The sequence below is a fragment of the Lepus europaeus genome, chromosome 18 (assembly GCF_033115175.1).
Source record: "Lepus europaeus isolate LE1 chromosome 18, mLepTim1.pri, whole genome shotgun sequence".
NCBI classification, from domain to species: Eukaryota; Metazoa; Chordata; class Mammalia; order Lagomorpha; family Leporidae; genus Lepus; species Lepus europaeus.
The window spans coordinates 47,747,142-48,031,012 of record NC_084844.1 but is presented as its reverse complement, the minus strand read 5'-3'; the positions used below and the strand labels follow the sequence as shown (position 1 = coordinate 48,031,012).

At 53.1% G+C, this 283,871-nt stretch overlaps 4 protein-coding genes and 1 pseudogene across 4 annotated transcripts; 2 read left to right on the top strand and 3 right to left on the bottom strand.

The window, feature by feature from the left end:
• Positions 1 to 15,795: 15,795 nt before the first annotated feature.
• LOC133746858 (phosphoglycerate mutase 1-like) lies at positions 15,796 to 16,211 on the bottom strand (annotated as a pseudogene).
• A 3,384-nt stretch (positions 16,212 to 19,595) lies between these two features.
• Positions 19,596 to 20,540, bottom strand: LOC133777021 (olfactory receptor 1P1-like). The gene has a single exon (XM_062216410.1). It carries the CDS (start codon positions 20,538 to 20,540, stop codon positions 19,596 to 19,598), a length of 945 nt encoding a protein of 314 aa, XP_062072394.1.
• A 26,942-nt stretch (positions 20,541 to 47,482) lies between these two features.
• Positions 47,483 to 48,412, top strand: LOC133747115 (olfactory receptor 1A1). The gene has a single exon (XM_062175293.1). It carries the CDS (start codon positions 47,483 to 47,485, stop codon positions 48,410 to 48,412), a length of 930 nt encoding a protein of 309 aa, XP_062031277.1.
• Positions 48,413 to 56,773: 8,361 nt separating this feature from the next.
• On the top strand, positions 56,774 to 57,759 carry LOC133777274 (olfactory receptor 1D2-like). Its single transcript, XM_062216779.1, has one exon. It carries the CDS (start codon positions 56,821 to 56,823, stop codon positions 57,757 to 57,759), a length of 939 nt encoding a protein of 312 aa, XP_062072763.1. The 5' UTR covers positions 56,774 to 56,820.
• Positions 57,760 to 72,799: 15,040 nt separating this feature from the next.
• Positions 72,800 to 218,187, bottom strand: RAP1GAP2 (RAP1 GTPase activating protein 2). Its single transcript, XM_062175762.1, has 24 exons — positions 218,081 to 218,187; positions 179,504 to 179,588; positions 132,264 to 132,299; positions 129,076 to 129,120; positions 128,109 to 128,141; positions 127,558 to 127,773; positions 126,042 to 126,145; positions 112,416 to 112,494; positions 111,603 to 111,656; positions 109,294 to 109,377; positions 102,930 to 103,030; positions 100,060 to 100,189; positions 97,977 to 98,132; positions 93,953 to 94,024; positions 93,491 to 93,577; positions 92,903 to 93,037; positions 84,962 to 85,099; positions 83,503 to 83,621; positions 80,597 to 80,710; positions 79,888 to 80,005; positions 79,416 to 79,542; positions 75,027 to 75,103; positions 74,639 to 74,677; positions 72,800 to 73,916 (listed from the first exon to the last, which is right to left on the bottom strand). Exons 1-23 carry the CDS (start codon positions 218,185 to 218,187, stop codon positions 74,669 to 74,671), a joined length of 2,226 nt encoding a protein of 741 aa, XP_062031746.1. The 3' UTR covers positions 72,800 to 73,916; positions 74,639 to 74,668.
• Positions 218,188 to 283,871: the final 65,684 nt, after the last annotated feature.

The following is a 283,871-nucleotide window of genomic DNA, read 5'->3' as shown; positions in this document are numbered from 1 at the left end:
CTGCCTGTAAAAAAGAAAGAAAGAAAGAAAGAAAGAAAGAAAGAAAGAAAGAAAGAAAGAAAGAAAGAAAGAAAGAAAGAAAGAAAGAAAGAAATGGATATTGTACAATTAGACAAAGAGGGAAAAAGAAATTACTGGAAAGGAAAATGGGAAATTATCATTATTTGCTGATATGAAGACCTATCTGGGAAACATGAGACAATCAACTGAAATGATAGCAATAAAAAGAGCCGTTAGTCAATCAGCTGATCACAAAGTTAACAGACCCAAAGCAACGGTGCTCACAGTAAGTCATGTAGTAAGTGGTTAAGACTGCACCATCAGGACACTCGAGTCCAAGTCTGAGTGCTCCCACTGACTGGCTTGCAACCTCAGACACGTTCCTGGGGCTCTTTCAAGTAAAATACACAAAATCTGATCTCTTTATATTAATAAAATAAACTTTTAAATAAATAACAATAAATAATTCAGTTCCCTCACATGCAAAGTGAGTTGCAGCAAAGACAAAATTAAAAGTGTTTAACACAGAGTTGGCCTGAAGTGAGCAATCAGTAAATACTGCCTATTATTGCTATATTTCCAAAATATGTAAACAATAGGTTAAAATACAACACAAACCAATCCCACCCACCTGATCAGCAAAACCAATCTAAGTATTGTTAACAAGAATTATGCAGTGTCTTCAAATTCTACAGAGAGACATAAAATAAAAATTTAATAAATGGATAGATTTACCAAGATGCTAGATAGAAATTGAAATATTGCAGGCTGGCGCCGTGGCTTAACAGGCTAATCCTCCACCTTGCGGCGCCGGCACACAGGGTTCTAGTCCCGGTTGGGGCGCCAGATTCTATCCCAGTTGCCCCTCTTCCAGGCCAGCTCTCTGCTATGGCCTGGGAAGGCAGTGGAGGATGGCCCAAGTGCTTGGGCCCTGCACCCGCATGGGAGACCAGGAGAAGCACCTGGCTCCTGGCTTCGGATCAGCGAGATGCGCCAGCCACAGCAGCCATTGGAGGGTGAACCAGCGGCAAAAAGGAAGACCTTTCTCTCTGTCTCTCTCTCACTATCCACTCTGCCTGTCAAAAAAAAAAAAAAAAAGAAAGAAATTGAAATATTGCAAACGAATAAATTGACTTGAATTCCTCAGAAACAATCTTTAATGTCAAACTCATAACAGGATTTTGAGGAAACAAAAACTATTGTAAATTTCATCTAAAAATAAACATGAGAATAAGCAAAGGAAATGTTGAAAAAGAAGGTAACAAGATAACACTTGCTCTGACAATAACCTGGACTCTAAAAGCGTGTGTTACCAATAAGAGAATGACAAGGTTGAAAGGACTGATGGAACGCCAGGAAATGAACCAAATTTATGTGTAATTTACTAGAGTGCTATGATAGGGCTTTAAATTGGCAGGTAAAGTTAGAATTTTTCAACAAATAGCATTGGGACAACCTTTAGATCAGTATTTCCTATCTGAGCTAAATGCAGAAAATATATTGAAGATTAAAAGTTTTTTCTTAGTTGTCCAATAATAGGAAAGTTCCATTTATATGGATGGAGATTAAATATAGGATTGCTACATATTTTCTAAAATGTCACAAAAAGTGTAGTTTTTCATTCAGATGGAGTATTTTAAAGTTAAAATCTTAGTATAAAGTCTGTCTTAAATTACTCTATATCAGATTATAGGAATAATCAACAGAGTGAAGAGAAAATATTTACAAGGAATTTATGCAACAAAGGTTTAATATCCAGAACATATAAAGAACTCACGAAACTCACCAATGCAATTAAGAAATAGGCAAAGAATAGACAACTCTCAAAAGAAGAAATACCAATGGCCAACAAATATATGAAGAAGATGCTCAACATCACTACCTACTGGGGAAACATAAATCTAAACAAAGCCATGGTGAATGGCTAACACGCCAGCAATGGTGTGGAGAAAAGGGAAGTCTTACACACTGTTGGTGGGAATGTAAATTAGTGTAACACTATGCAGATTCCTTTAGAAGCTAGAAATAGAATTGCCACATGACCCAGCAATCCCCCTACTGGGTCTATATCCAAAATACATTAAATCATTTTATCAAAGAGATACCTGCTCCACAAGTTCGTTGCAACACTATTCACAATAGCCAAAACATGAAATCACAAGGTGTCCATCATTAGATGAATGGATTTTTAAAATGTCACACACACACACACACACACACACACAGTGGAATATTATTCATCCATTAAAAAGAATGAAATCCTGGGGCAGGTGTTTGGCACAGCAGTTAAGATACTGCTTAGGACATCTGCATCCCCTATTGGAGTGCCTGGGTTGGAATCCTGGCTCCACTTTTGATTCTAGCTTCTTGCTAATGCACACGCTGAGAGGTGGCAGGTGATGGTTCAAGCACTTGGGTCCCTGCCAACCATGTGGGAAACCTAGATTGGATTCCAGGCTCCTGGTTTCAGCCTGGCCCAGCCACAGCTGTTGTAGGCATTTGGGAAGTGAGTCAGTAGATGGAAGATCTCTCTTTGTCTCTTTGCCTTTCAAAACAATTTTTATAATTTTGCACAGCCTTGTTTACTGGTAAATAGAGATACAGATAAAGAAGCTTTAGGATTAATTAAAATGAGATGATAGATCAATAATTTGCCTCACTATCACAACCATCTTACCATCTAATTTGTCTCATATCATGTTGTAAACCTCAAATATATACAATAACACTTATTTGAAAAGCAAATAAATGCACTAGCTATTGCCAAAATATACTGCAAGTAAATAGAAATGTTTTTGAGCTAAGTCACAGCTTTTAGGAAAGATATCTCTCAAAGAATCGAGGGCAGCAGTCACATTTCCCAACAATTCTTGAAGATACTTGACTCTGGGAAGTTCTTGCTTTTATCCTAGAAATCATTATGATATTTCTGACATTGAAGCAAATACTACACAGCCTATTCTTGGCTCTAGCTTTTACTTTTTAATTTTCTATTTCCTGAAGATTCTAGAAATATGTTAAAAGTCAGTTTCATACATACACTGTTACCTCCAGCAATAATTACATCAAATTTGAATATTTGTCTACAAAAATAAAAGGAGAAAAATGAGCATTCAGCAATGTAATTTTGTGACTGGGATACAAAAATAAGGACCTACTTTTGTTTGAGCGATTTCTAGTTCCAGAAATTCATCTAACACAATCAGGGGTGGGCACTTAGCCTAGGTGTTAAGTCACCACTTAAGATGCTTACACCCAGCTGGCGCCGCGGCTCACTAGGCTAATCCTCCACCTTGCGGCGCCGGCACACCGGGTTCTAGTCCCGGTCGGGGCACCGGTCCTGTCCTGGATGCCCCTCTTCCAGGCCAGCTCTCTGCTGTGGTCTGGGAGTGCAGTGGAGGATGGCCCAAGTACTTGGGCCCTGCACCCCACGGGAGACCAGGAGAAGCATCTGGCTCCTGCCATTGGATCAGCACGGTGTGCCGGCAGCGCGCCAACCGCGGCGGCCATTGGAGGGTGAACCAACAGCAAAGGAAGACCTTTCTCTATGTCTCTCTCTCTCTCATTGTCCATTCTTCCTGTAAAAAAAAAAAAAAAAAAAAAAAAAGATGCTTACACCCCACATCAGAATGCCTGGTTCAATAACGGCTCTGGCTCCTGATTAACACAGTTTCCTCCCAATACAGACCCTGGGCAGCAACAGTGATTGTTCAATAATGGGTTCCTGCCACCCACGTGGCAGATCTGGATTGAATTGCTAGCTCGCTGAGTAATTTGGAAATAAATCAGCATGTAGGAGTCTGTCTGTCTGTCTCTCTCTCATGATTAATTATATTTTTAAAGAATAATACACTAGACAAAACCGTAGGTATTGGGTGATTATCAGAGCCTTGTTAATAACAGTAAATTAACTATTAGAGACTTGATTTAAAAGATTACAGTGAGCAAATCCACAGAGATAGAAGTTACATTGATGGCAGCCAGAAGCTGGAGAAGTGGAGTTAACCACTAGTTGGGACAGGGTTTCTTTGGGGAGTGGCAAAAATGTTCTAAAACTGCATAATGGGCAGGCGTCGCGGCTCAACAGGCTAATCCTCTGCCTTGCAGCACCAGCACACTGGGTTCTAGTCCCGGTCAGGGCGCTGGATTCTGTCCTGGTTGCCCCTCTTCCAGGCCAGCTCTCTGCTGCGGCCCGGGAGTGCAGTGGAGGATGGCCCAAGTGTTTGGGCCCCGCACCCCATGGGAGACCAGGAGAAGCACCTGGCTCCTGCCTTCGGATCAGCGCGGTGCGGCAGCCATTGGGGGGTGAACCAACAGAAAAAGGAAGACCTGTCTCTCTGTCTCTCTCTCTCACTGTCCACTCTGCCGGTCAAAAAAAAAAACTGCATAATGGTGATAGTTGCAGAAGATAATGCTATATCACAAATACTGAATTATATACTTTAAATGGGTGAGTTTCATAGTATTACTTAGATATCTTAACAGGGCTATTTACAGGTCTGATCCCATATCTTGCTTCTTGTTTCTAGGTTCCCCATGTCCTCCAGAGGAGCTCAAGTTCATGGCCAGGAGGTCAACAGTCCAGGATCCCTTCATCCCCTGACCTGACCCCTAGCCTCCATTCTGGACTCTAGTAACACCTTGTAGCTTGTATTTTTCTAGAATGCACAGAATGTTTTCCCTCCATCCACAGCATCAGCTGACCTCCTCCCTGAGTGTGCTTTTTCACTCCATTTGTCAACTATCATCTCAGCAAGACCCACTGGAGCTCTCACTCAAGAATCTCTCCCTGCTGGCATCTCCCCACTCCTGGCCTTGCCCCCAAGGTCACAACTCCAACTTCTGCACAATTTCTTGGTCTTCATGTTCTTTCAAGATTTCCCATACCACAATTTGCCCAAATCCCTGTTTCCCCATGACATTCTCAGGATTTCAAGAGCAAGAATAGCATCATTTTCATGGCTGTGTCCTCAGGACCTTTCTCAAGGCCAGACATGGTGTAGGGATCAGTGAGTGAGGGCTACACTGTACTGGGCAGAGTTTTAATGCACCCTATGAGTCCAAGAACAATGAACAGGGTAGGGTCATCAGCCCAAGAGCCTCCATGAGCAAGAGACTGTGCACATGGCAATGCAGTTTCTTAGAAAACCAGCCAGTGTGCCAGGAAAGGGTAGATTCTGCTCTCCAAATTCTATCTGGAACATCATTAAGTTGGAGTCGTGGCAGAATAAGTCAATGTAGATGTGGGTACTATGAGTAACCTGGGATATTCAAGTCATTGGGAGCTCCAGGTCAAAGGCAGAGGATGAGGGCAGGCCTGGCACCGATCAAATGAGCAGATTCACTACCCCAATTTATGGAGCTGAATTCCCAGGTATCCAGAGTCAAAGGTAGAGCAGATTTTTTGAGTCAGGAATTTGGGTTCAACCCTAGTTTAACACACCTGTTTTTGGACAAGCCACTACCCTTCACTGAGCATTTGGTCAAACCACAGGTTAAGGGCCTTTTATATATTAAGGTCTTACACTTAGCTGTCCCAATAGTACTTTGGGGTTCTATTATCTCATTCTATAGATGACTGATTGAGGCTTAGAAGGTTAACGGTTTCCCAGTCACTCAAGTAGTAAGCGATGGAGCCAAGCTCTGTTCCCCTTCTGCCTTCCCAGCCCATTCCCTAACCAGCGTGGGGTCTGGCATTCAGGGCCCTCCAGGGCTGCCCCATGGCAGAGGAGGGTAGAAAGCAGGAGGGTGAAGGGAAACAGAGGAATCCATAGCTCTGCTTTTGAGGCCCAAGACAAGAATCCCTCATGACTTAGTGTACAACTGAACCTGTCGCAATGCTCATTTTTAAAAGGATGCTCAGTCTCCTTCCTCGAGATAGGGGCAACAGCTCTCCTGTCAAAGCCAAGTCCTTTCTAGCAAGCATCTGGCAATTCTGATCCTACCCTTTGGGAAGCACTGCTCTGAGCAAACGCTCTGTGTGATCAGATGGCCTGAGAGACACATGGCCCTGCAAAGGGGGGAAACTGTGAAGATGTTGTGGAAAAGGGCTCCAACCATGGGAAATTGGTCTTTATACCTGCTCTGTTGCACCCTAGCTGTGTGACCTTCAGCAGGGTGCACAGCCACCCTGAGCCCCACAAATGCTCTTTTGCAGGCTTGAGATTTACATGCAATGGGGCATGGGACCGCACTTTGAAAATTATCACATGCCAAATGATCAGAAGGATTCTTACATGACCTTTGAACACTAAGGGGTTAGATTATAAGAAGACATTGTAACATATGTGAGTATGTTTGTGAGAGAGAAGATATGGATTAGAGATTAGAAAGGAAGAGGAGAAAGATCCCGCGAGCCTGAGATGCCCACACCTTACCTGCACCTGCACCTGCACTGCTCTCAGAGTTCCCTGCTGCTGCTGCCTCCACTCTCCTCCTCCATCCAATGGAGGGACATAAAGGACCCTATGCAGGGCTGTGGGACTCAGGGCTGCACCAGCGTAGAGATGCAAAGTGGGAGAACTAGGTGGGTCTTTGGTTCCCCTAAAAGAGAAAACAGAACGTGAGAATGGGAGTGCTCCAACAAGGTATGGGAGGGTGCCTGACAGCGGGTACCTGAACCCCAGCTGAGGAAGGAAAGGGCCAAGTGGGGTTGGGTCAGGCTTATTTATCAATTTTGGGGAGGCTCCAGGGAGGCAATCCCAAGACAGCATCTACAAACATGAGCAGTTGCTCAAACACTAACCTCAGGAGCAAGGGCCTTGGGAGATGAGTCTTGTTTGCAAGGAGTAAGCCAGACCTCCTCCTCCCCCTCCCTCCTCCCCTGCCCTCCCTGTGTCTAGCAGACAGAATGAGTTTGGATTGCTCAAATCACAGCTGCCTTGACCACCCACTCTCCAACAAACCTCCTAGTATCACTCCTGTGTCAAGGTTGAAAGAACTGCAGATTCAATCCGGCTTATTCATCCCCAGTCCTCTCTCCACAAAGAAAGTAGATGTTTAGCATCCTCTCCAGCTAACATCCCATCTAGATACAGCCCATCGTTGAGTCTCCTCTTTGATGGGGAGCTCACTACTTTAAAACAGATTTCAAGCAATGTGCGTCCAGTCTCGTACTAGGGAATTGTAAAAGCACATGTCAGTTTGGAGTGCTTGTTTGGACCAGAGTAATGCCATACACACAGTGCTGGAGAGGCGAGGGAGGAGGATGACTTCAGGCCTGCCCTGGGTTCTACTACTACATGGGTCATGATTATTGGTCTAGGCCTAAGCTTTCCCCACTTTGCAGATCTAACAGTGACAAACCCTCCACTGGCCCAATCATGGGCTCATCAGAATTGTCTTGGAGCCACCACCCAGTCATCCTAGGGAGTCATTTTGTGTAGATTTCCCCCCCTTATCCAAGATCCCATGGACACCTGAAACCACTGTAGTACCAACCCCTGCAAGTACTGTTTTTTCCTATATACACCATCTATGATAAAATTTAATTTTTAAATCAGGCACTAAAGTAGGTTAAAACAACTAATAAAAGTAACCAAGTATAACAATACGGTGTCTTAGAAATTATTTTAAATTCATGAATTGTTTCTGGAATTTTCCATTTAATATTTTTGGACCACAGTTGATCACAGGTAATTCAAATCATGGAAAGGGAAACCACGGGTAAGGAGGTACTATCATATCTGCCCCTAAGTCAGCATTTTTACCAAAGTATAGCATACCTATGGAAGTACACAAAGTATAAATTTGCCAGTGGAGGCATCATTTTCTAATCTTCCCAATAAAAAATAAGTAATGCAGTTAAGATAGTAAAACCACAGTCTTCAATAACACCTACGAGGCAATCATGTGAATAGGTGACCGCAGGGTGTAGGTTTAAGACATGGGGGGGGGGAGCGTCAGGACTCTGTTTCTGGCCACAGCATCCTTTAATGATAAAGCATCTCCACCAGGAGGAGAAGTCACTGAGAGCAGATACCAAACTGAGTAGCCCAGGAAAAAAGGAGACAAAGCAAAGATCTGTCCAGGTCAAATCATGGGAAAGAAACAGCACCAGGGGATCCCAGAAGATGTCACCACACTCTGACCATTCCATCAAACTACAAAATGTGAGCTTTTAGGCTGTGAAGTTAGGGAAACTGTCCCCAACTACCACTTCCTTAGGAAGGTTCAGGAAAAATAACTTCCCTTGAATATGAACAATACTACATGATTGAGTCCTAGAAAGAGTAAAAAAGGAGCACTCAAATTTTAGGAAAAAATTATTAATGCAAGCTTATTCACAATTTTGAGCATCTATGAAAATTTAAATGTTCATTCTTTTTGAGACAATTCCACTTCTAGACTTAAGCATTAGTGAAAAACCAAAGATAGAAGTACTACTAAATTTCTGACAACACTAATAATTCAGTTATTCATATATCCAACAATAGGTGACTCAGTAAAGTGAATCATTGTGTATGCAATGAAATATCATGTCATTGTGTTAAAAGGAGTGAGGTATGTCTTAAGGCAGCAATGTAAAAAATTTTCTATGATGAAATTTTAAGTAAAAAAAAAACTTTTCTGATTCCATCCTTTAAAATATGTGCCTGTGTATTATCATAAAAACTTGCACATATATGTATTGAGCCACTAACATCAGATATTAATTTTGTAATTTAACAAAATACTGCTGGCGTAGCAGGTAATGCCATCGCCTACAGTGCTGGCATCCCATATGCATGCCGGTTCCAGTTCCAGCTGATCCACTTCTGATCCAGCTCTCTGCGATGGCCTGGGAAAGCAGTAGAAGATAGCCCAAGGCCTTGGGCCCCTGCACCAGTGTGGGAGACTGGGAAGAAGCTCCTGGCTCCTGGCTTGGGATTGGTACAACTCTGGCTGTTGTGGCCATTTGGGGAATGAACCAGTGGATGGAAGAGTTCGCGCTCGCTCGCTCTCTCTCTCCCCTCTCCCACACAGCTCTGACCATTGTAACCATTTGGGGAGTGAACCAGCAAATGGAAGACCTCTCTCTCTCTCTCTCTCTCTCTCTCTCTCTCTCTCTCTGCCTCTGCCTCTCTGTAACTCTGCCTTTCAAATAAATTAATTAATCTTTTTTTAAAAAATAAAAATTTACTAGTCACACAATTTGTCACCATAATTCTCCTCCTAGGGATACATGCCCTAATAAATCATTCAAAATGGAATCAGCTTTATGCACAAAAATATCCATCACAACATTACTGATAATTTTTAAAGATTATTTATTTATTTACTTATTTGAAAACCAGAGTAACAGAGAGAAAGAGAGAGAGGCAGAGAGGAAGAGAAAAGGCGAGAGAGATCTTCCATCTGCTGGTTCACTCCCTCAAATACCAGCAGTAGCCATGGCTGAGGCAAGCCGAAGCCAGGAACCTAAATGGTTCTCTCACATGGTCTCTCACATTGGGTGTCAGAAACCCAGGAAACTGGGCTATCATTTGCCTCCTTCCCATATGCACTAGTAGAAAGATGGATTGGAAACAGAGTAGCCAGGACTCAAACTGGCACTCTGATATGAGACGTGAGTGTTCCAAGCATCAACTTAACCAGCAGTGCCACAATGCCTGCTTCTGCTTATAATGTTTTACTGGTATGTAGAAAAGGGATCACTGTGGGAATGTAAATTAGTACAGCCATTATGGAAAACAATATGGAGTTTCCTCAAAAAAAAAAAAAAATAGACACATCACATCCCAGCTATCTAACTTCTGTGGTGTCTGTCCTAAGGAAATGAAACCAACATATCAAAGAGGCAGCTGCATACCTGCGTTCATTGCAGCATTGTACTCAACAGCCAAGATATGGAATCAATTTAGGTGTCCATCTATGATGAATGTATAAAGGAAATATAGCATATATGCACGATGGAATATTATCCATAAAAGAGTAATGGAATCCTGACATTTGCAGCAAATGTGTTTCAGTGGTCACTTAAACGATGAAGTCAGGAAAATCTCATGGCCCTTGCCCTCCCTATAGCATTCCAGCAATTTCTTTTAATCCACAGACTTTTACTAACAGGGTCTGCCCCACCCTGGAACTGAGGGTTCAGAACTATTCAAGCAAGGCAGAAGTTCCATTTCCAGGTCTACTGGGACAAGGACATAAACTTGCACTATGCGGAACTAATTAGACATCTCAGCCTGTATTCTCTCAGTGCTCAGAGATGCCAGACCCCTGGAGCCACCCAGGAAATCAAGGAAGTAGGTAAGGACACTGCATTAAGATCATCTCACCAGGATCAGTCCTCACACTGCCTCTAAGCTCCTGGCAATTCCCTTCCTAACAAGGCTCCAGAGAGGATCTTCTTCCTGTGAACTCTAGGTTTGTCAACTTGGTGCTAAATTAACCACTAGGGAAAGTCCCTACAACCCAGCACTTAATGAGTCAAAGTTTGCATTATTTTAACTGCTTCTTGGAGTCTGGCCATGGAGTCCCTCTGCAAAAAGTTACTGTCACTCTCAACTTTCTTCACCCCAGATATGGATCTTCACAAGGACAGGGAGCCCTTAGGGTGGGAGAAATGGGTGGTTGCTGTTGTGTTGGTTTTGGTTTTCTTGGCTGCAATAGAGTAACTTATAATGGCTCAGCACATGATGCACTATTAACGCCCACTTTTGCAAAGCATTTCCTTGGTGTTCCTTTTATTTGCTCCAATCCCCAGTCCCTTTCCCTCCTCCCACATCAGCAGTCCCTTCAATAAATATATCCTTGAAGAACACCTATTGGTGTGTGTCTATGTGTCGTATACACATAAATAGCTTCGTGCTAGAGACCCCTTTACATTTCTTATTTCATGCACTATAATTTTATGATCCATTTTCCTTGCTATGTGGATACCTTGTCCCTGCTTCTCTTCTCTCTCTGCAACCCAACTTCTTCATACAAACAGAGCAGTTCTCCTAAAGTCTAAATTGAATTTATCATTTCCTTTCTTAAATCATTTCAAGAACTTTCCCCTCACACTTAGGGGAAAAATAACCTGCAAAGCATTACCTAGTCTCATTCCTACATGTGTCTGTAACCAAACCAAACATCTTTTTTTTCCTTCTCATATTATAATGAACAAAAGCAAACTACTGAGCTTTTGACTGACTTAAGTGTCTGTTCAAACAGAGAAATAATGTTTGCTTGTAAATTCCTGAAGCTGGCCTTGAGAAAGCGAGCTGTAGTTGCAAGTAATCTGGACCTCTCTGATCAGCATGGTCAGAGGTTTGAATTTTTTTGTAACAAAATGTAAAGAGGTACAAATAAGTAAGGGCATGATAAGCATGGGCTCTAGGCTGAGTGAATTTCAATCTAATTAATAAAACACTGAAATTTCTTAATACAATATGTTTTCCCCTTTCAGATCTCAGCCAAGGAATGTTTTGTAGCTATTTAGGTATCCTGCTATGCCCTCCTCATGATAAAGTCAAGCCACCAAACAAGTTTCCCCAAAAAACTGCACTGACATCTGAGATACTTTGTTGTTATCAGACCCACAATTGGATTCAGCACCTGGTTTAGCAGTCCAACCTCCTTTGAAGCCTCTTTAGAAACCCTGGATCATCCTCAAAGAGCAGAACCATAGTTCTTTTTTATTTACTTATTTTTTTTTTATTTTTGACAGGCAGAGTGGACAGTGAGAGAGAGAGAGACAGAGAGAAAGGTCTTCCTTTTGTCGTTGGTTCACCCTCCAATGGCCGCCGCGGTAGGCGCGCTGCGGCCAGCGCACCGCGCTGATCCGATGGCAGGAGCCAGGTATTTATCCTGGTCTCCCATGGGGTGCAGGGCCCAAGGACTTGGGCCATCCTCCACTGCACTCCCGGGCCACAGCAGAGAGCTGGCCTGGAAGAGGGGCAACCGGGACAGGATCGGTGCCCCGACCGGGACTAGAACCCGGTGTGCCGGCACCGCAAGGCGGAGGATTAGCCTGTTGAGCCACGGCGCCGGCTATTTACTTATTTATTTTTTTGAAAGGCAGAGTGGACAGTGAGAGAGAGAGAGACAGAGAGAAAGGTCTTCCTTTGCCATTGGTTCACCCTCCAATGGCCGGCGCGGCCGGTGCGCTGCAGCCAGCGCACCACGCTGATCCAATGGCAAGAGCCAGGTTCTTATCTTGGTCTCCCATGGGGTGCAGGTCATCCTCCACTGCACTCCCTGGCCGCAGCAGAGAGCTGGCCTGGAAGAGGGGCAACCGGGACAGAATCCGGCGCCCCGACTGGGACTAGAACCCGGTGTGCTGGCGCCGCTAGGTGGAGGATTAGCCTATTGAGCCGCGGCACCGGCCAGAACCATAGTTCTTGAGCCCCTGCCCCACCAAGGTTGCTATTGCCTTCACCTTACCAACAGACTAAACTTTCTCTTTCCTTTACCTCCAAACCTTCTCCCTGGTCTTTTGATTCAGCACCATGGACAGGAACCAAGCTTTCTGTAATGTGTCCACTTTCATTGTCAATGTCATTATCATTCCTTTGTTCCCAACACTTCAGCCATATCCGTTTCCTTCCAGTTCTCTGAATTCACAACCTCCTTCTCATCGCAAGGCTTTTGCCTATGTTTTTCCCTCTGCCTGAATCTCTTCCCTCAACTTTTTGAATAACTTTTTCTTCCTCAGCTTTCCAGCTGTGGTTCAATGGTACACATTGCTACAATCAGGCAGAAACTTTGGGTTAGTCATCATGGCTCAGGATCCATAGACACAGAGAAACTTATAGAAATGGAGAAAGTGGATGATTAAAGGAGAGCCTGAGAAGATGGAGGTTTGCAGGGGACGGGCTTGGCACATTCTTTTCACCCTCGTCTTGGGGGCTGAAGAGTAGGCTGAAGAACATGAATTAAACCCATTGAGTTGGTCTCAGCTGAAGGTAAGCTACCCACTGGCTCATTACCCAAATGCCCATAATATCTGGAGATGGACCAGTTGGAAGCCAGGAACCATCTTGGTCTCTTAGGTGGGTGGCAGGCGCCCAAGCACATTGGCCATCTTCTGTTGCCTTCCAAGGTGCATCAACAAGGAGTTGGATGGGAAGTGCAAAAGCCAGGACCAAAACCAGCGCTCATAGGGATGCTGGCATTGCAAGTAGCTGCACCACAAAACCTGCCCCATTTCTCCTTTTATTTTATTTTCAATTTTGATTAATATAGAGAATAGATTTCATGTATTTAATATATACAATTCTAATAACCATATTCCTTCCTCCCTCCCTGTCCTTCAATCTCCCTCCTTTCTTCCTTTTTTCCTTTAATTTTTGCAATGACATAATTTCAATTACTTTATAATCACAGGCTTAATGCTCCACTAACCATAATGTTCAACAAGTAAAAGGTAATAAATAGTAATAGTGTGCATCTTTGGTTTGTTCCCAGTCTTTCATCAGAGTCTATGATATAATGTTGGTGTAGGATTTTTTAGGTCTTCTTTAGAAAGATGAGAAAATTCTCCTTTATTCCTATTCTTCTGAAGGTTCTTAACATAAATGGGTGTGAAATTTTGTCCAGTGTTTTGTCTGTATCAGTTGGTGTGCTCATATGATTTTTCTTTATTAGTCTGACAAACTTATTGTGGAATACATTGTTTGGTTTCCAAATATTGAACCAGCTTTGTATTCCTGGAATAAACCTCACTTGAACATGATACACAATTCCTTTTAGATACAGCTGAATTCTATTTGAAAATACATTGTTAGGAATATCTGTATCCATTTTCATGAGTATATTAGTCTGTGGTTCTCTATGTTTATATTATTTATCTGGTTTTGCCACAGGACAATCTCTCCATCTCTCCGTTTCTATTGCTGGAAGCTATTGTGTAGAATGGATATTAACTTTTCCTTAAACACTTGGTAGAGCTCTACAGTGAAACATTTGGGCCTGAATATTTCATTTTGAAGAGCTTTAAAATTACAATTTCATTAACAAATACTAAGCTATATATAGGAAAAATACAGAATCTTCCACTGTATACTGGAGTGACTGAGTTAGTAATAATAAACTACATATTTCTGTAAGCTAGAACAGATGTTGAATTGTTTCATCAAAAGATAATAAACATTTGAGGAGATAGTTATGTTTAGCCTGAACTGAACATTTCATAGTGTATATGGGACATCATGTGGTATTCCACAACATGTACAATTTTATGTATCAGTTAAAAAGAAAAAAACATTTTACAAATTATTTCTGTTATCTTAATAGTTGTAAGGTTATTCAAAATAGCTATTAGATAAGTGTGATAGTTTGTTTTGCAAGAAATTGGTCCATTTTAAATTAGCTTTGAAAAATAAGTGTAGGGTTATTCACATAATTTCTTCATTATCCTTTTCATGTCTGAAGGGTCTGTAGCAATATACCTGTTTCATTCTTCATACTCTCTTCTTTTTTCTCAGTATTCACAGAGATGGTCAATTTTGTTGATCTTTTCAGAGAATGAGATCTTTGACTAATTTTTATTTGTTTCTCAGGTTTATTGATTTCTTATTTTTACCTTCCTTCGTTTACTTTTAATTTATTTCATTCTTTTCTAGGCTTTTTTTTTTTGGACAGGCAGAGTTTTAGACAGAGAGAGAGAGAGAAAAGTCTTCCTTTCTGTTGGTTCACCCCACAAATGGCCGCTATGGCCAGTGTGCTATGGCCGACGCACTGCACCGATCCAAAGCCAGGGGCCAGGTGCTTCCTCCTGGTCTCCCATGCAGTGCAGGGCCCAAGCACCTGGGCCATCCTCCATTGCCTTCCCAGGCCACAGCAGAGAGCTGGACTGGAAGAGGAGAAACGGACACAGAATCCAGCACCCCAACCGGGACTAGAACCCGGGGTGCCGGCGCCACAGGCAGAGGACTAGGCAAGTGAGCTGCGGCACCAGCCCTTTTCTAGGTTCTTTACATAAGCACTTATTCATTGAGACTTTCCTCTTTTTTTTTTTTAGTGCTATACATTTCCTTCAAATCACTGTTTTACCTACATCCCAAAAAAGTTTAATGTTGTTATATTCTCATTTTAATTCAACATAGTCCTCATTATACTTGAGGTCCCCATCCTATCTCTTTGTCATTGACTTATAGTTTGAGTTCATTGTACTCAAACACTTCATATGATTTTAATTATTTAAATTTGTGGAGGCTGTTGTGTAGCCCAGGATACAGTCTATGTGGGTCTGTGTTCTGTACGCACTTAACCGTAAGGTCTGTTCTGCTGTTATTGAAGCGAATGGTCTGTAAACGGCACATGAAGCCTGTTGCTGCTGGTGCCGCTGAGCTCCCCCACGTCCTTACTTAGTCTCTGGATAGCTGTGTGTCAATTGTTCAGAGAAGTTTTAAACTCTCCAATTATAACTCTGAATTTGTCCATGCCTCCTTTCAGTTCTATCAGTTACTTCTTCACATATTTTGCATCTCAGTTGTCTAGTATGTATTTTTTATTGATTATGTACACAGTTAGAATTATTGTGTCTTCTTGGTGAACTGACCCCTTTATCATTCTGTATTATTCCTTTGCGGTAATTTTCTTTGTTCTGAAATCTACTTTTTCTCAAATTAATGTAGCCACTTTTTTTTCTCTTTGTTAATAATTCCATAACATGACCTTGGTCATCATTTTACTTCCAACATGTTCAATTGTTAAATTTGAATATTTGAAGTTTCCTGTGAACAATAAATAATGTTTACTTTTAAACTTTTATATATTACTTATTTTTTATTTGAGAGAGATAGAGACAGAGATGGAAGTGGAGAGGTAGAGGGAGGGAGAGAGAGAGAGAGAGAGAGAGAGAGAGATCTTTCATCTGCTGGTTCACTCTCCAGATGCCTGTACGGGGTGGTCCTGGGGGTAGTGATCTCCCCCTGGCCTTGCCCTGGCAGCCACAGCTTCCACAGCCTTAGGCACAGTCTCTTCATCCCCCAGGATCCACTTGGGCTTGATGAGCTTCCAGTTCTTGTCCAGTTCACGACCATGGGAATACCAGTGGGCAGGTCCAGCTCCATGACAGCCTCTTCAGAGAGAACCTCCAGATGCTGTCTCTCCAGAGAATGCCCCAAGGCATTCTGCTTCCCCTCCTTGATCCTCGGCACAATCTCCTCCTTCCCAAAGGGCAGGGCTCTGGCTACAGCATCCCTCAGACTCTTGTCGGAGGCCAGCTGACCCTCAGGGAGGGCTGCATCCCTGCGATCCTTACTGACATCACCAAGGAAGGGACAGTCAGGCTCCATGGCGGCAGAAGGACACCGCAGGAACACCCCTAGGTGCTGGGCCTCACCGTGACAGGCCGCTTAGACCCCAAGGTGCCAGTCACCCAGGTACCAAGGTTGCACAGCCAGCAGCCACATCTGGCCAGGGGTCGTCCAGCGCCGTCCCAAGGGCACCGAGGTGCAGCAGATGTCACGGTCATGGCCAGCGTGTCACAGTCATGCAGCTGACGTGGTTCTCTGCAATGCAGGTGCTCTCGAGGGCGAGACAGAAGTGCAGTGAATGCTGCGCCATGATGTTTGTTTTTAAGCTGCTCTGCCAATCTGTCTTTCAATCAGTGTATTTGGGTCATTCACATTTAACGTAATCACTGATGTATTCAGACTTAAGTTGGCCATGTTAATAGTTTTGTTTGTATTTCTTTCATTTCTTTTCCCTGCCTTCTTAGGAGTTACTTTTTTGTACATTTTTTTTTTTGTATTTTTGAACTTTTTCCGTTGTACAGCCTTTTTAGTGGCTGCTAGGTATTACATTACATGCAGTGAAGATTTGGGGTTGCTACTACACAACTGTAACAGGAAATAATTTTTTTTAATTTTTTTTATTTTTGACAGGCAGAGTGGACAGTGAGAGAGAGACAGAGAGAAAGGTCTTCCTTTTTGCCTTTGGTTCACCCTCCAATGGCCGCCGCGGTAGCGCACTGCGTCCGGCGCACTGCACTGATCCGAAGGCAGGAGCCAGGTGCTTCTCCTGGTCTCCCATGGGGTGCAGGGCCCAAGCACTTGGGCCATCCTCCACTGCACTCCCTGGCCACAGCAGAGAGCTGGCCTGGAAGAGGGGCAACCGGGACAGGATCGGTGCCCCAACCGGGACTAGAACCCGGTGTGCCGGCGCCGCAAGGCGGAGGATTAGCCTATTAAGCCACGGTGCCGGCCGGAAATATTTCTTAAACCTAGGGAATTCACTTGAATGGCTTGTAGTATTTGTATTACTTCTGTGAACAGCAATAAGTTTTAATGAGCAATTTTTTCTTTTCATGTCTAAAAATTTGCTAAATTTATTTGACAGTGGAAGAGAGAGAGGGGGAAAGAGAGACAGACCAACAGAGAGAAACCTTCCATACAGTGTTCACTCCCCAAATGCTCATAATCAGGGCTAAATTAAGCCAAAGCCAGGAACCAGCAACTCAACTCAAGTCTCCCATGCGGGTGGCAGAGCCTCAACTACTTAAGGCATCACCTGCTGGCTCCTATGGTGTGTATTAGCAGGAAGCTGAGATGGAGCAAAGACTGCAACCCAGGCACTCCAACACGGGATGCAGGCATCCCAAGTGGCATGTTAACTGCTAGGCCAAAAGCTCACCCCTAATGAACAGTTTTAGTCATCATAACACAAAAAGAGAAGAATAACTAAAAATTCAAGTCTACCATAGGTGAAGGTCTAAGTTATTCTACCAGGCATCAACACAAATCTTCCAAAGTGATAGCCTACATGAGGGAAATCCAAAACAGGTAGTAGGGAGTGGAGATGGTAATTCACAATCATGCCCCTGGGACAAACTGTGGTAGTGGGGACTGTATCTTGTTTCACTGGCCTTACATATGAGTCCTAGCTCATAACTGGCCACAACATTGAAAGGAATTCTGGGAGGCCGGCATCGTGGCTCACTTGGTTAATCCGCCTACGGCACCAGCATCCCATATGGGCACCGGATTCTGTCCCAGTTGCTCTTCTTCCAGTCCAGCTCGCTGCTGTGGCCCAGGAAGGCAGTGGAGGATGGCCCAGGTGCTTGGGCACCTGCACCCACATGGAAGACTAGGAAGAAGCATCTGGCTCCTGGCTTCAGATCAGCGTAGTTCCAGCCGTAGCAGCCATTGGGGGGGGGGGGTGAATCAATGGAAGGAAGACCTTTCTCTCTGTCTCTCTCTCACTGTCTAACTCTGTCAAATAAAAAAAATTTTTAAAAATAAAGGAATTCTGGGTGCCAGCGCTGTGGTGTAGGGGGTAAAGCCACTGCCTGTAGTGCCGGCATCCCATATGGGCGCCAATTCAAGTCCTGGCTGCTCTACTTCCAATCAGCTCTCTGCTATGGCCTGGGAAAGCAGTAGAAGATGGCCCAAGCCTTTGGGCCCCTGCATCCACGTGGAAAACCCAAAAGAAGCTCCTGGGTCCTGGCTTCAGCTCAGCACAGCTCCAGTCATTGCAGCCAATTGGGGAGTGAACCAGCGGATGGGAGAACCCCCCCCTCCCCAATCTGCCTCTCCTTCTCTCTGTGTAACTCTAACTTTCAAATAAATAAATCTTAAAAAAAGAAAGGAATTCTGAATTATAGGATGTATATCCACCCTATTTGGAAAAGAATTAGGTAAATTTATTTTAAGGACAATGACAAATGGAAGCCCCTTATTATAGGATATGAGCTGGATAAAATGGGGGACTACTAATGGATCTGAGGACACAGGCATTGAGCCCAAGGTACTGAACCCAAACTCTGCACCCTCCTCCTCAGGGCCTATTGACTGTCTCCTTTCTGAAGGTATCACCTGCTCCTTGACTATGGCATTATCACTGACTGCTTCACCCCTGCCAGCTAGGGGTCAGGGGATGTCATTCAACAGAAGGAAGCAAAACTCGGTGTGTGCTCCACAACCATCTTTGCCAAGCTTCCGGGATGGCTATAATCCCAGGTGAAACCCTGCTCCTGCATGGGCTACGACTGATACACACACATAACATTCACAATCAGGTAAAACCTAGGCAATTAACAAAGAAGGTTGAAGAAGAGCTACATACTGCTTACCATGTTATTTAACTTCAACTTATTTATCTTCTCATTAAAAATTGTAAATCTTTGTAAATCACTGTAAATCTTTTGTCCAAAAAGAACATGAATCACTCCTATATGGTTGAGAACTTTGTTTTAATAACCATACATATTTTTATTTATATCATTGAGGCAATAAGAGCTTAATATAATTTCCCGGGTTTACAAGAAAACAGATACTTATTCACTAAAAGTTATAAATTCTTTGCCTTCTGATAGACTTTATTTGCTATTTTTGTCTTTAATCTATTTTCCATAATCTGATAAATTTTTGACAAATTAGCATAAAAGGTTGCATGAAATTTTAGAATTATGAATAATGCAAAAGACACTCCTCCTTGTGAGAAGTTATTAATAAGTAAAATAAACAAGTAAACAACTCTTTAACAGGTCAACTTTAAGGAACAAAATGAGATCATGGCTTTCCTCAACCAAATTCATGGTGGGGAGTTATGGATGGGACCAGTGATAAGGTACATGTGGGGTTCAGAGATGAGACACCAGAGGTAGAAATTTCTGGAAGCCCCCAGCCGAGGAGAGGAGATACAGGACACATTCAGCCTCTCTGCAGGAGTCAGTGGGCTCAGGAGAAGAGGACCTGGCCCCTGAGAAGTCTGACCAGAGCTTGCTTCATGTCCTTGTTCCTCAGGCTGTAGATGAAGGGGTTCAGCAGGGGAGTGACCACAGTGTACATGACAGCAGCCGCTGTGTCCTCCTTTACTGAGTTGGAGGAAGAGGATGAGGGACACAGATAAGCCCTGATCACCGTCCCAAAAAACAGGGCTACGACAGCAAGGTGGGACCCACAGGTGGAGAAGGCCTTGCGCTTCCCCTGGGCGGAGGGGACTCTGAGGATGGCAGAGGCAATGCGGAGGTAAGAGACCAGGATAAGCAAAAATGGGATTAAGATGACTGCACCCCCCAGGAAGAGAAGCACCAACTCATTGGCCTGGGTATCAGAGCAAGACACCTTCATCAGGGGTTCTAGGTCACAGAAGAAGTCAGGAATGACCTTTGTGGAGCAGAAGGAGAGCTGGAATATGAGGAAGGTGTGGGTCATGGCGACGAGAGTTGTGAGGATCCAGCAGGCGGTCACCATGAGCGCACAGCGCCGCAGGCTCATGATCATCCTGTAGTGGAGAGGGAGACAAATAGCCACGTAGCGGTCGTAGGCCATGGTGGCCAGCAGAAAGATGTCCATGTCTCCAAAAGTCAGGAAGAAGTAGAGCTGAGCCAGGCATCCTGAGTAGGAGATGGCCCTGCTGTGGGTGTGGATGTTCACCAGGGCCTTGGGCACGGTGGTGGAGGTGAAAAGGATATCCGCCCAGGACAGGCTGGCGAGGAAGAAGTACATGGGGGTGTGGAGACGTCTGTCCGTGCCAATGGCCAGGATGATGAGCAGGTTCCCAGCCACAGTGACCACGTACATCCACAGGAACAGCAGGAAGAGGACGCCCTGCTGCTCTGGCCGCTCTGACAGTCCCCAGAGGAGGAACTCAAAGACGCTGGTCTGGTTCTCTCTTTCCATGAGCCTGAGGTCACAGCGAAAGATCTCAAGTGAGCCCCATTACTACTCTGTAAAATATTTCTCTTTGTTTTTTTTAAAGATTTATTTATTTATTTGAATGTCAGAGTTACACAGAGAGGAGAGGCCTAGAGAAGAGAGAGAGAGAGAGAGGTCTTCCATCTGATGGTTCACTTCCCAGTTGGCTGCAACAGCTGGAACTGCACCAATCTGAAGCCAGGAGCCAGGAGCTTCTTCTGGGTCTCCCACATGGGTACAGGGGCCCAAAGACTTGGGCCATCTTCTACTGCCTTCCCAGGCCATAGCAGAGAGCTGGATCAGAAGAGGAGCAGCCAGGACTAGAACCGGTGCCCATATGGGATGCTGGTGCTTCGGGCCAGGGCATTAACCTGCTGAGCCACAGCACTGGCCCCGAAAATATTTCTCTTTGGATGATAGGCGAGCACACTGTTCTCTGAACTCTGGAGAAGAATGGCAATGTGTTTGTTCCAACCACCTGCCACATGCATGGGAAATTCTTACTGAAACCCACTAAACACACGATGCTAGGAAGTATAGGAGACACAATTTAGATGATTCAAATATATTTCTTGTTGGAGTTCTCCACACTCTTTTCTGTCCCAATGTCTTTAGTAGCACTTTCTGTTTCTTTAGCAGTACTCTCAGGATTCAACAATCTTTCATTCATTTGTTCTACAGAAATTAGGTATCAGTTTTGCACCTGCTACAGTGCCAGGTAAACAATGCAATGAAATCCCTAACTTGAGAATTTTGAGTCTAATGGAATAGACATAACTGCCTGTGTTAAAGTGTTATAGAATGTTTTTTGACAGGCAGAGTGGACAGTGAGAGAGAAAGAGAGAGAAAGGTCTTCCTTTTCCATTGGTTCGCTCCCCAATAGCCACTGCGGCCGGCGCACCGCGCTGATCCAAAGCCAGGAGCCAGGTGCTCCTCCTGGTCTCCCATGGGGTGCAGGGCCCAAGGACATGGGCCATCCTCCACTGCACTCCTGGGCCACAGCAGAGAGCTGGACAGGAGGAGGAACAACCAGGCCAGAATCTGGCACTCCGACCAAGACTAGAACTTGGTGTGCCGGCACCGCAGGCAGAGGATTAGCCTATTGAGCCCCGGCGCCGGCCGAAGTCTTATAGAATTTTGATCTATATTTCCCCCACCTACTCACATCACTCACCCAGAGGGGACCTATTCTGACCCGTAGTATTAAGTCAACTTTCATAAAACACAGCTAATCCATCCTTCTAGAAACCAATATTCACCAATCAAATACCTATTTAGCAAAAACCTGCTGTAGACAGATCATTCTTCAATGTGTCAGTGAAACAGTAAAGAAGAAATTGTGATCTCTAGTCTAAGGATGACAGACACTGAGAAGGAGGTATACAGCAAGGTCACCAACATACAGTTAGAGAGGAGGAATAAGCTCCGTGCTCCGATGCACACTAAGCTGACTGTAGCTTGCAACAGTTTAACTCGTATCTTTTGTAAAGAACCAACAGAGAAAAGTTTGAAGTTTCTCAGCACAAAGAAGTGATAAATATTTAAGGAGATGGAAAGGACAATTATCCTGATTGAATCATCACATATTGTACACATGTACAGAATCGCCACCACTGTATCTCATAAATATGTGCAATTATTATGGGCCAATTAAAATTGGGATGGGGGACAGGCTTTGTGGAGCTTGGGTTAAGCCACCACTCAGGTCTCCTACACCCTGAACAGAGGGCCAGTTCAAGTCCTGGATGCTCAGTTTCTGACTCACCTTCCTGCCAATGAATACTTGGAGACATCAGATGGTGGCCAAAATGCTTGGGTCCCTGCCATCTGCTTTGGAGACCCAGATAGAGTTCTAGGATCCTGGTTTTGGCCCAGCTGTGACTATTGCAAGCATTTTGGGAGTAAAACAGAAGATGGAAGATCTCTTTCTCTCTCTCTCTCTCGTTCTCTCCCTTTCACTTTTTTTTTTTCTTGGACAGGCAGAGTGGATAGTGAGAGAGAGAGACAGAGAGAAAGGTCTTCCTTTTTGCCTTTGGTTCACCCTCCAATGGCCGCTGTGGCCTGCGCATCGCGCTGATCCGAAGCCAGGAGCCAGGCACTTCTCCTGGTCTCCCATGCGGGTGCAGGGCCCAAGGACTTGGGCCATCCTCCACTGCACTCCCGGGCCACAGCAGAGAGCTGGCCTGGAAGAGGGGCAACCGGGATAGAATCCGGCGCCCCGACCAGGACTAGAACCCGGTGTGCCGGCACCGCAAGGCGGAGGATTAGCCTGTTAAGCCACAGTGCTGGCCTCTCCCTTTCACTCTCACTCTCTCGCTCTTTGTCTCTATCTCTGTATCACTCTGCCTTTCAAGTAAATGAAAATAATAAACACTTTTAAAGGTTTATTTATTCATTTGAAAGGCAGAGTAACATGGGGGAGGGGCAAGGGGAGATACCTTCCATTCACTGGTTCAACCCCTCCTAATGACCAAATAAATAAATCTTTTTTTAAAAGATGAGGATACCCATTATTGAAATTATTAAATACTGTACTTGAAGACTTACCTCCATACAATTAGACAATAAAAATCAATTAAAAGCATAAAAGGGAAGAGGTACAATTATCTCCATTTACAGATGAAAGACTTTCACAAGAACATCAACTGAAAAACAAACAGAATATTGAGAACAGTAACACATTATAGAATCAACGTACACAAGCAATAGCATTGATACATATGGAAAACATCAAGTTACAGGAGGTAATGAAAGAGAAGAACCCATTTAAAAGAAAAGCACCCCAAAAAGACAAAATACTTGGGTGGGGGAGTTTAAAAGGAATATTCAGGACATCTGTGAGAAGCATTTTGAACCTGTAGTGAAAGCATCAACTCAGACAAGAACCTAAAAGGTTATAAAATCAGGACAAAAGATGCACAAATTCGTATACCCTGGAATTTTTAAATTTCAAAGATTAACATTCGTCCAACTCTATTAAAAACTGATTACCATATATTGATATTCAGAGAAATGCCTTAAAAATAATTTGCCTGATTTACATAGTCTTTAAGTAGTAGAATCAAGATTCAAGCCCAGTTCCTTCAAACTGTAAAACTTGGACTCTTGTCTTTGACCACATAAGGTAGACTTCTCCCTTACACGTTCTAGGTGACTCAAAGCTCTCATTGCCCACCTCCAAAGGGGAGCTCTGAACAAAAATGAGGCATGAACAGGTGAGGCTTCCAGCACTAACATTAAGAGTCACTCAATCAACAAACATTCACTGAATGTGAACCACACGCCAGGGACACTGTTTAGTATCTGAGAATATAGATCATTTGCATAAGGACAATTGGACACAAGAAATATATGCAAAAATAATTTTCTCAATTTTAGCCCTAAGCTGGAAGTACAGATTAAACAAAAATTACATCAGCAACAATGACAACAAAAAATCTATGCAATAGTTAAGTGCAACATGTAAAGTATAAGACTTAAAAAAAGAAAACTATAGGGGCCGGCGCCATGGCACAGTAGTTAATCCTCTGCCTGCGGTGCCAGCATCCCATATGGGCACCGGTTCTAGTCCCAGCTGCTCCTCTTCCAATCCAGCTCTCTGCTATGGCCTGGGAAAGCAGTAGATGGCCAAGTCCTTGGGCCCCTGCACCTGTGTGGGAGACCTGGAAGAAGCTCCTGGCTCCTGGTTCCTGGCTTCAGATTAGCGCAGTTCTAGCCATCGTGGCCATCTGGGGAGTGAACCAACAGAAGGAAGACTTTTCTCTCTGTCTCTCTCTCACTGTAACTCTACCTCTCAAATAAATAAATAAAATCTTAAAAAAAAGAAAACTATAAAAAATTGCATGAAGAACAGAAAGATACAGAAAATGGAAAAAAAGTTTGTTTCTGGCTTTGTTCACCACTGCTTCTTCATTGCCTCAAACATGCGGACGAGTTGAAGTACAGCAATGCACACATGCTGCAGGAACGTAGGATGCAAAAGTGCCCACACGCTGGAGGAATATTTAATTCAGCTTTGTGGTCAGGGAGGACTTTATGGAAGAAAGAGCTGAAGCGAGAGAAAGCAAAATATGCTCAGAGCACTTCAAGTGGCCCAGAGTAGCGAGGGAGAGAGGGGGAATCTGCGTTGGTTGAGGAGGAGGAGCCCAGGCATCTTTAGAATCATGTTTTGAGGGACATGTAATGATACAGACAGATGTATGGAATGTGATATTAATTGAAAGGTGTTTTAAAAGCAAACCTGGGTAGTCCTAAGAAGTGCTCAGACCGCCAGCACCACCAGGGAGCATGGAAAGCCTGTCCAAAGTGAACTGGGATTGCTCTTCGGCCTTTTGGCTAAGATCAAGTGCAAAGTGAACTGGATGCACACCCCCTCAGTGTAAGTCCCTCAACAGGCGCAGGGCCCCTCCCAGGATGCCGGTGAGAAGATTCCTAGACTGGAAGGAAAGATGAACGAGATGGGCTTCTGCAGCGCCTCTAATTCCAGGGCTCCCTCTTTTAACAAAAGGAGAGAATTACAGACAAGGGCGATCTGTGAGGATGCAGGCACATCACGCTGGAAGGGAGGGAGTCAGTGGGGAGGTCTCGGGGGAAGCTCTGAGTCCAGAGATGGCAAGGGGCTGGGTTCTACTCACTCCACAGCAGCAGGTAGGGCTGCAGAGAGGTGACAAGGGATGAGGTCCTAGACCTTTGGACTGGAGAGAAACTCCAGGACGCCAGCAGTCTCCAAGGGTTGCGTCCCCTCAGCTGGACCAAGGATTCAGTATACCTGGGTCTGCCAGGCCTGACAGTTCAGGCTCAAAGCAAGACCTCTCCCAGCCAAGTACAGCAGAGTTTCCTGTCAAGTTCAACTGAGCAGAGTATGTTCTTGCCAGGGCCTCCCTGTCGAGGCTGGGGTGAGGTGGAGGGAGGACGAGGTTAAAGGGAAGGGAACTCACACACAGTGAGTGCTCCTAGGAGCCCTCACCCTTCACCTCTTAAATCCCCTCCACCCAGGCTCAACGAGGCTGGGAGAGTTATCCCAGATCACACACTGATCGGCAGCAAGGTCTGGACTCGATTACTCTCTTGGCTCCCAGTGCTAGGTATGGGAACGGCGAGCTCAGCGAGGGAGGGTGGCCATGCCCGCCCACATTCACACCCAGATGGCTTCCTCCTGGCCTGCTGTTGCCTGACAGACCCTATCCTGTGTCCCCTCTGTCCCTACAACCTTACCCTGACTATCCCTCTGTGACCTGTTCACATCCACACCCTATCAATCTGATAGTGTCTGCTCTGTTAGAGCGCAGTGAGATACTTTTCAATTCCTTGATCAAAGGTTCCATCCAACCTGACCCCTAGACTTCATGACTGGAGGTTCTCACTCCTCCCTCTGCCTTAAGCACTCTGTCCACTGCCACTCACCTCCGTCCTTCATTTAATTCCTACTCGTACCTGAAGTCAGAACACAACATTCCAATAAGACTTTGTGTATTCTCTGCACTTGGCTGGTGTCCTGACTTCCATTTCACTGCTCCTATTTTAAATATTTTATTTATTTATTTCAGAGGAAGAGCTACAGACAGTGAGAGGGAGAGACAGAAAGGTCTTCCATCCTCTAGTTTACTTCTCAAATGGCCGCAGCAGCCACAGCTGGGTTGATCTGAAGCCAGGAGCCAGGAGCTTCTTCTGGGTCTCCCACAGAGGTGCAGAGGCCCAAAAACCTGGGCCATTTCTACTGCTTTCCCAGGCCACAGCAGAGGCCTGAATCAGAAGAGGAGCAGCCAGGATATGAACCAGTGCCCACATGGGATGCCGGCACTGCAGACAGAGGCTTAGCCCACTATGCTACAGCACCAGCCCCCACTGCTCTTATTTTAGCACCACTCCAATTTCCACTACTTACTGGGTGAAGTCCAGCTTCACCATCAGAGAAAGGCAGCAATAAGTCAAAATCCTGTGTGTTCACTGTGATTCCCCAGTGCACAAAACAAAAGGGGACGCTCAATGAACAGTCGGTGCTGGAGCAACAGAAGGCACAAGCAACAGAGGATGCATACTCCAGTGTCTCCATTTTACCACCACAAAACAGACACATGGAAGTGAAAGAAACAAAAAGCAGTTTCCCTGAATTCATGGTTGGGTGTGGCCGGGTGGATGGCTCCACTGTTAAGTGCTATGGGCCAACGGCAGGTGTACCTTGACCCCAGGCAAGAGGGCGACAGACTCCTCCCACTCCCTGTAAAGCCTGTGACTCCTAAAGCAAAGAGCCAGTACTGGAAGGAGGAATTGTGGGAAGGAATTTCTCATCCAAAGCACAGATGCCCTCTTTTGGAGTGTCCACCTTTCTGAATTGTCCCCTCTGATGTGAAAAGATGAAACCAAAGCCATCCTGAGAGTTTCACCTGGAATTTATCCGCGTGGACAGTAGCAGGAGGCTCTCTCTCCCACACAGTTTTCCAGCCCACGGGGCCAGACTACATCACTCTAGCCATCCTGGTGTGCGATGCCTTCTCTGTCCACCCCAGCCTGCAAGGACCCCCTTCATCTACTCTTCCCCATCACCTGCTTTCTCTACTCCTTTCTGAAAATACTTGGTGACTCACATAGACTTCCTTGGCGATCTCTTGTCTTTTGATTGGAAGTACTTTTAAAATGGTTTTGAAATTTATTTTTCATTTGTTTATTTGAAAGGCAGAGATATAGAGAGAGGGAGAAGGAGACAGAGATGGATACAGAGACAGGAAGATCTTCCATCTGCTAATTCACTCCCCAAATGCCTGCAACAGCCAGAATTGTGCCAGACTGAAACCAGGAGCCAGGAACTCCATCCAGGTCTCAGATGTGGGTGGCAGAGACCCAGAGATCTGTGCCGATCCTGTGCATGATCAGGAGGCTGGAAGCAGAAGCAAAGCCAGCACTCAAACTAGGCCCTCCAGTACGGAAAGCAGGTATCCCAAGCGACATCTTATCCACTGAACCAAACGCTTGCCCTGGAAGGATTTTGAAACAATCTTCATTTTTCCTCCCAAACAGTGCAAGTGTCAAGACTTCATTAGAGCTTCATTATCAAACTCTTAAATCTCCTAATTGAAAATGAATCTTGATGTGAATGGAATGGGAGAGGGTGTGGGAGATGGGAGGGGTGCTAGTGGGAGGGAAATTATGGGGGGGGGCATTGTAATCCATAAACTGTACTTTGGAAATTTATATTTACTAAATAAAAAATTTCCTTCTTCTCTGCGTGACTTGGACTGTTCAGACACAGAAAAGCCTAATTTATCTGTGTACGTGTTCCTCACTGCACCTAGGACATGCCTGGTCTGTGCCTCCCACAGTGAACAGACCCACTAAGAGGCTCACCTTGCTTCCTGTGTCCATCCCAGCTACCACCACGTTGACCTGTTGCCTCTTCTTTAGTCCTCTACATCATCCAAATGTAGTGAGAAACTGCCCAGGAACACAGAGGCTGTCCCTTCTGGAGAGAAGAGCGTGACAACACGTGTGGCCTGCCTGCCTCAGATGCGGTGGACCCTCCCACCCACGGAAGAAGTACTGCCAATGGGAAACTTCTGCCCACTGACATCAGGACCTCTGGAGTAATCCCAAGGCCCACAGCCCTGGGCAAAAAGAGGACTTACCCTATGTGTACTTATTTCCCAGGTAGCATCCGTGTGATCCCTCAGGTGCCCTGTGGGAAGCTGAGGCTTAGTAATCGTCCCACACCCCATTCACTCCCTCGGGAGCCGTTTCTTGGAAAGGGGAAGGATGCTGTCCAGCCGTGCTGCATTTGCTCCAAGAAAAAGTGCAAACTGTCTATTTCTTGGGCTGAATTAGAGAGCCCACCCCATCCACCCAAAATACTCTTCCTTTGGTCCATGAGATTTGAAATGACACTCTTCAACTTAAATCACAGAAGGACTCTAGTATTATTTCATTAAATAGATTTCATGTGAGAAGGGAATAACTCTTTGAGTTGGTAGAAAATGTACAAAGTCATTGTCACTCTATGTTCACTGTAGATTTTTTTTCTCACGGTCTCTATGAGATGATCGCTCTAAGCATGGCTGGGAGTTGAGGAAAGGACTGAGAGCAAGAAAGAAGATTTATGAAAAGGTGCCAAAGATGGAGAAGCAAGCTGGTGGTACCTGCTGGCCAAGTGTTGGGGCAACTGAGCAAGGAAACAATGAGAGTGTTGGATATAACTAAAGAACAAAGCTAAAATAAGTGTCATACTGATATAAATGGATGAGTGGGTGAGTGAGTGAGTGAAGGGAGGAAGGAAGGAAGGAGGGAGGGAGGGAAAGAAGGAAAGAGGGAGGGAGAGAGGGAGAAATTCTTTCTTGGGATAGAAGTTTAACTAATAAATTTTGAAGGTTGGGTGGAGTTAAGCAATATTTGGCAAACACCACAGTAATTATTGTTGAGGATATTTATTTATTACAAAGGAAAAATAGCATCTCTTTAATAAATACTCCACATATACACTATGTTTTCCAAACAGTCAGTTAGCATAGCTCTACATGGAACAAACCATGTGCCTTCTGATATGATGCACTGAGGACAAAACACAACTTCTGGGGCATTCCTGGCCAAAAATGCATTACCTATAAGAACCTACCTATAAGAAAATATCAGGCATTACTGAGCTGATGTCAGCAACATGGCAGTATAGGAATCCCCAGCCATTGTCCTTCCAGAAAAACAGTGATTTAGCAATGACCCACTGATGAATACAGCTCCGACCTGTGTCCTGTTGGTATGAATTGAACACACTCTGTGCATCTTTTGGTACACAGGCCAGCTCCTCTGGGAACAGACCCAGTACCTCTCTATTTGGGCTTGCTGAAAACTAACTCAATGGCCCAGGGGCCACAAAGGGAGAGAGGGAGTGTCCGTAATGAGATCACCATCAGCTCATGAGCACTGCCACTACATGACTTTTTTTTTTTTTCAGAGAACACTGATTCCCTTCAACAATGAGGGTGAGCCTCCTTTAGACAGTAAAGAAATTTCCAGAAAATTGAGGAGATACAGTGGTCACTGAATGTTCACGCTAAATGGCCCATTCCTTATTGCAGGAGCCACTGCCTCCCCACAGTGTCCTAACCTAAGCAAGAGACCTTGGCAGGATTCTGCACTGAACTGGGGCTGCAACTCCAAATCCTCACAATCAGAATCTGGACTTGGGTGTGGGCATTTGTTTAGACTAACAGTTAAGATTTCTGCATCCCAGGGCCAGCATTGTGGCGCAGCAGGTGAAAGTCATGGCCTGAAGTGCTGGCATCCCATATGGGCTCCGGTTCTAGTCCTGGCTGCTCCTTTTCCAATCTAGCTCTCTGCTATGGCCTGAAAAAGCAGTGGAAGATGGCCCAAGTCCTTGGGCCCCTGCACCTGTGTGGGAGACCCAGAGGAAGCTCCTGGCTCCTGGTTTGGATCAGCACAGCTCCAGCTATTGCGGCCATCTGGGGAATGAACCAGCAGATAGAAAACCTCTCTCTGTGTCTCTACCTCTCTCTGTAACTCTGTCTTTCAAATAAATAAAATCTTTAGAAAGATGTCTGCATCCCACATCAGAGTGCCCAGGTTCAGTTCTCAGTGCTGGCTCCCTACTCCAGCTTCCTACTAATGCATACCTTGGAATGCAGCAATGATGGCTCAACTGATTGGGTTCCTACCTCTCACATGGGAGACCTGGACTGAGTTCCCAGCTCCTGGGTTTGGCCTGGCCCAGTTCCAGCAGTTGCAGGCATTTAGGGAGTGACCAAGCCCCACTCTCTCTTTCTCTCTGTTTCTCAATAAACATAAAAAAGTTTCTTTTAAAGAATCTGGACTTTGTTTTCAGCTCTATCTGTTGCAAAGGAAGGAATGATCCTCTCCAAGTGCTCGGGAGTGCCTCTGGTTTTCCATGTATGTTCTCAGATGACCCCTTGCAACTTTTGCTTTCTCCTTTTCTATACATTCATTCACAGAACCTCAGAACCAGCAGATACACAATCTTCAGACCCCTATTGTCTTCACAGCTAAGAAATGCCACAGCCAGTGCATAGCCCCACACGGGGCTACCACCTGTACTTCATCCTGAACTATTGCTGATGATCCTTTGAACAATCACAGTGCTGTGTGGCATGCATCACTCCTCAGCAGCCTCTTGCTAGCAGTTTAGAAATAAATTCTCCCACCTCACCCTCCTCCTCTCTCCAGTCTCTGCTGCAGCTCTCCAGTGACAAGACCCAACTAGAAGTCAGAAAATGAGACAGTCCATTGTTGAGTCTGTATTGATCAACTTCCCAGAGCACAGGGCATATGGGGAAGAGAGAAAAATGGATTTAGAGAAGCAAATGGAAGCCATCGAGGAGTCACCCCCTGCTGTCCAACCAGTTCCTGTTCAGTTTTAATGACACAGGTCCTCCCTATTAACAAGAGTTGCTGTAAATAAAAATAATGGAGTGGCCGGCATTGTGGCATAGTGGGCTAAGCCTCTGCCTCTTCCCATCCCACATGGGCACCAGATCATATCCCAGCTGCTCCTCTTCTGATCCAGCTGACTGCTATGGCCTGGGAAAGCAGTAGAAGATGGCGCAAGTACTTGGCCCTGCACCTGCATGGGAGATCTGGAAGAAGCTCCTGGCTCCCGGCTTCAGAACAGCCCAGCTCTGGCCATTACAGCCATTTGGGGAGTGAACCAGTGGATAGAAGACCACTCTCTCTGTCTCCCCTCACCCCCTGTCTGTATCTCCACTTCTCAAATAAATAAATGAATCTTTAAAAAAAAAAAAAAAAAAAAAAACACTGGGGCCAGCACCGTGGCACAATAGGTTGATCCTCCGCCTGCAACACTGGCATCCCATATGGGCGCTGGTTTAGTCCCAGCTGCTCCTCTTCCAATCCAACTCTCTGCTGTGGCCTGGGAAGGCAGTGGAAGATGGCCCACGTCCTTGGGCCCTGCACCCACATGGGAGACCAGGAGGAAGCACCTGGCTCCTGGCTTCAGATTGGTGCAGCTCCAGCCATTGTGGCCATTTGGGGAGTGAACCAACGGAAGGAAGATCTTTCTCTCTGACTCTCCCTCTCACTGTCTGTAACTCTACCTCTCAAATAAATAAATAAAATCTTTAAAAATATATACCATTACTTCTATTTAAAAGAAAATAATGGGTCGGTGCCACGGCTCAATAGGCTAATCCTCCGCATTGCGGCGCCGGCACACCGGGTTCTAGTCCTGGTCAGGGCGCCAGATTCTGTCCCGGTTGCCCCTCTTCCAGGCCAGCTCTCTGCTGTGGCCAGGGAGTGCAGTGGAGGATGGCCCAAGTACTTGGGCCCTGCACCCGCATGGGAGACCAGGAGAAGCACCTGGCTCCTGCCTTCGGATCAGTGCGGTGTGCCGGCCACAGCGCGCCAGCTGCAGCGGCCATTGGAGGGTGAACCAACGGCAAAGGAAGACCTTTCTCTCTGTCTCTCTCTCTCTCTCTCACTGTCCACTCTGCCTGTCAAAAAAAAAAAAAAATTAAAAATTTACTGAAACAGTATTTTTACACTTTGTGTTTCTGCGTTGGTACAAACTGATGAGATCTTTACTAATTATATACTGAATCGATCTTCTGTATATAAAGATAATTGGAAATGAAAAAAGGAAAAACCTGGTGTTAAATTGGAAATGGCATAGAAAATTAATTTTTTAAAAAAATATATTATGTAAGATCTCTGTCTTTAATGTACTGTACACTCTTATTTAATGCTATAACTAGTACTCCAACAGTATTTTTTTTCACTTTGTGTTACTATATGGGGGCAAACTGTTGAAATCGTTACCTAATATATACTAAACTGATCTTCTGTATATAAAGAGAATTGAAAATGAATCATGATGTGATTGGAAGGGGAGAGGAAGCGGGAAAGGGGAGGGTTGTGGGTGGGAGGGAAATTTTGGGAGGGGGAACCCATTGTAACCCATAAGCTGTACTTTGGAAATTTATATTCATTAAATAAAAGTTTAATTAAAAAAAATTAAAAATTAAAAAAAAGAAAATAATGGAGAGCTGCTCTTTGCAGCTACAGAGGAAGACTGACCTCTGAACTACAAATCATCTTTCAGATGAGGTTCATTTGATCTGCTATGACAGAGTATTAAACTGAGAAGATGCATAAAGTAATTATTTTACCCTCTTGTCTAATACAAAGATGAGAAAAATTCAACTCTTAGCATCATGGTCTGTTGCCAGTTGAATTCTCAAAAAGTCCCTGAAAAGTTTTTTCAATATACTTGACTTAAAATTATTTTTATATCCTATTAAATGTATTTTTTAGTTTTATATGTTTTTTCTGACACATACTAATACACAATTATTTTGATTAGTGATTGGAATAACATAATAATATAATACACATACTAATACACAATGTAGTGTGTCAATATCTGTATGCAATGATCAAATTATGGTCTTTCACGTAATCTTTATCTCACGTGAGCCTTTCAGGAATGTGAAACTGATGGAATTAATTATTCACTCATGAATTGTGTAAAAAATCATGCAAATCTGCACCTCTGATTTCCAGAACTGAAGGTAGTAACTGCCTTTTTTCAATAATTGTAAGAGCCTTGGAATTTAACTCATTTCCCATTTCTACTTAAAGGTAGAATATATCTCTGATTCCATAGGATTTTTTTTAAATTAAAATTATGAAGGTCTATATTTCCTTTTATAACATCATACACATCATAGTTTATTTGATTTGATACCATGACTTCTACTTTCTAAAAATTCTACTAGTGAATATCTAATTCACTCATACAATTAGCATACTTAAACTTTCATTTCTCTATTTGTAGCACCCAGAACAAAACAATAACTCAAGTCCATTTGTGTAACATGAGAAGCAGAAGGCAGGGGCAAGAGTTTAGCCTAGCAGTTAAGACACTTGTGGCCCACACCAGAGTTCTTAGGTTCCATTCCTAGCTTTGGCTCCTGATGACAGCTTCCTGCTAATGCAAATCCTACAAGGCAGTGACGATGGCTGAAGTACTTGGGCCCATACCACTCCCATGGCGACCCAGATTGACTTCCCAACTCCCAGCTTCAGGGGTTGTTTTGGAGAGTGAACCCAGTGGTTCTCTCCATATCTTTCTCTCTCTCTCTCTCTCTCCTCCCCAAACCCTCAAATAAGTAAATAAAATAAATTTTCAGTGCTTTTCCTGTATTCCTTTCCAGTCTTCATACTCATGGTCTTTGTGAAATTAATCAGAGATTGTAAAATACAGAATATTCACAATATTTAAATTTGTACATAGAAAATGTATTTTAAAACAATATCTTCAGTATTTTCATTTAGTTTTCCAAAGATATCTACTAAAGAAATAATCTAAGTAGGTACAGAATGCTAAGTTGTAGAATTTTCTTATTAAAATTCTGATAATGCTTTAGGATTTTCTAGCATTGGTGTTTTCAGCAACATTCTGAAACTAATACGACCTTTTTAAAAATTTTTTGAAAATATTATTCCAATCACTAAAATACAAAACTATCAATCTGATACATCCAGAGGTGTTTTCATTAATAATCACCAGAATATGGTGAGGTTTTCAATGCATGATCCCAGTTTTTTATTCTCTGTAATATTATTTTTATTGTAATTCTAATTGTTCCATTGCTCCACTTAACTGGTTTCTTTTTGTGTAACTACTATTATTTTAAAGCTAGCGATCCACACTCTTGCCAACATTTCTCTGTTGTTTAAGCTATTTGAGTTTTTTCCACTGTCCTTTCAGAAGGACTTCTAAATTCTGTTGTGATAATAATTTATTATCTGAAATGTCAATAATGCCTAAGTTGCCAGTTTAAATCATTCTTTTTGCTTCTTCTTTGTCTATTGTTTCTAGGTCAATTTCATTTCCAAACTTTTTTTTTTTGTACACTGTTTCTTATTCTTAGCATTTTAAGAATATGAAGAATGATTGTGAAAATGTTTTTGTTCCCTTCCTTAAATTGGTTCTAAGCTTTTCTACTAATTACACCATATGTTGCTCCCATTGTCTCATTCTGTAAATATATTTCATGAGTCATTCTGTTTCTACAAGACACTCAACCAGAAGGAAATTAACCAAGCCTGAAATGTGCCAACAATTAGATTTAGCCTTTCTCACCTAAAGAAAACCCCACAGGTTTTTCTGTTTGGAGGAAGGAGATCAGTCAAGATTCTCTTCACAAGCGAAAGAGAGATGTAATTATTGTCCACAGAAAATATCTGCAAATATTTGAAGGCTAAAGCATCATTTTCTTATTGATTTCCTCCTTGTCAATGCACAAGTCCTTCCCTCCAATTAATGCCTGACCAATAAAACATGGATGTAGGTTCTGAAAAGGATCGCAGGGACATGTGATTACCAAAAGCATAGTTATCATGGAATATCACTGTATTCATGTCTGAGTGCTCCATGTTCTGGATATTGGAGCAGGCAATGAAGACAGAATCATTAACAACACAGCCAACAGGACAAGGGATCCACAACACATCTAGAAGAAAATACAACTTAACAAGAGCTGTTTCCATTTTCACCAAGTGCAGAATCTGGTGGGTTTGGAGAGTTGTTACATTCACTAGGTAGTGAGCATGCAGTACAAACGTACTTCAAAACGTTTGAGAAAAATGTAATTAAGAGATAAGTTTCCTTGGTGCAAAAGTATTTTGAAACCCATGCATATGAGGATTTTCAAAAAGCCTGTGGAAAATGCATATTACAAAAAAAAAGCTATGCAGGTTTCAATTTTTTCATGGAAAATGGAGTTAAAATTATTTTGGTGAATTTTTGAAATATGCTTGTGATTGTAAAATAACAGCTAACATTTACTATGTTTTAAATGAGCCAGACACCTAAAGAATTTTTAGATATTAATTAATTCAATTTGTATTACAACTTTATGAGGATGTTATTTTTATCATTATTCCCATTTTAGGGATTTATATAGAAGTTAAATAACTCCCAAGGTCAGCTATAGTCAGTAAGTGACAGAGTCATGACTCAGACACGGCTAGAGCTCAGCTCTTCCTCTACAAATGCAGCGACAGGGTGGAGCTATCGCAGGATGATGACCATTAATCAGGGCCACCATAAAGGTGACACACAGTAAAAGAGCAAAAGATATTTGAAACAATAGAAATTTTTCTGGAAAAATGGCAGGACCAAGTCATTACTTACCAGTAAGAACCTTGAATATAAATGGACTAAATTCCCCAATTAAAAGACACAGACCAGCTGAATAGATTAAAAAAAAATCCAACTGTATGCTGCCTACAAACAATACACTTCACCAGTAAAGACACACACAGACTGAAAGCGGAAGGATCGAAAAGGATATTGGGAATATGGAAATTGAAGTCAACAGTAAGCAAGAATAGCTATACTTATAAGAGAAAAAATAGACCTCAAGACAAAAAAAAGTTAAAAGAGACAAAGAAGGCAACTATACAATGAATAAGGGAAATTCAACAAGAACATATGACCACTGTAAATGGATTCATACCTAATGCTAGTACACCTAGTTTTATAAAAACAAATGTTAATGGATCTAAAGAGAGAATGTAAACTCCAACACAAGAGTACTGGGGACTTACCACCCCACTTACATTACAGCCAGATTAACTAGACAAAAAAATCAACAAGAAACAACATAGCTAATTTACATTGTAGACCAAATGGGCCTAAAAGACATCTACAGAACATTCCACCCCACAGCTGCATGGAATATTCTCAGGTCTATACCACATACTAGACCACAAAACAAGTCTTAATAAGTTCAAAAAATAGAAATTATATCATTTATCTTTTTTGATCACAATGGAATGAAGCTGGAAATTAACAGCAAAAGAATTAATTAGAGATGAAAAAAGAGAAATTACAAATTGTACCATAGAAATACAAAGAATCATCAGGAACTATTATAAACAACTATATGCCAATAAGCTGGAAAATCTAGAAGAAATGAGTTCTGCACATATGTAATTGAAAACTGAGGCACAAAGATACAGAAAACCTGAATAGATCAATAACCAATGTTGAGAAAGAATCTGTAATAAAGAATCTCCCAACAAAGAAAAGTTCAGGACCAGATGGCTTCACTACTGAATTCTACCAAACTTTTAAAGCAGAACCAACATGAATTCTTCTTAAGTCATTCAAAAACAATTGAAAGGGAGGGAACCCTCCCATGCTCATTCTATGAGGCCAGCATTACCTTAATTTTAAAACCAAAAAAAAAAAAAGGATAAAAACCCATGTACTAATATCCCTGATGAACATAGATGCAAAATTCAACAAAACACTAGCAAATCAAATTCAACAATACATCAAAAAGATCATCCATCCTTGACTGAAATTTATCCCAGGGATGCAGAGATGGTTCAGCATATGTAAATCAACACATGAGAAATCATATTAACAACATGAAGGATAAAGGCCATATGATTATTTCAACAGATGCCAAGAAAGCATTTGATAAAATACCACATCATTTCATGATTTTTAAAAACTTCTAAAAATTGGGTATAAAAGGAGCATACTTCAACACAATGAAGGCAATATATGACAAGACCACAGCCAACATTGTATTGAATGGTGGAAAGCTGGAAGCATTTTCATCAAGATCTAGAACTGCTCTCACTACTTTTATTCACTATAGTTCTGGAAGTTTTAGCCAAAGTCATTAGGCAAGAAATAGAAAGCAAGGGGATACAAATTGGAAAGGACGAAGTCAAATTATCCCTGCATGCAGATGACATGATTTTTTTTTTATTGAGGAACCAAAAGACTCCACCAATAGACTATTAGAACTTGTAAGAGCATTCAGCAAAATTTCAGGATATAAAATCAACCCACAAAAATCAATATCATTTTTATATAACAATATGGCTTAGGAAGAACTTACAAGATGAGTCCTATCCACAATAACTACAAAAAAATTAAATATCTTGGGACACCTTTAACTGAGGATGTTAAAGATCTACAATGAAAATTATAAAACATTAATGAAATAAATAGAAGATGCCAAAAAGTGGAAAAACATTTCATGTTCCTGGATTGGAAGAATATTATCAATATGGCCATACTACCCAAAGCAATTTACAGATTCAATTTAATCCTCATCAAAATTCCAAGAAAATTCTTCATAGAACTATTAAAAAAACTAAAATTTATAAGGAAATACAAAAGACCCTGAATAGCCAAAGCAATCTTAAACAATAAAAATGAAGCCAGAGGCATCATGATACCAGATTTCAAGATATAATACAGGGCATGGTAATGGCACAAAAATAGACATAGAGACCAATGGAACAGAATAGAAACCCTAGAAATAAATCCAAGTATCTACAACCAACTAATCTTCGACAAACATGCTAAAAATATTCCCTGAGAAAGGACAGTCTTCAACAAACAGTCTTCGGAAAATTGGATTTCCACATGCAGAAGTTTGAAACAAGACCCCTACCTTACACCCTACACAAAAATCAACTCAAAATGGATCAAGGATCCAAGCTTAAGACCTGGAATTATCAAACTAGTAGAGGAAAACACAGGTAAAATGCTGCAAAACATTCACCTAGGCAAAGATTTCTTGGAGAAGACCTCAAAAGCACAGGCAATACAAGCAAAAATAAACAATGGGATTATATCGAGCTGAAAAGCTTCTCAAAGGAAACAACAAAGTTAAGAGACAACCAACAGAATGAAAGAAAATATTTGCAAACTATGCATCTGATAAAGGATTAATATCCAGAATATCTAAGGAGGTAAAGAAATCCAACAACAACAAACAAATAATCCAGTTAGGAAATGGGCAAAAGATGTGAATAGACACTTTCCAAAGGAATAAATTCAAATGGCCAACAGACACATGAAAAAATGCTCTGGATCACTAACCATCAGGAAAATGCAAATAAAAACCACAATGAGGTATCATCTCACTCCAGTTAGAAGAGTTATTACATAAAACAAAAAAAAAATAATAAATGCTGGTGAGGCTGTGAAAAAAAGAATACACTAGTGCACTGCTGGTGGAGATGCAAATTAGTACAACCATTGAGGAAAACAGTATGGAGATTCCTCAAAAAATCAACAATACACCCACCACATGACTCAGCTATCCCACATCTGGCCATACATCCAGGGGAAGTGAAGTCAACATGTGAAAGAGATACCTGCACTCCGTTGTTTATAGCAGCCCGATTCACAATAGCAAAGATGCAGAATCAGCCTAGATGCCCATAAACTGGTGTAGGGATGAAGAAATGTGGAATACACACAATGGAATATTACTCAGCCATAAAGAAGAAGACAATGGGTGGAACTGGAGATCATTATGCTGAGTGAAATAAGCCAGACACAGAAAGACAGATACCATGTATTTCCTCTTATATGTGGAAGTTAATATATAGAGAGTATAAAAATGTGTGGATATCATATTACGTGGTATATAGACAATTACAGATCTTGTCTTCACTGAATCATACCAAATACATGACAATACACCACTCTTTCCACACTTAAAAAAAAAGTGTGGTTAAAGATAATTTAGTTAGGAATTGTGATGTATTAGTTGCTTCAAAATGTTGCTTCTGCTTTGATAAGAAAAGAGTACAAAGAGAAAGGAAAATGTTGTGATGTGAACAAGGAAAGGAAAATGAATAGTTTTCCTATATCCCCATATATGTATATGTGTACACGATAAAACTAATAATTAGTCTCTAAAATAAAAAATGATCAATATACTCGTGAAAAAACTAAAAGTGACACACACATAGAGCAGACAACATCTAGGTCTTTTCTGTTTCTAAGAATGCAAAACAGTTCATTGGAGACCTACTATCAGCCTGTAGCCCTCCTCAAGTCAAAGCCACACTCAACACCAGACAGGCTTGAGCATGGCCTGGAAGAAACACCAGGCACACAGCTGTCCCATAGGCCTTATACATCCCCAGGGCTGGTTCCAGCTTGTCCTGAGCAGCAGAGTAGAAGGGACCACATTCCACCAAACAAGATGGAATAGGGCGGCCCAGAGCCAAGGCCCTGGGGATGCTGTCCCCAGGAAGCTTCTCCCCCATCCCTCCTTCTGGGGAAGACGTCTCTTGAGAGCCACTGTGTCCCCACAGGGCACAGCTGAAGGAGCCAATGAGTCTCAACAAACATCTGACTTTGGACTCAATGCAGACCTGGGACAGTCGTGTTTCAGCCGATTCTATAACCAAGTGTCTGATTTCCAGTGTTCCTTGTGCCAACACCCACCCTGCATCCTAGAAGGGGAAACTGGACTCCTTGGCCTCAGGCCCCACCCAGGACAACGTTTCCAGTCCCTCTGCTCCATGGCTCAGAAACTCAGGGCTCCTCTTTCCAAACCATCCCAGTCCTGCCTTCTCCACCTCGGCAATGCAGGCCTAGGAACCTGCTCCCCAGCACACCAGCCCTCCAGTGAGAATGTGGGCAGGTGCTAGACAGAAGGGTTGTGCATGTCCCATCTGTGGGACAGGAGGGAAGGCCACAGGACACCAGCCTTTCTTGACAGCATCTGAGCTAACTCCCCAGGCGGCACCATGCAGACTGCAGAGTCTTTGTGACAGCATCGGTGATCGGTAGAGTGCCAGCAACTGCACCACAGCCATTCTCACCCTTGACTCCCGCAAATCCGCGAACAAGTAAGTAGAACCACGATGTTGTTTTACCAAATGTCACTCGGCAGGTGCAATGAATTGCTGAATGCCATGCAGCGAGGTGGTGGGAGAACGACAACACCAACCCCTGTCTGAACCTATGCCCTCAGATCTGGTGAACAAATACAGAGAGAGAGACTTCCCCTCTGTCCATGCTTCCCTTGGGCGCTGTCCAAGAACACAGGATCGGGGAGGAGTAGCTCTGATTGGGTTATCTCTGTCCTCAGCTCTGCCTCCTGTAGCAATGTGGTGTGCATGGTGTGTGCTGTGTGCATAGATGCTCACACAAGTGCATTGTCTTAGACAGCAGCTGCAAGCACACCAGCCACTCTCACATTCCATGGTGTGAGCTAATGGGCCTCCACACAACATTACTGTATTTCATAGTCAAAGCCCTGATGTGGCAAACGACCAGAGAAACCCAAGTGCTCTCAGATGATGCCACTTTGGCCTGTGTGTTGTCCCCAGGTAACAGGGGAATCTTCTGTCCCTGCAAAAGTGTCCTAAGCACCATCAGTCTCATGGCTGACATCGCAGGGCACACACACTTTCCAGGAGAGTGGATCTCAGTGGCACAGCAATGTTTGAGACTAACTTCCTTCCAGTGAACTCAAGGCTTTCACTGCACCGATAGCAATCAGGTGGGTGCACCTCTCCCTGGCTGTGCATCAACTCCTTGGCACCCTTCCCTCTCCCCCAAGGGTTTCTGCAGAAATCATCTCTCCATTTGACAACACCCTGATGCCCCGCTGCAGCTCTCCTGAAGTCCTTGTGGTCAGAAAACCCCCTCCTCTCTGCCGTTCCCTTAGTTCCCACGTGGATTATATGCACATTTCTCCCTTCCTGGTACAACTTTTCTTATATTCTTGAACTCTTCTTTTTAACACGTGGCTATTGTCCTCATCTCACATTGTAACTCAAAATGCTGTCACATTCCTCATTTAATGCGTACACTCAAATACCTATATTTATACTAAACAAATGGCTGAATATCTGTTAGCAGAAAAGGCTAGTGGAATTCACATCCACTCCACTAATTCTCAGCACCCAATGAATAAAGTTCCAGCATTGGATTGAAACTTCCCACAATATAAAACACAGAATCCTTTTCCAGGCTGGTTTTCCATCCTCCCTGGTGGGTAGTGTGCCCTCTGCTCCAATGTATACCACTTTTGCCTTGCGTTACTCTCCAATGTCTGAACATTTGTCCTTTAGGTCTTCCCCATGACAAAGGACTTGGACTTTATCTGTTAACTGATGGTAGAGAGTGAGTGATTTTAAACAAATAGACTGGGGTGGGTGTTTAACCAAATAGTTAAGACTGGTTGTGACATCCATACCCCACATTAGAGTACCTGGATTCAAGTCCTGACTTTGGCTTCCTGCTACTGCAGACCCTGGCAGGCAGTGGTGATGGCTCAAGTGATTGAGCTCTTGCTACCCATATGAGAAGTCCAAGTCGAGTTCCTGGTTCCCAGCTTCAGCCCAACCCAGCCCCTGCTGTTGCAGGTATTTTGGGGAGTAAACCAGCAGAAAAGAGCTCTCTCTGTTCATCTCATATTTATCTGCATTTGAAACGGGTAATTTTTAAATACATAAACATGTACAATCATATTTGCACGTTATAAGATCTATTTTCGGCACAGTAGACAGATATCTTTATAAACAAAGCTGGCTCTGAAAAGAACAGAAATAAAAAACAGAGTGGTTGCTAGAAAGGTTACAAGATTGGGGAGTTTGTTGAATGACTAAAGAGGCTACAGTATGCCTGTCAGTTAATGGGAACGAGCTGATGTCAGGGCAGATCATGAAGAGAGAAAAGACAGCCACTGAAGAAAGTGATCATGCAAACTCGCAGAGCAAACAGAGGGGAAGAATCAGGAGAGCATCCTGAATACACACCCACTGTTCTTCTGAGCCTTGAGGGAAAAAGAACAAAATGGAGGAGGGTGTGTGGAAACCACATGTGGTGGAAGATATTCTCAGTGAAGAGACAGGTAACAGCTAGTCCTCTGGGACAGCATTCCCCCAGGTTGTCAAGGCAAGTTGGACGACAGTGCCCACGCCTGATGGGCTGCTGTGGATAATGGGCAGAGGGAGATTTGTTGAGTGTTGAGAGTCCAAATGGAAAGGCGTACCATGAATTCTAGTCCTAAATTTGTGTGATTTCTCCACTATCACTGGCCCACCCTGGAAGAGGGGAGTGAAACTATGAACTGATTGTCTGAGGAGGGGATATTTTTGGAAGGGTGCATGATCATCCCATTCTTCAGAAGAGAGATGTGAAAGCACCGTGCCTGGGGTAGCTGCCTGGGAGGTAATGAAGAGGTTACGAGGCTGGAGATCAGTGTAGGTCAAAGAGCAGTGCACATAAACTAAATGCACTGGGGAGGAGGGTGTTGGACAGTCAAGCAACATGAGCAAAAGACTGCTCTAAGCCAACCCTACTTGATCCACTTACCATCCGGCTTCCTCTAACCTGAATCTTCCTTCCACTGACCCTTCCCCTCAGCATGGTGTGTGGCCCTGCAGCCCTTGCCAGTGTGAATAAACATCCGTCTATTCACAGCCTCTTGACCAGGACGCTCTCTCCACCCCTTGCCTTCAGTGAAATGTGACCAGGGCTCTGTTTCCTGGCCGCACTCCAGACCAAATCATCACCAAACATGTAAAATCTTTCTTTTACTTAGTTTACTGTGATATTGTTAAGACATCAGAACAATACAGAGGATAACATCACAGAAGCCTACCATCTTGATCCAAAGTGAAACATTAAAAAATTAAAAATACATATTATAGTTAGACTTGAAACTCTCTTTGTTCCCATTTTAAATCTTATTTTTCTGCTTCTCACTCCAGAGGTAAGCGCTATTTTATTGTTGGTTGTACACTTCTATCTGTAATTTAAATTTTTATTACATGTAAGTGTCCGATTTTTTGGAATTTACATGTAATTTGTGGCACTGCATACATCTTCCAGCAACTTGCTGATTCCTAATTCATCCGTGTCAATTCATTCATTTTAACCATTGTGCAGAATTAACCAATAAGAGAATAGTGCCATTTACTTCTCCATTCCTCAACGGGTAGACCATTTCCAAGTTCCCACAAGGCAGTGCCCACCCCTGTGCATGTCAAGGAAGGGGATGGCTGGGTCAAGGGTGTGTGAATGTCAACTTTCCCAGCTATGGGCTAGTTGTTTTCCAAATGCTGATACTGATTTCTCCATTGCTTTCCGATATTTGAAACTGTCAGAGTTTCATAGTTTGCATCCTCCTCCAAAAATAATAAATTTAATTTTGTTTTTACATTAGTTAAAGACCTTTTATTTTGCTGACTGGCCAATTTCCTCTCTATGTCTTACCTGCTCAAGTCTACTGCCCATCATTATTCTCTGCTATATTTTTGGTCCTCTTCCGATCAAATGTATAGGATTCCTCTCTATTCTGATTAGCAGCCCTTTATTTAATGTGTGTGTAGTGGTCACCTCTTTCTAGTCAATGACTTGTTGTTTTTCATTGTGATGTCGTTGTCATAAAAAGCTTTCAAAGTAATCAAAGTTTACAGTATTTTTTTTTTGACAGGCAGAGTGGACAGTGAGAGAGAGACAGAGAGAAAGGTCTTCCTTTGCCGTTGGTTCACCCTCCAATGGCCGCCGCGGTTGGCGCGCTGCAGCCGGCGCACCGCGCTGATCCGAAGGCAGGAGCCAGGTGTTTCTCCTGGTCTCTGATGGGGTGCAGGGCCCAAGCACTTGGGCCATCCTCCACTGCACTCCCGAGCCATAGCAGAGAGCTGGCCTGGAAGAGGGGCAACCGGGACAGAATCCAGTGCCCCGACCGGGACTAAACCCAGTGTGCCAGCACCGCAAGGTGGAGGATTAGCCTGTTGAGCCACGGCGCCAGCCCTACAGTATTTTTCTTATGTTTAATGCATTTTATATCTAGTTGAAGAACTCAATTCCTACCCTGATATCATAGGAGAGCACTTATAAACATTTGTGGAAAAATGGAATTAAAAGACAAGTTCATTTTAGAGCAAAAATGTTTGAAATTTATGCATGCTCTTCCATAATGAGCACGTCCCATGAACATTCTGAAGATCGTCATATACATATTTTCCTGCATTCTCCTCGAAATGTTCTGAGTTTTGCTTTTCATCCTTAATCCTTTATGCATTACTCTTCATGTACAAGGATATGTAGCCACATGCCCCAGGTCTCTGCTAAGTAGTCTTATTTCTCTGCCTATTTCTGTATCACCCCTGTCACATGCCACCTAGTAGAAACTGTTGAACTTGAACCTCTCACCTGTTGGTCTGTTGTCAGTCTCCATACCAGCACTCCAGTGTTTGAGTTACCGGTTTCTGACACTTGATGGGACAATTACTTCTTCCCCATCTTCCTTCCTCAAAGTGACTTAATTCTTCTTAGTTCTTTATTATCCTACATGAGTCCTTATAGTTTGTTAATTCCATATTTAAAAGAAACCTGTGATATCTGTATTGAGATTGAATTCACAGATTGGAAAAGAATTAAGATTTTTATAATGTTGAGGCTTTCCATTGAAATAATTTAACATTATTTCTCCACCTTAAGATTTCTTTTGTTTTGCCTTTCATTAAAACTTATTAATTTTTGAAGCCAACTTTGCATTTCTTTTGTTAGAATTATTTCTAGATTCCTCACATTTTTTCTGTTGCTACTTTGGAGGAGTCCTTTTTTTAGATTTTTTGTAATTTAATGTTAACTAAGTATAAGAATAGTAAGGGCTTTTTAAAAATATTGATTTTTAACAAAAAAAATAGTGCTGAAACCTCTTAGCTTACCCAGAGTTTCCTTTGGATTTTCTTTGTAAATAATCATATTTTCTGTGAATTCTAGTCTTTTACCCTCTTCCTTCTATTTCTTATATGGAAATTTTCTGCCAAATGCTCTTTGCAAATGTTTCATGCAGAGACTTTATTATTCTCCCTGACTCATGTAGGTCTGTGGCCATATCTCTTCTACTAAAGAGGCAAAAGCACCCCACATCTTAGGGCCTCCCTATTTCCTGACTGTAAACCTCCAGAGGCCAGCACAGCATTGACTGTTGCTTCCAATTCTTATTCCGAGTTTTCTTTGTGTTTCTCATACCAAGGAATGTCCATCTCTTTCTTTTGAGTTAGGCTATGTGTTTTGATGGAATTTTTCAACTTTTATTTGTACCTACAATTTCTACGTGAATTAATAGGAAAGGGGTTTGTCAACATCAGTCTGCCATGTTGCCAAGTGCCTGGCCTCTGAAACCCTGCACTCGCACACCAGATGAGCTCACCACACAGTTTGGGAACAGTCTCAGGTAACTGAACCCTTTGAAACCTGAGGTATCATGATTTTGTGTGAAGAAAAGGGGGGAAAGGCACCGTAAGTAAGAGAAAAAACAAGCATCTATAGCTACAACTATGACAATGAACCCCGTAAGACTGGATAATTAGACCTACATCCTCCATGCCTACCCTATAATTCACACATGTGCTATGAGAGACTGAGAACTAGTGATTGGATTAATAGTTGATTCAATTAATTTCTGAGTACAAGGCTCTTTAGAAAAATAATGAATTATTCACACTATCTTGGACTAGTGTTACAAATTAATTGCAAAATGTAGAATAACTTAATCAGAATAAAAGATTATTTATCTCCTATATAACATTCCAAATAGTGATTTCTGGTGATGAGTGGCTCTCCTGGATGTAAACAACTAGGAACACAGGCTCATTCTACCATGTGACTCCATCATCCATCCCATTTGGCTTTCTTGCCACTTGCCCCTACTTCGCCCAAGGGAAAGAGAGTAGAGGAAGCCCAGAACTGGAACATTTATGTAGATTGGCTGGAAGTCAGTCACATGACTGAACCTCATTGCCAAGGAGGCTGGGAAATGGCGCCTGAGTGTCTTGGAAGAAGAGGACAGCATTGATTTCACTATGGCAGCAAGCAGTGTCTCCCCTGAGTAGGCTTTGCAGTACACAGTGGCTCAAAGAGAAGAGAACCTGTCATCAAGCAGTTAAGGGAGTGTTAATAATATTTCAGCTGGGAAATTGTAGTGGTCTAAATTAAAGCACTGAGACATTAAGTAGCAAAGCTGAGTTATGAAATAATTACTTTAAATAACAAACTGACAAGATCAGACATGTACAGGAAAGGAAATAAACAGGTAATTACATATTTGAGCATCCCACATGTGGGGAACACAAGAAATAAATCTGGATTTAACTCAAGAAATATCAGGTACAAACTTACACAGTAATCTAAGTAGAGAAGGAAAAAATAAAGAACATATGGTTTCTCCAACCCCCCAGATCTTGCAATCTTCTTAGATTAGCTGTGCAATGTATGGGGTTTGGTTGAACATGTTTGCAGGTTGACTGAATATGGAAATATGGGGAAAAGAGACAAAAGACACAGACCTGAGGGTTTACTAAGCAGTGACTGAAGCTACCATGCTGTGCGAGTCACCAAAAGAAATTATTAAAAACAGGAAGAGAAAACTAAAGAGAAATCATTACAATTACATGTATTCTAGGATTTTCCAAACAATTAAATGAGATGGAGAAAATCTACTTTACAGGGATACCTGGGGAGAAAGTTACTGGGCTTATTCTTGAAGGATTTAAATCTGGTGGTCCTTGTGATTCACATTTTTCCGATGCCAGTGTATCAACTTGTTACCTCTTGGACTCTGGGACCACGCTGGCCAATGAAACTATTCCTAATTTCTAGGTCGGTCCTTCTACTAACAGACCTTTCAGGTGGAAGCACTTTGCCAAAGACTCAAAACGCTGTCCTTTCCTTATCATGTGTTTGTGATTCTGGCTTCTCCATTTAAGTTGTGAAGTCCTCGAGAGCAGAGACTATTTATGTTTTCCCCTTGAAGCCTAACAAATACTCTAGACTGCAGAATATGAAACTGAATGATTTGTTAAATGATTAAATCCTAGATGTTTGTGTGGTTGTGCTGACTGGGGAGAGTGGGCACCTCTGATTCACAGATTGTTCACTTCTTAGTCAAGAGTGTCCAAGGGGTCAATGACTATTAATCTTGTTGACCAACAGAGACTTCTTTCCAAATACTGAGTATCTCCAGATTTTATGTACTCAGATATGGGAAGAGCTGATCACTTGAGTCAAAATGGTGGTGGGTATGGAAGATTATAAAACAAAGTAACTACACTAGTAACTCTGGTTTCCTCTCCCATTTCAGGCTGAAGGAGCCATGAGGGGAGAAAACCAGTCCTCTACCCTGGACTTCACCCTCCTGGGGATAACTGGTCGGCAGGAACAGGAAGACTTTTTCTTCATCCTCTTCCTCTTCATTTACCCCATCACTTTGGTTGGAAACATGCTCATCATCCTCGCCATTCGCGCTGACACTCGCCTTCACAACCCCATGTACTTTTTCCTTGCCAATCTCTCCCTTGTTGACATCTTTTTCTCATCTGTAACCATCCCTAAGATGTTGGTCAACCATCTCTTAGGTAGTAAAGCCATCTCCTTTGGAGGATGCCTAACGCAGATGTATTTCATGATAGCCTTGGGTAACACAGATAGCTACATCTTAGCTGCAATGGCCTACGATCGAGCCATAGCCATCAGCCGCCCACTTCATTATACAACAATTATGAGTCCACGCTCTTGTATCCTGCTAGTTGTTGGGTCTTGGGTGATTGGAAACTCCAATGCTCTCCCCCACACTCTACTCACAGCTCATCTGTCCTTCTGTGGCAACAGGGAAGTGGCCAACTTCTACTGTGACATTACCCCTTTGCTCAAGCTGTCCTGTTCTGACATAGGCTTTAATGTGAAAATGATGTATCTAGGGGTCGGTGTTTTCTCCGTGCCACTGCTATGCATCGTTATCTCCTATGTCCGAGTCTTTGCCACAGTTTTACGGGTTCCCTCCACTAAGGGTATACTTAAAGCCTTCTCCACCTGTGGTTCCCACCTGACAGTTGTTTCTTTGTACTATGGGACAGTCATGGGCATGTATTTCCGCCCCCTGACCAGCTACAGCCTGAAGGATGCAGTGGTGACTGTGATGTACATGGCAGTGACCCCAATGTTAAATCCTTTCATCTATAGCCTGAGAAACCAGGACATGAAAGCTGCTCTGGGGAAACTCTTCAGTAAGAGAATTTCTTCATAGCCATTGTGAGATCATACACGGATACTGCAGTCAATCACCAATTAGGATGCACTTGGGAATCCTGCTCCAACATCATCCCTCCACAAGAAGCTGCCTTTGACCTCTCCAGCCTGAAATTCATTTTCTCAGAAATCTTCTAAGAGTCTGGAGAGACATCTTGCTGAAATTATCACTTACAACATGTTTATGCTCCTTTTGGCAAAGTGGCAACACAAGAGATTGAGTTCAAATCCATGCTACTAGCGGGGGGCGGAAACTGAGAAAGTCTGAGCCTTAGCTTCCCCATCTATATACTTGGAATAGTAACACCTGTCCTGCCTGTCGTGGGGTGTGGTCACATAGCTCGTGCTTTGAAGACTGCAAATCACTAATCACATGCCAATTTTTTATTTGGTTATCGTGTTCAATCTCCTTCTCTGGTCTTGTAAGCCTCTGAGGACAGGAGCTGTCATGTGACACATGACTGTTCCTTCATAAGTATGGTACCACAAAGTGTAGCCACAGGTACTTGTACTACTTGGTTTGGTGGAATGGAATGAATGCATGAAAACATTAGTATTTGAAATGTACTCTGAAAATAACTCGAGATAATCAGGTTGGGCATTATTTATCTCTCCTTAAAACCAGTAAAGACACTAATCTGGGGAGAGATTGCTGTGCTTACTCCATATTTTATTAAACTATACTGTCTCTAAAGATCCTAAGACTCTCCCTAAATATTACCAAAATGATAGTCATCAATAGGTTTATTGTTTTGTAAAGTAATAAAGATTCTGATTTAATGAATACAAAAAAGTTAGTAATTCATTATAATATAAAATAAAGCCACAGTGACTAAGAAAATCCTGGGTGCCATATAATAAATGAAGAAAAATTAGCAGTATTGAAAATCCTGTGACAATCTTTCTCAGCATGCCCCAGGCAAGATGAGGTTTTGCTTCTGGTGACCAATTCCAATTGTGTAACTGACATTCCCTGGAACAGAGATCATCAATCCAGCAGGTCACTAAATCCCTACCAAAGAATTCTAAGATCTATGACTTGATTCTACTTATAAGAAAATCATAAAATTTTTCAAAGTGTTGATAACATACGAATGATCATTCATTAACCTCATATTTTGCAACAGGATTATATTTTTGAAGAGATACGTGGACTGAGTGTATCTTAGAACAGTATGCAAGTTGCTCTGTTATCTACTCTTTTTAACTGCCAGTAAGAATATAAAACCTTTCTATAGACAAGAATTTTCTATTGCCAAGAATTTGCCCATGAATGTTGGAAGATGACACAAGTCATCTTTCTGGCACCAAGGATGGGAACTGTTGTAGTAATCTTCTTTTTGACCCAAAATGGATTTGATCACAAATATAGACATCTGTGTGAGTGAATGATCAATGCTGGATGGAGTGTAAGTATTTCATTTAGGGGATTTTCAATGTAAGGCAATGAAAGTCTCACAGAAATGTATTTATTATCTGTCTCTGCTCCAGAATATCAGAGTTTGAGATCTGCCTAGTTCACTGCTGTACCTTCAGCACTACATAGTAACTACTTAATAAAATGGTGTCTAGTGAATCCTGTAGTAGTACCTTTAAATCATGAATACAAGGCTAATTTTTCTGCTATGCATAAACTCAATAAGGCCAAATAGAATGAGGTATTTCATATATTTCCCATGGTGAAATAATAACAAAGAAGATGTTATGAAAGAAATGCTGAGGAAATGTAGACCCTCAGGAGAAGTCTAAACTTCCCCACTATCTACGCGTCACATCACATTATCCTCTGTGGCAGGTCAGACAAGGGGAGCTGACCTCTCCTGTTCCATTTCCTGCAATAATCATATAGAGAATTATGTTTCAGCTTTAACTGCAAGCAAAAGACATTACACCTGTGTATCAAGTCTTGTCTCAGCAATCTCCTTCACATCTGTCAACCTGCTGTCCTGCAGTAATTTGAACACTGAAAGTTCAATGATTCCACACACCCATGTCCTGAAGTGGCATTTCTCAGTTGCCCACAGGGACTTGCTACAGTTTGTTTAAATTTTAACATAATACTGTTTTTAAAACATAAGCCCCTTGAGGCCGGCGCTGTGGTGTAGCAGGTAAAGCCGCTGCCTGAAGTGCCGGCATCCCATATGGGCACGAGTTCAAGTCCCAGCGGTTCCACTTCTGATCCAGCTCTCTGCTATGGCCTAGGAAAGCAGTAGAAGATGGGCCCCTGCACCCACATGGGAGACCCAGAAGAAGCTCCTGACTCCTGGCTTCGGATTGGCACAGCTCTGGCCATTGTGGCCAACTGGAGAGTAAATCAGCGGATGGAAGATCTCTCTCTCTCTCTCTTTCTCTCTCTCTGCCTCTTCTCTTCTCTCTGTGTAACTCTTTCAAATAAATAAATAAATCTTTAGAAAAAATTAAAAAATAAACAAAAATAAAACATAATCCCAAAAGATTATTGAGGACTTTTTCAAAAGGTTAAAAGCAACCAAAAGATACACTTTTGAGGAATATATGCAAATATATGGCAAAATATATATTTATATGTATATATATAATGAAATATTATTCATCCTTAAAAAAGGAGGTGATCCTGCCACTGGCAACAACACGGGTGACCTGGAGGATTATGACTATGTGAAGTGAACTGACCCGGACACAGACAGACAGGCACTGCATGATCTCATGAAATGTGGCATATTTATAAAGAGCTCAAATCCACAGAGAAAGAGAATGAACCAGTGGTTCCCACATGCTGGGGAAGGACAGAGAGTGGGGAGATGTTGGTCAAAGTATACAAAGAGCAGATGTAGAATAAACAAGTCTATAGATCCTAGAGTGCATGATGGGACTACAGCTGATAATAGTGCCTTGTATCCAGGATTTCTGGCTAAATGAGTAGATTTCAGCTGCTCTTGCCATGAGGTAGCGGCTGGGGAGTGGGGGTGGGGGACAGCCAACTATGAGAAATAATAGATATGCTCATTTGTCCCACTGTAGTAACCATCTACCACTATATGTCTGTCTTATAACATCATGCTATCTTAAACATATACAACAAAATTTATTTTGAAAAAAATAAAGCAAAATTATATGTTATTGATAGGACACATTAAAAATACATGAAGTAAGGGGCTGGCACTGTGGCATAGTGGGTAAAGCCACTACCTGCAGTGCTGGCATCCCATAAGGGTCCCAGTTCAAGTCCTGGCTGCTCCACTTCCAATCCAGATCTCTGCAGTGGCCTGGGAAAGCAGTGGAAGATGGGAGTGAAACAGTGGGTGGACAATCTCTCTGTCTCTCTGTCTGTCTCTCTCTCTCTCTCTCTCTCTCTCTCTCTCAGGTTCTCCTTCCTCGGTACTCTCACCCATTGTTGGAAGCAGGGGAAATTCACAAAAGTTCTTTGGAAAAATATATAACAATATCTACTAAAACTACATGTGGGACTTCCCTATGATCCAGAAATTCCACTTCCAGGTATAGATGCCAAGTGATTTATGTAGCTGTACTGTTTGTAACATTCAAAAACTGGAAACTCCACTGTCTATCAATGGTAGAAGGGATTTTTAATGATTTATTCAAATGATAGAATGCTATACAGTAATGAACATGGACAATCCACAACCACATACAATACTGATGGGCCTCACATACAATATGATGCTGAATGAAAGAAGAAAACTCTATACTTCCATGTAAATAAAGTACAGAAATAGATAAAACTAATTTATACCATTAGGAATCAGGGTAGCAATTCCCTTTGAGAGAACAAATATTTGAAGGAGATATGAGGTGATTTCTGGCATGCTAGCAGTGTGTCTCTGATCTACATATGTGATCAATATGTAAAACTTCCTGACAAATTTTTGGACTTCATTTTATTTCCTAAAATAGTATTAGTGTAATTTTTCAGCCTGTGTCTGACAATTACATTTTCTGAAGTCCCTTCATGCCTTCCATGCGTTGGTTCTTGTTTCTGGAATCTTATTTCCCTGGGAGTTTGCTTATCTATGGGTGTGTGCTAGACATTATGTTTGGAAAATCAGAAGCAATTTGAGGTGTAAGATGACATTATTTCCCTCCAAACATGATTCTTTTCCAGTTGGTTTTGTTTAGCACTTGGATCACTAGAAAGCTGGGATTGTCCTGATTTTCCAGACCTCTGATGACTCAAAGCACTCACTGTGTCACTCACTGTTTCTTATTCTTCCTCCTACCTCACAGTTTGGGATTGCTGTTCAGTAAGAAAGTTGGGTTGCTTCTTGTAAACAAGACCCATTTCCCAAGACCTCTAATTTCAGATATTAACATTGGAGCAATTATTCATGTTCATCTCAGAAGCTGTCTTGGGATTACCTCCCCAAGGCCTCTACAAAATCGATAATAGGTCTGATGTGGTCCTTGTTCAGCCCCTTTGTTCACTAATCTGGGACCCAGCACTTCTTAGATCTCCCAGCCTCATCAGGTTATAAAGAGTCTTAAATCTTGTCTTCCCTTCTGCAGGGACTGAAGACTCAGGCAAAAAGTCACTCCCTCCCACTTTAGACAATAGGACAAGGCACCAAGTCATCCCCAGAAAATAGTGCCTTGGGTTCCTTCATGTCCTGACTGAATTTTCATCTTACAGAGAAAAAAAGGGGAGGAAGCTGAGCCAGCAAACACAGAACAGCACAGAGCTATAGGTAAGGTCTGTACATCCCAATCAATCAATCTCTCTCTCTCTCTCTCTCGCTCTCTAATCTTCTATAAATCATAACAGGATTTTGAGGAAACAAAACTACTGTAAAATAAACATGAGGATAAGCAAAGGAAACGCTGAAAAAGAAGGTAACAAGAAAGCACTGCTCTGCCAATATCCAGGACTCTAAAAGCGTGTGGTACCAGTACCAGAATGGCAAGGTTGATAGGACTGATGGAACTTCAGGAAATGAACCAAATTCATGTGCGATTTACTAGAGCGTTACGATAGGCCTTTAAATTATCAGGCAAAGTTTGCACTTTTCAACAAAAAGCATTGGGACAAACTTTAGATCCGTATTTCCTGAGACCCAAGAAAGAAACTATAGACCAGCCTCATAAATAAGACTACAGAGATGCGTGTCTGGCACAGCTCTCAGGACACTGCTTGGCATACCTGCATTAATTTTGGAGTTCCTGGGTTCAAGCTCCATCTCTGCTTCTGGTTCCAGATTCCTGTTAATGTGCACCCTGAGAGACAGCAGGTGCTGGCTGAAGTCCTTGGGTCGCTGCCACCCAGTAGGAGACCCATATTGAATTCCAGCTCCTGGCTTCAGCATGGCCCAGTCCTGTCTTTGTTGTTCTACCTTTCAAATTAAATAATTAATTAATTAAATATTTAAAATAAATATGACTATAAAACTTAAATAAAACAATAGTAAATCATTTTCAGCAGTTTATACTGACAATGTAAGTATGGATCAATATAGAAAAGCTATTAACAGTGATAGGCACCAAAAAAGCATTTAATTAAAAATTAAACCATCATAACTATTTATTAAAATACTAACTATTAAAATAGGAGGAAAAATACTAAATATACTGTTTCCTGCTAAAATCCTTTAAGATTCTTTTCTGCATTTAGAATAAAATTTTTAGCTTAACAAGGTCCTAAATAACCTTATCTCCTATTACTTGCACAATCCCAAATCTCACCATTCCTCCATTTTTTTTCCTTTTACAAAGCTTTATTAAGGTACAAACAACATATAGTACACATGTTAAAACAGACAATTTTATGAGTTTCTATACATGTATACACATAGAAAGTCATTATTGCAATCAAGAAAACAAACATAGGCATCGACTCCAAAGTTTATTTTGTGGACCATTTAATACCTCAGTTTTCCTCTCCTCGTCTATGTCTGCAGACCACCACTGGTCTTCTTTATCTACAAGATCAGTTGGTATTTTCCAGAAATTTACAGAAATAGATGGCTGCCTCCACCTGCATAAAATGTTCAGAGTCTAAATTTCTCTATTTCCACTCTCTCCAAAAGGAAAAGAAATATCAATGTGAGAAAAATTAATGAACATCAATTGGGAAAATGCCACCATGGTTGTACAGGTTTTTGAATGATTGTAAATTGCAAACCTCCAGACATTCACAGACTTATATCTTTCCCAACCCTAACAAAAATTATACTAATAACAAAATTTCAGGTTTTAATATTTTCACAAGTCTCTTCCTCATCCTTATTTAAATCCTAGCTTTGTTCCCTTTTCTTTTTTAAAATAATTTATTTAAGGTATATAAATTTCATGTATTTCATATATACAGATTTAGGAACACAGTGATAGATTCCACCATACCCTCCCTCCCGCCCACTTCTTCCTCACTCCCACACTTCTTCCTCCTTCCTCTCCTATTCCCATTCTTATTTTTTACAAAGATCTATTTTCAGTTAACCTTATAGTAATAAAATTAACCCTACACTAAGTAAAGAATTCAACAAATAGTATGAAGAAAAAAAAGCCAAAACACTGTTCTTCAACATTTGAGACAAGGGCTGTTAAAGATTATCACATCTCAGTGTCAGTTTTACTCCTATTAGTTACCACAGATCAGGGAGAACATATGCTACCTGTGTTTTTGGGACTGGCTTATTTCACTAAGTATAATGGTTTCCAGTTGCATCCATTTTGTTGCAAATGACAGGATTTCATATTTTTTACCACTGTGTAGTATCCCAGGATGTATATATTCCATGTTTTCTTTAGCGAGTATTCAACTGATAGACACCTGGGTTGATTCCATATCTTAGCTATTGTGAATAGAGCTACAATAAACATGGGGGTGTAGGCAACTCTTTCATATGCTGATTTCTTTTCCTTTGGATAAATTCCCAGGAGTGGGATGGCTGGGTCACATAGTAGGTCTATATTCAGACTTCTGAGGTGTCTCCATATCCATACTGTCTTCCACAGTGGCTGTACCAGTTTACATTCCCACCAACAGTGCATTAGGGTACCTTTTTTCCCCACATTCTTGCCAGCATTTATTGTTTATTGATTTCTGTATGAGAGCCATTCTAACGGGGACAAGGTAAAACCTTATCATGGTTTTGATTTGCATTTCCCTGACGGCTAGTGACTGCACATTTTTTCATGTGTCTGTTGGCCATTTGAATTTCTTCTCTTGAAAAGTACCTATTCAAGTCCTCTGCCCAATTCTTAACTAAATTGCTTGTTTTGTTTTGCTGCTGTTGAGTTTCTTGAGCTCTTTATGGATTCTGTATATTAATCCTTTATCAGTTGCAGTATGCAAATATTTTCTCCCATTCTGTTGGTCGCCTGTTCACTTTGCTGAGAAGCTTCTCAGCTTGATACAACCTCATTTGTCAATTTTGGCTTGGATTGCCTGTGCTTCTGGGGTCTTTTCCAAGAATTTATTGCCTATGCCAGTGTCTTGCAGAGTTTCCCCAATATTCTCTAGTAATTTGATGGTAACAAGTCATAGATTTAGGTCTTCAATCCATTTTGAGTCCTCCAAACATTTTCAAGCACCTACCTATACATAACAAGACCTTTTCTACCTCAGGACCATTGCATAGGCAGCCCTCCACCATGTTCTTTTCGTTTATTTGTTTATTTATTATTTGACAGGTGGAGTTATAGACAGTGAGAGAAAGACAGAAAGGTCTTTCTTCCATTGGTTCACCCCCCAATGGCTGCTGCGGCCGGCGCACTGCACCAATCCAAAGCCAGGAGCCAGGCACTTCCTCCTGGTCTCCCATGCGGGTACAGGGGCCTCCACTGCCCTCCCAGGCCACAGCAGAGAGCTGGACTGGAAGAGGAATGACCAGGACTAGAACCCGGCACCCATATGGGATGCCAGCGCCACAGGTGGAGGATTAACCAAGTGAGCCACGGCACCAGCCCCTATGTTCTTTTCTTTAGACAGGATGTCATAGGATTGGATTTTTTTCAATTCCATTAAAAAAAATGAATTAAAAGGCAAATAGCTGCAGTCTATCTCTACATATATAATTCAATATAATTTACATACATGGCCATTTCTTTTTTGAATTTATGATATTGTGTATATTTTCAAATGATATTTAAAATAGACACATGCATGTGATGAAATGGAAATCACACTTCAAGAATGTTGTAAGATGATGATACTTAAGATAAGATTTGGACTTTATTCTGGTCTCATTGAGTATGCCAAATTAGAAGTTGCTGGAACAATTAAGGTATACAAGAACTTTACATGTTCTGTTTTTGTGCCTATTATTACTTTGTTGCTTATATTTCAAAATACAAAAAAAATGAGTCTAAAATATTTTAATGCTAAGATTTACAGTTTTGCTTGTCTTCAGGTCCTTATTAATTGAAGACGCTAGGTAAACGTTTGTTGGTGTTGTCATTTCAGAAAGTTGGGGCATGGAGGAAGGCAACCAAAGTAAGGACTCGGAGTTCCTCCTCCTGGGGATCTCGGAGGTCCCTGCACAGCAGCGGGTCCTGTTTGGGATGTTCCTGTCCATGTACCTGGTCACGGTGGTGGGAAATGCGCTCATCATCCTGGCCATCGTCTCCGACTCCCGCCTGCACACACCCATGTACTTCTTCCTGGCCAACCTCTCCTTCACCGACCTCTTCTTTGTCACCAACACGATCCCCAAGATGCTGGTGAACCTTCAGTCACAGAACAAAGCCATCTCCTACGCAGGGTGTCTGGTGCAGCTCTACTTCCTGGTGTCCTTGGTGGCCCTGGACAACCTCATCCTGGCCGTGATGGCCTATGACCGCTATGTGGCAATCTGCCGCCCCCTCCACTATGTCACAATCATGAACCCTAAGCTCTGCATCTTGCTCCTCACCTTGTACTGGGTCCTGTCTATCCTCTACGGCCTCACCCACACCCTCCTCATGACCACAGTGACCTTCTGTGGGTCCCGCAAGATCCACTACATCTTCTGTGAAATGTACGTCCTGCTGAGGCTTGCATGTTCTGACATCCAGGTCAATCACACGGTGCTCATTGCCACTGGCTGCTTCATCTTCCTCATCCCCTTAGGGTTCATGATCATGTCCTACATCCGCATTGTCAGAGCCATCCTCAGAATACCTTCAGCCACAGGGAAGTACAAAGCCTTCTCCACCTGTGCTTCCCATTTGGCTGTGGTCTCCCTCTTCTATGGGACGCTTTGCATGGTTTATCTGCAGCCCCTCCACACCTACTCCATGAAGGACTCTGTGGCCACGGTGATGTATGCTGTGGTGACCCCCATGATGAACCCCTTCATCTACAGCCTGAGGAACAAGGACATGCACAGGGCTCTGGGAAGACTCTTCAGAACACCTGTTCAGAGGTTGACATGAGGGTGATTTGGAAAAAGGGGCACTGAAGTAGAGACTGGGCATATCCTTAAAGGCAAGGCATAACGCCAGGGTTTACGTAGCAGTGATCACGACACAGCTCCAACTTAGAATGAGCACATACAGCTGTGGGGAGAATACGTGTAGGGTAACTCAACATCTTCCAGTCTCACCAGGCTTGGCAATGTACAAGGTTACACTCGTATTAATGCTAGAATTTTGCAGGATCAAATTTTTCAACTGGCCTAAACACAGCTTATTTAGTTGTACCCACTTAGGACCTGGAGTTGTCTTTCACATTATGTAGCACACATCCAGTGCGTAGAAAGTGAGTAGTGATTGATAAGAAAGTTAGAATCTGGGCTGTGGAGGCTTGAAAGAGATTGCAGTGCTTTGTGTATGTATCACTGGAGCCAGCACTGGACCCTGGACAGTCACAGAGAGCATTCAGTCATGTGAAGTCTATCTGGTCATTCATCCATTCATTCTACTGGTAACTGAAACCTGTATCAATTGATAACGAGGTTACAAACATGAATAAAAAACGCATAGTCTACTAGAGGAAGTATATAAAATTACATGAAATGTAAATAGACCTAACTCATCAGTGAAAATACAATGTCCAACAACTAGTTAAAAAGTAAAGCATATGTATTTAAGACACACCGAAATCTATAGTTGTATAAAAATTTACAAAAGTTGAAGGTCAAATAAAAATCAGTTGCAACTGAAAAAATACTATTTTAAGTGAAATTAAATTAATATCAGATTATTAGTATCTTATTATTAATTACTAATCATTATCAAATTTTATCAGATATTGTCATTATTTTAGTTCTGATTTTTATTAAATATTTTATTGATTCTGATTAGTATCAGAAAATTATTAATATTTTTCAAAAGACTTCAAAACAGATAAAAGGTACAGTGTCAGCAAAGTGGTGGAATGGGAGGTTCTGTTCCTTGTACCCCCACGTAAAGACTAATTTGTCAACCAGACACATACGAAAACACCCTTGTGAGAGCTCTGGAAGGCAAGAGGGAGTTGGCAGGATCCCAGTGGAGCACAGAAGCAATAAATGTGCATCAAAAATTGGAAGAAAAACAGTTTCACGTCAGCCACAGCCCTCTGCAGCCACATTAGCACGGCTCAGCACAAAGGAGCCCCGCCTTGGTGCCTGACTGTCCAGTGACAGACAAGGAAGTGGATGTTCAACTCCCCCAGACATTCCCAAAAGAATGGCTCCTGCCATGGCTCAGCAAAAGTTCCCTGCAGCAGCTCTAGTGGAATAAAAACTTGTAGCTTTTTTAAAAAACTTATTTGAGAGAGCAAACGAGTGAGCGAGCAAGCTCCCATCTGCTCCCCCAAATGTTCACAGCAGCTGAGCCAGGCCAGAGACGAAGCCAAGGGCCAAGATCACAATCCAGGTCTCCCAGGTGAGTGGCCAGAGCCCAGAGCCATTGCCACTGCCTTCTGAGAGCTGCATTAGCAGGAGGCTGAAGCCAGAGGAGTCGGGAGTCAAACCCAGGCACTCTGTTGTAGGATGCAGGCGTCCTAACCAGCGCCTTAACCACATGGTCAAAAACACCTGTCCCCAACCTGTAACTTTAAACAGAACACAGGCCTTTCTCATTCCCAAGGCACAGGCCCTGGGCTACAGTTCCTGAACAGATGTGTCAAAATCCCATCGTCAGTAATGCAAATATTATCAGGAAGTGCCCACTGACACATTCCTAATCAGCTTGCTTACAAACACAGGCAAAGGATGCCAATGTGTGTAGAGTTAAAAGTCAGGACCCTGTATACACGACTGCCTATTCTGTGTAGACTGCTGTGAGGATACTCAAGACATTTGGAAGTCTCCTCTGGAGATAAGAACAGAGACACCAGAGTAGGAGACTGGCTTGTCACTTACTACTTTTTATGTGTCTTGTATGATGTCCTTGAATATGTGTGATGAAAGCTAAAAAACACATTGGAGCAGGCTTTTGGTACAGCAGTGAAGATGCCGGCTGGGATGCTTTTACCCTGTATCAGAGTGCCTTGGCTCCAGTCCCAGATCCACGCCCAATTCCAGCTTCTTGTTAGCATGCACCCTGGGAGGCAGCAGGAGAATCTCAGTAGTTAGGTCCCTGCCACCCACGTGGGTGACCAGGATTGAGTTCTCAGCTCCTGGCCCACCGCTGGCCACTGCACGTACTTGGGGAGTGAACTGTGGATGTGAACTCTTCCCCTCTCTCTCACTCGCTCTTTCTCCCTCTCAAATATATATATATATATGTATATATATAATATATATAATATATAATATATATTTTTATATATGATATATATAATATAATATATATATGTCAAAAGTAAAAGAAAACCGTGCACCCTTCCACCCCCCGCATCCATTTTGCTATCCCAGGAGTACCCACGGCTAAGAGTTTGGACATGTGTCCTCTCAGATGCTTTTTGTTTGTTTGTTTTGACAGAGTTAGAGAGGGAGAGAGAAAGGTCTTCCCTCCGTTGGTTCACTCCCCAAATGGCTGCTAGGGCCAGAGCTATGCCGATCCAAAGCCAGGAGCCAGGTGCTTCCTCTGGGTCTCCCACATGGGTGCAGGGGCCTAAGCACTTGGGCCATCCTCCACTGCCCTCCCAGGCCACAGCAGAGAGTTGGACTGGAAGAGGAGCAACCGGGACTAGAACCGGTGCCCATATGGGATGCTGGTGCCGCAGGCAGAGGATTAACCAGGTGAGCCACGGCGCCAGCCCTTCTGATGCTTGTTTTTTCCTCCACTGATTTCAGGGCCCAGCAGCACATGCCTGTGAGAGATCACAGACTACACAGAGCAGCAAGGCGGTATGTTTTGGCTGTGGATCACAATTCAGAGCAACACAACAGTGACCCAAATACTGTGTAGCAAGAGATGCCGCTGGAGCAGCTCTTGCCAGGGTTCCAGTGGTGCACTGCCCACTGCCTCCGGCACCTGCCTATAAACTCGAGCCACTGCCGCAGCACCCAGTCTGGCTTGTCACACACCTTCTGGACTCAGTTCCATTGTTTAGCAGGGACGCTCCCTGAATTCTGCTCTGCATCCCCTGGACTTTTATCTGCCTGTGGGCCCCGGCTCTGGGCCTCTGCAGGGAGGCTGGGAAGTTTCTCCCATTGTATTAGGAGCCACTGGCCTGTTCTCCATGAGTCAGGACCGGAAACTTCATGAAAACCAGAAGAGTTTGTGTGCACTGAGAGGGCTGGCCACTCTAGCAACATGTGCCTTGGTTCCTACAAACTTCCCAAGGATTAATAAAATTCCCAGGGAGAGGGGGGCAAAGGCACAAGAAGGGAGAGGAGACAGAGTGTGCATTATTGCCTCCAGAAAACTAACACCTCAAAATTGGAACCACTAAGTATTTCAGTGTAAACAAATTAGCACATTAGCAACTCAGATCTTCTGGAGAATCAGCTACCAATTATGCCTGCTGTGGGCTGCTGGTGCATTTTAATGTGCTTGATGCTATACTTGGTTAGAACTCCCCATGCTGAGTGCCTAAGAACCGCTGCCCCCTCCCCCCACCAGGTGCAACACTTCCACAAGGAGATTCTGGCTGGAGCTGACTCCTGCTTGTCCAGCTCTGGACGGCCAGGGGCAGGGGCTGCCACAGCGGTCTTCTCACTCCCCAACCAGGCTGCCGCTCCCAGCACAGTATCCAGACCTCCAGCCCAAGGAAAGACTTCAGCTCCCCACCTGCCACCATTTCTTCCTGAGGGTGGTGCGGCTGAGCCTCCCAAACCCACTTCGAGACCACCTGTCTCCTGAAAGGTTTCGAACCGTGTCCAGCTCTGTTTGCCGTGGCTCTGAGACAGAGATGGGAGGAATATAAGTCTCCAAGCAGTGAATGGACCTCCTCGCAGAAGTGGGGTCAAAAGCCACCAGGAGGGACAGGCGTGTGGCACCCACGTCCCATAGCAGCTTTGGTGCCTGACTCCAGCTTCCCAACACAGCCCCGGGGAGGCAGCAGTAATGGCTCAACTAATTGGGCTCCTGCCCCTTGTGGGAGACTTTAATTGAATTCCTAGCACCTGGCTTCAGCCCAGCCCTGTCTGCGACGTAGCAGCCATCTTGAGGAGTGAACCAGTGCATGGGACCCCTTTCTTGTCCATCTCTCACTTCCTGTCTCTCTGACCCTCAAATAAATGATTAAAACTGAAAGCAGCAGCAAGACTACCAGGAACCCCTGTCACCTTCAAAGGGAGAGTAAGAAGTCCCGGAAGGTGGGATCCTGTTTGAGAGACAGAGACTGTCCCCCATCCTCCAATTTGCTCCCCACAAGTCCACAAGAGCAAAGCCAGGAGCTGGAAACTCAGTCCAGGTCCCCCCGGGGCTGGCAGGGGCCCAAGGACCTGCCTCCCTGGGTGTACACTAGCAGGCACCGGGAACAGGGAGCGGAGCCAGGACCCAAACCCAGCTATTCCGATGTAGCACCAGCACGTGCCAGCCACTAGGCTAACCGCCCATTCCTGCGGCCTGCACTGTGGCATAGTGAGTTAAGCCTCTCCCTGCTATGCCAGCTTCCCAAAAGAGCCCAGGTTCAAGTCCCAGCTGCTCCACTTCTGATCCAGTTCCCTGGGAAAGCAGAAGATGGTCCAAGTGCTCGGTCCCCTGCACCTCCATGATAGACCTGGAAGAAGCTCCCAGCTCCTGGCTTCGGATAGGCCCAGCTCCAGCCGTTGCGGCCTTCGGGGGAGTGAACCAGCGGATGAAAAGACCGCTCTCGCTGTCTCTCGCTCTAACTCCGCCTCTCAAATAAACAAATCTTTTTTTAAAAAAAATTTTTTTAAGCCCATTCCTGGGCCTCCTGTTTGACTTACCAGCTGGAGACCCTGATTTAATGAGTCCTGAGAAGGCCAAACCCATTTTGCGCCCACCCTGAAGGCGCGGGCGAAGATACCCACCCACCCTGGGCGGTAACCAATGAGGGGGCCGGGAGGGCGGGACTCCGGAGGAACCCGCTAATGAAAAGCCTGGAGAAGGCGGCGCCCCAAATGCTGTCCCCGGCGGCGGGCCGAGGCCGCCGCCCTGTGGTTCCGCGGGTTGCGCGCGCCCTCCAGCGGCGGCCTGAGGAGACACTGGCGTCCTCGGAGTGCTGCTCGCGCCTTCCCAGGGGGTCCCCGATTTCTGAAGAAAGTTTTGAATGTTGATTTTCAAGTACAGATCATTTCACGTAAAATAGTTTGTTTTTCCTTCACAACGTCCCCTCAATTTTAACTCCCTGCTCCCTCTGAGGTCTTACCCTGGCTCTCCACAAGAAAACAAAAAACCAAACCTCACACCTCAGGAAAATCAGTGGCGGCAAGGGCGTTTGTATTGGTCTTCATTTCAACAGACAGCGTGAGACCCGCTGGGGAATTCTTTATTATTAAGTGAAGGTTTTGTTTCATTTCTGTGGTGAGAGTCATTTTTTAAAAAAGATGTATTTATTTATTTATTTATTTGAGAGGCAGAGTTACCGAGAGGCATCCATCTCACTGGTTGACTCCCCACGTGGCCCCAACAGCCCGAGCTGTGCTGATCCGAAGCCAGGGGCCAGGAGCTTCCTCCAGGTCTCCCACACGGGTGCAGGGCCCCAAGGACTTGGACCATCCTCCACCGCCCTCCCAGGCCATAGCAGAGAGCCGGATCGGAAGTGGAGCAGCCGGGACTCGAACCGGTGCCATGCCGACACTGCAGGTGGCGGCACCAGCCTAGAGAATTTCATTTTTGATCTTAAAATCAGTAGCTGCTGTTGGATCTCAACAAATGCCTGTAGTGGGCGAATGCTCTGCCACGCCATTGTCGCTGTGGTTGTTCTTGTAAGGTTCTTCTGGGTGAGCATGTGAGCATCTCCCCAGGAAACACAGCCAGCGCGTTCTCAGAGGGGGCGCAGCGGTGCAAGTGGGAGCCTGCGCTCGCCCTCGCCCTCTCTAACATGGTAAGAAAAGCCAACAGCTTTATTGTTCCTCAGTACAGTTAGAAAAGTGGTCTGAGAAGACGGTTCACGAAACAGACAAGTCGACGAAGTACCAAACTCCGAGTTGAAAACCAGTGAAGAAATGTGCCCGGGTAAGCTGCAGCAGCCTGGGTCGCTCTCAGGAGAGGCAGGCAGGGTCCTGCAGGCCTGGGGCTCGGCCGAGGGATGGCGCTGCCTTCGGGAACTCACTGCTTGCACACCTGCTCCAGACGGCTGCTCCACTTCCGACCCAGCTCCCTGCTAACGCACCTGGGAAAGCCGCGGAGGATGGCCGGAGTGCTTGCGTCCCTGCCATCCGTGTGGGAGACCTGGAAGAAGCTCCTGGCTGTGGTCTGCCCAAGCCCTGGATTTGGGAACTGGTCCTAGCATCATCCCTGACATAAACGAAGGCCTCCATGTTCGGAGAAAACAACTCCTCCTTCCTGCAGCTGAGCTGATATCTCGCTGATAGAGCTGATAGATTTGACTACATAAAAAATTATTTTAACTTTGCACAGCAAGAAAAGGAGCCAAAGGCAATAAAAACTGAAGGAATCTTTTCAGCATAAATGAGAAAGTGGAATTTGCTCAGTAGCACTGCTTGCAGTTGTAAAAGATCAGACAAAGTTAGCTGAATGGGCCCTCATACACCAAGAAAATGGCATGTTATGTGAATATTTTATTTATTTTTTTTGACAGGCAGAGTTAGACAGTGAGAGAGAGACAGAGAGAAAGGTCTTCCTTTGCCGTTGGTTCACCCCCCAAATGGCTGCTACAAGCCGGCACACTGTGCAGATCCGATGGCAGGAGCCAGGTGCTTCTCCTGGTCTCCCATGGGGTGCAGGGCCCAAGCACTTGGGCCATCCTCCACTGCACTCCCTGGCCACAGCAGAGAGCTGGCCTGGAAGAGGAGCAACCGGGACATAATCCGGCACCCCGACAGGGACTAGAACCCGGTGTGCCGGCGCCTCAGGCGGAGGATTAGCCTAGTGAGCGGCGCGACAGCCAACAGCCAACTATTTTAAATAATGGGGCACAAAGTATCAAAAGTCAGCAGGAGGGCTGGGGCTCTGGCGCAGCAGGTTAAGCCACAGCCTGCGATGCTGGCATCCCATGTGAGTGCTGACTGGAGTCCTGGCTGCTCCTCTTCAGATCCAACTCCCTGCTAATGCATCTGGGAAGGCAGCAGAAGATGGCCCAAGTGCTTGGGCCCCTGCCACTCATGTAGGAGACTCTGATGGACTTCCATGCTTGGCCCAGGCCCTCCTGTTGGGTCATTTGAGGAGTGATCCAGAGGATGGAAGACCTCTCTCTCTCTCTCTCTCTCTCTCTCTCTGTAAACTCTCCCTTTCAAATAAATAAATACATAATATTTTTTCGAAAAAGTCCATAGTGGAGATAAGTAGGTAACACTTCCGCATCACTAATTTTTCCACATCCATTCGATAAGTATTTTTAGGTAATCGGCATAACCGGGGTCTCCGTACCCACCTTTTCGTTTCCCGGCCATTAGGTGCTCCCGGCTGCTTTGCAGTGCAGGAGCTGGGCCTGGACAAGCGAATGCACTGCAGGAACGTGGTCCTGGGAGAGGTGCCCGTGCTGCAGCGTCCAGAGCTCCAGATGCAGCCAGCGCTGCAGGCGCCTGCGGAGGGAGCCGCGAGCGCCCGCCATGCACCCGCAAGCTTCCCACCCACAGGGTATCGCTGGCGCCCTCTAATGACAAAGCTGAACACTGTGCCAGATAGCTCTTCATTTATTCACTCATTCCAGACGCTCGCAGGCAGAAATAGCTCCCACCTGCTGGTTCACTCTCCAAAAACCCACAACAGCTGGGGCTGGGCCAGACCAAAGCTAGAAGCCAGGAGCTCTTCTGCTGCCTCCAAGAGTGTGCATTAGTAGGAAGCGGGAGTCAGGAGCCAGGGTGGGGTATCCAACTCAGGCACTCTGATGTGGGACCCAGGTCCAGCCAAGAAGACACATCCAAAGGGCCCAGATCCATGTTCACAGCCCAGACTGGAGGGAAAATCTGGTGCTAAGATGAGCCCAACTGGCCTTCAGGGAGAGAATCAAGCTAATCAAAAGGCCAGCAAAGGTCAGAAAAGGCCCACAACCCAGCAGGAAGAAAAGAAACAGAGAGGAGCACAGAGCAAGACAGACAGCAGAGACAGGCAAGGGGGCTGACCACGGCCGCGGGCCTTCGGGTGGCACAGCTGCTCCCTGCCCTTCTGTTCGAGGGGACACTCCCGTATCTCCTTCATAAATGCCCCCTTGGGGGTATAAACCCACAAAAGCCCTGCGACAAATTACCCTGACCAAGCCGCTGAATTAAAATCAGGGACAACTGAATCATTGCTGAGTCCTTGTGATGGGTTACAGTTGTTTAAAGTGTTATGCTTTCCAGTCTGGAGAAACTCTCTTCCACCACGGTGGAAAATTCTATCCCTACAAACATGAGAATCCAGGGCTGGCGCTGTGGCATAGTGGGTAAAGCCGCCTCCTGCAATGCTGGCATCCCAAATGGGCACTGGTTCAAATCCCAGCTTCTGCCCTTCCAGCCCCACTGTTAATGTGTCTGGGATAGCAGTAGAAGATGACTCAAGTGCTTGGGCCCCTGCAACAACATGGGAGACCTGGAAGGAGCTCCTGGCTCCCAGCTTCAGCCTGGCCCAGCCTTGGTCATTGCAGCCATTTGGGGAATGAAGCAGTAGATGGAAGACCTGTGTGTGTGTGTGTGTGTGTCTATAACTCTTACTTTCAAAATAGATAAATACACCTTAAAAAAAATAGCGAGACTCCTTTTCCATTATATAGTGCCTGCACTTTAGGTGGCGGAGCGGGGTTTCCCCTGGACTTCATCCTCTGTTTTCCCTGGACTCCTTGGGTTCCTTTTAAGTTCCTATAAAACCAAGAAGTCTATATTTAAGAACAAGGCTACACAGGCTACCTTGCTAGGCTTATATTTAATTTTTAGTGTGACGTCTTGCAAGGGGATTGGTAAAATTCAGCTGATCCCATAACTGGAGGCAGCTTTCTACGAACGTCCCTAACCAAGCCCCTGTGCCTCTCCTAAGGCCGTACCCGCAGGTGCTCTCTGGTGGGGCTGCCCCTGTGCCACCGTTGGTTCAGATTCATTCTTTTTTTTTTTTGACAGGCAGAGTTAGAGAAAGAGAAAGGTCTTGCTTCCATTGGTTCACCCCCAAATGGCCGCTACAGCCGGCACTGCGCCAATCCGAAGCCAGGAGCCAGGTGCTTCCTCCTGGTCTCCCATGTGAGTGCAGGGCCCAAGCACTTGGGCCATCCTCCACGGCCTACGGGCTGTTTCAAGTTATCTCCACCAGATACAGTCAAGTCCTCAGCTCGCTCTCTGGTTTATCTACTGTAGTTACTCGATTATTTCCACATGACGTCTTTAGCAACAGGGAACACTTCAGCGGGGGGTGCTGGCCCAGCCCTCCCTGGCACTGCGGTTTGCTCCCAGGATGCCAGCAGGTCCCCACAGTCCCACAATCACACCTCCCATGTGATCACTGTCTTTGATGTGGAGAAAGAAGAGGCCGCAGCTCCTTCTGTGTGTCTCATCCCCAGTCTCAGGACCCAATTGTTCCTCTCTCGAGTTCCTTCCCATTGCAGCAGGGGCTTCGTCCTTCCTCCCCGCGTTCCCTCTCACTGCCACCCCTGCCTCTCATGCCATTCGCATCTACAGCCTCTTCGTTCAAACCTCATGTTTTATGGATAGTTCTGTTCTCCCTAGCGATTCCCCTTCACGTTCCTGCAAGATCCTGTGCCTTTCTGGGCCACTGATCCTTCCACATTTGTGATCGTAACTGTGCCGTTAGGTGGGTGGCAGGCACCGCTCAGACCCCAGCAGCCTCAGCAGGCCCCATCCTCTCCCGCTGAGTCTGAGCGTGGCGACAGAGGCGCAGTGGGGGTGCACACCTGAGGGGGCAGGATGAGAAATCTTCCATGGAAAATCACTAGGTTTCGGGGGTGGGGGGAGGGCACGTGATCGGATGGTAAGGTCACAGGGATTCTCAATTGGGCGCCACAGGATTTTTTGGTACAGCAGGGGAGAGGGCCCCCAGGGACAGGCCAAGGGCGAGACCCAGTTGAAAGACGGTCCAGGCTGGCGCTGCGGGTCAATAGGCTAATCCTCCGCATTGTGGTGCCAGCACACCAGGTTCTAGTCCCAGTCGGGGCACCGGATTCTGTCCCGGTTGCCCCTCTTCCAGTCCAGCTCTCTGCTATGGCCAGGGAGTGCAATGGAGGATGGCCCAAGTCCTTGGGCCCTGCACCCCGTGGGAGACCAGGAGAAGCACCTGGCTCCTGCCTTCGGATCAGCGCGGTGCGCCGGCCGCAGCACGCTGGCCACGGTGGCCATTGGAGGGTGAACCAACGGCAAAGGAAGACCTTTCTCTCTGTCTCTCTCTCTCTCACTGTCCACTCTGCCTGTCAAAAATAATAAAAATAAAAAAGAAAGACGGTCCAGAGGAGCCACTTGGGTTAGTCACCTCCCCAGCGGAGATGCCAGACCCTGGGGCAACTGGTGCGGAGGGCTTTGGGTTGAGTATGAAGTTGAAGACAAACAGGCCTAAGTTCTCAGCTGAACAGAGGCTGCTCAAATCACCGACAGTTACTGTGCTAGGAAGTTCCTGTCTCTTAACGTGTTACTGACAAAGTTCCCAAGGGTAGGGTTGTGCCCTCCGGTTCTCCATGAGCCCCGTGGCTGCAAGCCTCCTCACGTGGTACCGTACTTTCAGGCACTGGTAGATCTTGTTACAGCAAAACTGAGTCCACACGCCAAACACCGAGCACAGCTTTCAGGAACCGTCAGCTGCCCCAAGGATGCTGTCGTCATTACCTAGCCTCTGCTGCTTCAACAGCACCTGCCGCTTTTACAAAGCTTTTTCCCAATGATGAATTCATTTGTATCCTCAGGCTTTGCAAGTGGGTTGTTTTCCCAGCTATACATTTGAAAGATTCAAATCATGGGAAGGAATTTGCCCAAGATCACAAAAGCAAGTTCCAGCAGGTACTTCAACACTTGTTCCTTGCCTTCAAAAAAGTTTTTAAAAGATGTACTTATTTAGTTATTGAAAGGCAAAGTTACAGAGAGAGGAAAGGCAGAGAAATCTTCCATCCGTTGGTTCACTCCCCAAATGGCTGCAACAGCCAGGGCTAAGTCAGGCCACAGTCAGGGGCCTGAGACTCCATCCAAGCACTTGGGCCATCTTCCACTGCTTTCCCAGGCACATTAGCAGGGAGCTGGTCTGGAAGAGGAGCAGCCAGGACCAGAAAACTGGTTCTCATATGGGACACTAGCATTGCAGGCAGCAGCTTAACTTGAAGTGCCACAGTGCTGTCCCTGCCTTTGCATTTCTTAAGAAAAAAAATATATAGGGTTACTTTTTTTTTTGTTACTTTTTAAAGATTTTATTTATTTGAGAGGTAGAGTTACAGACAGTGAGAGGGAGAGACAGAAAGGTTTTCCAACTGCTGGTTCACTTCCCAAACAGCCACAACAGCTAGAGCTGCGCAGAACCGAAGTCAGGATCCTCCTTGGGTTTTCCCATGCGAGTGCAGGGGCTCAAGCACTTGGGCCATCCTCCACCGCTTTCCCAGGCTATTGGCAGAGAGCTGGATCGGAAGAGGAGCAGCCGGAACTAGAGCCCATACACATATAGGCACCTCAGAGGGAGGACTAACCTACTGCACCATAGCGCCGGCCCCCAGGGTTACTTCTAAATCTGAATCCAAGCAGTGCAAAGAAAAGCATACATAAGAACACGGTCATGTGGGAGTCAAAGGAGGACAGGAAGAGGGGGCATTGGTTCACGAAGAATCCTTGAAGAATGAACCAGGAATTGAGAGAGTCCGCCCAGGGTGGAAACAAATCAGCGAACAGCAGGGAGCCCAGCCTCACGCCTGCAGAGGCCAAGCACACAGCACCAGTGCGTGAAACACTCCAGGTGCGACGAGCAGGGCACTGTGGAAACTGCGGTGGACGCAGGGTCCACCCAAAAACGATGGACTCCGGAGAACTTTTTTTTTTTTTTTTTGACAGGCAGAGTGGATAGTGAGAGAGAGAGAGAAAGGTCTTCCTTTGCCGTTGGTTCACCCTCCAATGGCCACTGTGGCCGGCGTGCTGCGGCCGGCGCACCGCGCTGATCTGATAGCAGGAGCCAGGTGCTTCTCCTGGTCTCCCATGGGGTACAGGGCCCAAGTACTTGGGCCATCCTCCACTGCACTCCCTGGCCACAGCAGAGAGCTGGCCTGGAAGAGGGGCAACCAGGACAGAATCTGGCGCTCCGACCAGGACTAGAACCCAGTGTGCCGGCGCCGCAATGCAGAGGATTAGCCTGTTGAGCCACGGTGCTGGCCCGGACTCCAGGGAACTTTGACCAATTCATGCCCAAATAGATTTAGCATCTGATTTTTGAAGAGAAGCAGAAAATGGAGATTTTATGTCAAATGTTTAGGGCTTTTTTACTATTGTGATTAGTTTTTTTAAACATCAATGACTCATTCAAAAAAATTCAACACTTTTCAGGCCAAAGTAACACAACTACAAGCCAGATAATAGCCGGCCCCTTGCAAAGAAGTTTCAACGCTGAGGACACAAAATATGTTATTTATTGTCAATTTCTGCAAAGACACATTTAAGCAACAAAATATACATTTGTCAACCTTTTAGAATTTGTTTTATACATTAACAAATACAATGTGCTACCAAAGCAATAAATTAAATGTACACTATTTACATTACATAGGCAGTCGGGGTCTACAGATCACCTCCTCGCTAAGAGGAAAGAGAGGAAAGTCACAAGGGTCATCACTTCCAAGCTGCGGGTCTCGGGCTCTCTCACACGGAGGCATCGCTCCACACTTGGGCATCGCCGCTGCCCGGGACCTGGGGCAGTCGGCACGCAAGCTGGGGAGCAGGAAGGGGCATCCCCCTTCCGAGCAGAAACGTCACAAACACAAAGACAATGGCAGTTGGCGTCCAGTCTGCCAGGCAAACACCCTCTCCCAGGGCTGGTAAGGCACAGGACAGAGCCCATGAGCCCCGCAGCCTCCCCCCAGGCAGACTCCCCCAGGGCAGCCTCTGCTGCCCTTTGCCCTCACCATGGCCCTAACAGGGGTTTGTCGCCTTCCTCCCAAAGGGGCCCAGGGCCTGGCTGAGAGGAGGGGAACATGGGATCAGAGTGGGCAAGGGCTGGTAGCAAAACAGGTCCCGGGCGTGGTAGGACACCCTGGCCACCCCCCAGCCAGCTGCAGGGACAACCTGGCCAACTTTACAAAGGGTGGCTCAACCTTTGATAGTGGCAGCTGGCGGCTGGGGGAGGTTTTTTTTTTTTTTTTTTTTTTTTTTGGGGGGGGGGGGGCAGGTCTCAAGCTGGCCCTGCCGGCCACCTGCTTTCTGTTGACTTAGAAATGAAGGGGAAAGGTAGTGTCTGGGTCGGCAGCTCCCAGGGCGGCAGCGAGAGGCTGCTAGCCCAGGTCATGAACCGCCTTCGTGTAAGTCAGGGAGGAGGGACGAGTGTTCTTTCACCACTTGCCTTCTTAATGGAGAAAAGGCGACGCCAAGGGCTGGCTAGCTGCGCCCTTGCACACGGAGCACTCCCAGTCACACGCAATGCTTGCCGTTTGCTACAGCCCTCCCTGGAAAATCCAACACAGTATCCTTCCCAGAACAAAAGAGCAGACACAGAGCCCACAGCAGCCTCCCAGCTCCACCAGCTGCCCCCAAACCAGGGGCCCTAGGAAACGGTGGAGGCGGCGTGCAGGGAGGACCCTCGGTTATGGCTGCTTTCCCCCCGTGGGACTGAAGCCTCTCATCTGGGTGATGATGGTTGGATGAGCTGCTGGACGGGCCGGAAGCCCCAGGTGTCGTGCTGATACCCACAGAGCAGAACCACAGTTTTTTCGAGAAACACTGTCGTCCATTCATGGGCACAGACACGCCCTCTTGCATGTGTGGCCGCAGGTGCCACTGCCCCAGGCGCCTGACAAGGGTGTTTGTCCTGGGAGTCAGGCAGGCTCAGGAAGCAGCCCGCCCAGCAGCAGGGGTAACCCCTGGCTGAGTCTGGTTCCCAGGGCCAGGAAGCCTGGACAAATCTTTGAGCCCAAGACTGGGTGCAGTCACTGTGGATCAAAGCGGACGGCAGGAGACTGGGGGCAGGGTGGGGGTGGGGGAGAACAGCCTCAGCACAGTGGGGACACTGGGCTCACCCTTCCATCTAGGAACTGGGCCCCAGGTGAACCCATGGGGTGGACTCTCGGGAGGTGGTAAGCCGTGACTGGGAAGGGGGGGCATTCCAGGGCCCACCCAGAGCACCCTAATAGCAAACCAGAGCCAGAGCCACGTTGCAGGGCTGTGCTGCTCAGGGCACACCTGGGACTAGACACTAGACACGGAGCAGGGACAACCTGGAAACCTCAGAGGACCCCAGACCACAAGCAACACAGCGCCAGCACCAAGCAACTGTAAATCCTAGCCACTCACGGAGGCGGGCGAGCGGGGACCCTGGCTTGCTTTAAAGAAATGCAGATGGACCTATCCTTGTCCTCCAGGAACCTGGCCAACAAGAGGCTGCCACCTCGCTCACTCCAGCAGGGGGCGCTGCTGCACTGACTTTTCCTGAAGGCTAACCTGCTCCTCTGTTAACTGGAGTCAATCTTACCCCACCTAGCAGCCAATGGTGTCCACGATTTCCCTGTGACTGGGGATGAAGGATCACAGTTTTGCTCTGTGGTGAGAACTAATGGCAAAAGCGATGGGGAAATCATTACAATTTCTTCCCATCCCCCAAAAGTCTCCCACTTCAATGCTTTAACTTAGAAACAGGTTCAGCTCCCTGTGCAGCCCTGCACTTGCCTGGGAATCCTCTTCGTCTGCCCACTAAAGCTGCAGCCCAGCTGGCATCAACACAGCAGCCCGGGACCACTCCGTGCCAGAGACCCTGAGCGCACTTCCAGCTGCAGCCCTGCCACAGAGCTGGTGCTGACCCCTGCCCAACCCCCACTGCCTTCCCATCCCACCCCCCACAAAGGCCACCCAGAGGGCAGGACTCCCACAGCTGGAGTGGGGATGGACAGGCATGGCAGCTGGCAGCGGCCCCCTCCCCGACGCCAAGCACACAGACTACTGAGGGGTATTGTGCTCCCACCCCACACCCAGTCCTGACCAGACCTGCCACGTCTGAGACACAGGTTGAAATAACTGTGTCTTCCCTGAACTTCCAGCCAGCAGAGACCTGGATCCCAGCCCAGCCCTCAGGCCCTGAGCTTCTCTTCAACCAACAAACGCCCCAGCGCTGGCACTGGTTCCTTTGCTTTCCCTGAGTTCCCTCTTGCTCCTGGCTTCCCACCGGTTCATGAGGAAAACACCTGCCCACCAGGAGAGATGGCCAGGGGCTGCATGAAATCAGGCCCGACTGCAAGTTCTCCCCACAGGCAAGAACCTGTGTGCACCTGGGCCTGGATGCACTCAGCTCCGCCCCCAAGCTTCCACCCCCCAAGCCCAGCTCAAGGTCACACTGACCTGCACCTGCACCTGCACATGAGGAACAAGCCCTTAGCCCAGAGGCAGACAAATGCTCTAGAACTCCAGAGATACATGAGCAACAGAGCTCCCTGTTAGCAGGACAGCCTTGGATGCTCTGAATCCTGGCTCCTGGAAGAGCGGCCCCTCCACTTCCACAAAGTGCATCCACAGTGGCAAAGCCCCTGCCTCCCACATGGAGACAGGCATCGCCCTGGGCCAGCAGACAGGGGCCCGCACCGGGGCGCTCGAGTCTGCTGATGGCCGCTGCTCCCCACCTCACCGCACTCTCCGCCTCTGGCACAGATGGGCTCCCCGGCCTCTGGATGAGCCCCTGGGACCCCCAGCCCCACTTTGCCTACTTCTCTTTTCCTCTGCAGACAGAACAAGATGACGAATGACCCAGACGGACATCACACTGGGAGGTCAGGATTAGGGGGCCTTGTCCGGAGACGGGAAGGAGCTTGCAAGGTGTGCTGGCGAAGGGACCGGCAAGGCTGTGGCCGGGTGGGGACACTGGGACTGACGGCTGGTCTGGTGGCCAGGCAGCCAGTGGGGCAGCAGGCCTGTGACAGTCAGGGTAGTGGACGGCACCCCCAAAACTGCTGGAATCGGAGCCTTCTCTGGGATACGATCCGGGCTTCCCTGCAGGAAGCAAGGAGGAAGGAGATGAGGACCACCAAGGACAAGAAGGGCCCGAATGCAAGGGGGCCAAGTTCACACAGCCAAGGTCAGGCCTCAACATGACTCAGCAGCCAGAGGCACCTGAGGCCAGCATGAGTGCAGCGGCGAGGTCAGTGTGTCCACTGTGTCCTTGGGTTCTGCATAAACTGGTCTACAGTGGGCTCAACTGTACCCACCCTCAGTTCCACCTCTAACTCGTGCCCCTGTGAGCCCCAGGAGGGAGGTAGGCTGGGGCTCCACCTGCAGAAGCCCAGGCCTGAATGGCCACAAGAGCACCCACGCCCGTTTAGGCTGAACCGCAGACGCTGCATCTGAAGCCAGGGGCAGGGGCCCCTCGGCCTGCCCCTCCCAGCGTTCCCCAGGCAGGAGCCTCTCTTGGCTCTTGGGGTGCGGGACACATCCCAGCCTAGAGACACAGAGGGAAGGGGCAGCAAGGGGGCGCCTGAGAAGCCCACCCTGCCAGGAAGGAAGCAGACCCAACATCCCCTCGGGTGGTCCTCCCCGTGGGTCCCTTCCTTCCCGTCCAGCCCCACCCCTGTGCTATAGGAGCGGAGGCCACCGCCGTGTGCACCTCCCCCACTGATGGGACCTCTCCAACCCCTCTGCAGGGGTACAGCCACTACCCCTGACCTTGAAGGACACACGCCCCTTCCTCCTGCCACTGAGAGATGCTCTCCACCCACCTTGGACAGGCGAAGGCCTCCTCTTTCACATCAGTGACCCTGTGTCAGAAAAATCCACAAGAGAACTTTAAGCAGCCAGACAACACAACCCCTCCAGCTCTCAACAATCGGGTGGGCTCAGGGAGGGATCCGGGGCCCGGGAGCCAACAGAGCGCGACTCAGATCAGGTCAAGGCCGTGTCCAAGGCCGCGGCTGTAATGTGGGATGTGAGGCAATGGCGGCCACCCGGGGACCCACATGCCACCCGAGACCTGACCAGAGCTCTCCCCGCTGCGGTCCCAGGGCCCTGTCCCTCTAGCCCGTGGGTCAGAGCCTGGCTCTGGGGCACAGCAGGACATGGACCACAGGAGGCCACTCGGCGTGCTGCCCTCACGCCCCATACCCTTACCGCACTGGAGCTGGCGTGGCTGAGCTTATCGAAGCGGAATTTCAGGTTAGATCTCGGGGAGTTTCTGCTTTTGGCATCTAGGGAGAGAAGAACGCACAGGACAAGATGGGGGAGCTGTCGGGGGTCGGGAGAAAGGGCTGCTCCCCCCACGCAGTGCTCCAGCCGACTCAGACCCACTCAGCACAGCCGTGTCTCACATTTCCAGAAATGTGGGCGTCTGACTGTTAGACAGGGGCCGTTTATTAACTTGAAATCCTATAAGCTTAAGGATAAGTTACGTTATGTCCCATAGAAGTAGCAGATACTGAAATTCGTCACTCCCTGGTTGTATCATTTTGCTTTGAGGGGCAGAGAGAGAGAGCGTGCCCGTCTGCTGGTTCACTCCTCAAATGCTCACCGTGGCTGGGGAAGGGCCAGGGCCGAGGCTGGGAACCAGGAATTCAATCCAGATCTCCCACGGTGATGGCACAGACTCAACGACTTGAACCCTCACCAGTGCCTCCAGGGCCTGTGTTAGCAGGAAGCTCAGGAGCCAGAGCCTGGCCCTCCACGGTGCGACACAGGCATCGTTAACCATCAGATGCCCCAGCTACTTCACTGTGCTTGACTGTCCGCGGTTATCTGCGCCTGTGCACGACACCTCTCCTCGACCCCCAGCTCCTCCTCCAGGCACCTGTAGCCGGAGAGGAGCCAGCACTGACGGGAAGCCAGCAAATGCTACACGTCATGGCTTGGCTTCTAGACCTAAGACACTAACAGGGAAAATACTGTGGATGGAACTGGAAGATGTGTTGTGTCTGCAGCCGCTGCGTTGTGAACGGCACAAAAGCACTGAGTAAGCAGTCTTCCACTCTGTGAGAACTACTCCCCAGCCCGGAGAAGTGGCAGGGGCTCGCTGGCAAGTGAGCGAAGCAAAAAGCACTCGCGGAGGGGAGGGTCTGACCCAGCACATAAGGCACCAGGTAGGACCCCCATGTCAGCGTGCCTGGGCTCCACAACCACCCCGGATCCTGACTCCAGCTTCCTGCTAATGCAGACGCTGGGGGCAGCAGGTGATGGCTCAAGAAACTGGGTTCCTGCACCCACATGAGACCTGGATTGAATTCCTGGCTCCTGGCTTCAGCATTGGCCATAGTGGGCATTTGTGGAGTAAATCAGCCAATGGGAGTGTGCTTCCTCTCTCTTTCTGCCTCTCAAAAAAAATAAATAAAAAATAAAATATAAATAAATATATAAATATAAAAATAAAATATAAATAAAAATATAATAAAAAATAAAAAAAATAAATAAATGAGTAAAATACTTATGAACATAAAAGACACCAATCGGCATTCATGTTGGAACTGTACTTGTTCCTCTTCTGAAACCTTAAGCTGGTTACAGACTACAAAGCTTAAGCAAATATCAATAAAAGCATTATGTGAAAATCAACTAGACAAGTGGAATTTAGGGCAAAGAATGTTGTATATTCTATCATTATTTGTAAACAGGATGCTTCAGACCCATTATAGCAGTAAAACTTACAATACATGTGTGTGCCTGTATGTGTGTCTATGTGTATATGTCCATTTGTGTGTCCCTGTGTTTCTGTGTCTATGCGTCCATGTGTGTCTCTTTGTGTCCGTGTGTCTGTGTGTGTGGTGGGACAATCAGTCGTCAAACATCCACCCACAGAAGCTGCCCGATTTGCTGGTTTTCTCTGCTGGAGGGAATCCGCAGCTCAGACAACCCAGCCGGAGGCCACTTCAAATCAAGGGGCTCCCCCAGCACCACAAGCACCTCTGTGTGCTTCTGCCAACCCCCCGTGGGCCCAGGAAGCCCCATGTGGAAAGCCCAAGTTCAGGCATCGCAGACTACGGCACCGAAAAGACTCAGCCCAGCAGCCTGGAACAGGTTTCCAAACCACTCCCCCAGCCCAGCCAAGACCACCCTGATCCTACAGGGACCCAGCACAGCTTGCATGGGGTCAAGCACTGTGTGGAGGGAGGGGCACAGGCAGAGCCACCAAGGTGTGGTGTGATGAGGACTGGGTAGAAGCCATGCCGGGTCCCCTTCTGCCCTGGGTACCGGCAGCAGATGGCTGACTCTCACTGAGCCTCCCTTTACACAAAATCTCACTTATTTTTATATTTATTTCGCACCAAATAGGAGCCAGGCTTGGCAACACAGCCTCATCCATCCCTTCATTATTTAACTAAACCTTATTTAAAAAACCACACACACAGGACTTTGCATTGTTACATTATCATTTACAAAGGGGGAAACTGAGGCTTAGGGAGGGGGAACTGTCAGTGCCACAGGCAGAATCAGGACCCAGCTCTGCCCCTGCCACGCCACGGCAGGGGGTGGGCAAGAGGAGGCCATGACCTGCTCCTGGAGCTGAGAGGCGCTGATGCACAGGATCATCTGCTCTGATCCACCAACATCCCCTCTCCCCTCCCACGGCAGGACACCTGCGGCCAACAGCCTGCAGCGGCAAGAAGCCAGAAGCAATCCGCCTGCAACAACTGTGGTCCCCCGCCCTGTGCTCCTGTCGTCCAGACCAGAGCCGCTCGGCATCCTGGTACTGGGGATGGGTAATTCTGGGCTTGGAAAAGGACCGGCCTACACACTGTTGAGACCCCCCTCCCACAGTCACGAAAACTGAACGTGGCTCCAGACATCGCTGAAGGTGCCCTCCCCCAGGCAGGGGGGTACTGTCATGGCTAGAACCACCATCATCCTCCCTGCTCTATCCCAGGTACCCAGCACGCTCAGGTGGACACTTGCAGTTCTTCCTCTCTCTCTGAAGCCCCATCACTGGCTCTTCCCACAGCCAGCCCTGGGAACAGACACTGCTATTCCTTCCCCTCCACTTTCTGCTTGGACAAACGGAGGCTCCGAGGCTCCGTCCCTCATCCACTGTCATGGTGCCAGCAGCAGCCAACTCAGCGTTTGGGTGCAGGTTCCAGACCCATGCTTGTCCCCCACTCTGCCATCCTTCTAGAAGGCAGAGACCAGGGCCTTGACTCCTGAGAGCCCATAGCCCCCGCCCACAGTGCCGATCACCCAGGGCCACTCAGATGGCACTCGGAGCTGGCCCTTCACTCCCCACCCCCAGAGCAGGTGCTTCCTTCTCTGTCCGTCTGCAGGGGGCACAGAGACTCCTGTGCGCCGAGCCCCCACCACGGAGCCTGCTGTAATCTCCTTCCCCCAGTCCTGCAGCTCACCAATCCTCTCCACGTCAGCAGCTGCAGCCCCCACAGTGCTCTTTCTCAGCCCCGGGTGGTACTTCTCTCTTTAAAACCCTTCGAGGGGCTGCCATTATGGCACAATGGGTTAAGCCTCCACCTGCAACCCTGGCATCCCATATGAGTGCCTGTCCAAGTCCCAGCTGCTCCATCTCCTGTCCAGCTCCTTGCAAATGCTCTTGGGAAAGCAGAAGGTGATGGCTCAAGTACTGGGCCCCTGCAGCCACATGGGAGACCTGGATGGAGTTCCAGGCCCCTGGCTTTGGTCTGACTCAGCCTTGGCTGTTGCAGCCATTTGGGAAGTGAACCAGAAGATAGAAGCTCGGCGTCAGCACTGTGGCTTAGTGGGTAAAGCCATTGCCTGCAGTGCTGGCATCCCATATGGGCACCAGTTAGAATCCTGGCTGCTCCACTTCCAATCCAGCTCTCTGCTATGGCCTAGGAAAGCAGTTGAACATGGCCCAAGTCCTTGGGCCCTTGCACCTGAGTCAGAGACCGGAAGAAGTTCCTAGCTCCTGGCTTCAGATTGGCCCTGCCCCAACTGTTGCGGCTATTTGGGGTGTGAACCAGCAGATGGAAGATCTCTCTCTCTCTGCCTCTTAGTAACTCTCCTTTAAAATACATAAATAAATCTTTAAAAAAAAAAAAACAACCCTGCAAAGACTTAGGGGCCCCTGCCAGTCACCAGCCTGTCCTCACTCTAGCCTCTCTTTCCTCTATCGTGCCTCCCCACGACTCCAGCAGCACTGGGCCACTTGCAGCTCCAGAACATTCTGGCCCACGCTTCTTCTAAGCCTTTCCACAGGCTGTTCCCCTGCCTGCCCTCGTGCTGCCAGGATCATGGCCGTGGGGTGCACTGACGGGGTGCAGAGAGTGGACAGCACTGAGCCTTCTCACCACACGTCCCAGCTCGTCCACTGTGGGCTCTCCAGCGAATCAGTCAACACTCAGCTCAGCGTCCCCACACGTAAGGAGAGGACAAGAACACAGGTCTCTTAAGTTCGAGGGACACCAGGAAGGGGCTGGCAGAGCTGAAAGACCTAACACCTTGGAACTGGAGCCAGCCCAGCCCACCCAGGGACAACTGCCCGAGAACAGAGGTCAGGGCCCCACCTCAGCCTCCTGGCCACATCTCGCAACCCCACCTGAGGCCACTGACCTGTGGGACTCCGGCTCATGATGATGGGGGTGGCAGTGGCGCCCAGGCTGGGGCTCTCGCTGCTCGGGGACGGGCTGTAGACAAACACCTCCTGCTTGAAAGGCGAGGCTGTGGACGGCTGGCTGCTCTGGGGAGAGAGGCTGGGTGAGCAGACCCCATAGGGCAGCCGTGCCCGGGTGGGCCTGAGACAGGCCCCCTGTGAGCCCAGAGCAGCTCCTGCCCCCCACGCCCCTCTGGGCCTGCTTTATCCTTCCTGCCGGCTCCAGCCTCACCCTGCCCATGCCCAGCCCCATGGAGCCAGGGCCCTCTCCGCTCCAGCAGGGAGCACATGGTGGGAACAGCACTCCCTGCAGCTGCGGCACTCAGAGGGGGACCCCCAGAGGGCGGTGACAGCTGGCCTTCCACCTCTTGCCTCCATCCACCCATCCCTCTCCACCCGCGCAGGCTCCCTTGGTGCCCAGGGGGCGCCTACCCCGCTGTCACACTCCTCCACGGCCTCGCCCTCGCCCGCTGCGCTGCTAAAGCTGCTGGTGCTGGAGGAGGAGCGGGAGATGCTGGCCCGGCCGTTCTCCTTCAACTTGACGAAGGGCCTGCGGGAGGGGAAGTGGGCAAGGGTCACTGGCAGAGACCCCAGGCCCTCCCCAGAGCCTGGAGCAAGAGGGCTGAACGTGCCCACCTGCAGCTCCCCATGCCCCTGCCTGCTGTTCCAGAGAGTTCCAGAGCTGAGTGTCAGCACTCACTGCCAGCACGCTCTGGGCTCTGAAGGGCTACACCAGCCTGCCCCTCGTTAGTAAAAGGGTGCCGTCCTAGCTGTGGGGCCACCTTCAGCCCCGCACGCCATCGTGCACAGTAAGCTTCAGTCCTAAGCCCAGCCTGGCTTGCTAGGAGTCAGGTGACCCAATGGCCCAACCACAAGCCTCAGCTCCACCTCCATATAACAGGATTCGCTGCTCCCACTCTTCCCTACCCCCTGCAAGAGTATAACAGGAGCTGCTTCCAACACACGCTCACTCTCTCTCTCTCTCTCTCTACCTCTCTCTCAGAGCCTGCCTCTTTCCTGCCCTCTCTCTCCCTCTCCCCCTCTAGTCTGTCGGGTCCCCCCCCCCCCCGACAATAAGCCTTCCCTCTAACCCGACTGTGTGGTGTGTTTTGCAGTGGCCTTTCACCCCTCCCCCTCTTACTTCTCTTTGTTGGGGCAGATTTCCGGAGAGCTGGGGTTGGATGAGGTCTCAGACTTGATCTCCTGAGAAGAGTGGCCACCATCCGGGGTCTTGGGGGTGCTGGACGCGCTATCACTGGGGAAACAACACGGAGAGGAGTGAGGCCACGGAGCAAAACCCCAAGCCCCCCAGTCTGCACACCTGGGCCCTGGGCAGAGCCCCTGGCAGCACGGTGGTATCAGGCTCCTTCCAGTGCGAGGCCACTGGGACTTCCTCTCCCACCCAGGCAGATGGCAGGGGGTTCTGCTCCCAAAAGATGGGACCACTCGGGAGTCCTGGCTTGATGGTCTCCTGCCCAAGCCTCCTACCCCTCACCAAGCTGGCCGCCCCTCCTGGCCAGACCCCGGGTCAAGGAAGCCACCCAAGGAAGGGAGCAGGATCTTGTGGAATGGGGTCGGTGACACCTGCCCCACAGCAGGAGACCAGCCAACACACACGGACCCCTGGGCAGTGCCAGAAGGGCCACCCACCCCATGACCCAGCGTTCCTACAAGAGCTCCTGGATCCATGTGATGAGGCGGCCCTGAGAGCCACTCCTGGAGAAGGAACTCCTGGATCCCCCAGGGTCCACTCAGGCCAGGGCTCCAAGCATTTGCTTCTCCTGTGGTTTTACAAAGAGCATGCACCAGGGCCCGCCACTTCCCCTGTGCCAGCTCTGGGGTCCTCAGAGCCAGGATCGTGCACAACGGTCCTCCACATACTTATGTCACAACAGCATTGCTGAGACACCACCTAGGCACACACCATGCCCTGACCGGAAGTGGACAATGCAGTGGCTTTTAGGATATGAGGTGCTTCAAAACGTTCATGGAAAAATAGAATCAAAGCATACTTCAGTGCAAAAGAATTTTTGAAATCTACGCAGTTTTTTTCATAAGGCACGTTTTCCCATGACCTTTCGGATGACCCCTCGGGGTCACAAAGCTGGCAGCCTTTCCCACCATCTAGTTTTAGAACACACTTGGCGCTCCTGAAAGCAAGGCGGAACCCACTGGCTGCCACACCCCTCTCCTCCCCCACCCCTACGGCCGGTGACCACTAGTCCACATTCTGTCTCCATGGATCTGCCCAGGCCAGGCATTTCCTAGAAATGGAACCACACTTGCTGGCCTGGATTTTCTCGCCGAGCATGGTTTTCAAGGTTCATCTACACCCTAGCATGTTCCAGTCCTTCACTCCTTTTAATTGCAGGATGATACTGCGTGGCTAGACCCCGTTCTGTTTACCCATTCGTCAGCGATGGACGTCTGGGCTGCTTCCACTTGGGGCTGTCACACGCAGTGCTGCCGTGCACATGTGCGTACCAGTGCTTTTCCATGGACATTTGTTTGCACTTCGCGTGGAATGGCTGGGTAAGAGGGACTCCGTGTTTAGCCTTCTGAGCAGCTGCCAGGCTGTTCCCCAAAGCAGCTGCACCCTCGGGCGGTCCCAGCAGGAACAGAGGGTGGCCCCTGTGCCTCCTGCTCCTCTCCAGCCCTTCTTACTGTTTATCTGATTCACCTGGATGGCGCCGCTGGTGGGGCTGTTGACAACCTCCTAACCCCCAGCTCCAGCCCTGTGCTGGAATCCCCTGCACACCCGACAAGGACGCTGACTCCCTGCCTCCCGGGAATGTTCCCCTGTTGGCTACAGAGACCCCCGCCTCTGCAGCCTCCCCCACCCCCCCGCCTTCTTCACCAGCTCTGCAGGCTCCGCTCGCCCCTGGCCGCCAGGGCCAGACCCGCTCTCTCTGGGTGGCGGGATCTGCTGAGCCCTCTTGAACCAGCACCTTTCCACAATGATTGCCAGCATCTTTTTTTTTTTTTTTTCTTTGACAGGCAGAGTGGACAGTGAGAGAGACAGAGAGAAAGGTCTTCCATTTCCATTGGTTCACCCTCTAATGGCTGCTGCGGCCAGTGCACCACGCTGATCCAAAGGCAGGAGCCAGGTGCTTTTCCTGGTCTCCCATGCGGGTACAGGGCCCAAGGACTTGGGCCATCCTCCACTGCACTCCCAGGCCACAGCAGAGAGCTGGCCTGGAAGAGGAGCAACTGGGACAGAATCTGGCGCCCCGACAGGGACTAGAACCCGGGCTGCCGGCGCCGCAGGTGGAGGATTAGCCTAGTGAGCTGCAGCGCTGGCCGCCAGCATCTTTCCCTAGTCTGGGTCTCCCGCCCACACTCAGGACCTGTGACTCTGACCCTGTCTTGCACATGTCCACTGAGTGCACATGTCCACACAGTCACAGGTGTGGGCTCCAGGGTTTCATACTCCTCTGCTGACCTGTCCCTTGTCCTGCATGCCCCAGCCCAGGGCACGAGACCACCGCCCAGGGCCACAGGCCCACCTTCCCCTCACAGGACTGTGAGCTTCTAGAAGGTGGGTGTGTGGATTTGCGGCACTTATCCAAGTACTCAGCTATGTGCCCACACTTCATTCACCTGCTTGCTGAATTAAAGATCAACCGGGCTCAGGGATTAAAGGGTCAGAAAGCAATGAGCCAGACCAGGTTAGGTACGATGTCATGTGACAGCACAGAACGTTCTAGAAATCCAAAGGAAGACTCAATGAGCTCTGGCTGGCAGGCTCAGGGAAGGCTTCCATAAGTGCGGATGTTTGAGTGAGCACTGGGAAACAAGGCAAACAAAGGTCCAAACTCTGTGTCTAGCCTGGGTCGAAACACCACAGGGACAACCCTGGTCAGCCCCAGGCAGAGTCTGGCCAAAAGGGCCTTGGTGGACAAAGAGCTGAGTGAGCAACAGGGGACACGCAGGTGCCTGGAGTGGAGGCTGGGATTGAAGCGAAGCTCTCCCAGGGCTGGGTGGGTGACGGCTGCAGCAGTGGGGAGGGCCCACAGCTGGGCCAGAGCTGGGGGTGCCGACAGTTACCATCGTGTCCGGCCGTCCGCCGGGCCCTCGGAGCCTGTGTGCAGGCGGGGGAAGAGCCCGGACCGTCGCTTGATGGGGCTCCGCGACTGGTTCTTCGCCGTTGCCGCCATCACCGGAGGCTGCCGAGGAAATCACCAAAGTGAGCGTCGGTGCCCCAGCCCCTGGTCTCCTTCCCTTCCTCCCTGCCCTGGCCTACCTGGGGTCTGGAGGGGACCCAGGAACATCAGAGGAGCTAGGAAGGCCGGGGCTACACCAGAGGGGCCGAGGCCGGGGCTCAGCCAGCTGCAGCCTCTTCTCCTGTCTCTGGAGCCCCATTGTGAGGCCCAGGTGAGTCCCCACCAACAGAAGAGCTGACTCAGGGGCTCACGGACTGAGAACCACAAAGCGAGAGAGCCCGGAGCCACCTCTGGTTTCACCGATGTGGAAGCGGAAGACCAGAACCCAGAGCTCCTGGACCCAGGCAGGTGCCACAGAAACAAGACAGGAGAGCAGCCACACACAGGGCCAGGTCCCCAGGCACCGACACGCAGGGGCACCAGCCGGAAGGTTTCTGTCTCTCACAATCACCTGGCTTCACGGTGGGTGGGGAGCCATGGGATGGTGGAAGTTTCAGTAAGGGGAGACAGGAGTCCACAGCCGATCTTTGGAGTCTGCCAGGCCTCTAAGCCAGGCCCCGTTCAGGTACTGTGCAACCCTGGGCCACAGTCTGTGGGCCTGTTTCCCTCCTGCTCAGCATGCAGATAAAGGTCCTGGTCTGTCCCCTCCCAGGGGACCTCCTGGGAGGAACAAGGTAATGGCTATGGAAATATTTGATAAACATAATGAATTGTGCAAGGCCATTTATAATATGAGTGGTGAGCATCCGTGTGAGTCTGTTCTGCTGTTTTTTTAAAAAAGGAAAATCCTGGTCTGTACAAAGCCACACTGCTCTGTGAAAGGACCAGCCCTGTGGTCCCCGCACCTCCCCAGCCCCCAGGGCGGCTCAGCCCTTCCTCGGGAGCTGCCTGTGCGTTAGTGACGGAGGGCACGACTCTGGGTCAGGCAGACCCCCACGCACAACCCAGCCCTTGGGCTGAACTGGGGTCCCGCAGCCCTTTCGCCCGGACGTCAATGGAGCTCACATCAGTGCCTCCCTCGGGCAACTCACAGAGGAGCAGTCTGTGGGTTACAGAGCTCAGCACCGCTCCCCAGCAAGCCGGGGTGGCCCTGCTGCTGCCGACAAACACACAGCGCAGATGCCCCCTCACGGCCAGGGGCAAGGACCTGCCCTCCAGGATACGCCAAGGACAGGATAACAAGAGGGCACCAAATCTGGGTCCAGGTACCCCCAGGATGGGGGGGCTCCAAAAGGACCATTCTCACAGGGCAAGCAAGCAGCCCCAGTTTCCCACCAGTGCCCAGCCCCAGTCACAGCTCCCTGTGCACCCCACAAGCTGGCCCCGGCACCTGCCACACTCACCGAGAAGGTGGTCTTGGTGACCTCCATGTTGTTGTGGGCGATGCCCCCGCTGAGGCTGCCAGGGATTCCCCCGCCATGCAGCTTCCTCTGGCTGCCCACCACGGTCTCCATGGAGTGGCTGCGCACGCGGATGGCCCTCTGCAGAGAGATGACCAGGATGACCCCACCCTGCGTGGGGTCTGCACACACGGTCCTCAGCAGGTGCCCGCACACACACTCGTGGTCAGGGAGGTCCATACAGTGGGGTTGCCTGTACTCTGTCCACGGCTAGAGATGAGGTGGGGCACCCTGCAGGGGAGCGAGCAGCCGGTGCCCAGCTCCACAAACAAGAGTCCCATTTATCCTGCAGGTGAAATCTGGAGCCCAGCAAACCCGTGCAGCCCTGGTCCAGGTACCCACCTCTCTACACTATACCTTTCCCATCCGTACACTCCACACAGGATCGTGGCGGAGATTAACCAGTCAGGTGCCCAGAAAGTTACACTTCCTTCTCCAGGGGCGTGCTAGACTCCCCTCTGCCGCCATCCCAGAGTATGCTCTGTGCTATGTGGACTGCATATGCCTGTGGGGAACCCAGCTGGAAGCTCCTCCCCATCCAGGCATCAAGCCATGTGCGAGCCTCACCAGGTTCGAAGGGCAGAAGATGTGCTTCCATCATCCGCCTGTGGTCAGGCCCAGCAGGTGGAAGAGGGGCTGGACAACAGGGCTGGGTCTCAGAGGGCAGGAGCTGCTCTGGCCACACACAGCCTTGGTGCCCATGTAGACAAGCAAAGAGCAAAGTGCCAGTGAGCACTCAGGAGAGAGCTGGGATGGTGAGGAGCCCACCCCTGTGTGCAAGGATGAGCCAACGGTGGGAGGGTCCTGGGAGGTGAGCAGCACCCTGACAGGCTGCTCCACAGGGCAGCGTTTGACAGGACCCCAGGGAACGTGCTCTCTGCAGCACCAGGGGTCTTCAGAGATGGCAGAAGAGTTCCAAGAAGAAGACCCTCCGGAGGCTCCCAAATCCTTGCATTACCCCACTGCAATCATTCATCCAGTCACCCAGTAACAGCCAGGCAGCACTGTGGTCCAAAGCACACCAGCTACAGGCTGGCGCTGCAGACTCTCTGCTCCACCACCCATCAACTGGGCCCCCTGGCCAGTGACTTAGCTCCTCTGCAACATGAGTTGGCGGGGGCACACCTGCACCCCAGGGCTGATGTGAGAACACAAAGCCCTTAGGAGAGAGCCCAGTGCATCCCAAGTACCCTGTACTTAAGATGCTCAATGAGCACCTGTGTGCTCTGTGCCAGGCACTGAGACACTGCACTCCGGACGCCAGAGAAGGTAGAAGATGCAGCCCCTCCAAGGAGTGCCCAAGGCATAGCCCTGAGACTGGGGCGATGCTACCAGACCCAGGCACCCAGGGCTGCTCCCTCTGCACCCATTGGTCGTCCAGGGTTCCTGAGGGCAAAGACTCCACACACAGACATCATTAGGGGCTTGCAGACAAGTACCATCCTTACGCACACACACACACATGTGTGCCTCACTCGCCGGGCCACAGGCTGGTCCGGTGTCTCCTCTTCCATTGCAGCAGGAGGCAGGAGGAAGTCGCGATCAGTCCAAGGCAGTAACCAAACACATCCCTTTGCTGGCAGGCCAGCAGGAGCGGGCTGCACCTGAAGCCACGGCAGGCAGTCAGGCTGAGCGACAAAGCTGACAGTCCGGGGCCAGCAGCCGAGAAGACACCGGACACTGCCGCCCACCGGGGCTGCAGCTCAGCTAGGCCTTCGCATTCGGACCACAGCGTGAGCCAGTCAAGGTGAGGTGTTCTCAGAAACAGAGGCAGACGGCCGAAGCCGTGCACCCTGCTCCCTCCCCACTGGACTCGGCTCACATCACAGAGACAAACGCAGCCCACAGCTGCCCCCATGGGAGGATGCGCCCAGGCAAGGGCCCAGGAAAGCAGCACGAAGCTGCTCCCCCCACCCAAGCAGCAGGGCTCCCGGGATCTCTGGGGATGCTCCAAGCTGGGGAGCAGCCCCCTCCTGCCTGCCCCCCTCCCCTAAGGAGAGAAGCTGACTTAGGAAGGCCTTTTGTCAATCTGACCTAGCCCCTGAGTCCTACCAGCCTGGCACCCCCACAGCACCAGGCCCCTAAGGGGACATCCATGCTCTCCCCTGCAGACCCCAGAACAGCATCACCTAGCAACGGTTTTCCAGCTGCGACAGCCATGCATCCTTTGAGAGAGCAGGCAGGAAACGCAACACAGCATGTGAAGATGTCTCCCCAGGACCCTGACATCCAGAGGAAAGGGTCTCTGTAGCCCCCCAAACGGGTTCAGATTGAAAAGAGAATTCAACTGGTTCCAGAAGGTTCCAGGGCCACACCAAAAAATAAATTAATAACAATTGTCAGAGGCTGACTCTGTCTTCCTGACCACCAGGGCTACTGCCATCAGGATCAGCGAGATAAGTCTGGGAGACGAGGGGCCAACAGGGAACTCTGGGATGGACAGGAAGGGGCGACTCCTGCTTCTCCCCTTTGCTCCATGCATGGACCTCACTGCAGTGGTGGCCCCCGAGGGAGGAGTTGTCACCAGGGTGGCATGACCTGCCAACTCAGGGCCAGCTCTCCTCTGCTCTTAAGGACAGAAGGACAGAGAAGTGACAGCTACCTCTAAGCCCTGAAAAAATGCCTGATGTGGACAAAACTGGCAGTGACATGGTCTAAAGCATTTCACATTTCAGTCGGACATAGAACTGGAAAGAGGTGCTGGCCTTAACCAGGCAGAGGATTAGGGAAGGGGAAAGATGAGGACCAGTGGAAGGGGAAGTGAAAGCAGGGGACAGGAGGCCAAAGGCAGCCAGAGGTCTCCAAGGACTGGCTGGAGCCCTCCCACGCAGCCCCAGGCACATCTCCGGCGAAGCCCATCCCCTCTGCTGGGGTCTTCCAGGGAAGCCTGTGCCAGCAGCGGACAGCCTGACCTGGGGAAGTTCCTCTGGATGCTGAGCTGAAACCTGATCTTTCTGAGACCTCGGAGTCCTGGACCATTCTCTTCTCTGACACCACACGGCTGTCCCTTGCTGCCCACTCGGACACCCTGACGTCATAGGACTGTCCTTGCTGGCCCCTGTCTGCCCCCTCCCAGGTGGATCAGCTCTGGTCCCAGCCACCACCCCAGGTCACTGTGGTTTCCCAGCCCTGGGCACACCCCCCACTGCTGACCTGCGAACGAGCTCCCTTTGGGGAGTAAACAGACACGGTGTCGCTTTCTTCGTCACAGAAGAAGTCTCTCCCCGCCAGCTGCACTCCTCACCTCCCTCTACACGGGCTTTGCGCTGTTTCAACTCAACAAACCCAACTTGAGGGCCCGCGTCCATCTGGACAGAGCCAGCCACGGAGGCGGAGCCTTTGGAGGCGCTCATGTCCTGCCTGCCGACATGCATCCTCACTGGGGGTCTGTGGCCCTCCCACAGGCACATACAGGACAGACGCTGATGTCACCCTCGGACAGGACACAACTCTGACCCGTGCATGCAGCCGCACGGCTGAGTGAGGCCTGAGCTCTTGCTTGCTGGATGCTGTGCCCACATCACAGCTCCCTGTCCCAGGAGGGGGCTGGGGGATTCTCACAGGGTCCCTGCCAGGCCCCTCCACCCCACCCCCCACAGCTTGCCCTGCCCTGGCTGGGGACGGCTGCAGCCTCTCCTGCCACTAGGGGGCAGGTCAGACCAACACATCACCCACTGCAGGCCCTGGGAGGCTGGGAGCCATGAACTGACAGCTCCCTGTTGCTGGGGCCCCGGTTCTGCCAGGGCTGGATGGCATCTTCCTCTCTGCTTCTCGCTTTTGTGTGATGAAGTCAGCGGTGAGCTGGGTTAGGACAACGCTCCACAAAACGTGGCACACATGTGCTTTATGTCCAATCATGTGGGTACCTCCAGTATTGTTACTCTCCATTTCATTATGGACCAGTAAAAACCTCACCAGCAGCTGGCGTCTGACAGCAGCAGTCTGGGGATCACGACTCTCACGGGTGCGGGAGGCAGAGCCCCTCCACACAGAAGACCGCCCTCACGAGACCCCCAAGAATGTGGCCCTGTCCCAGTGGTGCCACAGACCACATTCACAGCACTGCCTGCACCCCTGCCTGTGCTGCCCACTGATGCCACAGGAACGTCTTAATTCTGCAGGGAGCTGTTGCTGCAAAAGCTTAGTCTCTATCACTAGAAGCACACAAACACACAGATTATCATCCAAGTGAAAACGCAGACTTTAAGTGTTTGTAGAACCGAGGCCCAGGTTAAGCTGCCACTTACAATGCCAATCCTGGCTGCTCTACTTCCAATCCAGCTCCCTGCCAATGCACCTAGGAAAGCAGCAAAAGATGGCCCAAGTGCTTGGGCCCTGCAGCCACGTGGGAGACCCAGAAGAGCTCCTGGCTCTTGGCTTTGGCCTGGCCCAGCCTCACTGCAGTCATTTGGGGAGTGAACCAGAGGATGGAAGATCTGCCCCCACCCCAATCCCTCTGTCGCTGTCAGTCTGCCTGTCAAATCAATCAATTAGTCTTTGTGAAAGGGCGTGTAGAATGGTTGTCCCTGAGGAGCACCCCAAGCAGGTGTCAAGGAAGCAGCTCCAGACACCCACAGGCCCACGGCACTGTCTCGGGGGAGCGGGAGGAACTGAAGCAGGTGTGAAGTACCCTGGTGCTGGGAGGCACCAGGTGGCACAGCCCACGGCCTGGAGGGTCCACCTCGGCAAGAGGTGCTCACCCTCAGGGAGAGGGGACATTGGGGGAGGGACATGCCTGTGAGACGGGGAGGGTGGGCGGCTGGGATCACTCCCCACCCTGTGCACCCTCCACCTCCACCTGTGAGGTGACTCTGACAAGAAGGAGGGAACCCACACAACTCTCCTTTCGCCATCATTTCAGCACCACTTCCTCCAAGAGGGATGCCGTGGAGGGCCGTGTGCAGTCTGGGGGATACCAGTAATTCTGATGCCACACCACTGTCCCAGGCACCCAGGAAGAAGCAGAACCACAACAGATGGCTCCAGACCCATGGGCCCAGCCAAAGAGATAGCGAGAGCATCGGAATCCTTCAGCAGGTGGGCGTCTGGCCTAGTGGTTAAGACACCAATGTCCCTGGGTTTCGGTCCCGGCTCTGTATCTGCTTCTAGCTTCCTACCAGTGCCAACCATGGGAGGCAGCGGTGAGGGCTCAAGAACTTGGGCCCCTGCCACCTATGGGGGAGACCTGGATTGAGTTTCCAGCTCCCAGCTTTAGCCTGGACCCCTGGCTGCTACAGGCATTTGGGGAGTAAACCAGTGGATGGAAGAGATGGCTTTCTATCTCTCTCTGCCTCTCAAATAAATAAAATTTGTTTTTACAAAAGAATCCCTCAGGTCACTGGGCCTGGCCTGCCCCCAGCTCAGCCCTGGGAGATGGGAACAGCCATAAGGATTTAGGGTGGAGAATTCTCAGGATTACAGGCTCAAATCCAAGCCGTGATAAAGTCTTGACGCACCTCATCTCTTGCAAACCCTTTTAGGAACACACCAGCCCTCCCAGCATCAAACACAGATGAACTGCTGCTCATGCCGGAGGCCGAGCCCCTGGGGCCACAGTCCTTGAGCCCTGCAGGCTGTGTGTAGCTGCCGGCACACCCTGCCCATCAGGCGCCGTGGGCGGTGTCCACAGCGACAAGCTTCGCCAGGTTATAAAAATACGTGAAACCTGAGAAAGTGATGATTACACCTCCAAAATGCAGACAGGAACCCACAGGGCCCAAAGAAACAAACGCCTCGGCAAGCATCTGCACGACACCCCGTGACCTCAGTGAGCTGACAGCATGCGCAGCTCTGACCACCCCACAAACTGCCTCACTACAGGATGGGGGCACTGCCCGAGCTGTGTCAGGGGTGTGGCCTCCAGAGCTGCCCGAGCCCACAGAGGCCTCTCCAGGGCCCTGCTGATCCACCTGCCCACACCCGGCCCTTGCTCCTAGGCACCGCAGCTCACTGACACCCCTCTCCCAGCTGGGCTCCCTGACCCGGCTCCCTCGGCCCACCCCCGTTTTGCATCCCTTTGCCTCCTGCTCATCATGGCTGTCACTGGCCATCTAGACAAAGCTGATGCCCCAGGAATCCCCCACGAACCTGGACAAGCAGCTGGGCACCTCCTCCCACCCCCATGAGGAATCCCAGCAGCTGGATGTGGCTACAGCCAGCACAGCCGAGCCCTGCTCGCACAGGCCCAGTGGGCATCGAGGGACTGACCACAGGCCCTGGCCCAGGCTTGCATGGGCAGGGTCTTCCCTGAGTGGGAAACTGGGAGGGAAAATCCCACGGGCACCAAGCGCACATAGAATCTGGTAGACCTGGACCAAACTCTGCTTCCCGGGCGACTTGGGACAAATAATATTGAGTCTGAGCCGCTTTACAAGTTAAGATCGGTATTATGGTAATTATGGTAATCACTGGTAATTATTAACACTGGGTATGAATTATCACACCCAAGTGATTCTGACACAATACCAGCCTTCCTGTAGGATGCTGGGGGCTAACAGAATCTCATGTGTTAACTTCCGGTTTTTACAACAGGGGACACTTCTGAGCTTTTACTGGATCCCAAGCAATCCGCAGTTTTCCAGGCATGACTTCAAGGACTCCTCACAATTCTATTTCTCATCCCTGTGTTGTCAACAGGGTAACCCAGCACAGAGACGTTAGAGCCCACACCACCTCAGGCTCACGGGGATCTGGACAGAGGCAGGTCTCATCCCAGCCCTACCCACACAGCCCCAGCGGGAGCTTTACGCATCACACCCTCACTGGGGCAACCCCAAGCACACCTGGATTTGGACAATACTCTCCCCCACTCCCCCCACTCCGGAGTGAAAGGCCCTGAGCAGTCCTGCAGCCCCTCCCACCCTGACCCCAGGTGTGTGAGGGGCCATCACAAGACCAGTTGCACAGGGCCGGCCCTGTGGTGTAGCAGGTAAAGCCACCACCAGGGACCAGCATCCCATATGGGCACTAGTTCACATCCTGGCTGCTCCACTTCCAATTCAGCTCCCTATTAATGCGCCTGGGAAAGCAGTAGAAGATGGCCAAGTGCTTGGGCCCCTGCACCCATGGTGGGAGACCCAGATGAAGTTCCTGGCTTCAGTCTGACCCAATCCTGGCATTGCTGCCATTTGAGGAGTGAACCAGTGGATGGAAGACCTCTCTCTCTCTCTCTCTCTCTCTCTCTCTCTGCCTTTCAAATAAATAAATAAAAACCAAAAGACTAGCTGCCCAGGATCACAGCCCCGTTTAAACCTGGAGCTGGGCACACGCGCCAGGTGGACCAGCCAGATCTGCTCCAGGCCAGTTGAGCAGCTGCCCGGGCTCCTGGTGAATGTTTCCAGGCACAGGGAGCTCACTGCTCCCTTCAGTAGCTCACACTAGTTAGAGAGCTCTTCCCTTTGCGAAACCCAAAGGGTCCTGCCCATTGCTGCATCCCACATGGCCCAGCCAGGTCCTCCAGTGCCACACCAGCTGGGCAGTCACTACACCAGCTGCTGAAGACCCCCTAGCCTTGCGTCCCGGCTCCTCCCTGCCTGTCCTGGGGCGCAGATGAAAGCAGTCAGATTCCAGCATTGCACCTGCTCCTCTCCACTGCTCGCTCTTGACCCAGCCCTGCCTATCAGTCTCCCCAGCCAAGAAGGGGTGGTCCAGGCCAAGGAGGGTTGTGGCGGATGCTGTAGACACTCCTGGCTGCACCAGCCCCTCCCACTCCTGATGACCCTGCTCTTTGGCAAACACCTAGGACACCGCTGCTGGGTGACACTCCTGTCGCCACTGGCTGGCACTTGGGCTCTGGGGCTGGGATCCCAGTGACCTTGGGCCACTTCCTGTTCTTGCCCTGCCCTCCCCTGCCACAGCAGCTTCCAGTCACGTCTGCACCTGTACCTTAAAAGACTCCAGGAACCCGCCATGGCCCCCATTCTCAAACTTGTCCTCCTCGGGGCCCAGCCCCAGCATGGCCTGCGTGTGGATGTGGAGCTCATCATGGAGGTTGTCCAGCAGGGCGGCCCTCGTCCGGTCCTGCAAGGAAAGGGTGGAGTGGAGGAGCTGCCACCAACGGCAAGGAAGCCCCTAGTCCTCATGGGCTCCGGACGCCTGGCTGGGGCTACTATTCTACCCGCCCACACCCTGGCCATGGGGTGGACCCCCAGGCGTGATGGGCTTCGTGCTCCTAAATACTGCAGGCAGCCCGCACGCTGCGTGCCCAGCCCTCTGCTCTCGCCTCTGTCCCTTCTCCCTGAGGTCTCGCCCCCACCCTGCTGCAGCTCCTGGGCTGACTCCCAGCCCAGAGTTCTCTCCAGCCAGGTATTCATCCAGGTCCAGGGAAAGCCGAAGCCACCAGGGGGCGCCAAGTAGCCAGCCCAGAGTGAGCCGTTTCAGTAGATCTCCCAACTGTCCCAGGGCCCCACCTGGAACAGCCCCCGAGGAAGGACAGCCCAGGAGGACAGGGAGAAACTCCGAGCCGGCGCTCACCTCCAGCTTGGCAAACTTGTCCGACTTGCAGCAAGCGTTCTCTGCGTTTGTGAGCTTGGTCAGCAGAAACTCCCTGAACTCCGGGCCCTGGAACAGACAAGAGGGACCACGACTCTCCCACTCTCAGGGCTCTGGGGTGGACCCCAGCAGAGCCCCTTCAGACACTGCACTGAGCCCCCTACTGCTCCCCCGTCCTGAGACACGACCCTCCCCCACAGTGGCGCTCCCCTCACAGGGGCCACTGCTCCCTAGGCTGGGGCCCGAGTGAGGTGTCTCAACCCTTCCTCGGGCAGTGAGACACAGCTCCACGTGGGGCCCTGGGCTGGGCCGGATGGGCAGCACGAGGGGAGCTGGCAGAAGACCACCCAAACCTGCGAAAGGGTCTCCCTTTCCACCTTGCTCCAACTGCCGCCACGCAGTGGCAAGAAACTGGGGTCTTGGGAATGTAGAGTAGAAACTCACCTTCTGGAACACAGGGGGGCTGGGCAGGGGTGGGCCGAAGGCGGGCACGTCTTCCCGGGCGGTGACAGAGACCTGAATGGGACACACGGAGTCAGGCGTGGGTGCAGGCTGGGAGAGAGAGGGACGGCTACCCCTGCTGCCTTCACCCTCCTCCCCTCCCCCTCCATGAGCAGCCAGTGCAGGCCCTGGGCTCTGTCCCTGCCAGTGGAGCCCTGCAAGTCCTCTGGGCAAGTAGAGCAGGACGAGCGGCCAGGCTGTCTGGGGCTCGATGGCACGCGGCAGGGCTGGGACAGGTCACTGGTCACCCAGAGCAGTGCAGATGGCAGGCCCTGGAGAAGGCACCCCGAGCACTACTAGCCCTGGGTACCTGGTGAGGAAACAATGCTCATAGCCACACAGGCGACCAGCACAGGGAGGACCCCCTCCAGATCGTCCCACCCCAGCTCAGGCATCTTCCCACACCCGGCCAGACATTAGAATCGCTGCAAATGGTTACAAAACAAATGGCGGCTGGCTCCCTGCAGCCTGGGGGGGCAAGGGGCTCTGAGAAGCTGTCATGCAGCCAGGGGAACGGTGGTGTCCGGGAGGCCGGCCCCCAGCAGTCAGCTGGTCTGGGTCTGGGTGAGGCTCGAACTCGCAGAGCTCTAGGGCCCAGGCTGGGACCTGAGGGGGAGGGGGACATGGAGGCCCTGGGTAGGGTGCACACCCCCGGGCAGCGTGAGGGGAGTGGAACAGCGGTGACGTGAGAGCGTCCAGGCGCTCGCAGCCCCTCCGGCTCCTCCCTGGAGGCAGGTGCGCTGTTTCACCTGTTCTCAGCTGCAAAGCTGCAGGCTCTCAGGAGCCGCTTCCCTCTCCCTCCCTCCGGCCGCTGCTGCCGTGCGCCGGGTCTGGGCTCACCGTCAGCCCCCCAGTCTGGGAAGGAGGGCAGACGCAGTCTGCCAGCCCCGGGCGAGCAGGCAGCCGGGAACCACGCCAAGGAGAAGCCCTGCCAGGGTCCGCAGGGAAAGGCAGGGGAGAGACTGGGTCCATCCGTGCGGGCTTCCGCTCCCCAACCAGTGCTTCTGCGTGGCCCAATTACAGGGCCGAGCCAGGCAACGGTGCGGGTCGAGCAGCTGTCCTCTCGGGCGAGGCTCCAGCAGCTGAGCCCAGTTCCCCACCACCACCCACTGACCGAGCACCAGTGGTCCAAGTCAAAAATTCCACCCTTGAAGTCAGCATTGGGAGCAGGGCCGTGAGAAACTGTGGGGTGGCTGCCAACAGCAGCTCCTGGGACAAAGGACAGAGGCCAGGCCCAGCTGGGTCCCTTCCTGTATACAGTGGTCTCTGCTGATGGCTAAAGGGGCTTCCCAGCTGCCCGTCAAGCACCTGTGTCCCCCAGCCAGGCAGCCCCACCTGGCAGCCGAGACAGAAACACGGGGACAGCTCTTCGCTTGGGACACCTCTCGCTGTCCCAGGCATCACTGCCTTCCCCTGGGCCCATTCCAACATAGTGGCCAGGGCTTGGGGGTCCTCTCCTCTTGGGGACGTTCAGGTTGCTTCTGAAAGCAGAGCCACCTGCACAGCACCACTGGGCGAGGCCTTAGGGAGCTCCGGCAGCGGGGACCTCAGCGAAGGGCATCGTCAAGGCTGTGGGGCAGAAGGTGCTGGGGCCTGGGAACCGGGAGCTGGGAGGGAGAGGCCTTGGAGGACAATGTCGCCTCGTGCAACTATGGCCTGGGGAGCTGAGGGGCCCACGGAGTGTTGTCCAGGCCGCACGAGCACCAGAGGGAAGAAAGAGTACGGACATCTACACAGCACTTCTGGGGTGGGGAGGGGGTTGCCCCTGGTGATGGCCCAGCTGGAATTCCCTTCCAGCACAGCAGGGTGGGCATGAAATCCCTCTCTGAAAAGGCAGCCCAAGTGCCACTTACGCACACCTGCCGCGAGGCGGGTCCTGCCACCTGCCGCCACGACTCAGCAGTGAAGACACAGGCATGGGGGCAGCAGCCCAGCTCCCCTGGCTCCGAGGCCTCAGCTCTGTGTGACTGCCGCTCGCAGCCTCGATTTGCTCACCCGCCTCCCCGGGGCCTTGTTAGGATTCCAGAAGACTGGCTTCCGGGCCCCGTGCAGTGCCTGGCACCAGCAAACACTTTCCCTGCTCACCACATGAGAAAGGGTGTCTGAAGCAGACAGGTCTCCCAAACCACTTCATAATCCACTACACACACACACACACATGTGCACTCACACACATGTGTGCACGCACACACACACGTGTGCAGACATGCATGCACATGTTCACACACACCCTAGGCTGCTCTTCCTCGCCCACAGCATGCCCCGACTGGAAGGGGCTCACACACAGGGCATCTACTCAAGCTTCCTCATTTCACAAAGACAGAAACAAAGGCCCAGAGGAAGAAGGACCTGGCCCTAATTCACACAGCAGTCACTGGCAGGGCCAGGACCAGAACCTGAGACTGCCAAGCCACTGTCTACACCTTCCCCCACCCTTCCCTCCTCCCCAGGGGACGCCTCCTGATGCATTGCTCAGCCCCTGAAGTCCCACCCTCCTCTGCCTTAGCCCCTAAGCCTTCGGGGGTCGGTGAAGGCCCTCTGGAGATCTAACCAGCTCCCCTCACAGTCTGTGCTTTACCTGGGGCGCTGCCAGGGGCATGGATGGACAGCGCTCTGGGCAGTGCCTTGGAGGCTCTCCTTCCCTGGCCCCAGTCACAGGCCTTGCCCTCCCACCTGGGTGCCTGCCGGGCAGGTGGAGCACAAGGCCAAGACCCCACGTCCTGGGAACTCAGCTCCTCGCCACCTCTCACAGGATGGTGCTTGGCCCTGGACCACAGACTGCAGTCGGAGACCAGGCAGACTTCTGGCAACAAAGCCAGAGCAGGGTGGGGGTGCCTTGGGGTACCCTGGTCTTTCTCTATATGGCTGGCTCACTCTGATAAAAAGCCCTAGGAGAGTGGTGGATCCAGTTCTCTGCGATCCAGTCCCCAGGAGGAGTGGAAAGCCAACACCCAACATCCTCAAGAGGCTGCGTTCTGCCGGTAGACAATAAGTGTGCGGACGACCCGGGCAGGGCCTGGGAGCCCTCCCAGCCCAGGGGACCCCCTCAGTGGCTGCTAAAACAACCAGCTGGCTATGCGAGCTGCACTCGGCGGTTCTCCATCCCTCCCCCAGGGTCAGAACAGCCCTGCAGGCTGCCCCGTGCCCTGCCCCAGCCTAGTATCCCACCCGTCTGGCACCGAGCCAGCTCCCTTCCGCCCACACACCAAGCACCTGTTTGAGAGAAATGCTCACTTCTATCCAAGCAGGTGACCCCATAGCCTTTGGAGACACTCCCACACCGCTGCAGCTAAAGCTGCCAACGTTGGAGGAACAGGAACAAGAAAATGGCCATACAAAAAATCAGCTCCCTTCAGGGGTAGGAGCTGTGTGGTCCTCTAAGTCTCACACTCGGCTTTAAAAGATGATGTGAATTTTGTTACTACCCTCGGTTTGCCCTGGTCTAACCATGACATCACAGCATCACACACCACGGCCACGGGGAGGGGCTGGGCAGGGCTACCTCCACCCCGGTGCTCGCACCCCTGCCTCCCGGCAAGTCTCGGAATTCAGACCCATCAGTGTCCAGACGGCCAGATCAGAGGGGCTCCCCCGGGGCCTCCTCTCACCCTGCTCCCCAGAAGCATCCGCCTTGCTCTTTCTGCCCTTCCTGGACTGCCGCACGTCCTCCTGTGCCCTCATGAGCCTGTGGTCCACTCTCTCTGCTCCAGCTCAGCCTCACTCTGGCCAACAGCACTACCAGATCCCAAACACGGGCGCTCAGGGCTCCCCGCCCCGTGGGCTGAATGGCTGGGAGGTTGCCTGGAGCAGCACCCAGAGTCCCACTCTGCACCCCAGAGCATGAGCACCCCCGGAAACCCATTCAGACCACGGCTAGGGCACCAGGCTGGGGAAGCGGGGCGGAAGAGCAAGTACCTGCGACACGGTGAGTCCCCGTGTGCTCCCCCCAGGCAGGCTGCCTCCTTACCTTGTAGGATGGGGTCTCTGTGCCCGGGGCCTCCGCCTGCACGACAATGTAGGCGTGTAAGAAGTTGGAGGCGATCATGTCCGGGACAAACGGAGTGTTTTCCTCTTGGAAGATGATGGCCACGATGTCATTGCCGATGTGTCTCTTTCTCTGAAGCTAAACAGAAAACATTCAGGCAGCGTAAGCCAGGCGGGAACAACCTGTGCGGGCAGCGCCGGCTTCTCTTCTCTCTACCCAGAAGCCCTGCGAGTCTGAGACCACGCCCTCCAGGCACCTGCTTCCTTCCATCGCTAGAAGCCACCAAAGAGAAACAGAATGGAGCGATGCCCTCCTCTTCCCGAGCGCCACAGCATGCAGAGCCCTGACGCAGGCCTCGGGAGACTGGTGCAAAGGGGAGGCTGCTGTTGCCCTGGCAGGGCAGGTAACTGGTCCAGGAGAAACACAGGCACGGGTGCAGCCCCCTGAGAACACTGCCAGAGCTGCCAGCCAGCTAACACGAAACTGACTGCTCTGGGGAGAGAGGGAGGGGAGTGATGATAGCAACCTGAGAAGGCTTCCTGGAGGAGGAGGAGGTGGGGGTGCCGAGGGTCTGGCTGGGAATGTGGATGAACAGGAATGGGAAAAGAGCCTTGCACTGTTCACCTGGCTTGGCAGAAGTAGGGCAGAGGAGGACGCCCACGCCCCGCCCCTCACTGCGCCCGCGTGACCTCAGCCCCACCAGGCACTCCCTGTGTGTCAGGACCCGTGCTGGGCTGTTCACATGCCTGATTACCAAGGTTAAACCCTTCCTATCCATCAAGTCCTGGCTGGGTGCCTGCTATGCGCCTGTGCCTTTATGAAGCACCTACTGCATGCAGGTCCTTCACAGCGAGTTTCTCATCCGCCGAGCACCTGCTCTGCGCCGAGCGTCGCGCCGGGCACTTTTCCATAAATCACCTCGCTTACTCCACACACGTCCTCCCATTTCTTAGGAAGAGAAAACTAATATTGACTCAGTCCCTGCCAAGAGCCACGCTCTGTGCCAAGGTACACTCCCCAGCTAACACACGGGAGGCTGAAAGGGCCCTGGAGCCAGCCTCAGCCCCCGGCAGGGCAGCAGGCGAGGGACTGGGAGGGGACAGGGCCAGGGGGGCACTGTGGACACTGGGAGAGTCCTCTCACTTGCCTCTGGAACACGCGGTGTTGGGGGACAAATCAAGCATCCCCTCCCTTGCCAGTTTCCTGTCTCCCTAAGAAGCCAGGCGCTATGCCTCCAAGTCCACATCAGTGGTCCCTCCCCAGGTGCAAACACAGAGGTCAGAGCCCAGGCAAAGGCCCACCGCCCTTCTGGTCCCCCCGCCCCCCGAGACAAACATGGGAGGGGGCGAACCGTGCTGCAGGGGGCGGCCGCTGCTGCCAGAGGCCCTTCCAGGGCTGTGTGGCCATCAGGGCCACAAGTCTGAGAGGCAGCAGGAAAACACCAGACGCCCGGGTCCCACCCAGGCTGCCCCAGTCCAGCAGGGGCCGGACTCCTGCCCGCAGCAGGCATGGCGGGCGAGCTGCGGCGAGAGGGGCTCTCCTGCAGTCACAGCGTTTCATGAGGCTCGGGCTGGAGACGGGCCAAAAAGGCCAGCAGCCTGCACAGCCGGGGCCATTAGGAAGGGAGGCTGTACATGAGCCCACACTCAGACACTCACGGAACCCCCAAACAGCCCCTGGGGAAGGGCTGCTGTCCCCATTTCACAGACAAGCACAATGAGGACACAGGGGTAACCAGCTTGCCCAGGGTCACACACCCCTAAGCAGCCCTCTGCGGACACCATCACTGGCTCTAACCACCACCCTACGTGATCAGGGCCCCTGGCTCTGCTCCACCCTCATCAGCCAGGAGACCTTAAGAAAGACACAGACCCCCCTGGGCTGTGGTTCCCCTATGGCCTGGCCTCCTGCATGGGGCTACTGGGGTGCAGCTGGCCTGGGGAGGCACGTGACAGAACAGGGGATTGTTCTATTACCAAAGCGGGGAGGGGGCCGCAGTCCCTGGGGCAGGTTGGGCTGGGGGGTGGGGGACCAGCCTTCACCGGGAGCCCTCCCAGGCTGGTACCTGCTGGGTGTCTCCCTCGGTGAATGGCAGCTTTGTGGAGACGTGAAACATGATCTCCCTGTCCCGGAACGTTGTGTACACGGATTCCACCCCAGTCTGCCCATGTGTCACGTCCAGGCCTCCACGGAAACTGTCAGCGAAACAGGGCAGGGGCAGGGGGAGAAGACAGTGAGCGGCAGACAACTCGCTGCGCCATGCCCGAGGCTGCACACAGCAGAGGCGAGAAGGAGGGGGTCCCACGCGGGAGAAGCGAGTAGAATCGTGCTCTTGGCAGACTGGCCCCAGGTTCCAACCAGGAAGCTGTCATCGAACAGACAAAGGGGAGGGCGTTGGGAGCAGCGATTCCGACACCTCTCACGTTGCCTGCCTCCTATGATTTCCTACGGCCTGAGTTCAGGTTCCAACTCCTGCTCCTGAGTCCAGCTTCCTGCTAATGGAATGACTCAAGGGGATAGGTCCCTGCCACCCATGTGGGAGAGTTGGATGGAACCCCCATTCCTGGTTTCAGTCTGGCCCAGCCCTGGCTGTTGCGGCCATTTGGCGAGTGAGCTGGCAGGTGGGAGGTCTCTGTTTCTGCCTTTCAAGATAAATAATTTTAAAAACAATAAAAGACAAAGGGAGAACCTCTACTTCAAGCCCTGGCTGTGTCCCCTCCACACCGACAGTCAAGTGGGGAGGGAGGCTGACCATCCACAATCCCAGACAAGCGCTGGTCCCACCCCACAAGGATGGGGGCACAGGCCTTTAGTCCCTGCAACACCAAGGCCAAGCCCTCGTCCCAGAGCCAGGACCACCAGCCAGGAGCATCCAGAGTCAGCCAGGAGAGTGGAAGATGCTGGACGTCTGCCCAGCCAGCCCCAGCGCAGCACTGGACAGCTTGGAGGTATTCCCAGAGGCCCCTTCTCCAGCCATGTCTCCACAAGTGGGAAAGAAAACAAAGGAACTGGGAGGGCTTCCGGAGCTGTCTTCTGCCTTTACAGAAACATGGCTGCCCGCCGGAGGCCATAATCTTCATCAGGGGCAAGAGAATGCAGGTGCAGCTTCCTCTAAGACAAAGCAATAGGGGCCGGCGCTGTGGCGCAGTGGGCTAAGCCTCTGCCTGCAACACCAGCATCCCATAGGGGAGCTAGTTCAAGTCCCAGCTGCTCTACTTCCAATCTGGCTCCCTGATAATGTGCCTGAGAAAACAGGAGAGGATGGCCCAGGTACTTGGGTCCCTGCACCCAGGTGGGAGACCTGGAAAAAGTTCCCGGCTCCTGGCTTTGGCCTGGCCCAGCCCTGGCCTTTGAAGCCATTTGGGGAGTGAACCAGTGGATGGAAGGCCTCTCTCTGTTTCTTCCTCTCTCTGTGTAACTCTTTCAAATAAATAAATAAATCTTTAAACAAAACAAAAGGAAAAGCCACAGGCACTTGGACGTCAGTGCCCCAGCTGTGTAACACAAGCCAGGAACACAAGCAGGATGCTGGGCTGGGAGTCAAGGTGCCCCGGGTTCCACTCCTGCTTCTGCCACTACGTCAGCACGTGACCTCGGTCACAGGACTCAACCTCTTTCACCCTCAGTGTCCTTTCTCTGTGACACAAAGGGACAGGATGGCACAATCTGCACCGGTGCGTGGTGCTCGCTGAGGTGCTTCCCATGCACGACCCGTTTCCACGCCCTCAGCAACCTCACAGGGTCGGTACCACGTTCCTCTCCCTTTGCACTGATGGGGAAACTGAGGCCACAGAAGTAAAGCCACAGAGCCAAAAAATGGCGGGGCTGGGGTTACCGCCCAGGGGCAACAGCTATGATTTTGCAGCTGGAGAAGTGGAGGAAGAACGAAAAGGAGAAACAGTGGCAAGGGGGAAGCAGGGGAAGAAAGCGGTTCCTGAACTCCTTCTGCGTGCCGCACGCTGGGCTTTCACGCCTGCTGGTTGGGGTTCCTGTTGCTTTGGCTGCTAGGGTGGGGGGAATCCCAGGGCCCTGAGCCACCTGGCTGGCCAAATGCACCCTCTGCAGAAAGTAAGGGCTGGAGTTTTCCAGCCCAATATTCTCTCTCTCTCTGCACTCACAGCATCATAGATCATCACGTGCAGCTTATTATATCTGCATAAACTCCTAATGATCCATTCTCTGCACAGTATCTAAAAATGGGTCATTCTCCCCCAAAATTCACAGGGCTTGCTCTGTTTCTTGAATGCCTGGCAGGTAAGTGGCACGGAGGATGGATTCCTTTCGCTCCGTCTGAGCCCAGTGTAACTAGGAAGGCGCACGTGGGGGAGGCACTGCCATCGTATAGCCTAAGGCTGAACCTCAGTGCCTTCCAGATGTTCTGCCACGGCGGGTTATCCTCGGACCACTGGCTCACGCGGGTTATCCTCAGACCACTGGCTTACCTGCGGGTCAGTGAGGGCTGAGCATGTGCTGGAGAACAAGTCCACATCTCCTGGGTGTGGGTTTGAACTCCCACATGCTCTCCCAACGACTGAGCTGTGTGCCCCCTGCCCTTCCTAGAACCTCATCAATGGAGACACAGGCAGGTAGGGGCTGGCACTGTGGAGCAGCAGGTGAAGCCATCATTTACAATGCCAGCATCCCATAGGAGCGCTGGTTCAAGTCCCAGCTGCTCGGCTTCTAATCCAGCTCCCTGCTAATGCGCCTAGGAGAGCAGAGGATGATGGCCCAAGTACTTGGGCCCCTGCCATCTGTGTGGGAAACCTAGATAGCATTCCAGGCTCCTGGCCTTGGCCTGGTCCAGCACTGGCCATGGTAGCCATCTGGGGGTGAACCAGCGGATAGAAGTGCTCTCCCCACCCCCATCACTCTGCCTTTCAAATAAATATTTTTTTAAAAAATGCAGCTGGAGCCACCACTTGGCTGCAAACCCACCCTTTGAAGTCCTGCAGTGTGATCGTGTCCCCCAGCAGGTCCAGGAACTCCTTGAAAGCTGGGCTCTCCTCGTTGTTCCCAAAGAGCTCCTCCTCCAGGGTCTGCAGAGAATCAGAGATGGGGAAGGGGTCAAGAAAAGCCTGCTTGATGCCGAGGGAAGGAATACGGCTGCCCACACACCTGATTCCGACCTCCCTTCCTCCCTGTCTCCCGAATAACACTGGCCATGGTTGTCCAAACTGGAGAAGGACCTGACGGCCCACTGGATGGAGCGGGCTCCCCCGGGCTATTATTGAGGGCTTTTCGTTGAGCCAAACTCACTGGTCAGTTTGAAAGCAAAGCTGAGCTGAAGAGTTCTTAGATTGGATGCCAAAAACAGGATCCATCCATGGACAATTGGCAAGTGGACTTCCAATAAGGGGCTAGCAGCGGGAACACAGAACCTCGACAAGCCTGCAGTGACCAAACCTCAATGCGACACTGCTTCACACCCACCCCACCAGCATGGCCACGACTACAAAGAAAGGCGGTAACAAGCATCGTAGAGGATGGGGAAGACTGGATCTTCATTCACCCTGGGGGGGACATCAAGTGGTACGGCCAGAGGCGGAGCCTCAGCCAGCAGTTAAGACACCAGTTAAGACGTCCCTGTCCCACACTGGAGAGCCTGGCTTTGACACCCAGCTCTGGATCCTGACTCCAGGTGCATGTAATGCACACCTTGGGAGGCAGCAGGGAAAGCTCAAGTGATTGGCTTCTTGCCACCCACATGGAAGGCCTGGATTGAGTTCCTGGCTCCCTGTTTTGGCAGGGCCTGGCCCCAGCTACCGGAGGCAACTGGGGAATGAATTAGTGAGTGGGAGTGGGAGTATACTCTCTCTGCCTCTCAAATTAAAATTAATCAGTAAATAACATGGTACAGCCACCCTGAGCAAGGGTGGCAGTTCCTCAAAAGGTTAAACACAGACTTCCCATACGACCTGCTAATTCTAAAGAAATGAAAACTCCACCCAAAAAGGTGCACACGTATGTTAACAGCAGCACGCTTCATAGCAGCCCCAAAATGAAGACATCCCAGCGTCCATCAGCTGACGAAAGGATCAACACAGCGTGAACTCCGCACAACAAGACACTATTTGGTGGCAAATAAGGACTCCGACACAGGTGAGCCTTGAAAACGTGACGCTGAGTGAGAGAGGCCAGCCTCAAAGGTCACTATGGTAAAGGTCACTATGGTAAGTGTGTGACTCCACTTCTCAAAGGTCCAGAGCAGATAAGTCCATACACAGAAAGTAGATTCATGGGGGCTGGGAGCCAAAGGGCGCAGGGCTGAGAGCAATTGCAGGTGGCTGTTGGGTTTCCTCGGGGGCTGGGGGAATGTTCTGGAATGAGATAGTGACGACTGTTGTACCACTCTGTGGTCCTACCACAAACCACTGACTCGTACACTTCATTGGGCTATAATTCACATGCTACCACAAACTACATGGTGTGAGATTATACCTCCAGAAAGCTCTTACAGAAAAAAAAATCTCAAACTCAACAGTAAGGGAAAAATTCAGTTAGAAAATGGTCCAAAGACATGAATGGACCTTCCACCTAAGAGATCATGCACACAGCAAACAGGCACACAGAAAGATGTTCAGTACCACGAGCCACGGAGTGGGCGCTAGCAGCCATCAGCAGGGCTAAAGCAAAAACCGCGCCAACTGTCCTCACGCCCCGGGGGCTGGCGCGGCGGGGAGACGCGGGCTCGCTGCCGCGCTGGAGAGGGAACCACCCCTCCCACACTGCTGGGCAGTTTTTACAAACCCCACATGAATTACCGTACGACCCAGCACTCATCCCACAGACGTGAAAACTCAAGTTGCAGGTGTTCCCACAGCTCTCTGCAGCACAGTTTAAGTGGTGAGCACTTAAACCAACTGCGGTGTGCGGATGCCACGGATACTACTGGATACTACTCAGCAATAAAGAGACGCTGAGTGCTGATACCCTCAAGACACCAGACGGATGCCAAAGAGCAGAAAACAGCCAATCCCAGGACTAGTGTTGTGGCACAGCAGGTAAGCCACCACCAGCAACACCAGCATCCCGTCTCGGAGCACCAGTTCAAGTCCCAGCTACCCTGCTTTCCAGCCAGTTTCCTGCTAATGTACCTGGGCAGGCGGCAGGTGATGGCCCAAGTACCTAGACCACTGCCACCCATGTGGAAGAACCAGAGGGAGTTCCAAGCTCCTGGTTTTGGCCTGGCCCAGCCCTAGCTGTTGTAGCCATTTGGGGACTGAACAACGGATGGAAGATCTCTCTTTCTCTGTCTTTCAAATAAATTCATTTTTAAAACAAAAACGAAAATAGCCAATCTCAAAAGTTCAAATGCATATAACATGTACATGTGTATGTAAATTACATTTTTGATATATAACAAATGTACACAACATGTTTTTAAATAACAAAGCTTTTTGAAACTGGAGAGCAGATCAGTAGGACGCCCCTTTGGGGACTGCAGGGGAGAAGGGAGAGCAGAGGCAGCCGGGGAAGGAGGGCATGGTATCCAGGGGACTTCTGTGTCCTCACCACAGACTCTACACTTGTGAGAGAATTACTTAACCTTCTACACCATGGCGCCAGCCCCAATAAATAAGCTTAAAAAAATAAAAACTGAAGAAATAATTTAAGTTTTTCAAAAACTCTTTGAAAGTATTAAGCAGTTAATAGTAACGTGGCACATAAGGAAACAAACTAGATGGTAAAGGTGCTGAAAGTGCCTTGCAGGCCGGCGCCGTGGCTCACTAGGCTAATCCTCCACCTTGCGGCGCCGGCACACCGGGTTCTAGTCCCAGTCGGGGCGCCGGATTCTGTCCCAGTTGCCCCTCTTCCAGGCCAGCTCTCTGCTGTGGCCCGGGAAGGCAGTGGAGGATGGCCCAGGTCCTTGGGCCCTGCACCTGCATGGGAGACCAGGATAAGCACCTGGTTCCTGTCTTTGGATCAGCGCGGTGCGCCGGCTGCGGCAGCCATTGGAGGGTGAACCAACGGTAAAGGAAGACCTTTCTCTCTGTCTCTCTCTCTCTCTCTCTCTCACTGTCCACTCTGCCTGTCAAAAAAAAAAAGAAAAGAAAAGAAAGTGCCTTGCGAATGTGTCAAGTTTGGGAAACACTGGTTTACAGTGAAGACCACAAACTAGGGCCTGTGGACCATGTCTGGTCTGCTGCCTCTTTGTTTGCTGTTAAGATTTATCTACTTATTTGTTTATTTATTTGAAAGGCAGAGTGACAGAAAGAGAGGGACAGACAGAAAGAGATCTTCCATCTGCTGGTTCACTCCCCAAGTGGCCCCAACGTTTGGCGGGAAAAGGACAAAGCCAGGAACCAGAAACTTCAACCAGGTTTCCCACACGGGTAGCAAGAACTCAAGTCCTTGGGCCATCATCCTCTGCTTTCCCAGGCACATTAGCAGAGAGCTGGATCAGAAGTAGAGCAGTTGGACTCGAACCAGTGCTCCAATATGGGATTCCGGTATCACAAGTGGCAGAGTAACCCCCTGCCCCTTAGCACCAGCCCCTGCAGCCTGTTGTTTTTTTGTTTTTTTTTTTTTTTTTCCTGACAGGCAGAGTAGATAGTGAGAGAGAGACAGAGAGAAAGGTCTTCCTTTTTGCCGTTGGTTCACCCTCCAATGGCCGCTGCGGCCGGCGCATCTCGCTGATCCAAAGCCAGAAGCCAGGTGCTTCTCCTGGTCTCCCATGGGGTGCAGGGCCCAAGGACTTGGGCCATCTTCCACTGCCTTCCCGGGCCATAGCAGAGAGCTGGACTGGAAGAGGGGCAACCAAGATAGAATCCGGCACCCCAACCGGGACTAGAACCCGGTGTGCCGGTGCCGCAAGGTGGAGGATTAGCCTGTTAAGCCACGGCGCCGGCCTGCAGCCTGTTTTTATAACAGAAGTTTTACTGGAAAGTAGGCTAGCCTATTTACATGTTGCCTGTGACTGCACTACCAAAGCAGAGCTGAGCTGCCGTGGTGGAGACTCCCAGGCCCAGAGTCTGAAACAGATCCAATTGGTCTTTACAGCTAGAGCTGGCTGATCCCTTATCTACATCGCAACTCTCGCCAAACATCCTCTCTGCCCAGGGTCGTGAGGGCTGTGTGGGGGTGAGCAGCTGCTTCCAATCTATCAGGAAAGCAATGCAGTGCAGGTTCTAGGGCCCACACCTCTCTCTCCTCCAGGATCACAGCCAGTCTGGCATTCGCATGGTCATTATTGCTAGGCTGGCCTTGAGCTTGACCGTGCACTCAGGGAGGGCATCTCAGTCCCTCTGCATCTCCCTACACTCTCCCCATGTTTAGCACGCACATGACAAACAGGAGCATTAGAGAAGCTTATTTATAGCCAAAGACTGGCACAGGGCTTTTATGCAACCAGTGTTCATATTAAATGTCCACCAGCTGTAGGTTTGCAAAACCAACAATCTGTCCAGTTTAAAAAAAAAAAAAAAGTTTAAGTTTATCTTCCTGCCTCTCCCTGCCCCGCAGCAGCAGCATCAGCTACATAAACAACAGAAAGACTCCTTATCCTGGTGGATGGTTATTGCCCAGTAACTGTAACTTTGCCGGAACACTGGATTATAATCACCTTGTAAGATATGCTTTGGTAAATTTCACAACAAAGAACTTTAATTAGGGGGGGTTCTATCAGCAGCACTGAACAAAATAAAAATGTAATAAGTGAAAATAATTGGAGTGGCTACCTGAATAATCTCCCTCGTGTTATGAGAGCCATCAGTGCTGGCCCCTGAGATCCTAAACGCGCCCACCTAATGAGAGTGTTTTTAAGCGAACACATGTCTCTCACTGGCTAATATCTTCAGACACGGCCATCAGCCACCATCCAGCCGAGAAAGACACCGTCATGCAAACTAAGACGGCTAATACGCTGACCTGCATTAGCAGGGCCAGCAGTGTCAGGCATTCACGAGCCCCGGTAATGACTGGTGCGTTTATACACGGAGCTGTGCTAGGCTCTCGGAGGACGCAAAGGTGGAGGGGTGTGCAACCACCCTTCACAGAACCCGCATGAGGGGACAACAGTGTGTTCAGCTGACCAAAGGGAGGTCCTAGCAGGAAAGAGGTGGCGAACGCAAGAAGTTGGCCGTCAGGTAAGTGGGGGAAACGCTGAGCTCACCCTGCTAGGAAGAGTTCTTGAAGGTGAGGGTTCTTAGAGTCCCGCTAAACCGAGCCCCACCCCACCCCCAGTCATCTGCTCGGCGCATACCTCACCACACAAGCATCTCACAGAGCACATTCTGAGACACATTATTCTGGCCAGCTAATTCCAGAGCAGCACGTGAGTGCTGCCAAAGACAGAGGAGGCTGAGCCGGGGTGCGCTGGTCTACTTGTTAACCACTGGCCAGTTGCCACGATGTATATGCTTCCAGCATGCCCGATCCCAGCTGCCGGGGTGACATCCCTGAACGCAGAGCCAGGCTGGGGGAAAAGCAAACTCCCAGCTGGGACAGGGGTGAGCCAGGGCAGAGTAGCTGGTGCCAGTCCACTCCCTCTACCTATTCTGATTCCCCCCTGCAACTGACACAGCTCCATCGCCATCTGCGGGCTTCCGTAAAGATTCTGCCACCTGCAGCCTAGTTCAGACTGTAAATGTGACGGCTGTACTCAGAATGTTCAAGAATCTCGTTCATGGGGCCTGGTGCATGGGGCCTGGTTCATGGTGCAGCAGGTTCAGCTGCAGCCTCTAACACTGGCAGCCTATATCAGAGCAGCAGCTTGAGCCCCAGCCACTCCATTTCTGATCCAGCTCCCTGTGAATGCTCCTGGGAAGGCAGAAGATGGCCCAAGTGCTTGGGCCCCTGCACCCATGTGGGAGACCCGGATGAAGTTCCTGCCTCCAGGCTTTGGGAAGTGGAAAATTTCTTTCTCTGTCTCGCTTTCTCTGTCATTCAGCCTTTCAAATAAAGAAATCTTCATTTTTAAAGATTTATTTATTTGAAAGGCAGAGTGACAGAGAGGAGGAAAGACAGAAAGAGAGACGTCTTCCATCCCCTGGTTCACTCCCCAGATGGCTATAATGGCTCGGGCTGAGCCCGGCCCAAGCCAGGAGTCTTCTGCTGCCTTCCCAGGCACATCAACAGGGAGCTGGATCAGAAGTGGGACAGCCGGGACTTGAACCAGTGCCCATATGGGATGTCAGTGCTCCAGGCCACGGCTTTAACCTGCTGTGCCACAGAGCCAGGGAGAAGGAAGAAAAAAAAAAGAAGGAAAACCCTGTTTCAGGGGCCCTGTGCTTCGGGTGGAGGAGGTGGGTGGGTGGGGGACCGTGGGGTAGAGCGATCAGGACAGAGTCACAGCGCTTACCTGCCTGGCTTTCTGATAAATGACCCCGAATTTGAAGGTGTTGTTGACATCGTGCTCGTCGTAGGACACGATCATCTGGGAGGCCTGGGAAACATGGAAAAGAAACCAAGTCAAGGCAGCTCGCTGGTCCAGGAGCAGGCGGGCCTGCAAGGGCGGGGACGGGGAGGGGGAGGGGAGGGAGGTCACAAGCAGGCAGTCAGGGCACAGCTCCAACACCAGGGCCTCGCCCGTGGCATCCACGCCACCCCTCTAGACGCTGGCCAGCCGGACGTGGGGCACTGAGCCCGTGTTTCACCTGGGGGGTAAAAGTTTGGCCAGGGGCCAGCGCAGTCAGCAAGGATGCCTGTGGTTCTGGTCCTACCTCTACTCAACGGTTCTGAGGAGTCACTGCTCCTGCCCAGACTTCAATCCTGTTATCCACAGAGTGACACCACTCTAAGGAACACCCCCAATACCGGGGGCAAGCACAAAGCTAAAAACCTAAGCACTGGCTCTATCTCACTCTCCGTGATGCCTGGGGTCAGAAACGCCGAACTCCAGCTGCAAATCTCCTGCTTTTACCCAGGTAGCTTTGAGAGCTGCCCAACTTCTCTGGGCCTCCATCTCCTCATCTGGTAAATGGAGACACGTGGTCACAAAGATTCAATGAGATCAGGGTCACAGAGTTCTGGGCACAGAGCAGCTACCGTCAACATCACCATCATCTACACAATGTTCCAGAAAGGTCACAGCAGACCCCGTATGTTGGGAAAGAGAAGACCTGAGCCATGGGGATACCCTCTCGAGAAAGGGGGGCACGTGCGCAGGTCATCCCAGGGACAGAACGAACCGGCACGACTTGCTGATTGGCGTGTGTGGTCACTCGCTGCGCATCCAGGTGATGGACACTTCTCAGCTCCCCTGCGAGAGCACCGTGGCCCAGCCCCGGAGGGGCCCCCAGGGATGAGTCACAGGGGAGGGGCAGCTGTCCAGCCAGGAAGAGGCACAAGGCCATGAAGACCTCCCAAGGAACATTCTTAACTCTGCAAACTTTAAACACACACACACACATCCCAGCTGGAGGAAATGGGCCTACAAACGCAGAAACCACAAACACAGCCGCTCTTCCCTCATACAGGCCGGGCAGCCGACGGCCATCGCCGGGCGCTCTCTGGAGACGTGATATGACAGCAAGCCCGGCCACACCTGCGCGCCATCCAGCCTTTCTGGCGAGGTCTCGGTGCTGGGTTAGACCTCACTAATCCAGCTCTAATTCTAAGGTGGGGAGGTCAGTCCAAAGGACGGGAAATGAGCAGTGGGGAGGAGTGGACTACTGGGCAGTGTCGACAGGTGCTGAAGAGGGAGGGAGGGCTCTGGGCGCGAGGGGACTCCACACAGGTGCGGCCACTGCAGGTGGATGAAGAGCCGCTTCTAAGACTGAATGTGGCAGGTGCTGGTCCCAGCGGGTTCTTCTGGGTATCCCGGCCGGGACAGAGGCCTATCTGCCCCACCAGACAGTTCATCACACGGTTCCTGCTTTTCAGAGCTGGATCTCCAAGAAACCCCGGCAAACCCCAGCAAGCCTCAGCGGCCCCGCACTGACCCACGGTGGAAGCCCAAAAGCACAGCTCTGCTGCTGTCTTCGCCTCCTGACCCTGCGGCTCACAGAGTGGGTGTCAGTGCCCGGGATTTTCTCCTGCAGAGAACTTCACGGGGTTGTCTGTCCGTAGGTGACGGACGTCCTGTCAAACCCTGACTGCTCTGGAGTGGGCTTGTTCTTCCTGCTCCCCTCCCCATCCACACCCCTAGATCATAACGGGTCAAAGGCCAGCTCTAAGGAACCAGCCAGCTTACAACCCAAGGCTGGGCAGAGGTATCCAGGGCAGAGCCGCAGTAACCTACACCACGGGGAGCCAGGGTCTGGCTTTGACTACTTCGTGGGCATCTGCCCCTTGCGCCTCACCCCTTCCGTGACAGCAGGCAGGACCTGTACCTGCCCCCAGCTCCAGGCAGGATCAGGCCCCACCCAGCGCTGGCCCCAGAGAGGAGAGGCTGGGACAAGGAGGAGAAGCTACACCATGGCTACCATCGCCACCTTCACAATAGGCTGGGGAGCCCGTCAGTCTGGCTGGGGACCCAGGCAGGCCTGAGGATGAGTTTCCCTGGGACCAGTTTGTGATGGGGTGGGCAGGGAGAGAGGGAGACATGGAGGCTTATCACAGACACCCCACAAAACTCCACCGTGACACACAGGGCCACTCACAGAGCCCCAGGGGTGCAAATCTGTGCTAGGGCCAGGCCCCGGGTTATGGGTACAGGGAGGGCATTACCTTGGGGTACAGGACAGGGTTGAATTTCAGCCCCACTGCGTCATCACAGAAGGCCTGGACAGGGAGAGAATCACAGAGTCAGGGACCGTGACGGCAGAACAGGCCTGTGCCCACCAAGAGAAAGTAGCACGGGGCAGAGGGGGAGGCAAGGCACACGGGGACAGGGCCCTGGCTTCAGTCTGTCCCTGCTGCTCGCTCTCCTGTGCCCACTCAGGGGACCTGTCTGGGGTTTCATGCTAAGGTGAGGGGAGGGACACAGACAAGCCTGAGACTTGGCTCCGTTCTGACCTGAAGACGATGAAAAGCCACCCACCCATGACCAAAGGGGCTCAGCACAGCTCTGCCAGCGTCCCCGCTCCCAAAGCAAGGGTCCAACCCAGCCCAGGCTTCTCCCGACACTTCGTGCCCAGGTTCCTGAGCTCCCAGGATCCCCAGGCAGTGACAAGGGCCCTGCCACCCACTGGCGGCTCCTTAGTCGAGGGAGGGCTCAGTCCGGCCCATCCTTTGGCCTGGCTCAGTCTCCTCTCTGTCTGAAGGCTCTCTGTCAACCTCCACCCCCAAGGCTACCGCACCTGCCAGACCCAGCCCTGTCTTCTACCTCTCTCGTCTCCTGAACAAGCTGTCAGCTCCTTAGGGGGAGAGACCACAGATCATACCTCGGCAGTGTTGGGAGACAGAGGCAGCTGCCAACACCATCCCCAACTCACACCCCGATGCAGCAGCCTCACCCTCCCCGGGACAAGGCTGTGCCTCAACCCACAGGCCAGCCCCAGGCTGACCAGGGAGCCACCTGCCCTCAGGGTGGGCTTTTACCTTCGCGATCTGAGGGACGCTGGGCAGCTTGCTCAGTCCAGCCAAGGGGATTCGCTCATGCACTGTCTTCAGCTTGGACCTGCACACGTGGGTGGGGACAGAAAAGGAGAATTCACAAGGTACCCTCAACGAGGACAGTGGCTGAGGTCACGCAAGACAGGAACACTTGCTTCAGGTCTGCCTGGCACCAGCCCTAGCTCGCTACCCACGTGCTGTGTGCCACGAATGGCAGGGCAGGTCGACCACTTAGACACCCAAGTGGGCGGGCACTTGAAGAAGGGGTCTGGTCAAGTGTCTGCCCCCTAAATACAGGCAGCACAAGACGCCACCTTCAAAGCCACTGTGAGCTTTGGTTTCCATGTGTTCTGAATTCTCCCAAAGAACTGGGCACAGCTTCTGAATATATTTGGGTTTGACGTGCAGTCGAGCCTTATAAGAAGAAAATTTAACATCTGAAAATCTGGATTTCCTCCCAAAATAAATGAGATGGGATTGGCTTTACAAGGGACGCACCATACGACTCTAAATTTAGCCTGTGCCCTGATTCCCTTAGCACATCGTGGAAGCGTGGGATTTCACTGAATGTCTTCCTGCATCCGCGGAGGCCACCACACGGTTCTGAATCTGGGAACCTGGTGTGTCCCCTCCCTGTGACGCCACCTTTTCACTCCACAGTGGAACTCCATTTGCTTGTATTGTTTTTAGTCTCCTGAATTTAATTTGTTAATAATTTACTTAGGTTTTCACAGCCTCGCTCAGATGCAATGCTGGCCTGTTTTCCTGTTTTCTCATACTTCCAGCGCCAGGTTTTGATACCAAGGTGTCATTCTGCTGGGTGTCAAATCACTGGGCAGCGGCCCATCCTCTGAAACAGCTTGTCTGATACCGGCTGCTGAAACCGCCTGGGACAGCCAGGCACTGCCGCCTCCTCACAGGAGGGCACAGCTCTCTGGTTTTCTACTCCTTATTGAGTCCATGGTAGTAGTTTATGTTCTTCTAGCACAGCAAACACACTGATGGAAAGGTGCTGGCGTTCTCTTAGAACTCCAGCCCCATTTGTGGTTGAGTCCCCATCCCTCTTTTTCTGTATCTTTTCTCTGCTTTCCTGAGTTAGTCTTAGCTGGAGAAGTACCAACATCAGGAGCCTCTCCAGGGAGCCGGCTCCAGCTTTGTCCTTCATCTCTCTGCTCCCTGCTTCCCTAGCTCTTCCTTGTCTTTGCAATCTCCTTCCTGCTATTCTCTTCGGGGATTTTTCTGCTCTTCTTTTTCCAATGTCTCGACCTGCTCACTCACTCAGACTCTTCTTTTTCACAAGTGCATTTAGATATCTCCCTCCCTCCCCCCCCTTTCCTCCCTCTCTTCTCCCTCCCTCCCTCCCCTCCCCCTCCTCCCTCTCTCCTCCCTCCCTCCCCCTCCCCCTCTCTCCTCCCTCCCTCCCTCTCTTCCTCTAAGTACCACTCTCTCTGCATCCCACACATTTTGATAGCTAGTATTTTCGCTGCCGCTAAGTTCTAAATATTTTGTCAGTTCTTTTGTGATGTCCTCATTAGTCCATGAGTTATTTAAAATGGTTTTTGAAATTTTCCAAACCTGAAAGGTTTTCTCCTTTAGTATTTTAGTTGTTGATTTACAATTTGTCATACTCAGGGAACATAATCAACGTGATATTATTTAAAATGTGTTGTCCTACTACCTGGATGTTACTATTTTAGTCTTTAATGCGTTGCTTTCTTTGGTTGAGAGCATAGATATATGAGGAGTCTTGGGAAACATGAATTAAGAAAACACTATCATAGATTTCAAGCTCTTTTTTTTTGCACCAAAATAAACTTATCTGTCAATTCCATTTTCCACGAGCCTTGAGAAGGGTTTTAAGATCAGATCTGTTAACTGTACTGTGCAAATCCTCTCCACCCTCATAATTCTGTGGCCATGTAACTCATTGCTTTCTAGGCCAGCTTGCCAAGATCTCCCGCTAACCAGAGGCTCTGTCTGCCTTTCCTTAAGCTATGCTGCCAAGTACAAGTTCATGATTAGAGCTGGGTGGACCACACTCTTTTCATCATGTGCAGGACACCCAGCAAAAGGCATTTTCCCTGTCTTGTTCTGCACAAATTCAGAAACAAACAAAATGCAAAGAGTGAGGCTGCTGTGACCCAAATTAACTCCTCTGTTACTGTTAAAGACCAAGGAGGAATAGATAACGCAGCTCGAAGATAAAACCTTTTTTTCCACCTAAACTCCAGAATGAGACAAACGCACTCACGGGGCAAGCCCATGGGGCTACTCAGGTGACACTTCCAGTACCGGGGAGCAGAGAGCACCCTGAGGGCAGGTGGGCCCCAGAAGAAACAGGGGCAGAACTGGCTCCCCAGGTTCTTGCTCCCAAATGCACCAATCAGAGCAGGTGAGGGGAGCCAGGGAGGTCGCATGAAAGTGCTTCCTCCACATGATGGAAAACATCAAGAGTGGGAAAGAATTATTCCCAAGTTACAAGAGCCCTCCCTTTATTAATGCTTTTTCCCAATTCTATTTTTACTGATTTTAATATTGCTTTACCTGCTTTCTCGATTATTGTTTTCCCCAATCGTGTTCATTCTTTTATTTTAAATCTTCTCATCTCATTTTTTCTTTTTTTTTTTTTAAAGATTTATTTATTTATCTGAAAGTCAGAGTTACACAGAGAGGAGAGGCAGAGAGAGCGAGAGAGAGAGACAGGTCTTCCGTCCACTGGTTCACTCCCCAATTGGCCGCAATGTTCGGAGCTGTGCCAATCTGAAGCCAGGAGCCAGGAGCTTCTTCTGGGTCTCCCATGCGTGTGCAGGGGCCCAAGGACTTGGACCATCTTCTACTGCTTTCCCAGGCCATAGCAGAGAGCTGGACTGGAAGTAGAGCAGCCAAGACTAGAACTGGCGCCCATATGGGATGCCAGAGCTTCAGGCCAGGGTGTTAACCCACTGCACCACAGCACTGGCTCCCTCATTTTTTCTTTAGATATGTCTCTAATGAGTAGGATTAAATTTTTCTTTTAAAATTAATCTGGTAGTTTGATATTTTAGTAGGCAGATTTAAGCTATTTATATTTATTGCAATTATTAGTATAGTTGGAATTCTTTTTTTGTAAGATTCGTTTATTTACTTGGAAGGCAGAATGATAGAATAGAAGGGAGAAACAGAGAGAAAGAGAGAGAGAACGAATCTTCCATCCCCTGGTTCATTCCCCCAAAAAGCACAATGACTAGAGCTAGGCCAGGCTGAAGCCAGGAGCCTGGAATTCCATCCTGGTCTTCCACGTGGACAGCAGGAACCCAAGCACTTGGGTCATATCTGCTACTTTCCAGGTGCACTAGCAAGGAGCTGGACCAGAAGCAGAGCCACCCGGACTCAAACTGGTGCTGCAATGTGGGATGCCAGCATCACAGGCAGCAGCTAGCACCATGACACAGACCGGGATAATTTCTCATCTAGCATTTTACATTTTCTTTCCTACATTTTCTTTCCTTTTTTGTTTGCCCCTTTCCTGTCCTCAGTTGAACAAAGCTGTAGGGTTTTGTTTTGCTTTTATTATTATTATTCTTTCCACCTCTCTACTAGTTTGTGGGATATAGATCTTATTTCTAGGGACAGACATTGTGCACAATGGGTTAAGCCCATGCTCGAGACACCAAAATCTCAGAACTGGTTCACGTCCCAGCTGCTCCACTTCTGATCCAGCTCCCTGCTAATGTGCCTGGGAAAGTGGCAGAAGATGGCCCAAGTGTTTGGGCCCCTGCACTAATGTGAGAAACCCAGATGCTGTTCCACATTCCTGGCTTTAGCCTGGTTCAGCTCCAGCCACTGCAGCCGTTTGGGGAGTGACCTAGCAGATGCAAGCCGCCGCTGGCTCGCACTCTCTCTCTCACCTTCCCTCCTCCCCTCCCCCATATTTTTTTTTAAAGATTTATTTATTTATTTGAAAGGCAGAGTTACAGAGAGGCAGAGGCAGAGGCAGAGAGAGAGAGAGAGAGACAGAGGTGTCTTCCATCCGCTGGTTCACTCCCCAGATGACCGCAACAGCCAGAGCTGTGCCAATCCAAAGCCAGGAGCCAGGAGCTTCTTCTGGGTCTCCCACGCAGGGGCAGGGGCCCAAGGACTTGGGCCATCTTCTACTGCTTTCCCAGGCCATAGCAGAGAGCTGGATCAGAAGTGGAGCAGCCGGGATTCAAACCAGCGCCCATATTAGATGCTGTCACTGCAGGAGGCGGCTTTACCTGTTATGCCACAGCACCATAAATAAATCTTTTTTAAAAAGATTATATGTCTGTATCTTCCAATATACATTTGATTTTTCCAACAAACTCAAAAATCACTACCAGTTTCCTGAGATTAGAAAAAGACAAACAGTAAAGTATGCTACCTATGCTGCTTTCAAACACACCGAAAATTACTTTTTCCATTCATTAGATTTATCCACATAGTTCACCAATTTCCTGTTACTTTTTAATTACATCTTTTCTTCTGGGTTAGCTTTTCTTCTGGCTGGAGAACATGCTTTCAGGGACAGTCCGTGACAGGCAAACTCCCTTCATTTTTTTTTTTTTAAATGTCTGAAAACAGTTTTATTTTGCCTTTGCAGATGGTTCTGGACATGGAATTTCAGGGTAAGAGGCTTGCTTGCTGGCTGGCTTTTTCTCCAGAGATGCTGTTCCATTGTCATCCAACAAGTACCATGGTTAAGGAGAAACCTGCTGTCAGTCCAGATGCCATTAACCTGGAGATACTCTGTCTTTATCCTCAGGTAGCTTCCAAAAATCCAGAATCTCTGATTTCTGATGCATCACTCAGTGTGTCTAGAAGTATTGTTTTGCTTTAAAATTGTGCTTAGTAGCACGGTGCGTGCTTTCTTCAGTTCTAAAATGCTCTGAGCTGTTACCTGTGGATATCTGCCTCCCTAGTCTTTCTTTCTGTCTCCTCTGAGACAAGAGCTCGGGCCTAATCTCTTCATCTGTTCTGATGAATTCTTTGGGACTGTTTTCTTATTCACAAGTTCACTCTGTGACCAGACTAGATTTTATCCCACGAGCTAAGTTTACTTCAGCAACAAGCTTTTTTAGTATCCGATGAGTCTAACAGTTTTCCTGGGGCCAGTGCTGTGGCACAGTGCATTAAAGCCCCAGCCTGCAGCGCAGGCATCCTATATGGGCGCCAATTCGAGTCCCAGCTGCTCCACTTCCGATCCAGCTCCATGCTAATGTGCCTGGAAAAGCAGCGGAGGATGGGTTAGGTCCTTGGGCCCCTGCATCCACATGGGAGACCCGGAAGAAGCTCCTGGCTCCTGGCTTCGGATCAGCTCAGCTCCTGCCATTGCAGCCATTTGGGGAGTGAACCAGTGGATGGAAGACCTCTCTCTCTGTCTCTACTTCTCTCTATAATTCTTTCAAATGAATAATAAAATAAATAAAAATAGTTTTTCATTTATATACATTTTATTCACTTTTCTGTATAAAATTTTTTATGTATTTTATAGATGTTATCCATTCCTTATTTCTTTTTTTAAAGATTTTATTTATTCAAAAGGCAGAGTTGCAGAGAGGAAGAGGCAGAGAGAGACAGAGAGATCTTCCACCCACTGGTTCATTCTCCAATTGGTTGCAGTACCCAGAGCTGGGCCAATCTGAAGCCAGGAGCCAGGAGCATCCTCCGGGTCTCCCACATGGGTGCAGGGGCTGCTTTCCCAGGCACATTAGCAGGGAGCTGGATCAGAAGGGGAGCAACTGGGACTCGAATGGTGCCCATATGGAATGCCAGCGCTTCAGATGGCGGCTTAACCTGCTGTGCCACAAGGCTGGCCCCTCTTTACCTCTTTAAGATCTTAATATATTTAAGCCATTTTGAAAGTGTATCATTATTTACATTTCACTGGCAGTGAATCAGTCTCTCATTTGTTGACATTTTGACCTTTCCTAACATCAGTTTTCCCAAGTGTTTGGGAATTTGCCACCCATTCTTCTCTATTCCCTGTGCAGGTTCAGTTCCCATCGTGGCTGGTTTGCACAGCTCTGAGGCGGTCTGGCAGCCTGGATCAGCACCTGGCTCACCACAGCAGCCTGCTGGCAGGGCTCACCTTCCTGCTTCCGTCTTCGTCTTGTCTCCAAACCACTCTTCTCAGTCTAGCCAGGGTGATGGCTCTGCAGTGCAGATCTAATCAGGAATTCTCCCTTCAGCAGATGTCCCATTGCCCTTAGGATAGAATCCACGCCCCTGAACATCATCGGTCTGTGACCGACTGACCTCCACTCGACACACACTCAGACACATGCTCCCTGCAGCACCCTCACTAGCCTATGATGGACCACGCCCATCGGATTACGAGGAGCGAAGTGAACCACAGGAATAAGAGCATCTTAAACATACTGACTGCTTTCTATGGCCACGTAACAAGAAAAGCTCACAGTACTCCCACCACAAAGTCTGGTACATACTAAGTCTTGGTTAAAGAAACACTGAATGGGGACCAGCGTTGTGATGCAGCAGGTAAAGCCGCCTGCAGTGCCAGCATCCCATATGAGCACCGGTTTGTGTCCCGGCTGCTCCCCTTCTGATCCAGCTCCCTGCTAATGTGCTTGGAAAAGCAGCAGACGATGGCCCAAGTCCTTGGGCCCCTGCTACCCACATGGGAGACCTGGAAAAGGCCTGGTTCCTGGTTTTGCGTGGACCAGCACAGGCTGTTGTGGTCATCTAGGGAATGAACCAGAGGATGGAAAATTTCTGTCTATCTCTCCCTCTAACTCTCTTTAAATAAATCTTTAAAAAAATTATTTTTCAAAACATACACTGAATGTATATATCTCCTAATATTAACCAGCCTTGAACTCTCTTGTGGCTATAGTGAAGTATCTGTAATGGTCTGCTTGGAGTCCAGTTCTAGGGCTGATAATTGTTTAGAACATTCACTTCTATATTCATAGGGAATATTGGCCCTGATTTTTTCCCTTTTTTTTCTTTTCATTTGGATTTTTAAAACATTTTTAAATTAATTGGGATGTTTTCCACACTTTCTTTTCTTTTGAATATGTTAAATAACAATCTGTTCCTTTAAAGTTTAAAACACCTACCTATAAAACCATCTAGATCTACAAACATAATTCTTTGAGAACTTTTTCAATGTGCTACGTAGTTACTGGTCTGTTCAGCTTTGTACCTCCCCTTGAGTTATAACTGATTATGTATACTTTCCCAGAAAGGTTATCTGTTTCTTTTTTAAATTTTTTTTTAGATTTTTATTTATTTATTTTACAGGCAGAGTTACAGACAGTGAGAGAGAGAGACAGAGAGAAAGGTCTTCCTTCCATTGGTTCACCCCCCAAATGGCCGTGACAGATGGAGATGCGCCAATCCGAAGCCAGGAGCCAGGTGCTTCCTCCTGGTCTCCCATGTGGGTGCAGGGGTCCAAGCACCTGGGCCATCCTCCACTGCCCTCCCAGGCCACAGCAGAGAGCTGGACTGGAAGAGGAGCAGCCAGGACTAGAACTGGCACTCATATGGGATGCCAGCACCACAGGCGGAGGATTAACCTAGTGCGCCATGGCACTGGCCCCAGGTTATCTGTTTGAAAAAAAGTTTCCAACTTAATAGCATGAGCCAAACACAGCATCTACTAGTAACTATTCAATCTTCTTTACATCTGAGGTTACATGACTTTTCATGCCTAATTTCATGTTTTTATTTTTATCTATAATTAACTAGCTAGTTACCTACTTTGTTGATTTTTCTCCCAGAAAAAGCCTCGATTTATTTTTCAGGTTTCATGTTCTTCTTATTCCCAATGTATTTATTTTTGCTTTAAATTTTGTTCATGGGGCCGGCACTATGGCGTAGCGGGTAAAGCTGCCACCTGCAGTGCCGGCATCCCATATGGGCACCAGTTCAAGTCCCTGCTGCTCCACTTCCGATCCAGCTCTCTGCTATGGCCTGGGAAAGCAGTAGAAGATGGCCCAAACGTGGGAGATCTGGAGGAAGCTCCTGGCTCCTGGCTTCGGATCAGCACAGCTCCGGCCATTGCAGCCAATTGGGGAGTGAACCATCAGATGGAAGACCTCTCTCTTTCTCTCTGCCTCTCCTCTCTATGTGTAACTCTGACTCTCAAGTAAAAAATATATAAATCTTTTTTAAAATTTTCAAATTATAAATGAATAATCCAGCAGAATTTTTGCTTTATTAAATTTATTTAGTTTTCCTTCATGGTTCAAAAGTTCCTAAATCTACCTGCTAGCAAGAATTATCTACAAAATTAAAAAAAAAAAAAGAAAGAAACTTCAAACAACAATCCAAAAAAGGAGTAACGCTTATAAGCACATACTTCACAGCAGATAAATGCAAGTGGACCTTAAACATATGGAGAGACCCAACCCGATTCCTAAGATTACTATAAATTTAAACTGCAGGAAAATACCGTGTGCACCTGCGATCAGATTGGCAAAAATCCAAGTGTTGGGCGGTATCTTCTGTGGAAGAGGCTTTGGAAAACATAAGAGCTCTCAAACAGTGCTGGGGAAAGGTCAAGTTTATACAGCCCCTCCAAAGGGCACGCGTGTACGTCCTGACCCAGCTGTCTTAACCTGTACAAACTGACATCTGGACAGGGTTATTCACTGAAGCACTGTGAGACCAGAAGATTGACCACTGTCCTTCACAGGGGGGCCACTGACGACGCTATCTCACATCCACACAAGGCAATACTATCAACCAGTAAAAGAAGTTAAGAAACGCTGTGTACTAACATGGAAAAATCTCAAACATAGTTTGTGAAAAGAAGCAAGTCACAGAATAGTGTGTTCTATACACTGCTAGGGAAGTAAAGCGAAAAAAAAATTACATTACTTAAGTGTCTTTTATATTTATGTTTGTGTGTGTGTGTGTGTTTTAGATGGTTGGGTTGGGTCTTGGGAGTCAGGATTTTGGCTGTGAGAATTTTGTTATTTTTTTGCTTCATTTTGCTTTGCTGTTTGTTTTTTAAGATGATTCTGATACAGCCAGTGCACAGAAAATCACTGATCTATTATGTAATCAATGTGTGTAAATATTCCATAGGTACTTGAACACAAATCTGTTAGAGAATCAAAGTCTGACAATTAGATACAGGAATAAATACGTACAAAGATAAACATATCTAACTGACACAAATGCTGTTGAGATTATCCATGCCTTTTCACTCTTCACCCAGTAATGACCTGCCAAGTAATGAGACTTGTGCTAAACCTTACATAGACTTGCTTTCTGAGGGAGCCAGTGCAGTGTTGCAGCAGGTTAAAGCCCTGGCCTGCAGTGCCAACATCCCACATGGGTGCCGGTTCAAGTTCCGGCTGCTCCACTTCCGATCCAGCTCTCTGCTATGGTCTGGTAAAGCAGTGGAAGATGGCCCAAGCCCTTGGACTCCTGCACCCACATGGGAGACCTAGAGGAAGCTCCTGGCTCCTGGCTTCAGATCAGCTCAGCTCCGGCCATTGCAGCCATCTGGGGGAGTGAACCAGCAGATGGAAGAACTTGCTCTCTGTCTCTTCCTCTCTCTATAACTCTTTTAAATAAATAAAACAAATCTTTAAAAAAAGAAAAGAATTGCATTCTGTGGATTTCTGTACATTTTAATCATTATATAACCTGTATGTGTGTGTGTGTGTGTAATCCTATGTGTATTATTGACAACAGTTCATGAGCTGCCTTCCTTGTGGATTTACATTTTATGAATGGACACAAATTCTATCACAAAAATTGCTTTACTGCCTTAACTTCTACTTTCTATATTAATATTACCAAGCCTCCTTTATTTTCCCATTCGATTGCTATAACTTTTTCTCAACACTTTTAAATATTCTGAGTTACTCCTTTAACAAAATATAAATAGATAGTGGGGGAGGTTGAAGAATAACCCCACATGGAATATTCGCTATTTAATAATAGAGTTTGACTCATTACATTTATTATCGTCACATATTTACTTATACTTACTTCTATCACGTTGATCTAGCTATGATTCCTTTACTTTCTTTTTCTACATGTGTGCGGGAGGGCTGTCTTCTTTTATTCTTTGGAATGCCTACATTCTACCAGATATCCATCTATGAACTACTAAGTTTTCATCAAATGTGTCCAGCCGTCAGTTTCCTCTCACTGATCCCATCCATCACTGCGTCAATCATTGTGATCAGCAGATTCAGGTCTTCAGGCAGCTTGAGAACCTCAGCCATCCATGTGCCTGATTCCTGCCGCTACCTTCCACATTTCATCATCTCGCGCATCATTTCAAGCTGTGTTTTCCTCTGAATGATGTGAGCCCTTCAGCATATTCTCCATATCACTAACTCCTTACTGCTTCTCATACCATTCAAACTCTTTTTATATCTTTAGTTTTCTTATTTTGCCTTTGTCTTTTCTTCCATAGTGTTTAGTTTTTCTAGTTTAGTTTTTCTGTAAAAAAGTACAAAGTTAGGGGCCAGCATAGTAAGACAGAGGGTTAAGCCGCTGCCTGTGATAACCACTGACATCCCACTGGAGCACCAGTTCAAGTCTCAGCTGCTCCACTTCCAATCCAGCTGCCTGCTAATGTGCCTGGGAAAGCAGCAGAAGATGGCCCAAGCACTTGGACCCCTGCCACCTACGTGAGAGCCCCAGATGATGTTTCAGGCTCCTGTTTCAACCTGGCTCAGCTCCAACTGCTGCAACCAATTTGGGGAATGAATCAGTAGAGGGGAGACTGATTCTCCTCTCTCTCTCTCTCTCTCTCTCTCTCTCTCTCTCTCTGACTCTCCATATCTCTTTGTAACTCTAACTTTCAAATAAATAAAGTAAACCTTTAGAAAGAAAAAAAAAAACTACAAGGTTGGTGAATATCTCAATTTTACCTAGATTTCCATAGTAAATCCTTTTCGAAACTCTGGGTTTTTTTCTACCTAGTTTATGGTTTTTTAGATGTGGAATTTTTCTTCTACAGACACAAGAGGTTTTTATTTATTTTCTTCTTTGTATCCAACCTTTAAAAACGGAGATATCTACATAGACTCGTTATTTGTGGGTAAGTTCTTGGCAGCTCCCATGGCCCACACAGAGGGTGCTAGAATGCTCTTCTCAGATTTTAGGCTGGAGAGCTGCTTGTTAGAAATGTGTGACATCAATTAAATAGCCCAGAAGCCCCTGGGGAATGAGGAAGAAGCCGGGCCAGTGGTCACTGCCAGCAGAGGAACTTCATCTCTGGATAATTCCTTCTTTGTGTCTGCTCAAGCTGCTAAGAGAGCCAGGGAGCCAGCTTTTCATGCCTGGTGTCCAGTGTGGCCTGGCAGCTGCTCTGAGCACAAGATGTGACTGTCCAACTTCCCGGCTGGTGCACGGCTCCCCTCTGCCACCTACCCGCTGGCTCTCCACTGGGACAGCCACATTTCAGAGTGCCCTTGGGCTCCCTGGGGAATGGATTTCCAATGCTGTTGACCCAAAACAACAAAGTGGTTCTAGACAGAAAGCCCTCTAACCACTCTAGGGCTCACTCTCACTCCTACAGAGCATCGATTCTTCCAGACGCTCCAGTCTCACGTTATTCCCACACCGCCTTGCTTTCTAAGAGGAACTGGAATTCAAGTCTCAATATCACCTGCATTGTAGTCCTCACGGCCTCGCAGATTATCCCCGCAGAGAAGATCAGTGTGGGCCGTGGGCCTAGCACCTGCTCTGATGCAACATTTCAAATAGGACACGGTATTAGGAAAAAGCGGCTCCAATCCTTGTGCTCAGAAATCCCACCCAATCACAGTCTGATGGTTATTAGGAAAGAAAGCAATTTTCTTTGCAGAGGTTCACCTCGCTAGAAAATCCTATTTGGAGATGGGAATCTAAGTATTACCTCCTGGGAAAATTGGCTCCAGCTACTTAATTGACTCTTCCATGCCTTGCAAATATGATTTCTGTCCAGGCAAACCACTGTAAAGAAAATTGCTTCCTTTCTTAATAAGAAGCAAACCAAGATTGGATGGGTGATGACAACTTGCTCCAGCCAACCTCCCCCCCAACCTCTCCCGAAGCTGGGTACTGTGTGACTTTGCTCCCTTCCATATTTATCTCAAAACTTAGACCAAGAAAAATGCATTGCTCTTCTCCAAATACCTTCAAGAAGTTCTAATGAGACTCGGCAAACGTAGACTGAGAGCTGCACAGGCTGGCAGTGCCCGGCAAAGCACCGGACTTGACCTTCCTGCCTTCTCCAGCACCAGGGTCAGAGATAAACCAGACACAAACTCCTTTGTGCTCCCCCTGCAACCTGTGCCTATCACTAAAATAACACCTGTGACACGGTTTAGAATCCTCTGTTCTCTCTCACTAGAGCATGAGCCTTAGGGAACAAGGGCGGAGTTCTCAGCCACCATGCTACCTCCGGCCCCTAACACAGTTCCCGGTACAAAGAAAGTTTTGCAAAAATGAGAGTCGAACCAAACAGAAACCAGTTTGAGTCCCTGCCATTGAGGAGGTCACAAAGCAGGAAGAGGTGGCCTAGCTTCAGCTGTAGATCAGAACCCCCACCGTGACCCTCACCCTGTCCCAGGGGACCTGGCACACTTGACAGACACTTAGGGCTCCACCGTCTCTGGCTGTATGGATGCCATAGGCTGCACATTTTGGAAAATTGTTTCCCAGGACCCAGCATCATGTTTTAGCCTCATGAGCCACACGGAGCCCACTTTGCTTTCTCTCTCCTTCTCAGAGCTGCAGTGTCTTGCAAGAAAGAGCAGAAGGTAGGGTCTGATCTAGAGGAAGGTTGGGTTTGATCCAGAGGGAGGCGGGGTCCTGATCTGGAGGGAGGCGGGGTCCGATCCAGAGGAAGGGGGAGTCCTGATCTGGAGGGAGGTGGGGTCCGATCTAGAGGGAGGCGGGGCCCTGATCTGGAGGGAGGCAGGGTCCGATCCAGAGGAGGGGGGGGTCCTGATCTGGAGGGAGGCGGGGTCCAATCCGGAGGGAGGCGGGGTCCTGATCTGGAGGGAGGCGGGATCCGATCCAGAGGAAGGGGGGGCCCTGATCTGGAGGGAGGCAGGGTCCGATCTAGAGGGAGGCGGGGCCCTGATCTGGAGGGAGGCAGGGTCCGATCCAGAGGAGGGGGGGGTCCTGATCTGGAGGGAGGCGGGATCCGATCCAGAGGAAGGGGGGGCCCTGATCTGGAGGGAGGCAGGGTCCGATCTAGAGGGAGGCGGGGCCCTGATCTGGAGGGAGGCAGGGTCCGATCCAGAGGAGGGGGGGGTCCTGATCTGGAGGGAGGCAGGGTCCGATCCGGAGGGAGGGGGGGTCCTGATCTGGAGGGAGGCGGGGTCCGATCCAGAGGAAGGGGAGGTCCGATCTGGAGGGAGGCGGGGTCTGATCTGGAGGGAGGCGGGGTCTGATCCAGTGACCTTGAGATCAGGCTGCCGCTGTGCTCACCACCCTCGGCGAGCTGGCAGCCACAGCTGGTTCTCCCAGCCTGGCCACATCAGACACAGCCGCAGGGTTCCAGCAGGTCTGCTCCCCAAAGACACCCAGACCACACTGGCCCGACTGGTACTTCTGCCGCCCCCCCCACTCCGGCCTCAGCAGCCCCACCTGGAAGAGGCGTGGCCTCGACTAGTACCACAGCCCTACCTGAGAATGATCCGAAGGTACTCAATGCCCTCCGTCTCCTCGCACTTGATGGACAGGATCAAGTTCCCCAGGCTGCTGCCTGTGCAGTAGAAGTTCAGGTGATCCTGGAAACAGAAATCAGGGGTGAGTGGGGAGAAGGAGACCCTCAAGACATGCCCCCAACCACCTCCCTCACCAGGAGTGAGGAGCCCCACAGCAACAGGAAAGAGGGGAAGACGTTAGCCATGCAACTGCTGCCGATGGTGACCCCACTAACAGGTCCCAACCTCCAAGGCCTCAGGACGTGCTGAGCATTGCGCTAGGGGCTCAAGACCATTCCCTCCTTTCATCCTGACCACTACTTCATGCTCCCACCATAACACCCTCACGCCCAGAGGAGAAACCAGCGCTGCCCGGGGCCATACAACCAGCAAGTGACAGTTCCAGGGTTCAGACCCAAGTCTGAGTTCATCCTCCTGCCCCCAGGAAGCAGCCCTGACCACTTCAAATACTCATGGGAGTCCAGTGGCGCCTCCACTGAAGGGCAGCGACAGGAACTCTGCACTGGGGGTGCTGAGCCCTGGCTCAGGGAACAAGAGTCAAAAATGGGGCCAGTGCTCTGGTGTATCAGGTAAAGCCACTGCCTGTAGTACAAGCATCCCATATGGGCTCCGGTTCAAGTCCTGGCTACTCCACTTCTGATCTAACTCTCTGCTGTAGCCTGGGAAAGCAGTAAAAGATGACCCAAGTGTTTGGGCCCCTGCACCCACATGGGAGATCCAGAAGAAGCTCCTGGCTCCTGGCTTCGGATCGGTGAAGCTCTGGCCATTGTGGCCATTTGGGGAGTGAGCCAGCAGATGAAAGATTCTCTCTCTCTCTCTGCCTTTCTGTAACTCCGCCTTTCAAATAAATAAATAAATCTTTTAAAAAAAAAAAAAAAGAGTAAAATTGCAGCCTCCTGGAGCCCACCCCAGACCTGTAGAAGCAGCGTGGGAATCTGCATTTTAGCAAGATCCCCAAGTCTTTGCATGATGCCTTCTTAGGAGACTGTGCAGAGCTGTGTTAGGCTGCAGAATCCCAGAATGTGCCCTCGGGACTCCTGGAACCTGGCAAGTCTGACAGGCAGAATACTTTTAAAGGAATGTAACTGTCACTTTTCAGCAATCAAGGGCTCACAGCACGCCGTCTGGGCTGAGGACTCAGGGACCTGCCACACCTCCAGGGTGTGAGAACAGATTTTCCTTGAGCCGTTAAAACGCCACCCCATACTGTTCACCACAAACACAACTCAGTCCATCACCTCCCATAGCACTGGCTGGGGGCAGGGGTGCTCTCCCTGGGGATCCATCCCACCAGGCCTCCTGTTTCCACACTGCTCCTCTGGCCCTGCCCCCAGGTAGACCCCCAAAACTAGGACAGAGGCAGCCAGCACCCAAGGGGGCAGAGCGGGAAGGAAAGGAGAGAGTCGGGCCCCCCGGGGCCCCTCCACCCACCCCCACCCCCTGCAGCCCTCTGCTCCCTGGGCCCTGGCCCTCACCTTCCCCAGGAAGTGCCTGCGGTAGGCTCTGGCTTCACCCTTGCACTCCAGCTTGTAGCCGAACGTGTTGGGGCTGAGGCCGTCCTCCTCGTCCTCTTCACAGGTGCTGCTGCTGCCCAGGGACGTCGGGGTGCCCACATTCTCTGGGTCCTCAATCCAGTAGCCCCCAAACTGGGGCAGGATGATGAGCGGGTACGGGCCTCCCTTCTCCACAACCTGGAGGCACAGGGAGGGTGCTGTCTGCAGCTGGAGGCCAGCCGTGCAGTTCCCACCCAAGAAGCTGGGTTCTTGAGGTCAAAGGCAGGGACATGAACTCTTCCTCTAGGCTCCACAGCATCTCTGTAGCCCCAAGGTGGATGGACACCCCCCATTTCAACATGGAAAAGCTGAGGTCATGAAAGCAAAGACAGGAAGAGGCCTCAGGCCCCAAGAGCAGATCCAGCATTGTCCCCCATGTGGGGCTGGACAGGGCCCATCACCATGGTCACTATCAGCTCCCCAGGGACAGGACCCACAACAGACGGCAGCACAGCCAGAGCGGGAGCTCCTACCTCGTCAATGCTCGGGTACGGGATATAGTCATCCTGCAAGACAAACCAGACGACACCCCCATGAGTACCAGCAGCACCCACGTCTGAACACTGGGTCAGCCTGGCAGGATGCATGAGAGCTTTGGAGGACACACATCAGATGGAAGAACAGCCTAGAGGCAGCTCCGGGACCTGATGTCCACTGAGCTCTCCTCCAAATTGGCAGCACCTGAATGGCTGGAGAAGTAGCATACAAAGGTGCTGAGTGTCCTCACCCCACAAGGCTACACCTGGGAGATGACCCCATCTCACCCAGCACCCTGACCTCCTCATGACTGACCCGGGGAGTGGAACCTGAAGCTGAGAGCGGCTGCCCACTTCAGCACAGCCTGACCCCCAGACACAGGTCAGGTACATGCATAGGGTGGGTAGGGAGGACCCAGGCCCAGCCACGAAGCCGTGGGTCTCACCTGACAGGCCTGCTCAGAAGCTGCCCAGACTGCATCAGGCCAGGGCCCCCTAAGGCACAGTCACTTAAGGGCTCTTGGTAAGAAATAAGTTAGGGATGGGTGTTTAGCCTAACGGTTAGGGTACCCATGTCCCAAATGGGAGAACCTGGGTGCAATGCCTGGCCTCAGTTCCTGACTCCAGCCTCCTGCTAATGCAGACCCTGAAAGGTAGCAGGCGATGGCTCAAGTAGTTGCATCCCTACCGCTCACGTGGGAGACCCCATGTTCCCAGCTCCTGGCTTTAGCCTGGCCTAGCCCTGGCCACTGTGGGCATTTCAGGAGTGAACCAGTAGATGGCAGCGCTCCCTGGCACACACTCTCGCATTCTATGTCCCTCTGTTTACCTACTTGTCCATCTACCACTCAAATGAATAAATTTTTAAAAAGAAAAACAAAAGATGACCATAAGAAAGAAGACCCCAGCATGCTGGCAGCCCCTCCTGCCTTCCCCTCGCCAGCACCCAGCCACGCCAGCCCACCTTGTTCTTCTGGGGTCCCGGCTTCTGCTCTTCAAGCTTGATTCCCTGTGGAAACACGGAAAAGAGGACCATGGCAAGGACACCATCACTGCTGACATCTGTACCTGACACAGCCCCTCCCCTTCCTCAGGAGACCTCCCTGCAGCTTCCCCCCCAGCCCCCCACGGAAAAGCAAGGACCATAAAATGCCCACGGAGGAGGCTACGCACACCGGGCCTTGCGGGCTCAGGAATGACTGCAGAAACAACAGCTGGTGCGTGCTGGCGCCACCCAGGCCACACCTTGCTGCCATCCGTCCCCACGCAGCCCCAGGCAAGGCAGCCAAGCAGCTAGGTGTGTTAGCAGCATGAACTTGAGTCACAGCACAGGGGCCGACACCCCCAGCACCGCCGCTTACTAGCCGTGTGGCCTTGGGCAAGTCAAAAACCCTCCCTGTGTAGCAATGTTCTCATCTGTAAGATGGGTCTCGGTCTCACAGCAAGGGGGCGGCAGGGCCTGGGTTGGAAGCCAGGTCACCTGCCCAGCGTATGTGTGACCGTCCCCAAGCTGCCAGAAACCCGGGGCTCCAGCTGACAGGGCAGTCTGGATGCAGCTTCTCAGGACTCCCTGGGCTGAGCTACTCGGCAGCACTGCCCAGGGTGGGGGAAGTGTTGGGCGTGGGAGGGCCCCTCCCCCACAACAGATGCTCCTCTCACACCCAGGGGAAAAATGCCTGGGTGGCCAGCAGACTCTGTCCAGGTAGGCCAAGCAGGTGGGTGGGGAGGGGTGATGTCAGGAGTTTGTTTTCTGTGTCCTGCGTGAGTCACCCCAGTCTGGGAACAGCCTCTGGGGCAGGAGGGCAAACTTCATCCCACCCCACCCCCAGCCACTGGCTCGTCCTCTCGCCCCTCCCCTCCGCAGGGGAGGCTCTGAGCAGGTGTTACCATGATTTCCCCCTTCCCACCCTGATGAAGACGCTGAGGCTCAGAGAGGGAGAGCGACTTGAACAATGATGCTCAGCTGGAAGGTCGCAGGGTGGCCCTGAACCCAGGTCGGCAGGGACCCTCAGCCCCCCTGCTCCCTAGGGATTGTGCCCTTCTTCCACTTCCCAGACTCCTGGCCTGGCCATCTGGAGTCCCCCCAACTCAGAGTCACCCAGGCATTTCACTGCCCTGACAATTCCCATAACCGCGAGATGAGGCAAGACAGAATCTGGCCACACGGCAGGCCCTTCCTCTCCGCAGGACCCCACCATGGGGAGCTGTGAGCTCTCCAGGGCCAGCATCCTGTGGGCAAACCACATGGGCGTCGGCCACCACCGAGGAATGAAAACAAGAGCCTAGCCCCGGGTAGCTCCCCATGGAGGGGTGACAGCAACCCCTACAGACCCAAAACAGTGGAACGGGAGAGGCCGGAGGCCAGGCCAGTCACTGCTACACAGGACTCAGCTATGCACTCACACCGGGAGGCCTTGGGGGAGGCAGGGGGCACCAGCTGGGGGTGAAGGCAGTTGGGAGAGAAGGCAGGGTGAGCTGCAAAGCCGCAGCCAGCTGCCCAGACGGCTGGAATCCCATTGGCTGGGGAGGAAAGTCTCGGCTTTGCGCCAAGAAGCTAAGCACTTAATGATACGTGGCGGCCGCGGCACCTGCCAGCCTCGGTCCAGCAATGCGATCCTAAGTTCTTAAATGTTTATAGGACACACTGCAGTCCACACACCACTGAGCAGGAGGCGGCACTGGATGCCTGGCTTGTGGCAATGACACCATCACTGCTGACATCTGCACCTTACAGAGCCCCTCCCCCTTCCTCAGGAGGCCCCCTGCAGCTTTTCCCCCATCCCCCACCCCTGTGTCAGCTCTACTCGGCACTGCCCCTCCCCCCACAGCATCCAGAAGATTATTACGGGATCTCCTGACCCTGAGCCCAGAGCAGCCACTTGAGATAAAAATATCCCAGCACCATGGCCATGGCCTCCAGCCCTTAAGCAACTGTCTATCCATTCACCCTTGACTTCTCCTGTTTCCTAGCTCTGTGTCTCAGTGTTCTCACCTGTGAAATGGAGCTGATAACAATAATATCCTTACTTCCAAGAGAGAAAATAAGACCTGCCAATCTCTGGGCCAGGGGAAGTGCTGGAAAGACACGGGAACTTCAACAAGTCCATGGGAAAATGGAATTGAATGATAAGTTCATTTCAGTGCAAAAAGATAAAGGCTCACTAAGGCTGGGGAGGATGGAAAGTGCCACCTCGAGAACCACTGAGCACCTGCGGCTGGGGCTATTCTGGCAGCGACACCATGGGCAGTCCGTGCTACACAACACACGTTGCCTAGGAACTTGCTGAAGTGCCACTGTCAGCATCTTCCTCCTACTCCTTCCACCATATCCACTGGACTTTCTGGACCCCTGCACAGGTGCCACAGCTCTAACCTGTGAGCCCTGCCCCTCGGTACACATGGGCGTTTGCTCCTGGGATGCTTGAGATCCTTACATAAAAGGGCACAGTGTGATACCCGCAGCACAATGTAAATGCTGGGTTAATAGTTGCTACAATGTATTGTTCAGGAAATAAAGTCTGTATACATCCGGCACTCCTGTCCCCCAAGTGTTTTCCGTCTGTGGTTGGTTGGATCTGCAGGTGCAGAACCCAGATTTGGGAGAAGTCAAGTGTAATTATAGAGGACCCCAAGTCCCCAGACCCACACTGCACACCGACTTCTCTGCAGGGCTACCAAGTACTGACACATGTGCTCTCGTTCCTTTCCAAGCCTCCTGTCAATGGTATCTTCCTTCGATCTATTTAGCAGCTTGGAGTATTAAGAAACTTGTAGTGTTCAATGCAGGACTTGAACTTGGACCAGCCTCCCACCCTGCTGCTCTGCCACCTGCACACTATGTGCCGGCCCCAAGAAGGGGCTTTCCCAAGCTTTCTTTCCACCCTCCTCCAGGAACAAGAGACCCTTTGCAAGCCTCCCCACATCCATGGGGTGTCTGGCATCCAGGCTACTCTGCTGGGGAGATTCTGCTTTGGATCTTTCTGGTTTTCCAGGCAGGAGTCTTCCCCAAGTGCTCTGTGTGGCTCAACAGTCCATGGCCTCAGGTTGTCCAGCCCCGGGCCCCTCCCAGAATTGGGCTGGCCTTTGAGAGCCCCAGGGTCCCTGTACACTCGCCCCAGGAGTGTGGCTGCTCCCACCCATGGAGGTGCTCACCTGCATTTTTTCCAGCATCTCGAAGAACTCAGCGGACTGAAAGACACAAAGCAGGGTGGGGGGAGAGATGGGCGTCAGCCAAGAGGTCCCTGGGCCTCCATCCCCCTCTCCCAGACTGTCTGGAAGCCGAGCCAGGTTTCCCTGGGGACTCCATTCATTTGGACGAAGAAAGATCATTTGATTTTGCCTCTGCCGGGCTGCAGGGCCACAACACCCCACAGACAGAAGCAAGAATAAAACAGGCGTGGGCAGGCAAGTGGCTCTATGGAGAACAGCCCCTCTGTCGGGTGGGTTGGGGGCGTGGGGAAGTCAGGTCCCCCCAAAGGCCTCCAGCCAGATTCGTATTTGTGTTTTTACCCCCACAAGAGCCAAGATGTCCAACCCAGGTAGTGTCCAACTGCTACAGACACACAGCACTCTGTCTCCTCCTTGGAAACTGCACTCCGAATCCGATGCACACAGCCAGGGAAGGCAGAGCCAACCCACCACCACCACCACCACCACCATCACCACCACCACCACCACTACCACCACCGCTACTACCACCATTGCCACCACCACCGCCACCACCACCACCACCACCACCACTACTACTACCACCACCACCACCACCGCCACCGCCACTGCCACCGCCACAGCCACCGCCATCGCTGGGCTGCCACCTCTATCGCTGGGCTGCCACCTCTGCACACACCCGTCCCTCCCCACCCCGCCCCCAGGCAGCCTCTGGGACCCTAGAGCTTGTAAAGCCTGAAAACCTCTGAGTGAGCCTCCAGGGCCTGGATGGATTATTTTAAAAACCTCAAGCTGGGGCTGGGCGGTTGGCCTAGTGGCTCAGACACCAGCTGGGATGGCTGTGTCCCATATCAGAGGACCTGGATTCAATGCCTGGATCCGGCTCTGGACTCCGGCTTCCTGTTCATGTGCGCCCTGGGAGGCAGCAGGCGATGGCTCAAGTAGTTGGATTCCTGCCACCTACGTGGTAGGGTCTGGAAACCCCACGGTGAATGTACAGGAGTGGACTTGGGGATTCCACATCCAATCTCCCCGAGCCCCCCAGAAGCAGCCACCTAACACCCAGGTCCCAAACCTGCCCTTCCCACGTGCTCTGGGCACAGACGCACCATCAGCACTGTGCATTCTTGCCGACTCCAGGAGGCGGAGACTATCAGATGTAAGGAGCCCCACAAATCAGTAAGGACAGAGACGCGAACAGAAAGACAACATGGGGCAGAACAATGAACCCCTTAAACACACAGACCTCAGACCCAGCAATTCCACTCCTAGAAATCCTCACTCTGACACACTCACACGTGTGCTCAAAGACAGACACCCTCAAACGTTCACGGCTGCACTTTAGTGACAGTAAAAATGGACACGACTTAAATGTTAACCTGTGGGAAATCGGCTAGATTAAGTACCATTCACAGACTCAAACACAAATACTATAAACATCTGGGTGTACATAAACCAAATTTTTAGATGAAATAGATTCCTAGAAAACCACAAACCTACCAAAACTACTCAGAAAGAAATACAAAATCTAAAAAGACATATAATGTATAAAGAGACTGAATTAGTGATCAAAGAACTACAAGATGGCTTCATTTGTAAGTTCTACCAAACTTAAAAGAATTAATACTAACTTCTCACTGTCAAGAAAGTGAAGACAGACCACACACTAGGAGGAAATATTTGCAACCCATATATCTGATAAAGAACTTAAATGTAAAAAACAAAAAGGTCACTTTTAAAATGAGCAAATGGGGGCCGTCACTGTGGCATAGCAGGCGAGGCTTCCACCTGCAGTGCCGGCATCCCATATGGGTGCCAGTCCGAGTTCCAGTTGCTCCACTTCCGATCCAACTCTCAGCTGTGGCCTGGGAAAGCAGTAGAAGATGGCCTAAGTGCTTGGACCCCTGCACCCCTGTGGAAGACCTGGAAGAAGCTCCTGGCTCCTGGCTTCAGATGGGCACAGCTCTGGCCGTTGTGGCCACTTGGAGAGTGAAGCAGCAGATGGAAGACTTCTCTCTCTCTCTCTCTCTCTCTCTGTCTCTCTGTAAATCTGCCTTTCAAATAAATAAATAAATCTTAAAAAAAAAAAACAATGAGCATACATTTCCCCAAAGAAGATACACAAATGTACAATGAGCACATAAAAATACACTCAACATCATTCACCATCAGGAAATGCAAATCAAAACCACAACGAGATACCATTCATACCCCAACGACAGCTATAATCAAAAAACAGAAAACAGCAAGTATTGGCAAGGATGTGGAGAAGTTGAAGGCCTCACATATTGCTGGTAGGAATGTAAAACAGTGCAGCTGCTGTGGAAAATAATTTGGCAGCTCCGCAAAAAGTTAAACATAGGGGCAGGCATTTAGAACGGTCACATACCACATGGGAGTATGTGGGGCCAGCATCCAGCATGCCAACGCCATGGCCCTGCTAATGCAGACTCCGGGAGGAAGCAGTGATAGTCCAAGTCAGAGGCCTGGGTTGAGTCCCCTGCTCCTGGCTTTCCCCCCAAGTCCTGGCCACAGGGAGCGTTTGGGGAATGAACCAGCAGGTGAGAGCGCTCTTGGCTCGCTCGCTCTCTCTGCCTCCGCCTTTCAAATAAATAAATAAAGGTTAAACATAGACTGCAACATGACTCACCCATACACTCCTATGTATATACCCAAAAGAACCAAAAACAGATCCTCAAACAATTGTGCACAAATGTTCATTGCAGCATTGTTCATTCTTGCCAAAAAGTACAATCAACCCACATGTCCATCAACAAAGTACACGCTACTAGACACGATGGAATAGTAGTGGCCCAGGAAAGGAAATGAAACACTGCAGCATGCCTCAACACAGAACTCTGAAAACATCACACTAAGTGAAAGAAGGCAGACATGAACATGGAGACATGTACATTATGTCTCCATTTACATAAACTGTCCGGAATACGCAAATTCATAGAGGCAGCAAGTGGATCAGTGGTTGCCTGGGGCTGGGGGCGGGGATAGCAGGAAGCTGAGAGCTAAGAGGTACTGTGTTTCTTTTTGAGGCAATGAAAATGTTCTAAAATTGACTGTGTGATGGTTGCACAATCCTGTGAATAGACCAAAAACCACTGAACTGTCCACTGTAAATGGGTGACTCACGGTATGTAAATCTCATCTCAATAAAGCTGCCCAGAAAAACCACGCGACCATTCAAAAAGAGAGCAAGAGACGTATAAGGTTACCTAAGATGTTTTCCAAGATGCGTGCAGCTGGGGTGAGCAGCAAATCAGAGAACAACACATTGAATAGGATCCCATTCTTTTTTTTTTTTTTTTTTTTTTTTTTTTTTTTTTTTTTTACAGGCAGAGTGGACAGTGAGAGAGAGACAGGGAGAAAGGTCTTCCTTTGCTGTTGGTTCACCCTCTAATGGCCGCCGCGGCCAGTGTGCTGATCCGAAGGCAGGAGCCAGGTGCTTCTCCTGGTCTCCCATGCAGGTGCAGGGCCCAAGGACTTGGGCCATCCTCCACTGCCTTCCCGGGCCACAGCAGAGAGCTGGACTGGAAGAGGGGCAACCGGGACAGAATCCGGCGCCCTGACCGGGACTAGAACCCGGTGTGCCAGCACCGTAGGCGGAGGATTAGCCTATTGAGCTACAGCACCGGCCCCCATTCTTAATTAAAAAAAAAAAAAAACTTACTACCTAAAGCCACCTCTATGTATAGAAATGCATACAAAATGACGGGGAAGGATTTACCTCAAAGTCTCAATGAATGATCCCATCAAGAAGGGAGGATGAGTGTGGTGAAGGGTATGGGGCTTGATGTTTCCTCTCATGCACAAATATGCAGACCCACATTACTTGCATAAATAAACTTCTGATAAATAAGTTCCATAAAAGTAACCAAAAAAGATGAACAAAGGAAATGAACAAACAGCTGAAGGAGAAGCACACAATGACCAACAAACACGTGGCAACATGGCCAACCCCACCAGTTATTCAAGAAGTTAACATGGAAAGACAGCATCTCTCAGCTCTCAGATGGGCAGTGTGGGCAAGGGCAGGGGGTCAAGGACACAGGTCACCGCAGGCCTGGCCCAGCCCTTTCAGAAGGGCACTGGGCACTCTGTGTCCTAAGCTTCCTTTGGTCCAATGGGAAGCTTTCCTACAGCAGTGTTTGAGCAACTGCACAAAGGCACATGTACAAGGGTATCTACCACAGCATTACCTGCAGCCAAAGTGTGGAAGCAAACAGCCTGCCGAGAGGCCAACAATAAAAACGCACACAAGCATCCTCAGCCGATACCGCATGACAAGAGATTTGTGTTAATATGCTCAAAGATTCACAAGGAGATTGCTAAGCGAGAAAAACAGCGAGTAGAACAAGGGAATCTCATTGCTTTCGGTTCAACACAGAAAACCTGTTGGCATGTGTCTGTGTGTGCGTGTTCTGCATGCGGGTACACGCACCACCCCTCCAGAGGAAACTGTTGTAAGGATACGGGCCAACACGAGGTAGAGGTGAGGGCAATTGTTCTTCCTCCCTTTTGCTTTTCAGTGTTTTTAGAAGTTTCTACAACAATTACAGACTATTTTTGCAACTGATCAATGTGTTTCATACGTTAAAGCCCTTCCTTGCTTCCACTACCTCCAGCTACAGGCCCTTCCGTGACTTGACAACAGGATGGACAAGGGACCACAGGCACACAGCCTACAGTGCCTGGACAAAGCCCCGGGAGCCAGGCCAACTCACCCCGCAGTGCATCCTTGGCTCTGGGTACACTAAGAAGCTTTCCTGAATCACCCACAAATCTAGCTCACTCTCTGCCATCCGTGTAAGCTGACAATCAAAAAACTTTGACACGGTAACCCATAAATTTGTAGGATTGCTAACAAAAAAATTTTTTTAACTTTAGCTGTATTCCTAGATGACATCCATCTATCAGTCAATCAGTTAGCCCCAGTGGAGTAAGCACCTTCAAGGCACGGACCAGACGCTGAAAGTACCAGGCAAGGGCCCAGCTTCCAGGGCATCGGGCCTTAATTATAAGACGACACACTCCAGAGCTGCATCACAGGTGCCCTGTGCCACAGGCATTCTTGCCAAGGAGGCAAGACGCATTTTGCTGGAAGGCCATATTTCATTCTCTATTGAAATTACTCTAAAATCTAAGGGCCCAAAACAATCTCTGTGGGTCTGGAACCCAGGACTGGTTTCGTTGTGCAGTCCTGGCTCAGGGTTTCCCGTGTGGTTGCAGCCGGGATGTCGGCAGGGGCTGCGGTCATCGGAAGGTGAAGAGCAGGGGACACGGACGAAGCTGCAGGACCTTTTACGACTCTGAGATCACGCACCCCGCTTCCTCCTTATCCTACTCATCAGAAGGGAAGCCCAGCCTGGCCTCATAGGGAGGGAAGACTGGTCCCACCTCATGAACAGCTGAGCATCAGACAATGTGCAGACACAGCGTAAAACCAGGACCTCAAGGAAGGCTTCCTGTAAGACCCAGGATCCCGGGCAGACTCTAAGGCCCAGAGGGAATCCACGTGGCCAAGGAGGGGGAAGAGGGCACGGAAGCTGGCAGGGGTGGGAAAGGGGCCAGCGTGAGGGACGCAGGGGGTTAAGGGACACCAACATCCCTAATCGGGTCACTGGTTCAAGTCCCGGTGGCTCCACTTCTGAGCCAGCTCCCTGCTGATGAGCCTGGGAAGGCACTGGAGGATTGGAGGATGGCCCAGGTGCTGGGCCCCTGCACCCATGTGGTAGACCAGGAGAAGCTCCTGGCTCCTGATTTCAGCCTGGCCCAGCCCTGGTCGTTGTGGCCATTTGGGGAGTGAACCAAGGAATGAAAGATATTCTCACTTTCTCTTTCTCTTTCTCTCCCTCCACCCCCGTGTGTGTGTGTGTGCGTGTGTGTGTGTGTATGTGTAATTCTGGCTTTCAAATAAATAAATGTTTTTAAATTTTTTGGGGGTGGGAAAGGGAAGAGGCACACATATTTGATGAGCGGTGAGTGGATCAGTCTGACTGAACCAAGCCCTCTGGTCAAACACCTCCCAAAGGTCACACGGGAAGGCAAAGCTGGAGTCAAGGTCTGAGGGACTCTGAACCCAGGAATCCAGGCTGAATCATCAAGGCAGAGCCGCACCACTTGGGTCTACAGGAGAAGGAGAGCAGGCGGCAGAGCCCAGGGATCAGAGGCCGGGTCTGGGGAGTGGCTGAGCCGCCAGGGCCCAGCTGCGTGGTACAAGGTACATGACGCAGTCTCTTAATTCCTCTCTTTAATGTCCTTACCTGGAAACTGAATCAAAGAAAGCCTGGCTTGTGGGGCCCTGATGTGGATGGGATGAGAACGTGTACAAGTGTGCAGCCAGGACCCGGGGCGCAGCGAGCGTCGGGTGAACAGCCGCTGTCGGAAGGCACGCCTGGAAAGCTCGCTCTAGGAGCATGCTCTGTCCCCACAGAGGCAGCCCGGCAGCTTCGGGACACTCGGTTTCTGGACGTCACTGCGTCCCCAGGAATGATGTGTTTAGATTGCTCTTAATAACAGCTGTGTGATGCTTCCTGAATGAAGGTGCTTGGTGCCCCTGGAGCTGGCACTGCTGGGGAGAGGAAGGGCTATGATTCAGCCTTGGCCACGAGCCCCGCACTGGGTGGACAACTCCTGCCTGGATAGTGCCCGGGAGCACACACCACTTCTCAGCGACTCGGTGAACTTTCCAAGGGGACAGACGCAGCCTGGGCTGAGGGTGAGTCTCCTTTTCCACACGGAGGCCAGCTGACTCAGGCCAGCCATGGAGATCCACCCCTGTCCACACACCCGGAGAACTTCTCACGCTGCCAACGGCACAACAGCAGGCATTCAATAAATGCTCCCTGACTCACCAGCCTTGTCCCCCACGCCCTACAGGACGGACTGAAGTCCTGCCTGGGGCAGCCGTGGGAAGGGGATCTCCCTCGGGCAGGAAGCAGGCCCAGGGTTTCTGCAGGGGAAATGTCGCTCGGCCCCCGCATCCACGCAGCGGCCGCTCAGCTGTCTGGTTTATTATTAGCAACAGCCGTTGCCACCCAAATCAGAGCGGAGGCCAGGGTTTCCCCTTGGGCTCTGCTGTAACCGCCAGTCAAGTAGGCCGTGAAATCATCACCCAGGGCCAGGGCTCGGCCCCAGGGACTGGCCCACCCCTCTCCCCCACCCCCATGTGGAAACGGCCTGGGCTTCCTGCCAAGGGCAGAGGGGGTCTTCGGAGGAGCAGACACGAGCAGGGACTGCGAGGAGCCACTGGGGTCTGGGATGCCCTCAAGCGGGCAGCAGGTTGGAAGCGATGGAAGGAATGGGGCGTCTGTGAGGACGGCCGCCCTGGGTCCCCACGGATACCGAAACCTGGGGACGCCCACGTCCCTTAGGTAAAACAGAGCACGTGCACATCCTCCCACACATTCCACGCCTTCATGTCTTCTTTACTTATTCCCTTTGACAAGGAGAGGGACGGCGGCACAGAGAGCGAGCGAGCTCCCATCCACTAGTTCACTCCCCAAACGCTCACAGTTGCCGGGGCTGGGCCAGGAACTCGATCCAGGTCTCTCACATGGACCGGCCAGGGACACAACGACCTGAGTCATCGCCTGCGGCCTCCCAGTGAGCCCAGAGCCAAGACTGGAACGTCACTCTGAAATGGGATGTGCGTGTCTCAAGTGGCACCTTAACCACTGGGCCAAAGGCCCTCCCCACCCTTTAATCATCTCTAGATTACTTATAATCCCTAACACAAGGCAAGCACTATGTCAGTAGTTGTCAAATTGCTGCTCAGGGAATAATGACAAAAAGTCTGTGCACGGTGTAATTATTTTCAAGTATCTTGGATCCGTGGTTTTACAGAACCGCCAGACACAGAGATTCTGTATGGCTGTGGCGGGGGGATTGGGGGGAGTCACCACTACCCAGGTCAGCACCTGTGCCCTTCCTGTGGGCGGAGCAGCCCCGCTTCTTGGACATGGACATGACTTCTCCATGCAGACTGGCAGCTGCCTGTTCTCCCCCTCCCTGCCGCACCCCAGCAGTGAGACCCTACCAACACACTCCCCTCTCCCTTCTCTCTGACCCTAGCTCTGGGTTCCCCCTTCTGCTCCAGTAGAAGGGGTCTGTTCACATGTGGGTGGCCTTGCCATGCCCCCCTCCCCAAGGAGTGGCCACAGGCCCACTGCTCCCAGCATGGAATGATGTTGTCTGAGGGGCCTGCACCTTGCAGTCACGTTCATGCCAGCACCAACTCCCAGGACTGTACTAGGAGCACATGAGCCAGCAGGTGCACAGCCTGGCCCATCCCCTGCCCAGCACACACACCACATGCTCGATGTACAGCAGCCGCCGCCTCATTATCCCTGCCCGCCTGCATCCAGGACACCCAGTGAGCAGGCAAAGGCACAGCACCAGCAAGGAGAAATGTGGCGTGGCAAGGACTTCTCCACCCACGTGGGTCCCAGGGGAATGGAGTGGAGATGCAGGCTGGGCAGAACTGGGGGAAGGAAGAAAACCAATCACAGCCAGTCTCTCATCCCCCATAGAGAAGAAGACATCACAAAAGAAAAGCAGATGTGCCCCCACGGCTGCCTGACTCAGCTGCTGGCCCAGGTGTCCCCCTGCACAGGGTCTGCAGGGTAAGCAGCAGCTGGCCACCCACCTGGCTGTTCCTAGCAGGAGCTCAGAGGTTGCCTCACCAGAAGAGAAGGTCCCTGAGGGCAGGATTCCATTGCCGGGTCCCCGGCTACATCCCTGGACCCAGAAGCACCCAGCACACTACAGACTCAAGAAGCATCACTGGTGAGTGACTGAATTCTCCACCGTGCAAGACGAGGATAAAGCAGGCAGTGGAGGCGGAGTCTTAAGACTGGAACCGGGCAGGGCTGCCTCCTCAGATGGCCAGGGTCGGGGCTCCTGCTGGCACCCCTCACCCTGGACAGCCAACCCCATCTCCAATGGGCACCCTCCACAAGGAGCTGCCCCCTCCAGCATCAGGTCCTGTTGCAACCACGTTCCCCCCACCTGCACACTTCTCTCTCCTATCCCCCTGCACACAGCCCTGGCTGCTGGCATGCTCAGAAGCACCACCTCTCCATGTCCCCCAGGACCAGGTGCCTGCAGAGGTGTTCCATCCCCTGCAGCACTGGGGATGCACCAGAAGCACCTGGAGGGCTTGTGAGAACACAGCTTCGGGTTCCCCGCCCCTGCAGGTTCTGGGTCTTGACCAGAGAAAGTCTAACGAGTTCCCAGGAGACCACATTTTGAGAACCACTGACCTATGGAATTCACTGTGTTTGACAGTGAATGCAGACGGTGTGTGAAAGAGGTCATCTCCACCGGCGCCGCGGCTCACTAGGCTAATCCTCCACCTTGCGGCGCCAGCACACCAAGTTCTAGTCCCGGTCGGGGCACCAGATTCTATCCCAGTTTCCCCTCTTCCAGGCCACCTCTCTGCTGTGGCCAGGGAGTGCAGTGGAGGATGGCCCAAGTGCCTGGGCCCTGCACCCCATGGGAGACCAGGAGAAGCACCTGGCTCCTGCCATCAGATCAGCGCGGTGCGCCGGTCGCAGCGCACCAGCCGCGGTGGCCATTGGAGGGTGAACCAACAGCAAAGGAAGACCTTTCTCTCTGTCTCTCTCTCTCACTGTCCACTCTGCCTGTCAAAAAAAAAAAAAAAAAAAGAAAGAAAGAGGTCATCTCCGAGCAGAGACGCCAGAGCACAGATGGGAAGGGAGGGAGCGGGGAAGATGACTGGGACCATAGGATATCTTAAAAACCAGGTGTGGGACAGGCGCTTGGCACAGCAGCTGCTACACTGGTTGTGCTGCACACATCTCGGATCAGAGTCCCTGGGTGTGTGTCCTGGTTCTGCTCCTCACTCCAGCTTCCTGCAAGGCAGCAGTCATGGCTCAAGTGGTTGAGTCCCTGCCACCCACATGGGGGACATGGATGGAGTTCCTGGCTCCTGGCTTCATCCTGGACCAATCAGTTGGGGAACCAACCAGTGAATGGAAGATCCTGATAGCTGTCTATCAATCTATGTATCTATCTATCATTCTCCTCTCTCTCCATCTCCCTTTCAAATAAGTATAAATTTTTGGGTCCAACACAGTTGGCATAGTAGGTATAGTAGGCTAGGCTTCCGCCTGCAGCACTGGCATCCCATAGGGGCACCTGGGAAAGCAGTGAAAGATGGCCCAAGTGCTTGGGCCCCTGAATCCACGTGGGAGACACAGAGGAAAAAGCTCCTGGCTCCTGGCTTGTGATCAGCTCAGCTCCAGTCATCGCAGTCATTTGGGGAGTGAGTCAGCGTATGGAAGACCTTTCCCTCTCTCTCTCTCTCTCTCTCTCTCTCTCTGTAACTCTACCTCTCAAATAAATAAAATCTTTTAAAAAACAAAATAAAATTTTTAAAGTAAACAAAAATAAAAAATTAGGCACACATATTTAAGTCTCTAAGACAGGACTTGAAAGTGCAAATGACGCAGCCAGTGCTGTGGCACAGTAGGCTAAGCTTCCACCTGAAGTGCTGGCATCCCACATGGGTACCGGTTTGAGTACCAGGTGCTCCTCCTCTGATCAAGCTCTCTGCTAATGGCCTGGGAAAGCAGTAGAAGATGGTCCAGGTGTGTGGGCCCCTGCACCCATGTGGGAGACCAGAAAGAAGCTCCTGGCTCCTGGCTTCAAATAAACTCAGCTCCGGCCATTGCAGCCATCTAGGGAGTGAACCAGTGGACGGAAGACTACTCTCTGTCTCTCCCTCTGTCTGTAACTCTACCTCTCAACTAAATTTTTAAAAGAATTTTTTAAAAAAACTTAATTCCTTATTAAAGAAAAAAAAAGAAAGACAGTACAAATGACTACAGATACCAGGAAAACAACATCAAAGAGTAAGAAGTACAGAGATTAAATCAGTAATTTAAAACCTCTCAACAAAGTGAAGCTAGGTCCAAATGGCTTCACAGTGACCTCCACCTAACATTTAAAGCAGCAGCAGCAGCATCAACCTCTCTCACTCTCCCAAAACAGAAGAGGAGGAGGAAATACTTCCCACCCTAGTCTATGAGGCCCACATTACCGAAGCCACACGAAAGAACCACAAGAAAACCACAGACCAATCTTTCACAGATCCAGAGGCAAACCAAATTCAATAGCATATTGGCATATGCCATGACCAAGTGGGATTTATCCCAGGAATGCAAGTTTGCCTCAATGTGAGAAAAAAATCAAGAGAAAAAAAAAAAAAATGCATGGTCAACTCAATTGAGTCAGACGCAATTGATAAAATCCAGTATCCTTTCATGAAAAAAAAAAACAAACTTGGGAATCTAGGCATAAAAGGGAATTTCCTTCAAAAATTGCCTGTCGAAGGGCAATATTTAAAAACCCACAGAAGGTGGTGCTGAGGCATAGTAAGTTAAGCATCTGCCTGGGGCGCCAACTTCCCATGTGCACACCAGTTCAAGTTCCAGCTGCTCCACTTCTGATCCAGCTCCCTGCTGATGGACTGGGAAAGCAGGGGAAGCTGGTCCAAGTGCTTGGGCCCCTGTACTCGCATGGGAGACCTGGAAGAAGCTCCTGGCTCCTAGCTTCAGATGGGCCTGCCACGGCCATTGCAGCCATTTGGGGAGTGAACCAAATGGAAGACCTCGCTCTCTGTCTCTCTCTCTCTGTATCTATAACTCTGCTTCTCAAATAAATAAATACATCTTAAAAAAAAAAAAAAAACAGCAAACATCACACTCAGTGGTGAATAACCAAAGGTTTTCTCCCCAAGATTAGGAACAGATAAGGATGCCTGCTCTCAGCGCTAATATTCAATGAACTGAAAGTTTTAGCCAGAGCAAAGAAATAAGTCATCTATAATAGAAAGGAAAAAGTGAAACCACCTCTACTTTCAGAAAACACGATCCTGTGTTGGAAATCTCAAGGAACTCAGCACAAAAACCACCAGAGCAAACAAAAAGAGTCATTAACGTTGCGAAGGACAAAAGCCCCGTGTGTTTCCATACATCAACAAGGAACAATCGGAAAAGGAAAGCAAGAAAAAATGCCACTTGCAGTAGCATCCCAAAGAATAAAACACCTAGGAACAAATTTAACCAGAAGACGTGGACACTGAAATCTACAAAACATTGCTGAAAGAAATGAAATAGACGGGCGACATCCCCCGCTCATGGACGGGAAGACTTGGTTAAGACAGCAGGGCCACACAAAGTGGTCCAAAGATGTATCACAGTTGCTATCAAAACCCTACCTGGCTTTTTATTAGAAACTGAAAAGCTGACCCAAAATACCAGGAATGCAGACTAGCCAAAACATTCTTGAAAAAGAACAAAGTTGGAGGACTCATATCTCCCGATTTCAAAACTTACTACAAAGCTACTGTGATCAAAACAGTTCAGGGCTGGTACAATAGAGAGCTGCAAGCCAAAGGAGCGGAACTCAGAGCCCAAACATAAACCCATACATCTGCAGCCGAGTGAGTTTTTTAAGAATAATTTTTATTTATTTGAAAGGCAGGGGGACAGAGAGAAAGAAATCTTCCACCTGCTGATCATTTCCCAAATGCCCTCAACAACCAGGGCTGGGCCAGGTTGAAGTCAGGAGCCTGGAACTCCCTCGGGGTCTCCCACATGGGTGCAGGGGCCCAAGTCTTCAGGCCGTCTTCCCTACCTTCATGTTGGCAGGAAGCTTGATCAGAAGCTGAACAGCCCAGATTCAGCTGGCACTCTGATAGGGGATGCCAGCATCACAGGTGGCAGTTTAACCAGCTGAACCACAACACCAGCACCACGCCCTACCCCAGGCCAACTGATTTTTGACAAGGGTACCAAGACCAACGCATAGAACAATCTCTTCAACAAATGGTGCTGGGGGAAATGGAACATCCAAATGCGAAAAAATGAAGTCAGCAGTTCCATTTTTTTCCAGTTTTTGAGTAAATGCTCTACTTTTTCCACAATACCTACATCATTTCGTATTCCCAAAACCAGCGTCACAAGGGTTCCAAACTTTCCACACCCTCACTAAAGTTTGTTCTAGAGTTTTTAAACATAAGTCATTCCATGGGGCCGGCGCTGTGGTATAGCAGGTAAAGGCGCCGCCTGCAGTGCCAGCATCCCATATGGACACGGCTCAAATCCTGGCTGCTCCACTTCTGATCCAGCTCTCTGCTATGGCCTGGGAAAGCAGCGGAAGGTGGCCCAAGTCCTTGGGCCCCTGCACCCACGTGGGAGACCCGGAAGAAGCTCCTGGCTCCTGGCTTCGGATCGACACAGCTCCAGCCATTGCAGGCAGTGAATCAGCAGATGGAAGACCTCCTCCTCCTCCTCCTCCTCCTCTTCCTCCCCCTCCCCCCCCTTCTCTCTGTGTTTAAGTCTGACTTTCAAATAAATAAATAAATCTTTTAAAAAAAGAGAAAGAGAAAGAAACAGAAGTTATCCTAGCAGGTGTAGGTGACAATCTCCACCTTCGTTTTGATTTGCATTTCCCTGATCACAAACAGCAATGAGCAGCTCTTCATGCACCTACTGGCCATCATTTGTCTTCTCCAGAGAAATGTCTGTTCAAGTCTTTAGACCATTTTTAAATCAGGTTATCAACTTTTTAAAAATGTATTTGAGAGAGAGATAGGCAAAGAGCACCCAACCACTGGTTCATTCCCCAGCTGCCTGCAATGCCACGGCTGGGTAAGGGCTGGGAAATGAATCCAAGTGTCCCAGGAGGCAGGCAGGAACCCCATTACTTGAGCCATCCCCACTGCCTCCCAGCACCTACATGAGCAGGAAGCTGGAATCAGGATCCAGAGCCAGGAACTGAATCCAGTTACTCCAATATGGGATACATGCGCCTCGATGCCTGCTCCCAGGTAAATGGCTGTTTTGTTATTGAGTTCTTCACTTTTTTTTCCAAAACCAACCCCTTATCTGATACATGGCTTGCAAATATTTCCCCCATTCCTTTCAGTCTGCTGATGATTACTTTTGCTATACAGAAGCCTAATGATCTCATTTCTACAAAAATACCTAGAAAGACAGAAAACATTAGCAGTTGCTAGGGAGAAGGGAAGAAAGAGTCGGGTTTCATCTGGGGGGATGAAAATATTTTGGAATTACAGAGGCAGTGGCCACACAGCACCCGGAGCGCACTAACTGCCACTGACAGGGTTACTTTTAAATGATGAATTTTATGTTACATAAATTTCACCTCGATTAAAAATAAGAAGAGTGGAGGAGTAAAACAATGGCTGATGCCCACAAGGGGCTGCCAAGTGGAAGCACAAGCTTAACACTGCTGGAATTTCAAGATAAGCCACAAAGCCAAATGTTTATACCCTGGTAATTAACTCGATAAAAAAAAAAAAAATCTCCACGTGGACCAAACACAATAGACCCGTAACCCACATGAGTCCCCAGGACGCAAATCCCAAGCTCTGCTCAGGACAGTGGGGAGCCACTGAGTGTTCCTGCTAGGGAATGACACGAGATAAGCAGAGTTTAAGTGCCGAGGTAGCCTCTGCTGGGCACCGAGTTGGGCACTTTGCAAAAACCAGCCCTAGGACCAGGGAGGGAGGGCGAAGGGCTTGGAGGGCTGGAGTGGCCAGGCGACGTGTCCACAGAGAACGCAGCCAAGAGAGAACACAGCTCACGTCCAGATCTACCTGGGTTTGCCAGCTCAGCATCTCCCACGCAGCATGCCACAGGCGTCTCCAACTTGACAAAGCCCAAACAACTCTCAGCAATTCTTCCCCTCCAAAAATCTCCCTCCAGGGAGGGCATTTGGAGCAGCAGTTAAGACGCCGCTTGGGCTGCTCACATCCCAGAATCCGAGCTCCTGGGTTCCGGTCCTGGCTCTGCTCCCGAGTCCACCTTCCTGCCAATGCACATCCTGGGAGGCGGCAGGTAGGGGCTCACGTAATTGGGCCCCTGCCACCGACATGGGAGACCTGGGCTGAGTTCTCAGCTTGCTGTTATGGACATCTGGAGAGTGAATCAGTAGATAGGAGACAGACCAACCTAACTACCTTCCTTCCTTCCTTTCTCTCTCTCTCTCTCTCTCTCTCTCCAATAAATTAAGTAAACAAAAATTCTTCCTGTGCCACAGCCAGTGTCCCCATCTCTGGGAGCAGCACCACAAGCCAACTGTCACGTGAGCCACAACCCTGAGAGTCATCACTGATGTCTGACCCTCCCCCCCCAACACCCAGTCCTCCTACAACTCTGCATCAAAACGTGGTCCAGGTCTGACGGCCTCTTACCACCTCCAGGCCACTGTAGTGAGTCACACAGCAGCCCCCTCGCTGGGCTCCCTGCCTCTCCCACCCCTTCCGGTCAGTTCCCCAGACAACAGCTGCAGAGTCCTCTGGGAAGACACAGCAGACGGCATCAGTGCCCAGCTTCACGCCCCCCAACACGTCACTAGCCACCTGCTGCCGAGGGTTGGGCAGGCCAGGCCACTTCTGTTTGGTTACAAGGTCGCCCATTCCCCTTACCCCTCCTAGAGCTGACGATGGCACAGCCTGAGCCCGAGGAACTCCTCAGCCCAGCCCCCTAAACAAGCGTCCTGTCCCTCCCCACACTCATGCTCAGGCTGCCGCCCTAAGCTTCCCTGGAGAAAAAGGGGGTGACACAGCCAAGGAGGAGAAGAAAGGCAAGAAACAAGCCAGTGGCCGGCCAACAGCCCGCAGGTGCCGTCAATGAGGAAGAGCCCCGCAGGCCTGCCCCAGCTGCGCCAGCCTGGGCCCCATGTCCACCAGCAGGGGCACCAAGCCCTCCAGGGATGGCCCAGCTGGGCAGCACAAGACCTCGGCTCTCTCCCTCCTGACCCAAGCCCCACACTCCCCACACTCTGAAGCTCCATCCACAGTGCAAGGGAAGAGCAAGAGGGGCTAGAGCCACCAGGCTGGCCGGGCAGCTCCAAGTGTCTGGGCCAGGCTGGAGCCTTGAGGTAGAGCCCCTCCCCCTCTCTCCTGGAAGCACCCACCTGCGGAGCCTGGCAGGGGTCCCAGAAGCCACCCCAGGTGAGCTCTATGTTGTCCCATGCCATGCCAGGAGCCCACCCAAGACCTGAACCCTGACTTGGTCCCTGTCCCCCCCCCACATCCTCCTACACAGAGTCCCTCTGTGCCTGATTCCTGTTCCTCCTTCCCCTGAGTGACAAGCGGCTCACACACCCCTTGGTAGGCAAACAGCCACTCGGGGCTCCCTGCCAGGTGACAGGAGGAGGGGCTCTGCCCCCAGCCCCTCGGGCAGCAGGGCCTGGAGGGGCACCGCTCCACAGCCCCGGGACACTCACCAGAAGGCTCTTCAAGAAATCCATCATGTTCCACCAGGGCCGGTCCCCTGGGAGTGGGGACCCTGCCTGCCTGAGCCCCGCGGCCGTGGCTGCTACGGCTGCTGCTGTTGCGGCTGCCACCACAGCGCTGACGCTGGACAACTTCCTTAAGATCAGACAAGGAACTGCAGGATTTGGGTGTCCGCCCGGAGTTGTTAGTCCAGGCCGACCGGCCCCGACCTTTGACCCTCCTCTGCTAAGACGGCTTTTCTAGAGAACCCGGGGCTGGTGGAGCTGCCTCGCCTCCTACAGCAGGAGGGTAAGGGGACCCTCCCAGGGAGAGGTGCTGGGGCCTCAGAGGATGAAGGAGTGAGAGAGCCCCCCCAGGGCTTGCAAATGCGACAGAAACAGTGCCAAGCCTTGTGGGTTGTGGGACCATGGCAGGCCCACTTAGTTGGAGGCTCAATGTTCCCATCTGTGAAATGGGAAGCTCTATGCACAAAGAAAATAAGAACGAAGTGAAAGAAAGATCAGGGGTCTGTAGCTTCAAATGCATTCCTGTGGGCCCCACAGATCCTAAAACCTCACGGGTCAAACGCTGGAAGACAGGCAGGTACGGCACAGAAGTTAAGACTGAGCTTGGGATGTTTGTAGCCCCTATTAGAGCCACAAACTGGAGCTGGGTTCCGGTCCCAGCTCCGTTCCGATTCCAGTTCCCTGCTGACGAGGACCCTGGAAGGCAGCAGCTGATGGTGCAAGGACTTGGATCCCTGACAACACCACGAGCGACCTGGCTCCAGCTTTGGCCTGGCCTAGCTGCAGGTTCCGCAGGCATTTGGGGAGTGAACCAGTAAACAGGAGATATTCTCATTCCTTCTCTCTCTCTCTCTCTCTCTCCCCTCTCTCTCTACCTTTCAAATAAATAAATCTTTTTATTTAAAAAAATCCATTGCATGTATTATCTTTTTTTTAAATGTACTTAAAAAAACAGCAGTCATCATGCCGTCTGGCCAGCCCACAAGGAAACCATAAAACAAAGTGACAGCTGGGGAGACAAGAGCCACAGCTACAGCTCCAACCAGGGTGCCCAAGTGCTGCACTGCGGGCAGCACTAATGTGGGGTCAGAGGACCTGGCCTGGGGCTCCCCCTGGCTCCCCTGGGCCTCTCAGTCATTTTCCAAAACTTACCAACGCACCACACCCCATACCCATCCAGGGCCCTCAGTCCCATTCCAGCTTTGGGAAGAAGGGAAAGAATTTTCCCCGCTTGAAAGGAAAGGAATGAATTGCTAAATCCCTCTAAAAACCAGTGTGGCGTAGCCGAACCAGCCCTGGACATAGTGAGCGGCAGGCAAGCTGCTGACAAGCCACGCGACTGCTCACTCCAGCTCTCAGCCTCAGTTCTCACATCTGTAAAATGGACACGGTGACCCACTTTGCAAGGTGGTTGTGGAACAAGATGCAGTGTGTGCACCTGCCCCGTGCAAGGCCAAGCAGGAAACAGCCCTGTAAATGCATCCGAGAGGGTCATCTGCCCTTCCCAACTCCATGCTCACTCTTCACGCCCAGGCTCCCAAGACATGACAAGAAGCCAGCCCAGGGAGCCAAGCTCGTCTCTGCTCCCCCTGCTCCTGCTGGGCCCCAGACACAGACCAGCTCCTCCCTCTAACCCAGCCCAGCCTGAGCTTCCTCTAGCTCCAGAGCTGCCATCAGCATCCCAGGAAATGTCCCTAGGGGCTGGGAGATGGCCTGGGCTCAAGGCTATCCCTGGGGCTTAAAATGACACTAGCTGGGCCGGCGCTGTGGCATAGTGGGTTAAGCCTCCGCCTGCAGCACCAGCATCCCATATGGGCACCAGTTCATGTGCCGGCTGCCCTCTTCCAATCCAGCTCTCTGCTGTGGCCTGGAAAAGCAGCAGAAGATGGCCCAAGTGCACGAGCCCCTGCACCCATGTGGGAGACCGGAGGAAGCTCCTGGCTCCTGGCTTTGAATCAGTCCAGCTCCGGACCTTGTGACCATTTGGGGAGTGAACCAGAGGATGGAAGATCTCTGTCTCTCCCTCTCTCTGCCTGTAACTCTGCCTCTCAAATAAATGAATAAAAAAAAAAAATCTTTAAAAAGGAGGGGGGCACTGGCAGGCACAAGAGCTTGGGGAGGAGAGGAGCAGAGTCTGGGATGTGGCCTGCACACAGATTCTTTTGGAGGCACCGTGTGCTAGAGGGAGCCCTGGCTGCAGGGAACGCCGGCACAACCTCAAATCCTGACAAAAGACTACGGATAGAGACAGTACGGTCAAGCTCACGGGCCTCCCAGGCTCTACGGAGCCCTGCTCTCCCTCCCTGGAAAAAGGGGCCAAGGGTGAGGCTCCTGCATCCTCAGTGCCCTCCCTGTGGCCGCCTGCACCTGCTGCAGGCTCCTCGCCAACCCACTCAGAGCCAGTGAGGCATGTACTACAGTCCCACACTGCTGAGCGCACACCGCTGAGAGCAGGCACGGCCCGGGCCGGAGAACAGGCAGACCCGGGACACTTCCGGTCACCCACTGGTCTCCTCTGGGCCCCACACTGCCTCAGCCCCTCTCCACCCGCCCACGCCACTTGACTGGGTTGACTCCTAGCTGTCCTTTGGGCCCTAACGTGGAGATGGCCTCCTTCCACCCTGGTACTCCCACAGCATCCTGCACGTGCCCTGTGGAATCACCATCTCTCTATGCTGTCATCTCTTGTTTAATTGCTGCTTCCCCCGCCACATCCACAATCTTGCCTCAGCACCTGGCCTGTAGCTGCTCCATAAACACTTGCTGAGTAAGTAAAGAAAGGAGTGGAGGGGCCAGTGTCAGGATGCAGCAGGTTAAGCCAACATCTGTGACGCTGGCATCCGCTGTGAGCACCGGTTCGAGTTCCAGCTGCTTCATTTCCCATTCAGCTCCCTGCTAATGGCCTGGGAGAGCAGCAGAGGATGGCCCAAGTGCTTGGGCCCCTGTAGCCACGTGGGAGATCAAGATGAAGCTCCTGGCTGCAGGTTTCAGCTGGCCCAGCCCCAACTGTTGTAGCCATTTGGAGACTGAACCAGTGGATGGGGAGATTCTTTCTCTCTCTTTCTCTCTGTAACTCTGTCTTTCAAATAAATAAATATGTCTTTAAAAAAAAAAAGAAAGAAAGAAAGGGAGGGAGGGAGGGAGGAAGGATGGGAGGGAGGGAGGAAGCAAGGAAGGGAGAGAGGGAGGAAGGGAGGAAGGAAGGGAGGGAGGGATGGAGGGAGGGAGGAACTGGCTTCCGCCTGGTGACCTGACAATCACAGAGGCAAATCCTACAACCTGGACCAGCGCTGTGGCTCACTGGATTAAGCCGCTGCTTGCAACAGCCACATCCCATATCAAAGCACCAGCTCAAGTCCTGGCTGCTCTGCCAATCCAGCCCCCTGCTAATGGCCTGGGAAAGCAGTAGGTGATGGCTCAAGTGCTTGGGCCCCTGAACCCACACTGGAGACTGAGATGGAGTTCCTGGATCCTGGATCCTGGCTCCAAGCTTCAGCCTGGCCCTGATCTGGCTGTTCTGGCCATCTGGGGAGTGAACCAGCAGATGGATGATCCCTCCCCTCCCCTCCCTCCCTCCCTCCCTCCCTCCCTCTCTCTCTCTCTCTCTCTCTCTCTTCACTTTTCAAATAAGTTGATTTAAAAAGAAAGAGGAGTGGGAATGAGCCGGGCCCACACCCGTGCGGAAGCACAGAGGAGCGGCAGGCTGATGGGGGGAAGTCAGGAAGGGCCCATGAGTGGTTACCTCCCCATTTTCTAGACAGGGCCATGGAGGTAAAAGAAATCAAGCCCCACACTAAGAACTCAGCAGTGGAGCCGGAATCAGTCCAGGCCCAGGGTCCACCCCTCTGCCTCCAGCCTGCCCCTCATGATGACCCAGTGTGGGGAGGAGAGGGAGTGGTCACAAAAGCTCAGAGACGTTAACAGCCTGCGGAAGGTCACAGAGCCTACTGGCAGCAGATCCGAGTGTCCCGGGTCAAAGAGGGGATGAAGGGTGGAGCACAGAGAGGAGGAGGAGGAAAGGACAGGGGAGAAGGCCGGGGGGCTTGTCTGTGTTAAACTCGGAGGGCAGGAGAGTCCCAGCCAGCACAGGAGGTCCCCAGCCCCACAGGGTGGCACAGGGCCACACGCCACCAGCCTTGCAAAGGCAGGGGAGCCCCGAGGACAGCCAAGCATGGGGAAAGAATGAGGGCTGGGGAGAACAGTCGCCGTTGCTGTGAGGGGAAACTGGCCACTGTCCTGCACCGGGGGACAGGGCACAGGAGCTCAAGGGCAGAGGGAGGTTCCTCTTGGCCAAATTAGCCTGTGGGGCCTTCAAGTGAGGTCTCTCTTTCTTCTAAATCAGAAACCACCCCCCCCACAAGAAAGAACACCGACCAGGAACCACATGAGCTGCCCAAAGCCAGGTCACAGGGCCAGCAGGGTCCCCTCCCATGTCTGCAGCCCTCCGCGGGCAGCTACAGTCCAGGAGGAGGAGCCCTGGGCCGAGAGGCAGGCAGACCAGCATAGGACCACAGCCCGGCCCCAGCCAGCAGTGCCACCCTTGGCCTCCCCGTCCACATCCACAGAACTGCAATCACGCTTCCCGCCCCCTCCCTGGATGTTTCCGAAATCAGGCAGCAAACGTGGACACATTTCACACACGGCGGCAGCAGCCGATCCGCAAACATCTGCCGGCAGCGGAGGCCTGACACTCAGAGAGCTCTCGCTGCACCTGCCAGACCCCAACGGAACACTTGACATAGGCTCCCTTCCACAACCCTGGTGGCCACGGGAGGGGCAGCCTCTGCTCAGACGCCCACTCTACAGCTGAGGACACCGAGGCTGAGACAAGTGAGCTCACAAGGCCAGCAGACAGCGACGCCAGCCCACGGCCCCCGGGGCCACGCTTACAGGGCTGGGGTGCGTTACTTAGATCAGCGGGTGCACGTTAGAGGGGAGAGGGTGCTCAGGGCTCCGAACCCGCCCACCCTCCCTGTCTGAAGCCCCCCCAGCAGAAACCCCGTGGCTCCTCACTTGGTTCTGACAGACGTCATATCGTTGGATAGTACAGCTAGGGCTCCTGGCTTCATCCAATCTAAACCCACACCCACTGTCAGGTGCTCATTATTTTATGCGCCACAAATAAAACAAAACCACTGGCAACCCCAAACCACGCTGCTGCTCTGTGAGACGTATCCTGATTTCAGAGCTGTTCTGTATCTTAGAAGCGATGAGATACAGTAGCAGATACTCAGTCGTTATTTCTTGGGGTAGAGGAAAGAACACTGAACTTGAAGTCAGGAGACTCCTATTTCTGTCTTGCCAGCTGGCTAAGGGGAGTGCTTCCTTTCTCTCTCTAAGCCTCAGTTTTCTCATCTATAAAGTGAGAAAGTAAACATTCTCTTCCAGCGTGGCTGTAAGAACTGGGAGAGCTCACGAATGTGCTTTCTAGGGGCCGGCACTGTGGCACGGCGGGTTTTATGAGCACCAGTTTGAGTCCCGGCTGCTGCACTTCCGATCCAGCTCTGGCAGCAGCAGATGGCCCAAGAGCTTGCGCCCCTGCCACCCACGTGGGACACACAGACGGAGTATGGGCCTGAGGGTGTCGCCAGGGGCATGGGAAGAGCCTCCGGGGGACAAGAGCACCACTTTCCAGGAAAGAGGGGGGCTCCTGCTTCCCAGTTGCCCAGCACTGGCTAAGGGGCAGGGCGTGCACACCTGGAGACTGTCCGAGCCCATCTGGGTGGTGTCAGAGAGCAGGGCTCCCTGGTGCTGATCCAGTCTGAGGCCTGAAACTTCCTGTCTTCCCCACAGAGTGAGGCTTGGCTTCAGGTCTCAGCTTCCTAGTGAGGGAACTGGAAAAACAGCTCTGGAAATCTCATCAGTTATGTGCTGGCAACCCGGCGAGGCCTGGAACAGGGTGGACAGGAGGGTCAGGCGCTCTGGGAGCGGCGCAGTCCAGAGCCGCACAGGCAGAGAGAGGAGGGGCTCCGGCCTCACCAGCAGCCACCCTGTGTCCCAGCCTTGTCCGCTCCTGCCTCCGCCTGCAGAACGGAACCAAGGGCCACAGAGGCAGAGGGGGCAGGAGCAAGGGCGGCCTCCCAGAAGTCTCCGCTTCCCTCCTGAGCTTCCCGGTCCCTGGAAAAGGCGAAGGGCTGTGTGCTCCACTCTCCCAGCTGCCAGCGGGTGGAGGCTGGCGTGCAGGAGGCAGGCACCCTCCGCCACTCCACACAAGTCTCTGCTCCCCGGGTGAGGTCCCTGCAGAAACCATGGCGCCTCCCAACGTGCTCCCCTCTCATGCTACATCCCTGCCACCCCCCTCTCCTGCCCACTTACTGTGCTGCTCCCTCTGAGAGCGCACGCACGCACGGCCCTGCAACAGAAACCTCCTGAGCTCTGCCCGACACACAGGTGTCCCTCAGCCCCCACCCCCAATCCCGGCCTTGCCTCAGGCCTAGGTGCTCCTAGGGAGTTGAGGGAAGGGGAAGGAAGAAGCATCCAGATTTGCCCATTTGGAAAGAATTCTCCCCGGACCAGACTTGGAACCTGGGCCCCTTCCCCACGCCCCTCCTTCCCTTTCTGGATCCCGTGAGCTGCTCCCTGCCTGAGCTCCCTTGCATCTGTCCTACTCCCACTCCAGACACAGTCCAGGGTCTTCCCACGGAACTGAGAACCCAGCTGCCTCCGGGAAGGGGGACGGAGTCCTGCCAGTAACTTGACCCACAGTCAGTTCTCCAATCTCCAAAACAAAGGCCTGTCCCCACTGCCAGCACATGCCAGGGCTGTTCAGGGAAGGTGAATCAAAGGATGTGGCCTCACACTGTCACCTACACCACAGGTCGAGACCTGCCCCTTGCACCAACAAGCCTTCCAGATAGGTTTCCACACTCACCACAGGGTATGTAGTTGGCCACTCTCCTTCCCCTCCACTGGGGCTGTCCCCAGGGGGACAGGGAGGTGCTCTGTCACCTGTCCCAGAGCTGTCTCCTGTCTCAGAGACACTCCCCGCTTCAAGGGGAAGCACCCACCCAACGCCCAATGCCCCCAGCAGCACTGCGAGTGGCTGAAGCAGGTTTTAAGCGGAGATAAAGCAGGATTCCGATGAGCTGGCCTCTTCCGGTTAGCACCCGCCTGCACCCCAACCAGGACAACGGACGGCTGGGACCTTGTGAAACCCTTCCCTTGCTGAACATATAGCAGGTGCTGGGCGATGGAGAGAGCATTTGGTGCGGTGCTTACGTCACCACTTGGGACGCCTGTGCCACTGGGTGAGGCCGAGCCAAGAGCAATATCAGAAAAAGCTGTGGGGGCTGGCATCGTGGTGTAGCAGGCTAAGCTTCCACCTGCTGCACTGATATCCCATATGGGTGCCGGTTCAAGTCCCAGCTGTTCCACTTCCCATCCAGCTCTCTGCTATGGCCTGGGAAAGCAGTAGAGGATGGCCCAAGTGCTTGGGTCCCTGTACCCCCGTGGGAGACCTGGAAGAGGCTCCTCGCTCCAGATTGGCCCAGCTCTGGCAATTGTAGATGTTTGGGGAGTGAACCAATGGATGGAAGACCTTTCTCTCTGTCTCTCCCTCTGTCTGTAGCTCGACCTCTCAAATACATTTTTAAAAACAGGAAAGGAAGGGAGGAAGGCAGGGAGGGAGGGAGCCTGGCACCTCTGGGGGCTCAAGCTTCTGACTGGCCTGAGAGTCTCCATCCGAGTCATGGCAACTAAGACCCCCCAGTCTGCCCACGGGAGAGAGGGGGCAGCAGGGGGCTGAGAGGCTCCAGCCTTCCCATGCCTGGCAGCTTCCTTTTATCCCCTGGAGGGGCCCCTTTGCTCCCTGCCTTGTTACTCATTACCTAAACGAGCCATTCGTCCCCACTCCGGCAGCCTAATTATGCATGTGCAGCCACACGCCCTCCTCCTCAGGAGCCATATGTCTGATCACACAACTGCCCTGCCCCCCTCTGCCAGCTGCAGCCCACGAATGGGTGCAGGGGCAGCTGGAGAGCCTAGCAAGGTTCGGGGCAGGGACGCAGGGCTGCCCATCCAGGTCCAGCCGTCCTGGTCAGGGCCTCATTCGGCTGCAGATGCAGTCACAGCAAAGGCCCCATCCCCGGACAGACACCCAAAACACACAGATGACAAAACAAAGGGTTACAATGTTCACATTCCCCCCTCCACACAGACACATTAAACACTCCGTACAAACACACACACCCAGTCCTCAGAGGCCTGTGGGCCCCAAAGGTGAGGACCATTAACCAGCTGCCCACACCCTCCTGCCCCTCTCGGCCATCATTCATGCCTGTTTCTAACACACCTGCCCACTGCCCATCCTCAAAGCACACCAGGCAACCGTGGCAGCGCCGAGGGCAGGACAAGGGGAGTGAGCTCAGCTCCCTTCCCTCCAAGAGGCCAGGCACTGCAGGAGGCACCTTGCTGACCTGGGACTGCAGCTGCAGGCTGGGCAGGAATCTGACAAACAGGGAAGGCAGGACCCGTTGCAAGAGCTTCTGGGTGAGGAAGCTGCCGGGACCCCGCGGAGACCTGATGGAAGGAGGTCTCTGGAGGCAGTGAGTGCCAGGTCAGCGGCGCACGCAGTAGCAGGGCCCCAGTTCCCAGCAGCTGGACACCCAGGGTCTCCCCAGCTGATGGGCTCCCTCCCCCAGGGCTCCCCAGCCCCAGCAACAGGCCACTAGCTGGCATTGGTGGTAATGGCCACCAGGGGGCCTGGTGAGTCACAAGGAAGGTCCAGCCCACAGCTAGGGCACCCAGCACTCCTGCTCACCACCCAGCTGCACGCAAGGAGCAGTAGGGACCGTGGACTGCCAAGCACTGGCCTCCTTATTGTTCCCTCCCCAGGCATCACCTTGTTCTCACTGCACTGGGAGGAGCTTTGGCCATGCAGCAGTACATAGGAGAGGGCGAACTGCAGGCCTGGGAGTGGCCAACCCAAATGGGCCACTGGCAGTGAGAAATCACGACCCTGCTCGCCCAGGCCTGGAGGACAGGCCACAGCTGCTGGAGAAGGCAACTGGGCCTATACCTCCAAGGCTCAGCTGGGCATCTGCCCCCATGCACCCCCTCTCCTGGGGGTGCTGCCTGCTCCACCTCCCCTCCCCCCCAGCTGCAGTGGATGGAGCCTGGGCCACCCCGGTCAGCTCTGTAGCAGTCTGCACACCTTAAGCAATGGGGCCTTCCTGCCTCCTTTGGCTGATCAATCTGGCCTCAGGCACCCCTAAAAGTGCCCTGGTCAAGGTTGCCCAGGACCCCCATGCTGCCGAAGCTCTTCAGAGCTTTCGCTCTCATCCCCAGCACCATGCGCTCCTCCTGGCAGCGTCTGCCCCTCGTGTCCACGTGCTCCGTGCAGGCACCTACAACCTGTGCCCTCTGTAGGACCGGGATCCCGCTCCCAGGGCTTAGCCTGGGCCCGCCCCTCGCCGCTGTGCTGCCTTCCGGAGCTGACGTGGTCTCTGCACTGATTCCCCCACATGGCTATCTCTAACTGTGGCCTCTCGTTGGAGCTCCAAATACAAGTTTGATTTTTCCATTCTGCTGTCTCAGAAGCAGCTCACACCTGGTGCATTCCCCTCAAACCTGCCCCTTTCCAGAAAAAGGGGACCAGAGCCACCCACCACCACCACCACCTCCACAGCTCACCCCCATCTAGAATGACAGGCCTCTGAGATTCCTCCTGCTCCCTCATCCAATCCATCAGCCCAGCCCACAGTCCTGCCCTCCCCAACACAACCTGAACCACCCCCTCCATTTCTCCCTACCCCCACTGTCAAGATCCCAGAGTCTAGAAACAGCCAGATGTCAATCACTCCACTCCAAGGATTAAAACCCAACCCTGGGGGCCTGTGTTTGGATTCATGGATGAGTGCCTGGGTTCAATAGCCAGGTCTGGCTCCTGCCTGCAGCTGTGTGCCTGACGTGGGAGAACTGGACTAAGTTCCTAGCTCCTGGCTTTGGTCCCCAGCCAAGCCATGGCCATTGTGCACTGTGAGCATCTGGGGAGTGAAACACTGGATAGAAGATCCTCTCCCTACTTCTTCCTTCCCCTCCTCCCTCTCCTCCCCTTCCTTCCTCCTTCCCTCTCTCCCTCCCTCCCTCTCTGTCACTTTCTTTCCAATAAATAAAACTTAGAGAAACTCAGAGAAAATTTCCAAATCTCTCCCTAGGTCCCTGGGGATGGTTCGTTCCGCCCTCTGCCCCTGCCCAGGTTCAATGCAGCACACAGGCCTCCTTTCTGTTGCTCGAAGAGGCAGGCTCTTCCCCATCTCGCCTCAATGCCTTTGCACCTGCTATTTCCTGTGTCCAGCCATCCTCCACACAGCCATCCCTTCTCGCCTCTCAGCTTACATGTCCCCTCCTCCAGGGGTCTTCCCTGGGTCCTCACAGGGAGCCTTCTCTCTCTCTCCGCAGACATGGAGAGACATGCGAATGTCACATCTTTTGTCTGAGCGCCTCTGGGAAACTGGGGTTTTCTGCTGGACTGTTCATGTCCCTCACTGGATGGGAAGCTCCATGGGGGCAGGAATCCTGCTGGCCGTGTTCACGGCGCTAGCCCCAGGCTGACTGTGGGCACATCACAGACATTCACAAAGCAAACGGAGACATTTCCCTGGCACTCCTGCCGGGCAGCTGCCGTATGCAGAGGAGTCAGAGTGGGTGGCACCTACGGTGTGTCCCTGAGTGAGGAGATCTGGAAAAGAGGAAGAAGGTCAGGGGCTGGGGGAGAGGAAGAAGCCTGCAGGTGCACGTAGGGAAAGCAGTCAGGGTTCCCCTCACCCGGACCCCCCACCAGACCATCCATGCTGGTGTCAGATGACCCCTGCTGGAAAGGACATCAGCAGGGCCCCAGCCACTCAGCCCTGGAGGTCCCCCCTCCCACTCTAGGAAAGAGGTCTCCTTTCCACCCCATACAGATGGGCACACACACCAGCCCCATGCCCCACCTTCGCTGGGACCCCACTGCACCTGAGGAGGCCAGGGGACGGCTGGGCCCCACAGGGCCATGCTCACCATCCCACAGGCAGTCTCTGGGTCTCAGGAGACTTCACCTTCCTTACAGCAGGACCAAGGCTGGCCTGCCAAGGGCCTTTGTGTGAATTGGAAAAGGGCACCCTCTGGGGGAGTCAGAGACATGGGTGCCCCTTTGCAGCCCTCACTCATCATCGCCTGTGCTGGGACCCCATGCACACCCTCTGGGGGCCAGGCGCCAACCCACGCCTGCCTTTGCAGCCCAAAGCAGACAGGAACCTGTCCTTGATGCTCTAGCTAGCCAGGGCACCCTGGCCAGCCCAGGGTCTCTGGGGAATGTGCCCACAGTGGTCAGGGTGACAGTCTCCATGGGGCCAAGGCTGGGACCGGCTCACCCCCCTTACAACAGCTGATGGCCAGTTCCCAGAGGGGACCATCTGGAGCTGAGTGCCAAGGCGGACACGCATGGCACACGGACAATGCGAGATCACTGGGCAGCTGGAGGCCCTGCCGGCCTGTTTGCCTGCCAGCAACACTGAATGTCAAACATGTGTCCTGTTGACTCTCCCTACTGGAGCAGTGCTGGCCACCCCGTCACCGGGCAACGCTATCTGACCTGGGGGACCAGGAGGGGGACTTTCTGTGCCAGGCAGGTCACAGCTAGGGTTATCTACATGGCCAGTCCGAGCTGAATGAAGGGCCTCCCTCCCATGCCACGCCTTCCCACCCTTCACCCCGCAATGACCCCAGACCCACACACTCTCCACCCCACAGCCACTCTGCCACAAGCAGCAGAGGGAATTCCCAGCCCTTGGAACGGAAGTGGCGGCGTTATGAGACCTGGACAGAAGCAGATCACGGGGATTAGGTGTCGGCGTTATCAACCGGGCAGGGGCAGTTGCACTCCGTGTCCACCAGCAGGAGTCACAGGCTGAAAGGGCAGCAAAGAAAGGTTCCGGGTGGACGAGAGGAAGGTGACAATGTGTGACGGGAGATGGGCGAGGGACTTTCTTTCAAGAAAAGACCGGACAAGATGCACTCGGAGCTGGCGAGCCAGGCTTGCAGAGGTCCCCACCCCCATCCTGTGAAGGAGCCGTGAACTTATCCACAAGTCGCCAACTGAAGTAACAAGATCAAGGTCAAATCTCAGCTCTAGGCTGACAGCCTGAGTGTCCTAAGTGGAGGGGCATTCGATACCTGCCCTTCAAACCCCAAGGCCGTGAGATCCAGTAAGGACATCTGAAATCAAACAATGAGCCATGAGGCCACAAAGGTACAAAATCAGGCAGGTGGGAAATCAGCCACAGAACCATGGAACCCCACAGAAGGGTCTCCTGAGTGCCAGGTGTGCACAGGGACCCATCTCACAGATAGAGAGCCTAGCCTCCCCCACTGCACCACGGAGGTTGCCTGACCTTCTGACGGGCTGAAAGGTGTCCTTCCCCACCCCCAAAGATGCCCTTGTCCTAATCCCCAGAGCCCATGAACATGTGAGGGAGAACTAAGATTGCAGACAGAGCCAAGGTTGGCAAGCCGCTGACCCTGAGATGGGCCAAGTAGTCTGGATGATCCAGGGGGCATCTTTGCCATTAGAAGCAAGCAGAAAAGAGAAAGCAGAGAGATGGCAGCATGAGACGGGCTTGGCCCAACGCTGCTGGCTTTGAAGATGCAGGTACCGGGCTGGGAGCCACAGAATACAGTGGCCTTCTCAAAGCTGGAACAGGCGAGGGGACAGATCCTCCCTGAGAGCCCCTGGAGGGAACACAGCCCTGCCAACACCTGGGTCTGACCCATTTCAGACTTCTGGCCAGCAGAATGGTAAGGTGACACATCCAGGTTGCCGTAAGCCACCACCAGCTTTGCGGTCATTTGTTCCAGGAGCCACAGAAACTAAGACATCCCTCCTAACAGGTACAAAACTGGGGGGAGGAGGGGGAATGGGACACTCTGGCACCTGGCCTCTGAATTGGGGGCCCTTCCTCACCCCTCAAAACTGAGATGTGACCCAGGAAACCTGCATCCCCTATGAAAGTGCCGAGGCTCAAGGTCTGGCTCTGCATTCCAGCCGATGCTCACCCTGGGAGGCAGCAGGGATGGCTCAAGTGCTTGGGTCACGTGGGCATTTGGGGAGAGACCCAGCAGATAGAAGAGGTGTGTGTGTGTGTGAGAGAGAGAGAGACAGACAGACAGACAGACACTGCCTTCCAGAAACATAGCATGAATGAAAAAGAAAACGTTGGTAAGACCTGAGATGCCCTGTGGCGTGTGGTCATAGTTCAGAGTTAACTTTACCTTGATGACTGCCATGAAGCTCTAAGCTGTTCCCTAAGAAACCCAGTGTGGACTCCTGACCTCCACCGGGCCCAGGACTCACACAGAGAGGCACAGACCGCCTGTGTGGCCATGGAGAACCTCACCATGCCGACAGGACTCAGGCACTGCCTGTGGAGGGACCAGGCTGGGCTGATGCCCTGGGAGGCCCAGCTTCTGGGCTCCCACATCTGTGGCCAGCACTGGCCTCCAGCCCATGGGCTGTGCAAGCCCACCTCTGAGCTCTCCTCAATTCCTAGCCCGGTCCAAACATTTACTGGGCCCTCCCCTGGCTTTGCAGACCCACCGTCCTGCTCCTCAGAACCGGCCGTGCTCCTGCCCGGCTATCTGCTGGACTCTTGTGGGGCTTGAGGGGCTCATTCTGAGCCTATGCAGCCTGGATCTACCCACTGTGTGCCCAGGATCAACGCCCTTCTGGGAAAATGGTGGGGAGAGCATCGTCCAAAGACCTCCTGACTTGGGAGCTTGCCCAGGCCTCCCCTGCCTCCACACCCAAGCAGTGACCCCTGGACCACTCAGTCAAGGCCATGCCTCTTCCTGTGTCACTTTCAAAGGGTGGCTTCCATGGCTCTTACCTCCTAGCAGCCCTACACTCTCAAAGGATAGAAGTCACATCTCCCCAACTCACCGGCACGAGGCCAGCATAAACCTGGCTCCTGCCCCCCACCACCCAGCAACGCTGCACAGAACGTCCACCCCCGAGGGACACGCAGATGCAGCCCCAACCCCATCTGGACTCCTCCAGTGGGTGGGACGGGAGGCCAGGGGACTGAGAGGGGCCCTGACCTGAATCTCAGATCACCCTGACACACGCAGCAGCTCTGGGCTGAGATGCCATTCTGGTGTTCTCTGAGCCCAGCCCCCACCTGGACCAGCCCTGGAAAGAAAGTCTAGAAGTGGGTCCTCTGGCAAAGGTCTCAAACCCAGACGGTTTAGGGGCAGGGAGGACAGAAGACAAAACAAGACTGGAGCAAGCACATCCCCCCAAGAGGTGTGGAAATGAATGGTTTTAGCACCTGTTGGCCAAACCAAGCCTACGTGAGTCCCAGGTGGCCCAGCCATCCAGGTGCTCCTCCTCGATGAAGCAAACCCATCCCCTCCCTCCCCACCCTTGCCTCTCCCATCCCATCCCTGCTCCCCTCCCCCTCTTCACCCCCCCCCACTGGCCTCTCTCCTCCCTCCTTCCCTCTCCCTGCCCCCTCCTGCTTCCTTGCTCCCAGATTCCGCCTCTACCACAGATGACGCCACCCAGCGTGCACCCCCCCCCCCACTTCTGGCTTCCAATTTAGAGCCAGCCAGCCATCATATTAACATCTGACATTTCAGAAACTTCTTGGACCTGCTGCCAAATCAAATCAGCTCAGCCCGTGTCATTTGCTAACCAGCCCCATCCACTCCCCTTTAGCTCCATGTGCAACTGAGCCCAGCTCTGTGACAGCCCTCCAGGGAGTGGGACTACAGACCCTGTCCCCCAGCTTCTGTTACTCTAAAAAAAAAAAAAAAAAAAAAAAAAAAAAAAAAAAAGATTGATTTTATTTATGTGAAAGAATGACAGAGAGAGAGGGAGAGACAGAGAGATTTTTTTTTTTTCTTTGACAGGGAGAGTGGACAGTGAGAGAGAGAGACAGAGAGAAAGGTCTTCCTTTTGCCGTTGGTTCACCCTCCAATGGCCGCCGCGGTAGCGCGCTGCGGCCAGCGCACCGCGCTGATCCAATGGCAGGAGCCAGGTGCTTTTCCTGGTCTCCCATGGGGTGCAGGGCCCAAGCACTTGGGCCATCCTCCACTGCACTCCCTAGCCACAGCAGAGAGCTGGCCTGGAAGAGGGGCAACCGGGACAGGATCGGTGCCCCGACCGGGACTAGAACCCGGTGTGCCGGCGCCGCAAGGCGGAGGATTAGCCTAGTGGAGCCGCGGCACAGGCAAGAGATTTTTTTAATTCACTCCCCAAATGGCAGCACAGCCAGGGCTGGGCCAGGCCAAATCTAGGAGCCAGGAGCCAGGAGATTCATCCAGGTCTCCCACGTGGGTGCAAGGGCCCAAGGATGTGGGCCATCTTCTGCTGCTTTCTCAGGCTATTAGCAGGGAGCTGGATCAGAAGTGATAAGACCTAAAAAATGCCGGGACTCCAAACAGGTGTTCCTATGGGATGCTGGCATACAAGGAGCAAGTGAACCTAAGTGCGCCACAGCGCTGGCCCCCAGCCTCTACCAAAAAGCACCTCTCAAAAGGCACACACGCTCCAGGGGCCTGGTTCCCAGACTGTGCCGTCTCCGCCCAGAGCCACCAGGGCCTCGTGTTTCAAAGCATGAAGCCAATCACCATGCAGAGTTGAAATTTCTTTTTTAAAACATTCATTATCTCCACCCTCCGAGGCTTAGTTCTTTTATATAATAATCTTTCCCGCATCTTGAGAGAACTCTTGATAGAAATTCATATCTCTTATAGGCAGGAAATATTTGCTGAAACTTCACCAGTTCCTTCCAAGCCACTTAGACTATTTTCTTCACTGTTGAGTGCAAGGAAGATGGATCGTGACTCTTTTTGTTATAAAGGCTCATTCTGAGCGTGACCTCTTCTGAGGGGGCCTCTGTGTGTGTGAGGCCAGGACGTGTGCACGCTGAACAACAACAGGATGGATCTTTCTGAATAGCAGGAATATTACGACAGCATTAGTAACTTTGCTTTTACTTCCTCTGTACTTCACAACGCTCATACCTTTTAAATTAAATTTTTATCCATTTGTTTGAAAGAAAGAGACAGACATAGAGTCCCACTTGCTGGTTTACTCCCCAAATGCCTATAGTAGCCAGACGGCCAGGGCTGAGCCAGGCTAAAGTTGGGTCCCTGTGGGTGACAGGGATTCAACTACTTGAGCCATCACCGTCCGCTTTCCAGGAAGCTGAAATGGAAAGTAGAGTCAGAATTCAAAACCAGCAGCTGCAGTACAGGATGTATGCATCCCAATAGATGCAGTCCACATTGGAGTGCTGGTTTGGGTCCCGGCTGCTTCAGTTCTGATCCAGCTCCCTGCTAATGCGCCTGGAAAAGCAACAGAAGATGGCTCAAGTGCTTGGGCCCCTGCACCCACATGGGAGACCTGGCTGCAGTTCCTGCCTCCTGACTTTGGCCTAGCCCAACCCAGGCTATTTCAGTCATGTGGGAAGTGAACCAGTAGATGGGGGAAAAAAAATCAATCTCCCACCCTGCCTTTCAAATAAATGAAATAACTTCTCTGAGAAAACACTGGGTTCTTTTGTTCACTCATTCTCAAGGCTGGATCAATGAGGAGGCATCAATCACCTATTGTGAATATGTACTAAGTGCCCACAAGTACCAGGATCCGTGGCAGCAAAGGTGGGAAAGCCGTGCCCTGCCTCTGGGTGAGCTGGAGCTGCACTGGCTCAGCTTCTCCCACCCAGCAATGCCTGGCCTAAGACACACGCACTCCTGAGGTCACATTTGAATGACATCCAACTTCACAAGGGGGAGCAGGTGCTGGGAGAGCTGCGGCCTCACCACACTCCCATTAGGGGTCCTCGGGGAGAAAGCCCCGCCGTTGTAATGGATTCAATGGTAGCCCCTCCACCCCCAAAGGACAGGAGCATGCCCAGAAACCTGTGACGGTGGCCTTACTTGGCAAAGGGTCCTGCAGATGCTATGGTTTGGATGCACGTGTCATGTCCCTCCAAAATCCCTCTGTTGGGACAGGAATGTCAACGGGAGGCCATGGGAGCTACACCCTCATGAAAGGGATTAAGGTCCTCCCAAAAAGGCTGGAGGGCACAGCGAGGCCCCGTGGCCTCTGCCTTGTGAGGACACAGCAGGGCGCCATCCTGGAAGCAGGGAGTGAGCAGCCCCCCCCGCCCCGCAACGGCCACTGCCTTCCTCTGGGACTTCTCAGCCTCCAAAACTGTGAGAAGTAAACGCGCTCCAGCGACCCAGCCTCAGCAGCTGGTGCCGACTGAGACAGCGGATCCAAGTGGGGCCAGGGTCTGGAGCCGAGATCATCCTGGACGAGGGAGGACAAGCATCCCTGTGAGACACACATGCGGTGGAGAGACCAGGGAGAAGACGGCAAGGCCAGGGGAAGATGGGGCACGGAGCACAGTCACACAGCCCCAAGCCCGGGGATGCCTGGAACCCACCAGAAGCTGCAATGGGAGGGCAACGGTCCTCCCCAGAGACTTTGGTAGAAGCAGGCCCCCCCGCCCCAACATTGAGACCCTGGCTTTGGACTTCAGGCCTCCAGAACTGCAAGAGAATGAACTTCGATTGTTTAAGTCACTACATTTGTGATGATTTATTCCAGCAGCCCTCGGAGAAGAACACATACCCGAGGCCTGAAACTACATCTCCACGCTCAGCCAGGAGCAGGGAGCCAGCAGGAGTCAGCGGACAATGCCCATAAGAGGAGGACACACAGGCAGTAGCCACTGGGGCTCCGAGTACCCAGGCAATGTCCCTCAGGAACAAACGCCGTCCAGCACAGGCACTTGGCCCAGCAGTTAGACCCGGCATCCACCTCACAGTGCCTGAATGCAATCCTGGCTCTGGCTCCTGACTCAGGTTCCTGCTAATGCAGACCCTGGGAGGAACCCGGGAGGCAGCAGGGATGACTCAAGTAATCAGGTTCCTGCCACGCACCTGGGAGACTTAGACTGTATTCTCAGCTCCTGGCTCTGGCCCCAGCCCAGCCCCAACTGTTGCAGGCATTTGGTGAATGAACAACAGATGGTGTGTGTGTGTGTGTGTGTGTGTGTGTGTGAAATAGAGCTTTCAATTAAAAAAAAAAAAAAAAAAAGGAACCCACTGGCCCCTGGCAGCCTTGAGTGTCAGGTAAATGAGGTGGGCAGGAGGCAGGGCATGGAATCTGGCAGCACCATGGCTGAGCGGCCTCCATGGAGAAGTGTCTGTGGCAACTGAGCACGAGCAGTGGGGTTGTCACTGAAGCCAACCTACAAGTGTTTGGCTGCCTGGCCATGACCACGACTAGGAGCTGGCGCAGACCACCTGGACAGAGCCTGGCCCATTACAAAGCCGTTGGCCACCTGCTCCTGCACTGCTCCTCACAGCCTCCCAAGGGGAGACTTCGTTCCCACAAATGAAGACTATTGACCCACACGATGCCACTAGGGGCTTCCTAAATGCCAGACCAGAAGCCAGGGCTGTGTTCCTAGACCCGGCACGAGCTCCTGGGAGAGGCAGGCCCTGAGACAAGCAGGGACCTCGCAGAACCAGGTTGCTAAGTTCAAGGGCAGGGCAGCATTTGGAGGCCTGACAGGGCTGATGGCACCAGGAGGCATCACCAGGGAGACACCCGAACACCTCTGGTCAGGTCCTCTGGACGAAAGCCAGGTGTCTGGGCTGAGCCTAAATGACAGCAGGAGAGGAGAGCTTGGTGAGGAAGGAAGGGCAGAGGAAGGAGGGTGCACAGATCAGCACCGCAGCCAGGTGCCCGGGCACCCCGGACAACGGACCACACGGGCTGAGACGGGGCTGCACCATGTGTGGCCTCCCGCCCTCCGCCTCCTAGTATTCCCCACAGGGTCAGCATCTACAGAGCAAGGACTTAGGGAGGATAGTGTGATGAGGACACAGAAGTCATAACATGCCAGCCTCAGGATTCGCCATAGCCCAGACGATCCAAGTCCCAGAAACCTTCATGAGGATGCTGGCCTTGTAGGCACCACTGAGCCTATGACCCCTGCTTATCAACACAAGCTTTGAGAACACATTCTAGAAACACTCTCCCTCCCTGAGGACCCCTCCCCCAGCCTGTCTGGTTTGCTGGGCCAAATTCTTGTCTATCTTTTTTTTTTTTTTTTTTTTTAAGATTTATTTATTTATTTGAAAGAGTTACAGAGCCGGCGCCACGGCTCACTAGGCTAATCCTCCGCCTTGCGGCGCCGGCACACCGGTTCCAGTCCCGGTCGGGGCGCCAGATTCTGTCCCGGTTGCCCCTCTTCCAGGCCAGCTCTCTGCTGTGGCCCGGGAAGGCAGTGGAGGATGGCCCAAGTGCTTGGGCCCTGCACCTGCATGGGAGACCAGGAGAAGCACCTGGCTCCTGCCATTGGATCAGCGCGGTGCGCCGGCCGCAGCGCGCCAGCCGCGGCGGCCATTGGAGGGTGAACCAACGGCAAAAGGAAGACCTTTCTCTCTGTCTCTCTCTCTCTCACTGTCCACTCTGCCTGTTTAATTAAAAAAAAAAAAAGAGAGAGGGAGAGTTACAGAGAGGCAGAGACAGAGAGACAGAGAGAGAGAAAGAGAGAGAGAGAGGTCTTCCATCCACTGGTTTACTCTCCAGATAGCCACAATGACCAGAGCTGGGCCAGTCTGAAGCCAGGAGCTTCTTCCGGGTCTCCCATGGACCCAAAGACCTAGGCCATCTTCCACTGCTTTCCCAGGCCATAGCAGAGAGCTGGATTGGAAGTGGAGCAGCCGGGACTCAAACCAGTGCCCATATGGGATGTCGGCACTGCAGGCTGCAGCTCTATCCGCTACGCCACAGTGCCAGCCCCGTGGATCCTTGTGTCTTTGGCCTTTTTCTAGCACCCTCGCTATCAGCTACATTTATCAAGCTGGCTTCTGGTGCCAACACATGCTGGTTACCCAGAAGTGCTAAGGAGAAACTGTGTTAACAGAAAGACTGCCATGCTGCCCTCCTGGCCACGCCAGCGCAGCGTGGTTCTCGTGGAGGAATAAAAGCGCTAACTATGGATGCGGCACCCACCACACGCCCTTGTACTAGGTGATGGACACCTGATCTCAACGAGCTCTGGCTACAGCCACACGAGGCAGCCCCCACTGTGCCGTCCTACAAACAGAGATGCCAAGGCGGGCAGTGGCACAGCTGACCACAGGAAGGCCTTCAGCCCAGGCAGGCTGACCTCAGACACCGGGTCCTCCACAACCACTGCACTGCTTCACCTCCTGGAGAAAGTACCGCAAAGAGATGCAGGACTGGATCACAGGATCCGGGGGGGTCTCTGGCACGGGAGATCGTGGAGCCCAAGACAGGGAGCTGGAGGGGCCAGCGTCGTGGAGAAGCACATTAAGCCACCTCTGTGACATCAGCATCCATTATCAGAGCGCCGGCTCGAGTCTCAGCTGCTCCACTTCTCATCCCTTAGCTCCCTGCTAATGCACCTGGGAAAGCAGTGGAAGTCAGCCCAACTCCTTGGGCCACTGCACCCACTTGGGAGGTCCAGAAGACGCTCCCAAATTCTGGCTTTGGCCTGGCCTACCCCTGGCTGTTGGGTCATTTCGGGAATGAACCAGCAGATAGAAAATCTCTCTCCCTCTCTGTCATTCTGCCTTTCAAATCAATAAATAATCTTATTTTAAAAAGAAAAATGGGGAGAAAGGGAAATAGCCCAGAGAGTGAGGGGAGAAGGGAAGAAGGTTCCCTGAGAGACTCCAGGAGCCCAGCGTCTGTCCCCTCCCAGAGAACAGAAGGAATGAGGCCTGGCACCCTGGATACCCTGCTGAGGCCCGTGGCTCGGGCTCCATCAGCGATGTCTAGGAAACAGGGTTCCCCGCTGGGCCTCTTGCATGGGAACAGGGAAGAGACTCCCAGGAGCTGGAAGGAGGCCCCACCTGTGTGCTTCGCAAGGACAAGAAGGGCATCTCAGTCACCACTGTCTTCATCAGCCCCACAGCGGGCACTCCAACAGCTCGTGTGTGGGTGGCCTTATTTCCACTCACACCACCCCTCCAGGGCCACTGGAGGCCAGGGAGATGTAGCGGTTAGGGCGGTGCAGACATCGGAGCCCCACAGACAGACCTGCGTCCAGTCCTGGCTCTGCCACGCACCAGCTGCAGGACCTTGAGCAAGTAACCTCTTGTGACACCTTCCGCCAGAGATGCCAGAAGCAATCATCTCCAGTGCTGGCTCCTGCCTGCATCACTCTGTCGGAGCGGATGCTGAGACCACGTCTAAGCTCACGGGAAAGAGCGTCACGATGGATCGCTATGATCTGCCCCGAGGGCACCAGCATCACGTATCTTCCATCCCTGACCTGGAGAAGCACCGTGGCTCGCACAGGCGCTGCACAGCAGCACGGAGACGCAGGACAGCACACTTCCCACTAAAGCACCCAAGCAATCCACAAGGGGAGGAAAGCCCTTCCAACAAATGGTGCTGGAACAATGGGAACAGACAGACTGAGACCCTGACCTCACGCCACAGACCACGAAATTACTCACCAGAAAAATGCAACTGAAAAATAAAAAGACCTGAGACAGGCCGTGTGCACAGCAGGTTAAGTTGTCTCTTGGGACAAACACAGCCCATATCAGAGCAGAGGTTCAAATCCTGACCGCTCTACTTTCAATTCAGCTCCCTGCTAACTTTTGCGTGGGAGGGCAGTAGAAGATGGCTCAAGTACCTGGGCCCCTGCCACCCACCTGGGAGACCCTGATGGAGTTACTGGCTCCTGGTTACAGCCAGTCTCAGACTTGGCTGCTGTAGGCATTTGGGGAGGGAACTAGAAGATGAAAGATATCTCTCTATCTCTCTCTCTCTCTCTCTCTCTGGGTTACTCTGCCTTCCAAACAAATAGATAAATACATCTTTAGAGAGAGAGAGACAAGAGACAAAGGCAAACACTGGTGAGGGTGTGGAACAGCCACAACTCTAATGAGACTGCTGGCAGAACATAAAACATTATGAGCCATGGGACAAATACAAGGGTATTTCAAACAGCTCGTGGAAAAATGGTATCAACGGATAGGTGTACTTTAGAATGAAGTGTTGGTTTTTTGGGTTTTTTTTGTGTGTGTGTGTGGTTTTTTTTTTTTTTTTTTTTTTTTTTTTTTTTTTTTTTTTTTTTTTTTTTTTGACAGGTAGCGTTAGACAGTGAGAGAGAGAGACAGAAAGGTCTTCCTTCCATTGGTTCACTCCCCAAATGGCCACTATGGTTGGAGCTGCGCCGATCCGAAGCCAGGAGCCAGGCGCTTCCTCCTGGTCTCCATGCAGGTGCAGGGCCCAAGGACTTGGGCCATCCTCCACTGCACTCCTGGGCCACAGCAGAGAGCTGGACTGGAAGAGGAGCAGCCGGAACTAGAACCCGGTGCCCATATGGGATGCCGGTGCCACAGGCAGAGGATTAACCAAGTGAGCCACAGCGACAGCCCCAGTATGAAGTTTTTTAAATCCATGAATGTTTTCTCATAATATGCATTGCCCATGAGCTGTACGAAGTGTCCTCCTAGTGAGGCAGTTTCACGTAAAGTTAAACATTCACCTACACTTTGACCCAGCAAGTCCACTCCTAGATACTTATCTCAGAGAAGCTAAAACATATGCCTGGGACGGGCACATGGCCAACCATTCAGACACCCCTTGGGACCCCACATCCTACAGCAGAGTACCTGGGTTCAAGTCCCAGCTCCTCTGCTTCTGTCACCATCCCTACTAACGCACACCCTGGGAGGCAGCACGTGACGGCTGAAGTATGTCTCTCCATGGGAGTCCCAGGTGGAGTTCTGGGCTCCTGGCTTTAGCCTGGCTCAGTCCTGGCTGTTGCAGACATTTGGGGAGTGAACCAGTAGTGGATGGGACCTCTCTCTCTCTCTCTCTCTCTCTCTGCCTTTCAAATAAAATGAAAGTTTTAAAGGAAAGCACATACCAAAACAAAGCAACACTGTATCAGAATGTTCACAGTATCTGGTGATTTATTATAGCCAAATAGGAAGCAACTTCAATGCCCTCACCAGGGAAATAAGCAAATTGTGGTTTATCCATGGGATGGAATACTACTCAGCAATGAAAAGGAACAAACCATAGACAGCAGCATGGGTGAATCTCACAGACACTGCATTGAGCAGGATACTAGAACATGCATTTCAATATTCCATTTAAATTATGCTCTGGAAGAGATAAAGTTAACTTAAGGTTTAAAAACCAGAACAGTGACTACTTCTGGAGGGGTGGTTAGGATGGCCTTTGGAGAGACATGGGGAACTTTCTTGGGGGTCAGAAATGTCCTATACCTTCACCATGGTATGAGTCACATTGGATGTATCCATTAATAAAAATACACTGCTAACATTTATGCATTGATGTGTAAATTTTTTAAAATCAAGCTACTCCTAAAGTAACAGGGAAGAAGCAATCTTGCGAGATCCCTCTTTGCCTCTCTCTCTCCCCCACCCCTTCTTTGCCTTCCCTCCTCTCTATCCCCACTCTGTCTCTGCCTCTCAAATTAAAAATACACAGAAACACTGGTAGGCCTGGGGAGTGGGCGACTTCCAGTCACTCAACCCTGACAGAGGACAGTTCCCTTCCCCAGCCCAGGCAGCAGAGAGGGGACAGGAACCAGAGGTGATGGAGGAGATGGAATCAGGCCTGGGGCCGGGATATAAGCTGCAAAGGAAACCCCACCCACAGTGGGGAGGGGGCAGCTGGAAGTGGGGCTCCAGGAGCCCCCAACACAGCTCTGTCCAAAGGGGGACGAGGAGGTCCTCAGATCTCCATTTCCTTCCCTGGTATCCGAAGCTTGTGCACCTGCCTCACCTACCTAGGAGGGCTTCAGGCAGGGGCGGGCTGTGGCGAGCACAGCACTAAGGGGCAAGGGAGGAATGAGAGTTTCTATGCGGCTGGCGCCGTGGCTCACTAGACTAATCCTCCGCCTGCAGCACCAGCACCCCGGGTTCTAGTCCCGGTTGGGACACCGGATTCTGTCCTGGTTGCTCCTCTTCCAGTCCAGCTCTCTGCTGTGGTCCAGGAATGCAGTGGAGGATGGCCCAAGTGCTTGGGCCCTGCACCCGCATAGGAGACCAGGAAGAAGCACCTGGCTCCTGGCTTCGGATCAGCGCAATGCGCCAGCCGTAGCTGCTATTTGAGGAGTGAACTGACGGCAAAAAGGAAGACCTTTCTCTCTGTCTCTCTAACTCTGCCTGTCAAAAAAAAAGAGAGAGAGAGAGAGAGTTTCTACGCATCCCCACAAAGCCTACAGGGGCTGCCCTCAGACCTGCACGAAGAGGGATGGAGGAGGCTGAGCAGGGGTCACAACTCCCAGCTGACCCAGCCAGCGCAGGGCCTGGTGGGGATCCAGGGACAAGACTGTCAGCTCCAATTAAGGTCCCAACGAGGTCAACTTCCCCAACACGCCCTGGACACTTGCTGCAAGCTTCAAGAGAAGCCCAAGCCGCACACTTGCCACAGGGCCCTGACCCAGCCTCCCGGCTCCTTGCCTCCCTGCTGAGGAGCCACACTGCACATGTGAGCCTTGTGCCCTGCCGAGCCATATGGTTTTCTCTGCTCAGTTAAGGCCCCTGTAGACAACAGGCTCTCTTAGGGGGCCCAGGCCTGCGCTTTGGCATAAGTGATCCCATAGGGCCCGGCATGAGGCTGGGCACCCCACTGGCCTTCCTGATGCCTGCTGATCCACTGAGCATGAAAACCAGAGTCCTGGAAAATGTGAATCTGGAACGATCCACAGCATTCCCAGGAAGACAGCTCCAGCCCACCCTGCCCCATCCATCGTCAGCTCTGGCGGGGAACTGGGCTCTCGTTCAGCCCATCTGCTCAGCAGCTCTTTGGTTGCGTTTTCTCAGCTTCCTATTAGCCAGAAAGAAAGAACATCCTTGAAAAACACAAACAGCATTTGGACAGGAGGCATAAAGGACCCCCTGCGGCAGGAACGCCATGGGGGCAGCGGCCATGGCAAGCGGGCAGAGGCTGGGCTGGAGGGAGCTACTGCTCCCACGGCTCACCGAGGGAGAAGCGACTGGGAGAGGGGCTGTCCCTGGCTGGGGTGGGGGAGGGGAGCGATGAGAAGAACACTTTCCCCAAAGTGCCTGGGGTCTTGGAATTTACTGCAAGAGAACGCCACTGCCTTCAGAGGACCCTGGAGGAGCCCCTTCCCACCTCCAAGCACTGCTTGTCCCTCCTTGATACTCCTGACCGCCAGGCTAACCAACCACGGGGACATCCCAGCTGCCCCTGCCCCACTGCCAAGGAAACCAGCAGAGGCCTCCCCACTGCCTGGGTGCTCGGAGGATACAGAACCCCCAGGCCAGAATCAGAGGAGAGGGCCCAGCCCCCACCCCAGGGCGTGTAACAACCTGGGGACACAGGAGGTGACAACAAAAACAGAGGCCCAATCCCACCCTAGAAGGATCTGGCAGGTGGGAGCCCAGGTCTGCTGGGATGGAAGCTTGGGGCTGGCTCAGAGGAGCTAGAGACCATCAGCAGAGCCAGCTCCTCCCAGCTGGACACCTTGCACAGTCAGCCCCAGGAAACAGCTCCTGGGGACCCAGGAAACAGGAGCTCAGCACAGCAGAAGAGCAGAACGGCCAGCGAGAGGGACAGGTGCAGTCAGGAAGGGACGCGCCCTCGGCGGGGGGCACGCTGCTGGAAGGTAAGGATTGTGGTTGCTAATCCCTTACAGGCAGTCATCTTTGCACAAAGGGGAAAAACATCCCAGCCACAGAGAGACTGCCCTCTGCAGTCACAGGCTAACCCCAGTGATAGTCACAGAGAGACAGCCCTCAGTGCAGGTGCACCGCACAAGGCTGAGTCCTCAGGACAAGGAGCCTTGTAGCTGCCTCGGTCCCCAGGCTGGTGCCGGCCTTGGAGTCTGGACAGGAAAGCCAGAGGTTGGGAAATCCCTAAAGCTGAGCTCACAGAGGAGGAGGCCAGGAGAGGACGGCTGACTGCAGGTGGCTAAGGTGTCCCTGAGGTTGCTGCTGCGCTCTGGGCCTGCCCGGCCACCCCTGGCACCTGTGGATGCTCACAAATCATTTGTTGAATGAATATGTTATGGACCCCTGCTGTGGTCCATATCCTGACTCCCCTCTCCTGTGTCTCTGGTATCCTTGGGACTCTCTCCTTTCTTTAAAGAATTTTTTATCTGTTTATTGATTTGAAAGGCAGAGTGACAGAGAGAGAGAAGGAGAGGGAGAGGGAGAGAGAGAGATCGTCCATTTGTTGGTTCATACCCCAAATGCACACAACATCCAGGGCTGGGCCTGGTTGAAGCCGGGAGCCTGGATCTCCATAAGGTCTCCCACGTGAGTGTCAGGGCCCCTTGAACTTGGGCCATCAGCTGCTGCCTTCCCAGGTGCATCAGCAGGGAGCTGGATAAAAAGCGGAGCAGCTGGGATTTGAACGCGGGACACCGGTGCTGCAAGCCGCGCATTCACCTGCATGCGCCCTGCGACTCTGCTTTCATCATATCACACAGGGCTCTGCACCTCACAGGCACCATCCCTACCCTCTGGCTCTTCTGCCCTCTCCACTCGCTCCTCAACTCACTGCTGTCTGTCTGCTGTCCACTGCCATCCCTCCCATGGTCTCAGTTACAGTCAGCAATGGCCAGGCCACTCTGCCTGGAAGTTACTGTGACCCCATGGTGTCCTTGGCCTCCCTGCGGCAGCTGGTGCAGCTGTGCACCCCTGCACCGTGAAAACTCCTCCCTCCATGTCTAGACACAGCTGGTACCTGGGGGACCCCGAGGAACAGCCCAGGAACCTCTCTTCTTCTCACTGCACCGTCTCCCTGGAGAGCTCACCCAACCCAGAGCTTCAATTCCCCTCTCTGAGAATGACGCCCAGATCCTCACCTCCAGCCCAGCTGCCCACTGACACACTCCTTCCGGTCTCAGGCTCATCCAACTCAGCACTTGGACCCTGACCATCACCCTCCCTCCAGGGCCTCCCCCATCTTAGCCACCCCAAGTGGTCAGTTGTTCCAAACCCGGGAGCCATTCTTGCCTCCTCCCTCTAACCAAGTCCTCAAATCTCATCAATCTACTGCCTGAGAAACCGGAGATCCAACACTTCCAGACAACCCCACTGGGCCCACTCTCCCCACCCGGACACCCACACAGCCTCCACATCATCTCCTACTCTCCACGCTGCTCCTCCCACGCACTCTCACCACACAGCAGCCAAGGCAGTTTTTCAAAAGTCCCATCCCCTTAATCCTTGGCTAAAGTCTTCAATGAGGGGCAAGCCTTTGGCCTAGCAGTAAAGATGCCCATGTCCCATATATATCACAGTGCCCACCTCCTGCCTCAAGCTCTCGACTCTAGCTTCCTGCTAAAGCAGACTCTGGGAGGTACCGGCGACGGCTCAAGTGATTGGGTTCCTGCCATCCACATAGGAGACATCGGTTGAGTTCCTGGCTCCCAGCTTCAGCCTCTGGCCATTACACACATTTGGGGAGTGAACCAATAGATGTGTGAGTTCTCTCTCTCTCTCTCTCTCTCTCTGCCTCTCAAATAAAAAGTTAGAAATTAAATCTCCAGTGACTGCAGTGTCCTTACTTAGGAAAAACTCCAAAATCCTCAGGGACACTCCCAGCTGTCTGCTACAGCCGGTCCCCGCCCACATGCCCAGTCTTTTCACTCCTAACACAGCTGGTCTGGTCTGCTTCCTGTGCCCTCCCCTCCCCACTCGCCAGCCAAAGCCTCTCACTCCTGCCGCAGGCTGTTCACTCACGGCCACAGCAAGTGCGTTCCCAGCTGCCATGAGCAGGCTCTGATTCAGTGGGGTGGGCAGGGCCTGAGAATCTGCATTCTGAAGGCGCTCCCCCAACCATGCAGGTGCTGCTGGTCCCTTGGCTTCACTTTGAATAGCAAGGATCTGGAACATTCTCCACACAGACTCCACCTCTGCCCAACTGAGTCCTACTTCACTCCCACAGCTCAGTGTAAATATCATTTTGTCAAAGAAGCCTTAACTGACCTTCCCCAAGAGTAGGTTAGAGACACCCCTCCCCTGAAAACTCCTAGCTTTGTATTTTCTCTGAGCTCCCCTGTGCTGCTCCTTGGAACACTGACCATACCAAACTGTGGTCAGTGGTTTCTTTCTTTTTTTTTTTTTAAATGGGAAAGGCAAAGAGAGAGAGAAAGAACAAGAGGCAGAGAAAGTTCCCATGTGATGGTTCACTTTCCAATTCACTTCCCAAATGACTGCAACAGCCAGAACTAGACCAGGGGCCAAAGCCGGGGGCTAGGAACGCAACCCAGATCTCCCACATGGGTCACAGGAAACCAGCCCTGGAGCCATCACTGCTGCCTCCCAGGGTCTGCATTAACAGGAGGCTGGAGTCAGGAGTTGGAGGAAGGTATCAAATACAGGTACTCCAACATGGGGTGCAAGCATCTTAACCCTAAGCCAAATGCCTGACCCCCTCCCTGCCTCATTCATGATAATAAAAAGAGAGAGATATCAATCCTCCATCCACTGGTTCACCCCCCTCCCCCAAATGACCACAATAGCCAGGGCTGGGCCAGGCCAAAGCCAGGAGCCAGAAGCTTCATCCAGGTCTCCAACATGGGTGCAGGGGCCAAGCACTTGGGCCATCCTCTGCTGCCTTTCCAGGCGTATCAGCAAGGAGCTGGATCAGAAGTAGAGCAGCCAGGACCCAAGCTGGCACCCACTTGGGATGCCAGCGCTGCAGGCGGAGGCTTAATCCTCTATGCCCCTCATGATGTCATCTTTGAACTTTTGGCTCCCTAGCCAGGCTACAAGTTCAAGAGCTCAGGATTTGTAAATCTTGTCTACAACTGAGCCCTCTGCACCCGGCACTGGGCCTACACATCATCAGTACTTGCAGGGCTGGTCTTGCCAGTCTTGCATCCACTTCTTCTCATTAACCAGCCACCCCTCTCCCACCATCAGTTCTTACTGATTTATGTTTAGCTGGGAGGTCCTGAGACCCAGGTCTGACCAATCATGTGCCTTCCATCTCTCTGATTGGTTCAGGGATAGCCATGTGACATAAGCCAGGCCAATGAGCTTCCTCTCCGGATGTCTGTTAGAACTATTAGGTGGAAAAACAACATATGTCTTTCTACTGTAGTTACTCAGCAGGTAGGAGCTGCTGTCACCACTCTGCCCCCATGGGCCTAGAACTTAAAAAATGAGATCAACAGAGAAGAGAGAGGGAAATAGACAGATTTCACAGATGCAGACATGCCTGGTGTCTGTATTTGCCATTACAAAGTAAAACATTCCCTTTCATGTCTAAGTGAAAGTGGGTTACATTTCTGTCACTTGCAACCAAGAGTCCTAATACAACGCTCAAATAGACACTGTGCATTGGCTTAGTTCAATGAGCAAGCAAGTAAGTAAAGCTTGCCAGGAGAACTCAGTGTCTCCTTGGGGGAGGCTTTCAGGCACCCTGCAAACCCCACCACTCTTGAGCATAGAGATGAGCACCCCAGGGACTGAAACGCAACGGCGACCTGGTCCCCAGCATTCCTTGCAACAACAACCCCATGCCCCCAGCACCCGGCTCAGACACCACCAGCCCTGGGACCAGGCTGGTGAAGTGGACATAGCTTTCAGTGCCCCTTGGGTTCCCCACCAGGAGGAGAGCAGAGAGGTCCCAGCCAGCCCTGCGCCCTGTCCTGCCCCCCACTCACGCCTGGGATCCTAACCCTACCAGGGCAGGCTCTGGCTGCCGTTCCTCGGATGCCCCTTCGGTGGCTACCACGTGGCTCTGCGTGTGGCAGGCATCCAGTATGGGGTGATAACCAAAAAATGGACAATGTAGGGGATCGTTTAGGGTTTTTTTGTTTGTTTTTTTGAGAAATGAAGAGTTCCCATCCAATGGGTCACCCCCTACCCAAAAAAAATGCTAAAAAAATGCTTGCAACAGCCACTGCTGCTTGGTGAGGAACAGAGCCAGGAACCAATGCAATCCAGGTCTCCCACAGGAGACCAGGGACCCAGTTAGTTGAGCCAGCATCACCTGCTGCCCCCCAGGTTCTGCTTTGGCAGGAAGCTGCAGTTAGGAGCCAGGGCCAGGTAGGGAAACCAGGTGATGTGGAACGCAGGCCCTCACCCAGCATCTTAACTGCTAGGCCAAAACCCACTCCAGATGGGTGGTTTTTGCCTGCTTCCTTCGTGGGTGTCACCTTGCAACAGATTAGGTCAGGGGAAAAGGGGGTGTGATATGGAACAGCAAGGAAGAGATGCTTAATTATGTCCCCATGAGTCACCTCAGAGCAGAGCCCCAGGAAGGAGGCAGACGCTGGCCTAGATGTCCCCTCAGATGACTCAGGAGCCAGGTGACTTCTGAGCAGGTTCACACCTGACCGAGTGTGAGGGGGGAAGGGGGCACTGCAAGGCTGCTGGGGAGGAGGCGGAGGCACTGAGAGGCAGAGGAGGAGAGGCACTGGCCCCTGTGCACCTCTCCCCTGCGGCTGGAGTCCTGGGAAGCGGTCCCCTCAGAACCTCCAGGGCAAGTCCCTCCCAAGGACTGGGGTTTCAGGACCCTCCGCAGAGGGCCAGCCAGAGGCAGCAAGGCCACGCAAGTCCCAGGAGGGTGGAGGGTGGTAAGGCTCCACCCGGCTGCCTCCTGTCCCCTCACTTCCTCCTGCTCGGGCCCCTCGCTCCCAGGCCCCAGGCTCCATGAGGCCTCTGCCAACCCCCCTGCAGCCCCAGTCTGCTTCCTCGCCACCCCTAGACACAGGTATCCTCAGTGTCTCAGTCACACCCTGTCCCACACTGACCGGCTTCAATCACACCGCCTCCAAAGGCCTCGGGACCCTGTATGGGCTCCACGGGGATGGAAGCAGCTGGGCCCGCAGCCAAAGCAACAGCGAGGCCCAGATTTCTTCCCCTCGGGCCTCCCCTCCCTGCGCCCGGACGCCCCTCCAGCCTCTTACCTTCATGGTGGGAGGTGCTGTGAGAGGCGGCGACAGCGGCCGGTCTGGGAGGGTCACATCTGAGCTGTTGGCCAGCTCCTGTTTCCTGTGAAGAGAGCAGGACACAGGGGAGGTGAGCAGGGGTCTGCCTGCACTTCCCCTCCCTGCTCGAGGGCTGACTGGGCTCGGCGTTGCTACTAATTGATGACGTGGAAAACTATAGAGCTGCGTGCATCTTTCTCACTTGATATATGACTGACACCCAAAGCACAGCTGCTCCACGCGCGGTCCCTGGGCCACCAGCCTCACCCCCGCACTTCTGAGAAACGCAACTGCTCAGGTGCACATCAGGCCCGCACGGGATGGCACCCAAGGACCTGAACGGCATCAGACTCTGCAGGAGACCCGGCCCATGCTGAGGTCTGAAGGGGCTGGGGAGGGCTCAGGAGGGGCAAGGGGTGCAGCCTGTGGGACTCAGGCCCCTCTGTCCCCTCTGCACACAGAGGGCCCGGCCAGAGGGCTGACCTTGGGAGGTCAGGGCTGTAGGCCGCAGGTAACACTTAGTTCAGTCCACCGCACAGGCTGGAGAGGCGGCCACACAGAAGGGTGTCTCCTTGGCAACAGGGCTGCGCTCTTGCACTCCCCACTTCCCATCTGGTCCCTGCTGGTGGCCAGGGGACGCTTGTCTGCAGGCCGTTCACCAGGCAGACGGTTTCGGGCGGGAGACACATTCGGAGTGACACGGTTACACAGCAGGGCCAGCCAGAAAGAACCTGGGAAATCCCTGGCCAAGGAGCTCTAGGGTCCTGGCTGGCCCTGGCTACTACCATGGCAGGGAAAAGAAAGGCAAAGGCAGCAGGATTAGGACCAGCAGGGGCCCCCACTTGAAAAGTGTTTCCTCCTCCCACGGTGCACCCTGAAGCAGCCAAGAGACTCAGCCCAACACCAGGATCCCACTGAGACCACCCAAGGACCCCACTGCCCTCGAGAAAGAAGCATGCTGTGCCCTGCCAGTGAGGGCAACAGCTTCACCCCCAAAAGTTGTCCACAACAGAAGCCCACACTCCCTCCAGCTTCGCAGAGGGAAGCACACCCTGGGGCCCAGACGCCATCTCTTGCTGGTCCCCTAAGGGTACAGGACCTGCTCCATGCTCCATCTAAGGATGGCTCCTGAGAGCCAGCCCCTGCTGCCAGCCACCCCCTCCCAAGGCAGCCAAACGAGCAGGCTGGTGAGCATCAGCCAGGGCCCTGGGTCCACACAGCCTGGTAGCCCTGACACTGGCAAGGTTCCCTCTCTGTTCCCCCACCTGCCGCCTTCTTCCTGGACCTATGATGGCTGCAAGCGGTGTCCCTTCCCTCCCGATCCAGACTAAAACCGGCACAAGAACAGGCAGGACCAAGACTTGGCACACAGGCAGGTGCCAGATACACCAGCTCCATTCACGTTATGGCCACAGCCACCTGCCTCCCCTGCCAGTTATGGCCTGGGATGGTCCCTGTAGGCTGGGGCTGAGTCAGATCCTGCACAGGCTCCCTCTCCTGCCATTTGGCTCTCCCACCCCCAGCATCCACAGCTCTTTCTCCATGGGCCTGGCCCCCAAGAGCCAGGAGGAGGACAAGAAAAGGAAGAATGCTAATCAAGAACAGGCAGCACCACCCTGGGGTCCCCTCAGGGAGGGAGAAGGCTGCTTCCCTGGAGAGCTGGGAGCAGGGAGGGAAGGCAAGCCCCGGCCCCAGTCTGTAGGCTGTGCAGAGTGTGGGCTGTGGCTATGCCCCCCGACTGCCCAATAGCAGCTCTGGCTCCCAGGGAACACAAAACACAAACCCTAGAGGGCAACGTGACAAGTATTTAACTCAGCTATGTCGACTAGTTCTCCCCCTAGGACTCAAGAGGGCCGAGCCGTGGGACCAGAGCAGATGTTATCATTGTAAAAGGACCTTGAGTCCTGGGCAAAGGGCCCCGGACTCCAGCCCTCCCTGGGCTGAGCACCCTCCCCTGTACATACCAGCTATGACCCTGAGACCGGTCCCCAGGAAGTGGGGAGCGCTTAGGGCAGCTTCCGGTCGGAGGCGTTCCCTCCCAGGTGACTCCAGAGGGGATATAGGGAGTGCAGAAGGTGTGGCTGCTGGCCTCCAAAGGGAACTCAGGTAGACAGGCGCCCTTGATCACAAACTGGAACCCACCCTGCCTTGGCACACAGACGCCCTGCACTACAGCCCTCCCTCCGGTGCAAGCACTAACTGCTTGAGGGTTGAACTGTGTCCTCCAAAGTCTATGCTGACATCCCAGCCCGTGGTCCTGTGCATGTGAATTTATCTGCAAATAGGGCTTTGCAGATTAATAAGGGTCAAGATGAGGTCACAGGGCGGGCCGTTAGTTCAACAGGTCCAGTGTCCCTATCAGAAAGGAAGGAGGCCACGCGCGGAAACACACGGGGAACGCCACCTGACAATGCAGGCACAGGGAGAACGCTACGAGACGACGCAGGCACAGAGAAGGCCAGTGCTGACGCAGGCGCAGAAAACACCACGTGGCGCCGCAGGCCCGCGGAGACTGGCACGTGAAGATGCAGGTGTGAGACCACCACGTGACGGCGCAGGCGCACAAAGAACTCCACATGACCACGCAGGTGCAGACAATGCCTGGTGATGACACGCAGCGAGAACGCCACATGCTGACGCATGCGCACAGGGAACGCCACATGCCGACGCATGCGCACAGGGAATGCCACGTGCCAACGCATGCGCACGGAGAACGATATATAAGGATGTAGGTGCACAATACACGCCATATGAGGGCGCCAACAGAAGACCACCAGCGAGGCAGCTGCCCCTAAAGATGATGAGGCGGGCCGGCGCCACCCTAGGCTAGAGGCAGGAAGAATTCTTCCACAGAGTAGAATATGGCCCAAGTGCTGGGCCCCTGCTCCCACATGGGAGACCCAGGAGAAGCTCCTGACTCCTGGCTTCAGCCTGGCCCAGCCCCGGATGTTGGTGCCATTTAGGGAGAAAACCAGTTGATGGAAGACCTGTTTCTCTCTCCCTCTGTCTATAACTCTATCTCAAATAAAAATCTTTATAAAAGGGGGTGGGGGCGCCAGCGCCAGGGCTGTGATGTAGTGGGTAAAGCCGCCGCCTATAGTGCTGGCATCACATGTGGGCACAAGTTTGAGTCCCGGCTGCTCCACTTCCAATCCCGCTCTCTGCTATGGCCTGGGACAGCAGTAGAAGATGGCTCAAGTCCTTGGGCCCATACACCCGCGTGGGAGACCCAGAAGAAGCTCCTGGCTCCTGGCTCCGGATCCGCATGGCTCCGGCCGTTGCAGCCATTTGGGGAGTGAAACAGTGGATGCAAGACCTCCCCCCTGCCCACACGCGCGTGCGCCTCTGCCTCTCTAACTCTGCCTTTCAAAAAATAAAATGTCAAATATTTTTTAAAAATGAAAACGTCACAAAAAGAAATTTAGAAATGACCAGTCTGCTTTAAAGGGGGGGAGGGGGGCGGAGGGTGAATCCCCACTTCAGCTCTCCGGCCCTGCTCGCGTCAGCTGTGCTCTGCCTCAACCCGCCCAGCCCTCCCCACTGCGAGATTTCCAAGTGAGCCACCCTCCCAAGGACAGGCAGGCCGGCCCAGCCACCAGCTGGTGAAAGATAAGATAGAGAAAGAGCACAGCCCTCTCTCACTCCTGCTCAGGCAAACATTGCATACCTGAGTAGGTAAAAGCAAGGAGATTACATCAAGGGCAACCTTGAGTCCACTCTCATTTATCACAAGCAGGAGGTTGAGCCAGTGCAGAAGTGACAGTGTTCTTGTGACCCACAGGGAGCTCACCCACGTCCTGACCCTGAGACGGAACACTGCCCATGACCAGCCCAGCAGTCACACGTGGTTCAGGGACAGAGGGTCCCAGGCCCACACAACAACCCACAGGGACCTGTAAGAGGAGAGGCTGGTGATGGGGGAAGCTTGGGACTGATAGAAAAGGAGGCTGGAGAGGAAACCGAGGTGGGGTGCAGGAGGAGTCTACACGGCTGAGAGTGGGGTGAGATGGGCAGTCAGGAGAGCTGCCTCCATCCAGGGAAGTCCCAAGGGGCTGCGTGCTCAGCATCTCTGCTGCCCCGGGGCCCCGTGACACTGAGGTTCAACAACGTGGGTTCATTGTACTCTAGAAACATGGAGATTCTGGGGCAGATGGGAGGGCTCAGGAAGGCCTGGAAGGGTCCTAGCCGGCTTCAGCCAAATGGAATCTCAGGAAGAAATGGTCAAGGAACCTGTAGCGGAAACATTCACCCGTATGGGGCTGGACAGGGCCCTGGGGCAGACCCCTGTGATCACACCTGCACCCTCACATGGCTCTGCCCCAGGTCGCTCCAGCCTAGGGAGGGTGCCCTGCACAAAGAATCAAAAGATTCCTGGGCTCCAGTTTGGCTGCACTTGCTGCTTTTCTGTGTCACCTGGGGTAGGTCACCTCACCTCTGTGTCACCATTCCTTCAGCTGCAAATGTAGGGGTAAGAATGTTCTGAGGAGGCCGGCGCCATGGCTCACTAGGCTAATCCTCAGCCTGAGGTGCCAGCACCCCGGGTTCTAGTCCCTGTCAGGGTACCAGTTCTGTCCCGGTTGCTCTTCTTCCAGCCCAGCTCTCTGCTGTGGCCTAGGAGGGCAGTGGAGGATGGCCCAGGTCCTTGGGCCCTGCACCCACATGGGAGACCAGGAAGAAGCACCTGGCTCCTGGCTTCGGATCAGCACAACGTGCCGGCCATGGCTGCCATTTGGGGGGTGAACCAACAGAAGGGAGACCTTTCTCTCTGCCTCTCTCTCTCACTGTCTAACTCTGCCTGTCCAAAAAAAAAAAAAAATGTTCTGAGGACTTAATGAAACAAAACATGAAGTCCTATACAGATGGAGGCCATTCTTCCTGCTGTGCTGATGAGTATAATTCATAAAGTGGTATCTGTTCAAAGAAGCAAGGGTCCAAGGCTGTTTGTGTCTTGGAAAACATTTCCAGCATCTCAAATAAGCACCAGTTCTAGCCCTGGGGATCCACTCTCAGGATCTTAACCACTGGTTAATAATCAACAGCAAGAAAAATACTCACGTCACAACAGATGGCCCAGGGGCCAGGGGTGATGCCGCCTCCGGCAGAGTTCTCCCAAATCTGCCCTCCCATCATACCAGCTCTCCAACTCAGCTCCACTCTCTCCTGCTTTCCAAAGAGCTGAGCTGGAGGAATTCAGACAGCTGGGTGCTTTGAAGAGTGTCCAACCCAAAACCAAACCAAAAGGAAAGAGAAACATGACTCACAGTAGTCAAAAGATGGCAACAACCCAAGTGACCACCAGCCAGTGAATGGATGAACAAAATGCAGTCGGTCCGTGCCATGGAACCTTATACAGTCATGAAAAGGAAGGAAGTGTGGATAGCCCTGACAACACTGGCTGCACCCTGAAAACATGACACCGAGTGGAAGGCACGCGTCACAAAAGGCCACATGTTACACGATTCTGTTCCTCTGAACTGCCCCGGACAGGCAAATCCAGAGGCAGAAAGCAGATCAGTGGTTGCCAGGGGCTATGAGGAGCAGCGCTAAGAGACACAGTTTCCCTCTGAGGTCTCAATGGTGTCCTTGAGCTGGACTTGGGGTTTGGATTCACACCTTGTGGATGGAGTAAAACCTACTGAGTAGCACACCTGCATGACTTCTGTGGTGCATGAATTATGTCTCAATTTCCAAAAAAGGAACAAGAGGGCTGGATGGGCTCCATTTCTGTCATTCCCGCTGCTTCCTGTCCTTGCTGGCAACAGCGGGGGACGCTACAGTGCAGCCCCGGGGTCCTCCTCCTCCTCCCACCTGCTGAAGTCACCCTTTCACCCCTCTCCCAGCACTCAAGCACTCGTGACATCCCTCATTCCCTGGGAGAGATTTCAAGAGTTCTAACTGTCCACGTCCTACACGACCAACAAGGCCGTAAACAGTGGGCTTTCATAAAATAAAAAGCTTCAAGAGACACCATCACAGACAGACACAACGAGGGGAAAGATGAAGTGAAGATCGACCGGACAGCAAGCTCTAGCCCTCACGAGCCGGACCCTCAAAATCTTAGCATCTCCCCGCTGCAGACAGGACAGGCCAGGACTCAACATGGTGCTCAACTCCCCAGTGCCACCAGCATCTCAGACAGCTCTAGCTCCCACGGTGGCAGAGAAGTGCGTGGTCACAGGGAAAGCTGGGCCAGGGCAGGGGCAGCAGGGACCGGCCTGGGTGGAGGCTCGGGGTCCATGGCCTCTGCAGACCAAGGCCCAGCCGCACGATCCAGGGGCCCTCACTCCTCAGCCAGCAGAAACAATATTCAAGAGGGTCCATGCACATGGTGCATCTCATCCCCAATGTCTGGATAACTCATCAGTTTCCCCAAAGAGCTGGGACATTTCCGTATTTCCAATACCTCAGTGTGAATTCTAGCAGAGGGAACCTAACCAACTACTATCACCTTTGGTACTAAGTGAAATGTCTGTCAATGAAGTTAACGAAAAGCCAAAAAAATTTTTTTAATGTTTCATCAAGCTGGCAGGACAGGCAGGAGCAGAGGGCCAAGCCCTGGCCCTGAGGGAGGCAGGCAGGCAGTGTGGGCAGCGGCTGAAGAGCACTGCCTTTAGGGTCCAGCAGGTCTGGATTTGAACTCCAGCTATGAGGTCAGGCTACTTCACCTCTCTGCACCTCAGCGTTCTCATCTGTGAAATGGTGCAGAAACCCTGCCTCCCTCACTGGGTGTTTTGAATATAGCTGTGCTGGGTACCTAGCAAAACACAACACAAATGGCCAGTGTGTGCAGGGTGGTTACTGCTGCTGCCAAGGCTTCTGTGGGGTCCACTGGAAGACGTGGGCATGGCAGAGGAGGGGCCAAGGCGGAAAGCCAGTCCAAGGGCACAGGTGGACAGGGGCTGGGGTGCTGGGAGCTCCGTGTCCTTGGACTCTAAGCCTGGAGGCCAGGACACGAGCACCTGTGACCGTATGGGGGCTACCAGGTCCCGGGTATGTGTCCATGCCTTAACTCCATGCCACAAAGGGACAGACATGGAAGTGAAGGCATCGCCTGTGCCGGGGCCAAGAAGAAAGGGGACAAAGGGCACAAGCTCAGCAGAACTGCAGGGGGCCAGGGCACAGGACCCGGGAGTGAGGGGGTCCCAGTGCCCCCGAGGAAGCCCCTGGGCAGCAGTAGGTATCGCTCCCACCCCACCCCAGCGCACATCCGAAGAGGATCCCAGCCATCAGAGCACAGCTCCCGACCCTTGGAGACTCAAAACTGCACAGCAAACAGGCAACACCAGCGCTCCTGGGAGAAATCGTGACACCCCCTCCCCCAGCCAACACAGACAAGGACACTGCGGCCTGAGCATCCGGAGAGCCACCCAAATCCCACAGCCAGCTCCAGTCTCCTCTCCAAAGAAGGGGCACTGTCCCCAAATGCCCTCAAGCTAGGTGTGCTGGAAGTGGGTGGCCATGGCTCCGGGAGGAACTGTCAGAAAACACACCTGGTTTAGGGGCATGAGTACCAGGCCCTATGTGAGGGGGAGGAAGCAGAGGGGCCCAAGGGCCTGTTAGGGCCCCTTAAATTAAGAAGACTGATGGCAGAGGCCTGGGCTGGCCGCGTGAGAGGCTCGGGGACACACAGGAGGTGTGCTAGGCATACCAGGTATACCACATGTGGACACTTCACAGGCCATGCCCTCCACAGCCTGGAGCAGCTGCACATGGGGACCAAGGAGAGGCCTGGGTGCAACTCTGTGGCTGCAGCTTCGAGGACCCTCTGGCGTCTCTGTGGCTGTGTAGGGCGAGGACGGCACTGTCCTTCCCGGGAGGGCCCCGAACCCCTAAGTGGAGCCAGGGCTAGGAGGAAGGGTGGGAGCCAAGAAGAGCAGGATGGGACAGGGCCCTCAACCAGCCCTGGAGGGGGACAGCTGGGCCCCCTCCCGCACTGCATCTCAGCCTACCCACACAGGGCAAGACATCACCCCTGGGAAGATAAATCTTCGCTGGACAAACAGAGCTGGCTGAGGCTCTACAGTTGACCCCTGAGCAAGTGGAGAGCCCAGGGGTTCCGTGTGAGTCTGAAAGTGCAAGACTCGGCCCTCACCCTGAGATCTCTGCCTCCGACCCCTTTGCTCTGCCCACGCAGCGAGCAGCCAGCTCCGCCCGGCCCCGGTGCCCCCGCACGATGGGAGGCGACAGCAGGACAGCCTTTAAGCCTGAGTTCTTGGAAACCAAGGGCGGCTGTGTCTTAGCATGGATGGTGCCTTTGGATCCAGGCAGCCGCAAGGGGAAATGCAAACCCATCCTGAAGGCAAGGCACAGCCCCATGAAAGACCCATTTGCCGTGTGTCTACCATGGGCCCTGGGCTAACAGAATAAAGCCCAGCAGGATCCAAGGAACGGAAGGTGAGCCGCGAAGGTGTCCCAGGGGAGGTGGCAGCTGCTCCCCGCCCACAGGGAAAACTACAGCACGGGCCTGGGAGAGAGGCAGGACAGGGAAAGGTGCCTCGCAGCAGCACAGAGGCGAGCAAACAGGCCTAGGCAGGGGTCCTGGGGGCCACTACTGCAGACAGGACGTCCCTGGCAGGCAGCAGGCTCAGAAAGGAAAGGCAGACGCCGGCACGCAGCCCTCCAGGGCGTCTCGGTCCCCAGTGCCGTGCAGAGTGAGCCACAGTCATGCTCACCACAACGCTTGGGAGGAACTCTTCTTAATCCCCATTTTCCAGATAGGGGAAACTGAGGCTCAGAGAGCTTAAGTGAGTTGGCCCAGGTCATGTGGCTGGGAAGTAGCAGAGCAAAGCTGGACCCAGGCGGTCCAGTCTTAACCACTGCACTAGCTGGCCTCTGCGGGAGCAAAGGAGCCAATTCCAGGGGAGCTTTCCTGTGGCTTTGCCTGCCAGGTGGGCTGCCCGCATCCCTGCTGGGATGGCCCTCATGGTGGTAGTCACCCCCTCTCAAGTGTCCTCCTATTTGTGGCAGGCCACTCTGACTGTCCGTTGAGGGGAGTGACATATCGGTGGCTGCCGGAACAAGTGCACTGAAGGTTTAAAAAGCGAGCCAGGTAAGGAAAACGCTAAGTAACTAACACGGGGGCTGAAACCGTGTGGGGGTCTGAGGGTGGGAATGATGAGGAACAGGCACTCAGCCGTGGGAACTCCAGGCAGGGCCCTGGAGGACCCCAGCGGCTGCCGAGAGGAGAGGGAGCACCGCAGAGGGAGGAAGGGAACAGGAGGGGACCCCCCCCCCCAAGCTCATGGCCATGGCCGTGAAACAAAAAGGCAGATTCCTAAGACACTTTATGGAGGCAAAAATGAGAGGGTCTGACAACAAAGGAGGAAGAGAGCTAAACTTGCTGCAATGCCCGGGCTCCAAAACACCAGCTGATTGATGCTTCGGCATGGTGCAGACTGCAGAGGTGAACCGGGGTGGCAAGAGGCACAGGAGTATGTGCTGGACGGGGCGGGACGGGAAAGGACCAAGACCTGGGCAGAGTATCTGATGAAGGAGAACAGGGGTGGGGGCGAGGCCACCACGGGGAGAAGAGGTCTCCCGGGCCCAGAAAACAACACGGAACAGACCCCCCAGGAGGCAGGCGAGGACAGGGGGCTGTGGGAAGGGTGAGTACCAAGGACCAGGAGGTGGGCAAGTCGCCCAGCAGGCCATGTAGAGTTTCTCATAGCGTGCATTTTCCACAAACTTTTGGAATACCCCTCCTATGCATGAACTTCAATTGTTTTTCTTGCATCAAAATAAACTCATTTTTAAATTCCACTCTCCACGGACTTTTCTGAAGGCCCTGCAAGGCTCCGTTTTCCCCAGCCACACACCGCAGCATCTGCAAACTGCTGAGCGAGCAGCTTCCCTCACGCGCTCAGGCACGACCCGGCCTCGGCTGACAGAGTTACATCACGATCGGAGCAAAGGCAGCCAGCTCCCAAGGTCACGGACAGCTTCGGGGCCAAACCTGCCAAACCTGGGAGTCGCAAAGATGCAGGACACCAGCATTTGCCCCATTTCCTACCCCAGAGAGCAAGGACGTGGCGGCTCGTCGTGTGACCCGTTCAGCTTGGATGTGTGACATTTATCACAGTAAAGCTTTGTTTTCCGAGAGGGCTAAGTGTGTTCTCTCGCCTGCTTTAGGAGGCAGAGACGCTCGTAAGCCTCTCAAGACTTCCACGACAAACAAGCCAGACCAGCCACATGCATTTATTTCACCTCTTCCAAATCCCCTTAAAATAAAAGGTGGACACACAGTGGGAACTACCAGGACAAGTGGAATGAGAGAGAGGGAAACTCCGTCCACAGGAAGTCCCGGGTGCTTGGAAGACGCACAGGGCAGGGAGCATGGTAACCAGGTGGAGTGATGGAAGCCACAGCCTCTGGGTCCACCCAGGAGGAGGTGACTACTTCACCCTATAGAGCCCCAAGAAACTTCAGATAGAACCTGAGGTTTCGGACCAGAAACCGGAGAGGGTGGGAGAGTTGATACTTGAGACGCTGAGCCCTTGGACCACGCCATTGCTTCTCCACCAGCCCCCGTCGCATGAGAAACTGGACAATCCTGAGAACAGATAACATCTGGGTTACTCCACTACAAAGGGCACCTTACTACGAAACACTGCCTGCAGGGAAGCCCCAAGGCCCAAGGCAGCCAGCAGAGAGCTCACAGAGAGAGGACATTCCTAAGGATGACCAGACACTGGAGGAGGCCTCCGAGGCAAGACAGAGACCCCAAAATAAACCAACATAAACAGACACTGCAAGGACCTGGAGGAAACTTTGAAAATCACTGTCAATTAATATCCACAGGGAGTTTTGTGGATCCATGCCACAAAGAGAGAATGCTGTAAAAATGGAATGGTCAGGGTTCAAGGAAGAAATAGAAGTTAGAAATACGATTGGAAGACTAAGATGCAGAAGGTTCCCAAAGAATAGAAACATGGGAAGTGGAAGAGGAAAGCAGTAAAACACCAGAGAATCCCATATCTGGCCAACACAGCTTCCAGAAAGAAAGTTACAGAGAAGGAAATTGGGGTGGTCCTACCAGGCCCAAAGCTGACCTCCCAGTGAGCCCTTCTGCGGTCCCTTTCCCTTGACCCACAGGAGAGAGAAACAACATTTCTTAACGTCCAAGGCTGACTCACAGGAACCCTTATAGCTTCCACCTCCAACTCTAGGATTATTCGCTCTAGGGCAAGCAAGGCAGCATGCAAAACATCCAAGATCACCATGCTGTGGCTGGCCACAAGCAGAAGCTGCCTGGAGAGAGGCGCCCGGGCAGCCCCCAGACGTCCCACACACCCCAGTCCATGCGCATAAAGAAACCACCTGGGACATTTCAGCCCCAGCAGATGCCACAAGGGGACAAACCTGGGAAACAAGCCAGAGCTGCCGCCCCAGACACACGGCCCCCGTTGAACATCCCAGCCATCTCCAGCCAACTGGGCTGGCCAGGATGAGGTCCCAGACATGGTGAAAGCAGAGACAAGCCACCTTGTGCTGGATTCCTAACCCAGGGAGCCCCGGAACATGATAAAACGGTGCTTGTTTCACACCACAGGAGCAAATTACCACAGAAATAGCACCAGAGCAGTTCCCAGAACCAAAGGTTGGGGGTCACCAGGTCCACCGACCACCCAGCCCGATGAATGACACCAGCTCCAGCCCTGAACACCTAGGTGAGTGACAAATCCTGAATGACTCCGGAGGGAAAACAGAAATACACGCCACATGCAAAGGAGTGTGACTGCCCGCTATGGAACCCAACAGAAACTCCAGACTCCATTACATCACGAGGAAATCACCTTCCAGATCCCTTCAACCTCAAGTCTTACACCCAGGCAGACTATCAACAAGGCTTGAGAGTAGTGCAAAGAGACATTCAGAAATAAGCAAAATCTCAAAGAAATGTATTCCTTTGCACCCTTTCTTGAAAGGCTGCTGTTAAAAAAGCAACCATCCATTAGCTGATAGAAGGTTCTGGAAGTGAATGGTGGAAAGACTACAACTGATAAGATATCTAAAGAGGCAAAGTCTCTGGTGGAGCAGGGAGACAATTAAAAGGCAGTATGGCAGAATAAATAAAAACAGTGAAGAAGAAAAATAAAGATGAGTACACAGAAAACCATGTTATACTGGAAACCTGGGAACAAGAGTTAATCATTAACTCTAGGAAAAATGAAAAATTATACAAGAAAGGGAACATAATGATAGCAGGCTCCATGAGTCCACAATAAACAAGATTTACACAAGCACGGCAAGCAAACATTGGCTATTGAATTGAACCAAAACAATGGTGCCACTGGGAGCATACACTGCTTACTGAGGAGCCCACATCCCAGCTGGATTCCTGGTAAACCCAACGAGAGATGGAGCCCCACCAAGCAGTGCCCGGAACAGGGTGTGTTACATCATCCACGCTGAGAAACCACCGGACAGTCAAAGGCGCCGGGGAATCACCCTTTCACGGAGCAGACGGCCTCCCAGCTAAGCCATCACTCCACTCTGCTCCAACACTCCACTTCTTAATTTTGGCTTTTCATGTATTTATTCGAGAGGGAGAGATAAAGAGAGCGCTCCTATCCACTGATTCACTTCTCAAATGCCCACAGTAGCCAGTGGGGCACAGCCAGGAGCCAAGAACACGATCCAGATCTCCCATGAGAGCGTCCAGGACTGCCCACTTCAGTCATCACTGCTGCCTCCCCGAGGCTGCATTCGCAGGAAGCGAGAAGCAGGAGCCAGGGACCCAATCCCGGCCCTCGACGTGGGACACAGGCATCCCAGCCAGTGTTCGGCTGCCAGGCAAATGCCAAGCCCTACCTGTTTTTTAATATTTATTTGTTTTAAAGGCAGTTGGGGGGGAGGGGGAAGAGAGAGATCTTCATCACTGGTTCACTCCCCAAATGGCCACAATAGCTGGGGTATGGCCAGTCTGAAGCCAGGAGCCAGGAGCTTCTTCCAGGTCTGCTCATGGGTACAGGGGCCCAAGGACTTGGGCCATCTTCCGCTGCTTTTCCAGGCACATTATCAGGGAGCTTGATTGGAAGTGGAACAGCCGGAATTAGAACTGGTGACCATATGAGAAGCCAGCACTACAGGCAGCGGCTTAACCCATTATGCCACGGGCCAAACGGCTGCAATGGCCAGGGCTGAGCCTGGCCGAAGCCAGGAGCCTGGAACTCCATCCGGGTCTCCCACAAGGGTAGCAGGGAAGTCCATCCTCTGCTGCTTTCCCAGGCACACTAGCAGGGAGCTGGATTGGAAGTGGAGCAGCCGGGACTTGAACCAGTACTCGCTGGGTATCGCAGGTGCCGGCTTAACCCACTGTGCCACAACGCCACCTCAAGAGCCTATGAGTCTGATACCTAAGTTTTTGTTGTACGGATTAATATGCACTCACAGGGGAAACATATCAGAGAATCCGGAGGCAGCTGATAAAGTGGACCAGGTGTGGGGAGGGCCCTTCCACATGTGCCCGCTGCTCTTCTGCTGCAACGTATCAATCCTCAGCTCTGGGCCCTGGGGAGCAGCCCCTGCACCTGCCACGGGGAGTCAGGGCTGAGAAAAGGCTGGCGGCTGGCCTTCCCACTCAGTCATTTCCAGCTGCCCTGGCCACTAAAGTGACAAGATGATGCATCACCGTCAGTAACGCCAGGAGGGTCTGTCCACAGACACGGCCTTTGTCTCCCCAGGGGCCACGAAGCTGGCCTCGGCTGGCAGCTGGAAGCTGGAACCACTGAGAGAGAAGAGGGAGGGGGGAGGCCTCTGTCTTTCCCTCCCAGATCCACTCCCTGCCCTAATTTGCTAGACCAAACGGTGACAGGAAGAGGCCACTCCCAGGCCAGCCAGAAAACCACCCAACTAAAGAGGCACTGCTGAGCCTCTGCACTCAACACAAGAGCAGCAGCCGAGAGAGAGAGGACACAGGGCCTCCTTCCACGGGAGGAGCCGGCCCACAGCTTCAGGACTTGCGGGGGCACCTGCGCCTCACCTGTGCCGGCTTCCAAGGTGCTCCAAGCCCACTGGTCCAACCCCCTCCCCTGCTCGTCGCCCGGCTCCTGTGGACATTCGGTGACTGTTTGCAGAACGCACGGATGGCTTGGGGCCTCGGTTGAGTCAGAGCCCCGTGAGCAAGCGTGATGAGTGCCTTCCAGAAAAGCACTCCAAGAAAAGTGTCTAGGAGAGGTCTTGGCAAGTTCACAGAAAATGTGTCCCGTGCCAACGAGACGCATGGATCCACACTTTCTCATCTTTTAATCCTATTTCCATGAACTTCTGGCCGAACCCTCACATTTGCATGCCAGGCTGTAACAGCTCTCAGGACAAGGGCCCAGGACATCTCCACGGGGCCTCCAGGCCAGAGCAGCCTCCGATCCCCTCAGCCCTCGGTAAACGCCCGTCTACACAGACTCCACATCTGTACAAGCGCCCGTCTCCCACCCCAGTATCCACGGATAGCAAAATATTTGAAAGCACAGATCCCTTCTACGAAACGGCACGTACACACGCCCTGTGACATCCTCCTGTGTGTTCTGAGTCACCTCTGGACAACTCACACCGCCTAATACAACAGAAAAGCTATGTAGACAGCTGATACACTGCATTGGGGGGGGGGGGGGGGTAGATAATGAGAAGGCCAAAAAGAAAAGGAAAAAAATTGTCCACATGATCAGTGCAGACTCGATCGGGTTTTTTGTTGTTGTTTTTTTTTTGTTTTTTTTAGCATCTCCAGTCTGTGGCTGGTTGGATCCGTGGACGTGGAACCCACAGGTACTGAGGGCTGACTGCATGACATCTGAGCTCGTCTATGCCCACCTCTTCCGCCAGGCGTGGTTCTGGGACGGTGGCTGGGAGGAGGAGGAGAGGTGTGCTCGTCGTACATGCAGTTGCGTCAGCTGAGGCTTGGGAAAGGCTGAGGATTTGCTAAAGGGCACACAGCTCATCAGGGCAGGAACCACACCTTGCACACAACAACTCTGGGGGCAGGCGTTCAGTGCAACAGTTAAGTCACTGTGCAGGATGCCTGTATCCTATGTAAGAAGGGGGCCTGGGTTTGAGTCCCAGCTCCGCTTCCAATCCAGCTTCCTGCTAATGTGCACCTTGGGAGGTAGCAGGTGATGGCAAGTATTTGGGTCCCTGCTACCCACATGGGCTCCTGGCTCCCGGTTTCAGTCTGGCCCAGCCCTGACTGTTACAGGCCTTCTCTCTCTCTTGCTCACTATCACTCTCTGCCTTTCAGATAAATAAATAAGCAAATAAACCCCCTTTTTATACGCAAGAACTCTGATTCCAAGATCTGACTCCCCCCTCTGCATCCTAACAGATCCACAGCAAGGCAGGGAGTTTGTGGCACTCGTTTTCTCTGCTCCACCCGGGTCCTGTCATACAGGGATGATTCTCACTTGCAGTGCAAACTAGAATCTTCCAAGGGCCAGCCCCTGTGCCCCTTACACCCACCCATACACACAGACCCTGCTCCAACAGTGCTGAACAACACTTCCCTGACCTGACACGTCCACTCTCCCCGGACAGAGGAGAGTGGGCAGAGAGGCCAGGACTGACAAAAGCCCACTGTCCACACAGCCAGGGTGCTTCTTATCTCTATTGCCACTCAAAGGCTGGCTGGAGTCGCCCAGGCCCCTGCCCGGTCTCTGCGGGCCTCTCTCTGGACCAGAAGGAGAGCAGGGGCAGAGAGAAAGGGCCGCCCGCTTGCCTAAGTGGGTCAGAGCCTCCGAGCACTGGCTGGCGAGACCCCAGGCCACACAGTGGCCGCCCCAGGGTTCCACAGCAATGGCCCCACGGCCGGCAGGAACAGAGCCCACAGCTCAAAAGCTACCCCCGAAGGGAGACCACAGCTTCATCCTGCAGATGGAGAAGCTAAATACGACTTTTTAAAAAGGTGTTAGCTTTACAGATTAGCAGAGGAAAGGGAGCAGAGGATGAAAGAGGAGAGAGGAGAGGAAAGGCGGACTGGGTGGAGAGGGGCGGGAGGGGCGGAGGCTGTGAGCGCTCCTGATCAAGGTCAGATCCTCCCGTTAAAGGCTGCCCAGCTGGAGAAGGCCCAGCAGGCAGGGCGGCCTGCGGAGCGGCGGAACAGCAGTGGGAACCGTGCCAGAGGCTGGCCGGACTCCTTCCCAGTCCTTCCAGAACCCTCCTCGAGTACTAAGAACGGAGGAGACCCTGAGTGTGCCCTGGACCACTCCCCTTGCAGGCTGTGCTTAGCATCCCAGCCCAACCCGCTTTTATATCAGCCTCGGGAAGGGGGCCCTCAGAACTGCCCCTCCCTCCGCTCAGCTCGACCCCACCTCGCCAGGTCCCCAGCCCCCGCAACAGGGTCTCACAGACGGCTGAGGCCAAGGTGTCCTTGTTTTGCTCCCACCCTCAGCTCCTACCCCACCCCTCCCAGACCTCTTTGGGGTAGGGCCCTCAGAGCTCAGTCCCCATTTTTCTCGGGGGGAGGGGGGATGTCTGGCATTTACTCACTGAGCATTGGCTTCAAAAGCACCCACCATGTGGGTCCTTTGTAAGTCCTGCTGGAGCCCCCACTCCCCTCTGCCGAGGCCTCCAGGGCACCACAGAGTCCCCACCACCTCCCCGGTATATGCTGTCTCCCCACCCCAGTATCACTGTCACTCATCTCTCAGCTGGACAACAGCAACCCCAACCCAACCCAGCTCTGTCCACTGCTCTCTCTCAACCCACTCTCCAGCGAGCAGACACAGCGACCATTCCCACATGAAGAGCTGATCATCTGCTCATACATGGCCATATCTGGAGGAAGAAAAACACGAGTGTTGGCGAGGGTGTAGAGAAACGGGAGCCCCCATACACGCTGCCATGCTACTGCCTCTTTGGAAACCGGCTGACAGCACCTCAACAGAGTAAACATAGAGTCACCATATGACCCGGTAACTCCACTCTCAAAGAACGGAAAACAGGTGTTCCAACAAAAACGTGCACCCCAGTGTCCGTAGCAATGCTCCTCGCAATAGCCGAAAGGTGGGAACAGCCCAAATGGTCGTGAACGGGCAAAGGCATGAACAGAACACGGAGCAGCCACGCAGCGGGAGTGCCGACACCTGCCACAGCACAGAGCAACCGCGAGGACAAAGAAGCCAGGCATGCAGGCACCCAGCAGACAGCTCGTGGCTACGAAACGCCCGGAACGGGTTAAAAACCTAGACACAAAACATAGACAGGTGGCTGCTCATGGCCGGAGGTGTGGGGAGAGGTGGGGATGACCCCCAACACACACAGCCTCTGCTTGGATGAGGACAGTCTGGCGAGGAGGGTGGCAGTGGCTGTACAATGTGGCATTCGCACTTAACGCCACCACACTGGACACTTGAAAAGGGCGGGCGGGCCTGTGCCCAGCATCTGAGACATCTCACATCAGAGTATCTGGGCGTGACTCTGACCCCAGCTTCCTGCCAATGCAGACCCCGGGCGACAGCAGTGATTCTCAAGTGACTAGGTTCCTGATCCACACGGGAGACTTGGATCAAGTTGCCAGCTCCTGGCTCTGGCCCTGGGCCCAGCCCAGCCGTGGTCCAGCTCAGCCCTGGCCAAGCCGCAGCTGTTATGGGCATTTGGGCAGAGTGAGTCAATAGATGGGCGTCTTCTCTCATTATTTCTCTCAAATAAACAATTTTTTTTCACAAATTTTAAAATGGTTTAAAAACTAAGTTGTATATAATTTTACCAGAATTTAAAAAAAAAAAAAAACAGACACACATACATGTGATGTGGATTTTGCCCTTCAGTGTCTCCTCATGAGCCTCTGGACCAAACCCTGACTCGAACAGCCTCCAGAGCCCCCTGCCCAGGGCCCCTCGCCCCCTCCTGCTTGCTCCCCTCGCCTGTCTACACCACAGATCACCCTCTCCCTTTCATCAAGCCTTGGCACCTGCTACCCCTGCCTGGACCTCTGTCCTTGCCCACACCCCCACCTGTGTCCTCGCTGGCCCCCGGGTCCCTGCCCAGTGGCCCCTGACATGTCAGGTGTTGGCACCCCTTCCGGGTCAGGGCCTCCTGCGCTGTCAGCTGCCACCACGCCCTGCTGCTGGCCCTACAGTGCCAGCACCCCTCCCCCACTGCTCCAGGAGGGCAGCAATCAGGCCTACCTCGTCCCCCATGGGTCCCCAGGACCTCACAATCTCACAAGGGACACAGACGGATGGACGACACTGCCCCCAGGGCTCACAGGGGAGAGACAAGCACGGGCACTGCTGGGATCCAGAGCCACATAAATCAGCAGCTCCTGATCGGAACAGGGGGCGAGGGTTCACAGCCAGGAGAGGACCGAGGAGGAAACAAACGCCTTCTCTGCAAGAGGGCTTGGAGGTGGGGCCCAGCCAGGTGCACAGATGGCAGAGAAAGAAAGAGCTGGCCAAGCCACAGCTGTGCGCAAGGCCGCGCCCATCCAGACTGTGTCACACCCTCCTGAGATGAGCCTCTGTCGCCATCTTATTGGCCCTCATACTACTGCACAAAGAGGACACTGTGAGTACCCATCCCACAGATGAGAAGACTAAGGCCCAGACAGAGGAAGTGCCTTGCCCACGGCCACCCAGCTACCAGGTGGCTAAGTAGGATCTGTACTCAGGTTTGCAGGAACCCCCAAATCCTCCAGCACAGGCCATCTGGCACAGCTGTGCCAAAACCAGAGTGCCCGCCCCTCCCCCCAGCCCGCAGAATCCAGAGTTGTCCAGCTTCCCCCTCCTGGCCCCAGGAAAGGCTGCTGGAGCAGCAGGGGCCAGCCTCACGCCCAGTGAGCCAGTGAGGACACACCTGTCACCAGCCCCCATGGGGCCTTCCAACCAATGCCCTTGATGGCAAGGGACACAGCTCCCAGAAAGGAAGGGGGGGTCCCCGCAGCACCTCAAAGCCAACCACCCAAAAGGGACCTCATCATTGCCCCCAGCCCCTCCTTCCTCCCAGGCTCCCTCTCTCCACTAATGGCACCAAGTGTTCCCAGCCCACCTTCCTACCGTGCCCAAGGTGCAAACCCTTCCCACCCACGCTGCGGCCCCAGAGCAGCGCCACAGTCGTCACCCGCGCCCCACCCACACCTTCTGCCTTTCCATGAGATGCCAGGACAGTGTGGGAGGCACAGCTCTGCCTCCACCACCCCGCCATCCCACCTCCTGCATCTCTCTGAGGTCCACCCACATCGCTCCAGTTCCCCTTCCACGGTCACCTCCAAGCTACTGACCTCTTCCTCGCAGTCGCCATAATCCTGCTCCCGTCCCACTCCAAAGCCTCCTCCCTGGCCGGCTCAAGAGGCCCCCCTACACACACACACAGCGCTGTCAGTCTGCACAGGTGTCCCCAACGCAGGGCTGCAGGCGGCTTCCCCTCCTTGCCCCAGCACCACATTCCACACGCGAGTGTCTGCGTGCGCGCGCCAGGGGCTGTTCCAGGCATGCAGAGGGGACAGGACCGGAACAGACAGACCTGTGCCCTCAAGGAGCTTATATTCGGGTAGGAAAAAGAATAATAAACACCCAATGACGTCAACACCACCGACAATGCGTATACCAAGTGGTGACAAAATGCTCTGAAGAAAAACAAAGCAAGGCTAAGTTAGCAAACATAAACAGGGTCTCCATGTGGTGGCAATGGAGAACGCCTACAGGCAGCCAGGGAGCCAGCCAGCAGCAGTATCTGCAGAATAGCATTCCTGGGAGGGATGCAAAGGTCCCGGGGCAGGAACTTCAGTGGGTCAGGGGTCAGCAAACAGCCCAGCAACAGGTAAAGAGCAGGAGCTGAGGCCAAGACTCTGGCTCAGATATGGGGTGATGGGATGTCACGGGAGCCCGCGCTGCTCAGAACAGACTGTGAGGGGCCCAGGGTGGCATCAGAGAGGCCAGCTCAAAGACCACCTCTGCCACCCAGGTGGGAGCTGATGTCAGAGGGGATCCCACTGACACAGGTGAGCAGGTGGGAAGTGGCCCAGCTCTGGATGCATCACGGAGGGGGTGTCACCAGAAGGTGCTGGGGAATAAGACCAACAGAGAGGAGTCGAGGACCATCCCAAGCCACAGAAACGGGGACGCAGCAGGAGGGACGAATGTGAGGGTGGAGAGGGAGGCCAGGGATCCCTCTAGGGATGGAGAACAAGGCTGGGGGGGGGGGGGGGGAGGTGTCCAGGCACAACACAGGGCACCTAGCAGAGGGGTGGGGTCAGAGACGGAGGGAAGCCAGGTGGGGTCCTGCTCAGCTGGCACAGGAAAGCCACTGCTGGACACCGGTGGGAAGCCGAGCCAAGCCAGGATCAAGTCTTCCTGCAGGGAAGGAGAGCAGCCAGTATAGCAGCCAGTGTGGGCGGCAGGAGCCTGGGGCTTTGCTTGGCTGGGTGACTGTGCCTTCCTCCGGGTGATGCCTGCACTCGCTGCCTCAGTTTCCCCACACAGCTGGTCCAGGTTCATTTACCAGCCTGGGTGCTGTCCTGCTGCCCCTCTCCTGTGCCACCACTCCCCGTTCCGGGCCAAGCTGAAGCCCCGTGGGGTGGCTCACTCCAGCCCTCTCCTGCCCCACCTCCACTGGAAGAGCTGAACTCCCCAGGAAGAGACCAGGCCAGCATTCCCCAGGGAGGAGCTGTGACTCTCTCTGAAATTCCAACCATTCCTCCTGTGGGGTCTTGAATATTTTCAGTCTCCACAACCCCATCTAAATGCAAATGCCTAGTTAGCCAGAGGGGAGGCCGCTGACCTTGGTGGCCCAGAGAGGCCTGATACCACCCCACCCTCCTACCCTGGCAGGCAAGGAGGGAGCCCCTTACCTTTCACTTAGTCCTCAGAACACAGATTCTTTCCTAAACTCACTCTAAGCAAACCAGTTCTCCTCCTTTGTAACCTGCCAATGGTCATGAAGCTCAGGACTGAGAGAGCAAGGATTCGAACCCAGGCTGTATGGCTCCAACGCTCAACCGCTCTTTCTTCCATTGATTTCATTTTTTTGTTGTTGTTAATTTTTTTTTTTTCACTTCTTTACTAATGGGTCAAACATGTATCACCTGAAATGTACTGTCAACACTTTAAGGTACTGAGTGGCATCAGTACAGGCACAAGGTGGTGTGTGACCATCACGACCATCCAATTTCAGAACTTTTTTTTTCAAAGATTTATATATTTTTTAAAGATTTATTTATTTATTTATTTGAAAGTCAGAGTTACACAGAGGAGAGGCAGAGACAGAGAGGTCTTCCACCTGATGGTTCACTCCCCAATTGGCCACAACGGCCGGAGCTGCGCCGATCTGAAGCCAAGAGCCAGAAACTTCCTCCGGGTCTCCCACGTGGGTGCAGGGGCCCAAAGACTTGGGCCATCTTCTACTGCTTTCCCAGGCCATGGCAGAGAGCTGGATCAGAAGTGGAGCAGCCAGGACTAGAACCAGCGCTAATATGGGATGCCGGCACTTTCGGCCAGGACGTTAACCCGCTGTGCCACAGTGCTGGCCCCAAAGATTTATATTTCTGAAAGGGAGAGAAAGAGATCTATCTGCTGATTCACTCCCCAAGTGGTCACAACAGCCAGGGCTGGGCCAGGCCGGAGCCAGGAGCCAGGAGCTTCATCTGAGTCTCCTATGTAGGTGGCTGGGACTCAGGTACTTCGGCCATCTGCTGCTGCTTTATCAGGGCACTAGCAGAGAGCTGGATTGGACGTGGAGCAGCTGGGACTTGAACCAGCGCTCATGTGGGATGCCGGGTGTCACAGTTGGCAGCTTCACCAATGCACCACAACACTGGTCTCCCTCAGAACTTTTTCATTAGCCCAGAAGGAAACTGATGTGTTGATCTGAATAAGCAATATATTGGTGTGGTTCAAAACCTAAAAATTATTAGGAGGTATGCTGCCCAGTGTTCACAGGCCATGAAATGGTTTTTATGCTCCCTTCTGCAGGTTCCTTATGCAAATGCAAGCCAACACAAAGTTGGAGTTTTAATTTCCCAAGTTTTTTTATACAAAAGGTAGTACAGGGTATTGTACATTCTATCCTACAGCTGAGTTCCATTTCTCAAATATCTTGGGGGGAGGAGGTGAGTTTGGGCTTGGCCTAGCAGCTAAGCAGCACTTGGGATGCCCAATTCCAGGCCCAGCTCAGCTCTCTCAGCTTCCTGCTAATGCACACCCCAGGGAGCAGCAGGTGATGGCTCAACTCTGGGGATCCCTGCTGCCCATGTGGAAAGCTCAGATTAAGTTCTGGGCTCCTGGCTTTAGCTCCAGCCCAGCCCCAGCTGTTTCAGGCATTCTTAGGGTAAATCAGTAGATAGGAGAACTCTTTTTCAAGTGAATAAACATTTTTCTAGTTTATATTACATATATACATACATTACATATATATATACATACATATATATATATACACACACACACACACACAAGCAGCTTTCTATCAGTACAAAGACAGCTTCACTCTTCTTTTTAGGCAGAGTCCATGGGGGCTGGTTGTGACTCTGCAGGTTAAGCCACCATTTACAACACCAGCATCCCATGAGTGTCGGTCCAAGTCCCAGCCGCCCCACTTCCAATCCAACTCCCTGCTAATGTGCCTGAAAAAGCAGTGGAGGACGGCTCAAGTATTTGGACCCCTGCCACCCATGTAGAAGACCTGGATGGAGCTCCAGGCCCTTGGCTTCAGCCTGCAAGCCATTTGAGAAATGTACCAGTGGATGGAAGATCTCTGCCTCTCCCTCTGTGTTAATCTTAAAAAAAAAAAAAAAAGTATAGTCCACGGTATGAACAGGAAACAATCCGGGTAACCACTTCCCTATTGACAGGCATTGGCAATGTCCCATGTTTTGCTACGTCAGCCACACTGCAGTGAATGAACTCTGTACCACATCAACCAACCGCATGTGGTACGAGACATGTCTGAGAATTCCCAACAGTGCCTCAGTGGGGCAAAGGGAGATGCGAGAACAATGCTGGCAGGTGTTGCTGAACTGGATGCTTACGGGACACTACCAGCTGAACTCCATTCCAAGGGGGAGCGAGTGAGGGCTCACACCGTGCCAGCCCCCATGGCCGGGGCCAACGGCACAGCAGCCTTTGTGGTCTTCGCTGTCCAACTCACTGCTGCCCCTCCCCCTGGGAATCAGCTCCCCACACACACACACCTTCCTTTCCTTTAGGGACCTGCTCCCCTCCCACCAGACAGACCTGTTTCCTGGCCACAGGCATTAGCCCTTGACCCCTGCAGTGCCCATCAGTATCCCCTAGTCCTTTGGTTCAGAAATAGACATGGATCCCGGCCCCTGAGAACTGCTCCCGGAATCACATGTGGGAAAGGAGATCCCAGAAAATGAAGCCAATGGGGAGGAACAAGAGACAGAGGGGAGGGAAACCCACAGATTGTCCTGGATCCAGCTGTTCCTGAGGTCCTTCCCTTTCCAGGCAATAAACTCCCAGATTTCTGTTTGGTTGATTCAAGTCGGCTTTCTCTCACTTGCCACCAAGAGTCTTTTTTTTTTTTTTTTTTTTTTTTTTTTTTTTTTTGACAGGCAGAGTGGATAGTGAGAGAGAGAGACAGAGAGAAAGAAAGGTCTTCCTTTTTGCCGTTGGTTCACCCTCCAATGGCCGCTGCGGCCAGCACACTGTGCTGACCCGAAGCCAGGAGCCGGGTGCTTCTCCTGGTCTCCCATGCGGGTGCAGGGCCCAAGGACTTGGGCCATCCTCCTCTACCTTCCCGAGCCATAGAAGAGAGCTGGCCTGGAAAAGGGGCAACCGGGACAGAATCCGGCGCCCCAACTGGGACTAGAACCCGGTGTGCCGGCGCCGCAAGGCAGAGGATTAGCCTGTTAAGCCACGGCGCCGGCCACCACCAAGAGTCTCGGCTAAACACCCTGTACCTAACATATAATCCCAATGTAGTTATAACACAGAGAAACGGATATAGATGTATGTAAATACATTGTGTGGGAGGGTACGTGTGTGGATAGGAAGAGACCAGAAGACCTATTCAACATTAATCGTGAGTATCTGTGCGATGCCCCATCTGGGACTGCAGACGACTGGTATTTTAGTCTTTGTACTTCCCTGTGTTTTCCAAATTTTCTGCAAGGAACATGGATTTTAAAAATATAATAAACATGTCCTTTAAAAATGCGACTAGCAAGAAGCTGCAGAGCTTGTGCAGAGGAGGGTTCTGGCTCAGGCAGTTGTCAGGGGCAGCGCGGAAGCCCACCCTGGGGCAGCCACCGCTCATCTCGGGGCTGGCTGGCAGGTCACTGGGGCACCACACCGTGGCTGCTAAACCCCAGCCCCCCATCCGTGTGGCGCACGGCCAAGGCTCCTCTCTCCACACTGCTCCTGGGTCCCCTGGCTGAGCCCCCGGAAGTCCCCACCCGGGAGAGCCACATAAGGCACTGCCCAACAACCGTCCCTGAGCACAGAAAGCGGGAAAGGGAACGTTGCGATGAAGGCAGAGCTCACACGAGGTGAGCTCCTGCACCTGCTCCCAGGCCCGGGCTTCCCTCCAGCAACACCACCTTCGGAGGGGACGGCCAAGGCAGGACAGAGCCCACGGGACCCCCCACTTCAGATGAGGGACAGTTAGGGAACGGGGTGCTGCTGCCTCCCTGGGGCCCCCAAGGCTCTCTGGCTCCAAAGGAGACCAGGCAGGAGCGACTCCCACCTGCCCACCCGAGGCACATTCCCTTTTCCTGCGCTACACTGAGGTTCCGTGTCAGGCTCATGTGGGATTGGGTGCTTGTCCTTAACATTTTTTTTTTTTTTTTTTTGGACAGGCAGAGTTAGACAGTGAGAGAGAGAGAGAGAGAGAGAGAGAGAGAGAGAGAGAGAGATGGAGAGAAAGGTCTTCCTTCCATTGATTCACCCCCCAAATGGCCGCCACGGCCGGCGCACTGCGCTGATCTGAAGCCAGGAGCCAGGTGCTTCTCCTGGTCTCCCATGCGGGTGCAGGGCCCAAGCACCTGGGCCATCCTCCACTGCACTCCTGGGCCACAGCAGAGAGCTGGCCTGGAAGAGGGGCAACCGGGACAGAATCCAGTGCCCTGACTGGGACTAGAACCCAGAGTGCCAGCGCCGCAGGTGGAGGATTAGTCTAGTGAGCCACGGCGCCGGCCTGTTCTTAACATTTTAACAACTTCTAAGTGTGCATTCAGCAGCATCCACAGTGTTGTGCAACCACCACCACTAGCCATTTCCAGAACTTTCTCACCACCTCTGATACTCTGTCCCTCCCACTCCATCACCTCTGCCCTACTCTCTTCCTCTATGAATTTGCCCATTCTAGGTGCCTCGTGGAAGTGTGGTGTGGACTGAGTGCAGGTGGACCCCCAAGGTTGTGTCTGAACTTGTAACCCTCAATGTGATGGCCCTGAGGGGGCCTTGGAGAGGTGAGGAGGTCAGGGGTGGGTACGAGACCCACTCATTGCTCTGCCTTGTGACCCACCATGGCCAAGGAGAGCCATCCTTGGGACTTCTGCTGACATCACTTGGAAGAACAGATGTGTGCTAGCTGTGGGTGTGTCCAACCTGGCAACAGGACGGTCTGAGAACAGCCATCCTCCTCCCTGTGAGGACTACTCCGAGAAGGACGCCAACCCCAGGAGGGCAGAGCCAGACGGGAAGACAGAACCAGCGCCAAGGAAGCATTTGGACTTGGACCAGGCCAGGCCCGAATCCTCCCCCTTGAGCTTTCCAGGTACCTAGACTAGAAACCTCCTCTTGCCCTTGAAGTTAATCTGAACTGAGGTCTGTCATTTGCAACTCAGAGGTCCCTGACCGACTCGCTAAAGTCCCCATCAGAAGAATCATTTTGTCATTTTGGGGTACCACCCACCACCCCTCCAACACAAAGACCATCAGCCCTGGAGCTCTGCATCATAAAATTACAGCTTTTAACCACCAAACCCACCACTGTGTGTGTGACACTGACTCCATTCATGCATGCTCCCTGGGGTGCCCAACAGGCCGAGACAGTGGGGTCCACAGACAGGAGCTTTGGCCACAGCCATCTCGTGAAGGAAAATCTGACAGCAGCTGTGTGCACTTAAGAGGAGCAGGTGCAGGGGAGCCCCTCCCAGGCTAACCCCTAGCACACGGTGACCGGCGGCCATCCGGACAGCCTTGCTTCCCACACTTGCCGAGTACGGAATCCACGCCACACTCAGGCTGGGCTCCGATCGTGTCCCCTGCCCCTCCTGGCCCTACTCCTTCACCTACACTTCGCTGAACCACAGTGCACTCCCCCAGCTCCTTGAAATCCTGCGCTGCCTCATGGGCCCACTTCCAATGCCACCCATCCCACCCATCCACCCTTGGTGCGGGGTAGAGTCTCCTCTTTCGCTGGCCCTCCCAAGCACTCTGCAGGCCTTCACCCACCCTCCTCTCGCTGGGGCACAGCTGGGCTTTCCCACTGGAACGGAGCAGCTGTAAGGCAGGCAGAGGGCCTGCTCCCCTCCTGTGCCCGGCTGTCCCATGCCCACGACACACCTGGCTCTCCCCAGTCTGATGCAAGTGAATTGAACATTTGGACCACCACCCACTTAAAAGCAGGACTGCCACCTGCATCTCATTCATGGAGGGGAAGGGAGGGTGAGTGTTGCAGGGAGACCTTGGGGGCTGGGGGAGGGGGAAGCCAGGTGTCTCTGTTCTCATCACGGCCCATGGCCTTGCCTTGCCTCCAGGTGGCCACACCCTTGGGGGGGCCTTCCCGGCCAGCGCCACCGTAAGCAGCCTTTGTGAGTCATGTTCTCAGCCCTTCCTGACACGTGAGCAGATCCAGGTCTCAGCCAGCCCAGTTCAGTTACCTCTCGCTTTCCACTCTGTTCCTGCCCTTGTGTGCAGGTTCAACCTCTTATGAAAATGAATGCTGTCTTCAAACACAGACGGCACAGGTAACCTGCCCGGTCACGTAGAGAGAAGTGGGGATCTCTGTCCTGATTAGTGAGGGCAGCAGCAGCTTACTTGAAGCCGATGGGACAGACTCTTCCACCCTCCAAGACCCCTCCCCCAGCTCCCACCAAGTCCTCAAAAGGAGCCCATCTGCCCAGAGACCCTTCCAGATCCTTCCCTGAGAAACAAGGGGCTGCCGAGATGCCTGGGTCTCCATGCTTCAGAGGCCCGCACACGCCTGCTCCCCGCAGCGGCACCACGCACCTTCCCGGGTGGTGGGGAGGCAGGTGCACAGAGGTTAAGAGTCTCGCCAGGCACCACGGAACTGGCGGTGGGAGAAATGGCACAGACACTGGCATCAGACAGCTCTGGGTTTGAATTCTGCTGCCGCCACCCCGGCTGGGTGACCCTCAGCCTTCTCCTCTGTGAAACGCCGAGGTGACGACAGCAAGGGCCGTGCAGAGAGGGACATAAATGAGGGTGACACGCCAGCCTGGTGCACGCCCAGAGTGGGCTCTGGGTGCCTTCTGTCCCTGTCTCTTCTCTCACTCTTCCTGAGCCTCTGCCCTGTAAAGCACAGTCTCCCATCATTTCTTTTCTTTTTTTAAATTTATTTATTTATTTATTTATTTATTTATTTATTTTGACAGGCAGAGTGGATAGTGAGAGAGAGAGACAGAGAGAAAGGTCTTCCTTTTTGCCATTGGTTCACCCTCCAATGGCCGCTGCGGCTGGCGCATCGCGCTGATCCGAAGCCAGGAGCCAGGTGCTTCTCCTGGTCTCCCATGCGGGTGCAGGGCCCAAGCACTCGGGCCATCCTCCACTGCACTCCTGGGCCACAGCAGAGAGCTGGCCTGGAAGAGGGACAACCGGGATAGAATCCAGCGCCCCAACCGGGACTAGAACCCGGTGTGCCGGCGCCGCAAGGCAGAGGATTAGCCTGTTAAGCCACGGCGCCGGCCTCCCATAATTTCTGTTTCTTTATTTGGGGTCATTGAGGGGGAAAGGAAGAACAGACATCTGCAGACAGACCCCCAGTAGCCGTTCTGCAGCCCAGCTCCTGCAGGGGGCCCAGCTTGACAGCAGGGACCCCTCACTGCCAATGACCATGGCCCTGCACCAAACCAAGGCAGCCCAAAGGGCATGCCCGGCTGTGCCACACAGGAGCACCCCACTTCCTCGTGGACAACCTATGGGGCGGGGAGCACAGATATGGCCAGGAAGGGGGGGCTGCAGGGAGTTGGAAGGTGTCGGCCCTGTGACCAGACAGGGGTCCAGCAGTGCAGGTGCCATGAGCAAAGCCAGGCCCAGCCAGCACTGCCAGATCTTCTGACTTCTCAGAGATGACCGAAAAACAAATTCATAACGTGGAGCCTTCTCATTTAAAGTATTAGCTTCAAAGGGACTGAAACAGCGTGTGGGCCTAAGACAGCACCTGCAGAATGGAAGCTCGGTGGGGTAGGGCTTTGGCCACACTTTCTGCACTGTCCACTGCTGTGTCCCCAGGGCCTACAACCGGGGCTGGCCCAGGCTGTAAGCTTCCCCAGAGAGCTGAGGTGTCGGTGGGGAGGGCAGCTCCCGGCCTCTGCTTCAGACTGCAAACATCTAGAGGGCAGGGTGCTGTTGGCCCCTCTCTCTGGACCCGGACAGCAGGTGCTATGGGAAACACAGCGAAAGACAGGGTGGTCCTGCCACCCCTCTTATCAGACCCTGTGCCAGGGGTGAGGGAGGTGCCGCCACCATGGGACCCAGGAGGCGCCCTCGGGGACAACAACAACAGTCGTCCCCCACAGCTCCAAGTGTTCAGTAAAGATCTTCAAATAAATAGAGACAGGCAGAGGAAGGGAGACAAGGCAATAGCTCGGATCCATGGCTATGCCCTCCTGCCCTCAGAGAAGCACTGGAACCCTGCCACGTGGCATAGTCAGCCGTCCCAGGACACCCACCAAGCCAACATGTCTCCAGGGACGGCCCCAGCTGCCAGCCAGGCCAGGCACCCACCCCTGGGGGGCTCCGGGAAGGCCTTGGCTGCAGCTCCAGCCTTCACGCAACACAGTGCTCAGAACTGATAAGCTTAAAAGCAAGTGACAATTTTTCAATGCACCCTTGCTGCAAGGGCAGTGAATCAACACAGCATTGGAAGGGAGGTGAAACCAAGTTCACTCCCCCAACCCCCAACCTAGAAATCAGCTGGGATTCCGTACCGCCATGCTGTCCCCACCCAGCTTAGGAGAGAAACAGCGCCCCGCTCCCTACTTTATCACAGGCGCAAGGCCACCCCGCCACACTTAGCAGAAACCCCAAGGCGATAGGCCAGGCTTGATGGGCACAAGCAACTCGGCCTGGGTGCTGGGAAGTTCTATTCCTGGATCCAGGTGGTGTCTACACAGGTGGGTACGGGTGTGAAAATTCACACAGCTGTGCCCTTAAGGTCTGCACACTCACAGACAGCAGGGGTGTCTGGCCTAACGGTTAAGACACCCGTGTTCCATTTTGGAATGCATGGGTTCCATACCTGGCTCTGGCTCCTGACTCCAGCTTCCTGCTCTTGCTCACCCTGGGAGGCAGCCACTATGGCTCAGGTGGCTGGACTCCTGCCACCCACAGGGAATACCCAGACTGAGTTTCCAGCTCCCAGCTTCTGCCCCAGCCCCAACAGTTGCAGTATAAGAGTTACAGTTGGGTACTGAACCGTTGCGTAAGAGTTTCTCTCTCTCTGCCTTTCAAATAATTCATAAATAAATTCACATGATTTTTAAATTTCATTTTCCATGGAATTTGTGAAGCCCTCTCAAAAAGTTTCAGGAGTTCCAAAAAACTTATGGAAAATGGAATTAAAAGATAAGTCTTTGGGTGCAAAATTTTTTGAAGTCCGTGTATGCAAGGGGTCTTCAAAAAGTCCACAGAAGGGGCAGGCGTTGTGGTGCATCCCCAACCAGAGCGCCAGTTCAAATCCCAGCTGCTCTACTTCCAATCCAGCTCCCTGCTAATGCACCTGGGAAGGCAGCAGAGGATGGCCCAAGTGCTTGGGGGGGCCCTGCCACCCACATGGGAGACCCAGGTGGAGTTACAGGCTCCCTGCTTCAGCCTGGACAACACCCAGGCTGTTGCAGTCATTTAGGGAATGAACCAGCGGATGGAAGATACCTCTGTCTCTCTCTCTCCCCTCCCCCCCACCTTTCAAATAAATAACTCATTCTTACAAAGCCCATAAAAAAACATAAATGAATTTCAAGTTTTTGCACCAAATAAAGTAATCTTTTAGCTCCATTTTCCTGGACCCTTGTGAAGTCCCCCCCATGGCCACCCCAGTGCCTTAACAAGAATGACAACAGCAAGCACTTGTTACCAGCCAGGCGGTGCACAGTGCTTGGTTCAGGCCCTGAATCACACAGTGGAGAGGCGCACAGCCTCCAGGCCTGCACAGACACGGGTTAAAGGTTCTGCTCCCCAACACCTGCCCCCAGCACACCCCTCCTCCTCTGAGCATAAACGCCCACGCAGGACAACAGACATGAAAATTGGGAGGATGGGGTGGGCGCTGTGGCACAGTGGATTAAGCTGCCACCCACAATGCCGGCATCCCATATGGAAACCAATTCAAGTCTCAGCTGCTTTACTTCCAATCCACCTCCCTGCTAATGCACCTGGGAAAGCAGAAGAAGATGGGTAAAAGACTTGGGCCCCTACACCCACGTGGGAAACCCAGAAGAAGCTCCTGGCTCCTAGCTTCAGGCTGAACCAGCCTTGGCCACTGTGACCATTTAAGGAGTGAACCAGCAGATGCAGGCTTGTTTTTTCTCTCTCTCTCTTTCTACTCCTCCCATTCTCTGTAATTCTCCCTTTCAAATAAATAAATAAATAAATCATATTTTAAAAATTGATAGCAGTCAGGGGGTCGGAGCTATGGTATAGCTGACAAAGCCGCAGCCTGCAATGCCAGCATCCCACATGGGCACCGATTCAAGTCCTGGCTGCTCCATTTCCGATCCAGCTCTCTGCTATAGCCTGGGAAAGCAGTAGAAGATGGTCCAAGTCCCTGGGCCCCTGAACCCACGTGGGAGACCCAGAAGAAGCTCCTGGCTCCTGGCTTCAGGTCGGTGCAGCTCTGGCCATTGTGGTCATTTGGGGAGTGAACCAGCAAATGGAAGATCTCTCTCTTTCTCTCTCTACCTGCCTCTGCCTTTTAAATAAATAAATAAATCTTTTTTAAAAAAAAAATTGATAGAAGTCAGACAAAAACACCAGCAAGCTCTCAGCAGAGGACCCAACAGTAACCTTCCCAAAGCACTGGCCTGTCACAGCCATCCCAGGACACTGGTGCGAGCCAGCCCCTCTCTTAACACACAAGAAGGGGCCCCTTCTCTCCAGCCACGTCCCCAGAACTGCAGCCGTTTTCACATCCGCGTCCCAGTTCTTCCCAAATCCCTGTACCTTCTCTTAACACTTTTCTTCAAATTGACTCACAATTTTTTACTTAAACAAATTTGCTTTTTTAAAATGTTATGTAACTCTCGCACACGGAAAACCAGCCTCGCTTGCCAGAATTCATTTTCTAAAATAGCTATTAAACCCAAAGCAGGGTCCACCTGAAGCCACCTTGCCCACCTCACCCACTCTGCGTGACTTCGGTTGGCAACAACACTCAGTCTGCTGGGGAAAGGCAGGAGGAGGGGGTGGGGAGGGGCCTCCTGGGCTCGAAAAGACCAAGAAACCTCCTGGGCTCTTCAGCAAGGCCCCCCCACCCAGCACAGAACCGACTGTCGTTGGTTTAACCGCACAGGCCTGGCAAGCTCTCTATTTGGCAACATCCTGGTAAGGAGCCATCTGTGCAGCACGCGGGCTCCAAAGAGATAAAACCACGTTTAGAAAAAATAGATCCCAGCTAATGGCGACTGGTCACCGATTCAGACGCCCACTGGCCCCTCCTTGGCACAAATGAAGGCAGCCTGCCTCCGCCTGCCAGGCAGCAGCTCCAGGACCTGAGATCTAGGAACCAGGAGCCAGGGCCACATGGAGGCAGGCAAGGGGTCACAGAAACTGCAACAGCGCCCCGCCGGTGCCAGCGTCATTTGCATTTCTCTCCACAATCTGCTGGAGACTGCCCGACCTCAGACAAGAAAGGGCACCTGTGGGGCAGGCATGGCACTGCGGGTTAGGCCACCACTTGCGACGCTGGCAGCCACTACCAGAGGGCCAGCTCTGGTCCCAGCTGCTCCACTTCCAATCCAGCTCCCTGCTAATGTGCCCGGGAAGGCAACAGAGGATGGTCCAAGTGCTTGGGCCTCTGCACCCACGTGGGAGACCTGGATGGAGCTCCTGGCTGCTGGCCCAGCTCTGGCTGTTGTGACCATTTGAGCTCTGCCTTTCACGTAAATAAGTAATTTTTAAAGCCTGCCCCAGAGGACCTCGGGGAAACAGGCAGTGGCAGACTCCGTGTCCCTCGGGCACCCACCCATCTGTGGTTCAGCAAGGACCAACTGCATCGCCCTGTCTGTGCAGTGGGGACCCATGGGCGAGAAAGACAAAGTTCCTCCTCTCAGGCAGTCCACAGTCCAGGGGAGGAAACAGCCAACAATCTGTTTATTGAGGAAACAAGATAATATCAGCTAATAAGTATCTCAGAGGAAATAAGTCGGGGTAAAGCTATAAGGACTGCAGTGAGATGCTAGATTGGAGCGTCAGGGGAGTCCTTTTAAATAGGAGATGGCATCGGAGTTAAGAGTCCAGTGATGAAGAAGCACCAGCTAATTAAGCAGGTGCAAAGAGCCTGGGGCAGGGACAAACTCTACTTGTTTCAGGAGCAGAAGTACAGTGGTCATGGTAAAGGAGGGCTAAAGTGGTAGGAGGTGAGACCAGAGAACACAGCACGGGGCAGGCCCAGCCACAGAGGCTGGACTGCATGTTAAGGCCAGCAGGAAGCCTACAGAGGGCTTCCCGCAGGTCAGAGTCTCGATCTTGCTCGACTTGTTTAAACCCTACTGTACCAGGACTGGCGCTGTGGCTCAGCGGGTTAATGCCCTGACCTGAAGAGCCAGCATCCCACATGACCGCTGGTTCAAGTCCCAGCTGCTCCACTTCTGATCCAGCTCTCTGCTGTGGCCTGAGAAGGCAATGGAGGATGGCCCAAGTCCTTGAGCCCCTACACCTGCATGGGAGACTAGAAGAAGCTCTTGGCTCCTGGCTTCACATCGGTGCAGCTCTGGCCATTGCAGCCAATTGGGGAATGAACCATCGGATGGAAGACCTCTGTCTCTCTCTCTCTCTGCTTCTCCTCTCTCTGTGTAACTCTTTCAAATAAATAAATTAAATAAATCTTTTAAATTCAACTGTAAGGGGATTGGATAAGGGAGACAAGAAGCTTGGAAAAGAAAATAGCGACTGAAGAGGAATCAAACTCACGCACGCCCCCAGTTCTGTCCCTTAGTACCCGAGGGTCTAACTCCTCAGGCTGTCAGGGAGGCCAATGGTGGCCGCTGATCGAGGGAGACGTGTGTTGTTTAAAGCAACAGCAGCCAACCCAGTGGCATCCAGAAAGGGCAGGACCCGGCTGCTCCTAACAAGCAGTCCTCTGCTCGGGGCCAGGAAGAGGATCCATCGCCACCTCACTCGCCTTCCAGCTCGGGGACTCGGGGACTCCAAGGCCAGCCCCCCACCCCCCCAACCCCGGACTGCCCACAGGCTCAGATCCTGAGCCCGGCAGCTCATGGGGCCATCGCCAATGGCAGGACACAGGTGGACCTCCTGGCATCAGGTTCAGATCTGAGGAACAAACCCTAACAGCTGCCGACATCACAAAGACAAGCACACAACTCCGCCGCCTGGTCGACCCCAGACAAAAAACATCAAGCCAAAATCTGACAGCACCCCTAGAGCTAAACACCACTTCCAGGTAACACAGGTGACAGGAGAGCACGGGAAAGGACAGCAGGTGACACCCCCCTCCAGGTTCTCCATAGAACAATCCCGATTCTTCCCTCCAAGATACAAACTGAAATATATTCAGGAATGAAGTAATTAAGTGTCTGGGACCACAGCTGTGCACCACACAGCGACCCTGCAGTCATATGCGACATGTATGGGACAATGATCCCGTGGGATCCCATCCTGGGCCCAGATCCTACGTGCGAGTGCTGGGATTCGAGTTCCAGCTTCCTGCTGATGAGAACCCTGGCAGGCAGCAGGACACGGCTCCAGGACTTGGGGCCCTGGCACCTATGTAGGAGACCCAGATAGAGTCTTGGGGCTCCTGGTTTCAGCCCGGCCCAGATCTGGCCTCTGTGGGCATCTGAGGAATGAACCAGCAGACTGCAGCCATCTGTCTGTCTCTTTCTCCCTCTGATTTCCAAATAAATAAAAATAATAAATCTGAAAGAAAGGACCCTGCCCCTGGTGACGTCACAGCCGCCTGGGTGTATTCCCTCAAGGATGACATCACCTCACGACACAGGCCCCAGAACACACCCCAACCTCAAACACCCCATGACTGCACTTCGGGCCACTCTTCCAGTGGAGCCGGTCAGTGCTGCAAGCTGGCCTGGGAGCCGGCAGTGGCTGCTATTCCCCCAGATTCTGTGTACGCCTGGGAACTGCAGCAAAAACTTTGAATAGCTCAGGCCGGCTTCCTCTCACAAGCCACAGGCGCTGCCCACGGCGAGGGCAGCTCCCGCTCACGGGCTCACTGCTCTCCCTGCTCAATGATGAGGGAATCCCTTTCTTCCTCCTCACACGTCCCAAAGAAAAAAACTGCATTTTTTCTCCTCTAAGCTCACTTTTTACCAGTCTGTCTCTCTTTTTTTTAAGACATTTATGTGAAAAGCAAAGTTAGACAGGGAGAGAGGTCTTCTATCTGCTGGTTCTCTCCCCAGACAGCTGCAACAGCCAGGGCTAGGCTGATCCGAAGCCAGGAGCCGGGAACTCCAGCCAAACCTCCCATGTGGGTGCAGGGGCCCAGCACTTGGGTCATCCTCCACTGCCTTCCCAGGCCCATGAGCAGGAAGCTGGATGGGAAGTGGGACTCAAACCTGCACTCACAGGGGATGCCACGTGTTGCAGGTGGCAGGTTAACCCGTGGCACCACCACGCCGGTCCCTCCTCTATGCTCCCTGGTCTCAGTCTGGTTCAGGTCAGGGTCAAGGCCACACTGATTTACCCACATCTTTCAGGTTCCTCTGCCACCGTCCTCCCAATCAAAGGCACCGGTGTCCCCCTGGGAGGGCCAAGCCCCCCACCCCCACTTCTGTACCCATTGAGGGGATGCTGGGACCTCTCCCTCACCTTCTGTGTGTCCGAGAAAGCTGTCCCTGGGCATCAGAGCACTTCCAAAGATGTGGCCGCGGCAATGGCTCCAAGCTGCAGTCTCAGAGGACGACCGCATGCAGTTGCCTCCCGGAGCCGTGTCCGAACAGGATCGGGTCCCCTCGTACACACGTCACCGCTCGTGCAGGACCCCAGGCGACAGAAACGCGGGGAGACAGCCAGGAAGAGGCAGACGCTCCCGCCTGGCCCCTGACTCCTGAAGACAATGGTCGCATCAAGGATGAGGAGGGCCACGAGAGGCAAAGTGAGCCTAGAGCTTTGCACACAGTTCTTGGGAGCTGTGTGGGAGTCCCCTGGCCTGGGCTACATGGGATGTCTGTCTCGTCACCGTTCTCCGTGTCACACTCACCTGCCCCGTACTATGCGGTATTTCCACGTAGCCTGGAGACAGCAGCAGGGTGACAACGACCACCAGGACAGTACTGCAAGCCACATGTGATCCCTGGAGCCCTTGAGGCAAGACACCGGGAGCACTCTCTGCAGGCGCCTGTCACTTAAAGGTGCTGGGAAGGTCGATGGGCCGACCAGGCCTGTGGAAGGCCAAGGAGTGGCCTGAGTCTGAGCCGCGCCCTGCGACGTGCCGGGGAGGAAGGAAGGACTCGGCAAATCTGACCCCCAGCATGGAGTTCGGGGACCGCTGAAGGCAGGCCGGCAGCTGCAGCCTGCCCAGCTCCCCGGGCCAGCTGGCTCCTGCAGAGCAAGGGTCAATAGTGCACTGCGCTGATTTCTCCCGCTCCGAGACAAAGGAGCTCCCCAGTCCAACAAGGGAAACAAAGGTTGCCAGAAGAAACCCAGCCTCGTCCTCCCTTAGGTGGGCCAAGTCCATGACCAAAACCATCAGGACGGCCGGTGCGAGAGATCGACAAGATGCCGCCAGGCCACGATTGAGAGACGGACAGGACATCGCCGGGACGTGAACAAGAGACGGACGGGATACCGCCTGGACACGAACGAGAGATGGACGGGACACCGCCTGGACAGGACGCCAAGGGGACGTGAACGAGAGGTGGATGGGATACCACCTGGACACGAACGAGAGATGGACGGGACACCGCCTGGACAGGACGCCAAGGGGACGTGAACGAGAGGTGGATGGGATACCACCTGGACACGAACGAGAGATGGACGGGACACCGCCTGGACAGGACGCCGCCAGGACGTGAACGAGAGGTGGACGGGATACCGCCTGGACACGAACGAGAGATGGACGGGACACTGCCTGGACAGGACGCTGCCAGGACGTGAACGAGAGGTGGATGGGATACCACCTGGACACGAATGAGATGGACGGGACACCGCCTGGACAGGATGCCACCGGGATGCGAACGAGAGGTGGACGGGGAGAGACGGATGGTCGCCGCTGGGACACGAACCAGAGGTGGACGGGACGCCACCGGGACACGAATGAGAGACAGACGAGATGCCACCGGGAAATGAAGGAAGAGGCAGGGATGCACACACGGCACCCAGGGAGGAGGGCAAGATGCCAAGGGCCGCATCACCCCCAGACTCCAGCAGGGGCGCGCCCAGCAGCCTCCTCGGCCTTGCGTGGCTGGTCTTGGCCACGTGACTGAGGCAGTCGCCACCAGACACGCCACGCTGGGCACCAGGTGCTGAGCAAGGCCCTGCATCCTTAGGCAGCTCTGTGTGTAGCCTTTCCACCCTGGCCTCTCACTTGAGCCTCACAAGCTCTTTGTGTGGAGCCAAAACTGAAACCCAGGGTGGAGAAAAAAAGAAAACTATGGCAATGCCCGGGAGCCGGGACGGAGCCAGCAGCAGAAGTTGGAGGGCCCCGAGCAGGGGCTTGTCCAACATCCCCACGGGCTGCCCCCAGGGTCAGTAATCTCCTTGTCACTCTCAAAGCAGACCCTCCCATCTTCCCTCCGGGGGGTCACACAAAACGTGGTAGGGAAGGGAAGGGAAAGGGAGTGAGGGGCAGAGGCACTCAGGGCCCAGATCTGAAGCCAGGGGCTCCAGGGTCCTGCGGGCAGCCTGGTCTGCTGGACACACCTGTCCCCAGCACCAGCATCCCTAAGCCAGCTGCGGCACTTCCGCTCTGTTCAATACCATTCATACTGCTAACGCTTCCTATTCAACAGACTCATTCTGCGGACTCCACGGATTTCATTGAAAGTAATGCTTTATGTCACTACCACAAATGGGAAAGTCAATACCACCAGCCCTAACTAGGAGGGAATCCTAAAAATTCAAAGAAAACCAAAACAATCTACCTTCTAGACAGGCATGGTTCAGGCTCACAGGGCTTGAGCCAGGGATCCGATCTGCCTTTGCTACAAAAGAGAGAAGAGCAGATGTTTAAAAGGTGCTAAAGCCAATCTGAGGCTTTCCCACTGGAGAAATTACAAGGACTGCTATACAACTGAAAACGGGAAAAACTTTCTCGCTGGGTGACTCAACCACGTTTAAGCACCTGAAGTCATTTCACGGGACAGTCAGCCCATGTGTGGGAACTGCTTTATGAGACAGTATGGGGAGCCGGGACAGGAGGGGCCCCACCAGGGCAACCCATCCACCTTCTCCAAGCCCCTGCCCAGGGCACACCCAGCTCCTGGGCTGGTCCAGGGAATGCCCGGCTCCAGGGGGCTGCCCTTGCCCCCAGCCCTTGTCTTGTGCAGAATACAGCACCAAACACGCCAAAGGCCTCTGGAAGTCAGAACCCAGCAAGGCCCCTGGGCATCAACGCCCCTCAGTGGCTGGGGACGCACCCTACCCGGCAGGAGCCAAGAAGGTAGGAGCCGACACCTGCACAGCCAGCCCCTGGGGGCTGTCAGGCCTGCATCTGGGGGCTAGACCCCAGCGCGCTGTCCCAGGGGCTCCTTCACCCACTCCAACTCCCCCCACACACACACATCTCAGCCCCAGGTCTCCACGCATCTCTGAAACTGCCTGACAAAACGATTTTCCACACCAAGAAGCAAACCCACGGAAGGTGACGAGTCCGCGACTGAGAATCCCAGGAAAGGAGTGGGGCGGCTGTGGACACCCCGCAAGCTCGCCCCTCGCCCGCGGGCACCGGTCGCGACGGACGGAGCACGCGGATCTCGGCTCAGCCAAGTTGCCCAGAAGCCGCGCCGGCCACTGCCGCCCAAAGCTGGCGCGGGGCGCCCCGCGCTGCAGGCGGCGGGGAGGGCGCCGCCAATGGCCAAGGTTGCGGGGGCGACAGCTCTGAGCCCCTCAGTCGGGGATGAACCCCGAGGCGCCTCCCCCGCCGCCTGGGCGTCCACAGGGAAGCCCCGGACTCGCATCCCCGCGCTGGTATCCGCGGAGGAAGCTTTTCCCCCACCCGACACGGGGCCGAATGCCCGTCCAGAAAGTCTGCCCCGAAGAGAGCAGGGGCCGCTGAGGGACGCGCGGGCGGCGTTACCTTTTCTCCTTGTTCTGTTTGCGGGATTTGTGCAGGAGTCCGATGAGCACCACGGCGGCGCGGATCCCCGCCTTCCGGCAGTGCATCCTCTCCGCCGGCTGGGACATGGCGAGGCCAGCGGTGCCCAGCCGCGCCCTCGCCCGCCGCGCGTCCCCGCCGCCCCGGCTCCGCGCGCTCCACGCTGCCCGCACCCCGGCCCCGGCCGCCCGCCTCGCATGGGCCCCGCCCCGCCTAGGTGCGCCCCGGGGGTCAGGTGACCGGGCGCTCACTTCCTGGCGACCTTCAGCGTCTCCGCGGGGGCCCGTGGGGCGGCCGGCGTCCACTCCCCGAGCGCGGGCATTTCCGAGGCTCGCCGGCTCCCCGGCTCTGGCTCACACGCGCCGCCCGCCCGCGCACGGACCCCGCCCGGCCCCGCCTCCCGCACCCCGGCCGCGGGAGTCCCTGGTCCGCCCGGCCCGGCCCCTCTGCCCGTGCCCGCCCTCTCGGGCCGCCGCTCTGCGCTCCCGCGGCTGCCGCCCGGGGCAAAGACACCCGCCCGCCCGGATACTTCTCCGATGCGGTCACTGCCTTTAAAGCAGAGGAGAGAACGGGCACGGGGAGGCAGCGCGCGCCCTGCGCTTGCTGCCCCGGGCCGGGCCGTTGAGCCACAGCTGGCGCCTCCTCCCACGTCCTCGCAGTCTGTGGGTTGGAGGGCCAGGGCTGGGGTCGGCTTCCGTTTTGCGGGCCCTCCCTGGGAGTGGGGTACAACCTCGGGTCAGCAACCAACTTCTCCGGCACCGACGGGTCGCCAGAGACACAGATCGGGCGTCCCCAGTCCATGGCACCGGTTTCAGGGCCTCGCGGGGGCTGCGGCACCCACGCCGGCCTCTGCACGCGGCTGGCGGGCGAGCCGCGTCCTCGCTTATGCACCCAAGGCGGGAAGGTCACGCCAGCTCCTGGGAGAAGTGGGGATCGCTCCTAAGTCCCCCACGTCTACCTCTTTTTGCTTCCTTGTCCCCTAGATCCTGGCGGCCCTGCACTAACCCCTTTTGTTCCTTCTGGGGGAAAGGAATCGGGCAGGGGGTTGGAGGGAATTAAAATGAGCCAATTAGTCTGTCTCTGGAAACAGCCCTGTCGGGGCCTAGGAAGTTCCAGAGGCAATTTGCCTTGTTTTTCATATAGTCTGGTGTTCAAGCAAACAGAAAATCCAGGCAGGGAAGGGGGCCGGGCTGGAGGGGGAAGCCAGCAGACAAATGAATTCCCAACCCGCCTCTCCAGTGGGCTGGAGCTGGGGTGGAGGGGAGGGAGCACCGAAGCGGGTCCGAAATGCACCTGCTCTGGTTATGAAGCATCCATTAGCAATGGCCCTGGGCTCCCCTGGGCCTGCCTGGGTGGTGAGGGATCGCAGATATGGCCTTGGACAGCTATTTATAGCCAAAGATGTGAATGACCCAGGCCCCACCCCGGGATGGGCAGCTGGGCAGGCTGCAAGAACACCAGCAGTGACTTGAAGATCGGTCTGGAAGAAGAGTGGGGAAAGAGCAGGAAGGGTCTCGGCCACTGCCCAGGGTACCTGAGGGACCACTGCAGCCCCGTGGCCCGGAGGGCGATGTGGCACTGCCCTCAGCCCAGCCCAGCGAGGGGTGGAGGTGCCATCTCCCTCCCCAGCCACTGAGAGCATGGCTGGCTCTGCTGGGGGGAGGGGGAAGCTCGTCTGAGTCAAGTGCACAGCCAGATAACAGGACACGGACATGAAGGTGTAAAATCCTCCCACGTTCATTCCTGTTCTGAGGGGCCAGGCCCTCCCTAAAGGTCACAACCTCTCAGACCCTAATTCCAGGTCCCTAAGCAGTGGAAGTTTCTGGAGCCCCTCCTTCTGGCCCTGCCTCCCACCCTAGGAGCACAGATGGGTTTCCCAGCTTACCTGCTGCTGCAGCCCCCAAAGCCCGCCACACCCACACCCACAGAGGAAGCCAGGGAGGTGATGGCTGCCTCATTGAGGTTTGCCCAGTCCACCAGCCTTATTCAACAGCCACAGGGCAGCCAGCCTTGTGCAAGGGACTGGGCAGAAATGAATACCACCCTTGCCGGAACAAACAGGGCTAACACCATCTCCAGCCCTGCACTCGGCGCAGCCTGGTGGTGTTAGCCACTGGCACACCACCTCCACGACACTTTGTCTCCCTGTCCTCCTGCTCGGCCACTTATATATTATTTTGCTGTAATCAAATCAGCTTGCTTTTTTACTTAATTTCAGAAGAACATTATCACCGCCCTAAATGAAAGTTCTTTATCATTTGCCATTTATTCCATGAAAACAAACACAAATGTATTAAATCCTGCCTCAGTGCTATTGCCGGACAAAGGCTCTGAGCCTGGGGGCAGGCACAGCAGTTAACACCCCACTGGGGACCCCAAATCCCATGTGAGCATGCCTAGGTCTGAGTCCTGGCTCTGCTCCTGACTCCAGCTTCCTGGCCATGCGCACTGTGGGAAGTAGCAAACGAGGGCTCAAGCAGTTGGGTCCCTGCCACCCATGCAGGAGACAGGATTGAGTTCCTGGCTCCTGGCTCCCACCTGGCCCAGTCCTGAGTAGTGGTGGGCATTTGGAGAGTGAACCCCTGGAAGGAAGCTCACGCTCTCTCTTACTGCCTTTCAAAACAAGAAATATGTTTATAGAAGTCTCTAGATCTGAGGCACCTTTGCTAAAAACTAAAAACAGGCAAGTGTGAGGTGTTAGCGACACACCAGACAAGGCACTGCCCTTGGAGAATTCACAGTTTGCAAGAACACGAAAGGGAGCAATTTTCACTCAGTGGAATAGTCACTCAGTGGAACTCTACAGCCGCACCCATGGGGCACCATGGGATGCGTGGGTGAGGCCGGACACATCGAGGGCACAGGACGTGAGGTTGGTGACAGTGTCCCCTCCCACTGGGCCTCACAGGCCTGCTCTGGGCTCCCAGAGCCCCCAGTCCCCGTGAAGAAAGCGCCAGGGGACAGGCAAAGCCGAGGGGCCTGTGTTGGGGGCGGGGAAGGAGGTGGCAGGGAAGTGGATCATGAACACAAGGCTGGCAGCTGCACAGCCCGCGGGGCCCAGCGGCCAAGACAGACACGCATGCTTGGTCGGGAAGAAAGCGGCCTCCGGGCCTGGGAAGCACATCCATGTGAGACCAGGACCCGGCCCCTCCGCCAGCCCCAGCCCGCAACCCAGCCTGCTGCCTGCACCCTCCCACTCCTGGGGGCTTTGCTGCTCTGCAAAATGAGCACTACAGTCCCTGGGGGCAGGGGTGGGAGGAGCTGGGAAGCCTTTGGTGAAAACCAGATGCCTTAGGGTATATGTCCCCCCACCCCACTTCTGCCTGGAACCGGTCCGGCCATCCTCTGGGTCACACAACCTTGGGAGCAATGCAAGAGCTATATACATACAAGCGTGGGCAGGGCCTCCACGTATTCGGCCTTTGGGGTGCACAAAAGCACAGACCTGCTCGGAGAAGTCATTCCCAAGCTCCCTCTCACACCTCAGCCCAGGCTAGTAACGAATCCACCTGACCAGCTTGTTGGCAGATACATGGGCGCCCCCTGGTGGGCAGCATCAGAGTTGCGGCTCTGGGAACACTACCCTAAGAGGAGGGAGAAGGGGAAACAGGGAAGGTCATTTGAAGCAGAAGAGAGACACAGGCAGAATCTTTGCCAAACGCATAGACTCTGTCTCCGACTGCAAGCACCTCCTCCTGGGACCCAGGACCAGCCGCAAAGCAGTCTGCCCCTCAGCGACAGCACCAGCGGGCGCACCCCCAGGCAGGGGTAAGGGGCTCCAAGCCTGAGAAACCGGAGCCAGCTCTCCCCGACTAGGGCCACCCATTTCCTAAGCAGAGGATCCAACGCCTGGCTCGGATTTTGGAAACGCTGTGGGTGACTTGTGCAGCATTTCCGAGCTGCAAGGAAAGGAAGCCACGCGGAGGAAACCCACAGAGCTCACGTGGCAGGCGGCACTTGGCCCCCGGGGGTGCCCAAAGTCCCCAAGCAGGAGCCTGCTCATTTCCTGTCGGGGTTCACAAAAAGGAGGTAGACAGAGAAAGGGAGGAGTTCTTGAGATACTGTTTGGGCGACTGAAGGCATTTAACATACTTTTTGGTTCAATTACAGATTTTTTAAAAATTTTTTGCTAAGCTGCATGACTGTAATTTTTCCCACAGTGGAAACACACAGAAGGATTGTGTGTGTGGAATTCCTGATGAATGGGAAGGGCACCTTGGACATGGGCGCTGCCCAGGGGTCACTCCTGGCCCCTGCCCACCCCCCCCACCCTCAGCAGCTGCTGCTTCCCACAAAGCCGCTTCCAACTCCAGGGCTTCTGGGGCCGAGTGGAAAAAGCGAGAGGGAAGCTGTCTTTCCATAACATTAGCAACACTGCTTAGCAACATCCTGCAAAGCAGGCGGCCGCAGACTGTCTTCTGGGTGGCTCTGCACAGGACGCGGGAGGATCTTGTGCGCGTATTATCGCGGCAGCCTTTCACAGACCCCGCAAGGCCACCTGCGCTGCCGCCGCCTCCTGCAAGAGGGGGCGGACCACACCTATGTGCGATTTCCCTACAGCTCCAGGCTTTGGGTCACAAAACTTTTGGCTCGCTTGCTACCCGGCTGTGATTGTAGTGCCTTGGCTAGAAATGTCTCCAAAACGTCTTTTGTGCCATTGTCCTTGCAAAGCCAGTATGCTTCTCCTGGTGACCCAGAGCCCAGATGACCAGTAGCGATGCTGTCATGGGCTAAGACGCGCGGAGGACCTGCCAGGCCGCTGGAGACGTGGCTGCAGGCAGCTCCGTGCACAGAAAGTGAGGGAGGACAAATGCAGACAAACGTGGGGCAGCATCTGTGTGGCTATGGGATAGAAATCAACCTCATGTGCCTCGGTTTCTCCCTCTGTAAAATGGGGGCAACTGTGCCGACCCCTTAGAGTTACTGCAAGGATTCAATGAGCCTACCTGGTCCAGGCAAAGACTTGGGTGAAAAATGTGCATCCAACATTCATTCAAAATATCTGAAATCTGAAAAAGCCCAGTTGTCCATTGACAAACGTGGGGACACCCACACCGTGGAGGGCACCCGTAGGCGTAAAAGGAACAAAACAGTTGACGTGGGCGATGGTATGGGTGAAAGTCAAAACCATTAGGCTGAGTGAAAGAAGCCAGGTACAAAATACACCCCCCCATGACACCACCGATGAGACGTTTAAAGCAGACAACCCAAAGGCAGAGAAACTGGAACAGCGACTGCCTTTGGATACGAGCTTTTCTGGACAGATGGAAGGGTTCTGCATTGGAGTAGAGAGGGATCCATCTGTCCAAAATGCGGAATGAAGACGTGTGTGCATTTCAATGTCTATAAATTTTACCTCCAAAATGAGCTGAAACTCAGAATAGTATTAAAAAAAAAAAAAGAGCCGGCGCCACAGCTCACTAGGCTAATCCTCCGCCTTGCGGCACCGGCACACCGGGTTCTAGTCCCGGTCGGGACACCGATCCTGTCCCGGTTGCCCCTCTTCCAGGCCAGCTCTCTGCTGTGGCCAGGGAGTGCAGTGGAGGATGGCCCAAGTCCTTGGGTCCTGTACCCCATGGGAGACCAGGAGAAGCACCTGGCTCCTGCCATCGGAACAGCGCGGTGCACCAGCTGCAGCGCGCTACCGCGGCGGCCATTGGAGGGTGAACCAACGGCAAAAGGAAGACCTTTCTCTCTGTCTCTCTCTCTCACTGTCCACTCTGCCTGTCAAAAAAAAAAAAAAAAAAGAAAGAGGGAGAGGGAGGGAGGGAGAGGGGGACAGGGGGAGAGGGAGAAAGAGAGAGAGGGAGAGAGAGAAACAGGGAACTGCCTGGGTAGGATGAATAAAAAACAGGAATAGCAGAATGTGGGGACCTGCATGGTGACACAGCGAGTGAAGCCACTCCCTCTGACACCTGCTTCCCATACTGGGCCACAGTTTGGATCCTGGCTGCTCCACTTCCAATCCAGCTAATGTGCCTGGGAAAGCAGCAGATGATGGCCCAAGTGCTTGGGTACCTGCCACCCACGTGGGAGACCAGGGTGGAGTTCCAGGCTCCCAGCTTCAGCCTGGCACAGCCCTGGCTGTGGCAGTCATTTGGGGAGTGAACCAGCAGATGGAAGATTTTTCCCTCTCTCTCCCTCTCTCTCTAATAAGTAAATAAAAAAATTTTTTTTTAAGGGAAAGAGTTTATTGGGTGAAAACCAACAAACAGGAAGGAAGGGGCGAAGAAGGAAAAGAGAGAGAGGAGAGAGTAAGAGAGCAAGAGAGAGAGAGAGAGATCAGGAGACAGAGAAAGAGCGTAAATAAAATTTTTCTAAAAGAGAAAAAACTGAAAGGGTAAGGGCCCATCTACTCAATTTCTGGTCACTTCTAAGTTCTCTCTTCTTTGGGGCCCTGCCGAGCTCAGGGTGGGGGGCAGGGGGTGGGCCCTCCCAGGGCCCTTACCTCCCCCCTCCCCCTCCCCTCCCTGCTGGTGCTGCATCTCAGCTTAGCTCAGCTGGCTGGAGACTCTGCCTCCAGCGCCCTGAGGGCTCAGCGGCTCTTTCCCACCCCGACAGAGCTTATCCTCCCTCCTGTTGAGCAGTTTGCAAGCTTCCTAAAGGCCTGGCTCCTGAGGCCTTTGAGCCGGGACAGTCTCCCAGCTGTCTGGCTGGCAGTGCTCCCGCTGTACCCCAAGCTCTCTGTCTAGAGGCGACTGCCTCTCCACACCACCTTGTTCTCCCTATCCCAACCCCATCCCCCACACCTCGAGGCTCGGAGCCCTGCCTCCCTCCATCTGCTCCCCTTCCTCGGTCTCCTGGCTCACAGAGTGCCTAAGGCAGGACCAAGGATGGGTCACAGCTAATAACAATGGGATCGGGGTTGGCCCACACATCCCTTCTTCTGATCAGTTTCAAGGTCACAGGAGCAAGTTCTGTTCCTCCCGAGACTCAGATGAGTCATGGGGTTTATGTCTCCCGGGCCTAGGTCTCCCACCCCTCGCTCAGGATGACCCCTCGCCCCTCCATAATTGTTGTGGGAAAGAGACAAAGGGGGGAGGGAGAGGGAGGTGGGCGCCCCCAGCAGTCCCAGGGTTATCTGGCTGTGTTGCCCACCACCCACACTGTAGAGCAGGTGGCTGTGACCGCAGACTGCCCCTAACAAGCCTGTGGGCCGCGCAGGAGAGACCTGGCCAAGCGGGGACCAGGGAGCCTGGGGCGATGCAGGCCCAGGGTCTGTGTGGTCCCAGCCCTTGCTCTTTATCTACCCCGCATCCATGCCCAGAAAGTCCTCTTGAGATTAATCAGAGACCATGGCTGTAACCAATCACATTCCACGGAAGGAGTCTGCCCTTGGAGCCGCTGGCCCTGCCAACCGAGAGCCGGGTCAATGCGTGTTAGCTGCGTGAATACCGTCACGGGGCACAGAGATTCTCACCGGACTTTAACAACCAAGACTCACTCAAAGACACTGAGTGACGGGGCCGGCACTGGGCAGAATGGGCTAGGCCGTCACCTGTGTCCAGCTGCTCTGTTTCCCATCCAACTCCCTGCTCACACACTTGTAAAGGAGCAGAAGATGGCCTGAGAGCTTGGGCCCCTGCCACCCCCATGGGAGACCTGGAAGGAGTTCCTGGCTCCTGGCTTCCCCCTGGCCCAACCACGCAGGGATTGAACCAATGGATGAAAAATCGATCTCTCTCTCTCTCTCCCCCTCTTTCAAATAAATAAAAGTCAATCTTAAAAAAAAAAAAAAATAGCCATTGGGCTTGTGTCAGGCCCAGGTCACCATACTCTGCCCTGAATGATCCTTTATGCAGGGCCTGTTGTTTCCATGGACAACTGTGAGCATTCTTTAGTCATCAAATAGTTTCCATTAAGGTGCATCCATTTTTCAGACATGATGCTATTGCACACTGACCGCACTACATCTCCGCAGGCACTAGGAAGCCAAGATGCACCTGGCTGGCCCTGACCCCCTGTATCCTGCAGTCAGAGCTCCCTCACTCCTAGGCCAGTGATTCTACAGACTCAGATGGGCCAGGCAGGACGGGAAGGCAGAGCGCAGGTGTAGGGGAAACCCAGCCTCCACCCTCTCACAGGGCAGGAAACTCAGGTGGGTTGTCCACAGGATGCCTATGCTAGAAGCCCAACAGCCACTGGCTTGGCCACGTGAGCCACAGAGAAACATCCATGCAGTGGCTCCAGCTCAAACATCTCTTTCAGGGCACCCAAGAGTCTCCACGGCTCCAAAAACGTCTAATTTCACACCAAGCCTGGAGGGTGGGACTGAGCAATGGCTTTATTTGTATTAACCTTTACATTTATTTATTTGAGGGCCAGCGCCCGTGGCTCAACAAGCTAATCCTCCACCGAGCGGCGCCGGCACACCAGGTTCTAGTCCCGGTCGGGACACTGGATTCTGTCCCGGTTGCCCCTCTTCCAGGCCAGCTCTCTGCTGTGGCCAGGGAGTGCAGTGGAGGATGGCCCAAGTGCTTGGGCCCTGCACCCCATGGGAGACCAGGAGAAGCACCTGGCTCCTGCCTTCGGATCAGCGCGGTGCACCAGCCGCAGCGCGCTACCGCGGCGGCCATTGGAGGGTGAACCAACGGCAAAGGAAGACCTTTCTCTCTGTCTCTCTCTCTCTCACTGTCCACTCTGCCTGTCAAAAATAAAAAATAAATAAATAAATACATTTATTTATTTGAGAGAGAGAGAGAGAGCTCCCACCTGCTGGTTCACTCTCCAAATGCCCATGGCAGCCAGGGTGGCAAAGCTGGGAGCTGGGCATGCAATCCGGGACTCCCACATGGGTGGCAGGGACCCGCCCGCCTGAGCCATCGCGGCTGCCTCCTGGGGCTGCACTAGCAGGAAGCTGGAGTCAGGAGCCCAGCCGGGCGTAGCGCCCAGGTGCTGCTGTAAGATGCAGGTGTCTTCACCAGCATCTTCAGTGCCCGGCCCAGCACCTCCCCTGAGCCGCCGTTTTGAAGAATTTTGAGAAAGAAGGAACCCAGGCCCTGGAGTCAGGTCGCACTGGCTCCACATCAATCCTGACCAACACGTGACCCAGATGGGGACCCTGCTCCCCTGCGGAGTGAGGAGGATACCAGCACTCCCCCCCCCAGCAGGGGAGGGGCACTGCACAAGGGAACCCCACCCTGCCCTGCGCAGCGCTGCCTCTCTGCCCTCGTTGTGGCTGTGGGAGGCACAGGGCGCACGCACTGCCTGGGGGGGGGGGGGGGCGCTGGCCGTGCTGTGGGTCAGGAGGACCCTGGGAGAAGGGAGGCGGCAGGCCAGGTCCCCCGCCCCAGTGGCAGCTCTGCGCGCCTGGAGGTCCCAGAGGCCTCCTGGGGAAAGCTGCCCTGGACCCCTGCACCCACAGAGGAGACCTGGGTGGAGCTCCTGCCTCCTGGCTTCCGCCTGGCCCAGCCCTGGCTGTTGCAGCTATTTGGGGTGTGACCCAGCGGATGGAAGATCTATGTCTCTCCCTCCCCACCCCCCACCATGCTCTGCATTTCAAATAAAATTTTTAACAAAATAGTGAGAAAAACTTTGAGTAGCACCACATAGGATACAATCATTTCCCATGCATATAAAGGAGCTATCAACAGGAAGCCCATGCGCCACCCCAGGTGCGTTCTGTGCAGAGGCACGGGGAGAATGAAGAACAATGCAGGGCCGGTGCTGTGGCATAGCGCGTAATACCACCACCTGCAGTGCCGGCATCCCATGTGGGCACTGGTTCTAGTCCCGGCTGCTCCTCTTCCGATCCAGCTCTCTGCTAGGGCCTGGGAAAGCAGTAGAAGATGGCCCAAGTCCTTGGGCCCCTGCACCCACGTGGGAGACTGGGAAGAAGCTCCTGGCTCCTGGCTCCTGGCTTCAGATTGGCATAGCTCCAGCTGTTGCAGCCATCTGGGAGTGAACCAGCAGATGGAAGACTTCTCTCTCTCTCTGACTCTACCTCTCTCTGTAACTCTTTCAAATAAATAAAATAAATCTTTTAAAAAAGAAAAAAAGAACAATGCTACAGTGAGAAGCCTGATAATGATCAGCCACAGTAAAGGTCTGCATCACCAGGGCGCACCGTGGGCACTGTGCCCCAGGGGGACCTGCGTGCTCTCCCTCCCCAAAATCCACCAGCCCAATCTAAGCAGAAAAACACTTGGGGGACACCCCAGAAGTGCCGAGGTCTGAGGCAGGCGTCTGCCCCCACAGACAAGAAGCCAGCAGCCCATATGGAGCACTGCTTCCTAACGCAGGCCCCCCAGGGAGGCAGCAGTGACCGGTCAGGTGCTTGGATCCCTGCCACCCACGTGGGAGACCCTGATGGAGTTCCAGGCTCCCGACTTTGGCCTCATCCCATCCCCAGCCATGACAGGCATCTGAGAAACAAACCAATGGATGGCAGTGTTCGCTCTCTTTCTCCTTCCCCTCCTCACATAAATGAACATATATATATATATATATATATATATTGCATATATAACTATATATAATTAATTATATATAATTTCATATATTATATATTTTATATATTTATAAATATATATTTATGTATAAATATAAACTATCAAGGCCATCAAACACAAGCAAAGTCTGAGAAACTAACAAGGCCAGGAGGAACCTAAGGAGCCAGGATGTGGCAGCTAAATGCTGTGCAACCCTGGGGTGGAGTAAGGACAGCAGGGACTGAGACACTGATAAACTGCAGGCTTTCACAAGCACGCCGTATCAGCCTTGCTTCCTCGCTCACAGCAAGTGTGCACACGAATGTCCCGTGCACAGAAACCGGTTGCGGGGTCTAAGGGCACTCTCTGCACCGTCTTCTTTTCCTGTACGTCTAAAACAGCCTCCCCGAAACTAAAATCTACTTTACAAAGTAAACATACAGAAAATTTGACAGTGTTACCACGCTGCAGCTGCCCGGGCCTGAGGCTGAGACACCACCCCCACCACCAACCCCCACCCCGACCCCGTGAACCAGCAGGATCAGCAAAAGCCAGAGCAGGGGCCCTGGAAACACTTGTGGAAGATGCAGGCTATTAAAAAGTATGCATGGGGCCGGCGCTGTGGCTCACTAGGCTAGTCCTCCACCTGCGGCGCTGGCACCCCGGGTTCTAGTCCCAGTCGAGGCGCCGGATTCTGTCCCGGTTGCTCCTCTTCCAATCCAGCTCTCTGCTATGGCCCGGGAGAAGAGTGGAGGATGGCCCAAGTGCTTGGGCCCTGCACCCCATGGGAGACCAGGAGAAGCACCTGGCTCCTGCCATCGGATCAGCGCGGTGCGCCGGCCGCAGCGTGGCAGCCATTGGAGGGTGAACCAACGGCAAAGGAAGACCTTTCTCTCTGTCTCTCTCTCTCTCACCGTGCACTCTGCTGAAGAAGAAGAAGAAGAAGAAGAAGAAGAAGAAGAAGAAGAAGAAGAAGAGGAAGAGGAAGAGGAAGAGGAAGAGGAAGAGGAAGAGGAAGAGGAAGAAGAAGATTGAAAGCAAACAAAACTAGAGAAAGGGCGGGCATTTAGCCTCGTGGTCAAGACGGGCACCACGCTGGAGTGCCTGGGGTAGAGTCCCAGCTCCACTCCCTGTCAGTGCAGACCTGTAGGCAGCAGGTGACAGCTCAGGTAGTTGCGTCCCCCACTCTGTGCTGCAGCTGGGCCCCGCTGTTTCAGGCATCTGGGGGAGTGAACCGGCTGATGGCAGTGCTTCTCTCCCTCTCATAAACAAATGAATGAGAAGGGGAACCAGTGACTTCCTGGTGATGCCCCAGGCTGCATCCTGGTCCCACCTGAGTTCCACGTGGGAGGTGCTGCACCTGCCCATCTTCTTCCAGCTCCTTCCCTCCCTCACTTTGAAGAGCAGAGGGCCCCGCCTGCCCCCTGGGGGACTGTGCTCTGTGCAGTCTATGTCACCTGGGGAGAAGGCAGGCTATGCGGCCCAGGCTCACCTGCAGCAGGAGAGCCACCCCTCCCCTCGGTGCGGCATCTCGCCTGGGACGAGCACTTTCACTTCTGTGATGGTGCTGGTTACCCACAGCCCTGAAAGGAAAGGCATTAATATCAACCCCATTTTCTGGATGAGTAAACTGAGACCTAGAAAGGGTAAAGCTTCTGTCCAGAGTCACACACCTCCTGAGAAACAGAGCCGAGACCAGACACAGAGGGTTCCCCCAGGCTGCCGTGACGGGCACAGAAATCCCGTCGGCCCAGAGGCACTGAACACCTGAATTTCCCCTGGCACCATAGAAAGCAGCGGTGACACAATACTCGCAGAGGTTACCAAGTGGCAGCCCTGCGACACGAGGACGCAGCCGCCCGTGAAGGAAGTGCGTGTGGAGGGGACCACTCGGCCTCCGCCGCCCGGATCCGGCTGCTCCCGGATCCGGCTGCTCCCGGAGCCAGCTTTCATGCACCAGCTTTAAGTCTGCAGGGCTTTCGTGCTTCCTATTGGTGGGTTTGGTTTCGTTTTTTTCTGAAGCCAGTTTGAGGTTGGTTCCCGCAGCCGGTCACCTAGTCCACCAGCACAGCGCTCCTCTCCCAGTGTTCAGGGAAACACGAGCGGGAGCAAAATCACAGCTTCAGGCAAACAGGAAGGCAGGCAGCACCCCGGACTGGGAGGCAGCATCCCCCCAGAGGGGCCCGCGGGAAGGGGTCCCAGGAGGAATGCACCTGGACCCAGCTCTGCCCCATGAGGGACAGGCCTGCCGAGGGCCAGTGCAGAGTCCTCCTGGCCCCACCCAGGGGCCACAAATCCATCCCCGAGGCTCAGACGGGAGCGTCTGCCTTTCCCGTGGCTGTGAGCACGCAGGCCGCGCCTCTCATCTTCCTTCCGTAGAACCAAGGACAATTCAAAGAACACGCTGAACAAGAGGAATGTGCAGACAATTCCAGGGCCCTGCAACTTCGCCAGCCTGCGGGGCTGTATTTACAGAGAGGAGAGACGTGGCGCAGTGCGTGGCCACTGGCGATAAGCTAGTGACGTAACTGATGCGCAGTGCACATTCAAACTCGGGGACGCAGGAGACACAGAAGCACACAAGAGTACTACTGAGTTAATACATGCATTCCTACACGCGATAGCAATGCTGCCGCAGGTCAGAGAGTTGCCTTATCCAGGGGAGACGCCTGCGTTTAGGAGTGAAGCATCTTGACACTGCAACTTACTTTATCTTCAGAGAGGGGACGATTGTGACAAATTGCAAGCCATGGTGTATCTAGGTGAATGTAGGTGCTCATTGTGCTATGCTTCCAATTTGTGTGCAAGTTGGCAATTTTCTTTCTTTTAAAGATTGACTGTATTTATTGGAAAGGTAGAGTTACAGAGAGAGAGAGAGGAGAGACACAGAGCGAGAGGTCTTCCATCTGCTGGTTCACTCCCCCAAATGGCCGCAACCACCAGGACTAGGCCAGGCAGAAGCCAGGAGCTTATTCCAGGTCTCCCAAGCACTTGACCATCACCCACTGCTTTCCCAGCTGCATAAGCAGGAGGCTGGACCAGAAGCAAAGCAGCCTGGACTCTAACTGGTGCTCCAATATGGATGCCCGCGTCAAGAGTGGCAGCTTAGCCCACTGCATGACAATGCCAGCCCTGAGATCGGTAACTTCCAAAACAAGAAGTTGGAGCAATTATACCTGTCCCAAATCTGCACACGCACACATGCACCTGTGCGTGTACGTGCACACATACACGCATCCTGCAATGGAACAGACGGTGTCCAAAGAGCGCTGGGCCAACAGAGCAGCTCCTAGCCAGGCTCTGTCCTCTCTTGGTCAGCCTTCTCATCTGTAGAATGAAGCCAGAAGCTTCTACTTAGACCCACCTGGTGCTGCACGAGTCCCAGCACTGAGGCGGCCGGTGCAGGATTCAGCCGGGCAGTGAAAGGGTCAGGGTGGGCGGCAGGGCCTGGCTGAGAAGGCCCTTTCTTTCCACCTGGACGTCCTTTCTCAGGAGGGGGCGTGGCAGCAGATCTGACTTCCAAGGCCAACCCCCTCCCCCACCACTGCCTGCTGTTGACCCCTGCTATGAGGTTGGCAGGCGACTCCCTGCGCTAGCCCAGTGAGGATGAGGCAGTTCAGTTCACATTTACGGAACATGGTGGGGGGGGAGGGGCTGTGGTATAGCGGGTAAAGCTGCCGCCTGCAGTGCTGGCATCCCGAATGGGCACTGGTTCTAGTCCTGGCTGCTCCACTTCCAATCCAGCTCTCTGTTGTGGCCTGGGAAAGCAGTAGAAGTCCTTGGGCCCCTGCACCCATGTGGGAGACCCGGAAGATGCTCCTGGCTCCTGGCTTCAGACCAGCTAAGCTCCGGCCATTGCGGCCAATTGGGGAGTGAACCAACGGATGGAAGACCTCTCCCTCTCTCTCTGCCTCTCTGCCTCTCCTTCTCTTTCTGTGTAACTCTGACTTTCAAGTAAAATAAATAAATCTTAAAAAAAAGAAAAAGAAAACATGTTTGGGCCCCAAGCTGTGGCTTCCCCAGGGGCCCTCATGGCAGAAACTGTTTCCTAAGAACTGGGATAGGATGACCATCGAGGCCAGTTCCTCTCAGTATCCTGGGGAAGTCACGGTGGTCAGTCCCACAGCTGACCACGGGCACAGGAACCTGACCCACAGTCAAAGGTGCTTGTCCGTGCCTGTACAGCAGGCAGCTCCGAGGGACGGACTCCGGAGCGACGAGACAGGTGTTCCCCCAGCACACAGCCAGCCGCACACTGCTGGCCGTGCTGGGTGTGGAAGCCAGAGGGAAACTGAGAAGCTTTACTGAAACAAAGGGGTGGGCGTCGGGCCCAGCAGGTAAGCACGGGTTGGGACGCCTGCATCCCATATTGGTAGCAGGTGATGGCTCAAGTGGTCGGTCTCTGTCCGCCATGGGGGAGACCTGGGCTGAGTTCCAGCCTTGCCCCAGCCCAGCCCTGGCCGGCCACTGAGGGTCTCTGGGTAATGAGGCAGGAGAGGAGATGGGAGTGCCTGCTCTCGCTCGCGAGCTCGCTCTCTCTCAGTGTGTGTGTATCTATCTCCTTCTTTCAACAGAATTTTTAAAATTTGCTTAAAAGGAAAAGTATTTTCTTATATTACTTGTGTAATACAGATTTCTTAAAAGAATTGTCAGTCTCTAAAAGTAAACCCACTCAGGAGCTGGCATTGTGGCATCGCCGATTAAGCAGCCACAAGCAGTGCCGGCATCCTATATGGGCACCATGTCCCGGCCACTCCACTTCCAATCCAGCTTCCTGCTGATGGCCTGGGAAAGCAGCAGAAGATGGCCCAGATGCTTGGGTCCCTGCACCCATGTGGGAGACCTGGATGAAGCTCCTGGCTTCCACCTGGCCCAACCCTGGCTATGGTGGCCATATGAGGAGTAAATCAGTGGATAAAAGACCTCTCTGTCTCTCCCTCCCTCCATCTCTCTGTCACTCTGCCTTTCAAATAAATAAATAAATATTTTTAAAATAAAAGTAAACTCACACAATGAAATACTGCACATGAGGAGGCTAAAGAGGAGGCACTTGAAAAGACCCACAAGATACACAAGAGCTCTTCAGAAAATTCATGGAAACAAAATTAAAAGATGTTTATTTTGGTGTAAAAAATATGAACTCCAAGCATAGATTTTGTACAGTATGCACTCCCCAGGAACTTTATGAAGACCCCTAACCTATGTGAATTTCAAACTTTGAGATAACACAGTGGAAATGTTTAGCAAAAGTCATAAACACTGAAGTCTCCGCCCTTTGGATTGGTTATTCCTTCTTGGAACAAACCCTAAGTAAATAAATTCGTGCAAGAAGTGACGTAGCCCAAGGTGGCTGCTGCCGCAGACTTTCTGGGAGGGGATGCTCTGACTTGCCAGCCCTCCTCCTAGCTCCATCAAGAAGGGGGTGATTTGAAATAGGAGCCAGCTGCACCAGTGGGCGAGAGAGGCACAGAGAGCGAGGGCAAAGAGAAGCAAAGGGAGAGGAGAAGGACAGGTTGGGCAAAGAGACCCTGGCAAGACCCAGCAGCGGACGCTGGTCAGGAAACCATCATAGCTTCTCTGTCCCAGCTAGGACACTGTCCCCGGAGGGCACAGCAGAATCTGAGATCCAAGCAGCTGCTCTCCCAGCCACACCCTGGAGAGGGCAGTCCTGAGCCAACAATGCCACCTGCTGGCCCAGGGCAGACCCTCTGCACCGCCATCCTTCCCACCACCAATGCTAGGGGATTCCCATCCAACTTCCCCGTGCCACCGCTTGCAATGCCTCGTGCTTAGCAGGTGACTGTTCAGTGTCCGTCTCCTCTGAGGTCCCTGGCTGCAGGGACCAGACCTTTTCACACCTGCCCCCTCCCAGTGTCTACAGCAACAGCTGCCATCCTGAATGCCTACTCAGTGCCAAGGACTGGGCTAAGTGCTTTCCACACGTCAGCCCATCCCATCTCTGAATACCCCCATGAGAGCAGAACTCATCACAGACACTGTCCAGAGGCTCAGGGGCCTGCCTGGGGCGACCTCCCAGCCAGGATTCAACAAAGGCATCCCCTACAGCCGCTGCTGCTGCTGCATGCAAGGCAGGTGCCTAATGAATATTCATTAGGTAAAGGAGCAGCTTCAGGTCTCACGTTGCTGACGCTCAGTCAAGGGCACGAACGCCGTGTCCTTGTTTTTTCAGTTCCAGTTCTGACCCAGTTAGAACAGCAGTTTCCTCTCCTCGCTTCCTCTCCCTCCTCCTGTCCAAGCTGTGAGCCAAAAACAGCCCTGCGTGACAGGTTAGAGAAATACTATTGACACAGGGAGGGCGGCAGGATAGGCTTTTATGGGGGGGAGGGGGCAGTAGCGGGAGGAGAGAGATCTTCCGTCTGCTCGTTCCATCTGCAAATGCCCGCAACACACGGGGCTGGGTCAGGAGCCAGGACCTCAGTCCAGGTCTCCCACCTGAGTGGCCCAAGTACTTGCGCCTTGGGCATAAGCGGGAAGCTGGACCAGAGGCAGAGCCAGAACTTGAACCCAGGCATGCTAATATGGGATACAGGCACTGCAGGCAGCACCTTAACCATTGCACCAAATCCCCACCCCAGCGGCTTCCAGTGTAAAACATGGAGAACGGCAGCAGCCACCTCCCCAGACAGCGGCCAGGGTGGGGTCGGCAGCCAGCAAGTGCCGGGCACTGCGGCCGCTCCTGCTGCTCTCATGGGGAAGTGTGGAGGTGGGGCCTGGCTGTGTTTGCGCTTTTTGCGGGGTGTGTGTGTGTGAGACACTGAGTGACCCTGCGTGCTGAATGCATGTACCTGTGTGTGCATGTGCACCCGGGTAGGGGTCAGTGTGAATGCAGGAGGAATAAAGGAGGGCCCACGACCTAGCACACGCGACCTGGATGTGCAGCATGGGGCTGGCGACCTCTTGAGGCGACAGCCCTCCGCTCAGGGCTGCAGGCTCCAGGAAGCAGGCGCTGTGAGCCGAGCCCCCAGCTGCCAAAGACAAACCTGCAGCCGGCTCCTCAGCGCCACCTGGTGGTGCTGATTTTGCCGCAAAGACACTTGGCTGGCAGGGGCAGGTCACAATCAATCGCTGGGCCTGTCTGGGCCTCAGGCCTCCTCCAGGGAAGTCTGACCTTCAGCCTCAACAGTGCTGAACAAGAGCTCTGTCCGTGATGACGGAAATGTTCTGTAACGTCTGCGGTGTCCAGCGCGGGAGCCGCCAGCTCCGTGTGACTACTGGACACCTGACGTGTGGGGAGGCATTGAGTCTTTAATTGTCCCTCATTAACTTAATTGCAAATTGCCACACATGACCAGCCACTGCCTTGTGGGACAGCACGAGACCTGGGGCCTCAAGCCAGAGAAACCAAACCCACACACCTCCTACTCGCTGACCATGCCTCGCCCCTCTGCTTAGTCTGTTGTGAACCAGGTTCTGGGCTCTTCCTTGAGGAGTCTGGACCGGTCAGCCCATCAGGACCTCTTCTAGGGTGAGTGAGCACAAAACCCACTCAGGGAAGGGAACAGCAGGTGATGGGCGCTTGCTACTGAGATAGGGGCCGCAGGGACCCCAGGCCCCTGGAGTTGCAGCACAGGCCCCAGACTGTGCAGCCGCCTTCTGGGATGGCACAGCACAGCCCTGGAGGAGCTGGGACCCAGTGGGACCAAAGAGCTCCTGGGGACATTTCCACATCTTCTCCCTACAGTCGGGAGCACAGGTGTGGGCACGGACAAACCCGCTGCAGTTCCCAGACCACAGCTGTGAGCCGCAGGCACTGAGGGCCCCTGCAAGCCGCACTCCCCTGGTCTGTAAAGCAGGACTCGGGAGAGGGCCCAGGTGACACCCACGAAGGCGTTCCCATGTCCAGCAGCACAATAAGCACCTCGTGTTTGCTAAAAGTGCTGTCTTCTCACACAGCTTTATACTACACATGCTCAGCACAGTGGCTAAGTCACTACTTGGGGTGTCCACACTCCACACTGGAGTGCCTGGGTTCAAGGCCCAGCTCCTCTACTTCGGACCCAGCTTCCTGCCAATGCACACCCTGGGAGGCAGCAGGTGATGGTTCAAGTACTTGGGCCCCTGCCACTCATGCAGGAGACCTGGGTTGAGCCTGGCTTCTATCTGATCCAGCAGATAGAAGGTCTTTTTCCATGTGTCTCTCTATCTCTCTGCCTTCCTACAACATATACACATACATACAGAGATATATACACACACATAAATATGAAGTTTTCAAAAGAAGCTAAAAAACATAAGGACTATAAGGAAAAACACCAACATGGTAACGTGTGGGGTGCTGGGTCAGGGGTGATTTTAAATTTCCAAAGTTTGTACATTTTCTAAACCTTCTACAGGGAGCATGTGCTATTTTTATAAGCAGGAAAAGAAAAAGTGCTATTTTTAAAAGGAGGGGGAAAACCGTGCCAACACAGGGAAATGCTGTGATCCACAGCAGAAGAAAGGGGGGTGCAAGCCCAGACCCCAGGCCGGGGGACAGGGACATCACAGAGGCCCCGGCGCTGTGCTCTGATGGTCAGGGTGCGGACACTCTCTTTGCAGATTCATCATTACACCGATGTTTATATAATAAAAAATAAAATATGCTTTTTCTGCCTTTCAAATAAATAAAAATTTTTCATTTAAAAAAATTTCTTGGGGCCAGTGCTGTGGCATAGCAGGTTAAGCCACTGCCTGTGCTGGTTCAAATCCTGGCTGCTCCACTTCTGAACCAGCTCTCTGTTAATGTGCCTGGGAAAGCAGAAGAAGGTGGCCCAAGTGCTTGGGCCCCTGCACCTGCATAGGAGACCCTGATGGAGTTCCAGGCTCCATCCCTAGCCATTCGGCCATTGGGGGAATGAACCAGCAGATGGAAACTCTTTCTCTTTGTCTTTCACATAAATAATAAATTTTTTTTAATTTATTTATTGACAGGCAGAGTGGACAGTGAGAGAGAGAGACAGAGAGAAAGGTCTTCCTTTTCCGTTGGTTCACCCTCCAATGGCTACTACCGCCGGCGCACTGCGCTGATCCAAAGCCAGGAGCCAGGTGCTTCTCCTGGTCTCCCATGCAGGTGCAGGACCCAAGGACTTGGGCCATCCTCCACTGCACTCCAAGGCCACAGCAGAGAGCTGGCCTGGAAGAGGGGCAACCGGGACAGGATTGGTGCCCCGACCGGGACTAGAACCCGGTGTGCCGGTGCCGCAAGGCGGAGGATTAGCCTATTGAGCCACGGCGCCAGCCAATAAATATTTTTTAAAAATTAGTCTTTAAAAAGAAAGAAAATGGAAACAACCTAAGTCTCCAGCAGTCATGGATACAACTGGGAGTACAGAAAATGTACAAACAGTACACAGCAACTACCGGGCATGTGGCCCAGCGATGAAGACATCAGCTGAGATGCCCACACATCCCCCACCACAGTTCCTGGGCTCAACCCCTGGCCCCAGCTCCTGCTGATACAGACCCTGGAGGGCAGCAGGTGGTGGCTTAAGTACCTGGGGCCCTGCCACCCACCGGGGAGACCCAAACTGCGTTCCTGGCTCCTTGCTTCACCTGGCACAGCCCTGGCTGTGGTGGACATTTAGGGAGTGAATCAGTAGATGGGAGCTCTTGCTGAGTCTTTCTCTCTGTCTCTCAAATAAAGAAATAAAAACGTCAAAGTGAAAGGAGGAGGAGGAGGGATCCAGACAGATTCCAAACTCGGACCCCATAATTCAACACAGATTCCAAAACCATGTGGAGGGAGCCCAAATGCAGAGCGGCACCGGGCACAGGTGACAGCGTGCGCACCCCACCCCTCCCTGAGCACTGGGCACAGGTGAGCTCACTGAGTCCTCATGGCAGTAACCTTACAAGTGGGTTGTGATGGTCCCATTTTACAGAAAGAAATATTGAGGCACAGCAAGAAAAAGCCAGGAGTCTGACAGCGGAACACCTCCCACAAATTCCAAAGGGCCAGCTGTGCGTGAATGTTTAACGGACACTAAGAGCGAGGTCATGTCTCTAGATACGAGTGTCCAAATGGGAAAGCATTGACAACATGGCCTGCGGAAACATGACAGTGGTCACTGCCATGGATGAGAGCGGCAAGGGAACGGGGCCCAGAAAGAGCAACTGCAAAAACTTTACCTGTGGGGTTTTGTTTCTTTAATTTAAAAAAAAAAAAAATGCTCGAGGGGTAGGCATCTGGCACAACCCTTCAGACCCCAGTTGGGCCGCTCACATCCCATGACAGAGTGCTGGGTTCAAATCCTAGCTCCTCTGCTTCTGATCCAGCTCCCTGCTAATGAGCACCCCTGGGAGGCAGCAGATAATGCCAAGAGCTTGGTCCCTGCCACCCACGAGACAGACCATGACGGAGTTCCTGGCTCGAGGCTTCGGCCTAGCCTAAGCCTGGCTTTTACAGGCATTTGGGGAGTAAATCAGTGGATCGAAGCTCTCTCTCTCTCTCTCTCTCTCTCTCTCTCTCTCAAATAAAATGAAAATAAATAAGTCTAAGAACACACGGTTAGGTTTGGAATAGTTCTAGGCTCTGGCCTTTTGTACCCCCAGAGAGGAGAGACGGAAAAAGGAGACGGAGACCGACCTCCACGGAGACAGGTTGCTTTATTGGAAGCAAAGAGGTTGGCGATAGACTGTTCTCGTGAAGAGACTGTGCGCAGGGTGCATTTGGGACTCACGTTTTTATCCGGGTTAGGAGGGGGGAATTTTCCACTATGGGTTGGGGGTGTAGAAGGCAGCTGGCAGAAGAGTAGGGGGCTCACTGAAGTCTCAGGAAATTTCCTGCTTATCTGTTTTGCCATCTGCATTGCAAGGAGTTGAGAGGGGTCTGGTTAGGCACCAAGGATCCACAGAAGGGAGGAAGTAGGAGGGGGAAGAAAGGGAGGAGGGAAAGGGGTGACGAGTCCTTTACACTCGACAAACGGAACACAGTATTACCTCAAGACCCAGCCAGCCCCCTGCCGGGAACACACCCAAAGAACTGCGCACAGAGCCCCGCACACCTGTGCTCACAGCAGCTTGACTCCCTACGGCCAAAAGCCAGGACCCAGCCAGGTGCCTCACATGGCATGCGCGCACGTGCACACACACACACACACACGGCAGAGCTCGGCTCCCTGGAAAAGGAAGGGGCGTCTCACACAGGCAGCGGCGTGGCCGCATCTCGAAGACATGGCTTCACCCGCAGGTGCAAAGGGACAAACTTTGCAATCCCACTTAAGTGAGGCTTGCAGTGGAGTGGTGTCGGCCGGCCGGGGGCTGGGAGGCAGGGGACTGGCTGATGAAAGGGGTCTGGAGCTGGGCAGTGTGACGGTGAGCGTGGGCTTCCTGCCGCGCGTGGGCACCTTGGCACGTGGTCAAATGGTGCATTTTAGGTTCCGTATACTTCATCACAAAACCAAACATGTGGGGTGGGCGTTTGGGGCAGCGGTTAAGACGCTGCCTGGGGTGCCCGCCCCTCATATCACGGTGCCTGGTCTCAAGTCCCAGCTCCACTCCCCAGTTCCAGCTTCCTGCAGAGACAGACGCTGGGAGGCAGCAGAGGACGACTCAGCACCTGAGCCCCCACCTCGCCACCCACAGGGGAGACCCGGATGGAGCCCGAGCCTCCCAAGTGTGGCCTGGAACTGAACCGGCAGATGGAATATGTCTGCCTCTGTCTCTCTGCCTGTCAAATAAATTAGAAAGAAAGAAATTTGTAAAATTTTAAGAAAGAGTTTTGATGAAAATGAAATACAGTGTTAACAACGCTCAACTCTGGGTCATGAGAACCCAGCGGTTTGCCGTGTCATTGTCCTTCGGAAAAGAAAAAGGAAGAGGAACCGAGCCGGGTGTGAGTGACAGGACGAGGTGGAGGCGCCACCTCCCAGGGGCAGGAGGCTCTTCCACCTCCTCCGGTTCTCACTGCATCGTGGTTGCTATGGAAACGAGGGGCAGCTTGGGCTCCCAGAGCTCAGCCCAGGTGCTGCTAACTCCAGGAATAAAGTCCCAGAGTGACTACAATCAAAGCCCAAATCATCCGGGCCCTGGGTGCACACGCCTGCCATGTCTAACCCAGGGTGACACCTGCATCCCACATCACAGTGCCTAGGTTCGAGTCTCGGCTCTACCTCTTCTGCTCCCAGCCTGCTGCCGGTGCACACCCTGGGAGTTCCTGGCTCCCGGCTTTGGCCTGGCCCAGCTTGGCTGTTGCAACCGTTTGGGGAGTATCTGTATGTGTGTGTGCATGCTTGTGTGCACACATGCCTTTCAGACAAATAATTTTAAAAAATAATTAAAAAGAGAGAACCACTCAGCAGGTCACACGGACCGAGTGCTGTGCACCAGAGCCTCGTTTCACCAGATGAACTCTCTTCATCATAGCAACAACACCGCTGCTATTCTTAAAGAAAGCACAGGGGCACAGGGAGGGTGTGGCTTGCCCAAGGTCACCCGGAGCACATGAGCCCAACCACTGACTCCACAACGTTGGCGCAGCTTTAAATGGCCCGGCCCCCAAGCAGCTGCATCCTGGCTGCAGCAGACGGCGCCACCTTTGCCCAGATAACACCCAACTCTCCAGGGCTGCACCCAGCCCTGAGGAAGCAGGGGCCCCGGGTGGGGCCCCGGAAGCTGCATTTTCACGCAGTCCCCTAGGTGGGTCTGTGCTGCAGCCAGGGCAGGCTGCTCTGGGTCCAGCCTGGGTCCCAGGACCCAGCAGGGCTGCACAGGGCACAAGGCAGGGACAGGGCTACTCCTCCTGAATCCCGTTCCTGGGCCCAGAAAAGAGGCAGGGAAGACCTGCGGGTGAAGCCATGTCTTCGAGATGCTGCTGCCTGTGTGAGATGCCCCTTCCTTTTCCAGGGGAGCCGAGCTCTGCCATGTGTGTGTGTGTGTGTGTGCGCGCGCGCCACGTGAGGCACCTGGCTGGGTCCCGGCTTTTGGCCGTAGGGAGTCAAGCTGCTGTGAGCACAGGTGAGCGGGGGACTCAGAAATCCCAGTTGGTGTCTGCTGGCCACGAAGTATCGTCTGTCCCCACCCCCACACCACCCCTCCCACACACACACACACACACACACACACCCCAGGGCAGGGCTTCAAAAGTCAGTTATGTGGCTTTGTGGCCTGCCAGGCACGGATTTCCGCCCACTCCACCCTCTCAGAATGAGCTGGGCGGGAGCTGGGGTTCACAGTGCGGCAAGTTCAGCCAGGGCACCGAGAGAACTCGCCTCACCTGGGCCCCGAGATCTCAGACCTCCAGGGGAGCGGGACCCGAAAGAGACTGCACACCCTCAGCGGGCGGAAGGAGCCATCTGGATACCCCACCACGGCCCGCCGCTGCTGCCCCCTAGGGGACGGGGAAGGGCGAGCACGTGGAGGAGGAGGCTGGTCCTGGCAGGCCGGGCGGAGGTGCTGAGGGGTGCATGCACTGGGATTTCACGCAAGGGAGCGGCATGGGCGAGAAGGGAGGTACCAGCCTCCAGGTCCCACCCTCCAGCCAGAGGACCAGGAGGGAGGAGGCCCCACCTTGAGCAAACCAAGCCCAACAGAACCAGACTGGCAGAGGCACAGAGAGGTCCTGTGACCTGCCCAAGGCCGCCCAGCTGCCGGAGTCAGGGTTTCAACAGAGGCCAGCAACTCCAAAGCCCTCAGAGGACCCTCCAAGACAAGCTGGCGCATCGGAGGGTCCTCTACAGAAGCGCCTGGGGAGGCTGCAGCAGCGACCACGGTCCCCAGGCGGAGGACGTCACACCCGAGAGACTAGCCACTGCCACACACCCCTCGAGGCACAGGGCAGCCCCACCACAAAGGACGTCCAGGCCAGAATGGAACCCGGGAGCCCACGGTCACATCGGCAGCCATGGCACAAGTGCCGATCCCTCCAGCCTGCATGGCTGCAATGCTGCTGCACATTGGAAAGACCAGGGTGGGGGCGGGGCCGGGAGTGTCCCTGGAGGTGTGCACAACCTGCAGGAACTGCCAAAACCCCTCCCCCTGGGTGACTCCAAAACACAAAAAGTGTGGGAGCCACCACCTTGGGGAGAGAATCCAACTGTCTGCTGTGGGTTCAAAGACAGTGGGTGCCAAAGTCACCCAGAGAAGTCCCAGCGGGGTGGGGGCCAGTGGCTCCCGGGGAGGACAGGCTGGGGCAGAGTAAGCGCCAGCAAGGCCTGCAGGGTCGGCGAGGGTCGAGCTCTGCCCAGGACGCGTGAGTCAGCCGGAGGAGGCGTCACCGTCTGGGCAGCAGATAATGGGTCTGAGCCGGGAGGCAGGAGGACCCCCTCCCCCTGCCCGTGACTCAGGCTTCTCAACTCCCTCAGCCCGTGACAGAAAGAACTGGATCTCCGGGAGAGAAAAGGCTAATTGAGAGGGAGCTCGGGTGGAGAACAGAGCCGGAAATGAGCAGTCAGTGGCCTGGGTGGGGGCTGGGCACTGGCAGAGGCTGGAGGGTGACCCCGGAGGTGTTAGGGATCAGCTGCAGAGAAACAGGGGCTGAGGCCCCAGAGGGCAAGCATGCCCAGAGCAGGGGTGGCGCACTGGCGACCCCATGGGCTGCCCCGGGCCTGCAGGACGGTCTGCACAAAGCTCTGGTTTTTAAATTGAGTTCATTGTCAAGGTTTTGCCTAAACACCAGACTCCCAGTTGCTTCTGTCACATGGGCTATCAGGTGAGATGGGCCAGCAGCATTCTTAGAGAGTGCACAGGCTGGACCAAGCAGGGACTGTCCCCACCAGGGCCCCGGACCCCGCCCCCCAGGCTTGTGTGCGGCCCTGTCGGATCCCTGCAGGAAGAACTGAGGCCGTGAATCAGAAAGTGGTGAAGACGGAGGTGCTGGCGGAGCCGGGGACACACCAGAGGCAGTGGGGTGGCCTCTCTGGCCCTGATCCTGTGCCCATCTCCTCCGTGCCACGCCACCTGGACTTGGGAACAGCCCCAGCCAGGGGCTCAGTTTACCAAGCTGCCAACAGGGAGCTCGGAGCTCCTGACCTGCACTGGTCCATCCTCACATCCACGCAGCTCCTGCAGGCTGCCTGCAAAACCTGGACCCTGCCCGCAGATCAGCCCACATTCAGCACAGACCAGGAGTGACCAGCCAGGGGAGGAGAAGGCCCAGGGCCGAGGGCTCTCAGGAGAAAGGGAGACTGCCCTGTTTAGGGGTGGGATGTGGGGGCAGTGGTACGGGATGAGGTTGGGCTGAGCAATGGTGACGACAGATTCCAGATGAAATCCCTCTCCCACGGGGCCATGAGGCTCCCATCTGGGACCAGGCAGGGCGCTGGGCCTGGGGAGACCTGTGGGGAAGTCCAAGAGCATTGCCAGAAACCTGGGTGCCCACAAGGATGCAGGGAGCTGAGGGGTGAGGGTGCCCCCCCCCCAGGACAGTGGGCCACCAAGCTGCCCTGGCTGTATTCTCCTCTCTCACCCCCACCCTGGCTCCCTGCTGACCCCGGGACCAGCAAGGACCATGGAAAGTGCCTGCATGGGACTCAGGAATCAGCAAAGCCCATCTTGCCCGCCATCCCACACCCATCGAGGAAGACCCCCACCAATTCCCAGGACCCCCCGGCCAGGGCTGCCAGCCGCTCCCTGCCTGCCCATCACAGACATCAGCCAGACCAGGGAGCTGTTGTCCACCAAGAAATCTGAGCACAGACTCACCAGAGCTTCCTGGGCAACATGGGGACTGGCCGGCGGGGCAGGGCAGGAGCACCCGGGTCGCTGGGGTGTACAGACCTTGCTGCCAGCAAATGGCACCTCCAGGTTCGTTCCTGGTGCCTGGCAAGGAAATCAGGCCACAGCCCAATTGCCAGCTAAGCGCCTGCCCTGAGACTCCAGATCCCAAAACAGACATGTTGGTGGTTACCATAGGAACCTGCTAAAGCCAGAAAAGGCACTAGGCAAGCACCCACATGGGCACTCAAAGCTCAGGTCCACCTGCGCGGGTGAGCACCACACAGGCCTACACCCACACTCACGCCAACACTGTTCTGCATGGTCTGGGGTGGAACACTCATCCCGCAGAGCTGTGGAGCAGGGCAACTCCCCAGCCCAGAGCTGGTTTGGAAGTGGGGGTGAGGGTGAGGGGAGGGGTCAAGGTAAGGACTCAGGTTCCAGGTGAGCTCTGGGTGGATCCTGGTCCCATTCATGGAGATGGGGACAGACACAGACATGATGCCCCTGGTCAAACCCGAAGTGTGTCTGAAAGTGGCTCCGTGCCTGGCCCCGCACGGCCTAGCCACTGCCAGCCAGGAGGGCAGTGGCAGCAGCCAGGACCCAGCTGGAGCTCCCTGCCAAAGGCAGCCCAGGAGGCAAGCAGCATGGGGCTGGAGTCCAGGTGCTGCTCGCTGCCTCCCTGGCTCTGGAGAGGAGTCACGGCTCAACTCCTCTGCGGGGCGTGAGACAAGGGTCAGGACCCAGGACAGCCACCCGGGAGGAACAGGAAAAGGGGGGGGGGGGGCCTCTGTACTCAGAACCTCTGCTTCCCCAAACTCCCCAGTTCCCCACCTCCACGGTCCAGCGTGCCACCCCCCTTCAAGACCCGCTCCCGGCTGGGGAGCGCCCCCCGCCGCCGGACCGTCCACTCTCTCCAGCCGCGCCGCCCCACCCTGGTCCTCACCTTCTCTTACCCCTCCGAGGCCTGGAGCATCACCACCCTGCTTTCTGTCCAGCAATAACGGCCACCCCTCCGTCCCTCCCACCCACGCTGCTGCACACCTCACGGCCTTCCTGCAGGGCTGCAGTCCCAGGGGTCCCTGCCTTCTTACGTCTGAGCAGCCCTGGCAACAGCTCAGAAGACCTCAGTTTCCAGGAAGCTCCCTCCGCCCTCCCTGAGGGCGCCCTGGCACTCATCACATCCATGGCAACTGTCTATCTGTCCACCTTGCTGTGGGGCTGGAAGCCTCCTGGGACAGACTGCCCAGACCCCGCACATACCCCACCAGCCCAGCCCTCGGCTCGGACAGACTGCCTTTTTCCTCTCTGTCCCCACCCCGCACATACCCCACCAGCCCAGCCCTTGGCTCGGAGTGTAGGCACCCAGGAAATATTAGCTAAACTGACAGCCTTCTGCACCCAAGACATCTGGCTCCCCCTGCCACGGTCAGCCCAGCACACCCTCAGCAGATGCCCCCGGTGTGCAGGAGAGGAGCTGACAAAGGAGAGTCAGTCCCAGAAGGCTCTAGAATATTGGAATCTCCTAACTCACAGAAAACAAAGACCTGGAGATCAAGGTGGAAGAATGAACCACTAACCTCGGCCCTCCAGCCATGCAAGAGAAAAGCAACGAAGCCAGAACCAAGGGGTGACTGTAGAGAATGGGGCTTTGTGGATGGAATGCTGGGGAGCTGGAGACAGACACGGGTGCCCAGCCCTGCCTCCGTAGTGACAGCGTGGCTCACTACACCAAGGGAACCAGCAGAGGACGGTGCCTGCCAAGAGAACAGGTGGCTCCTGTCATCCTCACAGAACGGGGACAGAGCCCTGACAGAGCCCCCAGACACGACAAGTACCCCCCTGCCCCGCCCATGCAGACGGCGTCTCCTACAGCTGCCCCAGGGACCAAGGCGAGCGGCGCTGTCTGCCCTGCCTTGTGTGGCTGCCTCATCTCCAGTAGGATTTTGAATTCCATGCTGCTCAAATCTGAAATTGAGAGTAGGGCTGGCTGTAGGGAGCTTTCTGGCCAAACTGCAGGACAGGACAGCGGGCACGCTCCCCAGGTCAGGTGCCTCCAGGTCCTCGCTCTTCTGAAGTAGAAATCGGGGACACCACCGCAGCTGTGGGCCCCAGCACATACTTTCTCCCTATCCAGAGACACCACTTCTAGGAACCAAGGCTGGACCTGTCAATTAAAAAGCTAGATTCTTGGGGTTGGTGTGGTAGCTAGCGCAGTGGGTTAAGCCACGGCTTGCAACAACAGCGTCCCATATGAGTGCTGGTTCAAATCCTGGTACTTGGACCTCTGCCAACCATGTGGGAGACCCAGACGGAATTCCAGGTTCCTGGCTTCAGGCTAGTCTAGCCCCAGCCATGGTGGCCATATGGGAAGTGAACCAGTAGATGGAAGATCTCCCTCTCTTGTCTCTCCCTCTCTCTCTCTCTGTAACTCTGCCTTTCAAATACATAAAATAAATCTGTAAAACAAATAAGAGGGACTGGCGCTGTGGCGTAGCAGATAAGGCCACCGCCTGCAGTGCCGGCATCCCATATGGGTGCCAGTTTGAGTCCCAGCTGCTCCACTTCTGATTCAGCTCTCTGCTATGGCCTGGGACAGCAGTGGAAGATGGCCCAAGTCCTTGGGCCCCTGCTCCACTTCTGATCCAGCCCCATGATAATGGCCTGGGAAAGCAGTGGAAGATGGCTCAAATGCTTGGGCCCCTGCATGCACATGGGAGACCCAGAAGAAGCTCCTGGCTCCTCGCTTTGGATTGGCCCAGCTCCACCGCTGCAGATATTTGGGGAATGATCCAGTGGATGGATGATCTCAATCTCTCTCTCTCTCTCTCTCTCGCTCCTACCCTCCCTCCCTCCGTCTATAACTCTGACTCTCAAATAAATAAATCTTAAACAAGGAAAGGACACAGCCATGAAAGTAAATACTCTAAGAGCAGCTTGGGGAAACTGAGACCCACAGAGGTTTACAAATGTGCCCCTTTGTTCCTGGGGCTCTCACCCTGGGCCTGCCAACTCACACCCCCTGCTCTTTCTCCAGCATGGTACCGCCGCCTCCATTGTTCCTCACTGCCTCCTGCAGCCGCTGCAGCTAAGTAAGTCCCCACCTCTGGGGTCCTCCTCATTCAACGCTCCAACCGGGGGTGGGCCCTGGAAGCCAGCCTGCGAGGCGTGGGCGCACTGGGTGGCCCAGGCCTCTCCACGGACCCAGCCCTTGAGCAAATCAGACAGAAAGCGGGACAGCAGGTGCAGGGAACTAGTTAGCAGACGGAGACACCACAAAGTACAGACCCACGTTCAAATCCCGGCCCTGTGACTCTCCCACAGGCGACCTCGAGTGCGCTTCCTGCGCATCTCCATCTCCTCCAGTGCAAATGCAGGGAGTAACAACACCTGCTGCACCAGGTGGCTGCAAATGGTGCCAGGGCATCTCGTCGTGGCGGGGCCGGAGCCGCCCCCCTTCCCCCCCGGAGCCGCACGCCTCAGAGGCACTGCCTGGAGTTGCCCGGCTGACTGAGTTCATGTCAAGGACACCAGGTCCCTGGGGAGGCAGCCAAGGCAGTCGGGGAAGATGGACCACAGCCAGGGCTGGCTGCTGCTCGCGGAACACGCGCTGGGCTGCATCAGAGGGAGGAAAGACGCCTGATGCGCAGACAAGGGAGAGGGGCGTCTCGGTGCCGGGGGAGCCGAGCCTATACACCCGTGGGAGCAGAGCCACACCCTGGGCATCTGGGCGGAATCCTACCACAGGACAGGGGCGAGCTCCCCTTAGGTCCTGAGGGCAGCGGGGTGGCTGGTACACCCTGTTACGGTGCCCATCCACTCCCAACCCACCTTTATCCTCCGAGAACTGACCCACCTCCACTTAGACAGGCGGCCCCAGCAGCCATGCTCTCTCCATGCAACCCCCTGGCTACAGCTCAACTGACTGAACGGCTCCCCCAGCGTGGACCAGATTCTCTCTCTTTTCCTAACAGGTCCATGGAGACGTAATTTATGTTCCATTTTCAAGCGTGCAGTTCCTTGGTTTTTAGGGTATTCACAAGGTTGTGCAACCGGCACCACTATCATTACCTCGCCACCTAGTTCCAGAACATTCTCTTGACCTCAAAAACAAGCCTGTGTTCCTTAGAATTCACTGGCCTTCCTCCCCTCCCCCAACAAGCCCTCAGCCCCTGCACAGCCATTAATTTATGTTATATCTATGGGTTTGCCCAGTCTACGCATTTCATATAAATGTGATCCTATAACACGTGGCTTTCATGTTTCCATCCATGTTACAGCGTGTCTCGGGACTCCACGCTCTTCTGAGATCAAACCCTATGCCATGGTATGGACAGATGGCTTTCCACTTAGCCGCTCCTCTGCCCGTGGGCATTTGATGGTTTCCACTTGGGGCTATTATTAATAACGCTGCTATGAGCATTCCTGTAACAAGCTCTTACATGGGCAAAAGCTTTCATTTCTCCTGGGTGTACACCTACGAATGGAATTATTATTATATTTTTATTAATTTGACAGAGAAACAAAAGAGACAGGAAGCAGGAAGATCTTCCTTCCCTGGGATCTTCCATTCCAGGCTGGGCCAGGCCAAAGCCAGAATCCCAGAATCTAATCCAGGTCTCCACAAGGGTGGCAGGGATCCAAGCACTTGAGGCATCGCCCGCTGCCTCCAAGGGTGCAGTTTAGGAAGAAGCTGGCCTTGGAAGTGATGCCAGGACTGGAACCCAGGTGCTCCGATACGGGACGCAGGTGCCCCAAGCAGAGTCCCCTCTGTGCTACACACTCTCCACCTGTGTGGGACCGCTGCTCACGTGACCACCTGACCTTGCCCCAGCCTTCTGAGGAACCAACCCCTCAGGCTGTTTTCCAAAGCGGCTGGACCATTTCACATCCCTTCCCACGAGGCAGAAGGTTTGAATTTCTGCACAACCTCAACAACACCAGCTATTATCCGCCTTTCAGACGAGAGCACCCCAGTGGCAGTGAGGCGGTATCTCACTGTGGTTTTTTTGTTTTTTGTTTTTTTGTTTTTGTTTTTGTTTTTTTTTGACAGAGTTAGACAGTGAGAGAGAGAGACAGAGAGAAAGGTCTTCCTTCTGTTGGTTCACCCCCCAAATGGCCGCCACAGCCAGAACTATGCTGATCCTAAGCCAGGAGCCAGGTGCTTCCTCCTGGTCTCCCATGCGGGTGCAGGGGCCCAAGCACTTGGGCCATCCTCCACTGCCCTCCCAGGCCATAGCAGAGAGCTGGGCTGGAAGAGGAGCAATCAGGACTAGAAGCCGGCACCCACATGGGATGCCGGCGCCGCAGGTGGAGGATCAACCAAGTGAGCCATGGCGCCAGCCCCTCACTGTGGTTTGGATCTGTGTTTTCTGCTGGCTGATGGTGATGCCTTTCCGTGTGGTTTTTGTCCACCAGCTCATCTTCCCTGGAGGGATGTCTATTCAGACTGTGTTCCACATTTTCATATTCTTGAGCTTTTAGAGTTCTTTATATAGTCCAGATACGAGTCCCTTATCAGATAAATAACTTACACATATTTTTTTCCATTCTGTGTGTTGTCTTTTTATTTTCTTGATGGTGTCTTTTGCACAAAAAGGTTTTCATTTTGATGAAGTCAAATCTGTCTATTTTGACTGTTGCTACTTGTCTCCACACCACCTCTCCAGTGCCTGAGCCCTCAGAGCATGCTCCAGGTCCCACAGACCCCACTGGAGCTCTAATCAACAGCCCTCCGCTCTGACTAGCTCCCTTCCAGGTTGTAGTCAGGCCTCTGCTTTCGTAAGTCCTGCATTTACAGATCCAAGCAACCACAGATGGAAAATACCGGAAAAGGAACTGCTTCTGGGGCCAGCGTTGTGGTGTAGTGGGTCAACCCTCTCCTTGGGACACCCACACTCCATATTGGAACACCGATCTGAATCGTGGCTACTCTGCTTCCCACCCAGCTCTCTGCTAATGAACCTGAGAAGGCAGCAGGTGACCGCTGAAGTACCTGAAGCCCTGCTGTCCACCTGGAGACCTGCAAGAAGCTCCTGGCTCCTGGCTTCAGCCTGGCCCAACCTTGGCTGTTGTGGCCATTTGGGCAGTAAACCAGCAGATGGAAGATCTCACTCTCGCTCTCTCTCTTCAAATAAAAATAATTTTTTTAAAGAAAGGACTGCATCAGTACTGAGCAGCACTGCTATCCTTGCCATTATCCCTTAAGCAACGCAGGATAGCACTGATTTCCAGAGCATCTCCATTGCATTGGGTATTATCAGCAACCTAGCAGAGATGTGAAGTATTTAGGAAGAAACGTGTACTTCTGTGCAAATACTGCACCATTTTATATAAGGGCTTTGAGCCTCTGTGGAGCTTGGTAACTGCAGGGGGTCCCGTAGCCAATCCCACATAAATACCAAGGGATGCCCGCATTTAAATTCCCGTGAAGTTGAAACTAGGTATCCCAAGACAGCTCCAACAGAAACACCACTCCCTTCCATAGCCCTGGGTACCTGTGCCTCACCCCAGCACCTCAGGTAAGGTGCATCCAGGTATAAGCTTGAGGAGAGCTGGACTTTGCATCCACTGGACCATGGACACGGAAACCCGGAGGAGTCTACTGTGGAGCCTGAGGCGACTCGCCCTACCCTGGGCCACACCCTGAGCCTGGGCCGCACATGTGCACACTACGCCTGCCCAGCACGGGGGCCCCTGCCCTGCCCCAGCTTTAAGGTTGCTTTAGAAGCCACCTCCTCCCAGCAGTCTTCTTGGTCTGCTCCCTAGCCCCTAGCTCTGCAGAGAGACTGGAAGCTCTGAGAAGGCAGGGACAGTGCGTCCTGCGTCCTAGCCCAGCCCACCTCCACTTTCTGAGAAAAACTCCCGTTTGGCCCCTCAGGTTCTGCCCAGAGACCTGTATCGGGGGCCCACACAGCCACATTGGCAGCCGAGTGTCACAACACAGGGAGACCAGCAGCATGGCTGCTGGGCTGTGATGGGGCGGGCAGGAGAGGACGACTCCTGGAGGAGATGTCATGCCTGCCTCCTTCCTCCAGGAACACCCCTTCTTGTCAGCTCCCTCTGGGACAGGGGGGCTGCTAAGTCCTCTGCGCCACATGGCAGGGATGCAGATGGAGACAGGCTGGACTCTGGGGACATCGCCAAAGAGAAAGAACCTGGCGCAGACAAAATGGTCCGACCAGAAACACAGAGGGGCAAGGAACAAAGGTGGTGAGGGAGGAGGCAGCAGCTCCCAGGAGCAGGGCGGGACTGCTTAGGGCTTCCCCAGACAGAGCAGTGGGCGCCTGGCAGGCCGAGGCAGACCTCAGACCCGGGACTCCGGGTGTGGACATCTCAGAGAGGCTGCGGATGACCTGAGTCTGAGCACTGAGTACTGGCCGGCCAGCTGGGCGCACACAGCAGAACTGGGCAGCACGATGTTGGCAAGCGACATGACAGGCTCGGGAAAGTGCAGCTCCTCTACACCCTCTGCACCGCTGTGCACATCCCCCCCCCACACTCCGGCCCCTGCCGCCTCCGTGTCCACCTTCGCCTTTCCCCCGGACACCCCGGCAATCAAAACCCTGGACCAGTCTCCCCGGACACAGCGCCCCCCACCCTCAACGAGGGCTGGAAGCCGACAATAGCAACAGCAGCACAGGAGTTTCCCACACGGGGCGGGGCCCAAGGACCCCCCCAGCTGCCCTCAGCTCCGACCCTCGCAGGACACACGGGGCTACTTACTTGACCTTCAGACCCGCCAGCATGGTCTTGTCGATCCTGCAGAGAGAAAGCAAGGGCTCCGTCAGTGCCAGGGCTCACGGCTCCCACCTGGCATCTGCAGGGGAGGGACCGTGGACCAGCGCAGACCACCGTCTGGCAGGGCCCTGCTGGGGACTGCTGCTACAGCGCCAAGTTCTCAAGCCAAGGAAGGCAGGGCTATGGGTCCCGGAAGGACTGGGGCCACACCTCCCCTAGGATATGGGTACTACTATTCTCCCCATTTTAGAGACAAGGAAACCGAGGCTCTGAGGGGTAAAATCACTAGCCCCATCTGAATCCAGGAACCCGACCGCAAGCCCAGGCCTCCTAAGCACTTTGTAGGTAGCTTCTCCTTGATTCCTCCTGCCATACACAGGGCTCTGCAGCCCAGCCTCGGCGAGCAGGGACCCCGTATGCCCTTGGCTTCTGCTTTGGGACCAGGGACCCTCCTGCTCTGGGATGCAGGCCCCACTCCTGACTACAGGCCCCAGGGAAGACAGGCAGCATCCTGCGGGGCTCAGGCATCCAGACAGGGCACCACACTTGCTGCAGAACGTCCTAGCGGCCCCTCCACCCCGGCCTGCGCCCACTCTCACCACACGGGGAGGCAGCGCTGGGAGCTTCTATTTTTACCCCCTCATTTGCCAGCCCTGTGACTGTGAAGAGGCCCACCCCTCCTAGACAGACCGATGGGCACCACTCCTACTGCCTGTGTTTCCTCTTGGGTAGTGGTCACAACCACCAGGGTCACCAACACCATCAGTGTCACAGTCCATGTCCCCACCACATCCAGGATGCCCGAGAGCCTGGAAAGTCCTCTGCCTCAAGTTTCACACACACACATGCACGCACACGCACATACACACGCACACTGCCCATAGGCGCACACGTGCACACACACATGCATGCACACATACAAGTGTACATGCACACTGCCCATAGGCACACATGTGCACACACATGCATGCACACACACAAGTGTACATGCACATTGCCCATAGGCGCACACGTGCACACACACACATGCATGCACACACACAAGTGTACATGCACACTGCCCATAGGCACACACGTGCACATATATGCACACTTGCACAGCTCCTAGGGCCGGCGATGAGGACGCGGGCTGCCCAGCCTCACGGTCAGCAGGGGCCCTGATGAGGGTGGGGCCTTCCCTCTGAAGAACCTTCTGACCTCAGCTCCCAGCAGCAAAATGGGTGGCACCCAGGGGCCTGGCCACGCCCTCCCGGTGTCTTCCCACACTCATTCTGTGCTCCTTCCTCAGGGCTCCACTCCTGGTTCCCAAGGGTCTCATCCAGGGCCCTCCCACCCTTCTGGATACAGACCCTCCTCTCCTACCCAACTACCAGACCCCAGTTCTGGCCAGGAGTCAGGGCCCCAACTCTGCTGAGGCAGGGGCGTCACTGCGTCACAGCCCATCCCTCCAGCCTGCCCGGCTTGCACTTTCCCAAAGAGCTGCTGGTTCTTGCCACAGCCCTGGGCTGTGCACAAGGCAGAAACCCCCAACCAACACATGGGGAAACTGGGACCGGCAAGGGGGAATGCCAGCTTGGAGTTCCTCGAGAGCCAAGGCCAGGCCGGCCCCAGACCCAGAACTCCTCAGGAGAGCCATCCTGACTGCTGTCAGTCCCAACCCCACACCACTCAGAAGCTCTCTGGGTCACAGTGACCCTGTCCCCAGACCTACATCCACGCCTGCCCCTGGGGTTCCCACGCTGGGGTGTGGCACCGGGTGGGCGGGGTCTGTGGTTTTGGCAAGGTTGAGAGTGAGATCTGCAGCAGCTGTGGGCCCGGACCTCCGCCCTCCCTGGTCCGTCCCACCTGTGTCATCACCTTGTCCCCTGATGTAGCTTCTCAAGCATCGCCCCCGAGAGCCCCTCCCCTGCCTGGGCACGATGGCCCCAGGACTGTCACTTAGCCCCCAGCCAACTGTGACCGCCCCTCCCAGCTGCCAGCCACCCCCCGAGGGGGCCTCCCGCTCTCCACTTCACCCTCTTTTTTTGCTGCCCTAACTTTTCAATCCTCTCAAACACAATGGGTCCCTTCAAACACCTGATGTGTGCAAAACCTCTCACGTAGTCAGTCCATAAACCTCTGAGCACACACATGCCCTGGCGATGAAGACAGAGTGAGGCTGCCCTCCTGGACCCACCGTCACGCAGACACCGTGGGCAGCACACAGGGGACTCCCAGACAAACGAGGTCTCTTCCTCCACCTTAATCTTCGCCTCTCCTCCCTCCCTCCCTCCCTCCCTCCCACCTGGCCAGCCTCAAATTTCATGCCCAGCTTGGCCTGGGGACTCTAGCACAGCGGATCTCAAGGCACAGTCCTGCCACCTGGGGCTGGGGGCCGGGGGTCACTTGGGTTGAAACTAGACTGAGACCCAAGCCTTGCTTTCTGACGGCCATCCCCGGCCTGCTCCACACCTCCGCACTGCTGGGCCCCGCCACAGCCTCACAAGCCTACCCCAGGGCGGGAAGCAGATGATGGGATTCAAACTCAGACCCCCACCCTCAGGACAGCCCAGGCATGGAGGTGCAGGTGGGCAGGCACTAAGCCTCCCTGTGCCACCTCCAGCATCATCCCGCCCTCGCTGACCTAGTGGGAGGGAAGCTGCCAACCAGAGGAAACAAGCCCAGCCCCCCACGTCACCCTGTCCCACCCTCATACTTCATGCTACTCCCACGAGCCCACCACCCTCCCCACCCGTGTGACAAGGGCCCAGGCCCAGGAGCTGAAAGGAAGCCGATCAGGGAAACCACTACTTCTGCCCAGCTGCCAAGACACAGCTGCTGCTGGGAGCCAGAGAAAAGCCTTTGACCTCAGTGTCCCTGAGCCTGGCATCGCTGTCCTGGACAGAAGCTCCAGCCTGCCCCACTTGCCACAGCACAGCTCCCAGAGAGGAGGTACCCCAGGGGTCCCTGTGTCTACAGGCCACAGCCCTGGCCCAGACAGGAACCCACACTCATGTACACACAGCAGCACCCAGGGACACAGTGTACACATGTGGTCACACGCACAGGCACACCCACCCAGCCAGGCACACCCCCACACACAGTCACCCAGCCTAGCAGCCGCAGTCCCACACATGCACACTTGCACGCACACGCAGAGAGACCTGCACGCACAGGACACACAGACACACGCGTTCAGCCACAGTGACGCACACTCACGCCCACACTTGCAGCCAGCGCTGACCTCCTGGGCCCCGGGCAGCACAGGGAGGAGGTGCTCACCGCCCTCCCCGCTCCCACACTCCCTGTCTACCATGGGAGTGCTGAAAGTGCCCCTCCGGGCTCAGGACGCCCAGGCAGCCCAGTAAGACCCCACCTCGCCATTTGATCCCGCCCACTGGCTGTCACCCACCATCCGAAGCCCCCAAAGGAGACGCTGCGTTTTCTGCCAAACATGGTGTGGACGCAGGGCCCCAGTCCCAGCGATGTCCCTGGGGCCGGCCGAGGTGCTGTGGTGCCTGCCGGCCAGGGCGCAGGGCGGAGCACCCAGTGGCCCCTCCTCCTAGCCTGCCCCCTGCAGCGCTTCCTGTGGGTGAGGCTGCAGGGCCAGGAGGTGCCTCCTGCCCTGGGCCGGGGAGGTCGCGTTGGGCAGCTTCCCCACACCCAGAGAAACCCACAGCACCGGAAGGGGCTCGGCGTGTGGATTGCACCACAGCCCCCGGCGACAGCTGGGCCCTAGCAGCCCTGGCTTCCGGGAACCCGCCAGAAGCCCACGGATTCCCACAGCCACGCCTGAACGGGGGTGGGGGTGGGGGAAGACCCAGCTGGAAGCCTTGGGGAGTCCTGAGTATGGGGGCCCTCAGGACAGCCTGAGACGGGGCCCTTTCTCTGCCCATCCCACCAGAGCTCAGCACATGTCACATACGTGCAGCTGCACCAGCATGAACATGGACATGTACACACATGCGTGGGCATGGGAGCACTTGGGCATGCACACCCCAACGTACACACACAGCATACACAGGCACACACGTGCTCACCTACCTGCTAGGAGGTGCCAGCACACATATGCAGACACCACACTCATATGCACACAAATGCACGCTCACGCTCAGGTTCATTATGTCAGGCAGTAATAACCCCTGAACACACCCCTCATAAACGCCACAGAGACCAAGCAAACCCATGGGTGCAGACACACGTGCACACACGCAGACTGCACACGTGCCTGTGAGGTGCTGTCACACGGGCACAGATCTGAGCCTCTCAGGGCCCCTCGAGTGTCCTGGGGGTGAGGAGCCTTTTTTCGGCCAAGGGGCCATTTGGAGATTTATAACATCATTTGCAGGCCACACAAAATCATCCACTTAAAAACTAGCCTGCTTTACATTGATTGAATTTCGAGTCCCACCTGAGGTCGCCTTGGCAGGGCCAGAACAAACGATGCCGTGGGCCGGATGTTCCCCACCCCTGGCTCCAGACAGAGTCAGAGCAGCGCCAGCTCCGTGCCAGCAGGGTGAGGAGGGAGGACAGCACCTGGGAGCCCAGCCGGAACCCCGGGCTGGTCATGCTCCGGTGCTGACCATGCAGGGGCCCAGTAGGTGCTCACTAAAGACAGCCCCGGCCCACACTGCGGCAGACAACAGGGCAGGTGCGCACACAGCGGGCACCAGGCAAGATGTCCGAAGGTAGCATGGACACCTGGGGCCTTCGGCCAAGAAAAACTCAGCTGCACTCAATCCAGCCCCAGGGTCAGGTGTGAGCATCCACTCACCCGGCCCCAGCAACTGGCTCAAGCGGCCTCAAAGGCACCAGTGAGAACTGGTCCTGGGACATTCCCCTCCCCACCCCCAAGGGTCACAGCGAGTGTGGGAAAATAAAGCCAATCCACACAAAGACAGGGTAAAGCGGACACAGAGAAAGAGGAGAAAGACCCAGTTTTAATGATATCCCTGGATTCAGCTACACCTGCAAGCATTCGACCCATGCATACAGAACTAGCAACACATCTTTTTATTCCTAAAGCCAGACCCCCTGCACTCTCCCCCTCCTCAGCCTCAGCCCCACGAGCCTGCAGGCTGTGTGGCCTCAAGCAAATTGCTTAACCTCTCTGGGCACCCCCACCTCATGTTATCAGTGGGAGCTGCTGTAATTATCATCTGCCTTGATTGGGTCCCTGCCTCAGCTCTAGCCCTGGTTCCTCTTCTGTGTGGGGTGGGCCGCGAGGGGCCCCCCTGGGCCCTCCGGGAACAAGGGTGAATCAAGAGAAAGGGGAAGCGCTTTGAGAGTCAGGCCCTGCCCTCCTGCACCCTCCTTGCCCCAGAGCATGGCCCCCCGGCTTCCGCCCAGGCCTTGCTGACTCAGCAGCCAGGGGGTGGGCGCAGCACCTATGTCGGCCAGCGGGGACCTGACCCCTAGGCTCACGCCAGCCTGGAAATTGACGACAACCCCTGAGGACAACCCCGCGAGGTGGGGGCAGCAGCCCACACAGCAGAGGAGAGAATGGAGGCCCAGAGCTGTTAAGGGACTTGCCCGAGGTCACACAGCTCCACAAGCTGGCAGACGGACAGCTGTAGAGGAGAGAGTGGAGTGGGCTCTAAGCGGCTGTCGGAACCTCCGGAGCCCACGCAGGCAGCGGGAGTGGTGCTCCTTCCTCGCAGGCGGGTCACGGAGCTCAGACCTCAGCTAAACTCACCCAGCTGGTGCACGGCCGAGCTAGGCCTGACGACAGACCCAAGCTCCCAGGTGCCGCTCGGTGCCGCCCGATGGCATCAAGGCTGCCCCGCTGAGTCTGTCGCCCCCAGAACACACAGCCCCAGCAGTGCCCCCTCTGCAGATGGGAAAACGAAGTCCCTGAAAGTGACACAGGGCTCCACAGCTGGGAACAGGGAAAGCAAGCACCCCATCCCCCCAGCTCCCGCCGACATGGGCTTCTCTGCTCCCGGAGTGGCCCCTTAACACTTCCCGGAGCCCGGCCTGGGGCACGAGTCACAAGGCCCAGCTTCCCTGATGGACCCTGCAGGTGCTCCTGGGCGCAGCCTGGGGAGGAGGCGGCCTCAGCCAGAGCCCAGCCCCAGGGGCCTCCGAAGCAGGTGGAGCTGAGAAACCTGGCTGGAACCAGAGGCGGCATTCAGGCTCCCGCCAACAGCAGCCCCTCCGTGGTGGCCCCCGGCCGAGGCGGCAGGAGGGAAGGTAGGGACAGCACAGTTTCCTCTGCTGGGGCAGCTCAGACCTCGCAGCCACCAACAGAGGTGAAAGAGGAGACCAGCTGCTCGCCCAGGCGGTGGACGAGGCAGTGAGCGGAAGCTAAGGAAACAGATGCCCCCGCGGGGCGGGCGCTTGACGGCGAGAAGGACACCGCACTGAGCCGCGGAGGCCAGCTGCCGCCAGCCCAACCCCGGAGTGACCCTGAGCAGATCCCCCAGCCCTCGGAGGAGTCGGCCCGGCCCCCATCCGAGGGGAGACCAAGACTGACCTCGGCTAAAGGAGGAAGGTGGAGAAAGACACACCTCCAAGGAATCGGGGCGCGGTGGGCACTGGGAGCAGCTATGAACCCTCGCCTTGGCATCAAGACAAAACCACCCGGGGCCGGTGCTGTGGCGTAGTGGGCTAAGCCTTGCCTGCAGCGCCTGCCTCCCATATGGGCACCGGTTTGTGTCCCAGCTGCTCCTCTTCAGATCCAGCTCCCTGCTGACAGCCTGGGAAAGCAGAAGATGGCCCAAGTGCTTGGCCTCTGCACCTGCATGGGAGACCCAGAAGAAGCTCCTGGCTCCTGCCTTCAGATCAGCCTAGCTCCAACCATTGCGGCCATTTGGGGAGTAAACCAGCGGATGGAAGATATATATATATATATATATATATATATATATATATATATATCTGTAACTCTGCCTCTCAAATAAATAAATAAAAATCTTTAAAAAATAAAAAATAGACAAAACTACCTGGCACCTGGTACCTGCACATCACTCCCCGGCAGCCACCTGGGGAGTGAACCAGCAGATGGAAGATTCTCTGTCTCCCCCTCTCCCCCACCACCACCTGCTTCTCTCCCTGTCTCTCCATCTCTCTCTCTGTAACTCTGACCTTGATGAGGTATCAAATAAGATGATAAGGACTGACAGTGTGAGAGGGCAGGCAGAGAGACACCCCGTGTGCACGTGTGCGGTGTATGTAGATATTCAGCGAGAGCTATGTGCTACTCAGCGTCCTGTGTCCACTTGACAGGGCTAAGGAATGTCCAGATAGCTTGGAAGACACTATTTCTGGGGGCTTCTGGAAGAGGTTAGCATTTGCATCAGCAGACTGAATGAACACCAGGACTGGCGCCACGCACACGGTGAGCATCAGGCACTCCACAGAGGCCCGCAGGCCTGAACAGAAGACAAAGGCGGAGGAAGGGCAAACTTGCTCCACTTGAGCCAGGCGGACTGCTTCCCGTGGACACCAGCGCTCCTGCACTGGGTCTTTTTTTTTTTTTTTTTTTTTTTGACAGGTAGAGTTAGACAGTGTGTGTGAGAGAGAGAGAGAGAGAGGTCTTCCTTTTTCTGTTGGTTCACCCCCCAAGTGGCCACTGCGGCTGGCGCACTGTGCCGATCTGAAGCCAGGAGCCAGGTGCTTCTCCTGGTCTCCCATGCAGATGCAGGGCCCAAGCACTTGGGCCATCCTCCACTGCACTCCCGGGCCATAGCAGAGAGCTGGACTGGAAGAGGGGCAACCAGGACAGAATCCAGCACCCCGACCGGGACTAGAACCCGGGGTGCCGGCACCGCAGGCAGAGGATTAGCCTAGTGAGCCGCGGCGCCAGCCCTGAGCTGGATGCGGGCTCTCCAGGTCTCTGCCAGCAGGTCTCCAGCTGGCAGGCCGTGCGCCTTGGTAGCCCCTGCTCATCGCTGGGGCCATCCCTCAGGACAAGCCCCTCCACACAAATCCTATCAGACCCTAGAGGACAACCGTGGTACCCATATCCTCTGTGCCAATAATTTCAGTCTTGGCACCGACCACACAGGTGAACTCGCATGAATCAACAAGCTCTACGCATACAGATGTGAACCTCACTGTGTGTGACGGTAGCTACAAAACCCAACCCAAAAGGCCATCAGTGGGGACTAACGACCGTGTGGAACAAGCACTCGGAGAAAGCTGTGCAACCACCGAGCACACTGAGTAGAATGCACCTACATGCGTGCAGACTTCCTGAAACACTAAGTGATCTTAAAAAGACACAGATTGGCCGGCGCTGCGGCTCAATAGGCTAATCCTCCACCTTGCGGCGCCGGCACACCGGGTTCTAGTCCCGGTCGGGGCACCGATCCTGTCCCGGTTGCCCCTCTTCCAGGCCAGCTCTCTGCTGTGGCCAGGGAGTGCAGTGGAGGATGGCCCAAGTGCTTGGGCCCTGCACCTGCATGGGAGACCAGGAGAAGCACCTGGCTCCTGCCATCGGATCAGCGTGGTGCGCCGGCCGCAGCGCGCCTACCGCGGCGGCCATTGGAGGGTGAACCAACGGCAAAAAGGAAGACCTTTCTCTCTGTCTCTCTCTCTACTGTCCACTCTGCCTGTCAAAAAAAAAAAAAAAAGACACAGATTGGCCGGCGCCGTGGCTTAACAGGCTAATCCTCCGTCTTGCGGCGCCAGCACACCAGGTTCTAGTCCCGGTTGGGGTGCCGGATTCTGTCCCGGTTGCCCCTCTTCCAGGCCAGCTCTCTGCTATGGCCCGGGAAGGCAGTGGAGGATGGCCCAGGTCCTTGGGCCCTGCACCCGCATGGGAGACCAGGAGAAGCACCTGGCTCCTAGCTTCGGATCAGCACAATCCGCCGGCCGCAGCGGCCATTGGAGGGTGAACCAACAGCAAAAAGGAAGACCTTTCTCTCTGTCTCTCTCACTATCCACTCTGCCTGTCAAAAACAAACAAACAAAAAAAGACACAGATCATCTCCTATAGCAGGATCCCATTCGTTTAAATAACTCTGTCCGTTCTCATGTATATGCCTAGACAGCTTCCGGAAGCAGGTATAAGCAATGACCCAGCCCTGGTTACCTCTGAAGAATGGAACTGGATGGGTGGACACCTGGTGCAGCTGAGACACCACTTGGGTCACCCACATCTCATATCGGAGTGCCTGCGTTCAAGTCCCAGCTCCACTTCCAATTCCAGCTTCCTGATGATACGCACCCAGGGAGGCAGCAGGTGGTGGCTCAAGGACTTGGGCCCCTATCACCTGGGTTGAGTTCCAGGCACCTGGCTTCGGCCTGGACCAGCTCCCACCCCCCCTCTGTCTTCTTTCTTCTCCCCTCCCCCTACTCCCCAAAAAAAGGAAGGAAGGAAGGAAGGAAGGAAGGAACGAACGAACGAACGAACTAGGATGAAAATTCTGGAGAAAAGAGACTTTTCTCTAGGTCCTTCTTTTTTTTTTTTTAATTCTCACAATCCTACCATTTATTTTTTTTATATTTATTTTTATTTGTTTGAAAGACAGAGTTACAGAGAGAGGTAGAGACAAAGAGAAAGGTCTTCCATTCACTGGTTCACTCTCCAGATAGCCACAATGGCCGGAGCTGCGCCTATCCAAAGCCAGGAGCCAGGAGCTTCTTCCAGGTCTCCTGCATGGGTGCAGGGGCCCAAGGACTTGGGCCATCTCCTACTGCTATCCCAGGCCATAGCAGAGAGCTGGATCAGAAGAGGAGCAGTCAGGAGAACTGGCGCCCATATGGGATGCCGACGCTTCAGGCCAGGGCTTTAACCCACTGCAGCACAGTGCCAGCCCCTCTCTATGTCCTTCTATGCTGACTTTTTTCAACCATAAGCATGTTTAAATATGTTAAATAAATTGGTGGTTCTCTATTCATTTTTAAAATAAAGAGAGTTCCCATTCGCTGGTTCACTGCCCCACATGCCACAACAGCTGGGACTGTGGGCCAGGAACCAGAAAGTCAACCCAGGTCTCCTGTGTGGGTGGCAGGAGCCCAGTCACTTGAGCCATCGCAGCTGCCTCCCAGGGTCTGCGTTAGCAGGGAGCTGGATTCCGGAGCTGGAGCTGAGAACCAAACCCAGGCACTGTAACATGAGATGCAGGCCTCCCAAACAGCACCTCAACCCCTAGGCCGATGCCATGCCTGGTTCTAGGAAGGAAGGAAGGGAGGAAGGGAAGGAAGGGAGGGAGGGAGGGAGGGAGGCAGGAAGGGAGGGAGGAAGGGAGGGAGGAAAGACTGGGGAGGATGGAGGAAGTTTGGGGTGGGGGAGAGGGAGAGGATGGGGAGGGAAGGACAGGGATGGAGGAAGGGTGGGGGAGGGAAGGAGGAAGGGTGGGGGAGGGGGAGGGAAGGAAGGAAGGAAGAGAGAGAGAGAAAGAAAAGAAAAAGGCAGAGGCAGCATTTGGCTCAGTGAGTTGGGCGGCCACTGAGGATCTGGGCATCCCTCTCTGGTGCCTGGTCTGAGTTCCAGCTGCTCGGCTTTGGATCCAGCTTCCTGCTAATCCACACCCTGGGAGGCAGCAGGTGACGACTCAGCACTTGGGCCCCCACCCCCCAGGCGGGAGACCCAGATGCAGTTCTCACCTCCGCAGTTCTCACCTCCGAGCTTCAGCCTGGCCCCTCCCCAGACCCTGGGGAGCGAGCCGGCAGACGGGAGCTCTCTCCCTGAGTGCATTCCAGGTCTCTAGCATACAAGGTGTTTTGAAAACTTCCTGGAATGTATATTAGGAAAACATTATGCATGGATTTCAATTTTTTGGCACAAAATAAATGTGTCTTTTAACTCCATTTTTCCTTTTTCTTTACTCTGTTTTCCACGAACTTTCTGAAGTGCCCTTATCTAGCTATCATAACCAAAACACTGGGAACAATGTAAATTCCCAGTCGTGGAGGGAAAGGCTGAGGATACACAGCCCCCCGCCCCCCACAGCAGAGTCCAGGGCCTGTGGGTTGGGGTGACCTCTACAGGGTGACTGTCAGGGCAGGGAGCCAGGAGCCAACACCCTTGGGCATACTGCTCGGGAGGTGGGATTGGGGAGCATGATTTTTTTTTTCTTCTCTGGGCTTTTTCAAATCTTCTAAGCTTTCGGAAATAAGAAGGCCTTGCTTTTGTAAAGAAGGACACAGTGATCACTCCTTAAAAGAATGGCAAATAAAAGGAAGCAAATGGAGACACCAGCAGGGGCAGGCCCTGCCGTTATAAAGTAGGTTAGGAGGGCTGATGCTGTGGTGTAGCAGGTGAAGCCACCGCCTGCAATGCTAGCATCCCATATGGGCACCAGTTTGAGACCCCGGCTGCTCCAGTTCCAATCCAGCTCCCTGCTAATGCACCTGGGGAAGCAGTGACAGATGGCCAAAGTCCTTGGGCCCCTGCACCCACGTGGGAGACCCAGGAGAAGCTCCTGGCTCCTGGCTTCTGGCTCAGTCCTGGCCACCTGGGGAGTGATCCAGTGGATGTGAAGTAGGCAGGCATACAGGTTAAAATAGATTATGTTTGTGAGCTGGAAGACCATGCCTTCGCCACGCCGCCTGTGTGACCTCATGCCCCTACCTGGCCACACCTGAGTGCCAACCAGCCAATCAGGTTAATTAACCACTCCCCTTTGGAAGTGTGTTAAAAGCCTGGGGCACAATGTGTCCATCCCGGCTCTTCTTCCCTGGCCTCTTATCAGGAGGGGGCTTGCTGTAGCCCCGCACCTCCAGGGAAGGCCATGCGCTCTAGGCTTCCTGGCCTAGATGCTCTTCCAGGTGGCTGGTTCCTGGTGCTCGGTATGAACCCCTATTTACCTCTCTCTCTTAAATAAAGCTCTCACTCTCCTATGCATCTTTCTCACTAAATAGAAGCTTAAAACGTACCATGCTGCCTCGTTTATCTGTGCCGGTATTTAGAATTCTTCTCTAAATATTAGGCAAGAACCCTCTTGGGCTTATTAATATCAGGGATTTAGTAATAAGCCCGTGGTGAAATTGTAAGGCACCCCAAATTCTGGTAGTACATGTGGCACCCCGGCTAGCATTCCTATGGAACTTTAAGGGGCCACATTTCAGTGTAAATTTTAGGGGGTCTTCTCCAATTTCAGATGGAAGATCTCTGCCTCTCCCTCTGCAAATGAATTTCAAATAAACAAATCATTTTTTAAATAAATGAAGTATGTTAGGAGTGTATTGGGTGTGAGACCTACTTGGGCTGCACGGGTGATTCCGGCAGGTCCTTGCAGGGTCTGCTTCAGACTTCCACCCCCAACCTATAAAACCGGGCTAACAGTGACACCTCCTTCACAGGCTGTGGGAGTGGGGCTAAAACGCTGAGTCACTGGATGACCAGGTCATCTGCAGCTTTAACATGTTCCCTGGGAGATCCTGACCCAGTGAGAAACACTGGATGAAGCCCCTTAGTACCCCCGTGATCACTGGCAGCCCCGAAGCTGTCTGTGGGAAAGCTGGGAGACAGGGCTGTCCGAGGCGGGTTCTCACAAGGCTGGTTCTCCATGCCCCTCCACCTGCTCATGGGCATCTGGTCAGACCACGCCCAAATTCCTAACGCAGCACACCTGGGAACTTCCTGCACTTCGAGGGGCCTCGGTCCCAGCATGCCCCCTACAGGCAGGTATGGGTAGTGCATGGAGGAAAAGGCAGATGAGGGGTGGGGAAAATTCTCTCTTTGCAAGGTGTCAGCCCACCCGGACTCCAGCCCTGGTTCTGACACGAAACACAACCGAGGGTATCCACTTAAACTCCCTCTGCCTTTAGGTCTTGTTGTTTTAATTTTTACGTTTTTACTTATTTATGTACGTATTCATTCACTCATTCATTTGCAAGGCAGAGATCTGCATCTGCTGCCTCACTCCCCAAATGCCCACAACAGCTAGGGCTGGGCCAGGCTGAGGCCAGGAGCCAGAAACTCCTAACGGGTCTCCCACCTGAGTGGCAGGGACCCAAGAACTTGAGCCATCAGCTCTTGCCTCCCAGGGTGTGCATTAGCAGGAAGCTAGAAGTGGAAAAGGAGGAGTTGGACTGGAACCCAGGCACTCCAGACATGGGCACCCTAAGCAGCATCTTAACCACTGTGCCACCCCCACCCACGTTTTCCATTGGTGGAACACCCTCAGGCATTCCCCCAGCACCAGATCAGCCACACTTGGTATTCCAGTTCATCCTCACCACAACCATACTCTCCCGGGGAGAACCGGAGGCTCAGAGGGGTCCAGAGGCTTGTCCAAGGTCCCAGGGCTGGTGGGTGGCAGTGACAGAACTCAAACCCAGAGTTCTGAACACTGCTGCCATTTCCACGGGAAAGGCTCACGCAGAGCACGCCCCAAATGAGGGCAGCGTGAAATATGAGCCATGGCCAGGTTTCCATGGAAACGCAAGTCTTCCTGCCCTTTGCCGCCCCTCCCACCCCCGCCCAGGCCAATGCCCAGCTGGGGATCAGCCCCAGTCTGAGCAAACCCTGAGGATTCCCGGCAAGGCCCGCAGTGGCACTGAGGATTCGTGAATCTGGCAGATGGACAGGGACTCAGATGGAGGCGGGGGAAGGTGGGGGGACAGAAGGAGAGGCAGAGAGCTCCCGCAAATGCTTCTCCCAAGGCCTGCAGGTGCAGGTCTTGGGCACAGCAGCTTGAGCGGCCACTGGAACACCTGCATCCCACTTCAGAATGCCAGTTCGAGTCCCGGCTACTGGGCTTCCAATCCAGCTCCCTGCTAATGCACCTGGGAGGCAGCAGATGACGCTCAAGGGCTTGGACCCCTGCCACCCACAGGGGAGACCCAGATGGAGTTCCCAGCTCCTGGCTTCTGCCTGGCCCAGCCCACTACTGCAGGTATTTGGGGAGTGAACTCCAGTCTCCTATCTATTTCTGTCACTCTGCCTTTCAAAGAAGTAAAAAAAAAAAAAAATTTTTTAACATAAACTTATAAAACCCACACATAACTGGGTGTCTTTTAAAAAAATAAAAAGGCCTGCAGCTCAAACACAGTATGTTCGTGATTCATGTATGCTGGTCTTCCTGGATAATACAGGAGCCCTGGTGGGGCCCACTCAGACCCAGGCTCCTGGCAATCCTGGGGGAGCCCCAGCCTCACATCTCTCCATCAACAACCCCAATTCCTTGCCCCTTCAAGGAGAGGAGGGCTGACTTGGAAAGACACAATAAACTGAGACAAGGCAATCAATGCACCCTCTCTCTCCCTACTACAGGCCCCACCCTCAGGAGGGCTCTGCCCCCTAAGGGGCCTCCTGTGTTACGAGGGAGTCATAGGAGAACTGGCCACAGACCCTGCAGTATGGGTGCACACCTGGACCAAAAAACCCAACTGTGGCCAGGAGGGTGTGTGGGCAAAAGTCTAGTTGCTGCCAAAGAAATAAGCCACCAAGGTCCATGCTGGCAGCGGCCCCATCTCACAGATGGGCAGACGGAGGCACAGGACGGCTACTGCATTCAAGGTCACACTCCTCGGAGGCGGCTGTGGAGGGCTGCATCTTCCAAAGATGGCCAGCCCCTCACACGCTGCCATGCCACGAGCTCTTATCGTGCGATGTTGGCACGGCTCCATTTCAGGGTCTGTGCCCTCTTGGGTGCGTGCAGATCGACAACTGGGAGCGACACTGTGTCATTTCTGAGGCCAGGTCACCTTCTGCCTGGTCTCTGTTGAGCTCTCACTCCTTAAGCCAGGGACCATGCTATGAGGCGGCACGCACAGCACAAGCAGAGCGCACCCGGAGAGGCTCACATGGATTGGAACTGCGCCCCACGCCTACAGCCAGCGTCAAGTGCCAGACAAGGGCAATCAGGCCTTCAGGTGACTCCAGCCCTGAGGCCTTGAGCTGCCCCCGCATGATGCTGAGTGGGAAAGATATGAGTCATCCCTGCCCGAATCACAGATCCACTGGCAAAGCAGACTGCACACCATAAGCTCTGGTGCCTTAGTGCACAGCATCAGATCAGCACCACGGTGGCAGAGCCAGAACGTGAATCCAGAGCCTGTGCCCCTGGCCACTCTAACCATGGTCCCTGCTGTGTGACAGACAGCGCAGAGGCGTGGTTTTGAGCCTGTATCTGGTGTCAGACTCATCTCCACTCACTCATTCATTCATTCACCAAATGCTGATTGTACCCCTACCGTGTCCCAGGCTGTCGGCTAGTCCTGAGCACATCCCGGTGAATGTGATAAGATGCCACTTGGGACATCTGCACCCCGATTCAAAGTGCCTGGCTTTGAGTCCTGACTCTCCTCCTAATTCCAGCTCCCTGCTAATTCCAGCCTCCCTGGGAGGCAGCAGGGGGATGGCTCAAGAGCTTGGGTCCCGGCCACACACGTGGGAGACTTGGATTGAGTTCTGGGTTCCTGGCTTCAGCCTGGCCCAGCCCCAACTGCTGTAAGCACTGGGGGAGTGAATCGGCTGGTGAAGATCTCTGTCTCTCTCTCTCTCTCACTCTTATACTCTGTCTTTCTCTGTCTCTCCCCCTGCAAATAAATAATATATTTTAAAGACTGACTTGCTATTTATTTGAAAGGCAGATGCCATCCTGGCTCCCTCACTTCCTCGCGGTGTGACCTTTGTGGCATTGCTCCAGCCTGATTTCTATCTTTCCTAGGAAACAAGGATGCATTGGAAGTCCACCCTGCAGGACTGCTGGCCTCCCAGGACAGAATCATCCTGAGAAATAAAGAAGCTGCTGTGTGGCTGGCGTCAGGGCCGGGACCTGGGGCAGGAGGCGCTCCCTAAACATCAGTGATTATGATGAGGTGGATTAAGCTGAGGCCAAGGCCCCCAGAGACTGCTCAGAAACTGACTCTACAGAGGTCCCCAGGGAGGAGCACGGGGTGGGGGTGGGGGACACTGGGGAGCCTTCTCTCGGCTACACTGGTGTCCAGGCTGCTGACGCAGGATGGGGGCAGGCGTACACCCGCCCCTGGAGCAGACTGGCACACAGGCTGCTTCCACCCCCCTGCAGCCTCCCTACTCAGCTCTCAACTCAGGGTACACAGCCATTGCCCGCGATCAGCTCAGCAAGGGCACTGGACACCCACACAGCCAGGGAGGAAAGCATCTTCCTCAAGGCAGAGGCAGGGCCAGGGGTAAGAAGCCGGCGGCGAGGGCGGAACTGGGCCAGGGAGCCCTGCAGGGGTGGGGCAACACCTGCCACCTGGATAGACTCCCCCTTCAGAACCCTGGAGAGTGCCCAGCGGGTGGCCACCGCACACGCAGAGAAAATATCTCCAACAGGCCAGGGCACAACGCAATGCACAGACATGCTCAGGGGGACCACAGGGAGCCAGGTGGAGCCATGCAGCAGCGCGGTCAGCAACAAACCCTCCTGCACAGGTGCACACACAGACACACCTCAGTCTGCCTGCCTAGCTGTCACCCCCTCCTGCTCTTGCTCAATGCCAGCCATCGAACCCAGCTGCCCAGCCCTGCTGCCATCTGCTGACCCAGACCGGGCAGGGTACAGCCTGCACGCCCAGCTTGACCCAAGAAGGAGGCTAGCAATCACGGATCTGAACTGGGGAAGGGGCTGGGACACCAGCTGGCCCTGAGAGCAAGGTGCGAGCCCAGAACCAGACCCTGGGCAGGGTTGGGGGCTCAGTGCAACCTCCAATGTAGGCCATAAGCCCCATCTAGGCACCCCACTTGTCTTGGGAGACCCTGCAGCTGCTCTGCATCGGGAACAGGTGGACAGGAATCCCCTTCTGCCCATCTGGAAAGCCTGAAGGATAATAGCAAACAGAAAACCAGGTGCAGCATGGCAGATGGAAATCAGACATGAGGTAGGACTGCCCACTGGAGTGGCCCCAAAGCCCTGAATAGGTGTGGGCAGGAGAGAGCACCATCAGGGAGGCCCTCTTTAAAAGGTGAGTAGATGTGGAGCCTGGCATTTCTGGCTTTTTTCCTTCATTTAAAGGCAGATGCACAGAGATCTCCCATCCACTAGTTCATTCCCTATATGCCGGAGCCGGGCTGGGCCGAAATCAGGAACTCAATATGGTCTCCCACACAGGCAGCAGGGACCCAAGGACCTGAGCCAATACCACTGCCTCTCAGGGTGCACATCAGCAGGGGGCCGGAATCCAGAGCAAAGCCAGAACTGGAACCAGGCACTCTGATACAGGATACAGGCATCCTAACCACTGCGCCAAAGGCCCGCCCGCTTTTATTTTGTAATAAAGTTAACAAGAACAAAAGTCGCCTGCCCCCTCAAACCGCAGAGGTCACAGCAGTCCTTAAACAACTGTGGCTCCCCAGAGTGCGCTGGGTGCGACCTTGCCTGCAGGCACAACAGCCTGTGCGTGCAGGAGGCAGTGGGCACCTTCCCCGCTGTGCGACCTCCCCCGGAAGGGGCGGCACGGCGCTCAGAGATAGAGGAGGGCAGGAAGACAAGGGCCGCCTGGCACCATGGCAACAGGCCTCGGCAGACGCACATCGCACCTTCTCCCATCACGGCTCGGCTCGTTGCAGGCTCTGAGAGTCTGCAGGCGGCACCCCCCACCACCCCCACCAAAGAGGGCTGCTGGCTTGGAAGGGACAGTGCACACGCTGGCAAATAGGAAAACAAAGAGGCTTGTGGGTGCTGGACCCTGAAGCAGAAGCCAGCCCTGGCCTCTACCCCAGGACTCCCCAGCCAATCCTCACCAGCGCCTTCCCTTCCTGTTGCCACCCCAGGCACCAAGGCTGCCCGCCTCACCCGCCAGTCCTGGCTCCCCCAGCATCCCCAGCTACCTTCTGCCACCTGCTCGCCCTCCCTTCCTGCTCCATGCTTTCTCCAGCCCTCCCCCGCCTACCGCCCTGCCCTCCCCACTCTCCAGGCCCAGACCAGTGCCCACAACCATCTGCCAGCCCCCAACGCCAGCACCTACCCTCCCTCCACTTTTCCTTCAAGCACCGCTCCTGAGCTGCCCACTCCCCTCAGCCTCCTCTGCCCACTGCCGGGCTCCAGGGTCCTCCTGTAGACAGAGCCCAGGGCAAAGCACACCTGAGCAGCCGGCCCAGGGCATCGCTGGCTCCAATGCTGACTGCGAAACAGACCCACTCCAGAGGGCTGGGAAAGTGGGCCAAGGCCCCAGAGGCTCTGAGCTGGTCCAGAGTCTGGCCTGTGAGCCCGTTTCTACAACCAAGAGGGGGTCTTTAGAGACTGTCTCCTTCCCCATCTGAGCGCCCAGAACACGCGGTCTTCCTGGCTGTACAAAAACACCCCATCTGTGGAGCCCTTACTATGAACTCACCACTCCCTGCCAAAGAGCAAACATCTTCTTTCAACACTCACAACATCCCCTATGGAAATGAGGCTCCAGGAGTCAGGAGTCAGATCACTTACCCCAGGCCACACGCTGCAAGCCCTGTCTCTCTCTCCTACTCCAGCCACTCTGGAAGCGACCAGTCCTCGCCGGCTCTGAGCCGCAGGTGCAACAGGGCAGCGCTTCAGGCAGGGCTGCACCAGGTGGCCCCCGGAAAACACTACAGGCTCCCACCTGTGCAGTGGGGGAGGCACGCAGGAGCAGATGTCCATGGAGCCTGGGCCACGGCTAATGGATAAACGCGTTCCTCATTTCTGCCCCCACAGAGCAGTTCTGAAGCTCAGCCCAGAAGGCTCCTCGGGACACCACCCTGGATAGGGCGGCGGCAGTGACGGTGGTGGGGCAGCCGGGGTTGCCTCCCCTCCTGACCCTTCCTGCCCCTGCTGCAGCTCTTGCTTCCCGAAGCCCCTCCCAGATAAACCACAGCCGCCAAGCCTTCCTCTCGGGCTCTGCTTCAGGGACCCGGGGGAGTGGGTGGTAGAGCTGGGATTCGCACTCAGGTCTGAGCAACAGCACAGGCTTCGTGCTCAACCACCACCAGGCTTGCCAAAGACCAGGTTCATTCAGAGCCACTGAGCCTCAGCCACACTTGATGGACAGGGCCACGGAGACAGGAGGAGGAGGAGGAAGAGGAGGAGGAGGAGGCCGTGAGCTGTGCTGCAGCAGGAGCCCGTTCTCTGGAAGAGGAGCCCCTGCCTGCTGAATTTCACTCGGGGCTGATCAGAGCCCCCCTGACCCTCCTCGGGTTTAAGCAGCTGCTTCTGCCCAGAAACACCCACCTCAAGGCCCAAGAGTGGCTGCTGTGACTCTCACTTCCAGCCTCCCATCCTGACCCTAACAGGCCCCTCAAGCCCCACCCCCTGACGTCTAGGAAGGCAGGTGCTGGAAGCCTGCCAGTTCCAGCAGACACCCACCCCACCTGGGGAAAATCACTCTCCAGGCCTCCCCAGGCCCTGAGTCACTCCCTGCCTCCCAGCCTGAGCCCAGGCAGCTGGAGGAGCTCTGTGTACCCTCACTCGAAGCAGGAAGAAGGAGGAAGGGCAGCAACTCCTCCATCCCCGGGGGAAACTGAGGCCTACGAGGTTAAAGGGACAGCTCCAGAGTCACAGAGCTGGACAAGAGCCCAAGAGCCCTGCGAGCCCTGCAAGCTCCCCGGGAGGCTGTTCTGATGCAGGCTCCTGGAAAGAGGCAGACGCTGGCTCCCAGAGCCCAAGCCCCACCTGCTCGCAAAAGCCCTCTAGGTTTATTAGGAAAAGGGTGGGGGGCCACGGTGTGGGGTTACAGAAAACAGAAGGAGCAAATAAGGGGACTCCCAGCCAGCCCAGGAGAGGAGGGTGCTGGACAAGTCAAAGTGGAGTCCACCCAAATACCCGAGGCTCCCTGAGCGCATGCCCAGGGCTGGCCCCCAACACGTACCCACCCACAGCCTCCCGCTGGAAGGTCCGAGAATGGGAGCGCCTCTCCCTGCAACAGGCAGGGCGGGAGAGAGGGGAGGGTGCGGTTTATGCCTTTTCCGGGGTGGTGGTAGGGGACAAACTACCCTAGCCTGGGGCTGGGTCCCCTGTGGATCCCAGCTTTCTCCCTTTTACGGCCACCTGTAAACACCCAGCCATCTGGGTCGGCATCTCCCTGCAGACTTTGACCGAAGCTGAACAACATCTCACGTCTGTACGCACACCCGGCGCATGGACGTGGTGTGTGCTGGGCCCCACCCCGCACGGATTTCTGAGGACAGACGCCCGCCTCCCAGACGGAGCCCGGGGCGCCCTGTGCGGCCGCGGCGCAGCACCCGCACGGTCCCCGCGCTCATTCACACTCACAACACACACTCGGATGCCAGGATCCCTCACCCGGGACGCGTGTCCTGATCCAGGCTGGCTGGGGTGAAGGCTCAGCCTGGAGCCACTGACCTTCTCAATCCCAGTCGTGAATGCAATGTCAATAGGCGACTCAGCCGGCCAGCGCGCCAGGAACCGCGCGTCCAGCCCTCTCCATCCGCAACCAAGCCCACTCTTGCTTGGCGGCGCCAGGGTCCCCCGCAGCCCGCCCAATCGCGTGCACCGTCACCACGGCGCGCACACGCGCACGCCGGCCCCACAGCTCGGAGCCCACAAAGCTGCGCCCTCCTCCCGCCGGCCCGCAGCCGCCCGCACACCTGGCGGGCACGCCCGCAGCCACCAGAGCCGCGCGCACGCAGCCCGAAGCCGGCGGCCCGGGCGAGGCAGAGTCCTACGGCCACCGCCGGCCGGTGCCTACCTTGCACTCTCGCGCCCTCGCAACGCCGCTGCCGCCCGGCCGGCGCCCTGGTCCCGTGGCGCCCACCCTGGCTCTCCCAAGCGCTACTGCCGCGCAGCCGCCGGAGAGGGGCGGAAGGCCGGGCACCGAGAGGCGGGCGCCGGGGGCGGGAGGGCGCCGAGGGCGCGGGCTCGGCGGGTCCTGAGCCCGCGCCGACCAGGGGTGGCTCCTTCTGAACAAAGGCGCAGGGCGGGGCAGGCTCGCCCAAGGGCCCCAGGAGAGCGAGCAGCCCACCTGCTCACGGCGCTTCCTGGAGGATGGGCCCAGGGCAGTGAGGAAGGAAGGTGCTGAAAAACCCATGGGCTTCCCGGTCTGTTGAGGGAGGCTCTCGCTCTCCAGCTCTCTTGGGGAGGGGTACGGTGCGCCCCGGACTTGGCGGTGAGGAGGGCCCAGGGGCTGCCAAGCGCCAGGAGCGGCCCCTGCAGCCTGGAGCTTTCCGGCACTCACTGCGCGCTCCCCTCCCAGCTTCTCCCAAACCAGAGGTCGCGAACTGAAGAGGTTGAAGGAGCAGAGGGTCCTCTAGCCTGAGCCTCTTCCACTGTAACCTCTGCAGAGACTGGCCTGACACCACGGCCCCCACACCTCCCGCCATGGGACAGCCTCCCTCTGGGGACAGCCTCACCCAGCCTCGCCCTTGCTGGCTTTTCTCTCCAGCAAAGCTTCCTCGCCCCTCCCGGTGGCCATGGCCTGGCTCTGCTCTGGCCAGGTCGGCTACCTGCTCCCTGGAACACACCGAGGGCCAGATGCTGGCTGCCCCTTGTGCCTGCAGGACTCGGTTCCAATGTCACTTTCCCCAGAGTCCCCACACACCTGTCACTGCTCTCCAGGCCCTGCTGCAGTGTCTCCTGCAACTGATGATCGAGGGAAATCCTCCTGGCAACGCTGTCTTCCCCCTCCCCCACCAATGTGCTGCCTGGCGGCTCCTGCGACCCCAGAGCCTGACCCAGAGCTCCCGCAGACCCTGGGAAGCAGTGCTGGTAGCTCAAGTAATGGGGTTCCTGGCACCCACACGGGAGGCCCAGACTGAGTTCCCAGCTTCCAGCTTCAGCTCAGCCCAGCCGCAACCTTGCAGGCATTTGAGGAGGGAACCAGAGGGAGATCTCCCACCTTCCTTACCTCCAGCCCTCCCTCTGTCTCTCTCTGTCTCTCTCTCTCCATCTTAAATATACATTTTTTTAAAATTTTAGGGGCTGGCATTATAGTGTAGCAATTAAAGCCACTGCCTATACATCAACAACCCATACAGGCACCAGTTTGTGTCCTGGCTGCTCCACTTCTGATCCAGCTCCCCACTAATGGCCTGAAAAAAGCAGCAGAAGATGGCCCAGCTGTTTGGGCCCCTGCCACCCATGTGAGAGACCCCATGAAGCTCCTGGCTCCTGGCTTTGGCCTGGCCCAGCCCTGGTCATTGCAGGTACCTGGGGAGTAAACCAGCAGATGGAAGATATCTCTTACCACCCCCCTCTAGTTCAGCCTTTCATATAAATAAATAAGTCTTTTTAAAAACAAAGTAAAAGTGGCCGGCGCCGCAACTCACTAGGCTAATCCTCCGCCTGTGGCGCTGGTACTCTGGGTTCTAGTCCCGGTTGCTCCTTCTTCCAGTCCAGCTCTCTGCTGTGGCCCAGGAAGGCAGTGGAGGATGGCCCAAGTGCTTGGGCCCTGCACCCTCATGGGAGACCAGGAAGAAGCACCTGGCTCCTGGCTTTGGATCAGTGCAGCGCACCAGCCATAGCAGCAATTTTGGGGGTGAACCAATGGAAGGAAGACCTTTCTCTCTGTCTCTCACTCTCACTGTCTAACTCTGCCTGTCAAAAATAAATAAATAAAATAAAACAAAACTGAGGCCTGTGCTGTGGCTTAGTGGGTAAACCCACTGTCTGCAGCGCCAGCATCCCATATGGGCACTGGTTAGAGTCCCAGCTGCTCCACTTCCCATCCAGCTCCCTGTTATAGCCCGGGAGAGCAGTAGAGATGGCCCAGGTCCTTGGGCTCCTGCACCCGCATGGGAGACCTGGAAGAAGCTCCTGAGTCTTGGCTTCAGATTGGTGCAGCTCCACCCATTGCAGCCATTGGAGAGTGATCCAGTGGATGGAAGACCTCTCTCTCTCTCTCTCTCTCTCTCTCTCTCACTCTCTGCCTCTCATAACTCTGCCTTTCAAATAAATATATAAATCTTTTTTAAAAATTTAAATACGTAAAACATACAAATTGTTTATTTCTGGAATTTTCCATTTACTATTTAGTGGTTGATTGCGGGCAATTGACTCTACAGAAAGGGAAAGTGCAGATACATGAGGGCGACTGCTCTAGACTTGGGACTTGGACCTGGAATCCAGCTTCCAGGGCATCTTCAGTCCCAGTTCTGCCACCTCCCCTGTCTGGGATGGTGCCCAGGTTCCTGGCAGCAGCAATGCTGCCAGCGTGCCATGCTCACCCTTCCTCGAGTCACTGACAAACGCGATGAGCAGGACTCGGCTCACAGCAGCCCACTCATCAGCCGCCTTAGCTGTGCCGTCCCCCAGCCCACACTCTTCTGTGTCACCTGATGGAAGGAAAAGAACAACTTCTTGCTGAAAGTCAGAATCCCTGTCTCCTGCTGCATCACCCTCAATCCAATTGCTAATCTGAAAAATCTAATCAGAGCAGCAGCCAGCAGCGTAGGGTCCCCGGAGAAGCTGCTGCTGCTGATCATTCCCCTGGTCCTTGCTCGGTGGCCCCACCCTTCCTCTCATAACCAACTCTGAAACCTGACCGGGGCTGATGCCACGTCGACGTGTTCATGGTTTATGGACGTCATCTTCTTCCCTACCCCGCCTCCTGCCCTCAGCCATGCGTCTGATTCTCTGAGAGGCAGTGGGCATGATTGCGAGCACTGCCACTTACCAGCTGTCACTTAGCCTCTGCCTCAGTCTCACTGTTTGAAAAATGGGGAGATCAGAGATCATTGCCTTGCACTTAAGATGAAATCAATTTTGCAAAGCTTTTACAACATGACAGAGAATAAGCACCAAAAAGTAATAATACCTATTGTGGAGGCTGCCGTTTGTGGCACAGTGCGTTAAATGCCACCTAAAATGCTAGTGTCCCATATCAGGATCCTGGCTGCTCCACTTCCGATCCAGCTCGTTTTTAATGCACCTGGGAAGAGGCCAAGTGCTTGGACATATGCCACCTACGTGGGAAACCTGGGTGGAGTTCCAAGCTCCTGGCTTCAGCCTGGCCCAACCATGGCTGCTGCAGCCAACTGGGGAGTGAACCAGCAGAGGGAATCTCTCTTTATCTCTGTCTCTCTTCCTCTCTCTGTAATTCTTTCCAAGTATATATATATTTTTTTTTTTGACAGGCAGAGTGGACAGTGAGAGAGAGAGACAGAGAGAAAGTCTTCCTTTTCCTTTGGTTCACCCCCCAATGGCCACTGTGGCCGGCACGCTATAGCCGGTGCACTGCGCTGATCCAAAGCTAGGAGCCAGGTGCTTCTCCTGGTCTCCCATGCGGGTGCAGGGCCCAAGCACTTGGGCCATCCTCCACTGCACTCCAGGGCCACAGCAGAGAGCTGGACTGGAAGGGGAGCAACTGGGACAGAATCTGGCACCCCGACTGGGACTAGAACCCGGTGTGCCCGCGCTGCAGGTGGAGGATTAGCGTATTGAGCTACGGCGGCGCCGGCCTCCAAGTAAACATTTTAAAAATATTTTTTAAAAAATAGTTTCATTTTTGCCCACTTCCTAATACTCTTGCCTCAAGTTCCTGGGGTTTTTCTGCCTTTTCTCTCCATTATCTGAAATCCCAACACCTGTCATCCAGGGCACTTGTCTGATCAACCATCCATCCCCTAACACCAGGAACAGGAACACCCAGCCGGCCAGAGTCTCCTCTCCCAGGATTCCTGTCATTTCCACATCATCTTGCACTCCTTGCTCATTGGTTAGAACTCAGTCCACGGTCTACCTGCTTCCTGCCCCTTCTGAAGTTGTCAGTGAGAGGCACTCAATGCTGCTGTCAGCTAAGTAGGGCCATTGGCAGATTCAGGAGCAATGGAGTCTCCAATTGTGGCTGAACCTTATTTCTTCCTGCAGCCGGGGCAGCTGCAGGAAGAGCGTCAGCCCTGAGCCCGCCCACAATGTCCCCCAAACAGCAGTCCTTCCATTCAGCCAGCACAGGAGGGGAGACCTGCACGTTCCTGACTGCGAGGATCCTGCCCACATAGAGGTGCAAAGAGGTGCTGTTGGTGGGAAGCTGGGAAGAGAGGCCCGAGGTCAGGTCTGGCAGAAGCTTTGGGAGGGGACATCTCTGTTGAGCCTGCTGACATGTTCACACCTGTCCACAGTGGAGGAGGACAAGGAGGGGGCAGGAGCCTGGGAGCTCGAATCTGAGTAGGAAAAAGCCTTCACCCCCAGCCGCAACACCAGACCGAGGACCCCAGGTGGATTTCCTGCACAGTGAAGGAGGCAGGCAAGGATGGCAAGGCTGGCTCCACCCAGAACAAAGCAGGCCTGCCCAGAAAGCACACAGCCACCCTCCCTCTTAAGAGGAACCAGCTGGTCTCCCCCTCACTGGAGACTGGCGCTCACAATGGAAGGCGGGGAAAGATACAAGGGATTTCCCTAAAGTTCATGGGAAAAGCCTATGATGAAAAACCCTGCATGGATTTCATTTTTTTTGCGCCATGATAAACATATGATTAGTGCATTTTCCATGAACTTTTCAAAGTATCCTCGTAGAATGATACCCATTTTACAGAAGAGAAAGCAGAGGCAGTGAGCTGCCCCCAAATCACTCAGCACATTCTAGGCTGGACGAGTGCCCAGGCTGATAAACTGCCCAGGTGCTGAGAGGCCTCTCCATCGCTGAGAGCAGAGTTCCCCAGGGTGGATTCACGGAGCAGCAAGAGGCTGGCTGGGTAAGGACCAGCTGGGAGGAGGACCCCTTTACCTGGCGGGAGACTCGAGGTCAGCTCTGCTGAGGATGCGATGCTGCTGCGGGCTGTAGAGCCACTGGAAGGCTGTGAGCGTCCTCTCCTCGATTCGGAACCGCCCTTCCTGCACGTACCTGTGGGTGGGACAGGAGAGAATGAGCACGTGACGCCCTACGGGGTTCCTGTGGGAAGTCAGCCCCAGCGGGGACGAACTGCTGCAGGGCACCTGTCCCCAGAGGCCTCACCTGCTTGTGGCCACAGCGCCCCATGTCCAGGGACTTTTATTAAAATTTCCTGAAGAGGAACTAGCAAAAAGGAGCATACCTCAACTCAATAGATGGAGGAGGTTTTCCAAAGTCACTTGATCTTCTATCCCCTGGTTCATTACCCAAATGGCTGCAATAGCCAGGTCTGGTTCAAGTCCACACCAGGAGCCTGGAACTTCATCCAGATCTCCCACATGGGCGGCAGGCGCCCAGATACTTGGGCCATCATCTTCCACCACCGTCCCAAGTGCATTAGCAGGGAGCTGGAGTAGCTGGGACTCCAACTGGCACTCTGGGGCAGCTGCTTAACTTGCTGCACCGCAACACCGGTCCCCAGAAAACTGACTGTTTTTTTCTTTTAAAGTTTTATTTATTTATTACTTGAAAGGCAGAGTTACAAAGAGGCAGAGGCAGAAAGAAAGAGAGAGACTGACTTCCATCTGCTGATTCATTCCCCAAATGGCTGTAATGGCCAGAGCTGGGCTGATCCAAAGCCAGGAGCCAGGAGCTTCTTCCAGGTCTCCCTGGGTGCAGGGGCCCAAGGACTTGGGCCATCTTCTACTGCTATCCCAGGCCATAGCAGAGAGCTGGATCAGAAGTGGAGCAGCCGAGACTTGAACCAGCGCCCATTTTAGATACTGGCACTACAGGTGGCAGGTTGACCCACTAGGCCACAGCGCCGGCCCCACGTTTCCCTTTCAACCTTGTGATCTCCCTGTGCAGAACAGATTTACAGATTCCAGACTTAATAACAGCAGAAGACAAGCATGACCTCAGCTCCCATCAGGAGGGGACTGGATAAATCAATGATGGCACACACAAATGCTTGAAGCACACACGGCCATAGGGAGTGTTTAAAATGAGGTGTCTATGTGCTTCATGCCAAGGTCCCCGAGACACATCGCTAAGAGAAGAAAACATCAAGTGCCCAGCAGTGTGTGTGATTTATGTCCAAAACAGGGATGTGGGAATCCAGACTCACTTATCTTTACACACAGGGACTCTGGAGGCACAAAAGGTATAAAAGTCGTATCCTAGGCAGGGGAAACGGGGCGCAGGGCGGCTGAGGGATGGAGAAGTGATCTGTTCACGATGATCTTCCTGTACAAGAGGGAGATCACCTGGTCCAAATGTGTGTGTGATTACAGCCTGGGGAAGTGCTAGGAAAAAGACTGGGGGGTGGGGGGGGTAGGCGTTTGGCACAGCAGTTAAGTTGCTGCTTGGACACCCAAGTCCCATATCTGAGTGCCGGGGTTCAAGTCCCTCTTCCACTTCTAATCGATTTCCTGCTAATGTGCACCCGGAGAGGCAGCACACAGTGGTTCCAGACTTGGGGCCCTGCCACCCACATGGGAGATCTAGATGGAGTTCCAGGCTCGCAGCTTCAGGTCTGGCCTACCTCCAGCTGCTGCAGGCCTATGGAGAATGAACTATGGGTGGAAACACACACACACACACACACACTCTCTCTGCCTTTCAAATAAAATAAATATTTTGGTGGTGGGATCGTGCATCTGCTCTGATACTGCCCACGGGCTCTGTGCTGGGGGAACGACTTGGCAGAGCCCTCCCTGGCAAGACGCAGGCTGGGTCACCCTCCCAGGAGTGATAAGGGTCCTTTCACTCAGCTCCGGCTTCTACAACAGCATGGCAGACTAGCGCCTGCACAACATAAACATATTGTTCCCAGTTCTTTTTTTTTTTTTTTTTTTTTGACAGGCAGAGTGGACAGTGAGAGAGAAAGACAGAGAGAAAGGTCTTCCTTTGCCACTGGTTCACCCTCCAATGGCCGCCGTGGTTCACACTGCGCTGAACCAAAGGCAGGAGCCAGGTGCTTCTCCTGGTCTCCCATGCGGGTGCAGGGCCCAAGCACTTGGGCCATCCTCCACTGCCTTCCCAGGCCACAGCAGAGAGCTGGCCTGGAAGAGGGGCAACCAGGACAGAATCTGGCGCCCCAATCGGGACTAGAACCCAGTGTGCCGGCACTGCAAGGCGGAGGATTAGCCTATTGAGCCGCGGCACCAGCCTTGTTCCCAGTTTTTGTTTTTTTTTTTTAATTTTTTTGACAGGCAGACTGGACAGTAGAGAGAGACAGAGAGAAAGGTCTTCCTTTTGCCGTTGGTTCACCCTCCAATGGCCGCCGCGGTAGACGCGCTGCAGCCGGCGCACCACGCTGATCCGATGGCAGGAGCCAGGTGCTTCTCCTGGTCTCCCATGTGGGTGCAGGGCCCAAGCACTTGGGCCATCCTCCACTGCACTCCCTGGCCACAGCATAGAGCTGGCCTGGAAGAGGGGCAACCGGGACAGGATCGGTGCCCCGACCGGGACTAGAACCCGGTGTGCCAGCGCTGCAAAGGCGGAGGATTAGCCTAGTGAGCCGCGGCGCCGGCCCGTTCCCAGTTCTTGAGGCTGTGAAAGTATCAGATGGAGGTGCTGGTGCCCAGTGATAGTCTCTTGCCGGTCTCCGCGTGACCATTTTCTGGTCGTATGCTTGTGTGGCAGAGAGCAAAGTCCCCTCTCTCAGATTTGCTGTTCCAAGAGTCTCACCCTGTTCATGGGGGCTCCACCGTCAGGACCTCAGCACCCCCAAAGGCTCCATCTCCTCCTACCATCCCCTTGGGGTGGTGGCTTCAGCCCATGAACTTGGGAGGTTCACGGGCACTCAGTGCATGCTAAGGGCTCCAGGCTGGGAGGAGCTGAGACTGAGCAGAGGGCTTCCATGGGCCTGGGCTGCCCCTGGGCACTTTAGGGAGATCAGCCCAGCTGCTGGGTGGAACAGGGCAGGGCAGCTGGGTCAGAGGCTCTGTGAGATCCAGTGATGGTTTGGACAGGGGCTTGGGGCTGGAGATGGAGACAAACAGGAGGGCTCATGAGTGAGTGGAGGAGGTGGTGCTGAAGGACCTGGTGCTGGGTGGGACATGGTGGCCAGGGAGAGGTAGCAATCTCAACCCTGAGTGACTTGCACCTGCCATCTTGGCAGCAGCTGCTGGTGGACTGGCAAATTTGGTTGCCTCCCAACTGTTACGGCTTTGGTTGCTTTGGAAGGTGAACCGTGTGGTTACATTTTCAAAGATTAAATTATTTCTTTTTTAAATGTAAAGGCCTTTTCCAGTCATGAAGTTGCAGGTTGTTTGGGCCAGAAAAATCCCAGTGGTCACTCATCTGGCCTGGCAGCTGTGTTTTCTCAGGGGGTGGGGGGTGGGTGTGGATAGGAGCCCCAGAGTGAGTCCAGGGCCACCCCCGGGCTGACAGGTCACACCTTGACCCCACCAGACATACACAGGCCCCGGGGACAGAGGGAAGAACGTGCCACTCAGGAGCCATCCCAGCTCCAGTCCTGACCCTGACGAGGGCCTCCACCAAGACCCAGCCACCCCTGCCCTCCCCTGCTCCGAGGCAGATGGGAGGGACTGATCTCCACTCAGCAAAGTGGCTTCCACCCCTCTGCAGGTGCCCCAGGCCCAAGTCAACCTCCCAGCTGGGGGTGAAGCATTCCCCCTGTGAGCCCCAGATTCACCTGTAAAATGGGATCTCTCCTCTAAGCCTGGCATCAAATCCCAATCAGCTGGTTGGTCCCATTTCAGAGTTGAGGAAGAGGAGGCTCAGGGAGGAAAGGGAACTTGTCCAAGGTCACGCATGCGGGCAGAGCCAAAGCCAGGCCTTGCTTGCACCATAGCACTGGCCATCTGGTCCCGCTACCCACCATAGCGTCTCTCTCCTCCGCACCAGCCTCCACTCCTTTTTATCCTGTTATTTATTTGAGAGGCAGAGTTACAGAAAGAGGAAGAGACAAAGAGAGAGGTCTTCCATCCACTGATCCACTCCCAAATGGCTACAACAGCTGGAGCTGGGCCAATCCAAAGCCAGGAGTTTCTTCCAGGTGTCCCATGTGGGTGTAGGGGCTCAAGGACTTGGGCCATCTTCTACTGCTTTTCCAGGCCAGAGCAGAGAGCTGGATCAGAAGTGGAGCAGCCAGGACTCAAACCAGCATCCATATGGGATGCTGGCAAGACAGGCAGAAGCTTAGCCTACTGTGCCACAGTGCCCGCCCCTCCCCCCTTCTCTGTACAGAAAGGTCATCAGGTCACACTGCACCTCAAACACAGCCACAGAGACGTCAGCCCTCCCCCATCCACGCTGCCCCCTCCACCTTCACCACTCAGACCCCTGTCCCTGCTCTGTCCACCCTTCCCACACACACCCTGCCGTTTCTGACCTCCAGGCTTCGCTCAGGCTGTTGTCCTGCCTCCACCTCTGCCCCAAGCCTGCTGCCCTGTCCCACCTCTCAGACCATGCTGCCTCTGAGCCTCTGTCCCCAGCCAGGCAGCCAGAATCCAAGCCAGCATCAAGGTTCCTACACCACTCTGCTTAACCTTGATCACCTCGCTTCTGTCTGTTCGCCGGCACATGAGTTATTTATGTGCCCGTCTGTCTCCCGGCTAGAGAGCACAGATTGTGTCAGCTCTCTCTCTGAAAGCTCTGCCACCTCCTCACATGGCCCCCTGGTCTTCTGGGCCAGCCTGGTGTAAAAAAATCACAAGACAGCAGTGCCCAGCTCAGGATGTCCAGGGGAAACTGACACAGAGGATCTCCATCAGCAAGCCCAATGCACGCATTTAGTGATCCAGAATTGGATCACACTGAGTGGAAGGAAAAACAGACCACCCATCCATCCACAAACATCTTCCCTATTAACCTGCTACGTATCTGAAATTGAATAGCACACTAAAGGAGACAAATACTGCAGAGGGTTAACCTGTTAAGCTACCATAAGCCATTAAAACTTTAGCAAGAGGAGCTGGCGTTGTGGTACGGCAGGATGAGCCACCTGCAATGCGGGCATCCCATATGAGTGCTGATTTCAGTCCTGGCTGTTCCACTTCTGATCCAGCTCCCCGCTATCACGACTGGGAAAGAAGCAGACAGAAGATGGACCAAGTATATGGGCCTCAGCCACGCACAGAGGAGACCCGGATGGAGTTCCTGACTCCTGGCTTTGGCTTGACCCAACCCCAGTCATTGCAGCCATTTGGGGAGTGAACCAGCAGATACAAAAGCTCTCCCTCTTTGTCTCCCTGCCTTTCCAATAAATAAAATTAATCTTAAAAAAAAAATGGGGGAACTGGTGGAGAGCCTGTGGGGACTCTGTACTATCCCTTCAATTTCTCTGCAAATCTAAAACTGTTCTAAAACATAAAATTTACCCAAAAAAGACCAGTACCCATGACAAAGAGCTTTTACAGAACAATTTTTAAAAAAATACAAAGAGAAAACCATTCAGAGAATAAAAAAGGAAAGAGAAATGACTAATTTATAAACTAGAAATGCAGATGACCTAGAAAAATGAAAAAATGCTAAAACTTCTAAGTAGAAACATGAAAATTACAGCAAGTAGAGATTATTTTCACCAGTGAGTTTGGACAAGTTTTTTTAAAGGCTACTTATATACATATTTATTTAGTTGAAAGACAGAGTGACAGAGGAGGAGAGGGAGAGAAAGAGACCTTCCATCTGCTGGTTTGCTTGTTCACTCCTCAAATGGCCACAACAGGACCTTGGAATTCTATCCAGGTCTTCCATGTGGCTGGCAGGGGCCCAAGCACTTGGACCAGCCACTGCTCTCTGACACATTAGCAGGGAACTGGATCAGAAGCAGAGCACCTGGGACTTGAACCACTCCGTGATATGGGATGCAGGTGCTGCAAGCAGTGGCTTAACTCACTGCACCGCAATCTCAGCTCTTGGCCAAAATTAAAAAGTCTTTTAATTCCACTGTGAGCAAAGCTGTGGTCAAACTGGCATCTCACACAACACTGGATTTAAGATGAAATGGTCAGGGCCATGGCTGTGGTATAGCGGGTTGAGTCACTGCCTGCATATCACATGAGCACCCATTTGAATCCTGTATGATGTTGGTTCAAGTCCCAGCTGTACCACTTCTGATTCAGCTCCCTGTTAATGTACCAGGGAAAGCAGCAGCAGATCGCCCAAGCACCCTGCCACTCATGTGGGACACCTAGATGGAGTTCCAGGCTTCTGGCTTCAGACTGGCCCAACTCCAGCCGTTTCAGCCATTTGGGGAATAAACCAGCAGATGGAAGACACCCCCCCCCATAATTCTACCTTTCAAATAAAATAAGCAAATCTTTACCCAAAAGAGAGCAAGCACCTGATTGGAGTCCCAGCTCCACCCCTAATTCCAACTTCCTGCTAATGTGCACCCTGAGAGG

Bases quoted from the DNA above. Each gene is read 5' to 3' on its own strand.
- LOC133777021 (XM_062216410.1), bottom strand. From the start codon at position 20,540: ATGGAAAGAGAGAACCAGACCAGCGTCTTTGAGTTCCTCCTCTGGGGA.
- LOC133747115 (XM_062175293.1), top strand. From the start codon at position 47,483: ATGAGGGGAGAAAACCAGTCCTCTACCCTGGACTTCACCCTCCTGGGG.
- LOC133777274 (XM_062216779.1), top strand. From the start codon at position 56,821: ATGGAGGAAGGCAACCAAAGTAAGGACTCGGAGTTCCTCCTCCTGGGG.
- RAP1GAP2 (XM_062175762.1), bottom strand. From the start codon at position 218,187: ATGTCCCAGCCGGCGGAGAGGATGCACTGCCGGAAGGCGGGGATCCGC. The intron at 129,121-132,263 runs GTGAGCACCTCC...GTGTTTCCACAG, and splicing joins AGATGCTGGAAAAAATGCAG to GGAATCAAGCTTGAAGAGCA. The intron at 126,146-127,557 runs GTGAGGGCCAGG...TTCTGTTTCCAG, and splicing joins GCAGGCACTTCCTGGGGAAG to GATCACCTGAACTTCTACTG.